The 288358-nt window shown below is 39.8% G+C and overlaps 12 protein-coding genes and 2 long non-coding RNA genes across 17 annotated transcripts; 7 read left to right on the forward strand and 7 right to left on the reverse strand.

Annotated features, from left to right (window-relative positions):
• Window positions 1-21305: 21305 nt before the first annotated feature.
• LOC308685559 (bone morphogenetic protein 7-like) lies at window positions 21306-38709 on the reverse strand. The gene is made up of 7 exons (XM_081357417.1): window positions 38130-38709; window positions 27394-27586; window positions 24598-24740; window positions 23611-23826; window positions 23343-23419; window positions 23144-23254; window positions 21306-22045 (listed from the first exon to the last, which is right to left on the reverse strand). The coding sequence occupies exons 1-7, from the start codon at window positions 38524-38526 to the stop codon at window positions 21896-21898; spliced, it is 1287 nt and encodes a 428-aa protein (XP_081213543.1). The 5' UTR covers window positions 38527-38709; the 3' UTR covers window positions 21306-21895.
• Window positions 38710-43005: 4296 nt separating this feature from the next.
• LOC308685595 lies at window positions 43006-45150 on the forward strand. Its single transcript, XR_014029478.1, has 7 exons — window positions 43006-43093; window positions 43476-43527; window positions 43722-43797; window positions 44001-44062; window positions 44273-44341; window positions 44550-44621; window positions 44711-45150. It is a non-coding gene; the product is annotated as an uncharacterized lncRNA (long non-coding RNA).
• A 375-nt stretch (window positions 45151-45525) lies between these two features.
• On the reverse strand, window positions 45526-46987 carry smim7 (small integral membrane protein 7; the record flags this gene model as incomplete). 2 transcript variants are annotated; one of them, XM_081357471.1, is made up of 5 exons in its annotated part: window positions 46866-46987; window positions 46681-46722; window positions 46542-46600; window positions 46110-46200; window positions 45526-46010 (listed from the first exon to the last, which is right to left on the reverse strand). In XM_081357471.1, exons 1-5 carry the CDS (start codon window positions 46889-46891, stop codon window positions 45995-45997), a joined length of 234 nt encoding a protein of 77 aa, XP_081213597.1. In that variant the 5' UTR covers window positions 46892-46987. The 2 variants fall into 2 exon arrangements, with proteins under 2 accessions (XP_081213597.1, XP_081213598.1); XM_081357472.1 differs by lacking the exon at window positions 45526-46010 and having other exon boundaries at window positions 46106-46200; window positions 46866-46945.
• Window positions 46988-52111: 5124 nt separating this feature from the next.
• Window positions 52112-53717, reverse strand: LOC308686203. Its single transcript, XR_014029535.1, has 3 exons — window positions 53612-53717; window positions 52347-52421; window positions 52112-52246 (listed from the first exon to the last, which is right to left on the reverse strand). It is a non-coding gene; the product is annotated as an uncharacterized lncRNA (long non-coding RNA).
• Window positions 53718-57976: 4259 nt separating this feature from the next.
• tmem38a (transmembrane protein 38A) lies at window positions 57977-68174 on the forward strand. The gene is made up of 6 exons (XM_081357787.1): window positions 57977-58248; window positions 62846-63002; window positions 63964-64148; window positions 64276-64363; window positions 64643-64760; window positions 67498-68174. The coding sequence occupies exons 1-6, from the start codon at window positions 58125-58127 to the stop codon at window positions 67708-67710; spliced, it is 885 nt and encodes a 294-aa protein (XP_081213913.1). The 5' UTR covers window positions 57977-58124; the 3' UTR covers window positions 67711-68174.
• A 2568-nt stretch (window positions 68175-70742) lies between these two features.
• Window positions 70743-81551, forward strand: thop1 (thimet oligopeptidase 1). The gene is made up of 13 exons (XM_081357432.1): window positions 70743-70867; window positions 71842-72048; window positions 73976-74124; window positions 74402-74509; window positions 74605-74707; window positions 75302-75462; window positions 75588-75723; window positions 76669-77035; window positions 78392-78593; window positions 78682-78868; window positions 80751-80879; window positions 80964-81100; window positions 81185-81551. Exons 1-13 carry the CDS (start codon window positions 70855-70857, stop codon window positions 81344-81346), a joined length of 2061 nt encoding a protein of 686 aa, XP_081213558.1. The 5' UTR covers window positions 70743-70854; the 3' UTR covers window positions 81347-81551.
• Window positions 81552-83338: 1787 nt separating this feature from the next.
• On the forward strand, window positions 83339-106314 carry nwd1 (NACHT and WD repeat domain containing 1; the record flags this gene model as incomplete). The annotated part of the gene is given in 20 exon segments (XM_081357064.1): window positions 83339-83456; window positions 84072-84161; window positions 84303-84415; window positions 84549-84903; window positions 85568-86837; window positions 93321-93524; window positions 93817-93976; window positions 94084-94201; window positions 95411-95575; window positions 96775-96972; window positions 97095-97217; window positions 98027-98229; window positions 98419-98679; window positions 98757-98847; window positions 100117-100265; window positions 100356-100633; window positions 100635-100636; window positions 101482-102035; window positions 105667-105772; window positions 105922-106314. Coding segments are annotated over 20 exon segments (4869 nt in total). The 3' UTR covers window positions 106233-106314.
• A 151-nt stretch (window positions 106315-106465) lies between these two features.
• Window positions 106466-118969, reverse strand: LOC308685475 (tetraspanin-33). The gene is made up of 8 exons (XM_081357262.1): window positions 118828-118969; window positions 118568-118625; window positions 117983-118107; window positions 117568-117642; window positions 117364-117459; window positions 116217-116345; window positions 109263-109424; window positions 106466-107903 (listed from the first exon to the last, which is right to left on the reverse strand). The coding sequence occupies exons 1-8, from the start codon at window positions 118897-118899 to the stop codon at window positions 107793-107795; spliced, it is 828 nt and encodes a 275-aa protein (XP_081213388.1). The 5' UTR covers window positions 118900-118969; the 3' UTR covers window positions 106466-107792.
• Window positions 118970-119546: 577 nt separating this feature from the next.
• Window positions 119547-126710, forward strand: reep6 (receptor accessory protein 6; the record flags this gene model as incomplete). The annotated part of the gene is made up of 6 exons (XM_081357048.1): window positions 119547-119673; window positions 120590-120683; window positions 120840-120978; window positions 123788-123956; window positions 126492-126568; window positions 126690-126710. 6 exons carry the CDS (start codon window positions 119547-119549, stop codon window positions 126708-126710), a joined length of 627 nt encoding a protein of 208 aa, XP_081213174.1.
• A 1339-nt stretch (window positions 126711-128049) lies between these two features.
• On the forward strand, window positions 128050-138669 carry cUnh19orf25 (chromosome Un C19orf25 homolog). Its single transcript, XM_081357433.1, has 2 exons — window positions 128050-128414; window positions 138156-138669. The coding sequence occupies exons 1-2, from the start codon at window positions 128273-128275 to the stop codon at window positions 138338-138340; spliced, it is 327 nt and encodes a 108-aa protein (XP_081213559.1). The 5' UTR covers window positions 128050-128272; the 3' UTR covers window positions 138341-138669.
• A 2764-nt stretch (window positions 138670-141433) lies between these two features.
• Window positions 141434-174768, reverse strand: apc2 (APC regulator of WNT signaling pathway 2; the record flags this gene model as incomplete). Its single annotated transcript, XM_081357434.1, has 14 exons — window positions 141434-147014; window positions 147097-147311; window positions 147405-147521; window positions 147688-147765; window positions 148126-148265; window positions 148360-148458; window positions 148573-148954; window positions 152243-152332; window positions 155139-155234; window positions 155585-155698; window positions 156336-156444; window positions 159013-159277; window positions 165669-165759; window positions 174628-174768. 14 exons carry the CDS (start codon window positions 174766-174768, stop codon window positions 141434-141436), a joined length of 7518 nt encoding a protein of 2505 aa, XP_081213560.1.
• Window positions 174769-192413: 17645 nt separating this feature from the next.
• diras1a (DIRAS family, GTP-binding RAS-like 1a) lies at window positions 192414-202411 on the forward strand. 2 transcript variants are annotated; one of them, XM_081357195.1, is made up of 2 exons: window positions 192414-192642; window positions 199708-202411. In XM_081357195.1, exon 2 carries the CDS (start codon window positions 199755-199757, stop codon window positions 200340-200342), a length of 588 nt encoding a protein of 195 aa, XP_081213321.1. In that variant the 5' UTR covers window positions 192414-192642; window positions 199708-199754; the 3' UTR covers window positions 200343-202411. The 2 variants fall into 2 exon arrangements, with proteins under 2 accessions (XP_081213321.1, XP_081213322.1); XM_081357196.1 differs by having other exon boundaries at window positions 192414-192555; window positions 199708-202104.
• A 16784-nt stretch (window positions 202412-219195) lies between these two features.
• Window positions 219196-222849, reverse strand: LOC308685364 (uncharacterized protein). Its single transcript, XM_081357067.1, has 11 exons — window positions 222828-222849; window positions 222039-222210; window positions 221667-221913; window positions 221305-221578; window positions 221007-221184; window positions 220808-220884; window positions 220532-220711; window positions 220180-220428; window positions 219855-220026; window positions 219618-219766; window positions 219196-219450 (listed from the first exon to the last, which is right to left on the reverse strand). The coding sequence occupies exons 2-8, from the start codon at window positions 222124-222126 to the stop codon at window positions 220411-220413; spliced, it is 1062 nt and encodes a 353-aa protein (XP_081213193.1). The 5' UTR covers window positions 222127-222210; window positions 222828-222849; the 3' UTR covers window positions 219196-219450; window positions 219618-219766; window positions 219855-220026; window positions 220180-220410.
• Window positions 222850-228345: 5496 nt separating this feature from the next.
• ifi30b (IFI30 lysosomal thiol reductase b) lies at window positions 228346-234769 on the reverse strand. 2 transcript variants are annotated; one of them, XM_081357271.1, is made up of 7 exons: window positions 234561-234769; window positions 233144-233332; window positions 232979-233047; window positions 229138-229227; window positions 228770-228922; window positions 228607-228675; window positions 228346-228503 (listed from the first exon to the last, which is right to left on the reverse strand). In XM_081357271.1, the coding sequence occupies exons 1-7, from the start codon at window positions 234699-234701 to the stop codon at window positions 228444-228446; spliced, it is 771 nt and encodes a 256-aa protein (XP_081213397.1). In that variant the 5' UTR covers window positions 234702-234769; the 3' UTR covers window positions 228346-228443. The 2 variants fall into 2 exon arrangements, with proteins under 2 accessions (XP_081213397.1, XP_081213398.1); XM_081357272.1 differs by lacking the exon at window positions 229138-229227 and having other exon boundaries at window positions 228352-228503; window positions 234561-234703.
• Window positions 234770-288358: the final 53589 nt, after the last annotated feature.

Raw genomic sequence — 288358 nt, forward strand, 5'->3', positions numbered from 1 at the left:
AAGTCAAAGGCCTATTTTTTGGGCTTAACCTCCCTACTAGTGTCGTCGGAGCAGTTTTGACAGGCTGCCAGTCCATTGCCTAAGGATGATTTGTGGTTTTGGGCATAGCGTGCTTCGATGTCACGTCCTTGGAGTGTCATCAGCCATGTGGCTATGCGAGCATTGGTGACCATGCCGTCTCTGATTCTCTGGCTGTTAAGGAAAGTTACAGGTTGGTGGCATGTCTCTATGATGACCTTTTGGGCACCAATGTAGTTTGAGAAATGTTGAATGGCCCACACTGTGCAGAGCAAGGCCTTTTCGCAGTCTGAGTATGTGGACTCTGGTGGAAGCAGCGTCTTGCTAGCATAGGCGACCACTCGCTTATCTCTGTCATGGAGTTGGTATAGGCCCGCACTGAGACATTGGCTGGAGAATCCGGCTTCCAGGTAAAATTCTTTCCCTGGGTCAGGGTAGGCCAGACATGGGGCAGAGCAGAGGCGTTGTTTTAGCTCACTCATGGCCTGGTCTTGAGCTTCTGACCACACAAATGGTTGGTCCTTCTTGAGAAGGGAAGTGAGTGGACGTGCAATGTCTGAGTAGTTCTCGATAAATTGTTGTGAGTAATTGCATACGCCTAAGAAGCTGCGAAGTTCTGACACATTAGTGGGCGTTTTGATGCTCTGAATTGCTTGGGTGCGGCTCGACTGTGGCTCGATACCTTGAGGTCCGATGCGCAAGCCCACATAGTTTAATTTGGTTTTACACCACTGTCCTTTGTGGAGAGCAATCTTAGCTCCTGCATTTGTTAGTTGGTTCAGAACATGATCTATCTCCTTCAGATGATCAGCGACATTGGTACTCTTTATGAGTACATCGTCCACATAGATAAGGTTGCCTCTGGTTCGTGCATCAGGGCATGCTTTGTTGAGGAAGATATTGAATTCTGCTGGTGAATTGGCATACCCGAAGGGGCACCGGGTGAAGGTGTATTGTCGGTTCCCAAAGGTGAATGCCAGTTTGTGTTGGTCCTCTGGGTGCACAGGAATTGTCCAGAATCCTGAAGCGACGTCCAGAGTTGAAAGAATTGTTGCACCTTTGATTTTTGGAATTTCTTGGTCCAGCTGTGTCATGGGCCATCGTGATAAGGGCGTTGGTGTTGGTTCAACTTACGATAGTCTATGGTGGGCCTCCATTTGCCGTTGGGTTTCAGGACTGGCCATATGGGGGCTGAATAGGTGCTGTTGCAAGGACGGATGACTCCATTTTTCAACATTGAGTCGATGATTTCCTGCACGGGCTCATATGATGCAATGGGAATTTTGTACTGCCTTACAAAAGTTGGTGGCGCACTTGGGTGCGTCGGTATGCGTACCGTGTGGATGTTGGTGAGTCCACAGTCCAAAGAGTCTTTTGCAAAGGAGTCTTTGTACTTATACAGGACTTTGTGAAGTTCCTGCCGGTCAGTGTCATTGTGGAGGGCGTCTGCCTCGTTCAGAATTTGTTGGAGCTGAGCATTGAACCCTGCTAACGGCTCTTCCACTGTAGGGTTGTCGGAGAGGCCCTTGACTGTGGTGATTACCAGTTCGTTTGGTTCTGTCACAGGTTGTGTTGAGATGGTGTACACAGCGAGATGTGCGTCATCCGTAAGTTCTGATCTGCAGACGTTTTCTTGGGACACTGGCAGGATGGAGGTGATGGCAATGGTTTTGAGGGGTGCTGTGAAAACTCTGTGGTCAATGCTTTCTTCTGGCAGTAAGTGAGCTGGTATGGGGCCTATGACAGGTACAGAGAGCTCAAAGTCATGGAATGTTTGGCTGATGAGCCATCCAAGGTGACTTGCTCTGGGGATCTTGATGTCGTTGGCGGTACAGTTGTTGAACAGTACATACACAGCACGAGATGACACTTCCATGAGAGGTGTGGCTTCTAGAGTTAGTCCCAGTTTTCAGCAGTTCTGGGAAGGCTCAAAGAAGCCCAGATTGTGGTTGAGGTTTTGGCCAGGTCGCATGTTGAGGCGGACACTGACACTCTTGGTGTAGGCAGGTATCGTTACCTCCTGTTCATTGGCTGTGGCACATACTTCTGGTATGGTTTGCCCAGATTGGAGATTCTTGAGGTTGACTGAAGTGCTTATTTGGCGAGACAAGGGAGCCCATATAACTTCGTTCAAAGTGTCCACGTAGGTATTGATTCTGACCATAATGTCTGCTCCGATGTAGATATTGTGTGGCAGGTCGGGGACAACAAGGAAGTAGTGACTCAGGTGTCTGTCGTTCCAGCACACGTCTAAGGCACAGACAGTCTTAGAGGTAATCATGGTTAAGGAGCATGGATTCAGAGGGAAGCGGTTATGCTTGGTGGCATGTGGCAGTTCAGGCTTGTCTTTCTTTAAGGCTCTGAAGAGCTTCAGGCTGATGGCTGAGTTTTCTGCCCATAGGGCTAGCACAGCGTCAGGTACTGTCATGCCTTGAATGTTTATACCTGTCATCAGTCGAAAGCCATTTGAGTCTGGTTCTGTGGTTTTGACTGCGCACAGAAGAGAAGTTTGACTCTTGCCATGTGGCACCAAGTTTGAGACTTGCCTTGGTCTTGGGCTTGTGTTTTCGCTCAGTGAGCTGGAACCAGTGTCTGTGACTTGACATTGCGCTTCTGTGGAGCATTGTGAGTGAAAGGGAAGGGGCTCCCGAGCTTGGGCCCATATCTTTAGTTGCTTAAAGTCTATTAAGGGCTCAAAGCGATTCAGCAGGTCTTTGCCGATGAGAAGAGGGTATGTGTTCAACGGCGAGATGTACACAGGGTGTATAAGGCTCATTGGTCCGACGGTCAGGTGGATTGGGGCCACCTGCTCCAACCGCAGTCCCGTGTGGGAATAGGCTTGAACGTTAAAGTGCACACTTTTGAAGTCTGAGGGTTCCACTGGTTCTTTTGGTTCTTTCTTGAATTTCTTCTAAGAGCTGAGTGGACATTAGGGTGATGTCGGCTCCCGTGTCTACCAGGGCCTCTAGTTTGACATGGTGTTCTAGTGTGATGGAGAGATAGAACTTCCTGGCCACACCTTTCTCGATGAGGTCACCCAGAAGTTGAGGAACTGGAGTTTGGGTTGAGACAGGTAGAGTGTTGTGGTTTGTTTGCTGTTGCTCGCAGGGGTGACAGACAACCAAGATGGCGCTTTCTGGTACTTGAGTGGTTCCATCCTCCTCTGGTTGTTGGAGGTTTCCGTGGTATGAGTTGACATGTGTCGGATCAGGTTCTGAATATGTTGCTAGGCATTCAGGTTCAGTCTCTTGTTTTCTTGACAATGGGGTTATGGCAGCTTGACTTGTCGTGTTTTGAGGGTTGTGAGTGTGAGAGAGATGGTTATTGCTCTGGTTGATGTGTACCAGGTGGTCGCTGTTCCCTTGCTTTGCCTCTAGTCACGCTGAGTCTGACTTGTCTTTCTTTTCCCATTTCCTGTCCTCTTCATTGTGTTTGAAGAATTATTTCATGAACATCTGCATCATTTCTTGTAAACTGATACCTGGTGCAGTCTGTTGTTCTTGTGTGGACTCAGTGTGGGGTTGGTCTGATTGATGCCTGAGTGGATTTTGTCGTCGACCCCTTGGGCTAGTTGTTCCTGGGGGCGTGTGTCGCTTTCCTTTAGACGTCCAGTTGGCCTCCCATGAACCTTTTCCTCTTGAGTTTCTGTACGACCGTGTCTGGTTCCATGAATTATCCCAGCGGTTTCCGTGCGGCCATGACTGGTCCCATGATTTCTCCCAGTGGTGTCCAGATGCGTGTGGCGTGTCTCGTTGCTTGTGCCAGTGATTGTTTGGTTGTTTGGGTCTGACACTGTCATGAGAGTCCCGTTCTTTTCTGAAAGATGATTGTCTTTGTTCTTTAGATGGCAGCTTGGTGCTTTCGTGATGCTGGGTGCCCTCTAGGGCTAATCCTTGATGTTGAGTATTGAAATCACAAACTGCTGGTGGTTTGGTTCCCTTTTCTGAGGCCATCTTTTGTTTGCCATAGGCTTTGTGGGCCAAATCCCTCAACTGTTGTGTAGTCATTGTGCGAGGACAGGCCATGACGCCTAGGTGGTGGCTTACTCCAGGGTGGAGGTTTCTCAGAAAGAGGGTTTTGAAGTTCAAGTCCTCCTCCATGTCAGGTTCATTACGTGCACCAAAGTACGCTCGTCTGAGTCTGTTGTAAAAGGCTTGGGGTGTCTCATGCCAGCCTTGTTTGGTTTCTAGGGCGGCCACCAGTCCTTGGTCTGCCTCTGGGTCTGCAAATTCTTTAATTAGGGCTTCTTGGAGGAGGTGGAAGTCTGACTTGGTGTGTGTAGGCTGTCTATCCAAGAAACTTCGCACCTCAGGACTGGATGTTGTTCGAAGCAAATAGAGTCTGTCTCTGTCTGTCACGTTGGATCTCATTTCCAAGTGGAATTCGATATCTTGCAGGTAGGCCTGGACATCTTGACTTCCTGCCACATTTGGGGTGAATTTGTTGATGTTCCTGGCCAGTTTGTCAAGTTCTTTGAGTTCCAGGCCATGTGCAGCTTCATAGTCGGTTCGGAGAGGCCCCCTTCTCTTGTCAGCAGGGTAGCGCTCCTCCATGACAGCTGGATAGGGCTTTGGTGGTGATTCTTCACTTCTTCTTTGATGTGGCAGTCCTAGGATAGGGGACGCAGCTCTGCTGGGCAGGGGTGAGACCAGAGGACGCCTTGTCCTGGTTGGCTCAGGGTGCAGCTCATAAGCATGCTTGAGTTCTTCTCTGATTGAGTCGGATTCTTCTTTTACGTAGTCGAGCTGTTGAGTCAAGTCGCTGATCTGATTTCGTGACCTTTCAAGATGGTTTTCAAGGGCCTTTATTCGACTGTTCTTGTCTCTGAAGTCAGCCTTGGCTTTTTCCAGTAGCTGCTCTGCATACTGTAACTTGTTGGCCAGATCATCTTGGGCAGCCTTAGCTTGTTCTAATTCTCTGTTGGTGGTTGTCAATGTTTCTTGAAGCCTTTCGATTTCCTCTTTGGCGCCTGGCTCCACCTCGTCGGACCCTTCCTGTTGGTCCTGTGCTTCCAGTTCTAACTGCTTGATGCGTTGTTTTGTGCGAGTGAGCTGCTCCTGGAGGTGAGCTTCTTGCTCATCGCTCAGCTTGAGTGAGGCTATCAGCGTGTGACTCAGGGAACCAGTGATCTTTGCTATCTCTTTGTGGTTGTAGCTGCGTGTTGGATCCTGTGTCGTGATGTCAGAGATGTTGGCATCCAGTTGTTCTTGCGTGTGCTGTCGTAGGTTGTCGGCAGCCTGGGGCAAGAGGTTGCATGTCACGATACTTAACCAGTTCTCTAAGTCTTCCCAGTGGGTGGTGTGATCATCAGTGCGAGACATGTTGGCACAAGGTAGGGAAACCTGGAAAAGAGACTGGCACAGATCTGTGAAAGTGTGTGTGAGCTAAGTATGTGATGGGTGGTTAAGTGTGGTTTGCTGGAACTGTGGGCCTCCTTTGACGTGTACTGCTACTCGTAGTCTTTGTGGGAGAAAATAGTGCATACAGCTTGGAGGATACAGCTGAGAGGAGGGAGAGTGAGCAAAGACCAGACAAAGCAAGGTGATATTCATAGACAGTAGATAGCAATCAGGGCTGTGAAACAAAGAACTAAAAACACAATAGTAATATTCTCAAGGAAGGGAAGAATTTTTTTTTGTAAATAATTCAATAGAGATACTTCAATGAAGATCAAATTGAAAGGTACCTGGAATCTCTTAATTCCGTGTATTATTGTTGTTATATCTTCTTCCTGGTAGAAGGAAAGTGTTAACGACGATAATCGTGCTCCTTATAGGATCGACACCATACACCTGTTATGGTGTATTCTTTTTATACACTATGTCATGGTAGAAGAGAGAAGAGCAGAAAAGACAAGGAAGGAGTTAACTGCAAGTGAGGGAAGGGATACTGACTCAATTAGCATGTTGATCTAGTTGACCAATAGTTATGCTATGGTTATATGCTAATCCACTAACCCTTGCTGCGATTAACCCCCTGGGGTCGGCTATCGCGCTTGTTTTTTTCCTTACGAGTGCAAAAAAAATATATATATATATATATTTTTTATCTTATATGCTTGTGTTATACATCAATCGATCCTGTTTAGTGTTTTTTTTTTTGTGTATGCTCATAATAAAAACAAAGTGTTGTGCTTTTCGCCAAATAAAGAAAAATAAACATGATGCGAGTTCTGCCTACTCTCAGTCAGTGAAGTCAATTCTGAAACGCGTCCGAAAATGAACTGTAACTCAGCAAATACTCAGTCAAACAGGCATACAGACACACAGGCATGAAGCTTGAATTCTCTTCTTTTAAATGAAGTAATTTTTATAAAAAACAAATATTCTCAGTTCATGTAATCTGTAAGAAAATAGCGAGATGTCAGTCGTTCTCATCTCATCTAATTACTTGTAATGTGACTCCGCCCTCGGAGAGCGCGCGCTATTCAAACGCAAATGACTGAGGCAATCCATGCAAACTGTGAACGCCCCCATATCAGCTCGAGAAAACAAGTTGAATCAGATCATTGTAGCCTACTTGTTTACACCGTCTCGCAGCGCTGTGAGGAATAATAATAATGGAAAATGTACCTCAGAAGTGCGGGTATATCGAGGAGCGAGCTGAGGAGTGCTGTAGTAAGTTTTTTTCCTTCTCACGTGAATCGGGTTTCTGTTTATGAATGAATGAACGGCAGAGATGCGCGCTGTTTACCACAGCTCGCAAAAAGACAGTTTAAATTTAAATCGTGTGTGTGAATGAATGATGATGTTTTAGCAAACTGTATTGCTATACTGAGATGAGTAAAAATCGACTGAAATATGTTGAAATAAAGTGTCTAGGTTTTGACATAAATGCAAATATAAATGTAATTTTACAAAATATTATCGATTTTCAAATACTGCTGTATTGAATGAACAGCTTTTAGCAAACTCTATTGCTATACTGAGATGAGGAAAAATATAAAAAATTATCAAAAATAAAGTCATCAAATAATACGTTTTGTATACTTTAGTTTTTAAAAAGAAAGATTACACTTGAATTGTTGTTGTAATTGTAACCTTTTTAATAAAAAAATATATATTTATAAGGTAGATGTAAACAAGTAAATATATTTTTTTTCTTTAAATAATTTGTGTTGTGTTTTATTAGTGACAAATTTGGGGAGAGGTACTCGGTTACTAATGTAACCTCGGTTCTCTCTAGAAGAGGGAACGAGTATTGCGTAAGAAGCTTACGCATCGGGAAAGTCTTCTTTCTTCGAGATCTGAAGCCAAAAAATTATCCTTAATTTTGTATTCATTGTCAACGCAGTGCAGCAGCCGACAGACCTAGGCAGGCTGTATAAGCGTGCTCATTGGCTGCTCGGCGGCAACTGCTTAAGCCTATCAGTGAGCGGTCTGAACGCGGCAACCAATGAGGGCGCTTCGTGCCCTCCACACACTTCTAACCGTCAGAATGGGTGTGGCCAGCGTGTATATATTCAGTGCTCACAGGCTAAAATTCTGGTTTTCGCAGTCTGAAGCGCAAAAAGCTCGTGGCGCGACACGGCAGGTTACGCAATACTCGTTCCCTCTTCTAGAGAGAACTGAGGTTACGTTAGTAACCGAGTACGTTCTCTTACGAGAGGTTCTCTCGTATTGCGTAAGAAGCTTACGCATCGGGAACCCCTTGTCAACGCCGTGTGCGCCGAGCATCCAGCCCATGAATCCCAGGGAAACCGGGGAAAACACTCTGCTGGGAAATGTGGCCGGTCGGAGAGACGGGCCAGCGCAGTACAAGCACTTCATGCAGCATATGAAATAGAGCGGCCCGGCCGGTCTATAAGCATATAACAGTACAAACAGTAGGGCCGGCAGAGCGAGCCCATACAGTACATAAGCACTCATAAGGGTAGGAGAAGAACGACATAGTCGGTCTCACATGAAGAGAAAAATTCCCGCGCGACAGAGAGGAATACGGGCGGCCAGCAGCGCGGGCCAGCACCGATAACAGTGCGTAACGGGAAATAGGAAACAGAGCGGATCAGCCGGTCTGAGTCAAACACTTCACCCTGAGTAAAGTACCAGAATAGCGCCAGCATATGAACGTAGTCTGCACACGAGAACTGGGCAGAGCATACATGTCACTTATACTGACAATATTTTTGCCTGTAGGGCAGGAACTTCCAGGTTATAAAACCTCACGAATGTTGACGGGGAGGCCCAGCCCGCCGCCATACAAATATCGTGGATAGAAATTCCGCTGGACCAGGCCCACGACAGGGCTAACAGGTAGCGCGTGCAAATCACCCACTCGTTTGACTGAAGACAGAGCTATCAGAAAAACGGTTTTAAGTGACAGATACTTTAGATCCACGGATTCAAGCGGTTCAAAGGGAAAAGCCTTTAGGGCCGCCAGGACCAAGGACAGATCCCACGAAGGAACCGAGGGGGGCCGCGGGGGATTCATCCGTCTAGCTCCTCTGAAGAAGCGGATAATGAGCTCATTCCTTCCCATTGCCCGGCCGCGCGTCGTCTCAGCGAACAATAGAATAGACCCCTTCTGACAGGTCAACGGGTATCCGTTGATCACCCATGCATGCAGCGACCAGCGCTCTGGATGGGGATGCCAGATCGATCCACCGGCTTGGGAGAGGAGATCCTTTCTCACCGGGATCGGCCATGGGGGTGAGTGCGACAGCCTCACTACCTCTGGGTACCAAGTTTGGTTTTCCCAGCGTGGGGCTATAAGAAGCACTGAGTGGTGCGTTTCTCTGATCCTCGAAATGACCTGTGGCAACGGGGAGATTGGAGGAAAAGCATACAGCGGGAGGCTGGGCCATGTCTGGGACAGCGCGTCCTCGCTCTTCGAATAAAACTTCGGGCATTGAGCATTGTCTTTTGACGCAAAGAGGACGATTTCCGCTCTGCCGAATAGGCGCCAGAGAAACTGGACTGTCTGGGGGTGCAGGGACCATTCTCCCGGGGGAATGTTGTCCCTGGACAGAATGTCTGGATCGACATTCAGGTGGCCCGGCACGTGCGCGGGTCTCAGCGAGCGCAGCGAGCGGTAAGCCCACACGAGAAGGCGTTCTGTCAGCCTGCACAGATTCCTGGATCTGACACCGCCCTGTCGGTTCACATAGGATACCACTGACATTTTGTCCGAGCGGACTGGCACATGGTGATCCTGTATGAATGGGAGGAAGCGCCTGAGCGCGTTCTCGACCGCTATCATCTCCAAACAGTTTATATGGAGGCATTTTTCCTGGTCTGACCATAGGCCAAAAACCGGCTTGCCCTCGAACAGAGCGCCCCAGCCTGAGGTGGAAGCGTCTGTCGAGATAACTTTGCGGTGTGAGATAGCTCCCATTGTCACTCCCCGCTGGTACCAGTCGGCCGCTAACCAGGGCTTCAGTGCTGAAACGCAGCTCTGAGTCACTCTGATGCGGATACCGCCGGAAGCCCATGCTCTGTGAGGCACTCGGGCATTCAGCCAGCGTTGTAGCGGGCGCATTCGTAAAAGACCCAGCCGAAGCACTGCTGCGGCTGAGGCCATACAACCCAGTAACCTCTGAAATGTTTTGAGAGGTACGGTGCTGCCCGGCCGGAAGGACGCGGCCAGGCGTCGAATGCAGCGCGCGCGCTGTGTCGACAGGCGGGCCGTCATCGCTACAGTGTCCAGATCCAAACCCAGAAAAGAGGTTGATTGACTGGGCACCAGCGAGCTCTTGGTCCAAAGACAGGCCGAACGGCAGGACGGTGTAATGATATACCTGACCGTCGAAGGCGAATCTCAAGAATGGCCTGTGACGGGGTATTATCTGGATCTGAAAGTACGCGTCTTTTAGATCGAGAGATATAAACCAGTCCCTCGGGCGAATTTGCGCGAGAATTTGTCTGGTTGTGAGCATTTTGAACGGTCTTCTCATAAGAGCCTTGTTCAAACGTCTCAGATCCAAAATTGGTCTGAGAGCTCCGTCCTTCTTGGGAACGAGGAAATAACGGCTGTAAAAGCCCAACTCGCTCATGGAAGGGGAAACCGGTTCTATAGCCCTTTTGCACAGAAGTGTAGCTATTTCTGCTCGAAGTAGATGTGCTACTTCCCCATTCACTCTGGTCTCGATAGAGGGAGAGTACGGGTATCTATCACATTCGCCTCATCTCCTGACGCGGCGGCGGCGCGGGCGAGAGCCAGCGGTTGAGCGGCCGGGAGGGAGAGTGCGAGAGAGAGCTCGAGGGAGAGGTTCCGGCGAGCTCCTCAGTCACAACAGTCTCCAGTGGTCGCTGCGAGCGGCGCTTCTTATTGCGCGGCCCGGCAGGGACAGGCGGAGCGACAGCTTGGTCGAAAGCTTCAAGTCGAGCCCGCAGGGTCGACATTGAAAGCTCTTCGCACTCGGGGCAGCCGCCCGTAGAGAGTGCGGTGGCGGCGTGCCCGCGGCCCAGGCGGAGAGCGCAGAAGAGGTGGCGGTCTCCGTTGCTGAGCGGGGCGCGGCACGAGCCGCAGGAAAAACGAGGCGTTTTTACAAAAACGCCTCGTGCTCTTTTAGAATACACACAGTAACAGTAAAATGTAAAGGATATGTCGCCGGATAGCATAGCAGGCACGGATGGCTGAAGGCGGCGAAGACGGCCGGCTTCTTCAGGCGCTGTCCTAAGCTTGCTGGTCGCTGGATTCAACGGCGGCGGCTCTCAAGATCCAGCGATGCGAAGAGCTTCGCTGAAGACAAGAAAATCAGAATTTAAGCCTGTGAGCACTGAATATATACACGCTGGCCACACCCATTCTGACGGTTAGAAGGGTGTGGAGGGCGCGAAGCGCCCTCATTGGTTGCCGTGTTCAGAGCGCTCACTGATAGGCTTAAGCAGTTGCCGCCGAGCAGCCAATGAGCACGCTTATACAGCCTGCCTAGGTCTGTCGGCTGCTGCACTGCGTTGACAATGAATACAAAATTAAGGATAATTTTTTGGCTTCAGATCTCGAAGAAAGAAGACTTTCCCGATGCGTAAGCTTCTTACGCAATACGAGAGAACCTCTCATAAGAGAACTGAAAATACAGTATGAGAATTAACTGCACAATTACTAGACATGTTTACCTTGGATATTATACAATTTGCAAGCACAATTTGTGAAAAATAAAAATAAAAATTGCGATGCCTCCAACTGTGAACCAATTTGGTAGTGTATATATATATATATATATGTGTGTCTGTATATATATGAAGAGTTCAGATGCAAAAGCCTCTAAATGCCATCTGAAATTTTCTTCTAGAATGATCATTTTTATGAAGCTTGTATATTTAAGTTAGCTATAGGTGACACACCTGAATGAATGGCTCATTAAGTATGCAGGGGCATTGTCTCATCAGGTGTGAACTACTAAATATGCATGATCGTTTACGCCCCATCCGCATATTGGCTTTCCAAAATAAAAGTGTTTCGCAAAACTTAAATCAATGTATCGTTTTATGTGAATGATTAGGCAGGATGATTTCCACATCATTTTGAAGAAAAAACTCTAGGCGACGACAGAGTTAGTTTTTTCAGAGTTAGTTTTTTTAAGTTTTTTCAATAACCATGCATAAACATTATTCTCTCAAAAATGAAAACATGTACATACATGTGGCTCAAATATTATGGTAGTCCTGTTTGTGCTAAATAGAGTGTAATTTTTTTTTGCCATTGATATGTTTATAAGCAACTGAAAAAAGCACAAATGTCAGGGCATGTCAGAACATCTCAAGGACCCCAAAAACACCCCAGACCCCAGAGGGTTAAAGGCTGCACACCTAAATAAAACAATGTCAAAAGGGAGTTGTTTCCACTTTATCATTTAAATCGCAGAGTGTTTTATCTATACATTTATGTCAATAAATATATACATACATTACTGCTCCCACTGAAGATAGGAGAAGGGAAAATGGAGCGGAAGGGAAAACAATACTGGCAATAGGAGATTTTGAAAACAAAATTAATTAAAAATAAAAGAAAAAGAAAAGAAAAATAAAATAAAATTAATGTAAAATTAAAAGTAAATAAACAAAATTTTAATTATTGTTGTCTCTTTATTTAAAACAAATGAACGATGAAGTTCCTCGTTATTTATTTAAAAGAAATGAGACTAACAGTGTAATCCAAGCGTTAATAATAATTAACATGCAAAGGAACCGCCCATGACGGTACAGAATAAGAGAGAAAACAAATGAAAATGGGAAATAAACAATAAGACAGAGTAAATAAATAAAGTAAAATAAAGGAATAAAAAAAATTATGAAAAAAAATAATAATAATAAAATAATACAAAAATAAAGAAAAATAAAGAAAAATAAAATGGCTGATCTAATTGGTAACTGGTTTACTTAAACTTTGAAGGTCAAGATTTCCTATTACACAATTGAAGCGCTATTGACAATGTAATGCTTAGGGTATTGGTGATTACGATTAGCCTAGATTTACTCTAGTTTCTCCAGTATGCATGTATTAGTCTAAGTAAGATAATATTAGTCTTGGTTAGATCATGTTGGCTAAAAAATAAACTAATATTAACAAATGAGACCTAATTAAAAGTTACCGAACCTTGTTATTTAGCTCTTAAAGGCAGGGCCGTATTAAGACAGTGTGGTGCCCCTGGGCACTATACCTAAAAGTATATACCCCCCACTATACCCCCCCCCCATTAAACATAATGTAGGTAGGCCTTTATGAGCAGTGAGCACTATATTCAAATGTCTCAATTCAAAATGTACATCAATTCATTGACAGCGTCAATTCACGTTTGCCCAAAAAAACTTCATTAATGTCCTCTTCCTCACCCGAGTCTTCCTCGCTCCTGTCTCCCCCAAGAAGAATATCCTCATTCGCCTGATGGTCATCGCCGACGCCTTAACGGTGCGTGTCCACTACAGCGGCAAAACTCCGCTCAGTGCCACTGGCAACGCTGTAACGTCTCCGCTTTGGTTGCGAGTGTGTTTAAACAAAGTTTTTTTCAACACACGGACAGTATAATCATCAGCGATGCACGCGATTACATTTAGAAATAGACAAGATTTGTTTCCAAATGCACCATGCAAAGATCCTTTCAATTTTATAAACTTTCATAAACCCAGCCAATATAATCACAATGAACACATCCAAAAAAAAAACTTTCACACATATATAACAACTGCAAAACCACTCAATTGACATCTGTCCATTTTGAAATGTGTCATGTGTCAATGTGTCAATTTTGTCATGTGGTGCCCCCCTAGTGGTTGTGAATGGTTGGTGCCCCTGGGCACTGGCCCAAGTGCCCTTATGGATAATCCGGCTCTGCTTAAAGGGATGTTTAGCAGAAGAAAGAAATTGATACAGGTTTGAAACAACATGAGGGTGAGTATATGATGACAGAATTTTCATTTTAAAGTGGAGTATCCCTTTAAACCTTTACCAGCACCAACATTAAACAGGACCAAATGCTTACTCCAGCATTACAGTGAATCTAAGTTTGTCTAAAAAAAAACACTGAAGAACTCCAAAAGCACAAAAACCAAAATGATTTGTCACCCAATTTTTTAAGTTGTTGGAAAGTGCTGTTTATGTCAATGTCCCAGATGCTCTCCAGAGTATATGTGAATGGAAATGTTTCAAAGATGCAGGAAAGTCAGAAAAAATGCCTTGAGGAAAAAAACAAAAAAACTGAAAATTTGTTTATAATAAAGATCCAGTCCATTATTATATATGGCTCAATTGAATGAAAGAGATAGATATACAGTTGCGCTTCAAAGTTGATATACACCTTGCGGTATCTGCAAAATGTTAACAATTTTAGCAATAATAGGGATCACAAAAATGTATACGTTTTATCTTTATTTAGTACTACCCTGATGAAGCAGTTTATTCTGCAAGGTGTATGTAAACTTTTGACTGTTAACTGTTGATGAATGTGTGATGTGATTGATTACCTCAGTCACCAGGGCCACATCGTAGTAGAAAGCTGGGCAAGGTTCCTTCTATTTCCCACAAACACCAGGATTCCACCGACTACGCCATCTTTACTGACACTGGGCTTAAAGTGATTAAAAATAGAGAACCTTTTTATTGCTACTTTACAGGGAATTAAGCATAACTTTATCAATTACACATATATAGATATATGACCCATGCAAACCCAGGACCAATGCAAATTAAGAAAGGTATTCTTACATTTTAAGCTTGCCCCACTTAGCTATCTTCATGAAGGATGTTCCTGTTCTTGTATTTACCACGGTTGACACAGCAATGCTGCAAGCCTTCTTCCTTTGGTTTGTTACCTATAAAATATATAATGATGATTATAGGGCAGGTGTAAATGCACAGGTGGGAATTTATTACTTGCACATGCAAAAGATTCAAAGCATTTAAAAGCTATAGGGATAGTTAGTGACTTGAAAGTAGTGTTTTAGCTTGATTAGGATGTGCTGTCATGATAAATCTTGTAACATCACCTCATCAATGCAGGTCTGTGATTCCACACCGCTTGCACTGTATCTCCAATAACAAATATGAACTGATCCTGCAAAATGAATGTTTAAATCCAGATAAACACAAAAATATTACATATTCCAAAACAAATAGTAATTGAACAACTCTTTAAATACAAAATGAAATTGAACACATTACAAGCATTTTTTCTAGAGGTGGGTAATATATTAAATATTTATGGTGGTTATAAGATTGATTATTTGTATTAAATGTATATAAACGTCTTCGAGTGTTACAATATTGGATCAACATTCAGCAAATGTTTAGTAGCTTGTTTAAAATAATTTAAAAAGTCGGTTTAGTTAAAAAAAAAATCAGCAACCAAATTCCTCGAACACGACCACACACGCCTTCCTCACATTACAATGTAAGACATTATTAGAATGCAATCATATATAAATTATTGAAAACATGATTAATTCACCTCCCGAGTCTATTGAGTTTATAATATCTGCGATTAAAATGCACTCAGCAACTGACATGTTACGGTGAAAACAAATTAACTAAAGAAAGCATCAATATATACTTACTTGACTGATTATTTGCTGCATAACGTCTCATCTGCAAACAAACATCCAAACATGGTGCTCCTTTTGTTCTCTTGTTTGGCTAGCTTCAGTATCATCACGCATCGCAAACGGATCGCAAAACATTTTTCAAACTCTAGTGAAGTAGAGCGTCATAATGACGTAGTATTTCTCGCGCATGCGCATTAAACAACATATTCATATATCATGCATGGTTAAATGTTATTTCATCTTTTCTGTTTAAGTTGTTCTAACTCATTGTGTTGTTAAACTCTGTAAGTTCACAAAACTTTACTCATTAACCTAACTAAAAGTCAATCTTTTTTTTCAATGTAGTCTAGTGTGATTAAAATTAAATGTATTTTAACTGAATTTAAATGCAAATTCATTTTGTTTACATTTGTTTAACTTTTGCTCGCAATTAATACAATTTTAAATGTGTGTTTAATTGACTTAGAACAACATAATGATATTGAAAGTATTATGTTCACAGATGTAAAGTAGCTACAACACATTACTATTAGACTCCTCTCATATATTACATTTTATTTTCAAATATTATGTAGAAAGCTGACACTAGTTGAGTTCATAGAGCAAGGGCTGGTGATAAAAATGTCAACAGTAAGTTGTACTGGATTATACTGTATAAACAGATGTATTGGAAAAATACATTTCAACTGCATAATGCACACAGTGTTATAGACAAAACACATTTAAAATACATTTACAAATTAATTTTGGACAACACACTTGAGTTGGAATTAAAATCAATTATTTTTCATGTTTTCCATTAAAACTGTTATTTTATATATTAGTCAATACATCAAAATAAATTCCCTTTAATAACTGATAACTTTAACTTTAATAAATTTAAAACACTATAAATCATAATTATTTAAAATGTATGTTTAAGTAAAACTTAGCAGACATTACAAAGTGCTGATGCTGAAACGTTTCACTGTGTTAAAGGTCACACCTTCACACACACCTGCGCTGTCTTGTTTGCACGTGGAGATTGAGCATGACCACTCGCAGGTAAGCACACACATAGACAGAAATATTCCTGATATGCTGCATATTGAGGAATAATCAAGTCTTACTATTCCAACCATCTTCTCTGAAACACAAAATATGTGTTCTGCCAAGGATCTCTTTTTTTTAGAACAATAAATGAAGGGACATAAGGAGTAAAAATTATATTAAAATATAATGTCATTTTCAGGTGAACTATTCTTTAAAATATTTAAAACATTTCTGCAGTTGTCTCTGGAAGTGAGTGAAGGGCTGCCTTTCTTCGTGTGTGGGCATGGTTGGTCCTCCTGTAACCCTCAACACACAAGTCAATCCTGCAGACTTCAATGCCGCCAACTAAGGGTGGGTGACGTGTGCTTGGCACTGACGCATATGCCCGCTTCTTCATCACAACCTACCAATCAGGACGTAACTGAAGTGGCTGGACATCATTTGGTCAATGCTGAAAAGAAGCCCACACCACAGATAAAAGATAAATCAAGAAAGAGACACTTCACAGCTCCTGAGTTCAGGGAAATTTCAAAAATCAAAGATTGAGCAACTAAAGGCTGAATTATGTACTGTTGAATTATAACAAAAAGTGTATTTGCTTTAAAAAAAATCTGAATTACAGTCAAATATTACACATATACATAAGTAGGCCTATGTGTACATTCTAACTGCCATCTTTTGCAAATATGTGTATGTATAGTAACTGCAATGTTACCAAATCAAGTTCACTACCATTCAAAAGTTTGGCGTCAGTGAGATTAATGGTCACAATTTATATGAGGTTTACTATGTACTCACATAGAAAAAAAAAAAAATGGTACAATGTACTTATTGAGTTCATGCTGTATAGCAAAACGCTTTTATTGCGGTAGGACACAGGTAAGGTTAGGGACAAGTTTGGTGGTTCGGCTAGGTTTAAGAGTGGGGTGAGGGAAGGGTCAACAGTGTAATTATAGCAAGGCCGTAACCATGTCTTAAATTTTTTTGCATTAAAATAGTAAAACATTTCTTGTCTCGTCACACTCAGTTAGGAATTATATGAATCACATATATTTTCCATTCAAAACAGCCATATTTGTGAAAAAAGTCGGGTAGTTTGCATCACTGGATGTTACTGTCAGTCGTTTAACATTTCAATCGTAAACCAGTTGACATGTATTAAATAATTTTATATTCACATCTTTTATTTACTCTCTTTTGAACTGAGGCTTCTTGCTGTAAACTCCGCCTACTTTGATTTGATTGGCCATTTTAATCATTTTGACATTGATGAACGCTGAGGCAGACCAAAGTATAAATGTAACTTTTATACCTTTGTCATCCTAACAACATACAGAGTGCTGCGCAATGGAGAATTTCAAGAATTTCAAATATTGGATAATCCAAAGAAACGTTTTCTTGAGCCAAATCAGCATATTAGTATAATAAGAGTTATGGCTGCTGAAAATTCATCACAGGAATGAATTACAATTTAAAATATATTATAGAACATATATTTTTTTTAAATGTAAAAATATTTCACAATATTTTGTGAGCATAGATACTTCTTTCAATAAAGATTAAAAAAAGAAAATCTTGTCAACCCCAAATTCAGTTAGGCTGCAAAACGCATATAAGACCTTTTTTTACAACTACCACAGTACAACAACAAAGTAGGGTATTACAATAGTTATTTTTATGTTTTGTAGTGTATAATTTTTATAATGCTCACACATTGGTATAAAGGCCATCTTAAAAACCTTTGATATCTGATATTGGAGTCTTTGTTTTTTCTCTCTCTCTCTTTTTTTTTTTTTTTTTTTACATTGGACTGTATGGTAGCTTGGTGGTAATATGCTGGTGTACTCCTAAAAGCCGACCAAATAAACAGCATATTTAGGCCTATGCAAAAATATTTATGACATAATTTCCTTCTCAACAGTGTATACATTGTTTTGTTTTATAGCATGTTTACATATGCAACCCACAGATTTTTATAATACCTGGGGAAAAATATCTGTTATCATTTCCATTCAGACACACACAACTTCATGAGATAACTGGATGGCACTAGCTGAATTAGACATGCAGTATAATGAGGGCATGTAACAATAATGTAGCATACTGCTGTTTGAAAGATTTGCATAATGTATTCTGTTTTACACACTATTTGTAAAAGGATATTGTAGGAAGTATATTTGTGTTCTTTTCTGAACAAGGGAGTCTATGTAATTCCTAACGCCGAGTTAATCATTAACATTCTCATGTCCATCCCATAAGTAGAAGCCCTCTGATAAAACAACACAAAACATCTAATTTCATAGAATATTTACATTTACATTGTTTGATTAATGTGAAGTGGTTACTTTGTGATTTTTTTGTATTGCAATTTTCATGATAAAACATATTTCCTGAACAACATTAATATATATATATATATATATATATATGGCATATAAAATGTTTTTCAGTTCTCCAAACATCTGGTTTCGAAAATCATCTTTTCCATCACTGGAGCCTCTCTTTAACGAACCGCTACAATGTTGTATTGTATCGACGTTATTAAGAACAGCTGCACGGGTCACATTTTCATCTGCCAAAATCTATCACCTCCTCTTTAGACAGTTTTATTCATTTCATTTTATCATTTGATTTATTCCGAATGTTCAGATCATAACCAAATGCTCTCCCCTGATACCGCCCACCTGCTGGCTTGGCCACTCTTCACAGGAGAGGACGAGCTAAGTGATGACTCGGATACTGCAGGTGCACACATCCTGCAATACTGACACATGAGTCACATGAATTACCAGACACACACACACACACACACACACACACACACACGCGCGCGCTATCTTTGGTGGGACTCTCCATTGACATAATGATTTTTATACTGCAAACTGGTATATTCTGTCCCCTTACCCCTAAACCTACCCATCACACCCACCTACCCATCACAAAAAAACTTCATTCTGTATGATTTATAAGCATGCTTGAGACTGTGTGGACTTACCATTTGCATAATGTTTTTTATGCTGAGCTAATGATTCTTTCTATTATTAATCATTAGGTTGTCATAAGGTATTTATTGTGGTTCAACATGTTCTCTTGGTGTTGTGCAAGATCTTATCAGAAATCTGTCCCCAATGAACCCAAAAACGCTTCCATCCAACTTTTTATGTGTACTCTATTTAGTGTCTGTAGAAACGACATTTATCTTTTAAGATATTTATGTTAATTAATGTGTTTAAAATTACACATTGTATTACAGTTACTATAATAATTACAGTAATGAAACATTTCGCTAACACTTTCTATGAAGCCCATGCTTGTAATAAATTATAGCCCCATTTATACTTATTTAGAAGTATTACTATTCTATAAATATATTTATAGAGACTCATTAAGACCTATACTGCATTATAAGGACAGTTATAGTTACAATTATATTATTTTTATAATTATGTGTCATGCATTTGCTTTTTAAATGTGCATGCTCATAATCCATTATACACTAATTTATAAATGATAGAATAAAAAATAGTTCCAGGGACACTTGTTTGCTGTACCAGTTAGTTATCAATTCTCTCTTTAATGGCTAATGTTTGCATTAGAGGTCATGAATGGTAATTCTGATTTGTTAAAATCTATATCTCCTCAGTCATATGCATGGTATTGCTTATAGCAATTTGGAATTACACTGTAAAAAAAATATTGTTGCAGTGTTTTGCTATTATGTTACAGAAAAAAAGATACTTGTTTTCAACTGTTTGTATTAATGATTTCTGTGTTTTTTTTCTCCATTATTTTATTGCAGGAATCATTGTTCATTAGTTACATTTACAAGTAAGCAACTTAAAAATGTATAATGAGCACATCTTCATAATTTCTTAACATTTGCTTTAGGAAAATTGCAGCCTATCTTTTCATTTTACTTAAAGCCATCAATTATGCATTTATAAACTCACATGATAAATCTGAATTATTAAAAAGTCAATGTAACCGTATACGACTGACTAATTAATACTTATAAATCAGTGTATAATGGATTATGAGCATGCGCATTGAAAAAGCAAATGCATGACTTATGCGTAATTATAACAATCATATCAATGTACCTATAACTGTTCTTATAATGCATAGGTCTTAATGAGTCTTTATAAATATATGTATAAAATAGTAATACTTATAAATAAGTATAAATACAGTAGAGCTATAATTCATTATAAGCATAATTCATATAAAGTGTTACCAACATTTCCTTTTCTTTGTGTTTTCAGATAGCCTTTGTTTAGCAAGATAACTGCTTAGCCTAATGGCCTACTAATAGCATAGAGCGCTAACTGGTTAAGAAAAGCCCTGTTGTTTAGCCAATACAAGAGATTGTGATAATGTGCTATTGTTTTTATTAAGGTATATTGAGAGGATCTTGATTGGCACTCTCGTTTGACACTGGATTCATCAACAACAGAATGGGGGTCAGAACAAAACACATATTGAGACAGAAATTTAGCATGAGAACCTATTCTATGCTCGACATAAGTATGTACAATTATTAATGAATGAGATCCAAAGTAATTTAAATATATTCACTCGAAATCAATTGCCAGTGAAGTTGTAAACACGAAACTATGAGCTTGACTGAAGCCTCTAAAAGGCCAAATCCATGCACGTTTTTTTTTTTTTTATGACTGAGGAACTGATAACTGCTGAGAGAAAACATGTGTTCTTTCATGTATGCGATGAAACCAAAGTGACTCCAAGGCAAAATTGAATTTCATATTTTCTGCAGTCCTTAAACGAATGCTGAACATATGTGAAAGGGTTTGTTGAGTGTCCTGAAATAGTGCAATTATGTGAAGAGTGAAAATATTGCTTTGACTCATTGTAACAGACACCCAGAACTTGAATTTCTAACTCACATCTTGTGCTGAAATACAGTGGGGTCTGAAAGACTTCGACCACAAGGAATTTCTGTGATTTAAAGGTATAGCGGAGGATTTTTTACTTCCGGGTGGATCACCTATACTATTGGTCCTCCTAATTGTCAATCATTCTGGTGAATCAATCAAACTTTTCAAAAAGTGGAGAGGGCGGGTCTTATCTAAAATTCGGAGAGATCCTCCGCTATACCTTTAACATCTCATTTAAACCTGCAAATAAACAAATTTTGATGTAGAATTAAAAATAAATATTTAAGATTATAAATTCTCCCACCGAAGCACACATTTTCAACTCATGCTGAAAGAGGGACATACCAGGTACTAAAACATTCTCAAATTCATATTTGTTTTTCATTCAACTTTTTACTCACATTGTTATGCTTATAATATAATTCTTAAAGGAAAGGAAATATTAAAAAATAAAATAATTTTCATTTCACCAAAACACAAGCATTTTCACTAGTGGTCTCAGATCTTTTGATAAGGTTAGTCATGGCAGGATTTCCCAGAAATTACTTAAGTGAATTATATACAGAAAACATAGTGTGTACAAGTTGTACGTTTGTAATTACAACTCAATAGAGCAATGTGCTTAAATCAATTGCATCTTCCCTGATCAGTCTGGTTAAATCTGTGAGGCTCTCTGTATCTGCTCATGTCTTCTTTGATACTCCAAACTTGGCTTTCTATACCGAAATGAAAGCCAGAAGGCCCCACACTTGACTCAGCTTTGGTCAACCTCAAACAATTCCAGGAGTTTTGAGTCTTACATGAAAATGAATGCTTTGAGGGTATTTTCTTCTAACAGAAAAGTCCGGTTTTGATCCAGTAATGAGTCTCTTTCCTCACTGGGCACCTGATAGTCACTAAAAAAATAAGTATTTGCATCCCGTATTTTTTTCCATACTTTATGAATCCCTCCGGCAAGGGCAGAAGTAGTGATTAGTGGCATCCACAGGCTCTGACGACCATGTTGCGGTACTTTTTCAAAATTACATTGGAACTGTCATCGAAGTACAAAACAGAAATTCCGTGCAGCTGAGTTGGAGCGCAGCAGGGCTTTGGGACTGTTTCTGGGTTTATGAAATGGACCTAGAAAGACCAGAGAAATAAATTATTTTAAGTGAAAAATTATGATTATAACAGCTGCAGAGCATAAGTATATAAATGTTTAAAACTTGAATACATTTTTTATTAATAATGTCCATCTCCTGTACAGAACTCCAAAGAGGGCTCTGCAAATTTAAGGGCTTAATTAAGGGCACTGCTCTTAACCCCAGGTTATTGTCGTTCTAAACCCCACTTTTAACCTCAGGTAAAGGAATGTTTCACACTTGTAATTTAGAAGTAGGGTTAACACCAAATGAAACACTGCTCCGGAGCAGGGTTAGCACCGCTTTTACAGTCTTGAGCCCAAACGTGCACAGCGTCAAACAATGCTGTGTTAAAATGTTATGGCTAGATGCTTCACAACAGACAACTAGTCAAGTACCTTATATTATTGGGGTTTGAACAGTCACAGAAACACTGCATGTTGTATAAAAAAATGTAGAAAAAAATGTCAAAAGGTGATGGGAAATGTGTCAGCTGGTGTGACAAAGAGACTTTAATTTTTACATTTATAGTTCGAAAGCTGCATTCAGGAAAAACTTGATAGTAAAGTCAGAAATATATAATATGGGGAGGCACAATGCTTGTGTGCTGTGTTTGTCCAATCAATGACACTGACACATCAAATATGCAAATTGGAATGTTCACCCAAGGTTTAGGATTTTACAGTGTGAAATGTCATTAAATGAATATCCAGGATTAATTATTAACCCTGGGTAAATTATGAGCAGTGTGGAACGTGAAGCAAGATAACCCAGGATTCCGTTTAACTGGGGTTTAGAATGGCCAGGGTTAACTATTTCAAGTGTGAAAAGCCCTTTAGAATACCTTGGCTCACAAATTTTCTACCAGTGAGGTTTGATTTTATTGACGTGTCACCATATTTTGGTTGAGCTTTATGTACTTGAGTTGATCAATAATTTGACCCTATTGATTTTCATTGTATGGACAAAAACATTTGAAAATAATCATGCAAAAAAGACAATCATATGAGACTGAAATTACACGTTGATCAGTAAATGATGAAAACATTTTTGGGTTAACCATTCATTTAACGTAAAAAATGATTGTGGGACTTACCAGTGTCTGTACAATAGCATGGTTTGTGGCATTCATATAAGAGTTCAAAGGAAACACACATTCTCCTTCACAGTAGTACGCAGCATAACCCTCTGGAGCAATGATCCAGTCCTGGAAACGCAAGAAAGATGAGAAAGTTTAGATGAGATAAAGGCACACAATAAAAGAGCAGTCTGAAACACTTAGCTCATCCCAATACCTGCCATCCCAGATCTCTGAAGCTCACATAGAGTTCATGCTTCTTGCAGCCTTGTTTGGGATCTACGCTGGCACCGTCTGCATAGAACAGGAGGAAGGATAATTAAATGTAGCACATTTGTATGTTAATAAACTGTATATTTATTAGCGTTAGGTAGTATGATGGTATATACTGTATGTCGGATGGTAGAATTAAAAAAAAATGCATAAGGCTGAAAATTACAACAATGAACAAACACAAGATAACATTTTATTGTAAAAAGTGTCACCTGTGGCCTCAGCTGTCTTTAAAGCCACCTGGCTGGGTGCAACACCAGGTTTGGGGTTTTTAGAACGGTGGTTACCCCTCTGTTTGTTTCCTGATGCTGAACGTACACTACGGAGGTGGATTCCCGATGCTTTCAAAAACGCCACCATAAATGGCTGCTTATTCTGAGGTCCACTGCTGCCCACCAGACCTGCTCTCCTTGGGTTCATTCTCTCACCTACAGAGGGCGATATGAGTTGCATGATGCATATTCTGCTTATGAGTTCTCATGTTACAATATTTTGTTTTTGTTGTTCAGAACAACACTGGAGCCCCCTGATGTTTTAAGACATTTAAAAAAAAAAAAAATCTTCTTTTGTCTTTCACAGGTGAAAGAAATGCGTACAGGTTTGGTTTGACGTGATGGTGAATAAATGATGACAGAATTTTCATTTTTGCCTGAACTAACCATAAAGGGAAAATTCTGTCATTGATTATTCACTCTCATGTCATTCCAAACCTGTAAGACCTTCGTTCATCTTCGGAAACACAAATGAGGAGCTTTCTGTCTCTCCATTGACAGCTTATGCAACTACCACTTTCAAGCCCCAGAAAGGTAGTAAAGACATTGGCGATTTAGACAAGAAATTGGAGATTAATATTTTGTAAATAAAGTGGTAAATTATGTTTTATTACGCAAAAAAATGCACTCATGGAGTCAAATGGGTTCCTTTTTTTGATGCCTTTACTACTTTTCTGGGGTGTGAACGTGGTATTTGCGTAGGCTGTCAATGGAGGTACAGAAAGCTCTCAGATTTCATTACAAAGATCTTCATGTGTGTTCCGAAGATGAGCGAAAGTCTTACGGGTTTAAACCGATATTAGGGTGAGTAATTAATGACAGAATTTTCAATTTTGATCAACCATCCCTTTAAGTACCATTCTGCCATATGGTAGGATGGTAGTTTGGCAGGTTATGTTATAAAGATATCTTGATATTTGAAGTTACCATATGCGGTTTCCAGAGAAAGCTGCAGTCCCAAGTTCTGACCAGGTTTTATGACCCAGTGGTTACTGGTGACCGTGAGGTCAAATACCAGCCATCCTTCTTCTGCCGCCCATACGACTCGCGAGTCCAGCAGGTACAGCTCCCTAAGCAGGGTCAAAAGAGGTCATATATGGGTCAATAGCTCTATACTACGATCGAAAAAAAAAAAAGCGTACATGATGACAATAAAAAACACATGTTGCTATGCAGGTCCTAGAATGTTCTGGGCTTACTGGTCCAAGTCTTCAAGGCCCCGCACATGACATACAGAGGGGGAAAAAACAAGATATTGTGGCTTTGAATTAAGAATTTGTTCCTATGATTTATTCATTTGTTTCCTTGTTTTAGGTAAATTGTGGCTTCTAATTTGTGGCCACAATATCTTTTTTTGTCATGCGATGGGTGCTGTACAAGTCAGTAGGAGTAACCCACCCCCAAATTTTTATGACATTCTAGTCCCGAGATATGGCTTGAATTGGGCCCCTCGCTCAGTGTAAGTCTATGGGACTTTTCGTCTGTTTGATTGTCTGCCAGGTGAAAATTAAAAGTCAGATTGTTTAGTAGTAGTAGTAGTAGTGAAGTAGCACACCAATTCTCAACAAGTCACATGAGTTTAAGGGAATCATTTATGATGCATTAAGTGTGAGGAACAAGATACATGCTGAACTTTAATGTTTATGGGTGAGTTTGTTGAAATAATTAACTCATATTAAGACCAAGCACCACTAACTACAGACGTAGAATGATTAGACCTTCTAATTTATGTGGATTTAAATTTTCTATATATTTATAGTAAAGGTGGGGTTACATTAGCAAAATTTCACAGGCAAAATAGGTCCATTCATTGTCTGATGTAAATAGTGTACCCTGCTGAAAAATACAGCATAAACACGGCATAAATTCCATGTTGGTAGCTAGTTGGTAGCCATAGCTGGTCCACAGGTACTCCTGCTTCCTCTGCTGTTGACCAGCAAACCAGCAACCAGCCTCCCATGCAGGTCCTAGCATGCAAAACATACCTGGTGACCAGAAATGCTGGATTTTTCAGCGAGGTAGAAATGTATTAAAGCATAACTCACACATAGGTAACTTTCAAACCAAGCAACTTCCTGGTCAACACAAAGCGAATCTGTGAGATCATAAAACTGTAACGAAATCTGCCAGAAATTTGCCAGACAATGGTAAATGTGGCCACACATCAAATATCTCAATCTCAATGAGTAGATTCAATGTAAAGCATAATTCATAATGTAGTCGAATAGGAGCATCATTAGCATTAACATCATGATTCCATCATGAGGTTTTCTTTGCAGACAAGGAATGAGAAGCTAAAATGTCATCTCATGCCAGAACTTGTTATCCTTCTCAGATAAAGATAACACAAAATAAGCTCTATTCCATGAGATAAGAACTTGAGGTCTGGCTCATATGACCCATAAAATCAAAAACAACTGACGCTGCACAGGCAACAACATGTTTCCAAGACAGCTCAAAGTTCTCTCTTATTAAATGTGGCGTTAGTTAAAAGACATCAGATTGTCCTCTGGTGATGAAAACCGGGGGCTTCTGGATGGTTCTCCTGAACAATGACTTGACTTACAGGTAGGATTTCAGACCTTGAGGGCATCAGGAGACTAGGTGTCTAGTCGCCTTGCTGTCTGTGCGCATCAACGGGGCGAACTGTCTCTGCATGACAATGGGAGAGGTGCAGGAAGGATGATTCACAATGGGTGGTCTTCACAGGGAATGTGTGCATCGGGGGTGGATAATGCTTTAGTGTGCATGTAATTTAGGACAAGCAATGGAGAACTTAAGAGAGAGAGTCTGTCTGAGCATGTCTCACCTGGAGGACTTCTTCAGGTTTGTTACTTTATGGACACAATCAGAACTTTCCAAAGAGGTGTGATCAAGGATGAGGGAATGAAGGGGAAATCATTTTGAGGAATGGGGTGTTTCTCCAGATGTCTGGGGTGAAGAACTTCCCTTCCACTGAGGACTTTGCATCTCAATAATTGACAGTAATAGCTTTGTAATGGCGGCGGCCCTCACTGCTTGTTAGTGGCCACACCGTAAATCAGATAGAGGAATTCTGTGGGAGCCCTGGCACTAGACATGTACCGTTGGGCAGACAAATCAGTGTGTGTGTGTGTGTGTGTGTAGGCCCATTCCTCCCACATTTAGGCTTAAAAAGTGTGAGTGGTGGCATATGTTTCATTTCAGACATTTCACTGTATTTTTTATTATGACTAGAGGCCATAAGACACTGCTCTATTAAAAACCCAACCAACTTGAACATACCATTAGCTTTCACATATCTGAAAAATTATATCCTTTACTCACAGCTGACACAATAAATAACAAAACCATTAAAGGCCCAGGGCAAACAGATGCACATCCAAATTAAAGTCAATGTGAAACACCATGCCCATTTTACTTCCAATATCTGACATATTTTACAATAGAACAGATTTTCAATGAAAGAACAAGACGTGATATCATACATTGATAATTGATTGGATCATGAAAGTGAGTGTTACATTCCACAATAGAACAGAAAGTTGGAGGGGAGGAGTTGAGAAGGGATTTGTAAAGTCAGTCGAAAAAGAAAGTAGTTTGAAAGAAGTAGCAATTGATTGCATTTTGAAATATCATGCACTGTTGAATCATGCACAATTGAACAAGGAATGTTCTTGGCAATGTCATGGGCTGAATGGCCAAATACAATTATTTTTTCTAATGTATTTTATAATGACATACCTTTTGGGCTGCTGTCGAAGCACCTGGAACACACTGACACGGAATGTCTCATTTTCATAACGCTCGTGCACAAAGTCCTTGTAGATACGGAACTCTGCAGCAGTCAAGGTTTCTCCCACCGGGATACGGGAGAGGTCAAAGCGGAACTCTCTACGGTGCTGATGATATAAATGGAGGTCTTCATCTGGGTCCACTTCAGAAAGAGAGAGATGATTGAGTAAAAAGTTAATTTGTATGAAATGTAATTGAACTGTCCTTCAAGAACAAAAAAGCCATTTCTATTATAATTTTTATTTCTATTATCATTTCATTTAGCTGCACATTAACATGCATTTTAAGACAATAATGTGAAAAATAGTCACAGTGTGACTGTCCTTGTGGATAGAAATATTATTTGGGGAAAAAAAAATCATTATCTAAATGGTTAACTTCTATTTGTCACAGTCCACATTGATTTCTTGTTAAGTGACTCCCCCAATGTAATGTTATTAACTGATATTTTGCATAGAAGTTATCTATGTAAAATGTCAGAATCTGTGCTGAGTTGGTTAAAAACTCAAGACCGCTTGGTCTCAATGCAAACTACAGGCTTTTGTCTCATTCAACTTCACAGTGCCGCTGCCCACTAATGAGTACACACACTCACACCACAGCATAAGTCACCATACCCAGACTTCATTCTGTCAGAAGCACAGTCGAGTCACACTGAACGCTTACACTTGATTGCCTCACCCACATCACTGTGTCCAAAAAAGAAATGTTTGCTTCCATAAGCCAGTGATTGATCTGGGCGCTGGGTACCCTGGGGAGCAAAGCTGGGGGAGAAACCACATGCTCTGCACCCACCCACCATAGACTTCAATCACACACATGTGCCAACCACAAGAAAAGCTCTGTTAAGAGCCTGGCCCGGAAACCAACGGTGCCCCACATATACATATACATATACGTAATGGATACACATGCACATTCAGATGGTATATCGGTGGCTCAGATGGAGACTCCTTGGCATGCTAACCTGAGAGACCTGTTAACTGTGGTAAATTAATCTAATTCCGGATAAGGAAGAGGTCTTGTGTAGCATCTGGCTTGTTCCAAATATTCTAGACATGGTTGACCACATCTGGGACAAGGTTGTTCCTATTCTGTTGAAAAGACCACCACATCACCAGCATATGTTGGGTTGTGGATGCTGGGATCAACTAGCTTCACCAAAGATGATTTTTTGGTCACCATTCCAGCATAACCTTCTGAACCATCATGGAAATTCAAACAGTTCCAAGCTAATACTTTCATTGGGGTAGGCCTCATTTCCTCTGTTCTTGGCAATTGGCATCTGAATCTGTTAATCCATACCCATAAACATCTCCATGAGTGCAGAGAAAAAATTATAATAATATGAATGAAGTCTTAGCCGACACAGACTTGACGCCTGTGTTGTTTCCTCCCAAGCCTAACTCAGCTAAGGCCATCCTTAGAATTTCCAGTCTGGTGGTGGCATGAGCAGAACATTTCCTGGAGTATATTGTGGTGTTTTTACGATGCTAACCAATCTGTCATCCTTGATTAACACCCCTCCACTTACTCCAAGGTTTTCAAGTGACCTCCTGCAGGTATGCAGGGAATAAGTCATGATGATTCCTCATCTTTTCATTCACATCCTGTCTGTGAGTTTGTGAAATCTTGCGAAGATTTGAGTCTTTCCCTACATCTCACTATCTTGCGAGAGCACAGTTACTGGTGAAGCACTCTGAGAGGAAGAACTCTGAGGTATGTGCATACTCAAAATAGCGAGTCATTTGTTTGACCGCAATTAAACAGTGGAAAGAATAACACGGGTATTTTATAGAGGTAATAATTGCATGTATAAGGTTTGGTGCATTTATGTGAAATACCATATGATGCAATGATCTGCGCTCAGATATGCATGCTGCACCATGTGATGTGTTCTAACACTTAATTCTTGATCTGAGGACAGGAATGAGGGCCAATACACTTGGCAGAACAAACCATTTTAATTGTTATAATCTCTGTTGAGCTAAACCAATTATTCTTGCTGATGCAAGCCTTTTCAGTTGTGGGATATGTGCTATCAATCAGTTAAAGGTTTTAATCAAATTATATACATGACAATCAATCAATCAATCGCATATATCAATATTTGCTTAGAAGAACCCTCAAAAGATGATTCAAAGATAATTAAATTATTGCATAAACTTTACAAATAGTGGTTTTAGAAGTTAATAAGAGAACATTCCATTGTCTCAATGCTAGGCTAAATGCTAAATATCAGACAATGACAAATGTGTTTTCTGAGATGGCTGAAAAACTAATTGGGGGTCTAATCGGCTTTTGATACCAAGGCAAGAAATCTGAGGTAAGATCTGCTTACTTTCTTCAAAATCAGCTTATGAACATAAACAGGTCGATTTGTATGCTGCTTGTTGTACGAGCTTCTACTTTGAGTTTAGAGTTGCAGGGAATTTGGATTAACAATTCACATAAGGGATCACTGTTCATTTTTGTTTGGTAATGATAATCTTCGTCGACTTTTTATCTTAAATGTAAACTGACTAGGTGTCTGCTGCAGCCTCATGTTCCATGTCAAACAATTCATTTAATGCCGTTTTGGCTTAAAAACATGCCAGTCTAAATGTACCAGGCCAAATAAGTGCGAAAGGTCTTGATTTTGATAAGAAAGGTTGGGGAGGATTTTTACATTTTCATGGAGCATCAGTGTCTGTGTCAAACTTCCAAGTGAAACACGTAAACATGGAAAATGGGAGTCATTTTAACCACAAGCTGCTCTATGAGGTCACAGCCAGGTTGCTGGAAAACCACAACCTCTTTGTAAATGAAAACTAGAAAAAGAAAGTTTGGAAAGCAAACTTTGATGTTAGCTTGACAACGCATTCAATTTTACTTTTTTTTTTTTTTTTTACAATTAAACTTTTATTTTATTTTATTTTATTTGTATTAGGTCCATTCCAACCAGTTAATCTTAGTCTGTCAAAGCAGACAAGAACAGAAGAATGTCAGAATTATTAACACATTAATATTTTAGATAGTTGGATTGAAAAAACCTTGACAGGAAGTTTAAAACAGTTTGAAGGTTATATAAACATTGAAGAGAGGTGTGAAGTTTGAAGGTTGTTATATAATCATTGTGTGCTTATACAATTTGGTAGTTTGAAGAGAGATTTCAGGTTTGAAGGGAAGCATGTCTACCTAGGAGGTTGTGGTTACTTGACAAGCTGGTTGCTTGGTAGTTGCTAGGGCCTTTAAATGTGTTTCCTCAGGTGATTTCTTGGTAGTTGCAAAGGTTCTAGCTGATTGCTACATGGTTGCTAAGGTGCTCTGAGTAGTTGCTAGGGTGTTCCGGGTGAGTTCCAGGGTGAAATTATTCTGCCAGTCATCAGAAAGAAAACATCCTGTGCTACACCAGCCCGATCACCCCGTCCAACACTGATTCCAAACACATCATACACCTGCCCACTCATTAAATGTCATTTTGAAATTGTTTGAAATTGAAATTCTAGCGCATTGGAATACTGTTTCCTTTGTCCAAGGGAAACAAAGACAGGAATTGGGTATAAGAAATGTTCAAGGAAGTCCCTGACCGGATCTTGCCCTTCTGGACTTAATAATACACACTCTGGCAAAGACATTTGCATCGTTAGTTTCAATTCACACAACTGCATTAATGCCCACATCTCGGAATAAAATTAAAGCCCCACATTTCAAATATTCAGCATCTCTTTCGACCACACACATACACACTTTTCACACAAACTAAAAGGTCTAGTCTTGAAAGCAAGAGTGTTTGGATGATGTATGTGACCCTCCATGTCTACTGCCCTCAGCACTCTCCAAAAAATGCCTCCCTAAATCCAAGTCATGCGAAACAAAGCCCCATTAAACCCCTATGGAGCTAGAAGAGTCTCAATAAAGATAAATGCACAAACTGCATTCACATATGCACACACAGGATACACAAATGCACACACATGATTCATAAATACACACACAGGATACACAAATGCGCACAAAATTCACAAATGCACACACAGAATTTAAAAAGCACAGAAGATTCACAAATGCATACAAAATTCAGAAATGCACACAAAATTCATAAATACACACACAATTCAGAAATGAAAACAAAATTTACAAATGCACACAAGATTCACAAATGCTCAGGACAAGATTCAGAAATGTATTTCTGATGCACACACAAATATATCTTGATTTACAAACTGCTTGCGGTCTGTGAACTTCACTGCATTTGTGTGTGAATTTTGAGACTCCCCTGACTTGGCTCAACACACAAATGCCTTTTTTTAAACAGGGAATGACCTGTGACCAATCAGATACGTCCCTTGTTTTAGCCAATCACAAGAACGCACCCCACGTGGGAGATTGTTTACTTGTAAACCAATCACATGAAGTGTGGGCGCGAGCGCTAGAGCGAGGTGGGTGGAGTTCTGCCAGTTGGTTTAGACCGGCTTCTTAGGCGGTGGGCCAAGTCCGTCTATCTCGTTTAGTTTTTGATTTGACAGTTACTCAGCAGCTGTGTGGCTCATTTTTGTCTGTATGAATAATTCACAAAAAGATTAATGATTGTTTCCAAAGCCAATTGTTGCACATTAAAGTATAAAAATAGATTTCATTTCGCTAGCTGATCACAAACGTTGGCCGGAGTGAGATCCAATCAACGCTTGTGTTGTTACCTTGTTGAATAGATTTGGCCAATCACGTTATTCGTTGAACCGACGTCGCGTCAGTTTTGAGTCTAGTACAGTCTACAACCCAACGTGAAGACCGGTGTGTCTCGGCAAGACAACGTCAAGGTAAGATTTGTTTTACAATGATTATACACCCCTATATCTTAATGCTTTTCATATAAGTTGTATTTAAGACTGCAAGCTATAGTTCGCCGTGAGTGTTGTCGTCAGTGATGCGCGGGTCAATGTATAAGCAAACCGCACCCGACCGACGTTTTCAACTAACCCGCCCGCAACTCGGACCGCAAAAAACGAAAAAGAAAATATTGTAGCTACCCGACCCGCTTCCTGACCCGCATTTTTTTTAAGTAGCTATAATGCTCATCGTAGCTATTAATATAACTTAATATTCTAATTTTGTCAAGAATTATAAAAAATCGTCAATATAAGCTCATAATTTGAACTAAAATAGTCTAAATGTTTAGTTTTAAAAACAATTTTAAAAAGCTGGCATTGTCTATTTTGATGTTTCTGCGCAAGTTCAGCAGACAGGTTCGGGTTTGTTCCGATCAGAGCTCGTGAGCGGAGAGCGCATTTCTGAATATTCCGCTCCGCTCATGGTCGCTCGCCCAACCCAGATGGCCTGCTGGTTCGAAAATATGTGGAATAAGGGCTGCCTCCGACTATTTTTTTTTCTTGTCGACTAGTTGCTCATTTAAGCCATTCGTGGACAAATCGCCCCTTTATATTAAATTAATTACTTAAAGGCTAGCCTACAGGAATACGCGTAATGACCGCACGCTTAAAGCTTGCCACAAAGAACCGGTTGAAGTAATGATTATGAATGTGTCTAAATTAGCAAGGAGACATTTAATTGTTTAGTAATAAACTGGTGTTTTCTGTGTCGCTGCAAAGATGAAGTTGACAATGCGGAGATTGCCGACTCGCCATGAACGCCAGAGAGAAATGCACATTTCATATGGATTAGCCTACATAATCAGAGAGTATAGCCTATTTATTTTGGTTTGAATATTTTCGTTTAAAAGTAGACATTTCAAGCTTTCTGTAATATATAGCCTATATTTATCAAATCTGTGAGGCACAAGTTGAGTTTCGGCGCCCTCCAGTTCACATGCAGTGATCGCGTACCGGCGCCTTATTTTGTCTGCTATATGCTTCTTATTTAATAAATACGGGCAATTGATTGATAAAACATTGATCAAAATTAAGATAGAATTTATACAAAACGAAAATCTTTTAAAAAGAGTTTTCTATAAAACAAAACTTAATGAAGTCGTCAAAATCATGTTTTACCAAAAACAGCGCCGTTGCTAGGAGGGCGCCAGCGCCTCTGCCTCTCAGCGCCTCTGCCTCGCGAGTGGATGATAGCCCTGAAGACGCCTAGCAATGATGTACCTTTAGTGGTAGTATACCTTTAGTTAAGTTATCGCAGCGCGCTAAGAGACAATGTTGTCGGAAAATGCAGCCCAGGTATATTCATAATGGAGATTCCAAAGCTCTCTTCTTTGGTCAGAACCATGGAGAGCGATCGCGGATTTACTTTTACAATGCAACACAATATTTAAAGAGCATCAAGCTATTACAATCTATATTATGTATACGCACAGATAATATAACAGTAGGCTATATTAGTAAATATTTTTTTATTCAGTGATTGGATAACGTTTTTTTATTTTATTTTTATTTAACGTTTTTAATTTAAGGCCCACCCACAATTGGTCTGGCTTATCCAAAACTGGAATCCTGGCGCCGTGCCTGGTTGGTCGTGCCAGTTTTGTGGTTATCAAATGTGTAAATAGCATCGCAAGAAGTAGCCTACACATGACAAAGCCAGCACTTTGGTCATCATCTTTCATTATTTCGGCAAATGTCTCCCACACTTTGCTCTTTCTATTTGTGTATTTGCGGAGCTTCCACTCCCCAGTCTTCACCTTTTCTCTTGCCGCCTCCATCTCTACCTGCAGACTGAGCTCGTGCGTCATCTTCGCGCCAGTTATTCAGCCAATAAAGTGTAAATTAAATTTAAAACGTATTCATAGAAAATTGTGTCTAGAACTATATCAATTACAAAGGTTTAATTGGCATCTTTATTTCAAACGATCCGACCGACCGCGACCCGAATATCATTAAAAATATTTTTGGATGACTCGTAACCGCAGGCACCCGCTCATTTCGGATCAACCCGCGCATCACTGGTTGTTGTTGATGAGAACAGTAACGTTAGCCACGAAAGAATGTTGGTAAGTGGAGCAGTAAAGCTAGGTCTATATGCTGCTTAGGCTAATCCAAAATAATAATTCGGTACATACACAATAAACTAAGCAAAGAGTTTTCAAATACGGGATTATTACGGGAAAAAATTTTAAACGGGAAGACAGCAGGAAATAAGTCTGACTAAGGGAGAATCACGGGGTAAACGGGAGGGTATGTCGAGGTTGGTTACAGCAAGCTACCTAGGCTACAAGTAAGCTAGACTAATTATCAGCTAAAAAGAGTGCAAACCAAAATAAAGAATGATTTCAAATCAACTTTATAGTGGTAGTCATGGAGTTATTTAAGCCAATTATGGTTGATTGTCAGTTTATACAATGACACAATTCTGTGCATGGTACATCTGTCAGTGGTTGGGCTTCACCTACACAACAGAACAGGTATAAGATGGAATATGGTGGAAAAATATTTTAGTTAAAGATGGCTGTTTTTGAGCTATTTAACAAAATTATTTGTGGTCAGAACTGCAGTAGTCTTAATACAAATGTCAAGATGAAAAATGTGATTGAATATTATATAGTAATGTGCGCTTTCTGTGTTTATTTATCTGAATATAATTCAGTTGTTTATCTAACACGGACAGGACAACATCATATCTCTCCACACCCAAATGACTACAGAGGTGATCGTTGACAATCATCACATCAACATCACCATGATGGAGCAGGTCAAGATCACAGAGTTGCTTAGTATCCACATCACAGATGACCCATCTCGATCTATCGACACCACCAACAGAACCTGGCCAAGAAATTCCAAAAGCCTCTGCACTTCCTCCCACAGTCGAGGAAGGCTCATCTCTCAAAAATCCATCCTCTTAACTTTCTATAGGGGAATCATAGAGAGCCTCTTCCTTCCACCCCCACCCTCCAGTAACCTAAGGGCAGCTGATTGACTCTTGCACAAATACACTGGTAGTTTACACTATGATGCTGCTACATTGTTTTATTTTTAAATTTGCTATGAACATTTGACCCCACTTACACTGCCTTTGCTACTTGTCATGTCATGCACTTACACAATAATACTATATTAATTAGGGATAAGGCACGATTTTCAAATATTCGATTAGCTGATTTTATTATAGAATAGGATGTGCGGGATGATTGTCTTTAAAAAATCCCCATGTTTTAGTTGTGGTTATAAGTTGCAATCCTAAATTCACATAAAATTTTTATACATTTAATAAATATATTCTTAATATTTGTTGTTTTTGTTTGTGTTTAAGCGTGTATATATATATCAATATTAATTTTGAGACTTGAAATGTAAACTCTCAAGGGTTGGATTTCTAAATATATGTTGGTTATGTGTCTATTCAGAATGACTTCTGAGCAACAACCTTTTTTTGGGGGGGGGGGTATGTCATATGCATCACTTGCATATCATTATTCATTCACGTGAAAACATGTTTAACAGTACCAGACATTAGGAAAATATGACATACGGATGTGCATTGTGCCGTTACAGTCAAGTCAAGTTTATTTATATAGCGCTTTTCACAATAGAGATTGTATCAAAGCAGCTTCACAGTATTAAATTAAAATAATACATCAATGTTTGTTTCTAGTGGAAAACGTCCACGTTTGGTAATGCTGATCAATATTATTGTTGATTGATTAATTAAATTAAATATCCCCAACTGAGCAAGCCATAGGCAACAGTTGCATTAATAAAAATAATTTGTGTGTAGCCTAGGCTACATTGAACAGACTTTGCCCAACTTGTCTGGGAAAGGAGTTACAGGGCTTTTTACATTTGAGGCTAAACGGATAAAACACCTCATTTTTACTTCAGTATTACTGAACTACATTACTAAAATTACATTTTTTAAGATTAAAGCAAAATTAAAATTTAAAGAACGCAGCTTCTTGGTCACTGACAAAGATTACTTTGCCTCCGCTGTAGAAACTGTGTTCATTATTTATTGGTTGTCAAGGAAACGGGAGGTTTTCTAACGTTATGATTAGTACTCCTGCTTACTTGCCGGTTTAAAAAAGTAAGAGTTTGTAAGGACATTTTGCGTCAAATGTGCAAACAACAAAGTTGGAAACAATGTCTGCAGTACTTATACGATTTTATTACATGGCCTCAGCAAAAAAAAAAAAAAAAAAAAAAACGTACACAGCTGAGAGGTAAGTATTAAATTCGTAATTTCGAGGTCCGGCCCACCGCCTCAACCATAGACTGTAAAAAATGGTCTCAACCAACTGGCAGAACTCCACCCACCTCGCTCCTCACGCCCACACTTCATGTGATTGGCTTACAAGTAAACAATCCCCCACTGGGGTGCGTTCTTGTGATTGGCTAAAACAAGGGAGGTATCTGATTGGTCACAGGTCATTCCCTGTTTAAAAAAAAGGCATTTGTGTGTCGAGCCAAGTCAGGGGAGTCTCAAAATTCACACACAAATGCAGTGAAGTTCACAGACCGCAAGCAGTTTGTAAATCAAGATATATTTGTGTGTGCATCAGAAATACATTTCTGAATCTTGTCCTGAGCATTTGTGAATCTTGTGTGCATTTGTAAATTTTGTTTTCATTTCTGAATTGTGTGTGTATTTATGAATTTTGTGTGCATTTCTGAATTTTGTATGCATTTGTGAATCTTCTGTGCTTTTTAAATTCTGTGTGTGCATTTGTGAATTTTGTGCGCATTTGTGTATCCTGTGTGTGTATTTATGAATCATGTGTGTGCATTTGTGTATCCTGTGTGTGCATATGTGAATGCAGTTTGTGCATTTATCTTTATTGAGACTCTTCTAGCTCCATAAACCCCATGTCTCAGAGCTTTGAGAAGATTCTGTGGAAATTGGATATGCGGTTGCTGCCATACATTTAACTGTTAAATAAGTCAATTTAGGAAAGTAAAAAAAAAAAAAGGTTACTATATGTAGTTACTATATTAATAACAGAACATTTTGCATAATTACAAGTAACTAACCAAACCAAACCCTAACCGTAACTCTATAGTAAGTACAGGTTCATTAATTTTACTCAGTCCCTTTTTGAGTAAGAACAATGTAAATACCTTAAAATAAAGAGTAACCCCCCAAAAAATTATCTCTCTGAAATAGAATTATTGCATAACACATTATTTGTATGAAAAATGACAGCTGCTATCCCAGATTTGGGCATTCATTTGCTGAACACTTTAAATATTAAGAATATTTAAGATATTTAAGATTTGAGCTAATCACATAGGCCTACATAATCTCATTTATATCTAAATATAGTTTAGTATATGAAATTGTAAAATTAATTAAAGTGTTTTCGCAACAAAATAATCCCAAATGATTGCTTTTACAAGTTTTACTATAAAACACTTCAGGCTCAAAGTAAAAGCAAATGGCTTTGGCAGCAAAGGATCATTCTCCAGTTAATACACCTTTTTATAATGTAAGTCAAGAACCCAATACAACCAAAATGGTATGAAAAGGGGTTCCTTGCTTGACCTAAAAACCATTAAAAAAAATAAAAATAGCCTAAATCTAAGAGTAAATTATGGAATCACCAAGAATCAGAATCCTAAGAATCCTAATATCCTATTTTATAAACTGATTAAATTACAACATGATAACTGATCTGATATTTAATTTTACTCTTAAGTTACAGGATTCGCGTTTTGCTACCAAATTCCTTTAGCAATCCATAGACACTTTTTTTTTTTTTTTTTTTATAAATTATGTGTTTTAAAGATGATATATCATAAGATGCTTACCCAGATTGACAAAGCTCATCACCATGTCGGCATCGCTGAGAAAACGACTGTCCTGTTGGGTCATCATCGGGGGTCCCGGGGTCGTGTACGCCGGTTCATAAGAGTACGCAATCCCGCTGCGTCGATCTCCGTCCTCCAGCATGGCGTTATACAGATCCAGCATGTACATGGGAGCTGCGGTGTGTCTCTCGAGCAGGAGCGGACGGGGCCGGTGCGGCAGCCCGAGGATGGAGAGGATCTCCCGCTGCATCTCTCTGCGCTCCTGGCTCTTCAGCCGCCGCTGGATGAAGCTGGATTGAATGTCATTCTCCAGGGTGAAGTTAGCTTGCATTGCGTCCGCGAGCACACTGCAACCACACGCCACTATCAAAGTTGAGATCAGCTGCACTGGAATCATATTGAATAACTTAACCTTGAAAGTAATAATGAAGAATAAGTCCTAGGCTGATTAGATAACTTGAAGTCTTGCTACTTCATTAGATTGTATCATGAAGTTGAGTTGATTTTAATCCTGAATGTGTTGAATAATCCAGACCGGAGATAAATCCAGCATGATCTGTAATGTTGCACTGATGGTCTCGTTGCTTCTGATGTGTCTACACGCTTTAAATAGCCCGCTGAAGCTCGTGGGTGGGGCGCGCGCACATGGGCTGTCTTTTAGTAAACAACATCATAAACATAAGCCTACTATACTTTGGTGAAAATAATGTCCTAATTAGTATAGGCACATTTCTATAGCCTATACGTTATTATAATTAGAGATCAGTTTTACTCTTTGGAATAGCTCGATGTCTACAAAGCTGGCCCTCCTAAATAAGCAATCAAACAAAAATAAAAGTAAATACAATTAAAATAAATGCTTTTTCAAAGAAAAAGGCTCTGGTCATGTGGCTATTTACCCACACTGTAAAAAATTTCTAACCCTCCCAAATCAAAAATTTCAAGTGACCGATAACATCTAAATTTTTCAATTGGCCCAAGTGAAATTCTGTAAATTTCAATTGGCCCAAGTGAAAATCTGTAAATTTAATTTTTGTAATTTACAGAATTTCACTTGGGCCAATTGAAAAATTTAGATGTTATCGGTCACTTGAAATTTTTGATTTGGGAGGGTTAGAATTTTTTTACAGTTTGCTTTTTCAACTATAGTTGACAACTCTGAATAAAATATTGGGCTAAGACATTGGGCTGTCTTTTAGTAGGCTAAACAACAGTATTAAAGTGATAGTTCACCCAAAATTCTGTCATCATTTACTCTCCTTCAAGTTGTTCTAAACCTGTATGAAGTTCTTTCTTCAGCTGAACACAAAATAAGATATTTTGAAGAATGTGGTTAACCAGTTTCTGGTCCCCACTTCCCCATTGACTTATATAGGAAAACATAGGCTACATAATTCAGTGGGGAAGTGCCACTAGTGCCCCAACCAGTGGGGACCAGAAACTGGTTACCCACATTCTTCAAAATATCTTCCTTTATGTTCAGCAGAAGAAAGCATTTATTTTTGGGAGAACTATCCCTTTAACAATAGTTTGGTGGAGAATGTGTCCTAATTAGTAGGCTACAAGTAAATGTACATTTACTATTGCTCACCGATACAAACTGCTGGCCTTTCATTTGCTGTTGACAACTCTTTGTATTCAACAATTTTTCCTTGTAGACCCCAAAAACTAAATGTGGGTCACAAATGTGTCACAAGTTATGGGATTTAGTTCATATGGAGAACTCGGCAACCATTGATTTCTTCAAAATAAAAGTAGTTATTGTTACAATAAAATTGGGGTATCTTTAAGCCACCAAAGTTGTAAAAAGAGCAATAATGAGATCCCATATTCATGCATTATTATTTTACAGTGGTAACCATAGCTGTGGTATTTTGGTGGAAACTATCACGTGATGCATTTTTGTACATTTAGCTATCGCTTGCTCAGTGCCATACCAGAATTCTGCTTTATTTAGTAGCCTTATCCATCTGAGCACACAATCACCACCTGACCTGATCAATGAAAACACCCAGCACATCCTTGACCTGTTAGTAGCCTGCCACAGGGTACGATGTAACATTCCGTCCGCCTTAATCTCTGTCCGATTAGGGAACAAACATCAGGCAAGTCATGACAGGACCCTGTTGGGGATTCTGAAAGTCAGAATGACAGCTTCAGCGTGGTGATCTGCCATGTTGAATGACTGACCACCTGCTGTGGTTCGGGCTCCTTTTCCCTATGAGCAGCCCGGAGACACCAGTCTGGCAACCAGCACCACCCTCCTGCTGTGTTTCCAGTCTGCGTGCACCCGCCAGCCTGAGCCAAAAGGTCAAATGAGTCCCACACCCTGGTTAGCTCATACGTGCACTGCCCATGCTGAAAGGCACCAGTGATCTCACCAGCAACTCTCTTTGTCCTACGATTAGTCCTTCCCAGACACTTTTCCTCTGCAGACCTGGGCTTTCGTTTTGGTGAGGGATGATGGTTGGGGGGGTGACAACCCAGAAAGTTGTCCTGGGCCTTCTGATGAGGGCGGCCCCCTAAGGTTAGCCTACTCATTGGGCCCCAGAAAAGAACAGGCCAACCCATAAAAATTGCTGCAGACAGACATCCATGATTGTTTCACTGTAAACAAATCTGTCTCTCTTTGAAGCTGTCTCTCCTCTTTTTTGCGATCATAATGTGTACTTAAATTAGTAGGATCTGCTGTGTGTTTTTTAAATGTAAACTGTCGGGAAATAATTACATTGCTCATTCGGATTCGTCATGAGAATAACAAGACATCGACTTCATTCAACATGATTTAACCCTGTAAATCTCTATTTCACAATAATATGTCTTAGGATATGCACAAGCTTTATGAACAAAGTTCTTTGGTTTTTATTGCTGGGGGCGGAGACAGGGGGAGGGGGATTAACTTTCCTCAAAATCACATTTGATACATTTTACCATGATTTTTCTAAAAAATATATGTAGCTAGCTATGGATCAAGTTAACCTATAAGTAAAAAACAGTAAAGATTTCACAGAAAAGAGACACGTGTATCATGACCTGATGTCTTTACAATTAAAAGCCTTTTGCTAATAAAGTATCATCTGCTGACAGAAGGCAGGATCAATTGTAGGCTATAAAACAGGCTTTTCAGCAAAGTTTTTTTCATGTTGATTATTTGAAATATGATACACCTTGAGTTTCTGCGATATGGTTTTAGTGCTTAAAAGTTCAAAATATAGCCAAAACATGCATGTTACATGTTATACATGTTATTTGGGTTATCTTTTCATTTTGGTCAGTGGGTTTCCTCCGATTCTACCAATTAGCCCATGGGAGTTTAAAATCTTGATTCCAACAAGCCAGAAATTAGTCAACATTAAGCTAATAACCCAAAAATGGGAACAAAGAAGCATACTCAAACAAAGCAATTGACAGGTAGTAGGATCTCTCAAACAAGATCATGTTGCAACTGCAAAAAGCCACTATTTAAACCATTTAAACTATATTTGGAAAAGCTATTCAACCTGTTGCACTATTCGATTGCTTAATTGAGCATGTTAACATAGGCCTACTTGTATTGTTTGATTAATCGCCTCTGCATGCTTTAAATTGCAAGTTACTTGGATAAACACACATGCTGTAGGCTATATCAAGTGCAATCGTATTGGTAAGAAAAATATATCACGTTTGAATTACAATTTAAAAAAAAAACAATATTCCTTAGCCTACATGATTGAAGATTTTCTCTTCACACGTTTTGAAGGGATGTTTTGCACCAGAGACACATGGGGGAAGGGGTCTTTTAATGTCAGCTGTTGATGGGAGATAATCCTACCACGGGTAATTCACGACTTTAGTTTCTTTGTGCTAAAACAAAGAACTAGGAGCCGCTCTATGTATGTACTCGACTTACAAAACACAAGATATGTGCTAATGTAATCACACAAATAGGCGCTAATTGCCATACAGTGAACGTGCAAGTTTGTGCGTCTCAAGTGTGACCGCAATCTGCCCACCCCAGATAGGCTACCATGCATAACATGACGAAATAGGCTAATAATAATACTTATAATAATAATAATAATAATAATAATAATAATAATAAGAAGAAGAAGAAGAAGAAGAAGAAGAAGAAGAAGATACTAATAAAAAGATTAATATTATTTGAATATAGGTTTATTTAAAATAATAATAATAATAATAATAAGATGGGCGTGGATATCCTATATCAAAAGGCTCAAATAATTTGGGGTTAATGTCACTTTTTGTCCGGCGAAAATTGTGTGGTTATGTATAGCAATTTTTTTAAGCTGACATTCTACAATGTAAAGGAGTATGTATTGTACAGCTACTTTAGTAACCTCTAGTAACCTCCTAAGACAAGTGGGCACTTTTAAAAGGAAAGCAAATTTCCAATTTAGCCTATACTGCCACCTTCCGGAGAAAATATGGTAAAACAAGGAGATGAATCGTCAACTAGCAATTTTAAAGCCATTTTTTGTTTTCTCTAAAGTATGTTTCGAAATATTCCAGGTAGTAAAATCATTTTACGTTATGTTGCAATGGGGAAAAAATGGAAAATTAATTTTGTTCTTAGGTAGCCTACAGCGACACTTGTGATTTTTATAGAAATTATTTTCAACCATCTAAATTAAAAAGGGATTTTTTTTAAAAAAAAACCTCTTAAAACAAGAGTAGCCTTTTATTGCATATTGCAATTCATGATCATGATCAATCTAGTGATAATCTTCAGGAATGTGCATTTATTCTAAATAAATAACAACACAATAACATATAAAGAAAGTGTTTTTTTTTTTTTTTGCGTGTAACATCACATCCTGAATGGTTAAAATTATATAAAAATATAGCCTTTGGATTTGTCGCTTTTGTCTTTTTAATCACTGCACAAGTGCGCATGCGCGCGGCCGCGGACTATATAACGCGTGGTCGCCTACTTGTTCTTCCCAGTTCCTTCTTCTTTCTGCAGGGTAAGCAGTTTACTTCTATTTATCTTCGAGAAGTGTTTAAAAAAAATGCTATTTTGTATAAAGTTATTGAAAAATACGCGTTGTGTTTAAATTGTTTGGATTAAAAAACTAAAATGGAGGATTTGTATAGTTTAGGCTCTGACCACGTGGCTCGTTTCCGTTGGAAGCGGAAAGGTTTTTAGTCCTTGGAAACTTGATTGATTGAATATTGTAACGTTTACTCACATACAACGTAAATAAATGTACAAACACATGCTGTTAATGTGAGTGTTTCGTCGTAGCTGCATACCGGCTGTTTTTTCATTTACTTTGTAGCAGATTATTTGTAACTGCTTTATTTATTTATTTATTTTTGACTCGCTTTATTTTGTTTGTTTTACAGTATGTGGGCTGTTGGGAAATGGAGCTTTGCTCTAGCGCATACTCCGATCTTGGTGAGTTCAGATTCACCCTAAACTTTTCTTTAAAACGTCTGGTAGCAATGATGACTAATCTTTTTTCCCCAGCAGATCGACTCTGTTGACTTAAATAAATAAAGCCAAATTAACTGAGAAACCAGACTGTTGTAACAATTAGAGATGCAAGTTTTTGTTAAGGTAATTGACCTTTACTACTCCCTTTCCCACAGACCATGCTAAAACCTAATGGATAACCTCCCGTTCATCAGGCTTTGTTTCATGAGTCCTACACACACACTCAAACAGGTAATGCTGAACTTGTTCTGTCTGTGTTTGTCATTGACCTGGTGCACATGATGACTGATCTTTTTTCCCCAGCAGATCGACTATGTTGACTTCATTTAAAAAAAAAAAAATAAGCCAAGTGAACTGAGCAACCAGACTGTTGCAAGAACAATACATTTAAGATATATTAAGGCAATTCATCTTTACTACTCCCTTCCCCACAGATCATGCTAGGACCATCTGTTCATCTGGCTTCGTTTCACAAGTCCTACACGCTCTCAAAGAGGTAATGTAAGGCCGAACATGTTGTTGGGAGAGTGTGTTTGTCATTAACCTGGTGCACATGATGACTGATCTTTTTTCCCCAGCAGATCGACTCTGTTGACTTTAAAAAAATAAAAATAAGCCAAATGAACTGAGCAACCAGACAGTTGCAAGAATAATAAATGTAAGGTTTTATTAAGGCATTTCACCTTTACTGCTTCCTTCCCCACAGGTCATGCTAGGACCAAATGAATAACCTGTTCATCTGGCTTTGTTTCATAAGTCCTACACTCTCAAACGGGTAAGGCTGAACATGTTCTCGGGACATTGTGTTTGCCATTTACCTGGTGCACATGATGACTGATCTTTTTTCCCCAGCAGATCGATAGTGTTGACATTTGCTCTAACCTTTAAGCCAATTTATCTGAAGCGCCACCAGACTTGTTGGCATACAAAGTTAGAGGTGCATTTCTTGTTCTTTAATTTACTTTTTTTTGTGTCCCTTTCAGAAGATCAGATTAGGTAATTCAAGAGGACCTTTTACATGAGTGACCTTTGGATGGCAACATGAGGCAGTTGAGGTGTGTTTTCCGAGTATTTGTATATATAAAGAATGGAAAAGAGATTAACTTCAATTTTAAAGTCTTATGGTTTCTTGTACACCTCCTAGGGCTTGGAGAGATTTGTACCCCGATGGCCCTTCAGTGCCAAACCTACATGGAGGTGCACGTGTTCTCTACCAAGCAGCCCACATTTACCAATGATGAGGGAGAACTTTTTATTTTATTTTTTTAAATAAACCTGAACTATCAAACAACTTTGCCTTTTTTGGAACACTTTCTCTCATGCTCTTATGAATGTGCCATGTTATAACAGGCAGCTGAGTGAATTTAATGGTTGGTTTGTGACCTATGCCACAGGGTTCGTATGCCAGAGTTATAATACAAAATGTAAGAAGAGTCATTATAAATTAATATATTAAATGCATTGTATTTTTGGATATGTTAGCTGTAATTGAGTTTTAAAAATCCCTAAATACTACAGATTGTTTGACAAATGTGATCTCTAATTGTAGTCATTGAAAATAAAAATAAATTCCTGGAATTTTCTAATTGAATCTTTGACCTTGAAATGGTGTGTAGGCTAAAAGTGTATAAAACTGTTAGGAATTTAAAGAGTTCAGTAAAAGTCTCAGGACTGGTGCTTCTGCAAACTAACAGCACTCAAACGCTACGAGATAATGTTTGACTGAGATTTCCTGTGTTCACAGTCTGGAATCTGGTTGTTTGTGAATGGAATCGTGTGTGTTGTGCTGTCTGTCACTTCACACTATAGGAACACAACTTTGTCATTTATGGTCTCCCATTTAAAAAATATTTTAGTGTGGGTCAGTCAACGTGGTAAAAATACTTCAGGTCAATATTTATTCCTAACCTGAAAGCAAAGTGCCTCAATGCATTTAACACTGACATTTTCATAGCAAAATTGAATTTTCAAAAAGTGTTTAATATTAATCAAGCAGTAGCTTTTAAGATGTGTAATTTATTGTTACAATTCATGATCAGAAATCTTTCATCTCCCATACAGAGATTTTACATGACTAGACTGCACATTAATTTAAATCTAACTCTTTTTGGGTAAAATACCTGACAGTAGTTCTATAGGGTACTGTGAGAAGGCTGTTCTCACTCTTCACTGTAGAGCACAGCAGTTTTAAACTGTACTTTTTATTTGAACAAAAACTAATTTCCATGTGCCCTGTCCTCATTTGATTAACAAAAAGTAAAAGCAATATTAATCATACACACTTTTGTACAAAATATACAGATGACTGGTGAGTCTATGTATAAGACTTAAAGACGTTCTGCACCATTACAATATAACCATTACATGAGATCCGCCCAATAATTAAATATTTTGTGTCTGTAGTCATCCTCACTGTAACAGCCATGTATTATGATCCAAATAACCTGAAAAAAAGACAAAGAACACTATTACATAGTAACAACTCTCCACAAATCAGCTTTTAATATTGCATAACAGCGTGAAAGTAGGATGTCAATACTTACACGATCATGCAAAACATGATGAAAATGTTCCAAAGGGATATGAATATGCGAAAGTACCGCAGACTCAGCAAAAACTCTCTGATGTTGTCACCTAAATACAAATAATTCATGATAAGAGTCAAATATGATACAGGGCTATTTGGAAAAATAAAAATTCTGGAGGCAGAAATGCAGCATTTATATAATATTATCCTAGTCTTTATATACTTTTTACAACATGGACCACTACAACACCACTTTTTGTTGTACGTGATGGACATTTTTCATAGATAGACAGATAGATGTTTATACCAAGGGACATCAATAATAATAATAAAAACTATAGTTGACACTTCATGATGACCAAAAAGGAAGTATTTTACCATCAGTGAATTAATATTACAACACTAAATGAACTATTACTTCGTTACAACGTTCAAGATTTGCTGTTACCAGTACTGGATGATCCAGATTCATCACCAAACCCTTGAGACTGTGTTTCCCTCTTCTTTCTGCGCAAAGACACCGAACCGATTAGCAAGCAATCTCCTCGAAACTAAAACGGTCACATAACTTTTGTGTCTTTACTTACAGTTTAAAGTTGAGCACAGCGCCAGCGTTCATGAGCAGTGTGCTGAAAACAAGATGTGTGACGTGGACAGGAAAACAAACAGCTGTTACACAATGACATTCATATACTAGACATATGACCATCACAAATAACTTTCTTTTTAATAAAAAAACGTTTCCAGCATTAAAATAAACAGTGAAATTTACCCCACAATTAAAAGATCTCCGATCATTTTGGCCGATTATATCCGCCTCGGTTCGTCCTCTTCTTCTTCGATCTTTGTATAAGTAGAGTATAAGTCGGTGGATCATCATCGCCACCTGACGGCTGAAAAAGAGCTCCTGAGCACTCCGATATGCAAAAGCTGCATGCATCCTCTTCGAAGGTCCAAAAACAACACCAAAAACAAAACTAACAGTAATAACAATAATAACATATATTAGCTGATTTATTAGGGCCCAAGCCCTGAAAGGGCGAAGGCCCTATTGTTTTCGTAAGGATTTTTCTTTTTTCTTTTTCTTCATTTTTTTTTCAATTTAATAATTGTTTAAATTTAAAAACAGCCAGAATGTTTTTTTTTAGTCCAAAAAATAAATAAATCATGTCATTCATAGTGCTATACTGCCCTCTTGTGTTCAAAATCAGGTAGGCCTATTGTATCTATATAAAAATATACTAGGTATGTGACGGTGAGAATATTTTACCACCGGTTAATCAACGGGGTTAATCAACGGGGTTAATCAGCGTTAATCAATGTTGTGGAATATTTTGAGTGTATCATAAAATAAGAATAAGGTAAGACAAGTAATATTTTCTGTCTTTATATATATATATATATATATATATATATATATATATATATATATATATATATATATAGCTGCGAGCAGCGATGAAGGGCCAAAGCCGGCGGCACCGCCACCCGGTGTCTACTACACCCGGTGTCAATCTACCATTTTGCCTTTAGGTAACTAAACGCACCGGGGTTGCGGTGCCAGCGGCTTGGGCCCGTAATCGCTGCTCGCAGCTATATTTTACTTTTACAATCAATTTTAATGTTATGTGGTGATGGACATGGTACTTTACGGTGGCTGAGAAGGGTCACAACACATACAAACGCCACAACAACTACATATTCAGAAAACACATGCAAACGCCGCCACAACAGCTACATATTCAGAAAACACCTCCAAATTCAGAAAACACATACAAACTCCACAACAACTACATATTCAGAAAACACCTCCAAATTCAGAAAACACATACAAACGCCACAACAACTAACGTTACATATTCAGAAAACACCTCCAAATTCAGAAAACACATACAAACGCCACAACAACTACATATTCAGAAAACAACTTCGTCAATTTCACATCACGTACGCTGCAAATATTCACAGCACGAGCAAATAGGGAAACGAACAGCAAACTGCAAAGACACAACGGAAATGTTTCCAGGGGGGCCATAATCAGTGACGGCTACAAGAGGTAAGTGTTTCTTTTTTATTATGACAGACTTGTCGATGTGCTCTGATACCGAAGTGTTTTTTTGTGTTTTCAACATATTAAGTTATTGTCCCCATAATGTATTTGTCCACGCAGATAATTGTTAAACGTTCTGCCAACGTTGTTAGCTGGAAACTAGCTGGCTAGCTCGCTTCTGGTCACTAAATACACTGTTAGACATTTCTTGTAATTTTACAGGAAATTCCTGGCTAATAGTTGCCGTAAATTTACTGTAAACAGTATACAGGACTGTTATTGTAATACTTAATACAACATCCCTACTGTAATTAATTACAATAACCATGTAAATTTACTGGTATTTGCCAGGAATTTCCTGTAATTTCACTGTAAATATTACAGCAAAATGTTATATTTACGGCAACTCAGTAGCCAGGAATTTCCTGTAATTTCACAGGACAAATCAATATACTGTAAAACATTACAAGTAAAAAGCTGTCATTTTCCGTATTGGCCAATTAAAAACACAAAAATGGTATATTTTCTTTTTTTTTTTATTAACAAACTGCAAAAATACATATTACAAAAGTATCCACTTTATCACACATAAACAAAATTTTACTTTTAAAGGGATACTTCACTTTTTTTGGAAATAGGCTCATTTTACAACTCCACCAGAGTTAAACAGTTGAGTTTTACCGTTTTCGAATCCATTCAGCCGATCTCCGGGTCTTTAGAAGAATGTCAGAGTTTTTGGTCCCATTGACTTCCATAGTATATATTTTTTCCTACTATGGAAGTCAATGGGACCAAAAACTGTCTGGTTACTGACATTCTTCTAAAGACCCGGAGATCGGCTGAATGAATTCGAAAACGGTAAAACTCAACTGTTTAACTTTGGTGGAGTTGTAAAATGAGCCTATTTCCAAAAAAAGTGGAGTATCCCTTTAATAAAAAGCTCACTTCCAGACGTCCAGGCAGCCTATCATCAGGGGGAACACGATGATATGGAACAAAGGTGTCCAGCCAGACTTGAACTGCATAGGGGAAGTCGTTCATGTTACTATCCCATCAACTCAAAGTCCAGTTTTCTTAGGAGGGTGCAAACAGGTGCGTTGAGCCTGTGTCTCCTCTCGGCTTTACTGCCCGTCTGGGAGTGGATTCCACAAAAAGCTCTGAAAACCGAGAGAGAGGAAAAAAGTTAAAGTTTTCATATCTGTTAAATAATGACAAATACTGTATAAAAAAACATAAGTAACCTACTTGCTCATAAAATAAAATGACTTTGATGTATTTATTTAACATTAACAACTTTAACCATACAATTTAATTTAATGAATTAATGAAAGTTGTAATGTTAAACTGTTGTCCGTCAGTCTCTTCTGTTTATACAAATTATGTCCTGCAGGGGAAAACCAACTCTACTATAGAACAGACACTTAACAGCAATAGCTGGGTCTCCATCCAACTTTTTAATGCACATTTTAACCATTTGAAAAAGAAATCCTGACTGGAAACGGTTAAAATTCACATAAAATATTCTAATGTGAACAAAAACTTCTATGTGGATTGACAAATTTGCATTTTTTGCAATTATATCAGGTGTTTCAAGTTGCCCTGTCAACCTTACGTTTTGATCCCACAGCTGTTCACGACTCCTAGGTGCGTGACCATTTATAATTCGCATAACAGAGTTGATTGAAATGCTCTCCAATTAGAGTTTTTTTTTTTGCAAAATTTTTATGAATGCGTTTAAAAGTTATGTTTTGATTGGATGGAAACCTATCTATTGACATCATTGCATAGAATTAGGCATGTGCCGGTATTCGGTAATGCGATAAATCGCGGTAATGAATATGCACGATATTGTTATCGTGGGCACTTCAAAATACCGTGAAAAATAATAGATCAGAATTTATATTTATAGAACGCGTATTAGCTTATTTTCCATCAACCGCTTAAACAAACACTGCGTATATGCTGCGCGAAACACGTGCGCACTCTGATGTAAACAATCCCCACATGTAGAAGCGCTGTGTGCATGCGGCTCAGTGCGCACTCTAATGTAAACAATCCTCACATGGAGAAGAAGCATGGCGGAAGGAGGCACGCTGCCGACGATCTATCCCCCTTCTAAAAGCAGAGCTGTCAACTCTACGCATTCAGCGTGAGACTCACGCAATTTACACTTTTCAAACGCTCTCGCGCCACATGCAGTTTCTCACGCAGAGAAAAATCGCGTAGCAAAGAGGACACGGAGACCGACAGACTAGACAGAGCAGGTTATTATGGTATGAAAACAATTCTCAGCTCTCATGTTCTGTCCATTTTATTACGGAATTCAGACAACAAATACTGTTTTGGTGCTTGTAAATGTGACTTGACAGATCACTGTAGGCCTCAGTTCAAGTAAACCGATCATCTGTTACTTTTTATTTAAAGATGCAGTAGGCTACAACTTACCGAAAGGTATATATGCCTCATACATAATATCGATCATTCAGTGTTTTTCAACCACGGAAAGAGGTCAATAAAACTGCAGGTGAACAATTATGTCACAGAAGGTTACATTTACCTCAGGAAAGCCATTTAATGACCAACACGTTAGTTGACTAGAAAAAAAAATAGCTATAGAGAGGAGTATTTTGCTAATTATGTGCACATTACATTTGTATTATATTTTTACTTGTGTCATAATTGTTATTATAATGAAAACCAAATTATATTTAATTAGTTAATTTTTAACCTTTAATAATACCAGCTGACAGGGCTCTCTGTATGTTTACAGCATTATGTGAGATATATTTTTTCTTGAGAAAAATTAACGTCTATCTACTGTAGCCTACCTAATATTTATCCAAAAAGTCAATACTGAATCAAGATTGAAATCAAATCCCAAGAATTGAAAGCGTGAAAATTGTGTAAAATTCTATTTAGTTACCAAATGTTTTGACAATCACTATTGTAATCCATCCATTTCTCTTGAGCAATTAAAATATCGTGATAATACCGTATACCGTGGTAAAAGCTCAATCAATTAATCGCAGCATGAAAAGTTGATACCGGCACATGCCTACATAGAATATATCATAGAACCTAACAATACTGGTAATAAGGTAATAATTCATGGGACGTTACATATGAGAATGATGGATTCACTTTACAGTAAGGGGACATGAATTATCATGAATTCATGTATAAATTCATGCATGAATTATGCATTCATATCTCATATCATCAGGAACTAACACGAGTTCAACGTTTTTCATTCATGACTTCATGAGTGAACAACACCTTAATTAAAACATTAACTAAGATGGGTAAATCATCATGAATTATGAGTTATTACGCATGATCATGATGTTTTCTTTGTTCACAGTTATGCCACTGTTTATCAGTGTTTCTAAGGACCAGTCACCACTTTAGTTGAGGGGCCACACACATGAAGTCATTGATAGATAATGCTTAGTTAATGATGACTACTGTATTTGAATGTCAACAGTTCATGTCTTCTTCAAAGCCTGCAGGTAGTTGGACAGACCCCAAAATAGACCAATCACAGCTCAGAGCACACAAATTCTGTTGACATTCAAATACAGTAGTCATCATTAACTAAGCATCATCTATCAATGACTTCATGTGTGTGGCCCCTCAACTAAAGTGGTGACTGGTCCTTAGAAACTCTGATGAACAATGTGCTAATGGTCACATAACTGTGAACAAAGAAAAGCATCACGATCATGCGTAATAAATCATAATTCATGATGATGTACTTATCTTAGTTAATTTTCAGTTAACTTAGTGTTGTTCACTCATGAAGTCATGCATGAAAAACGTTGAACTTCTGCTATTTCCTGATGATTCATGAGATATTAATGCATGAATTTATACATGAATTCATGATAATTAATGTATCCATACTATAAAGTATTACCTCATTTTCTTTATTAGTGTGTAAACAGTTTAAACATACCTTTATATAAAGTCCCTGAGGCGTCTTTAGGATACTGCATGTTGAACACAGTAAGCAGCGAAGGTTTCAGCCACTCCATTCAAAAGACTGTTTTGGGCCCCATCACAACTGTTCCTTCTATGAACACTTGTTGCGATTATTGTCTCTCCTGAAATGCATTAACACAATATGATAATAAAAGGTGAGTAAATCATGGGGTAATTTTCATTTAAAAGTGAACTACTCTATAAAATAAGGGAAGAATATACCTTGCACAATTAAGCAAGGTGTGCTGGATAGGTCTCTCTCTCTCTGGATATCAGCAGCTGTGGCAGAGGGCTAGGCTAGGGAATAAAAAACAAACATTACCAAATGTATTACCAATTACACAAATACCAAATTAAAAATCGATTATTATTTTAGTCCATATAGTCTGCCAGGCAGCCACATGTAATTTGAGACAAACAAAATGGTTAACTTAATTTTAATACTACTGATAATTTGCTGCCTTTTCTGAAGACAAAGAGAGCATTGAAAGCTTTTCAACAGAACCCAGGCTCCGGAAAAAAAAATATTTTATGACGATGCTGGTTGGATTTAGTTGCGCACGCGCAGTTTATTTTAGATACAGACAGTTACAGAGATGGTCCTCAATGCAGAACATGAAATCCACGGGGAGGAGTCGGATCCAGATCCAACTCCTCCCACCTTACATACCTAAACCTACCAATCTCCACCCCCTGATCCCTAAACCCACCCCTAAACCTACCAATCTCCACCCCTTATACAAGATCCAACTCCTCCCCCCGGATCTTGTGTACTGCATTGAGGTGCTACTGGAGTTACATGACTGCTCTTCCAACCTGGTTTGCCAAGCACAAAGTAATGTTATAACATATGAGCATACCAGATGCTATATTCAGCTTATCTCACAGTTATAGCTGACTCGCATAATTAAAGATACCAGCATTGTCGTTTAATTAAAGCCCATATTTCAAGTAAAATTTGCTTGTGTTTATTCAGTGACCGTAAAATCTACAAACTTCGTTTATGCTAGTGTGCAAACCACGGCTTCAAGACCCCCGATTACAAGACAGCAAAGCAGAAGTCCTAATAATGTTACGACAGCCTGTCCAGTAGCATGTGTAATCAATGCAATAATAACCTGAGCTAACTGATCGGGCTAACGTTAATGCTTATTTTTAACAGTCTGGGCTAACATTATTTGAGCTATCGTCATTGTGGTGGTTTTCCATTAACGTTAGGCTACGTTACAAGCTCAGCTCTACTCGATTCTACTCACCATGTTTGTTTTTCCATTGAAAATAGTGCCGTGTATCTGCATGTGGTAACGTTACCATTTTCTTTATGGATTGAGTAACTTAAAGAAGACGCCGCTTCACCGCGGTCAGTTCAGGTTTATAACGTCGTTACCCGGGAGTGAGCGGGGCGAGTTGAGCTAACGTTATATCTAACATTACTCTAGCTAATGTTACTGAAATATACCAAGCGAAAAATTGTGAATATCTCGTACCTTGTAGCTGCATGTGGTAACTTTTTTCCGTATGGGTTGAGTAAGAAGACGCCACTTCACCGCGGTCAGTTCATGGTGTTGTTTTACCGGGAGTGAGCGAGTCGAGTCGGGGCGAACGTCACAGAAGCTAATGTCACTGAAATATACCAAACGAAACAATCACCACTCATATGACCGGTATTAATATATCCATAGACTTATAAAAATAGATTTCATGTTAACGTTTCATACCTGAGATGTGTTCCTTCCAAAAGCTGCTTCTTCCAAAAGTGTTTGATTCTGGTGCCGTTGGCCGCCGCGGTACCGCGCAATTTCAAAATTCAAATCGCAGCAATCCCACAATGCTATGCGGTGGCTGTAAAATAATGCTTCTACAGTGTAGTTACAACAAAATTACAGGACTGTCCATAAATTTCCCGTCATGCATTTGTATTTACAATAAAAACATGAATACAATATGTTGTTGTAAATTTTATTGTAAAAATTACATCAATTGCTAACAGTGTAGATGCATTAACATTACCGGCGTTTGTACATTGTTTGTCCTGATATTATTGAACTATTTATTTATTTTTCAGATTGAAATGTTCTGTCCGTTTTGTGCTGCAAACCACTTCGGTATCAGAGCACATCGACAAGTCTGTCATAATAAAAAAGAAACACTTACCTCTTGTAGCCGTCACTGATTATGGCCCCCCTGGAAACATTTCCGTTGTGTCTTTGCAGTTTGCAGTTCGTTTCCCTATTTGCTCGTGCTGTGAAAATTTGCAGCGTACGTGATGTGAAATCGACGAAGTTGTTTTCTGAATATGTAGTTGTTGTGGCGTTTGTATGTGTTTTCTGAATTTGGAGGTGTTTTCTGAATATGTAGTTGTTGTGGCGTTTGTATGTGTTGTGACCCTTCTCGGCCACCGTAGTACTTTGACCAAGGTACAAAAAACAAGCTATTGCCATCAGAAAAAAGAAAAAGAAAAACACACACACACACACACACACACACACACACACACACACACACACACACACACACACATGAATTTCCCATGTTTTCCATTCTAAATTGATATTTCAATGTTCACCATGTTACATGACCAAAAATCCATTCCATGCTACTATTGAAACACCAAACTAAAGGCTATAATGCAAAGAAAGCATATTCAAAGAATAGCATATGACAGGATTATAATTTTTCGGTAGTATTATATCACATCGTGAGTGTATATGTGATCCTGGATCACAAACGCACGGGTATACACTCACCTAAAGGATTATTAGGAACACCTGTTCAATTTCTCATTAATGCAATTATCTAATCAACCAATCACATGGCAGTTGCTTCAATGCATTTAGGGGTGTGGTCCTGGTCAAGACAATCTCCTGAACTCCAAACTGAATGTCAGAATGGGAAAGAAAGGTGATTTAAGCAATTTTGAGTGTGGCATGGTTGTTGGTGCCAGATGGGCCGGTCTGCTCAGTTACTGGGCAATCTGCTCAGTTACTGGGATTTTCACGCACAACCATTTCTAGGGTTTACAAAGAATGGTGTGAAAAGGGAAAAACATCCAGTATGCGGCAGTCCTGTGGGCGAAAATGCCTTGTTGATGCTAGAGGTCAGAGGAGAATGGGCCGACTGATTCAAGCTGATAGAAGAGCAACTTTGACTGAAATAACCACTCGTTACAACCGAGGTATGCAGCAAAGCATTTGTGAAGCCACAACACGCACAACCTTGAGGCGGATGGGCTACAACAGCAGAAGACCCCACCAGGTACCACTCATCTCCACAACAAATAGGAAAAAGAGGCTACAATTTGCACGAGCTCACCAAAATTGGACAGTTGAAGACTGGAAAAATGTTGCCTGGTCTGATGAGTCTCGATTTCTGTTGAGACATTCAGATGGTAGAGTTAGAATTTGGCGTAAACAGAATGAGAACATGGATCCATCATGACTTGTTACCACTGTGCAGGCTGGTGGTGGTGGTGTAATGGTGTGGGGGATGTTTTCTTGGCACACTTTAGGCCCCTTAGAGCCAATTGGGCATTGTTTAAATGCCACGGCCTACCTGAGCATTGTTTCTGACCATGTCCATCCCTTTATGACCACCATGTACCCATCCTCTGATGGCTACTTCCAGCAGGATAATGCACCATGTCACAAAGCTTGAATCATTTCAAATTGGTTTCTTGAACATGACAATGAGTTCACTGTACTAAAATGGCCCCCACAGTCACCAGATCTCAACCCAATAGAGCATCTTTGGGATGTGGTGGAACGGGAGCTTCGTGCCCTGGATGTGCATCCCACAAATCTCCATCAACTGCAAGATGCTATCCTATCAATATGGGCCAACATTTCTAAAGAATGCTTTCAGCACCTTGTTGAATCAATGCCACGTAGAATTAAGGCAGTTCTGAAGGCGAAAGGGGGTCAAACACAGTATTAGTATGGTGTTCCTAATAATCCTTTAGGTGAGTGTATTTGTGGCAATAGCCAACAATGCATTGTATGGGTCAAAATTATAGATTTTTCTTTTTCTACTGTTCCATGAAGATATTTTGAAAATTTCCTACCAAAAATATATAAAACATTTATTTTTGTGAGTGAATGCAGCATAATCGCGAACAAAAATGGACAACTTTAAAGGCAATTTTCTCAATGTTTCGATTTTTTTTGCACCCTCAGATTCCAGATTTTTAGATCTTGGCCAAATACTGTCCCATCCCAACAAATCCATACATCAATGGAAAGCTTATTTATTAAGCTTTCATATTATGTTTAAATCTCAATTTAAAAAAATTTACCCACGTGACCCACGGGTCACATATTAGCACCATTTGTTGTTTTCTTGGGGCATCTGAGCGTTTGGGAAGCGGTGACGCATGACATCACGGGGGTTAACACTTTCTTTATTTACTGGACAATTAATAAGCCCACATCTATCTGGAATCTGGAATTCGTATTAACTTGTAATAACATAATGAAAATCCCTGTTCCCTTTTTAGGCAAATGTTATTAGCTTGGTCCCTCATCTTTAAACACAACTGTACGCCTCACTCTTATAATTAAGAATAATAAGGACATAAACCTTTTTTTTTTTTGATAGTAAATTTTTTATTATTTTTGTATCTCAACTTTTCAGTCAAAATGGTTCCACTACTCTGAATTTTTAGTAAAGCATGGAATTCCTGTTACTTCAAAACAGTTTGCAATTGTGGTGCTTTTTAAAGGATTTTCTTTTTTGTCTTTGTCACGATACCACACAGAAAACAGGGATAGATCCAAGTGCAGTTTATTGGGAATCCGCAAATCGTAATCCAGTCCAGGCAGGGGTCAAAATCCACAAAAACAGTCCATAAACAAGAAACAAAACACAAACAGTCAAGAAACAGATCTTCAAAGTGGTGTGACAAAATACAAGGACTCCGTGACACATACTAAACCAGACAGGGTTATATACACACAGAACTAACAATGAAACAGGGAACAGCTGGGAACAATGATGACGGGAAACAGCTGAGTGCAATAAACAGTGATTGGTACAGACAAGGATTGTGGGGAATGCAGTACAGAATTGTGACAGACACCGTGGGGAAGGAGGACATCTGGTGGTGACCCAGGGAACATAAACCAGACACTGTGACAGTCTTTTTGTCACTCATTGGATCTGTGTAAGACATTAAACAGTGCCTTTCTTCATCCAAAAAAAAAAAAACAATAAGAATATTCGAGTCTTGTTTCAGAAGGAATCTGTTCCTATGCCATATGTCATTTCTTAATGGCTTTGTAAGTGACATTCCCTGGAAAAAAAGTTTGTTATGCGAATCCTAACTTTGAATTTACATTATGGAAATGTAATTTTTGGTTTTCACGAATGTGAAAAGAAAAGTGAAATTTATCTTATTTTCTCTTAGCTAAATATCACATTCACAAATGTAAATTTTCTAAATGCAATTCTCTTTTTTTTAAGATTTAACCTGAAATGAAAATGAATTTCGAATCTTTTGAGTTCTCTTAAAACGTAAAAGCTATAAGAACAGTTGCTGTGTTTAAGGACTTAATCTGGACTGAGAGACTGAAGGACTCTGGAGTATTGTTGTATTATGTTATGACAATGATGATAATTGTTGTTAATGTTTTTTTTTCCTCACTTTTCTTTTCTTCAAGTATTTATAAAAAAAAAAAAAAAAGCAGGGGCCATGACCATGGAAATATGAAACAATGACTTTTATTTGATTTATTTATTCATTATTATTATTATTTATTATTTTATTTTTTATTTTTTATTTTTTCGAAATGGCTTGATAATCGATTCGGCGCGCGCATGTCGCGGTCATCCAGTAAGTGGCAGTACCTCCTCCGCGCGAGCAGTGTCCGTGTGTGTTGATTTCACCTCAGTAGAGTGCGCCTGAGCTTGCTGAGTATTAATAGGCATCTGCATGTGAGTGAACCCTTTCACTCGTGCACACGGCGAGTCTCTTGAAGATCTGTTCATGCGGTAGGGTCGAACATCATGGATGTGCTAGATGTCCTTAATCTGGGCGAAATTGCCCAGTATTTCTCGAAAATGGCGATGTTTCCAGTTTTTGATCTCGCTTATTATATCGTGTCAATTCTCTACCTCAAATATGAACCAGGTAAGTGGAATTGTTGTTTAGAGATAACAACAGAATCTTGCTGTAGAGCTTTATTTTGGTTCAATTAAAATGACGATTTGTTTTATATTTAGGCATTTACATAATTTAGATCAATAACATGGGCTACTAATTACAATAATTAACAGCTTTAATATGAAACAATTCATTCTCAATTCATAGGCTAATTATTGTTTTCAACAAGTGTTATGTAATTTGTCTCAGGGTTCTTTATAACTCTGACATTGTTTTTGCAATAGAATGCAGAACAGTCCTGTTCGTCCGTAGGCTATTCAATATTTTATCCATGTCTCTACGTCTCAATCAGTATTTTCTCTATGGTGAAGAGTTGTCCCACTCTCGAAGAGCCTCCTCGAAACACGATAGAGTCCGTGCGCATTCCACTGCAAGTCTCACTGCAATAAATAGAAGCGCCCTAAATAGACAGCAGCAGAGGAGAGGACAAAACGAAGCCTAGTAAATTTGTTAAGCAAATTCATGTTTGTCAGGATCGTTTTACTACGACTTCCTATTATTCCCAATGATGATTCTCTACCTGAACTTCAAAAAAAAAGAAAAGAAAAAAAAAGAAAGAACAAGTAATAGCCTACCATTAGGCTATAGGCTATATAAGCGTGTGTTTTTTTTTTTTTGTTTGTTTTTTTTTTTTTTTGCATTATGGCAATGAGAATGAGATTTTTTTATGTGAATTGGGGGAAATATGCTCAACTGTTTTTAATTTTGGGGTGACATTTTGACTTGTGCAATTCCCACATTAGTAATACACCAGCAGTAATAGTTTTAGGTGAGATTTATTTTTCCATGCTTTAATTTAATGAGTTGTCTGATGAAAACAAGAGTAATAGTTGATCACCACAACATGCCATCACTTAAAATGGTATCATATATTCAGATATACCAGGGCACAGTTATAGAATATAATACTCTCATACCATTTACATACAATTCACAAACTTGTGATAAAGCACCATATTAGACGGTGAAGAATTTGATATACTGTATCATGCATATATACAGTATATCCACCACTTTGTCCAAACATTAGCCAGTTGCTAGCTGAAGCTCATCCTGTCAGCTGTTTTTGCATGTTGGATGTCGTGGTGTGAAACAGGTCTGCAGTTTGAGACGAACAAAAAGCTTTAGGCTTCTGTTTATTTTTAGGCCACATTCGAGAGGATCATTTTTCATTCAAAATGCCTGTTGGGTGTGTAACTACCCAAGCTAGACCTGCTTCTGTGAGATGTGTTCATCCCTGGAGATTTCAGAGGGGTGGTGTGGACCCCAAGATCTTGATATACGACATGTCTTAGTGGTGTCAGAAATCACGTGGTAAACCCTACACTGCTTTAGAGAGTAATGTTTTGGATGGTATACACTGTATATAGCTTAAAGGTATAGTTCACCCAAAAATGAAAATTAGCTACCCCATGATATACTCACCCTCAAGCAGGTGTGTGTGACATTCTTCTTTCAGACGAATACAATCGGAGTTATATAAAAAAAATGTCCTGGCTCTTTATAACTGCAGTGAATGCCCGTTTCTGTTTTGAAGTGCATTCATCCATGATAAAAGTGCTCCACACATCTCCGGGGGTTAATAAAGGCCTTCTGAATTGAAGCGATGCGTTAGTGTAAGAAAAATATCCATATTTAAAACTTTATTGACTAAAATTATAACCATCGTGTTAATCGTGTCAACCATTATAAAGCTTGGACAGTTTTTAATATAACTCTGATTGTATTCGTTTGAAAGAAGAATGTCATATACACCTAGGATGGCTTGAGGGTGAGTAAATCATTGGCTAATTTTGGGTGAACTATCCCTTTAAGAAAAGCTACTTGTGATGAACTTTTTTTTCTGTCAGTTTATTCAAAAATTAAAATAAATTTTATAAATAATTTTTTAATAAAGTTATAGCTGAAAAACTTAAATGTTGCGAAAATTTTGTTTTACATTTAATAAAGTACATTGGGCTCCCAAAGTCTGAGACTGTTACAAGATGAAGAAGAAGATGAAGACAGGTTTATAGAACATAAACAAGGTTTTATTAAACTAGAAGGCAGCAGGCATAACATTGTGCACTAACACAAATAACAGCTAAATGCTAAATGATAAAGCAGCTAAATGATAAGCAGCTGAGGTGAATGGTTAGTGTCCATGGAAACAGTGGCGGGAAACAAAGAGAAAGAACACATGTGACTGATGAATACAAACTAAAAGTCCATGAAAGTGAAACTAATGAATGGGTCCAGATATCCCTGACAGAACCCCCCTCCCAGTAGGCGCGACCTTGTGACATAAAAGAAGAAGTGAGGGAGGGATGGAGGGGTTTTGGAAGTGGCCAAGGCGATGACGCAAGAAAGAAGACAGGAGATGGTGAAGGGATGTTGATATCCGGACAAAGATGAGACCCCGGCGGCGATTATGGTAGACGTCCAAAGGAACGGACCTAGAGCCGACAGACGACAGCCCACAGCGGAGTCGAGGGAGGGAGGAGCCAAGGTGGAGTAGAGGCTGACGTCAACTGGGGGACGACCGACGGAGGCGGAGGCGATGGATCCCAGGGTGCAGACAGAGAGCCTGCTCCATCACCGGCACAGGAGGCCTAGGCGATGCTGCGGCTACGAGCGTCTGAGGTGAAGCCAGAGTGCCTGAGGACTGAGATGATGCCGGTGGAGGAACGGAGCATAGCGCAAGATCCGCAAGTCTGTGGTGGAGGTGGAGTGACGACTGACTGAGGGGGAGCCGATGGAACGAGGGAACCCAGTGGAGTTGAAAGGCTGAGGGTGTCTGGTGGAGCCAAATGTGGGAGGAACCAAATGTGGGAGGAGCCAAGGCGAAGCCGACAGGTCGACGGAGCGAGCTGATCACAGGCCGGAGGCAGAGCCACAAAATCCACTCGCTCAGGCATTGATTGTGGTTGCTCGACCTGAGGCTCGACGTTACAGCATGGCATTCCAGGATATAGCGAAGGGCTACAAACCCCCAGCAGAGGTTGGGCTGGAGGATTACCTGAGAAGGGCAGTGACGGAGGCAGATGGAGACAAGACGAGCTTGAAGGTCCAAGTCCAAGCAGGTCCTTGTGTGAAACAGCGATGAAGGTTCTGAACAAACAGACAAATCAGAGTTCAAAGAGTCCATTGTGATGTCTAGAAACAGTGATGAATGTTCTGAAAAAACAAACCAATTACTGTCCAAAAAAATTCATAGTGCTGTCTAGGAAGAGCTCATCACTCTTCATGAAACGGGATGGGGTGGGAGACGATACCTTGATAAGTCCATAAGACGATAAGTCCACAAGCCAGCCCTCAGTCTATATTTCCGCCATTATACCCTAGAACAGATGTCGCAGGCTCACGCCCCTGGTCAGACTCACAGGGGGGCTCCTCTTCCGGGCCGAGGGTCAAAGCTGTCCACATATCCTCGCGCTCTGGCTGAAGCGTCAGGGCTCATACAATTCCTCCGTGGTCGCAGGTGGTGAAACGGGCTCTGGGTCCGGTGAGTTGATGGCGTCCCTCCTGTTTAGTCCAGAGGTATCTGGCAGGTCTACAGGATGGTGATAGTTAGCCCCGATCCAGAACAAAGACTTCAGGGTCTCGTCGTTGAAGGGGCTGGTGATGGCAAGACGACAGAAGTTTTCAGTAAAACTCAAAAGATCCAGGCTCTCACAAGTGATCGCAGCGAATTTGGCTGCATCATCCATTGTTGTTCTGACAAGATGAAGAAGAAGATGGACGACAGGATTATAAAACATAAACAAGGTTTTATTAAACTAGAAGGCAGCAGGTGTAACAGTGTGCACTAACACAAATAACAACTGACAACTGAAGCGTGAACAAGGTGGAACATAAATACACAGTGGTGATGAACTAAATGATTAGCAGCTGAGAATGAATGGTTAGTGTTCGAACGGGTCCAGATATCCAGAGACCACTGAAACACTACTTTTTTGCATTTTTCTCATTTCTTATCAAAACCATATGTTGTTAATGTACGTTATTAGCTACTATACACAATTTGAATGAAGCAATTTAAAAATTTGAAGTATGTTGATGGATTTCTGAAACTCTTTGGTGTGTCTGTGTATGAACTTCACAAGTTTATTCAAAACCTGATCCATGTTATCCAAAATGTATTGACTCTTTGTATAAAGGAGTTAAGTGATTAGTTCACCCCAAAATAAAAATGTTCTCTTTATTTACTCTTTATAACCCTCGTGTTGTTCTAAAACCTTTTTTGGAGTATGGTGAACTTTTCGGTGCAATTACAGTACAGTGAACTTTCAGGCTCTAATAAGAACAAAGTACCCTAAAAAATATCATAAAAGTACATGAGAGAAGTCAATTTTTTTTAATGAATCAGTTAATGCAGTTTTTTGACTCAACTGATCCATGAATCCAGTTCACTGCAAGGGAATATTTTCACTGAATAACTATATCTTGAAGTTTCTCTTTTGTGTTGGAAGAACAGAATTGAACTTTTTAAATGAAAGTTTATGGAGTTTTAGACTTTTTTGTAAATGTTAAGGGTTGAAAAGTGAAAGTGTTATTGTCATATGTAATGGTCTGTGTTGATCAGGTGCTGTGGAAGTGTCCCGTAGAAGCCCAGTGGCCTCATGGCTCTGTGCAATGCTCTACTGTTTTGGGAGCTACATACTAGCAGACATCATGCTTGGTGTGTCTCCCATCGACTATTTCCATAACAACAGTCACATCCTCCTGGCCTCAGCTGTGTGGTGAGGATCTTTGAAATGGTTCAATGCATGTCCACTTTGAAGTTACCTCGAAGATTATTTCAAGAACTTTAAGACAGACCTTGATGTAAAATGAAAATTGTGCTTTTGCATCCTTAACCAGTTTATAACATGATAATAATTTAATTATAATGTCAAAACTCATTGTAATGAGTCATCTTTCAGAATATTACATGACAGTGTGCATATGTTTGAATTTGTAGTAATGTAATATATCACAAAATAGTTAATTTCGCTGGAAATGTAACAAAAAAAGTAATAAAAAAGAAGTTACAATTAAGACTAACATTATATTTAAAAAAAAATATTTCCAGCAAAAATAATAATTATTGATAGTTTTTTTACCATTTCTATTTTTGATAACCCAATGAAATATCTGATTTGAACTCTTAACTTTTCAAAGTGCTATAAGTGCAGTAAAACAATATTACTAAGAGAAAAAATAATTTTATCAAACAAATAGTCCTCACTGTACATTCCGATTGCATTAGACACATCTGAAGCCATTATAAATAGCTGATATGTGACTTGCACAGTTACAATCTATATTAATGTGGTAAGTTGCCAAGAACCTGTAAACAACTAAACTACTTTGTTTTACATCCCTTAATAACAGCTCTCTCCACATCTTGACTTATTTGGGATATGTCCCACTCTGTATTTCCACATTTACTCCATGTTTCTTCATTGATTACATGTGCAAATAACGTAAAGCAGTTCTGTAGACTAATAGCTGCATGAATATATCAAAATATATAGCAAAACATTGACCAGCTAACACATTTCTTCCATGGCAAGGTTTATACCATCATACCGCCCAACCCTATTCACTACCTAGTTCACTACCTTTATGAAATCCTCTTGCCAACATGAGAAACTGTAAACAATAGGGTTGTTGCGTGAGTATCGATTTATCAGAATGAGTTTTTTCTCTCTTTTTCAGGTACTTGATTTTCTTCTGCCCTCTTAACCTGTTCTACAAATGCGTGGCGTTTCTGCCTGTGAAACTCGTCCTAGTGGCCTTGAAAGAAGTGGTCCGGACTCGTAAAATCGCTGCTGGAGTCCATCACGCTCACCATGCGTATCACCATGGCTGGCTGATCATGGTCATTACTGGTTATGTCAAGGGTAAGTATCTTATATCTCCAGTGGGATATATTTTTGGGGGTCATGTAACACTTCCATAAGACCCGTTAAAAACTCTTGCTTGGGAGATCTGTGCCGCTCTGCTGATTGTTTCTGTTAATACTCACAGGGTCAGGGGTCGCTCTCATGTCCAATTTCGAGCAGCTGTTGCGAGGAGTCTGGAAGCCAGAGACCAATGAAGTTCTCAACATGTCATTGTGAGTGGTCTGTTCACTAGTGAAAACCTTTGGTGGTACACAAATAGAATGTTTGGAAGTCATCTCTTTCTACTGACATGTTATAGTGAACATATCTGTTTAAATTATTATTATTATTATTATTATTTTAAACACCGTAAAGTAGCAGAAAGGTAGTTCATATGACTCATGCCTTTTTAATCCATCATTCCAAGTCAATGAAATTATGAGAAAGAGCTGTTTAAGTTTTACATGAATGAATTATATAAAAGTGTAGAATGTGATTCTTGTATTTTTCAGCCCTACCAAGGCCAGTCTTTATGGAGCCATTCTGTTCACACTTCAGGAGGCTAACTTGCTCCCTGTGTCAAAGAGCATGCTTATCTGCCTCTTCACACTCTTCATGGCCACATCCAAGGTAATTCAGCCTCTTTTAGAGAAATTCAGTAAATGAGACAGAACATTGTCAATACCTGCACAGCCAAAGACTGATATACAAAGACGGTGCACTCTTATTATTTATGAACCATGAGGAACTGCAACATGCAATATGGCGGAATGCATCCCGCCTTCTAAATGAAAGAACCAATCGCTGATTGGTGAAGTCATTGTGTCACTGCAGCTGCTGTGCCGTTAGAAACTCTGGTTCCCATAGAAGCTGGTCTAGCCTGAAAAATTATATTTGAGCTTAATAAACAACATCTGTTGGACAGTTCATGTCAGATTTTGCTGCTGATTTAAAATATGTTATTTAATTGGGAGTTCAGCAAGCAGTATTTGAGATTTCAGGATTCCACCATTCAAATAAACCTTGGATTGGTCTTGGATGCCTGAAATAGCTGCCTGGAGGCATTGCAAATATGGCCGCTGAGTGAACAGACTTTCCTTGAAAGGGACTTTGGCACAGCTCATTCAATGTGGTTAAATAGATACAGTATATGTGGGTATGCTATTGAAATCCATCTTCTAAAAAAGGAATAAAGAAAAGCAATGCTTTTTTAGTTCTCTGAACAACTATCCTAAGCTACACTACTTTCTGAATTTGAATCTAAATTCCTTTTTTCACCAAATGCCAATAGATTGTCAAGGCAAATACAGATGTCTTGTTCAGCAGTTTAATCTGTCATTATCGCTTTTTTATATATCATACTGTTATATTATGAAGTGAACTCTGCTTTGCAAAATAGTCTCTCACATAGATGGGAAGTCTGTTGTTCCAAACTATATATTTTTAAAATGGAACATAAAAAGAAACAATTTGAAGAATGTTGTTGCAGCTCTTTGCCATAAAATGAGGAAGCATTGGGCCACAATCAGGCCGACAAGAATTGAATACTTCCTCGGCACTGGCTGGAGTCTGGGTACTAAAACTGAGCCGACACTGCCGGCATTGGGCCACAATCACGTCTGCAAAAATGGCACACTAAGCCGGTACTGGTCCGAGACTGGGTACTGAAACTGAGCCAACACTGGGTCTCAATCATGGCAGCAAAAAATGGTACTATTAGCCGGTACTGGTCTGAGTATTGTTTGCTGAATTAAAAAATATACTTGCACTTAATCTTATACAGAATGGAATGTACCTTAGGTAGAATTTGTTTGCTTTTGGGCCCACTCTTTTCTCCCCTATTTCTGTCCGAAGCGAGCTGCAGCCATCTTTTGATGACCTTTTCAAACACTCCATCTGATGTCAGTACTTGCATTTCTTCGCACTGATAAAAAAAAAAAGATCAAGTAAAGTCAAGTCAGATTGTTTCAAATCAGCTTTACAGTGATAATAGGAAATTAATGCAAAAAAGATTGTTTTGCCTGTAGAGATCAATCACAATACTATAGACTGTTACTGATCCGTTTTTTTCTTTCAACATCAACAAAAGCCATCTTTACACTGCAGATTTGGAACAGAAGTAGCATCTGACATGGCATTTATACTTATTGACACAGACTATTTAATGCTGTTCATGTACATGTATTTACACACACACACAAAAAATGCGTAATCCAAATAAATAAATAAAACAACTCATTCGAGGGTGATGCTGCAATATCATCACAAACTCATTATTGTTGATTGTCGCTCCTGGTATTGTAATAGTGATCATTACTGTCGATTAATAGAATGCTTCTGTGGTGGAAAAAAAAGCATGTCATATTCTGGCTACAGACTAAGCAATTAAATCATTAATTTACTCATTTAGTTAGTTAAGAAAAAAAATAATTTGGGGAAAAAAATGAAAAAATATTAATGGGAATTAAAAAAAAATACACCAATAAATAACATAACGTTGTCCGGGAAAGGATATTACGTTTAAGGGTCACTGCTACATACAATTTACCACATTGTAAAAGGAGACCAACCCCCAGCACTCAGCCTAAACTGGCCATTACTGGGCCAGAGCTGGCTCACTTTTAGTGCCGCTGCAAGAACACGGCCGAGTGAGCTGACACTCAGCCGCAATTGGGCCGATTGCGCTGGCTACCTATATATATATATATATATATATATATTTATATATATAATTAAAGCAAAATGAAAGTAAATCCAATAATAATAAAACTAACCCTAACCCTAACCCAGTAATATTAAATAAAACAACTCTGAGCCAAATCCCCTAAAGAGGCACATTAGACTGAGGCTGAGGACAATATTCCTCACCCATCATATACAAGCTCAAAATGACATAATCATGAGCAAATAATGACAACATTTCCATTAAGCCTTTGGTGTATGCTTTTTTTTATTTATAAACATCATATATACAAAAATGTTGTGCTAGCTTCCAACCCTATGTATTAAAATTCTTCTCTTCCAAACTTGAACTTTGGAATGCAGCAAATTTCGCATTAGCTTGCGTTTCCGGTCTTCGCATGCGTATGAATTGAAGTCAGCGGAACAAAAAGTGTAGTGTGACTGTCCGTTAACATGTACTGTACACATATCATAGTGTACGCATAAAAAAAGAAGTATACTTTGTGCTCTAGCAACCGAATAGCAGTGCCCTGGCAACCACCCCCAACATCCATTAGGTCTTTGACTTTTTACTCAGGCATGCACCACTCACATTTTATTGAGAAAATGTAATCAATCTCAATAACTGAGACATTTCTAATGTCATTACTCAAGAACATTTCCTATTGTTTTATTAATTATACAGGTGTTTATGACGGCCCGACACTCTCACGGATCTCCGTTCGCCCTCATTGAGTCCTGGGTGTGCCACTTGCTATTCGGCTCCCCCCTTGGTATTGAAGATGCCCATGATCACCACCATCCCGCACCAGCCGCTGCTGCGCCCCTGTCCCCCGCCAAAACCAAGGAGGAACTGAGTGAAGGAACCCGCAAGAGGAAGTCGAAGAAAGCCGAGTAAAGTTACAACACAAAATCATCAACCCAACCTGTGATATGACAGAGCTGCCCAGCTCTGCTTGAGAAAGGAGGGAATTTGATATTAAACCAATGCAAGTTTCTCTTTTAATGGTGCTTTTAAATGACAGACATGCCACATAGGGACTCTGTATATAGCTTCCCCCTCTTTGCCAACATCTGTGTCTTTATTTATTTTCGTAATGTTTTCCATCAATGAAGCCCCATTTACCCCATGCACCTGATAATGTGCAGTATGACAATAACAGATGAATGAATGAAAGGCAGTGAGATGAGAGTTTGAGTTCAGGCTTCACTGAAGGGTCTGTCCAAATAACTTGATGAGACTCGTAGTTCACCGCTGGTTGACCCCATTTCCACAGCACACTGCTGCTTTTTACATCTAGTGGCACTGAAAAAAATATATTTTCAAGAAATAATTTCAAATAAAATATTTTTCAGCCAAAAGCACAAGTTGTTTCAAATTCTTCCAATTGTTTCTGCTGCTGCATTTGGAAAATGTTTGGGTTCGCATGACTTCAATCCTGGTCAAATCACTGCCTTGTGAGAATGCAGGTTTGAGGATGCAGACAAATAAAATGAGCATCTTTTTGTTGATCATTTCAGAATTGAAAGTTTTTCACATGTCACACATAATGAATTATTTTACTACTTTGTCAAGTTTATTTTAATGATGAAATTATTGGAATGATTTTCATGACATTTCATAGTTGAATAGGTTTTTTTTTTTTCATATCCTCAAACTGTTTTTTTAATTATAGGTTAATTATGTCAACCTATCTATCATCAAAATGACCTGTATTTTTGGTCATTACTCATTATCACAACAGAACTATTTAAGAAAAAGTGAATAGACTATTAATACTATTAACTATTAATAGAAAAAGTGTTTATAATCTAAGGTGTGTAGATGAAAAAAATTACAGTTGAAAAAATGAACCATTTGTTCACAAATTTGAAGCTATATACACCAGTAATAATGATTTTTATTGTCATAGTTCTTAATTTTTTATAAATCAATAGACTTACCGTCCACTAAAAAAAAAAAAAAAAAAAAAAAAATATATATATATATATATATATTTTTTTTTTCAATTCAAACAGAAATTAAGTTGACTGAATGTTTTTTTTTTAAATCCCTCAAATATATGATACATAGAATTAACCATTTCTTGCCATGAGGAATCAAGGCTATTAATCATACTGACATAATAATAAATCTTATGTTTTCAAGGACTGCTTAGGCCTACCGGATTGAATGAATCCCCACATTCATGTTATGTTGTTGATTCAGGGCATTTGGAAATAACTGTTTTCAGGAATGTCTTTACTGCACATTAGGTAGATTACAGGTGGCATCATAGCAACAATTGTAAGTTACAATTCTTTCTGCATGTTATCTATTTTCTTTGTTTTCTAATTCCACAGAAATAATCTGTAAAATATTACTTAATTTTTTATGTAAAATTACACATAACCCTATAAAATTACAGAGAATTTCCTTTAAAAAACGTAAAATTAATGTAAAACCAAAATAAAAGCAATTACCTGTAAATTTAATAGTGGACCTTTAAATTACAACAAAAATCTGTAAAATAACAGGTATTCACTGTATAATGACAAAACGGCAAAATTCTGTAAAAAAATACAGACCGTTTCCTGTAAATTTACAGTTTTTTTTTTACAGTGTAATTAAGAAAAAAAAGAAAAAAAAGTCTGTAAACACAGAAGGAGGTCCAGTGTTTATCTACAATTTTGTCCTCTTCAAGACTACATGCTGTTAAACTCTATGCACCAGTCAAGGTCACACTGACCTTGCTTGCTGTTGTTACATGTCTCACATACAAAACCTGTAAAATAATGTGATCCATCTATGGCTTTAACAGAGTATGCCCATTGTCCTGACATCTGATCTGACAGGCTGTTAAATGGTTTAACCAGTAAATTCTCACCTCGCCAGCAGATGGCCACAGAACCGCAGAGATTATAGTCAGTGTCAAGTCAAATCATGTTTATTTATAGAGCTTTTCGCAATATAATTTCAAAGCTCACAGAGTTGTTTCAATATGATGCACTGTCTTTAGACCCTATGAACATCTAGGTATTTGTGTAGCTACTCTGTTCCTATCAAGGCTATTATGGAAGTCACTTTCATGAATTTTCTAGTTTTAGATTAGGGCTGTGGATAGTGACTATTTTGATAATCTGTTGAGTAATTCTTTAATTAAAAGAAAATACAATTATTTTCAACAAAATGGTTTGTTTTTATTTAACGTTGTTTAATAAAATGCATTTGAAAAGTAGCAAAAATAAATCATGATGGCATAGTAAAAAGTTTCCTATTCAGTTTTCATTCAGTTTGATCTTCATTTAGCCTATATATAAAAATAATAATAATAATAAAAAATAAAAAAATCAACCCCTGGGGTTAGATTAGAACATAGTAAGAGAATTGATTAAGTATGAGTTGTTTTTTAAATAGGCTATTTAATATTTCATATCAGTTGAGCAGGACATTAGTTTTGATAGTAGAATGTTATGCTAGGCTACATCTCTCTTTACTACTAGTTAATAGTAAATAAGCACGAATGATCAATAGGTAATTTGAAACATACAGTTCAGCTTACCCAAAGAGGTCCATAAAACAGCAGGAGAATATGTCAGGTAATGACCATTTACCTCAGGAAAACCAAATAATGACCATAGAACGTAGTTGGACTTAAAACAAATTGCTATAGAGAGGAGTAGGCTATTTAGCTAAATATGATAACTATATTACATATTTATTATATTTTTATCTATATCTTTAAAATATTATAACGTTGTTATTATAAAAAATGCATCATATTTAATTTGAACATAACACATTAACGTATCTACTGTAGGCTACCTAATATTTATCCAAATGAATCGATATCCAGTCAAGATCAGAATTCCCCCCCCATATCATATTTATTTTGGCCACATCGCCCAGCCCTGATAGATCTCTGTTTTTTTTTACAAGGTTGCAGAAGTCTCTGACCAATCCACGGAGAGTCATGTGACCGGAGCAGGAAGAGTGACTGAGCGGCTATTATAGGTTCTTTGAATCGTCGCTGATACACGCGGTGTTCTGACTGAGTGGAAAATGGCACCTACAGGTAAGTTAGCTACGCTAATCTTCTAGACCACATATATACCGCTAGAATATAAGAACCTGAACATATCTGTCTGCTGTTTAAATGAAGCTTAAGTAGAACCGACGTGGTGTTTGTAGCGCGTTAGCGCAGTGAGCTAGTATTCGGTGGGTCAGCTGTGAAGTTCGGTCAGCTGGTGCCGCTCGCCATCCGGTTCCGACAAGTGAAAACACAAGCCATTCGTCCCACAATGACAGGGCCCACATTTCATATTGCTGGAGACTCATTTATCGCCATGATTTCTCCTTTTACAAAAACATATCCTCAATATTCTTCTGACGCTGTTACTCTATTTATATTATAATGCTGGCTCAATTTAATTAGATATAACGTTACATGCCATGGTCAAGTAGAGCAAGAATAGCTGGTTAACCTTTAAGCTCTTAAGATGTAATAGCAAACTCATCACACACCCTTAACAATATGATTCACAATAACTGTAAAGAGCAGATGTCAGTGTTTAGCGCTAAATCGGAACGGATCTACTTGTATAAAGATTTATCTAAATTCACTGTATTATCATCATCAGGTGATAGAACAATCATAGTCCTACTCCTAACCTTAAAATCATTGACCTTTTTTCACGATTTGTTGATGGATATGTTGTTTCAGGAACAATACATTGTGATTTATTAACCTTTTTAGATCCACATTTAAGTTCAGTGTGATAACTCGTACAGTTACACTTTATTTTAAGGTGTCATGGTTACAGTGTAATTATATTTAAGTACTGAGAAATATTAAGCAGCTACATGTACTTACTATAGGGTTAGGGTAGGATTAGGATTTGGTTGAGGGTTAGTTGCATGTAATTATGCATCATTTACTGTTATTACTATGGTAAGTACATGCAACATGTAACAAGGACACTAACATAAAGTGTTACCACTCATACTTTTGTGTTATTCAATCTAAGCATTGTCATCTTCATTGTTCAGGTGAAGTTGTGTTTGGCTCTGGGGATCGGGTCTGTGATGACAATCGTTTGCGCTGGGACCTCACTCCTGACCTGATCCACCAGCTTACTGAAGAACTTATTGCCAAAACTAAAAAGGTGTATGACACAGTCGGCGTCCTGGACCTGGCCAGTGTCAGCTATGAGAACACCCTGAAGGCCCTCGCTGATGTGGAAGTAGAGTACACAGGTAGAAATCAATTGAAATGTTACCTTTATTATAAAATAAATATTGTTTTGCCTAAAGAAAATAAAGCCTGGGACCATTAACATTTAAGGGTAAGGCAAATGTGTTGTACACAAAATGATGTAAATATGATGTAACTCTTATTTTACACAACATTTACTGATATTTCACTAATAAATAAAACATTTATTGACACAACACTTCTGTTATTCGGTTGTTGTTTGTTTCAGATTACTTTTGCCTTAATAGTTCAGACCAGAGGTGACATGTACAAAGTAATATATACCAGGTTTTTCTATCTATCTACATTTGTAAGCTCCATAGAAAAAAAGTCTGAGTGTGCAGAAAGCTGTGTTCAGTGGTATACACCATTCAGCACTTTTTGCATAATGACACGCTGACCAGCCTGTGCGCTTCCCGCTGCGGTTTACCATTGTTAAGGTGTTGAATTAGCTGAATTTGAATTTCATTTAAACAAATTATAAATGGCCCCTTTCCTTTCATTTCTTCTTCTTTCCTTTTTCTTCACATTGTTTATAGATAGATATAATGTTGAATTTCAAAGACTGTGGATATAATCTAAAATGGGTATGATGTATCGGTCGATACAATTATTTTCACTATGAATCACCCCTAATTCAAACCAGGGTTGCCAGGTCTGGGTTTTTCCCTACACCAAACATTTGAAGCACACCTCCCATCCAGTAATTACAAAGCTTTGTGCTTTGTTACTTCTGATAAGAAACAAAGTCTCCGCTTTCAAATTCTCTCAATTTTGTCATGAAATTCAAACAATAAATGGCTTTCCTACCACTTTAATTCAAGTTATAACATGATAAATGTCACTTAACCTTGTATTTACCTCAGGAAAGTTAACCAATGTTCACAATTTAGTTAGCTATAAAAAACACTAGAGAAGAGCTTACTTATTGTTAATTATATATGTATGCTTGAATATATTTGTCGTGAATACAAGCGTTTATATAAACTACTGTATCTTATGTGCAACTGAGTTGTATACAATTTCAATTGTATTTCAATTTCAATATCACAAAAAAAGTAATACTAGCCTAACTAACAAGTAAAAACTGTAAAGCTCACTCAAGACAAGTAAACAGTCAGAGAAAAAGTAGTAAAATATGAACAAAGAAACTAATTATAAGCAATAGGGCAAACAACTACATAACTGTATAAAGTAACCAAATGTACAAAAACACTGCATAGTATTCACCATGTAACTTCATTTATATAGTGCTTTTAACAATGTACAGGGTGGGCCATTTATATGGATACACCGTAATAACATGGGAATGGTTGGTGATATTAAAGTCCTGTTTGTGGCACATTAGTATATGTGAGGGGGCAAACTCCTCAAGATGGGTGGTGACCATGACATATACTAATGTGCCACAAACAGGACTTTAATATCACCAACCATTCCCATGTTATTACGCCCGGTGTATCCATATAAATGGCCCACCCTGTAGATTGTTTCAAAGCAGCTTTACAGAGATAAACGTATAATTTTTAAACTATACTTATTAAAGTTACGAAAGTGATTCTGTCAAGAGCAATGATATTGTCTGATTGAAATTAAATGACTTTATTAGGTTTATTAGGCCGATAAGATACTTGCAAGGACGGGCATTTTGACACATACGAGTGTGTATTTGACTGTTCAAGCCCAAAACGGTGCCAAAAACAACTCTGTTCAAGAACCTCACGTTCTGTCAGATAGCGCACATATACCGAAATGAGTCCTCTTTCGCTGCTTACTGCGCTTGAACGATTAAAATAACTTGTTTTTAAACTGCAAGGCTTAACGCATTCAAATAATAAGCTTTCATGATGGCGCAGCATGGGAATAGATAGAGATCGTCCAAAATGATTTAAATTGACTTTTTTTTTTCTTTTTCTTTTTTTTTTTCAGTCCAGCGTAACATGCTGGATTTCCCTCAGCATGTGTCCTCCTGTAAGGACGTCCGCACGGCCAGCACCGAAGCCGATAAGAAGCTGTCAGAGTTTGATGTGGAGATGAGTATGAGGGAGGATGTTTATCAGAGAATCGTGGCTCTAGAGGTGAGCAGGGACCGAGCGCTAGCACATCTCTCTCAGGAACTAAACGCTAGTATCTCTCAGGGACTGAACTGAGCTCTGAGAAAGCTGAGGAAACCTGTTAACTGACTAAGTCACATATTAGTGTGTTGCTCCACCAGCATGTGCATAATTTTATTAGCCATGAATGATATAAAAACAGGTAAAGATGATGTAAGTTTAAACCACCTTCTCTAAACATGTAATCATCCCCTAGATTTTATTTAAAATTGTTATCTTGTCTTTTTGTTTGTTTTAACAGGAGAAGCTATCGGATGAGAGTTTGACACCCGAGGCCAAGCGTTACATGGAGAGACTCATAAAGCTTGGAAAGAGAAATGGCCTCCATCTGCCCAAAGAGACGCAGGAGGTCAGATACTAAGATCTAACTTACAGTTTGCTGTGTAACAGTAGCGCAAACACACTCTTCTAGCCTGTAACTGAGTTTTGTCTTCCCTGTAACAGGAGATCAAAAAGATCAAGAAAAAAATGAGCAATCTGTGTATCGATTTCAACAAACACCTGAATGAAGATACGACTTGCCTGTATTACTCTCGAGAGGAGCTTGGTGGGTGGGCAGAGTACTTTCCTTTCAGAGAGACACTGAAGATCAGATTTAGTGCCTCCATAAGGCAGTTATGGTCATTGTGATATTATAATAAAGTGTAATGCAACTCTGGGTGTAAATAATTGTTAATAACGTAGTTTACCCGAAATGCAAAACACTGTGTTTGCAATGTGCAACTTCAAAGCTAGTCATTTTAATTTAGTTAAACGTTAAAAGTTACTATGCCAACACTTAGAGAAATGTATTCAGTATTTTTTATTGAATTTTAGTCTATTTGATATTAATTTTCTCACTTTGTTTGCTCTGAATCTGAGCATTAGTAAATGGCATTCAAAGTAATTTTCCATGCCAGAAAGACTATTGATTTCTAGTGACCGGAGTGACCGAGACTGTTGGCGATGTGACAAAATTGAACAGAGCTGAATTTGACATGCTAATTAGGTGACGACTAAAATAAATAACTACATTGAAGGCATTTTAAGGATGCATTAGGTGCATCATTACTGTTTCTACAAAACAGTAGAAAAAAGAAAATAAATTATCCACAGGGACTCAAATGAATCAGTGAACCATTTATTTAAATACATTTTTTAGGTGGGCTCCCTGAGGATTTCCTTAACTCTCTGGAGAAAGATGAGTCTGGAAAACTGAAGCTCACTCTGAAGTATCCTCATTATTTTCCCACCATGAAGAAGTGCTTTGTCCCAGAGACACGGAAGAAGTTAGAGGAGGCTTTCAACTCGCGCTGCAAAGAGGTCAGACATCCCAGAAATCAACTGTAACCATAATTAGAATGCTACCTGAAAACACTTTAGGTGATGCTATAAATTAATGCTAATGTATCATTTTAATAATGTTATTATAATGATTCCCCTGATAGGAGAACTCTGCTATTCTGAAGGAGCTTGTAGAGTTGCGCTCCAAGAAGAGCAGCCTGCTGGGCTTCAGCACTCATGCTGACTTTGTGCTTGAGATGAACATGGCCAAGGCCTCCAAGAAGGTTGCAACTTTCCTCGGTAATGACTGCTGTCTTTACATGTATATATGTATGCATGTATGTATATATATCAAATAGAGCTGAGATAAGAGCTGAAACTCTTTAAATGATGTTATACTGAGTTAAAGCAAACATTTGAGAAAATCAATTTATTTATTGTAGTATAAATGGTAAAAACAAAACAAAAATTAAAACAAAGAAATACTTTTATTTAGCAAGGATGGTTAAAATTGATCTAAGGCGAGAGTAAAGTTATGTACAATATTTCTATTTAAAAAATAAATAAATAAATTTGAGTGAAGGATCATGTGACACTTGAAAATTCAACTGTACCATCACAGGAATGCATTTTTTCATTTTCAAATATATTAAAAACAGACAAAAAGTTAATTTACATTTATTGAAAAAAATATTTTTTTTGAACAATAGTGTATTTGGTAACACTTTACAATAAGGTTCCATTAGTTAACGTTGGTTAATGCACTAACTAACAATGAGCAATTAATAGCAGTTCTTCTTATTAACTAAAGTTAACAAAGATTAATAAATAAACAACTTCATTGTTAGTCTGTTCGCTCAGGTCTATTAAATAATATTAAAAATCTTAAAATCTTACATTTTAAAATCTTCCCGGTCTACTGACATTTATGACATCTGCTTCAAATATTACAATGGGCATGATAACTTTTGTTAACTCTACAATAAGTAAATCCACTTCCCTAGCTAATTACTCTTCAACAGCGAAGCAATAGAAATATACAGAGCTGCCGCAAAAACTGAAGTTCAAACACAATATTCTAAAGATGGCTGCGCAATTGTTTCTCTGGTGCATAAGGTTGTGCATAAGGTGCATAACTAATGTTAACAAATGGAACATTATTGCAAAGTGTTAATTTAGTACATTGTTGTGCAATTGTGTTCAACCCTTCCGTTAAACATGTTCTATTCCCCCTGCACACTTTAGAGGATCTGGCCCGTAAACTGAAGCCCCTGGGTGAGGAAGAGAGGGCTGTTATTCTGAGGCTGAAGGAACAGGAGTGCCAGAAGAGAAATTTGCCCTTCGCTGGAGAACTCCATGCCTGGGACACGCGCTACTATATGACCCAGGTGGAGGAGACGCAATATGCAGTGGATCAGAACCAGCTAAAGGAGTATTTCCCAATGGAGGTGGTTACCAAGGGCCTTCTGGACATCTATCAGGAGCTGCTTAATCTCACCTTTCAGCAGGTGGAGGGAGCACCTGTCTGGCATGATGATGTGACGCTGTACTGCGTTAAAGACCGCTCCTCCGGCCAGGTGGTGGGCCAGTTTTATCTGGATCTTTTCCCCAGGTAAGCACTCATACCTGGTTTCTACTGAAATTGTGCTGGTGGGGATCTGAAAATCTTTCATTCTTAAGAATACATTCCTTCTTAATTGCTGTCTTTTTTTAAAGGGAAAATATGTATTCCTAAAAATACTTCTTAAGAATCTTCTTTTTTTTTTCTTAACATTGTTTTCTTAAGAATCGTAAGATATTGGGCTGTCAAATATAGACATATTTGTAATATTTGTAGTAATATGTATTATTACTAGAAATAAGTATGTGCTCTTGTACTCTGAATTGACACGAATTATCAATAATGTAAAGAACGATTGGTCATGATTCTGTAATGTAACTTTTTTCAAAATTCAAAAACAGAATTCAAAATTCAGTAACCACTCTAGAAAAAGGAGTCAAATAGGGACCTCGTTTTTAATTATTTAATTACAACATAATTTTCAGCAGCATTCAGCAGAAGTGAGAGCACCCATACACAGGACGCGCACAGGGTGCATTTACTCTAGAAAGAGTGCAAATCAATGCAACAGACCACTGTCTTGAGACAGGCTCTTAAAAAAAAATAAAATAAAATAAAAATAAACACAGTTCTGAACTCCTGTCGAGCCAGTTGCGACGAGAACAGTGTGTTATGATTATTATGGTAATCTGCAGACAGAGGAAATAAACTACATTAGAAGTTAGTAATGCACCAAAATATTCTTTTTTTTACCAAAACACACGAGGATGCATCGAGAGGTGACTTGTGCGGAATACATCTCTCGCTAACCAGCAAGCGTCAATAGCAGAGAAGAACCCGCAAAATTTTTAAAAACTACTGTAATTTTCACAAAATGTAGGTTTAGGAGTTTTTCAGGCGAGAAAATAGTTGTTTAGAGTGCAAATCTGTGGTTTACAATTTACCCGGGAACAATACAAGTTGACACCATTATGACTAAATGTTTTCTTAGTACTAAAGAAAGGTGATATTTGTCTCTGGTTAAACGTATCCATAGCAGACTGGGCGGAGTGGCCTTGGACGGCAACATGCCTAGTGCATTATGGGATTTTAACTGTTCCTACCTGTTTGACCTTTCCTACCTACCTGACTAGGGAAGATGTTTCCTCTAGTCAGGTAATGGCAATTTCTTTTTTTTTTTCTACTGCATAGGCAGCCAAGTTTTATTGAAGCCCATTCACCTAGCGGTGAAGTGCCCTTTAAGTTATTTCTTAAGAAGGGTTTGGTGAAACTGGCCCCTGTATCCTGAGGGTTGCCAGGCAGCTTCAGTGTAGGATTTCTGAGATTTAGAACCCATTTATATCCTGCGCGCAGAGCTTCAGTGGCAGTTCAGCTAGATTAATCGCTAATTCTCCATTATCTCTGTAGGGAGGGGAAGTACGGCCATGCTGCATGCTTTGGCCTGCAGCCTGGCTGTTTGCTCCCGGACGGGACCAGGCAAATGGCTGTGGCTGCCATGGTGGCTAATTTCAGCAAGCCCACCGCTGACGCTCCATCCCTGCTGCAGCACGACGAAGTGGAAACGTACTTCCATGAGTTTGGACATGTGATGCACCAGCTTTGTGCTCAGGTCTGAATCGAGGCTTTCAGTGTCACTTAGGTTGCAACTAATTTGCAGTGTGTGAAGATTAAATATGGATGTACTTTTGTTTGTTCAGACTGACTTTGCAATGTTCAGCGGGACTCACGTTGAGAGGGATTTCGTGGAAGCTCCATCTCAGATGTTAGAGAACTGGGTCTGGGAGAAGGAGCCACTGCAGCGCATGTCCAAGCACTACAAAACAGGAAACCCCATTCCAGAGGAGCTTCTGGACAAACTTATCAAGTCCAGACTTGCTAACACAGGTGACCAGTGACAAAACAATCAGTGGTGGTCATTTTCACAGATGACAACTTGAACTGATCACCTGCTAGCTACAAGTCAACATGAAACAAAAGTGTGCACTGTAATTTGTCACACACTTTCCTAGTCTTATTTTGAATATTTCTGTTAAGGTGTTTTCACACTTGGTTCTTTTCAGGAGTCTTAGCGTGGTTTGTGTGTTTTTTTTTTTGGCCCACATGTGAACACTCCAAACTATCTCAGAATCCTTAAAAGTGAGTGAACCGAACCGAGACCATCTCAGGAGGCGGTCTGACTACGGTTCAGGTTCACTTTCAGCTAACGGCACTGTTCGCTAAAAATGTCCATTGTGACAAATCAGTCCAGGCTTACGTGATCTCTCCATTCTCGAATTAGATGCCTCCATACAAATTAGGGGTGTGAATCTTCACTGGTCTCACGATTAAATTTGATTACGATTATCATGTCACTCATTCGATATAATGATGCGTTGCATCCTCAGTTTTCAATATTACTGCACATGGCTACATTTTCGTCAATTAATACAAGCAGTCAGATATATGAACTCCCTTTTTTATTTTATCTGCTCAAGAAAGTACATTGAATGTAGCCAACATCAAGTCTGAACACAGCAGACGACAGGAGCATTTAGAACTTATAAACATTAGTAAATCCTAAAAGCGCACGAAACTGTCAAGTAGTGTACTTAAGTTACAGTAACGCATACACGCGCTTGCATTCACACACATACGTTCACACGCACACGCTCAGGCTGTAGCCAAAATGTTAAAATAGTGGGTGCATTTTTATTACTCGTTTTTGTGTTTTGCCTCCCTCCGCCATTTTACACTACCGTGAGAAGTGCATATGTGACGAATGACGTCAGAGAAACACCAGTAGGTTATAATCGATCATGGTCTATTTCTAGCCTGGGTTTCCCCATACTGCCTTGCTCGCAGCGCGATTTTATTCACGCTGCTAGGCAGTCTGGACACCATGGACCAAATTTTCCCCTTAAAAAGGGAATCAATCACAGAACGGGGAGGGAGCAGCAAGACGATGACGACACCGAAGCAGTTTGTTTATATCTATGGATCCAACATGGCATCAGACTCGACGTTACCTTCTACCATCATGTTTATCTTGCACAAACGGTAATATTCGCTAAACGCCATCGTGTACAAATAAATCTTTGACCCATCTTCTTTTTCCTCGTCGAATTTCTGTCACTCTACATACGTCATCTGGTATAATTGAAGCGATTGGCTATGAGCTACATAAAGGCGCATTTGATAGACATTCATAGCGCCCAATAAACGGCTCTGGGCATTCGTAAACCACGCCTCAAATACGAGAAAATGAACACGTGGTTCCCAGACCAAGTCTCAAATGAGACTTGGTCTGACGTTAGCCAGGCTAGTCTATTTCTGCATTGATGCAGAATTGTCCATGTCAACACCTCTTGTACAAATCAGCTGTTCATCATGGTGGCTGCTTTTGGGACATCTGGACTCAACAGCATTTGTAGCAATCTCGTTTTACAAAGTAATAATTAATAATAATAATCTTTACAAATAAATATCTTTGTTAGTGAGGCACATACAATTTAAGTGAATGAGATCAAATTTTGAAGGCTATATTTGGACTAGATCCAAAAAGCTACCGTATGAACACAGATCCATTTTGGTCCAATTAAGTAGAAAAGTGGCCTCAGACCTAAGTCCTCTTTCAGGGACAGGGACCGTCAACGTAAAGAGAACTTTTTCTTTTTCACTTGGTCTTTCTGGTGAGATTGCTGTGGAAAAATGTCATCCAATATTCACAGATTTCAATATCTATTTAAAAGTCTGTCTTTAATAGTATCCTATCCTCCTTGTTTTTCAGGGTTGTTTAACTTGAGGCAGATTGTTCTGGCTAAGGTGGACCAGGCTTTGCACACAAAGAATGGGCTCGACGCGGCTGAGGAGTATGCCAAACTCTGCCTGGACATTCTGGGAATTCCTGCTTCACCAGGTAAAAACTAAACTAATTTTAAAACTGAATGCAATTATTATGATTACCTCATCAATACCTCATTACCCCCCCGTGCTCTTACAGGGACAAACATGCCTGCCACCTTCGGTCACCTGGCTGGAGGATATGATGCTCAGTACTACGGTTACCTGTGGAGTGAAGTCTTTTCCATGGACATGTTCTACGCCCGTTTCAAACAAGAAGGCATCATGGACCCTAAGGTTAGCTTAACCTGCAGTGCTTGTGAGTCTTGTGCATAAATATGCTTTTTGTATGTCTGCTCATGTTTCTGTGTTGTTAAACAGGTGGGTCAGGACTACAGGAAGTGTGTTTTGAAGCCTGGAGGCTCTGAGGATGCTGCTGACATGCTGAAGAAGTTCTTGGGAAGAGAACCCAAGCAGGATGCATTCCTCCTGAGCAAAGGGCTCACGGCTGATCTGGAGTCCGGGACGCCCTGCGCCTGCTGACTGCCTGAAAGTTAGGCTAAGCCGTTAAAGCCTCAGACTGATACCTCCTAAACAAATCCCAAAAAGCTCATTCACTAATCACACCTTCTCCGAACCCTGCACTTGTGCAAAGAGCTTTCACTATGGATGTTTGAAGCATTGTTTTAAAATTGAAAGTTGTATTGAAATATGTCACACACACAAAAAAAAAACAATCTCCAAATGACACTCTTGTTGCGTTTTAACTGTTTTCTGTGGAGCTTAATGAATCCCCTATGGAAAATGCCAAGGCACTGCTTCAGTGCACTCATAACACATAATTTGGCTGACGTCACACACGGTATACCAGTTGCATGATTCACAACAGGTCCAAGAAATAAATAAATGCAAGAAATAAAAACTAAATTAAAGTAAATTAAGACATATTGAGCACATTTGTCCATAAATATATCAATGAATAAATACGTCTGTATATATATATTCTCACAAACACCGAATTAATAAATAAATACAGTGGTGGCCAAAATGATTAGAACGGTAAGATTTTTTTTTAATGCTTTAAAAGAAGTCTCTTCTGCTCACCAAGGCTTCATTTATTTGATCCAAAATACAGCAAGAAAAGTAATATTGTGAAATATTTTTACAATTTAAAAGAACTGTTTTCTATTTGAATATATTTTAAAATGTAATTTATTCCTGTGATCAAAGTTGAATTTTCAGTATCATTACTCCAGTCTTCAGTGTCACATGATCCTTCAGAAATCATTCTAATATGCCGATTTTCTGCTAAAGAAACATTTATTATTATTATCATCAATGATGAAAGCAGTTGTATACAATTTCTTTTCAGGATTTTTTGATAAATAGAACGTTCAAAAGAACAGCATTTATCTGAAATAGAAATCAAATAAATTGGATCAAATAAATGAAGCCTTGGTGAGCAGAAGAGACTTCTTTTAAAACATTAATAAATCTTACCTTTCTAATCATTTTGGCCACCACTGTATATCATATATAAATAATGAATTACAATTTTAAATTATATAGTAATATGACAAAAAATATGATGGAAGTGTTTTACTGCTTGTGATGTATTATTTTAAATAATAAATACTAATAGCAAAAAACTGCAACTTTTTGAGATGTAAAATATAATCCAACTAAAATCATAGATCATTTTCCACATTTAATGTAATATTAAAACCAAGAAAATTCATGTAAGAAATTAAAAAGTCTTTTTGTTTTTATTGTTAACATATTACATAAATTGCACAATTTTGCCTGGGGCAAAGTAAGTTTTGATCATGATTCAAAGCATCAACCCTGACACCCAATTCCTTGGTGAGCCTAGAGTTGGGTTACTCTCTCTCGAGACTGAAGGGTTCTGAGCACATTAGAGAAGCTAGAAACAAACAACACGGAGTAACAATTAACAGATGCAGAGGTTTAGTTAGTGCAATAAAATCACCTGCTCCTGTGGGAGCATGCTCAGTTTATCAGCTTCACGTAAATACTTGTCATTTAAAATCATATTACATGTATTTGTAAAGTGGCAAAATGATTCCAAGGATCTTAAACTCGCAATCAGAAATGAAAAGCAACAGTAAATGGATTCATACACTTTGGGTTAATTAAAGATGTGGCAGCTGCTCATGGTCTCCAGGGTCCGGGTCATAAACACCGTGTCTCTCTTGGCCTTCCTGATCTCAGTGGATAAAATGACGGGTGCAGAGGAGAACAAACAAATGTGCTGGAGTGCTTCGCAACAGGGCGGTTTTCTTTTCCTTACAGTGGAATACTGTGGAAAACGTGTTTTTCATCCAGGGGCTCAATTAATATTCGGCTTTCAGATCTACTCTTTCACTTCTCGAACTAAGCAGTGATGCTCAGTAGTCCTGGACCTCATTATTCAATGCTGTAATTTTTGGGGGGTCACTAAGATTTGGGTGGGTTATGAAGACAGGAGTAGTGCAGGTGATCATACTCTGGATTTATTGAAGTGTGTTGGTCAGGATGGCTGTGGTGGAGATGAGCGAAGCTCTTGGATTGGAGGCTCTACGGGGACAGAGCGCTGATGCTTTACAACCTGTTTCCAGAATGGTGCGGGTGTTCATCAGCTCCACACACTCGGGTAAGGCTAGCACTGCTTGTTTTAGTCCCCTTAACTCAGATTTTTTAATATATTTTTATACATATATATAAATATATACATATTTATATATATATATATATATATATATATATATATATATATATATATTATGTGTGTGTGTATATTTATATATGTATTATGTGTATATGTATATACACACGTGTGTGTGTATATACACACACACATACACACACTCTTGTACATCTATCTTTATGAGGACATTCATTGACACAATGCAATCTCTAGCCGCTTACCCTAACCTTACCCATCACAACTAAGTGCCTAACCCGAACCCGAACCCTAAACCTACCCTTAACCTAATTATAACCTTATCCCTAAAACCAAGTCTTGACCCTCAAACAGGCCTTTAAAGGGGTCTCAGAAAGTGAGGACTGGCCAAAATGTCCTCACTTTACTCTCATTGTCCTCACTCCAATGGTCTAAAACTCAATCTGGTCCTCACAAAGATAGTTGTACAAGTACACACACACACACACAGTATGTATATATACTATAATCGAGTTACACAATATTAAATATCACAAAATAAACTCCTTCAGACCTGCCATTAATAAACTACATTTTATTTGACAGACATGAAAAATGAGCGAAATGCATTCTGGGAGAAGGCCTATTCTGAGTTGCAGGCCCACTGCCAAAGTTTGGGTCTCGTCTTGGAGGTTTGTGTTGTGTAAATGTAGTGTAGATTAATTCTGGTGGGAACGGATTTCTTTATATACAGTATATATAAACATATCCACCAAAGAGCATAATATTTTTTTTGGTTTGTTATTGTGAATTTTGTTTGATTTTTCTTGCAGTTAGTGGATCTCAGATGCGGAGTGCGTGACATCATTGCAGATGATCATTTGACAACGGAACTGTCCATTAAAGAAATTGAAACCTGTCAGAGAATATCAGATGGGCCGACTTTTATTGTAAGTGTCACCAGCAACATTAATACATTTTATTCAGTCTTTGCCATTTAACACCTTATCAGGCTTGTTTTGGTTCTCATTTAAAATCCTTAAGTGTAATGCTGTATCTCTGTTTTGCATTTGTTTTTGTCAGGCTCTGCTCGGTAATCAGTACGGCCATCGCCCCATCCCATACCTTATACCAGCAACGGAGTTTGAGTCGCTGGTCTCAAAACTCTCTAAAGATTCAGAGGGTTTAATGCTCCTTAACCAATGGTTCTCCAAAGACAGTAACTCAGTCCCACCCACATATATCCTCCAGCCAATCACAGCTCACTATCCTCATTACAATGACAGGGGTTCTGAGAGAGGACAGCTGCATGATAATGATGTCATATCCTGGAATCTGACAGAGTCACGACTGCTGCAGGCTCTCCGCACTGCCGCCCAACAGGCTGAGAGAGACGGGGATATCACTGTTGACCACAAGCACAAGTTTTTCAAATCTGGTGAGAGATTATGAAACTTTGCAGGAATATGGTGTAGATTTGGGTCTTTTTTTTCTCATTGCAGACCTGTATGACTGACTGATTTCAGCGGAACACACACACACTCAAAAATATTTTTTTAATAATTTTTTTATCCATACAGTAAAAGTCACTGGGTTCCAAACCAACAATTTCCAATACTGACTTTCATTGTATAACTTTTTTTATAAAGTTTGTGTTCTGCAGAAGAAAGAAATGCATACAGGTTTGAAGTGTCATGAAGGGTGAGTTAGTAATCGAAAATCTTCATTTTATGTTTGTTTTGTATGTGGATTTGTGATTTTTACAACATTGTAACCAAACAGGATGTTACTTCTTGGGTGTCAGAATTTTAAATAATTTTATTGTATTTTGTAAAATCAAATGGTAACAGGGTTGTAAAATATGGGACATGACTAAACATTATGTTTTTGGTAAATAAGGTGAATAGTAAAAGATGTTAGATTATAGTTTATCTAACAATTCTAAAAACAAAACAAAAAAACATGGTATTTCAACTTCTAATTATTAAAAAAATGTGACCCAATACCATATTTATGGAAAGAGTCTTTTAAGTTTAATGAGTCCTGTCCTAGTTTTTCCTTTTATTTGAATGATTATCATGTTATTTACATATGTTTCATAGTCTTAGAGTATGAAATGGAGCACGGCTTTCTCAAGACTCAAGGCGAGGCATCAGCTGTGCTATTTATCCGTGAACTGCCTCGACTTAGTAAAAGAGACTGCAAGAAAAACTTTGCAAAGTTTCTCCTGGACGTCACAGCTGACGGCTTGCTTGACACAGAAGCACGGGAGCTCTTGACAGACCTGAAGCAACGCATCTGCAACACAGATCGCCTCCAACCTCTCTGCATGGAGCTCAGCAAAGGAGCTTTGAACCCGAGCCGCAAAGAACACAAGGAATATCTGGGAAAACTGTGTGAGCAGGTATCATCTCAAATGAAGGAACTAATCAGCAGGAACGCTCTGCAAACTTCAGGAGGTTGTAGCACAGTAGATCCAGGATGGTCCTGGTTGAAACAAGAGCTCTTCCATCATGCCATGCTGAGCGAGGAGAAGTGTTCTGTGTTTAAAGGGAGGGACAGCATTCTGGGAAAGATCTGCATCACCATGTGGGAGTCCACTAATGCTTGCCATGAACCTCTTCTGGTTCATGGACCTTCAGGGGTTGGTAAAACAGCTCTGCTGTGCAAACTGGCACAGGAAATGCGAGGTGTTGATCATCAGGGAATTGTGGTGCTGAGGTTGCTGGGAACATCTCCACTCAGCTCAGATGTTGACTCTGTTCTCAGAGGTATATGTCTTCAAGTGTGTGGAGCTTCAGGGTTGCAGTTTCCCCACCCACATATTGCCAACACACATGAAGAGCTGGTTCGGTTTTTCCATTCCACGCTGGAAGACGTGTCAAAACAAGGAGACACACTTCTACTCATTCTAGATGCAGTGGATCAGCTGTTAGAGGCAAACAAGCCCCATAATCTAGACTGGATACCTAAAGCGATCCCACCTAATGTACACATTGTGCTCTCTACTTCTGATGACTGTGTTGAGAAATGTAAATCTTTGGTTACAGCAGAGCAAAACATCTTTAGAGTGGAACTTCTCACAGACGTTCAAGGGAAAGACGTCATTGATGCCTACATGAGCGCAGCTGGACGCAAGCTGAACTCAGAACAGTTGGACACTATCTTACATAGCTTCCAGCAAAGCGGAAGCCCTTTGCATCTGAAACTCATACTAGACATTGCTAAACAGTGGTCCTCCTGGACCTCTATGTCTAGTTCTCACCTGGGCATCTCTGCACAGGAGGTGATGACACAGTTTTTGCAATCACTTGAGGAGAATCATGGGAAGAAGCTAGTTAGTCATGCTTTGAGCTTCATATTGTTATCAAGGTAAGTCATATTTTGTTATGTTGGTGTAGCAAGACCCAATATGTTAACTTTTTAATGATAGATGAGGATGCTTTGTTAATTAGGTATAATGGCATCTTTACACTGCCGTGCTGTCTTGCCTCCAAATTATGTGTAAAAATGCATAAAAGATGTACAAAAATATGCCAAAGTCGCATCAGAACCACCTTAAATTCCACAGTTGTCATGACTGGCAGTATGCATACATTTGTGTGACTATGCACAAGAATCAAGTCATAGGTTGTTTCCTGTGATTGTGATTCCTGTTTAAATATCAAGGTTGTGCACCATTCAGAATTGAATTGATAATGTCTTTTATATTAAAAAATGAAAGAAAAAAAAACTGATTTAAAGAGATAGTTCACCCAAAAATTTAATTCTATCTTTAATTACTCACCCCCATGTCGTTCCAAACCTGTAAGACTTTCTTTCATCTTCAGAACACAAATGAAGATCTTTTTGATGAAATCTGAGAGCTTTCTGTCCCTCCATTGACAGCTACACAACTACCACTTTGACGTTTCAAAAAGTTCACAAATAGATTGTGAAACTAATCCATATGAAATGAGTGATTTAGTCCACATTTTCTGAAAAGATACGATAGCTTTATATGATGAACTGATTGAATTTAAGCTTTTATTTGCATATAAACATTCATCAACTGTTACGGTCACAGCCATAACGGAAAAAAGAGGCAACACAAAAGGCTAGCAACGAAGCTCCTAATATCCATGCTCATCCGGTCCTCAGGGGTAGGGAATCTGCTCATAAGACTCAGGTAACATACATTTCCAACCACTAGAGAGCAGACAAACCATTAATCGGATTTACCAATGAGCAAACACGGCGAACTCCAGGGGCTGGAGCTATGCTCCCCGATGTAATTGTCCAGAATATACTGCACCTCTTTTTGCAGAAGAGCTCTTTTCAGCGGATTGATGCAATATGGATGCTGTTTTATAGGTTGAGTGGTGGACCCCACATCAATATCGTGCTCAATAACGGACGTCTGGCCAGGGATGTCACTGAATAAAATCAGAAACTGGCTCACTACCTCCAAAACATCAGCTTTCTCAGTAGGAGATAAATTTGGTAACTGACCAGACAAATTTAAGAGAACCTTAAGGTTGCAGTGATCCACCTAACACAGGTAACAACACCAACACTTTGTCACCAGGGTTAAAATTTGTTCTCTAGCTTTCTTATCAAACCAAGTCTTCATCTTGTCTTGCGCTTTCTCAAGATTTTGTTTGGCTAGCTTACGGACTCTGTAAATGCGTGTACAAAACTCTGTGACGTACTCGAGAAGGGTTCTACTTTTTAAATCACAGAGCCATTTCTCTTTTAATATGGTCAAAGGTCCACGCAGAATGTGGCCAAAAACCAATTCAGCTGGGCTAAACCTGAGTGATTCTTGTACCACTTCACGTGAGGCAAAAAGTAACCACGGAATTCCCTCTTCCTAGTTTCGTCCAAGTTCAAAACAATAAGTGCGAAGTATAGACTTCAGGGTCTGGTGAAACCTCTCCAGTGCACCCTACATATGACTTTCAGAGTGATAAACAGTGTCGTTATACGTATACACTTAAGCACTCTTGAAAACGTACGAGATGTAAAATTTGTCCCCTCGTCACTTTGGATTATTTTTGGCAAGCAAAAAAGTGTAAAGAACTTAATGAATTTCTTTGGATATCGTTCTCGCAGTAATGATACGTAAAGGGACCGCCTCGGGAAAACGCATAACCGTGCACATTATCTTCAGCAGATATTTGTAGACAGACTTTGAATGGGGAAGAGGTCCAACATAATCAATTATTATGTGTTCAAATGGTTCCAACACCATCTGAATTGGATAAAGTGGGGCAGGCGGAATAGTTTGGTTGGGCTTCCCTACCATTTGACAAATGTGGCAAGTTTGGCTGTAGCGTGAAACATCCTTCTTCAGACCCTGCCAGTAAAAACTTAGCAAAATCCGATCATACATTTTTATAACACCTAAATGACTAGCTGGACCATTATGTGCCACATCCAAAATCAGCCCTCAAACAACTGGAAACACAATTTGAACGGTATTCCACTAACGGTGCCCACTTTCTCATCAATGTAGCATCTTTGGTGGTGGGTGAGGAGATTCCCCCCTTCTATGTAAAGCTTTTTGAGTGCAGAGAAAAGCGCTTTATAAATGTAACAAATTAATTATTAATCTGTGAGAAAGTATGCCAGGGTCACACTCACACTTTCCTGTTCTGGATCAATTAACTCAATGGAGCAAGAGTACGATCTGACCTTCGAGCAGCAATTCATTTATCAAGAGACCATAGAGAATGTAACCGTGCATGCCGAGAAAACCTCAGGATACTTCAGAACACTGTCATCAACAGTAGCAACGAGCGTCACAGATACAACTTCAGGTGGCACATTAGGACAACTACATCTAGCTAAATAATTTCCTAAAACGAAGGTTACATCAGGAATTGGAAGAGATGGATGAACAACCACTACCACATCACGTCACCAATTTCGATTTCAAGTGAACTCTGTGTGATGGAACCTCCATAGTTCCCATTTCACGAACGGGCAGAAGTTCACCCAGTCCCGGAACAGACAAAGTTCCACTTGGCAGGAAAGGTCCATATCCAGTCTTGTCAGGATGAATAATGCAGTCAGATGTATTACCATCAGGTTTTGAACAGAAGTCACCCGAAACTAACCCAACGGGTTTTGGATTAGACTTCCTTTCAAGAACAGGATAGTTTGCAATCAAATGACTGGAAGCCTTATAATAAAAACAGACTCTATCACCAAACAAAACGATAGGCTTACTACTGAGTGTTGAAGTGGAACAGCATTGTCACAGCTGTGTTCTGTCTGAGTCTTGTTTTCCTTAGTCACATGTCTTCCTTTGTTCTGTTCTCCCACCACTCCTTTGTTTCCACAGTAACCCTTATTAGTGGGAACCCTTATTAGTTCATCTGTCACAAGTCTTGTCAGCTGTCTCGTTTCCCTGATCTGTTTCTCCTTGTATTTAAGCTCTTTGTGTTACCTTGTTCATTTTCCGATCTCTGTCGTATTAAGTGTGTGTGAACCTTCTGCCTGTCTTCTATGTACCTGTAAGATTTATATTGTGAGTAAAAGTTTACATTGGAACTTTTGATTCTCCTTCGTCTTCTTCTGCCTGCACCACACCGTGACAGAAAATCGGACCGGCCAAAATGGACGATAGGGTGAGCATTATCGTCATGGCTCAGGAGAGCCAAAACTTTTTTTCATTCGTCAAGGACTTTTGCCGCCTTGCTGTCACCAGCACCCTCGATGACGAGAGCCTGAGCACCTTGTTCCGGATCGGGGCCACATTCAACCATCCAATTGACCTCCCTGACACCACAGGACTAGACTGGAGGGAGACTGTCATCCGGTGTCTGGAGAGCGTCATGCCTCGACCCAGAACACAGCCAGACACTGTTCCTCGACATGTTCCTGCTCCAACATCTGTTCCTGTTCATAGATCTGTTCCTGCCCCAAGGACTGTCCATATTCCCAGATCTTTTCCTGAGCCTGAATCTGAATCTGTTTCAGAGCCTGTATCTGAATCTGTTCCCAAGCCTGGATTTGAATCTGTTCCCGAGCCTGTATCTGAATCTGTTCCCGAGTCTGAGTCTGAGCCTGAGCCTGTTCACGAGCCCGAGCCTGTTCCTGAACCTGAGTCTGTCCCTGAGCCAGAATCGGTTCCTGAATCCCCACCCAGCCTCCCTCTCCCACCTCCTCCCATCTGCCACCTCTCAACCCTTCTTCTGCCACTGCCTGACAGCCCCTCAGCTCATCAAACCACCTTCGAGGAGGTGGGGTCGCCGTGGGTCTGCCAGCCTGCAGCTCCAGTCTGGTCAGTGGGTCCCCGGTCTCCGCCTCCAACCTCCGTGACCAGGACTATACCTCAGCCCGTCGATCCATCAGCTCAACCATGGCTCCTACCTCCCTCATCTCCACCGTGGCCCATCAGTTCACCAGCTCCTCCAGGCTCCCTAGTCCTCTGTCGCTCTGGCTCCACCGCGGCCTTCTGGATCCCCGTCTGCGCCTTGGTCGCCAGAGCCATCGGCATCGCCATGTCCCTCAGGATCCTCAGCATCGCCCTGGCTTGTCGGCTCTCCGGCTCCATCCGGGTCTCGACTTCCACAGGTCCGCCTCCATCAGTCGGCCCCCTGGAGTCGTCAACCCTTTCTCTACCATGGCTCCTCCCTCCGTCGTCTCCACCCTGGCTGTCTGCACGGCCGCCTGCACAACCTGCTCCACCCTGGCCACCTGCACAGCCTGGTCCCTCCTGCCTTCTGTCTGCCCTCACCTACTCTTCGGCCTCCTCCCTCCCTCCCTTTTGATTGAACTTTTGATTCTCCTTCGTCTTCTTCTGCCTGCACCACACCGTGACAAGCATGTGTTTTATCCCACGATTTCTCTTTATGCGTTAAAATAAAGTCATCAGCTAAGGTAGCGGCTTTGTGGAGTGTATCGGCCTTCTGTTCATTTATGTAGGTAGAAAGAGCAGCAGGTAAGCAATTCTTATATTCTTCCACCAAAATGAGTTGTCTTATTTGTTTCTTATTTGTTTAAACTTTTTGAGACGAGCATCAACGGTCAAACATTATTTCCATCTCTTGCGCAAACTCAAAGTAGGTCTCACTGGGAGGCTTCGAACAATGTCTGAAACGCTGTATATACGCCTCTGGAACTAGCTCATAAGCTTTTAATATAGCAGCTTTCACTACCTTATAATCTGCAGATTCCTCTATAGATAATGCCACATAGGCTTCTTGCACCTTACCAGTAGTTGCACATTGCAGTAGCAATGATCAAATGTTTTCAGGCCACTTTAAGAAAACAGATCCACACACTTACTCACAATAGTGAAAACAGAAACATTAGCATTTACCCTGAAAATTGTGCAAGCAATTAGACCATCAAATCGCTCTCACTGAAGATTATCAATTCACCCAACTAAACAGAATATGAACTAAATTTGGCCGCTATACGAAATTAACACAAAAATTCTACAGGTTTGAAAATGAGTTTCAAAATCACTTGTGTAACTAAAAGCAATTCCACAACACAATTTTATTTACCTTGTTTAAACATTCATTTTATACCCTCTTCAGTGGCATTAGTGGCTTTGGGCAACTTTAAACACTGAAATCATGAAATCCTGCGCACTGATCCAATTGACGAACAGCTGCAGGTGAACTGAAGCATACCCCCATTCCGAATAACCACTAAACATAAAAAAGACAAAATAACAAAGTAGCAAGTCCAAACCTACCTGGCGACTACAAAAACTATACTCGCATGGGATCACATTAGTTACTTCCACACGAAAACAGTTGAAAATAACATAAACATAATAGTTTTGGACGAGCCCCCAATTATGTTACGGTCACAGCCATAAAATAGAAGAGGGTCAACACAAAAGGCTCGATCCAATTGGGGTTTTATTTACGAACAATAATCATAACATAAGATGTGGGAGCAAATGAACAGGGAAAACAGAAAAACAATGAAAAACGAGCGCAACTAGACCGCTGCACAAATCCCGCCGCCCAGATGTAGCAATGAGGCTCCTTATATCCATGCTCATCCGGTCATGGATATGGGAATCTGCTCATAAGACACAGGTAACAAACATTTCCAACCACTAGAGAGCAGACAAACCATTAAGAAAGAAAAAAGTAACCAGTCAAACTACATGCACATGTAACAGTTCTGTTAAATATACGCTCAAGCATGTTCGCTTGACGTGCAAGAACCAATGAGGTACATTCTCGTGTTACGCCTTTGAGCTTCAGCAAGAGGTTTGTTCTTGCGCATCAAGCATTGTTATGTTCGCTGATCAATGATAATTTGTGAATAAAAGACTAAATTCATGACTAAATTTGTGTCTCCAGAAAATTTGGACTAAACCACTCAATTCATATGGATTAATTTTATGATCTATGAACTTTTTGAAGCGTCTAAGTGGTGGTTGCGTAGGTGTCTATGGAGGGACAGAAAGCTCTAAGATTTCATCAAAAAGATCTTCATTTGTGTTCTGAAGATGAACGAAAGTCTTATGGGTTTGAAACGACATGAGGGTGAATAATTAATGACAGAATTTTCATTTTTGGGTGAACTATCCCTTTAAGTAGCCTCTGTGCCACATTAAGAAATCTGCATAAATGCACTTGTTGTGGTATATTTGCAGCTTTCGATGAGTCAAATACTAGCCTTCATAATTGGCAGGTCTAACTCTTATTTTTGACATTTCACACACACTCTAAAAAATGCTGGGTTGTTTCAACCCAAATTTGGGTCAAATATAGACAAAGCCAACCGTTGGGTTAAAATTTGTATTTAAAAACCTAACCCAACAGTTGGGTTGGTCCATTTTTGTAACAGAAGTCTAAGTTTTTAAATGTAATTATTTGCCTTTTACATATTCAACAGACATGGACTATCAGAGGCAGAGTTACAGGATGTCTTGTCGTTAGATAATGACGTTCTGGCAGAGATCTATAAGTACTGGCTTCCTCCAAGCCACACACTCTTGCGATTCCCGCGTCTTCATTGGTCACGTCTCCGACATGACCTGAGAGCTCATCTGGCGGAGAGATGGGAGGGGGGTGTTATTCTACTGGGTTTCGCTCACAGGTAAAGGTTTGGACATTCGAAAATTTTCTAAACTACAATCAGTCTCAGTGAAATGTAATGTTTTCTTTCCTGATTGCATAAATGGAATGGAGAAAAAACAGATGGAAAATTTAAGTTTCAAAAATTTAAATGAGTGGGATCTACCAGCATGAGCTAACTGATCAATGATAACCAGTAGAAATATGACCCGTGACAATCTCTAGTCTGCAAGTGGACGGCCCTCTAGGAAAAATTCTAGTGCTCCCTATGCCTATTTTATCACTGTTCTCATCTTAGCCTTTACTTTTCTTAGGCAGTTCACAGAGCTGATAAGAAAGAGATATTTGTCACGCGATGTGAAAGCTGACATGCACTCCATCCTTGCCGAATATTTCTCAGGACAGTGGAGTAAAGGGCAGCTCAGGCCTATTCTTCTGCCCTCACTAACCACACTGCTAAATGCTGACAGAAAGGTATTGTTCAAGGTCACAAAATCAGCATTGTCAAATATTTTTTTAAGATGTAAGTAACCTATATATTTAAAAAAAAAATTGGTGGTAAAACACGCTATATTTTCAAGGTACCACCCCAGCCCTTGTGGTTTACTGGGGAAATTGCCAATTTACGAAAGCTTCATGAACTGCCCTATCACCTCGCTCATGCAGGCAAATGGGAGGAGCTAAGCCAATCAGTGCTCGGTGAGGTTTAAATAGGTTTACACTTTGTTTCTGTGGTCCACTTTAGACATTCTACTAACTAAAGGTAACTGCAACTACATGTCAACCAACTCTCATTAGGGTATTAGACTGTTACAAGACTGTTAGGTTAAGGTTAGGAGTTAGGGTTCAGGTTAGTAGAATAAGTTCTAGTCTTGTAACATGTAGTTGCAAAGTTGCTTACAGATTGTCTGTTGATGGACCATAAAAATTGCTAGCAGATATTAAGCAGACAGTCTACTAACACTCTAATGACTGCTAGTTGACATGTAGTTGCTTATTGCTTATATACACTGAACAAAATTATAAACGCAACACTTTTGTTTTTGCTCCCATTTTTCATGAGCTGAACTCAAAGATCTAAGTCTTTTTCTATGTACACAAAAGGCCTATTTCTCTCAAATATTGTTCACAAATCTGTCTAAATCTGTGTTAGTGAGCACTTCTCCTTTGCCGAGATAATCCATCCACCTCACAGGTGTGGCATGTCAAGATGCTGATTAGACAGCATGATTATTGCACAGGTGTACAGTCTATGGACTGGCCACAATAAAAGGCCACTCTAAAATGTGCACAAAGGAGAAGTGCTCACAAAAAGCAAATCTAAAATAAGAGGTCTATACATGAAATTCATTAACGAACATGTAGACTTTACTTTGCAAATTTTAAATAAATTAATATGTAATAAATAAGATAAGCCATGACACAATTACTTTGTTCCACTAAAAGAACACAGCATAAAACCATTTTGAGTTTTGCTAGGTTGTTTATTATCCTTTGGTATTATTTTATTAACAAAAGTCATCATATGGTCTGTTTGAACCGTTTTTTACTTTATTTGTAATAAAGTATGCAATTTACTTGTAATAAGATACATACATGCACATTATGTGAAGTTATACATGTGTCTCTTTTCATCTGATCACAGTATTGCTTGCACTTCCCTTCAAAAGTATGCATTTCTTTAAAAAAAAAAATTGCCAAATCTATTGTATTTTCTCTCAATTTTCCCTAAAGAAAGGAATGGGTAAATGGTTACCGTATGTTATATAGTAACCCTATACTGTTATCCCATCCCCACTAAATCTCATCCCTACTAAATGACCAAATGACAAATGTTCTTTGTATTGTGTTTTATGTTTTGGTAAACTTTAAATATATGAAAAGATAATTGTGTATTTATTCTCACAGGCAGTCTGGATTGGTTGTGTTGTAAAACTCTGCAGTGTGGCGTGAGCTGTGTTATTCAGGACCTGTCGCTTTGCACTGATCTCACAGAATGCCCTGAGATACAAATGCTGAAAGAGACATTTCTGCTGCTTAAGCCCTCATTAGATTTTAGCGATGGCCAAGTGGGTAAGTATGGGGCTTCCGTAGGCTGTGTCCCACCAATTATATTTATTTAATATATGGAAATAAGAATCTATTTGTAAGGCAATATTTAGCTTTTTTGTTTTTTAAATTCATTAAAATTCACCATGGCTCACAATTCCAATTTCTGTCTCTAAATTATCCATAGTATTGGGTTTCATGTTTTTATGAAATTATATTTGGAGTTTTGTAGCTTTTAGTTTGTCTGTGAGCTTAAGCCGGATAAACACTTAACGACTAACTGAAACATTCTAAGACTGACTGAACGCACTTACAGATTGTTTCCAATGACTTGAGCAGATTTTAAACACCGGCTGAACGCGACTCGGCGCGTTTGATCATGATCAGTAATAAGTATCAAATTAAAGTCATAATCGGCCTTACAATCGTTAAGTGTGTGCTCGGCTTTAGATCTCATCTATTCTAGAGGAAAGAGAAAAACTGCACTTTTCAAGCAATTTCATGGGGTCTTTGAAGGTGAAGTGTGCAATTTCTGTGCCATCACTGAAGTGTAATTACACCCTTCATCTTAAAATTAGTTAACTACATTTAAAATATTAAGTTTAAATATGGCTATTCATTTGTCAGTTTTTAGAGCACTCTTAAAGGGATAGTTCACCCAAAAATGAATATAATGTCGTCAATTACTCACCTTCAAGTTTGAATTTCTTCCTTCTGCTGAACACAAAAGAAGATATTTGGAAGAATATTGGTAACCAAAAAGTTGATGGGGCCCCCTACCAGTATTTTCCCCCATCAACTGTTTGGTTACCAATATTCTTTCAAATATCTTCTATTGTGTTCAGCGAAAGAAAGAAATTCATACAGATCTGGAACAACTTGAACTCACCCTCAGGTTGTTCCAAATCGGTATGAAATTCTTTAATATCAATGCAATAAGTACAATATAAATGTAAAAACAGAATTTTCATTTTTGAGTGAATTATCCCTTTAAATCCTCCATAAATACTAGTGTGAGAATTTACAGATGACATTCAAAGACTTATTTCCTTTTAGGCACAGGAAAACCAATCACACCAGTTCATCATCCTTCCACGTTCCATTTTGAAATATTATAATTCAAGAAACATCTAAAACATCATTTTTTAAAAAAGTAACTCGTCTTTCTGTATTTTTTTTTTTTTTAACTTGATCATTTTTTTTTTATCTTACTCTTTTATAAGCTCCCTCACATTTGGTCACAGAGATCTTCGCCAGGCTGCAGGGCCTTGCTGATCTCTACCCCTCTATGATTGGTCAGTTGTGCTCTCAGTGCATGGACTGGTTTGGATCCTGTACTGACCCAGTGCTTGTGCCCAAATGCAGCTTCTTTCAGGCCCCTGGGGGCCCACTAAAGAGTACCCTCACAGGGTTCACTAAAGGTGACGCCATATAAAGGAGCTCATTCTTGCTTTTGTTAAAGTAAAACTAAACTTTCCAGACATGCTGTTAATCGGCTTAATGTGATTTCATAGCATTATGTTTGTTTTCTTGACTTTTGAAGGGGTAAAGACTGTTGTGATATGCTCAAAGAGGGAGCTGCTGGTAGCGGGTTCAGAGGATGGGCTGATCATAGTCTGGAGTCTAAGCCATCTAGAGACTCTTCATACTCTTTCTGGACACACAGGTAGGTTTTAAGCATTGTAAAAAAACAGGGTGTTGCAAATCAGGGGATGTGGGAGAAATGGCTCACCCACTTTTTCTCTTGACTTGATTCCAAGCTAAATCTATACTGAAAGCGAGGAAATCTGGGCTCAACTCAAGATTTTAAACTAACATTTCAATAATTTCATGACACATTCACATATTCAAGATTCTATGATGCCAGTTAGTGATCACATCATGGCAACCATGCAAGTGATTAGATAAAATATTTAAACCTTTTTAAGTGTTTTATTTTGACTTTGCAGCTGGACTTTAAAGTGGACTCAAACCGGTTTAATTGTGATAGTTCACTTCACATCCACACTGGTGTTTTAGGAATAATAATAATAATAATTATTATTATTATTTTAACTCTAATTACAAAAATAGAAAAGGCAACAAATATATTACTATTGTAAATTACAATTGTAATGTAAAATAAAAATAAATATATAATACTTTTATATTGTATCTCACTACAAGTTACACTACTGATATTTATGTAATTTATTTTTTTCACTTTCAAACTTTCAAACTCTTTAAGCTGCAAACATTTTAAATGATCAGGCTTTTATTTTATTTTATTTAACTGCTGAAATGCTATAAACTTATCAAATAACCTACACGTACATTGTGTTCCCAAATGCACATTCAATTTGCAGCACATGTAGAGATGGAGTTCCCTGGTAGAAACATCATTAAAAATGCTTTAGAGTGAACACTGTTCAAGTATATGAAAATATAAAAACCTTTGGTTTAGACTTGATCTTAAATTTCTCTTTCTCTGTGTAGCGGGGGTGCTGTCCCTGAAGATGATGGATAAAACCAATAACTGTCTATCTACTGCACTCGATGGCACACTAAGAAAATGGTGTCTGATAAGTGGACAACAGCTTTTCTGCATTGCTGATGCAGTGTCTGTCCAAACACACACCACTGCACATGTCCATTTGATTGAAGAAAGGAAGATTATAATAACCAACCCAAGCAGCCTAGTATGACAAATTTATATCATATTTTTTTTCTTAAAGGAAAAGTTTAAAATGGAAATAAGGTCATTATTCACTCACCCTCACATCAAATCAATAATGACCGCATTTTTATGTTTGTGTTCCTCTAATAATTAATATAACTGTTGAATGTTGTTTGTTTATAGTTTTTTGTTCCCGTCCTTTTGTTACTAGGTTAAAGCTTGGCACTTGGACACTGCCGAGCCCCTGTATGAGGTGACCGCAGAGGTTTGTTCTGTTCTTGGTGTTGTGGGAGATGCCGTAGCATGCATATGCAGTGAGGGGACACTCTGTTTTTATGACACTGACACTGGCGTGCAGAATTCCCAGACCCCCCTACCCTGCTCTGTTGGACACCACAATATCACCTGCTCTCTGACACTCACCAAATACTCCAAGATACTCATTGCTTTTGGGGAAGGCCGTCTACATTCGGTATGTACCTTGTTTCTGTAAAGACCGAGCAAAATGTAGAATTTCAGCTTTATTCGAAGGTGTTTGTGTGTGTGCAGGTATGGAGCCATGGAATTGAGTCTGTGGTTGATCTTCCCTCTCCAGCTTTGTTCCTCAGAACATCTGAGGATGAAAAACTGCTTTTTGCAGGTGCCTTTACACGTGTCACTGTCTGGTTATCTTTTCTCATTTATTAATCACTCTTGAAGTGTGCATCACTAATATAAAACAGGCCCCTTATTCTTCCATTAATCAGCCATTACCATTAGTCGAGCCAAAATGTTGGGTCAGTGTTTCGATTGAAACAAGGCCGTATCCAAAATGGAAACCTAAGCCCTTGCAGTCTTCCTCCGAGTCCACACTTTCAATATCAGGTAGAAGTCTGCTGTGGAGATCGCTTCAGTGCGGGCTCGTAAAAGTGCGCATTGAGGGCACATAACACGCACGTGGTGGCCATTGTAAGTCTGCAAGACCACAAGTGCACAAGAATTGTGCCATTTGGGACATGGCCAAAAGACCACGTTTACACTTGTCAGGAAATCAAGATATGAATGGCTGAATTGTTCTTCAGATTAAAATACCATTATCCCCTTCTCTCTGTTTATTAGGAGAACTTTCAGAGCTTGACGCTGTACCACATTACGTCAAATTTGTTTATATCGCGCTCATACTTTTCAAGAAAGCTATTCTTGGAACAGTGGAAAACGAAACCAATATTAAACATTAATCGGTGGTTAAATTTACTATTAGAACACATGGCAATGGAAACATTGACACCATAGCAAGAAAAATCACTAGAGCCTATTTGAAAATGTGGTCTCCATGTTTTTTTTTTGTTTTTTTTGAGTATAGGAGTGTTTCACACTGATAGTTAATTTTGTGAAAACCCTATTCAGACATATGTATAACTTAAATATTCCACCCCCCCCCCTTAATTTCAAGTACATTATGTATTAATTTTCATATGTAGAATTAAGATACATCTGTGTATTAGCAGTTTTATTTTATATTAGCATATATTTGAGTCATTTGAGTAAGTAAATAAAAAATAATAAATATTATATGGAATCGCTCAGCTATCTAGTTTGGTATGAAGGTTTTATATTTTTGGTATTTAGTCTGGACCAAATTTTGGTATTTCTTTTCTTATAAATTAAAGGAAATGTTTGTCTGATCTTTTTTTTTTTTTTTTTTTTTTTTTTTTTTTTTAAATATTGGTAACAGGGTTGAATAGCTGAGTTTGATTGTTGTAGAATCAGAGCCCTCCTTGGGTTGCACACACAATGTGGTGTTAAACATGCTAGTATTGTCTATGAAAAATGATCTTGTGTTAAATGAATGTAATGGTCTTATGTCAGAGAACATACATTTGTGCCGATAAACTTCTTGCTGATCTACTACTTTTGTTTCTTGTTGAAGGATGTGACAGAACATTGTGTGTGTTCCTTGTGACACTGACTTCAATGCAGAAGGTTCTGGATCTTCACCATGATGCATCTGTCCTATGTGCGGTCTCAAGCGGTGAAGGTAGCGAAATCATCACTAGTGCCCAGGATCGGATTATACGGGTCAGTTTAATCCCTCTCTTCCCAAATAGGTACAGTTTCATCTCACAGCCATTGCCTTGAATGTAATTTGATCATCTTGTACTCTTCAAGGTGTGGAGTTTAACCACAGGAGCCCTGCTGGACTGGATCGGTGTGATGGATTCTGCTGTGTCCACTTTGGCTGTACATCAGCGCACTATTATCTCTGCCTCTCTTATTGCCAACCAGCTCAAAGTATGGCAGCTGGACTACAACACCAAGCACAGGAGCAAGAGTTTCATCCCAGCATACTGCCCCCTAGTGGTCCTGTCGAAAGACGGTGATACTCTATTTTATGTCAAAGAGGGAAATAAAACAGAAGTTTTCACCTGGAGCTGTTCAGAAGGTGAAACGTAATAAGACGATATTGGTTTTCATTGTTATAATTATGTGCAAGATCTTAAAGGGTTAGTTCACCCAAAAATGAAAATTTTGTCATTAATTACTCAACCTCATGTCGTTCCAAATCCACAAGACATTCTTTCATCTTCGGAACACAAATGAAGTTCTTTTTTTATGAAATCTGAGAGATTTCTGTCCCTCCATAGACAGCTACGCAACCACGACTTTGACGATTCAAAAAGTTCATGAAGAGAATCCATATGAATTAAGCGGTTTAGCCCAAATTTTCTGTATAGACACGATCGCTTTATATGATGAACAGATTAAATTTATTCTTTTATAAAGATTCCTCAAATAACACATCAGATAAACGGAAGCTCTAGCATGTTCGCTTGACGTACGAGAACCAATGAGGTTCATTCTCATGTTACGAAGCACGTTTGAGCTTCAGCAAAAACCAATGAGGTTCATTCTCGTGTTACGCAGAAAGTTTAAGCTTTTGCAAGAACCACTGAGGTTCATTCTCATGTTACGCAGAAAGTTTGAGATTTCACAAGAGGTTTGTTCTCACACGTCAAGATGGTTCGGTTGAGTTTTATGTTCGCTGATCAATGTTTATATGTGAATAAATGCCTAAATTCAATCTTTTCATCATATAAATTGATTGTCTTATCAGAAAATTGGACTAAACCGCTCAGTTCATTAGAATTAGTTTTATGATCTCTTTGTGAACTGTTGAAGCATCAAAGTAGTAGTTGCGTAGCTTTCAATGGAGGGACAGAAAGCTCTCAGATTTCATCATAAAGATTTGTGTTCCGAAGATGAACGAAAATCTTCACATTCACATATTTCACAGGTCTACGGACAGACATTATGGACGTGTCTTCAGAGGTGTGCTGTATGGAATTAGCCCAGCAGAAAAACCTACTCTTCTGTGGACTGCAGACTGGGACCATCCTTATTTACCCATTGGACTTTGCCCAAGAAACCCTGTGCCTGCCACCTCCAGAAAGCCTACCGACAGTACGCAGCATAGCTATCAGCCCGCGGGAGGACAAAATGGCTGTGGCATATGAGAATGCGGTCTGTCTGTTTGAGATTACAGCAAGGGACAGTTTCCCCTGTGTGGACGGCCCATTTGAGAGGTACTCCTTGTGCTTACTGCATTCCCCAATCTCCGCCATGGCTCTGCTGTCCGACTGCAGGCTGCTCTATGGGACCTTTGGTGGTGAAGTTGTAATCTATGACTTTAAGAATGCCACGGCAGCCGAGCTGGATCACCATGGGGCAGCCATAACCTGCATCACCATGAGCAACTGGGATACGCAAGCGTTGATTGGCTCTCAAGACTGTGTTCAGAAGTTGTGGAATCTGAGTCCCGTCTTGCTGAATCACACCATGGAGTACAAGGTGAGGGTTCACAGGTTGCTATGATTTGAGCTTTTTTAATTGAGCCAAGGAATTTAATTTGCCTATGTTTGGGTCTATTTTTATTCTGTTAAATATAATTTAAATAGAGTATATTGTTACCATGCTGCTAAACTAACAATGTGATACTTCAATAAGCATTAGAAAATACGTACTACTGACGAATACCGGTACACGGTAAAATAGTCTATTAAACTATAATGTGCCTGTGTTTTGGTCTTTTTTGGCTCTGCTCACAATTAGTTTTAACTGAGTTTGTTGTTAACATGTTGCAAGCAAACATTATGATGCTAGCCTGGCAAGCCAGACCTACATCAAGATGTTAGGTCTGGAAACTCACCATAGACGCGGTTTAATCCGAGGGGCGGGATAAACGGCTGTCTTTCAAATTCCCTCTGCACGCAATAGGACAGCACTTCAACCAACCAGAGCGTTTTCCCAACAGCCGAGCTAGTTGATAGATTCAACTTTTGCCATATCTGGCCGGCAAAACGACAAATACATCTTCCTTTTTTTAAGAATGACTTCAGTGCCGTTCTTTGCTCTTTTCTCAAAGAAAAACTTAACTCCAAGTCCTCAAAGCCGATTCAAAAAACTGTTCTCCAGCAGCAGCCGTCATTCTTTGTTTTCACGTAGCAGCAGGTAACCGTCGCAACTCTGTCGTCATATGTTAAGCCCGCCCCGCCTACTCTATACGCGACGTGATTGGCCTGACCCAATTTAGGTTTTTGCAGCTCGAAAGTCTATGGAGACTGCCCTGGCTGCAAAATACATTTTGCTGCCGCTAGGGTGCGTCTAGATTTCTAGGCTAGTATGATGCTTGAATACGCATAAAAATGCAGACTACTCACAAATATTATGTAAAATAGTATATTTAAATATTTTTTTACTATAATTTGCCTGTGGTTGGGTCTATTTTATTAGAAGTTATTAGCATGTTGCTACGCTAACAGAGTGATACTCAAATAAGCATAAAAAGTACAAACTTCTCACAAATAGTTCTTAAATAGTCTATTTAATTATTAGTTTTTAATGTTATTGTTTTTTCCAGTTTTGTTTTCATTTTTTTCCCCCAATCCAGTTGAGCGAAAAGCTGCAGCCCACATTGATTTCAGTGGTCAACTTAAACACAGTGTAAGGGGATTAACAGTCAAAGACCCAGAACCAGATATGATGAATGAAGGCCCGGAGTCAGAATTATAATAAACTGAAGAAAAGTTTTGTTGAAGATAGTTTGCAGTTTCATCAGCAGAAGTCAGCCTCAAGACTCACAAGGAGTTTTGTAGGCCTCCCCGCTTACAGTTACAAAGATCACAGCAATTATACCATACACCAAGGTCTAAGCTACGTCCTTGCTTCATGTTGAATGATTCTGATTGGCTAAGAAATAGATAAACATAATAATTTTCCACATGTATACAGACAGACAGATAGGGGGTGATTTTATAATTTATAATCACATATAAAATGTTTTTCTCCAAAACACGTTGGCCACAATTATTGGCACCCTTTTATTAAATACTTTTTGCAATCTCCTTTTGCCAAGATAACAGCTCTGAGTTTTCTCCTATAATGCCTGATGAGTTTGGAGAACACCTGACAAGAGATCAGAGACCATTCCTCCATGTTGGTGCTTCTTCTCTTCAGTTCACTCCACTCATCAGGTCAGGGAACTGGGACGGTCATGGCAGAAGCTTCATTTTGTGCTCCCTAACACATTTTTGTGTTGAATGTTTGTTTTGGATCGTTGTCCTGATGGAAGATCCAACCACGGCCAACCACAGATAAGATTTCTAACAGAGGAAGTAAGGTTTTGATTTTTTATCTGTTGATATTTGATAGAATCCCATGTACCCATGTATCTGAACAAGATGTCCAGGACCTCCAGCAGTAAAATATGCCCACAACATTAAAGATCCAACGGTATATTAAATTGTACACATGGGTTACTTGTTATCCTTGTGTGCACCAAACCCATCTAGCGTGTTTGCTTCCAAAAAGCTTTTTCTAGTTTCATCTGACCACAGAACCCTGTACCGTTTGAAGTTCCAGTCGTGTCTGACAACTGAATATGCTGGAGTTTGTTTTTGGAGGAGCGAAGAGGATTTTTCTTAAAACCCTCCAAAACAACATGTGGGGGTGTAGGGGTTGTTTGAAATTATTATTATTATTATTTTTTTTTGTAGGCTTCTGACCCCAAGACTCAATTAATCTCTGCAATTATCCATCTGTGATCCTTGAAGAGTCTTTGGTCAAAATGGGGATTTTCAATTCTTACAGCCACTTTCTATTTTGTGATGCTCAACAATCTTTTGCTGCACATCAGAACTATATTATTTGGTTTTACTCATTGTGATGGATGATAAAGGAAATTTGGCCTTTGTGTTTTCTCATTTTTAAACTCCTGTGAAACAAGAAGTCATAGCTGGACAATTTCATGTTCCTAGTCACCCTGGTGTGCTAAAAAAAGGTAAATATTAATGGGAATATACTTCAGAGATTTTTTACTCGGAAAAATTTTAGGGGTGCCAATAATTGTGTCCAATGTGTTTTGGAGAAAAACATTTATTTCATAATGCGATTTACCCCCCACTTTCAATTATTTTACTTCAATGAAAGGTTAGATTTTTAATGAACGATCAAAAGGATAAAAAATGCAGATGTATTTTTTATAGCCATTTTTGATCATATTTACCAGGGGTGCCATTAATTCTGACCACAATTGTATATATTGACACATGTTAAAGAAGTCCATAATTCAGTTTTGGAAGCCGAATGAGCAAAATGAGCAAGCACTGTTACTGTATTCAGATATCAAATACAGACATTAGAGAATACATGAAAATAACTTTTCAGTAATCACACTGGTAACTTCAATAACAAGGTAAAATCTCACAAGCCCAGAGAAGTCATTCAACTCATGTGATATTAAGGTAAAATAATGATTAATACTTTGATTATAATCACTCATTACATGAAGAAGCAGTGGATTCCAGAATCCGCCCTCTTCAACAGTCACCTGCCAAGAAAAGTTTAGACTTCATGGATTTAGTCTGGAATTTAGACAAATCATTGACGGATCTGACTGTGACAAACAGTAATGCTCTGTATCAGGATGTGCTACCAACACATACAAAGGTTATAAGGTTATGCCTTATTCAATTGACTTCTCCATTAAAGATACTTTAGAAAAAATATCCAGTTTTTAATATAAATTTGTCTTATTTTCCAGGTAGAATAACTAAAAGTTCTTAAAACAATATAAATTTACCTGGGAAGCAATACTGAATAAGTTAAGAAATGTTTTCAGAGAATGTATATGTCAGGGTTATGTTTAAGTCTGTTTAGTTTCATTATGTTTTGTTTTAATTTTCCCTGTTCCCATTTTGCCTGTGTTTAGCGCTAAAGTTTAGCACTTTATTTAACAGTATACAGTAGTTCCTAGTTATTACATGGTTATTGTAAAGTGGCGCAAACTATATTATAGTGTTATTTTTTCTAGAAATCAAGTCAACAAGAACTAATTAACTATTTTTTTAGTGTGACATATAATGCTGCCAATAAACAGCTGCTGTGTAACATTAAAATGTTTTGCTCTTTTTCCATCCTCAAGGGTTTTTATTTTGAAGGCGTCCTTTGTGCTGTCTTCTCAATAAATGATAAATATGTCTTCACTGGATCCTTGGATAAAACCATCAAAGTCTGGGATGTCTCTAGTGGTGAGGACTGTTCATTGTAGTACATGACAGCTAAAATGTTTAGGAAAAGTTTTTGGAAGATTCATTTTTTACAATTAAAATGGTAAAACTTGCTAATAACGTCTTTCATGTCTTGTTTCAGTTGCTTGATTTTGGTCATTTCTTTACAGGTTGTTTGCTATACATCCAGTACGTCTACTCTCCAGTCATAAAGATGATGCCACACAAGGACGGATTTGTAGCCGTGTCTCAGCATGGATCTTTCATCAAGGAAGGTTTCCGCTGTCCAGACAGCCTCAAACCTGGATACAACCCCCTCTGTAACTTCCGAGCACATTACCAAGTCACCTCTCGGGAGAAAAGCCTGAATGCTCCACACACCGAAATCAACATGCTGCCAGATTATAACCCTGCTCAGTTCAATTTCATCGGCATCGGTTTGATGAAAACTAAACCATCTAACACGTGTGTTCTCCTCTAAGTACGTTCTACGTTCTCTTACGATCCAGCACCCCACTAATTTACAGAATTAGGCTTTTAGGCTTATCTGTAATTGCATAGCAGTTAAGCAACAACAACTGTGTAATTACGTAAGAAATAATTTGAGAATAATAAGATGAGAATAAATACTATTTAGCCATTTTATAGTAATTCATCTATTTTACAAGTGTTGAGCAAAAAGTAAAAATGTGTAAAGGTCAGCATGTTGTCAGCATATATTTTATTAACATTACAGATAATATGGTAACACTTTACAGTAAGGTTTCATTGTTTATAGCAATTAATGCATGTTAACTAGCATGAACTAACAATGAACAATACATTTGTTACAGTATTTATTAATATTTGTTAAGGTTAGTTAATAAAAAATAGTTGTTCATTGTTTGTTAATGTTAGTTCACAGTGCATTAAATAATGTTAAGAAATACAACTTTTGATTTTAATAATATATTAGTAAATGTTGAAATTAACATTAAGATTAATAAATGCTGTAGAAGTATTGTTCATTCTTAGTTCATGATAACTAAAGTAGTTAAGTTAAAGGAATACTCCACCGTCTTTTCATATTAAACGTTAATTAAAACGTTAATTAAAATTAAATGTTATTCCCTTAACTAAGACGAGTTGATACATACCTCTCTCGTCTCAGTGCGTGCACTCAATCGCTCTGGCGCGCGGCGAAACTTTGTTCACTCAGTTCATTCAATACGGGCCAAGCAGAGAAGCAACCAAACACCTCCACGTTTTCCCTATTTAAACACAGTTACTCGCGTAGTGTAACTCGACCTAGGACGGTGACACAAAACAAAACGTTGCGCTTTTCTAAGCGTGTAAAATGGATAACTATATTGTATAGCGGAATACCATAGCAAGTGCTTGTAAGCACTTCGTCTTGGCGGAGTAATATCTTCACCAGAGGGAGCGGGGGCCGGTGAGAGGATTTTTCACGAATGAAGATATCACCCCGCCAAGTCGAAGTGCTCATAAGCGGTTGCTGTGGTATTCCGCCATACAATATAGTTATCCATTTTACATGCTTAGAAAAGCGCAACGTTTTGTTTTGTGTCACCGTCCTAGGTCGAGTTACACTACGCGAGTAACTGTGTTTAAATAGGGAAAACGTGGAGGTGTTTGGTTGCTTCTCTGCTTGGCCCGTATTGAATGAACTGAGTGAACAAAGTTTCGCCGTGCGCCAGAGTGATTGAGTGCACGCACTGAGACGAGAGAGGTATGTATCAACTCGTCTTAGTTAAGGGAATAGCATAGTTTAATATGAAAAGACGGTGGAGTATTCCTTTTAACTAAGTCAGAACCAACATAAAACAATCAAACTCATTTTTGCCTGTTTATATTATCATTAACACTTTACAATAAGGTTTCATGGATCACATATTTTGGCTTAGAAACTCACAGTATAATAAAGAGAATTATCACAGTCTTTGCATCTAATTTGAAACATGTTATAACTTGGTATTTCAATGGCAGTGCATCATTGAATTCCAATGCAAGCACATGGTGAAAAGTGGGCGTGTAAAACCAGTCAAGACTTTCTGTTGCAACAAAGGTTTTGGGTCCTGTTCGATTTCCTCCTCTTCTGTTGAACGCTTCTGATTTGACAGAGCTGTACTGAAGCCAGTGACATCATACATATCTGAAGAACAGACAAATCAATTATCATCCACAATGCAAAGAGCTTGTTCGTTTTTGTCTTTCTGCACATGAATTTAGTGTATCATGCCCACAGGTTATGATAAAGGTCAGAGATAATGTTTATATGGTGGCTCAATGTGGGTTTTAATGTGATGTGGCTGCTCATGTATAATTCTGTCATGTATGAAGAGATTGTTGTTGTTGTTTTTTTTGTTTGTTTTTAAAGGGATTCATTCAAAACTCATACATACAGTGGGATTCAAAAGACACAAGGAAATTTCTATTTTGCTTTTTTATATACATTTTTTTTTTCACTACAAAACAACTGGGTAGAAACGTTTGCATGAATTTTGGAATTTCTTTTGGCATGCCCTCCTTTTGCTGACAGCAGGCACTCAAGCTGTATGTTCTTCACAATTTGGGGCAAAACCTGATGATCCATATCATCCTGATTTCATGAATGTTCTAAGAAGCATGAGCAAATCAGAAGCAAATCTGACTTTTCGTACTGAAGGAATAGATTTTTGGGTCCCAAATTTGTACTCTTTTTAGTTTTATATATCTATACAATCTATATTTTAAAAATAAGCATTTGTTTCTGTGTAATTTCTTTGTGTGAGGAAATTAAATATAGCAAATTAATGTAGTTATATGTTAGTATTAATAAAATATATATTATATAATACTTTATATTTGATCAGATTTGCTATTGTTACAGTTTACAAATAAATAACAGTAGAAGATTTATCTTCTGTGTTTTGCTGAAATTTATTCACCCACATACAGACAATCTCTCCCTAATATATTTAGAAAATTAATGATGTGCTATAACTTAACATAGAAAAAAATAGAACAAATTAAATTACACAGTAAAGACTATGACCAATATAAACTATAAATCATCAGAGAGCCCACATCTACTCACCTACATGTGGAAGAACTTCATCCACCACTCTTTCACTGTGGCACATTTCTATTTATCTATGGCTCTTGTTTTGAGATCCTTGAATGATTTACAAATTTAGCTACATTTGAAAGACTCCCTCTAGCTCTATGTGTACAGTATATATGTATTTATATATGTCTGTCTTTCTAATAATATTGACCATAAGCAAGCATGACATACTAAAGTGATACTGAAAGCTAATTGGATGAAAAAGAACAGTTCATTGTAACTGCTTTTAGACAATAAAATTAAGTATATGTTTATGTACAGTACATTTTTGAGGAGGCCCAAATTCCCTTGCCTGTTTTAAACAAGACGCAGCAAGACCTGATTTCATGCATGGAGTTACTAAAAGTTACTAAAAGCATTCATTTAAATAAAGTTGAAAGGACTTTCATTCAGTGTGCGCCTCACCTCAAGGAACAGTAGGACGAGGGTCATCACTCCGACCAGCAGAAGGTTCTGTTTTCCCCACCAGACGATCTCATCTAGACAACCAGTGGTGTAGATGAACCGACTGGCCACACTTTTCTTTATCTTTTGGGTCTCATAGCCACACATAGAGTTGAACACAGTCTACACATAAATGAACAGACACTCTTTATAGTGTAGAAAGTGGCCAGCTTTTCATGCTAATGTAATTTATTAAAATGAAAAAATCTCTTTGCTTCTGCTCAACATAATTGTATATAAAATACAAAAGGTTTTTGATTGACTGCTACTTATAATTTGGTAACACTTTAAAATAAGGTTCCATTTGTTAACATGAACTAACAATGAACAATACATCTACAGCATTTATTAATCTTAGTTAATGTTAATTTCAATATTTACTGATACACTATTAAAATCAGAAGTGTATCTGTTAATATTATTTAATTTACCTGAGCTGACATGAACTAACAATGAACAGTTGAATTTTTATAAACAAAGATGAATAAATTCTGTAATAAATATATAGCTTAGTGTTAGGTTATGGCAGAGGTGTAAAGACCAGGGGTCAGAAAATAAAAGTCCTGCCATATGTTCATTCCACCTGATTTCACTAATTAGTTCTATCTCCTGGCTGAAAAATGTCTCGGTTATGTATGTAACCCTCGTTCCCTGACGGAGGGAATGGAGATGTTACGTCAGACACTGGTGAATGGAGGTTTTGCTAGAGAGCCCTATCACCTTCAACTTCAATATATTAGAAAGCGAGCCAATGGTATGAAAATACCATGGGTCTGTGGAATTTGCATTGCGAACTCCGCCCCACCGCGTGGGTATAAAAGGAGCTGCGAGTACAATCTCGCATTATGTTACCTGCTGAGGAGCGCCCCGGCCGTTTCAGTGGTACAGCGGCAGTGGCATGCTGACGTAATGTCTCCGTTCCCTCCTTCAGGGAACGAGGGTTACATACGTAACCGAGACGTTCCCTTTCAGTCAGTCACTACGAGTTACTTGAGAGACTGACGAATGGGGGTCCCAATCTAATCTCGCCAATGCGGCTGTCTTCCAGTGTCCTGCGCAAGCCCCAGCTCCTTGCCGTGAGGCTAACACGAGTGAAGGGCCAGGCTTACGCAAGAATACCAAGGTACACTGGCTAGCATAAGAATACCAAGGTACACTGGCTAGCATATCCCAGATGGAATATGTGACACAGTGTCTACCCGTAGGAAGGACTTAGAATCCACATCTTTTTTTTTTTCTTTTTTTTTAATAAACAAAATAACAGAAAACAAGAAAATAAAAATACATAACCAAACCACCCCACCCCACCCCACCCCACACCACCCCGGCTTACTTAAAATCATATACAAATATAAAATATAACAGGACTTAGTCTGGTAAGACTTGCAAGTCTGCAAAATATGAAAGAAAAGGCTGCCAGATATAAAAAAAACTTGTCAGTATTTCCTTTCATTGCGTACTTGATTTTCTCAAGTTTTAAGAAATGCATAGCATCAGTAAGCCACTGTGAAACTGATGGAGGAATTGGAGATTTCCACTGTAAGAGAATTCGACGTCTGGCCAATAAAGATGTGAGAATCCACATTTGACCAGAGTATGGGATGCATAAGGAGAACTCAGAGGTATCCAGCCCGCAAGGTGGAATGTTTCAACCTCGAAATGGCAAGAGGGGTCTTGCCGAGGGAAAACATGTGCTCTGAGGAGACTTACTGTGGAATACACACATGTGGGGGTTGCCCAACCGGGGAACCATGGACATGGAGGAACCAAACCAATCACGAGGGCTGACCAATCGGGCATGCACTCTGGTGATAGCATCAACAGTGCAGGGAGAACTCTTTTAAGTAAAATAGCGCACGTATCCAGTCCGTGGAGCAAGCAATGACACCAAGCAGGTCTTACTTACTGGCTACTGGGAGCGAGTACAAGAGGAGGACACTGGTTCTACACAGAGATTGTAGGATCTCGCGAAAGTGTTAGGTGTCGCCCAGCCTGCAGCTCTACAGATGTCTGTTAGCAAGGCGCCATGCACTAGAGCCCAGGAGGAAGCCACACTCTTGGTGGAGTGTGCCTTCACCCCTTGGGGGCATGGCAGGCCCTGCGCCTGGTAAGCCAAGACAATGGACAGCCTCTGTTTGGAGAGAGCCTTTCCCATCAGCTTCCCACCGAAACAGACAAAGAGCTGAGAGGTCCTGAAACACCGCGTTCTGTCTACGTAAGCACGAAGTGCGCGTACTGGACAGATCAGTGCCAAGGCTGGGTCTGCCTCTTCTGACGGCAGAGCTTGCAGATTCCCCACCTGATTCCTGAAAGGAGTGGTGGGAATCCTGGGCACATATCCAGGCCGGGGTCTCAAGATGACGTGAGAGTTAGCCGGCCCGAATTCCTTGCACTGCAAGGTCCCAAGAGGGCCTACGAGGGGGTGGGGAGGATTTAAACTCCTGGACTCCTAAGGGACCTGATGACCAGGTCATGCTGTCCTACCATCTTAGACTCCACAAGGTGTTGGTGCGCAGAGATCGCAGCCACATAAACCTTTAGAGTGGAAGGAGACAGCCTTCGTTCCAACCCTTCTTGGAGGAAGGAGAGCACAGACCTGATTGGGCAAAATCTGGGATCTTCTCGGCAAGAAGAACACCAGGTGGCAAAGAGGTTCCACTTAAGAGCATAGGCATGTCTCGTGGACAAGGCTCTAGCTGAAGTGATGGTAGCCACCTGAGGTGGTAGAGTACTCAAATCTTCAGCGCCCCGTCCAGGACCCACATGTGCAGGTTCCAGAGATCGGGATGCGGGTGCCAAAGGTTGCTCTGTCTCTGAGAAAGGAGATCCTTCCTCAGAGAAATTGGCCAAGGAGGGGCTGTCGCGAGGAGCACCAGTTTGGAGAACCAAGTCCGGGTGGGCCAATGAGGTGCAACAAAAAGGACCTGCTCCTCGTCCTCCCTGATCTTGCACAGGAATGTTTTATCTGTACAGAGTCCCCACGTGGTTAAATAATTCTGTATTATACATTTTTAAGGCCAGACAAGTCGTTTGTTGAGGGTTGATTTGTAAAGGACTACACGCCTGTGCAAATATATATTCAAATGCACACTGAACACGTGATGCACATGTGCGTGCAGAGGTTTGCGCAGAGATAACTGATACTCGTTTGCACCTTGAAACCTATTTCCGGGAGTTTTGTGCAGATGGACGGCCGGAGTGCGTTGAGGGTTTTCTGTTAGATGTAAGCGGCCCCTAAGTTAATAACTGTAACGGGGTATGATGTTATGGGAAGAAGGAGGCGGGAACCGGGGAACATTCAACAATATTTAATAAATAAAATGAAACAAATACAAAATGAAAGTAAAAGCCAGCAGCCCCTCACGGACGACTGCTGGCAACACCAAACAGAAAACAAAACACAACATCAAATAAAATCAGGCCTGTCCTCTCTCCCTCTTCACTGTCGTCGCTCCTCCTTTATGCCTCCGCTCCTCCGTGAGAGATGCGAGACCGGTGCGTCTCACAGGTGTAGCTCATCATAATTACGCCACCGGCCTCGCGCCGTCCTCCCACGGCCCTCGGCCTCGTCCTGCTCGCCACATACCCCCATCGCCCCTCGCAGGCCGGGGGGTACCACCGAGGCTGCGCCTACTCCCCCCCCCCTCCCCGGGGGGACCGATCACGGCGGCTGCGGTACCTGGGGGTATGGACAGACGAGGCGAGAGTACAGGAGACGGAAGCATGAGGAGCGACAGAGACGAGAGAGGGGAGAGAGGAAAAAAAAAAAAAATAATAATAATTCTTGATCCGGTTCCCGGACACACTGCCGCTCGGTCCTCAACCAGCTGAGAGTCACTCGCGGTGCAATGCGATGGTACTGGACATCCGTTGGGGGACGGCTCGACACTCGTCCGCCTCCTGGCGGACGGCGATGACTCCTCCTTCCGAGGGCAGCCGGCAGCGAGCCTCCCGTCCCCTGCTCCGCCCCCATCATGGCCGACGGCAACAGGCTCCGGCCCACGGCGAACGGGAGCGACTCCTCCGCTCCCTCGCGGACGGCAGCCACCCCTCCTCGGCCCAGGAGTACGGCAGCGAAGCGTCCGTCCCTCCTGATCTTCTATCGCTCCAGCACCATCGCCTCGGGCAGCAATCGGCGGCCACGGCTCCCTCGTGCTGCCCGACCTCCTCAGCACCGCGATCTCTCCCAGCAGCGAGGGCTCTCTGACAGTGCGTCCCTCCTTCCTCCCGGGTTTCGGCACCAATGTAACGGGGTATGATGTTATGGGAAGAAGGAGGCGGGAACCGGGGAACATTCAACAATATTTAATAAATAAAATGAAACAAATACAAAATGAAAGTAAAAGCCAGCAGCCCCTCACGGACGACTGCTGGCAACACCAAACAGAAAACAAAACACAACATCAAATAAAATCAGGCCTGTCCTCTCTCCCTCTTCACTGTCGTCGCTCCTCCTTTATGCCTCCGCTCCTCCGTGAGAGATGCGAGACCGGTGCGTCTCACAGGTGTAGCTCATCATAATTACGCCACCGGCCTCGCGCCGTCCTCCCACGGCCCTCGGCCTCGTCCTGCTCGCCACAATAACTAATGATCTTCGCAAAGGAAGTGAATCAATCAATCAAAACTAACTTTAGCTGGACAATACCTTTATCCTTGAGCAGCTGTAAAGCCAAAACAATCTCTGTTACTTCCTATTACCACTGTAAAGCTGCTTTGAAACAATTCATATTGTTAAAAGCGCGATATAAATGAAGGTGATTTGGGGAGGCAAACAGATCTACCTGTGCGTCGCTGAACTATTCCCAAATCAGCTGAACCATCTGGGGATGGAGTCTCCATTCCCCTGGATAAGGCCGTAGTTGTGAGAGCTCGTTGGCTGCACGATTCAGCTCTCCTGGGATGTGAATGGCTCAAAGCGACCTCAGATGCTTCTGGCTCCATAGGAGGAGATGGCGTGCAAGTTGCAACATATGGCAGGAGCGCAGACAACCCTGATTTTTGATGTATGCTACTGTCACCATGTTGTGCTTGCCCTCCAGCAACGTCCGAAGACGGTGCAGAACTAGACGTATGGCCAGCAACTTGAGGCAATTGACATGTCATAGGCGCTGGGGTTCTGTCTGGGAGCCCGCGGCAACATGCCCATTGTACATGGCACCCAACCCGAGGTGCAGTCATCTGTTGACACAACAACATGCCTGGAAACTCAGTTTAAGGAAACTCCGGCCTATAGAAAAGAGAGGTTCAACCACTGGATGAAGGTGCCCTTTTGCCAAGCCCATCTCGGAAGCCAGTGCTGAAGCGGTCTCATATGAAGCAGTCCGAACGGGGTGACTGCCGCTGCGGAGTCCCACCACCGAAGAGCCCAGCCTTGGAAATGGGGGAGTTGAGAAAACGAGTTATCTCAGCCTCCTGCATATCAGCCAGGTTGAGCCATAGATGTCATTCCTGGACCACACAGGTGGACATTACCTGACCCAGGGATTGCGCAGTGACCTTCGTCGCCCGTAGAGCGAGGTCGGTGGCAGTGCGCAGCTCTTGTATGAGCCCCGGGTCAATCCTTCCCTAGTGCATGTTCCTGAGCACCTTCGCCTGATGGACTTGAAGGATGGCCATAGCATGCAGGGCGGAGGCGGCCTGCCCCACAGCTCTGTAGGCTTTGGCCACGAGAGTGGACAAAAACCTACAGGCCTTGGAGGGGTGCTTTGGATCACCGCGCCAGGTGGAGGCGCTCTGGGGACACAACTGCATCGCCACAGCGCGCTCCATCGAGGGGACCCCAGAGTACCCGTTGGCCGCCACGCCATCAAGGAAAGAGAATTCCACACCGTAACCCTCAGATCACCCTGGCCACCAGCCAAAGTATACCCTTTCGAGGAAGAGATAGATTTGGGTGTGGCAGAGGGGACTCTACCCCCACGGAGGTCATTGAGTCTCGATTTTAACACTGCAATGGTCATGTTCCCGCAATGAGAACATGACTCATCCACGGGCGCTGTCTGAGCGTGATTAAAGCTCAAACACACTAGACAGCGCTCGTGACCGCCAGGCGGATGGATCATGCACTCACATCCAGAAACACATGGGCGAAACATCTTTACAGATGTAAACAGATGTACCCGTGCAGCTCTTTTAGAAAAGAAAGTGCCGTGCTGAAGCGCCCAGGGGAGAAACACGAGCCGCGTGAAAGCCACTGCACAGACCAGCAGCAGGATCATGAATCCGCTGAAACGCACCGTCACACCAACACTGACTAAATATCGCTTGTTGCTTGAAGAAGGTGAAGGAGAAGCACATACACACTTCGACTCCAAAGCAGAAACATAATGTGAGATTGCACTCGCGGCTCCTTTTATACCCACGCGGTGGGGCGGAGTTCGCAATGCAAATTCCGCAGAATCATGGTATTTTCATACCATTGCATAACAGGTGATAGGGCTCTCTAGCGAAACCCCCATTCGTCAGTCTCTGACGTAACTCGTAGTGACTGACTGAAAGGGAACTGTGCTAATTAGCAAATCCAGGTGATTGGAGCACTGAGGAGGACTTTTACTTTCTGAACCTGGACTTTACACCTCTGGGTAATGGTAGTTAATGCATAATAAACCTTTGTCAACTAATCTTAACCTCAACAAACCTTATTGTAAAGTGTTACCAATAATTCAATATGCAAATATACATACAAAATAAGACCAATCAAAATTCAGTATGCAAATTTTCAATTGACACCATGGTTGTTCATTATATTTTGAATCCTGAACATTCTAACAGTCTAGGTCAAAGAGATATTTTCAAGCAAGTGTTTAAAATTTCTTAACAAGTAAAACAAAAAATGCATTTAAATACTAAATACTATAATGGATAGCACACCTAAGACCTCTACATTAACTGTATTAGGATTTGACACAACCTGACCTCATTTTTTAGCCGTATGCAGCAGGAGAAGGGCACTCCGTAGGCCTCCAGACTGGGATTTTGGTCTGATGAGTTGAAGTACATGTTTTTAGACCAGTCTAAATAAGAATCCACCCCACAGCACTTGAACTATAGGACAAAGAAAGATCAACAGTGTGATATTTGACATATGTCATTTCATGCACCACCCTATCATGCTTAACTACATAAACTACTGTTCAAAAGTTTGGTGTCAGTAATTTAAAAAAATAATAATAATAATTTTATTCAGTAAGGATGCATGAATTTGATCAAAAGTGTAAAAATGTTACAAAAGATTTCTTTCAAATATATGCTTTTATTTTGAACAATCTATTTATCAAAGAATCCTGAAAAAAAAACTGATCATAACTTCCACAAAACTATTAATTCTGTCAGGACCACTATCGTCAAATACGATTGACAATTAGCATACAGTTTGGATTGGCGGTATGGTTCTGTTCTGGGCAAGAACTCTCTGCGCATCCATGCATCCTAGCATGGATAAGAACAGGGAGAGCACAAGGGTAAACAGAGCAGAACCAACATAAATGTATTGCAATATTTTAATGTACAACATAATTTGAGAATTTAGTCTGATTCAAGGGGAATCAGAATCCCAAATCCTGACTGACAAGAGGAGGAGCTGGGGATGTAGCAGGGCAATTAGCTCCTGAGAAATGCGATAGCTGATGATAATACTGAAGGAGCTTATACTGTATATGGATGTTGTGATAGGCCTTGTATTCCTATAGGAAGACGTGGATCAGCTGAAAGTCAGCTGATGTGAGCTTGACAAACGTGACCTGCCAGAACTAACAGCTTGATCTGTTTTCAACAAAGATTTTTTTTCTTGAGCAAATCCACATATTATATTTTTTTTCTGAAGGATCATATGACACTGGCTGCTGAAAATTCAGCTTTGTCATTGCAGGAACAAATTACATTTTAAATATATTACTAAGGAAAATAGTTATTTTATTTTAAATTGTAACAATACTTGACAATATTACTGTGTTTTTTGAACAAATAAATGCAGCCTTGGTGAGCAAGAGAGACTTCTTTCGAAAACATAAAAAATCTTATGGAGCACAAATTTTGAATGGTATATGAAATCAAATTCTTTTACCTTTTTCTGTACAAAATCAATAACATTTTCCAAGTCCTGATCATCCCGATAGCGCACAATCGCCTTCATCATCAGCTGCTCTGTCCTCTCTTGAACCTACCAACAAGTTTTTAAAGTAATCATTTTAAAAAATCATCTCATTTCTCCAAGATGAGACTTGATCCAAATATAACGTTTTAGCTTGTACCTGTGTAAATTATTTACCTTTTCAGAGAACAAAAGACCCATCACAGCGGCTGTTACTTGCAGCAGCAGAATGGCCAGCAAAATTCCTACAAACTGGACAAATATGATTTATTTGTAAAAAAAAGATAAAAGCTATAAAAAAATCTAGGTAAAAAAAGGGTAAGTTGTCACATTGAGCACTGAGTCTGACTATTGACTGACTTGAGAAGAATATTTTTTAACTACAATGTAAAATACAGTCTTGAATCTATCTATCTATCTATCTATCTAATCTCTATCTATATATCTATCTATCCATCCATCCATCCATCCATCCATCCATCTCTTAACACTGTAGATTTAGAAATATTCAAAGTACAAGGTCATCTTTCCATAGCTACTGAAATAGCCTTTGTGACAACTTCCTTGTGTGAGAACTATATCTGAGTCTGACCATGTTGAGCAGCAAGGAGATGTTGCGCAGAGCTCCGAAACAGCCAAAGAAAGTGATGGTGAACATGAGAGAACCCACAATGATCAGCAACAGCGCTGGATCTGCCATCAGCGTGTCCACTACATCTGTCAAGCATCAGTAAAGAAAATATAAAGCAACACAAAATGTAGATGTACACAGTGGTTAACATCTTTTTCTTTCTTGTAATTTTTTTCTGTTTACAATTTACATAAGATCTATAACAGGCTACATCTAACTTTTTCAACACTTTAGTCACCCTTTTTTTGCCTTCATTAGATGAGTTAAAAAAAGTTTTATCTCACCTTGCCTTAATGTGGTTGTGCGGTATGTTACAAATTACATTTAAAAATATACATATTTCGTTTAGTCTAAATTAATGTGCCACTGTGGTCATGAAAACTATAATATTTATGCAACAGCTGGAAAATATGGAATATTATTTAAGCTAATGATCTGGTAAGCATCATATAATGTAATATGTGTGAAAATTTTGCCATTTATAAATGTTTGCAAGCTTCTTTTATAACTAGAGATGAATGAATATGGCGAATGCTGTTTAAATACCTGACTCTTTGGCAACTTTTGCATAGATTCCAACAGCAATTAGGACAGCACTGAACACCTTTAACACAACAACACTCATTTGTTTAAAATATCTGCAATAGCCTACAAACACAATTCCATATGAAACAAAGCCAAACCCATGATTTGGACAAATACAACATACAGTTAGAAATAATATAATATAAATATAATTTAATATGCAAAGTTGTCATGTTTGCTCTAAAAATCATCAGAAATACATTTACAAGTCATGCTCTTACCCAAAAGATGTAGCAACACACAAATAAAATGTACTGCACGGCTCTGAATGATTTCTTTCTTTTAGTGTTCATGTTATCTCTGTGTCATTGAAAAGCAAAGGCAGCTTTTAGTCTTTAGAGGTAACGTGCTTCAGGTTAGATCTCCTCGGTTTCGCCATAACGACGTGTAAGTGCTTGTCTGCTCAATGTTTTCACATACCTGTCTGTCTATGCTTTTCCAGTATCATATTCATTTTGTTGCGGAAATAACTGACCCAATGCTAGGTGAGCAGGGACCCCCAGCGGTTACAACTGCTCAGTACTCAGATGTATCACTAGATCATTTGCAGCCAAATAATCGAGTAATCAGTTGTAGGCCTAAACAACACCTTCGCCCAACCAAACTAAATTACACATTAGCTTTTGATAGCATGTTGATTTTTCTTTCACAAATATCATAGCCTAAATTCATTTCAGTTACATTTTAAAAGATAAGTTATATATTTTATCTACTTTCTGCGTCGTGTAATGATGTAGACTATCACAAGTAATTGGTCTCCTTGCTGTCAGTCAGGAGTCTTCATCCTCCCCACAGGCACGTCACTAGTCCCACAGTCTGACAGTAAGCGGATTAAGTCTGTTCAGTCAGCGAAACTGCAGAGAGGACGAAATACCATCCATGTTCTCAGTCATACCCCTCTATTAAATTGCATAACGCTACCCTTTCCTTTTAAGACACGATGTTTGCCATATTTACTAAGATAAAAGACCGCATTGAGGCTTTTTTGAACGAGAAGAATTTAGTCACTGACTGTCTCAATAAAATCGAAGAAAAAACAGGCATCAAGAAACGTTACTTAGCTATCGGTAAGTCCTAGTTTTATCTTAAGTCTTTTAATGTTTTATATAGGTCTAAAGTGTTTTCTACGAATAATAAAGTGTTTTGTGTTATAATGTAACAGGTGGACACACATTGGGGTGTAAAATGACAAATATCATTTCTAAAGATAATTAAAAGCTACAATTAACTTGGCTAAAACAACTTCAATAATAAATAGATAATAGATCAAATATATTGTCGGATATTGCTTGCCTGTTATATTTTATCACACAATGTGTGCGATAAAATATTAGGGCAATAGGCTACACACACGTGATGACCCTGAGTTGTTTCCTTTTGTTTTCATTGAAAGAAAACTTTTGCAATTTAATAATAATAATAATAAAAAAAACATTATTATTATTATTATTTATTTTTTCTAAATGGGCAGATTTTCTCTGACGTAGGTAGCTAACGTCTGTGGACACATTTCGGTAACACTATTTTACAGTGTCCTTCTTACACATGTTACATTTACTATAGTAATTACATGCAACTAACCCTTAAACACATCCTAACCCCGACTCTGTTGCAAGTAGTCTACATGTAGTGAATTCTTATTGGCTACTCCGTAGGCTACTTAATTAATTACTCGGACACGGACATCTTTAAATAAAGTGTCACCAAAATTGCTCTTTAAAGTATATACACCTTCCACACAGTATGCTACTGGTATTTCACCTTCATCCCTCAACATATACATTGATTATGAAATTGTGATAAATATATATTTTTTTCTGTTCCAAACGCTATCACATTGAAAATTAGTGTAAACGATTTCATCTGAGGCCTCATTCAAAGACAGTTGTCCATGATTAGCGTTAGTAGTTACTGTAATTTTACTTGTGATTCTCCAGTTTACACATTGAAGACATTGTTCAGTTATGATTTTTCTCCCAACAGGTGCTACAGCTGTGACTGGAGCATATTTATTATTTGGATATGGTGCTTCTCTACTCTGTAATCTGATTGGTTTTGTTTATCCTGCATATTTCTCGTGAGTTATTTTTTAAGATATTTCACAAATCAATACTTGTCTTAACCTAAGCTGATAGTTTATTATGTCTTTGAGTTTGTTTGTATTTGAGTTTGGATGCAGTAGCTGGAGTTTGGTTGCAGTATACATGTCTTAACTGGCATATTTTTTTTGTAGTATCAAAGCCATAGAAAGTCCTGGTAAGGAGGATGACACACAATGGCTGACGTATTGGGTAATCTACGGCATCTTCAGCGTGGGTGAATTCTTCTCTGACATCTTTCTCTACTGGTTTCCTTTCTACTATGTATGTAAGGTAGGTAGAACAATGCCAGATGCTTTCTCTGACTAATATCCGATTTAAGAGGATCAATTATTACCGGCTTCTTTCTGCTAATTGGCACAAAGACTTCTGCCTTCCTTTGTCATGTCCCTTCTAAGAGGTTAAATAGTTGTTTGGCAAGCTGTTTCATTTAGTTTCATTTAAAACAGCTCTGTTGTTGGTCTTTAGACATCTGGCAGTTTTTCCAGTGTTCAATGGCATAATTTTGGTTATAGCAGATTTAACATTGTTTTTATGATCTATATATATATATATATATATATATATATATATATATATATATATATATATATATATATATATATATATATATATATATAAATAATATATATATATATATATATATATATATATATATATATATATATATATATATATATATATATATATGTATATATATAAAATCCTTTTAGTGGAATTATCTGTTAAAGTCAGTGTTAAAGGTAGGGTAGGGATTTTTGTCTTTATACATACTGTTTGTAATACTGGTTGAAACTCTCTTCAAATCCAAATAGCAATCAAGAAGTGTTTTAAATATTAAATATCTATCATTCCTACATTTATTTTCTGTGGAAGTCTCATGACCAAAAAACTGTTTGCCAGTCATTGCATTTGGTCCGAATGCAATGATACAATGTCCTACCTGCCTGTCAACATATGTATTTCCATACCTATACACCCTGCTCGTGCAGACATCACACGTCATCAGCACGTTCTGTAAAGCTATGCAGAATTGTAGACAGACAGTCACCGAGCGCTTGAGTTGGACTTTAGCATTTAGTTTCCTTTGTCTTTGTTCATCAGTTACCATGGTTTTTGATTTGGTGTCTTGTTAATCATCTTGTTTAGTCCTTAGTCAAGTCAAGTCATCTTCATTTAACAATGTAGATTGTTCCAAAGTGGCTTTACATTGATAATAGGAAATTAAAGTAACAGAGATTGTTTTGGCTTTACAGCAGCTCAAGAATAAAGTTATTGTCCAGCTAAAGTGAGTTTTGATTGATTCACTTCAGTCGCAACGATCATTAGTTATTAACTTGGGGGTGGTGATGGCGCAGTGGATAAGACACATGTCTTTGGTGTGAGAGACCCGGGTTCGAATCCACTGTGAGACACCAATGTGTCCCTGAGCAAGACACTTAACCCCTAGTTGCTCCAGAGGCGTGCGACCTCTGACGTGTATAGCAATTGTAAGTCGCTTTGGATAAAAAAGCGTCAGCTAAATGAATAAATGTAAATGTAAACTTAGGGGCTGTATAACCTTAGTGTCCCCTATGTATATAAGTCCTGTGTTTGTTTCAGTTTTTGTCATCTTGTGATCCTGTCTCATAGTAGGTGTTGTTCTGTTTCCTGTGTTTTTGTTTCCAGATAAGTGTGATTTGAGTTTATTTTGATTAAAGAAATCTGCTTGCAAATAGATCCAGCTCTTTTATTTATTTTGTGGTGTTCCTCAGGGGTCCATTTTGGGACCGTTGCTGTTCTCGCTGTATATGCTTCCTCTAAGCTCTATTTTTCGGAAATAGTATTGCATACCACTGTTATGCCGACGATCTCCAGTTTTATCTTCCTGTGAGCTTAGATAAAACCTGCTCGCTAGACAGAGTACGGGAATGTTACAGTGACATTAAACTTTGGCTTTCTAGCAACTTTCTCCAGTTAAATGGGAGTAAAACTGAGGTTTTGATTGTAGGTTCTCCCATCTCACCTACCTTTCCTGATCATTTACATTAGGTTCCTTGTCCATAAAGATTGAAGATCATGTAAAGATTTTAGGGGTAATTATGGACTCATCATTAAATTTTAAGAAACAGATTGGTGCCGTTGTTAAAGGTAGCTTTTTTAACCTGAGATCAATTGCTAAAGTAAAGCATTTTCTATCCAGTAAGGATATGGAAATTGTGGTTCACTCTTTTATCTCATCAAAGATTGATTATTGTAATTCTCTATATATTGGTCTATACTATGCTAGTCCGCTTACAGTTAGTGCAAAATGCAGCAGCAAGGCTTTTAATGGGGGTGAGAAAGAGAGACCATATTACCCCTGTACTGCAATCCTTACATTGGCTTCCTGTTAAATTCAGGATTGATTTTAAAGTTCTCTTGTTTGTCTAAGGCGCTATCAGGCCTTGCCCCCCAGTACATCAGTGATCTTAAACTCTCCTTCTAGAGTTCTCAGGTCCTCTGACCAACGGCTTTTAAAGGTCCCTCGTTGTCATCTAAAATCAAAAGGAGATCGTGCTTTTTCTGTGGTAGGTCCCAAACTCTGGAATAGTCTCCCATTCCACGTGAGGTATGCTCCATCAATTGCCACTTTTAAGTCTTATTTAAAGACGTATTTATTTTCTTTAGCTTTCGAATAAGTTATGTTTGCTTTATTATATGATTTTAATGTTACATTTTTGTAAAGCACTTTGGGGCAACGTCTGTTGTTTGAAAATGTGCTATATAAATAAAGTTGCTTGCTTGCTTTATTTCTGTCTTCAACCCCTTGTGGACAAGCATACTGAAAACTAAAAAAATACATAATTTAAGCTAGATTGGTTGTTTCACTTTTTTTTTCCTTTTTTTTTGGTCGTCTTCCTGCATATAACAGTGAACTATTATTACTTTTTCTGGGTAGGTAATTGTAAAGTTCGACAAACTACTTTCTTAACTCGTTGCCGCTTTAGTTTCTTAACTTTAATAGGGACAACTCTACAGCCATGTTAGTGATGATTTCTCAAACTAGATAACCCATTATTTACTCTAACTTGCTCTTTTTGGTGTCTTTGCTGGTGTTTAGTGCCTGTTCCTGTTATGGTGCATGGCTCCGGTCTCCTGGAATGGTTCTCAGATTCTGTACAGGCGTGTCGTGCGGCCATTTTTCCTGAAGCATGAAGCCACGGTAGATGGGATGGTCAGCGATATAAGTGGAAAGGCCATGACAGCAGCTGAAAACGTCACAAGAGAGGGTATACAACATAAGACTGTCAGGTTTTTGAAGTGTTTCAAAACACCATTCATTTCCAGAATATCATCTAACGCTTGAAGTATACTTCACTTTTTAAGTGTATGCTTCGGTATGGGCGCAGTGTGAGGTAAAATTCATCATCAGCATAGTATGCACGCACTATTTTATTAATCACGCATACTTTGTATGCTCAGCTCACACATGCACCTTGATATTTTCTGTACTAATTAGTAGTGTTGTAGTCAAGACCCCCTAAAACAAGACTTTGAGGGGTTGAAACCAAGACAAGACCAAGACCATATTCGTGTAAACAGGTTATGTGACATACCTGGGTATGTTTAAGGGTAAGTAAGCGGATAACCTCAACTTTTGGTTCCAAAAACAGAGGTAACTTTCAGGGTATGTAAGCATAGCAACCTACTTTCTAAACATAATCCTTGTTACTACGCAGCTCCATTTGAATGGAATTTACGCCAAACGAAATTGAAATTCCAAACTCTGGTGCCTATGGAACATTTTAAATCTATTATTCGGTCACTTGAAGAAGACTCATTGATTTGCAATTGTTTTAAAGTGTTTTAATTGTATATTTGTTGTTTCAGTCTGTAAGTTGTGACTGTAACCGCTGTCCATTCTTGGCCAGGACTCTCCTGTGAAAGAGATTTTTAATCTCAGAGAGATTTTCCTGGTGAAATAAAGGTCAAATAAAAATAATAATAAAAATAAACATAACCTGCAGGATCTGTTCCAGGGTTAGTTTACTTCAGAGGTGTTCAGCACATGCGTGCCCTATTGATGAGGCTCCAGTGGGCATGACAGATTGCGCACAATATTATATATATAGTTATATTGATATATAAAGCGCTATTAAAACAAGGTATTGTTGATTTTAATTCTCATCTCACACATCGTTGATCTGCATTCAGACGTTTTTTTTATTTTTGCAGCAGGACGTTTTCTATGATATAATGTATTTCTATAATAAAGACATTTGATATGATATGATATGATATGATATATATTTTACCTTTCAAGCAATGTGGAAGCAAAATGACTAAACAAAAAATAAACGTATACAGCCATGTTATCTTTGCAAGCACAGACTGTATTTAGTTTAACCAGTCTTTCTTTTTATTATATAATTAGCATCAAACAAACTATATAGTTCTTATTCACAGCGATATGCACTAAGTATGTAAATCAGTATTTAACAAAAGAAGAAGAAATAATGAATATTCTGCACATTTCCGCTCTGTTGAGAATGTCTTGTGTGCTAACCTGGCTGAACTTACTCCCGGACGCGTTTTTGGAACGAGCATACCTCGAGTAAGCAAGGTTTGGTTTAATCAGTCGAGAGTTCAGGGTATGTTTGACCGTAAGATAACCTTGCTTTCTGGAATACACCCTAGCTTATACCTTTTTCCTATATGATAATGCTTAATTATATCGTATGTTTTATTATGATTTCATACAAGTACTTTTTTGCAATCATATCTTGCATTTCGTGTGAAATTTATTGAAAGTTATTGATTGCATTTGAAACAGGAAGTTTTACATCCAATCACATTAATGATGTTAAAAAATAAATGGATGATGTTAACAATGCACTGTCAATTTCAAATTGATATCCCCACAGTTGTGGTCTTGACAGGTCTTGAGATAAAATCCAGAGTCTTCTTAGTCTGAGACCAAGACTAAACCGAGTACAGTCGCAGTTGTTTTGCAGTCGAAAAAGACAGAACAACGACAAACTACTGGAGATGGCAACAACAATAGCTGACAAATGCTGATGAGCACTTGTGTAAGGGGGGTAAAGACATACCCGCAACTCTAGTTTAATATACAGGCATTTTTATCGACCATGACTACTGGAGAGAAGTAGCACAGACAAGGATGAAACTTTCTAGTGCGCATGATGTGTCCATGCTGTGTCCATGCTATCAAACGTAGGCTATTTTGAAAGGCTATGCGTTCAAGTCAAAACGGGCCAACAGTGCCATTTGGCTGTCCACCTAATATTCAAATAAACTGTAAATTTTTTTTTGGAAGATGTTAAGATGTAAAATACTACATTCTGGTTGTAAATTGGTAGTCAAACATTATTTTACAAAGGCCAATGCTGACGCTGCTCTATAAAATACATAATTCAGTTTAATGACAGCAAGTGCAAAATTGCTCAAAACTTTGCTCTCACACACACACACACACACACACACACACACACACACACACACACACACACACACACACACACACACACACACACACACACACACACACACACACACACACACACACACACACACACACACACACACACACACACACACACACACACACACAATTAGAGTTAGAGTTAGAGTAATGGAGCATTATTTATTCACACCGCAAAACTGAATTAAGTCGTTTTAATTACAGCCCTGATTGAACTCAGCTCATTGTTTGCTTAGATTAATGTAAATGTTATTTTTTTCATCATATTTTTCTCATCTGTTCAAGTTTTCACTTGTTCTAGCCATCAATCTTTCTATTGCAGTCCTTCACACTCTGGCAAGAAACCGGACTATTGGTCCAGCTGAACCTGAAGCCAAAAGACTGCCCACTTCTGCTCCTGTATGTTATGATATTGCTAATAAAACAACATTTGTCAAGATAAACATTTTTCCATTCTTTGGTTTTCTGCACATTAATCGATCTCTCTATTCTGTCTCTCCTTTCATGTCTCTGAATCTAGTCTGAACCCACTGTTGATTAAATGGTAAGTTTTTAGTTTGTGTCTGTGTGCTGAGTGTGTTTATGTATGTATGAGGTGGAAGGTATTTTAATGTATATAAATATATATAATATTTTTTTATTACATGCAGAAATACAGGTGGCCAGAGTGGTCTGAGGAGACAAATCACTTGACACAACATGCAAGAGATGCAGCATCATGTTGAAGACTTGACATGACAGTAGTATCATAGTCTCAATGTAAAGGCCTCAATGAGTGAATTGTAATTCATCTTCATCTGCATGATTTTCAGGCACCCATTGTCAGGAGTGCTTGGACTTTAATAATCCGGTATATTTATTTATATTTCTAAACTGTAAATGTCCTGAACACACTTAATTATGTCAGTTATTTTTTGCTCACTGTTAATATACATTTCTACCGGTTGTTTAAATGTCTTTGGCATTTAAATGTAGACAATTAGAAATGTAGACAATTCAACAGAAACTATTGTATTTTGTAATCTTAATATTATTATGATAAAAAATGTAAGTCTTCAAACTCAATAAATTTGTTTTGTAATATACATTTGGATTCTTTTCTCATGTACCGTTGACATCATCAACTTAATACCTTAAACTGAATTAAATGTGCTATATATAATGCATGATTCATAAAAGCTGCACATTTATAAAATGGATCAGTCCCAGTATGCAGAAAATTATACTGCATACATACATTAAAAATAATGTCTAACATTATGCAACAATCAATTGTCAATGCTGTGTAGATTACTTTGTAGCAACTGTAATTGTAGTCGGTTACTTACTACTGATTCCTAATTGCACAACACATTTTTTTTAGTAACATAGTTCATTACATTACACACTTATTTGCACAAGGTAATGTAACTCGTTTATCACATTGATTTGAACAGCATAATCGTGTACCATATTGATATAAAAATATACAGAGAAAGAAAATATATTCATTGCCATTGCCATTGTGAGAATAACATTATATTTACGAGAATTTTATGACATAATGTAATGTCATTATTTCAATTTTAGAATTTGATTAAGCAATCCAGATTACATGTAGGCTAGTTAGTTACCCAGCACTTTCAATTGTTTTATCTCTGTAAGATCACTATGGGTTTAGACCCCTCTCGTTTTATTTATTTCTAGTTGTGTGTTCATTATTTATAGTTTATATATATATGTGTGTTGCTGTAAATTGATCTCTACCTGAAATTACATTTATTATTATGAATATTTGCTTTTTTTTTTTTTTTTTTTTTTTTTGCGGTGTTATTTCAATTGTTAAAATGCAAATTATTTTCAAATGCTTTTTTACTCCGAGTCAAAAGATGGCGACAATCATCACAAAAAAAACGTCATTCTTTGACTGTTGAAACGTCATCCTCTGACGTGTCAGCACTGGATGCCATAGTAAACAGTTAACGCGTGAAATATGTGTTTCAGTAATTTACTAATAGGGTTTGTTTCACAGTCACAGTGCACAGTTTCCTCATCTACATGAACACTAATGCTCTATAAAAATCCGTCGTGTTTAAAACTACCGCTGGTGTGTTTCCAATCAGGATGAATTTTGGTTCCAAAGGCAAGAAGCGGATGGTTCTGCCGAGCCGACCCGATCCGCCGACAGTGGAGCAGATCATGGAGGATGCAAACCGAGCCTATCCCAATGATCCAGTGTTCACTGTTTTACACCAATCTGCTGAAGGTAGGCAATCGGACAGACGAGAATATTGAGCACAGTAGCTTTAAACACAGTTGAGTGCTGGTCTATTAAAAGCACAAAGTTTCATACAGCAACACAGTGAAAGTATCTGAACAAGAAGTTAGTTTTCAGACACTTCACATCAAAAACAAACATATTTCGCATCGCAAATGCAGATGAACAACTGACATAAGGCCAGTATCATAGCTCGGTATAATATTTTATCACAGTAGGCTAACTTACTTCTTGCTTGCCTTTTGCGCTATTTTTATTTCTTAGTCTATGAAGACACGAATCGATAATAAAACTGTTTGGCCTAAAGGTCTCAAACCAACTGTAAATTACTAAATTACAGAATATTATTCTCTTTAATACACAAGGCTTGTTTTCTTGATTATAATTTTTTTTTTATAATGCTTATTTTTCAGATAATTAATCTGATAATTTTTAGATACAGTACTAAACCTATTATTACAATTCATTAAACTAAAGCGATTAAATATTATTCCCTTTAATGCACAAGGCTTGTTTTCCAGATTATTCATCTGTAATTTTGTTTTATAAGGTTTATTTTTCAGATTATTAATCTGGTATTTTTTATATAGCCTACAGTTCTGAACTCATTTAAATCCATTAAACTACAACACCATTTGGCCTAATCTATCAAATAACCATTAAATTACTCAGAATATTAATCTCTATTATACACAAGGCTTGTTTTCCAGATTATTCATCTGATATTTTTTATAAAGTTTTTTTTCTTCAGATTAATAGGCTATAAATCTGGTATTTTTTCAATTTTATATACAGTACTAAACCCATTCAAATCCATTAAACTACAGCACTGTTTGGCCTAAAGGTATCAAACCAACTGTAAATTACTCCGAATATTATTCCCTGTCTTTATTATTCCCAGGTTTGTGTTAGAGAGTACACTTTTGATGCATACAAATATACATTATTCACCCCATTTAAACCAAGTATTTTTAAAATAATTTTCAGAAGAAACAGTATTTTAAAGTTAATTTATTTTAATGAAAACAAGCCTTGTGCTTTAAAGAAAATAATATTCTGAGTAATTTACAGCTGGTTTTATACCTTTAGGCCAAACAGTGTTGTAGTTTAAAGGGGTACTTCACACTCACAATGTGTATTTAAAATAGGTCATTTATGTAGAAGAAATGTGAAATTATTTTTGAATTTGGAGCTTTCTAGAAAATCCAGAAAATGTATTTTTGGCTTATGTGGATGAAAGACAACAACTCTCAGAATGCACTTGCTTCGCTGCCCTACGAGGCCACTCCCAAGTCACGCCTACCGGTTAGAGAGCGCAGTTGAAAACAACAAGGCTAGGCTACTAGTGAGACTCCGTGACGACGAGTTTGCCCAGGATGTCCGGGATTCGGCTTTTGCGTTCTACAGTCGCCATTCATTATGTTTACTGTGGCGAGCAGGACGAGGCTGAGGGCCGCGGGAGAACGGCGCGAGGCCAGTGGCGTCATTACTGAGACGCGCCGAGTCTCCCATCTCTCACGGAGGAGCGGGAATTTTCTTAGCAATGTTAAAACTCACATCAACCGATCACTTGTTTAGCGTTCATGTAAACACTACATTCAGATTCACCAATCGGAATGAATTCTGTTAGATTGAAACAAAGCAAAAGCCGAATCCCGGACATTTTGGACGATCTCGACGGCCGAACATGTCCGGGAAAAAGAGGATGGTAACCCCTACTACTCAGCTTTCTCCTACTACTCCGCTTTCTCCACAGAACAAGAGCCTGCTAGCTTAGCTTCCAAAGAAAGACAGCTGAAACTGTGTACATTCTGTGAGTGAGATCCCACCCTCTATGGGCGGGGTTGAAAACATGCAGGACAGCTCCTACTACTGGCTGTAGTCTTTAGCCTCTGGCCAAAAAATCCTCTGATGACGCAAAATGACGTTTTTTGCGTCATCGGAGGATTTTTTTCCAGATAAAAAATACATAAATCTCTCGTCTCAGGGGGATATGAGGGTGGAAAGCATGGTAATTCGAAAATACTACAGGTTTTCTACTAATACAAAGCTTAATGCTAAATCCTGGAGTATCCCTTTAATGGATTTGAATGGGTTTAGTACTGCATAAAAAATACCAGAGTAATAATCCCAAAAAAATAAACCTTATAAAAAAAATTACAGATGAATAATCTGGAAAACAAGCCTTGAGCATTAAAAGGAATAATATGCTAACTAAGCAATTTACAGTTGTTTGATACTTTTAGGCCAAACGGTGTTGTAGTTTAATGGATATAAATGGCTTTAGTACTGTATATAAAAGACACCAGATTAATAATCCAAAAAATAAACCTTATAAAAAATACAAAATTAATAATCAGAAAAACAAGTCTTGAGTATCATAGAGAATAATATTCTGAGTAATTTACAGTTGGTTTGATACATTTAGGCCAAACGGTGTTGTAGTTTAATGGATTTAAATGAGTTCAGTTCTGTATATAAAATACCAGAATTATAATCTGAAAAACAAACCTTATAAAAAATACCAGGTTCATAATCTGAGAAACAAGCCTTGTGCATCATAGAGAATAATATTCTGAGTAATTTACACTAGGTTTGATACCTTTAGGCCAAACAGTGGTGTAGTTTAATGGATTTGAATGGGTTTAGAACTGTATATAAAAAATACCAGATGAATAATCTGAAAATTAAGCCTTATAAAAAAGTACCAGATAAAAAAACACACTTGCAACTTTGGGCCGGCGGACATCTTCAGAGGTTATCTGTGCCTGTTCGATGTCCGACGCTTTGTTACGCGTTCTGTCAGGAGGAGAAATAGGGATAGCTCACAGATGAAGTTATTACAGAGGCCAGACAGACTCATGGAGGCGATTGGCATCTCACAACTTGCACTTTATTCCCCAGTCGAACTCGTGTAACTGTCTGTCACCTGTTCTACCATCCACAGCTTTACTTGATAAACAAAAGTAGGATAAGAATGAGCATCAAACTGAAATAACCCGCATACATGGGGTGTTCGAGGTGCACATACAACACAGACTGCCGACGACAGTTCAACAGGGCACGCGCAGCTCTTAAAGGGGCCCTACCTTATTTCCACTCATTACAGCTTCCATCCTACTGAACAGGTACCGGTATAGAGGGCGGAAGGGATCAGGCCGTGTGTGCAGAGACGGCTCTGCGCGAGTGGTATTTGCGGCAGTAACGTTAAATACAAGTACTCCACAGTGACTCTAGGGGTCGCTGTTTGACAAAAACTTTCACACCGGATGCGAAACGAAAAAGCGAATAGTTCGTGTGCGAATAGTTCACGTCAAAACCCATTACATGAGCCGCGTAAACACGGTCTCTATCTCTATCTTTGACGATTAGCTTTCTATCCCAAATGTAGTTTAGCCTGCTAGCCTACACAGCACAGGATTATACAACAACTAAAACTATCACACAACATACTCACAGTCGTTATAACCGAGTTGGTTGGCAATGCTACGCCACACAATCATTGTCCTTGTAGTATATGATTGGCTGAAGTCTTTTCTGTCGCCGCAAAAGGAAAAAAAAATCGACATCGAAACGAAAAAAAAAAAAGTTTTCGCCGCAGCACATTCGCGTTCGGTGTGAAAGCACTCATTACACAAACAGCTGATCAAAAAATAAAACCATCGCGCGAATTATTCGTGCGTAAAAAACGCGTCCAGTGTGAAAGGGCCTTTAAGCTCACCAAAATCTACATTGAGACATTTTTAGTGCACAACATATTGGTTACAGTACAAGAAGTTATTTTAAAATAAAATATTAATCTCTCACACAATAAAATTTCATTTTATTTTAAATGACAAAAGCATTTCAATTAAGATGTACATCATTAAATATAAAAAGTCTGGCTGTGCTTAATGGGTACGTTTTGTACCCTTTAAGCACACCCCTGTTGCCAATAAGCTCACAACATGTTTTATTAAAAATTCTTGTTTATTTTAAACAACCTTTTTAAAGGATAATTGATGATTTTTTATTTGAAGGTCAATCACCAAAAAAAAAAAAAAAACAGAACACTAAAATCGAGCACCAGATCCAAAAGATCAGATTTGGTACATACGCAGTCTACTTGAGTCTAAAGCGCTACTTACGCAACTTGTGACATCAGAAGTAGCGTAGTGCGTCATGGCATAGCGTAAATATCAGCAGTACGTTGCATTATTCGCATAAGTTGCGCTTTAGACTTAAGTTGAATCCGTATGTTAGTTTGGCCGGAAGCTAGTTACTTTATAAAGTTTTAAATACAGGGTTTCCCATACATTCATTAATTTGTGGCGGCCCGCCACAATATCAACGCTGACCGCCACGGATTGATTCAGATTTTTAAACTATTTAATATGGGTAAAATTGTATTTTATTGTAGAGCTGCGTGCTCCCTCTCTCTCTCACAAACTGACAACGGAGGCACGACTAGCCCCTCCTCTTCGAGCACGATCTGAATCAAAACATGAGCATGCGTTAGTTAGAGGACGGATTGTTGCCGGTGCTTAAAGTGTAAGTTGCAGGTTAACCACCACAGCCAATTAATGTGTAAATTAAAGTGCTCTATATGTATATATTTAATTATTTCTGTCTTAAAATGCGTTAAAATAACATTTATTGGGGTTTCTTCAAAGGTAGCGTGCTTTTTCAGTTACTGGGTGATGACGTCATAAGAGGAACTCGCAACCCATACTCTGCTAGATTCTTACTGTATTATGGCTATTTGGAGAACGACTGAGGATGTGGGAAACCATCAAATTCTTTATGGACCACAGCCCTACAATTTTTAACCGGTCAGGTGTGAGAGAGGGGAGCCATGGCACTCAAAGAGTTATTAATGCTTGGTGTGAGGAGAATGAGTGGAGGGTTGGCCAGGTGTCCTGGTGAGTAACGTTAGCTACGTTAGAGCTAGTCTAGCCTGGTGCAAACTTAACCCGGATAATATAACGGAACAAGCAAGTCTTTTCAAAATATTGCCGTCATGTAGAATAGCAAGGAGGGACAACGACTGAACTGAATACATTATTTACTTACTGTAAGTCAGTCCAAATCAGAGCTAGACGTTAACGTTAGAGATGCACACACTGCACAGGCATCAATCGCTAGTCTCATCGACGCCTCAAACGTCATTCCTCAATGCACGCGTTATCAATTTCTCACGATTTAATTAGCGATGTTTATTGTCAGAAAAGAAAAAGAGAGATCGATGTCCCCATCACTGTGTTTGTGTGGGCTATGCCACCCAATTGAATCAGCAGTGGAGAGTACGTGCTGCCGTGAGGTGAACGCGTTTTGGAGTTTAGTGGAACAGCTCGACCTGCGACCGGTTGATCTGTCGTGCCTGAACCCGTTTGTTTTGCGAATAGCTTATTCTCATTTCAGGCAGGATCACGGTCCCCTTGAAGTCAGCACACACGAGTATGTTTACAATGGAGTTATTTTATCCATAATTTTTTTTTATCAAATAAAACATACAACCAACTTTTCTGAAGTTATGTAAGGCGAATATAGCTGCAAGGGTACGGTAACTCTACTAGTGAGTTCCTCTTATGACGTCACGCCCCATCTAGTGGAAGGGAGCGGGAGCGGTTAAAACCACTGTTAAAAGTGCCAACTTTTCATATTATATCAGCATTTTGGTATAAAAAACAATGGTGGGCGGTTCTTATCTTTATGTTTAATAAACACATTGCATTATCTTCGTGAAACATTTAACCTGCAACTTACACTTTAACGCTTATTCACCCTGCGAAGATTCCAGAATCAATCCGGAGTTGAGTGGTTAGTAATGGAAACTGTTGCTCAACATAACTCTGAGAAGTTAGTCTGTTAAGCGCTGTCGCGTTTCCATTACAGATTCGCGCAAAACTTTTGCGATTTTTTTTTCTAAATATCGATAAACAACTATTGCGAAATGACGGCGTTTCCATTAACCGATGTTATGCGACTAAAACGTCATTTTTTCCTCTCACGATCAGTCATTCCAAAAATCATATTTAATATGAATATTTTTCTTACACAAACTAATGGTTGTGCTCATAGGCGTAATTTGCGGGTGGGACGGGTGGGACATGTCCCCACCACTTTTTGCTTAGGTCGATATTGTCCCCACCACTTTTGAAACATCTCACGGCACGAATGTACCAATACAAATAAATAAAACATCTCCAGTTAACTAGCAGAGCATTCATTTAGTTCGTTTGTAAGAGGCGATCTAGCGCTGAAATGTGTTGTTTTTGAAATCAAGTGATCAAAGTGCTCGTTGCCGCTGCGATCAGTGGCGCGGATACTGTGTTCTCTTTTGGCTCGCGCACAGTCTTCACTCGGACGCGCGCTTCAATCCGTTGTGGAGACTCTCTATTCGTTCCGGTGAAATTACAAAACAAAATGCATACAAACGTATGCTTGCCTGATATACAACCACTGATAAACATAATCGGTTTTAATGAGAAAAAAAAAAAACCTATACGAGTGTGGATTAGAACCCACAACCTCTGACACGCTTGGCAAAAGTTCTACCACTGGACCATTTCAATACACGTATTTATAATGGATTTACCCACACCAACATATATCAAACCTCATTAAACGACAAATTAAACCCATGCACTATTTCAATCGATTGCTGGACATCGTAATGTTATTGTACATCGATTTATGATTTAGCATTCATAAATCCCCCCCCCCCCCCCCCCCCGTTTAAAAAAAAAAAAACGTCCCACCCACTTTTTAAAACAGTGTTACGCCACTGGTTGTGCTTTATTAACCCCCCGGAGCCGTGTGGAGCACTTTTATGATGGATGGATGCACTTTTTTGAGCTTCAAACTGATGGTTGCAATCCACTGCCATTATAAAGCTCGGAAGCGTCAGGGTGTTTATTAATATAACTCCGGTTGTATTTGTCTGAAAGAAGAATGTCATATACACCTAGGATGGTTTGAGGGTGAGAAAATCATGGGCTAATTTTCATTTTTAAAGTGAACTACTCCTTTAAAAACCTCTGATTGGCCATTGCGTTCACACGCTCAATATATATTTGTCTGTGATTGGCTACTATGATCAAATGTGTAAAGCTAATTCCAAAAACAGAGCCTTGTGCAATAAAAGGTATATTTTTCTGAACATTTTACCATTAGTTTGATATCATAATGTCACATAGTTAAATTGTTTAATTGACTTATAGAGATAATTAATATATATTTTATTTAGTGAAATTAAGATTTGTGCAATGAAAAGGACATTTGTTTATGCATATCTGAGTTGGTTTGGGCAGAAAACATGAAATGCGCAGAGAGTTTAATGGGTATAAAACCAAATGTCAACGTTAAACTACCTTTACCGCATTTGCAAATTGTCTCTTAGACGTTTCCTGTCAGATGCTAAATAGACATTTAGAAAAAAATGACTTAAAGAGGTTTATCATTTGGTTAATGAGTGTAAGTAAAACTGCTTTTTCTACGACATTTATGAGATGTTTGTACACAACAGATGTTTTCCAGATTAAGTGCTCGTATCTGTGCTATCTGGGAAACCCTAAACCTTAATTTGGGGAAGTCATCATAGAAATCCATACATTTTAATATAATTTGTAAAAATGAAGATTGTTCTCTGTTAGGGTTAAGTCAGGGGAAAATGTATTTTAATATAGTTCATTAACACTTAGGCTATATCTTGACACTGGCAACATGCTTTTTTTGTTATTCTTGTTCATTTTATTCTTAACCCCCCCCCCATTTATTTTATTCAAATGAAAAATTAAAAAAAGTCAATCCATAAAAAAAAGATTATTTTAATTAAGGTGCGGTACATGTCATGTCAATAGTGTAGCGATGCATGAAGCAAAGCTCACACATGTCACTTTCTATACACCAGCTTTCTGTTGGTCAACACAGTGTGAAAACCCCTTTGCGAAATAGCCTATGCATGGAAAAATCTTTAGGCCTCACTTGAAATTACTGATCGCATGGGTTCCTATTGAAATTACGGCATATATTGCCGTTCAGACAGAGGGCATCATTGACTGACAGCCAAAACCTTGACCTAAAAGGACCTGGTTTGCATCGTTTCAGTCGCACAGGATTAGTTTTTAGGATATGGCTAGGCTATGTATGCAAATTAATTGTGATTCATTTGAATAACACAAGAATGAATCCGCATATTAGAATGATACTGAAAATTCAACTTTGATCACAGGAATAAATTACATTTTAAAATATAATAAAATAAAGAAGTTAATTTAAATTGTCATAATATTTAACAATATTATTATTATTATTTTATTTTTTTTGTATTTAAAAATAAATGCTGCCTTGGTGAGCTGAAGAGACTTCTTTTAAAAACATTAAAAAATTTCCTGATCCAAAACTTTTGACTGGCAGTCAAGTCACATTTATTTATAGCGCTTTTTACAATACAGATTGTTTCAAAGCAGCTTTACAGTGAGAAAAGTTCATATAGCCACTCTGGAGTAAACCTTGATGTCATCGTCCAGCTCAGTTCAGTTCTTGCATAATAGTGTCAATGCAGGCAGATCAATATTATTGTTGACTATTAAATTAAATGTCAAATTTAATGTCCCCAACTAAGCAAGCCAAGCCAATGGCAACAAAGGTGGAAAAAGGCGAGAAACCAAAACTCCATCAGGTGGCAGTATACAGAAAAAAACCTTGGGAGAACCCAGGCTCAGTCGGGGGCCAGTTCTCATCTGTAGTGTATCTTGTACTTTAAATAACATTAAAAAAATAAATGTCAGAATAATCAGTTCTGCTTTTGTTCATTATCATCAGTAGCGACTGAATGTAATCATTGTCTGAAGCTAAAAATTGGAGTCTGTGCCCATCAGACACCACAATTTTTTTCTGTCAAAGCTGTCAACTCAGACTGGCATCTGTAGACTTGCTATGACTTTCAAACACAAACTCACAGCAATTCATATCTATTTTACGTTTAGACATATTGGTGGTCAATTAGTACGAATTTGTACAATTTCACTGTTTTTGAACAATCTGCTTTTACCCCACTGATTGGATGTGGGGGTGGAGCTTCATGATTTACTTTTTCATACGTTTTCTTACGAATCGCATCATCGAAATTCATACAAAATCACCACCGTTTTCTTATAAGATCGGGTTGGACTTGAGGGAGTTGCCGTCGATTTCTCCAGACTGTGGTGTAGTGTATTCCAGCCATTACTGAACTACAAGTTATCATATCAAGTGATGTTGGTCTCGAAATGAAACAAGTTTTGTGTTTTGAACTCCACCCTTATTCAAAGATTCGTGCAAGAAAACACTGTGCACACTAAAATGTTCTGGAGAGCGTGTAGAGAACTTCTCGATTTCATTGTCCTTTGAAGATAACCTGAACTAATTTCCTTGTAATAAAAATCTCATTGGTAATTTAAAGTTCTGTCCTTTTGTGTGTTGTTTGTTCACCTGGTAATGTTATTCCCATTCATTTAGAGTGATATTAGAAAGGTTATATGTCAGTTTTTTTAAGTTGCTGACTGTCTTTATTACTCGTTTCAAGCTGCAATTTTTCTATGAAAATAATAGTTGGGTAATTAAATAATGAATGATTATTAGGCTACATAATTGTGAATTGCTACCATTAGTAGTATTGCACATGGGTATTAGCTATTGTGACTGCACCTTTGCATGCATGATGGTAACATTTGGCCTGACCACTGACTTTAGGGTGTCATCTTTCAGATTTGAAGTCCAGTTCCAGCAACAGTGAAGTGGAGGTCAGATACCTGCAGAGCAGACGCTACATAGAGCTGCATGAGCGATTGCAAGAGGAACGTGGCCATCTTGCTCGGCGGAGAGACGAGCTGCGTGCGGCTGGGGAGTCTTTGGAGCACAGTGTGATGGAGGTGAAGAGGAGTGCACAGTGACAACTCACAGGGGCCTGCAGAACATTCACGCCTGCATCTTATGAACTTGAGATTTGCTTATTCATTAGTTGATTGCCGGGCATCGCAATTCAACAAATTAAGATTATAATCAGTAGGAGAATACAAAGTGTTCTTCCTATTGGAAATTAGGTGCATTTGTTCAATGATTTGTTTGTGATATTTTTGGCTGATTTGTTAATATGTGCTATGTGTGTTTAATATAATTATTCAGTCAATATAATAAGTTGTGCAGTCTTTATGTATTTTACATTATTTAATGTAATTTGTATCTAAATTTTCACAATACAAGCTTTGAGTTTTTTGATGAATGGAATATTTCAATGTTTTCAAGTCAAGTCATCTTCATTTATATAGCGCTTTTAACAAAGCAGCTTTACAGAGATAAACGTATAATTTAAGGTAACAGAGATTGTTTTGGCTTCATAGCGGTTCTTTAATATAGTTATTTTACAGCTAAAGTTAGTTTTGATTGATTCGCTTCCGTCGCAACAATCATTTGTTTTTAAATTTGGGGCCGCTAAGACGACACCATTCTCTCTACATAGACTTTAAACGCGAACCTGTGAGAAACGCTGATGGCGGTCACATGCGCATTAAGAATTGGTTCTATAGTTATGTGCGTTTGAATATGTGCGCAGGCTTGGAATTCCCTACAAACCAAGCCTAAACAAAGCTGGCGTTTCCTTATAATTTACAGAGTACAGACAGTACAATCTGTTGAACATATTGATAACTGTACATCTATTCTTTACATCTTAATTTTCATTAAAATAAGTTGTCTGAAATAGCCTAAGATTCTTTGTCCATGTAAAATTTTCATTTTAAAATGTTTATGGAGTAAAGATCTCACCACCCTTAAAGCTTACAGTAAGTGTGTAATTTTTTGGCATTAGCTCATTGGTTCTCAAGCTGAGATTAATGGTTAAAAACGACTAATTTACTCAAAGCATTAGCATCACATCTGAAATAATTAACTGATCAATAAATTCATATTCATCAATCAATGAATTGATTGTGTTAACACATTTGTGATAAGGGTTTTCGGTTGTAACATTTATTGGTTCACTTTTTTTGTTACTGAACATAAATTTAATTTAGATTTATTAGCAATCTAGTTGATAATGAAAGATATAAGAACAAAACAGCATATACAAAAGTATGGCTTGGTAAAAGTTAGGGAATTAAATTATATTATACTGTATATAAACTAAGGATAATTTAAGCAGTAGGCAATTAGTTGGGGTATAGTGTTACCCTGTATGCAATGGTCAGAAATAAGGTAGTCCTGACCCAAACTTATGCGTTGTCAGAATGTTCAAACACAGCAATGTTTGGAAGTCATTTTACTTAAAGGTAAGGTCAAATGACTTCGATGTCTTTGCATATTTAGTTGGATGCAAGTATTTACCATTGAATAAATCACAGTTCGACTCACAAAAAATAAAAAACATACACATTTTTATGAGAAGGTTTATTTGATGACCCCTAACCCCTGGACACAACTGTTTAATTGTTAGTCTCCACAATATTCTATGAACATTCTCAGCCCAATTCATGCTTTTACCTCTCAAATATCCATTAAGCTATCCCTAATTGTCAATTTGAGTTTAGCATTGCATCATATTGATTTATCCGGTTCACCACTGTTATGGGCCATTACACTGAGCTCTGTTACTGGTCAATTTAAATATCTTCAGAAATAGTCAGACATTGTTTAATCTGGGAACACCAAGTTTGTATCAGCACTCACAGCACATCTGACTCTGAAATACAGTTCTCTTTATCATTCTCAGAATTTCCAAAGGCTGATGTGTGATCAATGACTTTGCTTTTAAGACAGAATGCATGTTTTCTGACTAAAAGAGACAAATTAAGTAAAGCTGTTATATCACAGTGCACCTCATAAATACTGCACCTCACCAAATAAGACAAACACTTTTTGTGCTGGCTAACACAATATTTGCTTTTGTATTTGCAGTTTTGGAAATGGGCTTTGGTTGAATGGAAGCCATTTTAAACATTCTACATCAGTCCAACTTACTGTTCAGTCCCACTAACTGTTAATAGCAAGTATTGATCTCAAACCACAAAGTTGCTACTCATTAGCTTGCTTTTAAATACTTAAAGCATAACGTGACTGTACACAATATGACATTATGAAAGCATTCAGTGAGCAGGAATATGTACAGCCACTTAATTGTATTACATTTGCTGAACACTCGACAGTTACAACAATCTTATATTCAAAAATGCAAATGTGTGGGTGGAGATTCATGGTTGTACTCATAGTCTGTCATTTCCATTGAAAAAAAAAAAAAACCCCTGCAAAGTCAACATCACGTGTTTACAGTGGACAAGTGAGCATGCTATTTGTAGCAATGGCAGGGTTACAATTTGCCTTCTGGGAAGCATTAGACTACAGTTTTAAGTCAGTATTTACAACAGTATCACTAAATATCCATGACGATTACATAGACATTTTGTGCAGATTTTACCTATTGTAGCAATAATTACCTGCATTAATAATAAGTGAAGGCAAAAGGCTGTTTTAACCTGTCAGTGTGGCGTAAAGGCATGTGCATACATGGTTCTCACGTGAGAATACAACAGTCTTTTCCGGTTTGCAGGTGGCACATGGTCTTTTAAAGTATTTGTCACTGTTTTTCGGAGAATAGTTTGCATATTGTTCTGAATGTGGGCCATAATTTTTATTAGTGGATAACACACTCCGAGGCAGTCTTTCTCATGTTTGATTAATTATCCAAGTAGCACAAGCAATGATTATTATCACTGTACAAAAATATATAAAAAAAAAAAGTTATATCCTCAACCTTGTGGTGTGGTTAGGTACATGTTGTGAATCCAGTGAGATTCTATAGTTTATGGCTAATTGTTCACATCCAAATAACTTTCTTTCTTTCTTTTTTCTTCAAATAAGTAAATCTTCTGATGCATTGGCAAGCACAAGACTCATTAAATATCTGAGGTAAAGAGAACAATATCCATTACCACCTGAGTTTTCAGGAGCATAGTACTTTGTCAAGGATGGAACAGATGGACAGATTACAGGTTTTATGCTTCATGTTTTTCCCCAGTCTTTTCAGGCATTGTTGTTGCTTGACCCTGTGTCTGTGGAGAGCAACAGACCATGGGACTGGGGACGTAGTTGAAAGGAGTAACTCTGACGGCTTTACTAGGGGAGCTCTGTCGGAAATGGCCAACGCCACCACTGTGGGTACTTTCCACTGACTGAAAGGTGGAGGATGATGCTGTGCTGTAGTTTTTTAGAGATCCATCTGAATCCCCATCTTGGAGGGCATTCCCAAAGGCCATGCTTAATTTTCTGGCAAGGGCCATCTTTGTGGCCTCCTCTGCAATGCTAAGACCTTTTTCAATTGTGGGAGAGGTGCTTGAGTTAATTTTGTTGGCTGAGTAGTCCTCAGTTTGAACAGTTGCGTCACTTGTTTTCCGTGATGCCAGTGTAATTGTAGGCAGTTTTCCTGGTAGTGGTGGTGGCATCTGTTTGGTGCCATCAGGTGAAGGTAACAGAGGCAATGCAGTGGGTGGAAGGGTGCTCTTTAATATCTGGGGAACATCCTCATCACGAATCCTTCTCCAGGTCACTTTGTCAGCGTTACATGATCCAACCCTCTGCTGCCTCTGATTTGTGTTCCTTTCACTTTTAGCTCGTCCACTTGAGTCAGAGGATGAAGAGCGAAGAGAGGAGCGGCTGGTGACACGACTCAAGACATTTATGCTTGGTGAGGAAGAATATCTTTTGAAGGTATCATCCCTTTTTTCTCTTGGCTTTGGTCCAGGTCTACTTCTCTGTGAGGCCCTGCAAGGACTTTCTGAGCTTGTTCGTCTAGCTGGACGTTTCACATCAACGTCTCTATCAATGGAGGTGGCTCTTGATAGAGCCATGCCCTGTCTGAGAACCCTCTGTTCCTGAACTTGGCTTTGTCCTTGAGTCAAAGGCATTCTTCTAGGACCTTGAACTGCTTCCTTGAGCTCCTGACAACGAGAAGAACATAAGAAAACTGCTGGGGCCCCTGGACCTGCTCTTCGGGGTGAGACATGCTGCGATGTTGGGACAGAACGTGAAGAAGCATCACGTCTTGAGACTTTTGGCGATTCTTTGATGAATGTCAGTTGTCTGAGAAAGCCATTACGATCTGATTCACCACTACTTGAATGAGTAGATGTCATGCGAACCAAATCCAACCGGTTTGCTGGTAGGATTCTTTTCCCTGACATCTGTGTATTTTGTCTGCTGATGCTACTGGGCTGGCTAGTTACTAAAGGTGAAATGTTTCTTGTTTGCCTTGATGGATTCTGCATAAATGGTATTCTGACAGGGGATTTCTGTGTTTTTCTGTCAATAGGAGATTTAGAATATTGATTGATGTTTGAAGTGCTCTTATCCGGTGGACTGCATGGTGCTGATGACACCTTTTTTTGACCTTGTTTAATGGTTTGTGTTGGGGAGGTTACTTTTTTCTGAGGATGCCTGGAAGGTGTTGAACTTTGAGATGATCCTGAAGACGAGCTCTTTGGTATCCTGGCAGGTGGTGTTGAGCTTCTTTTGGGCAATGACAACTGAGTGTCTATGGGGTTGCCCAGTCTGTGAAGGCTTCTTGACCTGTGTTGAGCTAAATTTGGATTTTTAGGGGCATCTGCTTTTGGTATATTTTTTTTAGGTGGTGGTCTTTGAGAGAGAGTTGTCTCTTTCTTGGGTGTGTATATCACCGTTCTACCCCTAAAGACCATAGGCATGTTTGGAACAGGTTTACGAGGGGCAAAATCAAGTGGTTTATTAGCCTTTTTGTCATCTTTGTATACCTTCTTTTCTTTAGGAGTAAAGCTTGAATCAGACATAAATGACAGAACGGATTCAGACTCTGATGAGGGTTCTTGGGACTTTGAAGCTTGTAACTTGGTAATGATTGTATTTGCTCCTTCTTGTATTGCTCTCCATTCAACACTATTGAGATCAGAGTCTTTGTCGGATACCATTTCATCACTGTCTAGGTCAATTTCAGGGCTCCAATCCTCTGTTGTTTTCTGAAGTGTAGTTTTCTGTTTGTGCTTTTTCTCAGCGTTCCTTTTTCTGGCAGTCTGCTTTTTCTTGTGTTGAGGCATAGCAGATGTTATGCATTTTATCAAAAGATCATCTTCTGAATCCATGCTGACTGAGCTTGGTGAGCTGTTCTCTTCAAGCTGGTTGAGGTCTTGCTGTGATTTAGGAGGGCACTGAGGGTTGGATGTTTTATTATGTCTATTCCTTATCCATGTATGCTGAGATTTTTCATGATGTTCCTCAAATTCTGCATCACTCAAAGAGCTAAGAGAGGAACTCAATGAGTAACATGGAGGTGCTTCTTCTAAAATTAGATTTTGCTTGATTCTATGAAAACCCTTTTGGCGGGACTGGTAACTGTTGACTTGATCTTGTATATTAGTATTACGTATAACATTAGTCTTGCTTGATTCATAATGTTGTTTCCGTCCAGTCCTTTTCATCAGTCCATCCTGTCTGTCCATTTTATGGCATATGGTCACTTCTGTAGTTGTCGGGTGATGCCTAGACTGAAATGATAAAGTGTTTTCCTGTGCATGACTCCGAGAGCAGGTTTTCTGATTTTGGTACACCTCTATGCTTTGTTTTCTTATGGGAATATCTAACTGTGGCATGCTTTTTGACAGATTCTGTCCTTGCTTTTGAATTTGTCTAACTGGAGACTGGCTTTGAATCCTTTGCTGGGTCATTTTCGCTGCCATCTCTTTACTCTGTATAAGTAATCTCTGAGTGGGCACCATATGTCTGACTGTTTTGTTCAGTTGGTCTGCAACTGTGTGAGACTGACATGTTATTTTAGTTGGTTTGTGGAAGCGAGAGAACATGCGTAGGTCTTCAATTCTCTTTGCCTCGATATCAACAAGCTCTTGTGTCTCTTTGTGTCTTCGCCAGTCTTTTATTCCTTTGGTTCTGACTGGATATTGGAGAGTTTCATCGCTCAAGGAAGTGGTGCTTGAGAAATTGATGGGTGTACCTTCAGCCGAGTCAGTGTAAGACGAATCATCATGATAGATTTCTTTTGAAGACATTCCAAGCTTTTGTCCAGTAAACATTTGACTGTTTTTATTCTGCAGCACCATATACACTGGTAATTGCACAGATTTTCGAGTCTGCATGTTGAGAACTTGGTTTGAGAGGTTGGGCATCACAGTGGGCCTTACCTTCTTAAACCTGGAAGGCATGGCAGAATTAATGCACTCTTTGAGAATTTCAATGTCATCATCTGAGTTGCCTTCACTGTATTGGTCTTGGTCATCCATATCATCTTCCTTTTCAGAATCCTCTGGATCATTGTCTTGTTGGTTTAGCAAAGGAGTAAGTTTGAGCTCCACATCTTTCTGAACATAGTGTTCATGAAGTGGGAGGGCACTCAGACTAGAGGCACATGAGAAATTCTCAATTGGCTTTTCCACAGTGAAATAGATCATTGTGTCCAAATCAGGAGGTAGGTTAAACCTTTCTTTAAAGTCTGTGATTTCCATAAATTTGCGCAAACTACTTTCCCACTGGCTTCCTACACCACTAAGCGTCTGTGTCTCTGGTCCACTTGATTCTGCACAGCACGGAGTTTTGCTGCGACTCGGAGGCATTGTTTGTCCTGGGCTGTCTGGTAGGTCACTGGGGCTTACAGTTCCACTTATCATTTCACTACATGGATCACTCTGAATAGAGCTGGCAATTGAAGGAGATTCAAAGCTGCCAAGTGAGCTCACTGAACTACAGCGGCTCATTACAAGAGGTGTTTCGTGAATGTAGTTTTCTGAAGAGCTGGATGGTGTCCTGTCCTCAATAATTATTGGGGACACTCCTCTAAGGAACCTCTTCTCAGTTTTGATTGTACTACGGATATCAGTTGGATCAGAGCTGCTTATTTTCTGATCAGTTACTAATAACTGACTGTCACTCAAGTCATCAAGTGTCTCATTCTCATCCTCTTCATCTTTTCTCTCAACATTCACATCTTCCACCTCTATGATTTCTAATGAGGAGTCACTCTCTAGCTCATTTTCAGTCTGACTCTGTCCATCAAGTGCTCCATCCCCAGAAGATAAAGAAGACAGAGAACTGCAGCGAGAGAAGCATATTGGAGTGTTCTCTACAGAATACTTCTGAGGGGTCTCCAGCTGTCCTATTGTGGGACTTCTCGCAGAGCAAATTGGGGAAAACTTGCTAATACTTCCACCAGTCATCACTGTTGGAACCCAAGCTTGCCTACGCATTGCTTGAGCTGCCTGAACATTAATTGCAGTCTTTGCAACGCCAAACTTGGCAACACTCTGGATCAGTGGAACATGCTGATAGGAGGGAGACAACTTGACAGTTGGTATACTGGCATCCGAAGACACCTTGGTTGATACAGTTGCAGGTGTTGATATAAAAGGTTCTTGACTCTTCTCTGTATCTGTGGAACCTAAATCAGGCAAAATAGCATCTTTGTTTGTCTCAAAATCTCTTTCAGGGATCTCATTTTGACATATGACTCTTGAAATATGTACACCACTGTTCAATGGTTCCTCATGAGCTACCTTAAGATCAAGTTTATTTGGACGTCGTTGTTCTGTTGGTCTTGCAGAGGTGCGAGTCTGTTCCTGACTGCCACAATAGCCATCACTGGTGCTTCCACTGTTAAGGCTGTCATTGGATAAACTTGAGTTGGCTGTTTTAAGACGCAAGAAGGCATGTGCTCTACTGAGACGCTCTTTAGGTGAAAAAGAGCTGGTATCAGAGAGATGACAAGGGGAACATGAAATGGCCCGTGCCTCGTGAAGCTCATCTGGCCCATAATTCCAATCCACAAAATGATCTTCTGAACTGAGGCTGAAGCTGTCCTCTGACGATGTATGCATGGTAATGTCTTCTACCAGTTTGTCAATTTTAGCCACTGTGTTGGTGATCTTCTTGGCTAATTTCTCAGCTGCTACAGTCACTTCATCATCAGGAGGTTGTGACCTTTTATTGTCAGTTTGAAAGGTTTCAATGTCTTGTTCAGGTTCCCCTTCTCGCTTACGTGGCTGAGTATTCAGGAAGTTTGAATTGTTTAAGAACATGGAGAGCATGGAGAAGGTTCCTGTGTCCAAGCTGGCTGATGTATTAGGTGCCTCATCATCATCAAAACACCCAGAATCTGAGGCATAGTCTTTTGCTAGGCTTTCAATGTGCCTCAATGGTTTGTTTATACTTTGATGCTTGAAACTTTGCTTCTCGATTGAATCAAATGTTTCTGCCAGATGCTTTGCATCTAATTCAGCCTCTAATGCTTTCTGTTTCCTCATGTAGAGGGATGGCATGCAGGATCCTGGGGATATAACAGCAGTATCTTTATATTTGAGTGGACGATTTGTGAGGAGGTTTCGCAGAGCTGCAGCACTTCCCATGGCTATCATTTTGTGCTTTGAGTGGATGAGATTGCGCAGCATGCTTACAGCTCCCAGATCCCACAGCAATTCCTGGTCCTTCGGACTACGTGCAGACAGGTTCCAGAGGGTTCCACATGCATTACTTACAATGGTAAGACTGTGAGATCGCAAGTGCTGCAGCAGAGTTTGAAGGCAGTTATGATCCCTGAGGATTTGCCTGAAATAGGAAAACGGGAAGAACTTAAGTGATGTCATTGATACTTTGACTGCTTAATTTGTGAATGTGAATAAACAAATACCTGTAATCATCTCGGGTGGCAATAAGACTGGACACATTACGCAGGATGCCTCCACCACTCTCAATAATGGCCAATGAGTTGGTTTGGCATCGATAAGTCAAAGTGCTAACCAAAAAGCCAAGAGCACCATCAACAGAACAAATTGCCACCTTATTCTCAGTGCTGTGTGCTGACAAATTCCACAGTGCACTTAACACACTCTTTAAGGTGGATTCCTGTGGGGAAGACCATATAAAATCACAATGGGTAAATCAGTTATCTTCATTTTTATGTAAACTTGGTAGTAAATAAGAGATATTTGATTGTACCTTTGTAGCCTGCAATGCACATGTCATAAGTGCTGACACACTGCCGACATCTCTCAAAGCCCTTTTACTGTTGATATCAGCACGCCATGACAAGTTTCTCAGTATACTTGACACTACCTAAAAGTAATGACAGATCACAGAGCTGACGTGAGCCAAATAATTACAATTGAGAGAAGTAAAAATAATAGTAATAGTAAAAATACTCTAAAATGGTCTGTTAGTATATTCTTCTGTACTTAAAGTTCATCTAATGGTTTGCTCTTTGGAAAAGTAACTTATGCACCTGCTGTAATTCCTCGTTATCAGATGCAAGCTGTGCAACAATGGCTTGAAGACAGTTTTTCTTTGAGCAAAGAGTAGCCTGAAAAAGTAAATAAAGAGGATTTTGTCAACATCACAAGAAGGCAAGCTAAAAAAAAAATAAAAAACTGCATTTGTCAGACAGTTATACATTTGCCTGGTACTGAATTTATGCATTATCAGAATTGCAAAATGAACTTACCAATGATCACATTTATATTTTGTTTAATTATTTAACAATATTTAATTTTGTACATTTCAGTAAAAACATTTATGGCCAATGTGGCAATAGCTTAATATTGGGCACTGATTGAATAATTATATGAATGAAATGACTGCACAAATAAAGAAATGTTTATTAACCCCATGCATTTAATTTATACATGATTCCACATTTGTATGCAATAATTTGAAAATTTACCTTATTTACGACATCTCCATATGTAAGATTAGTGAGTGCCATTCCTGCATAACGCCGGAGGGCCATATTGATTGGCTCATTGTGCATGCCATACAGTTCTTGGTCCAGCTGCATTAGCTCTGCAATAGCTTGCAGGCCCCCTAAAAGATACACAAATAAGCTTTTTCAGTGTTTTTAACCACAGAATACACTCTATTGCTCTTTGGTCTATTTAGAGAAACTGCATTCCCGTACCTAGTTCATTCATTGCCCTGCGGTACTCTTCCTCAAAAGATAACTTCATAATTGAGCACAAGGCCTGGCACATCTGGGGATCCACTGGCTCAGGGATTTCTGTGGATATCAAACAGAATGTATATTTATGTGAATCATTTTATATCATTTTAACAATATTTATGACAATAATTTTTATTTTATTTTTATTTTTTTTACTTAACCAGGGCTCACCTGTAGTTTTGCCACCACCAGGTGAAGGGGTACTTAGATGATTCTCAATCCAGTCCCAGCCATTCTCGCAGTGTGAGCGGATCTGCTCTAGCACATGAAGAACTCTCATCTCGCGTCGTGCTTGGCCCTCATCTGGCTGTGAGTACATAATGTTGTGAAGGGCAGCACTGGCTCTGGAACGGGCTTCTCGACTATAGCCTCCTGCCCCAGCTGCCTCCCCGGTGCCTCCCTCATGTAGTATTTGCACAAGCAGTGGGACGCAGCCAGACTTGCGCATAGCAATGCAGCTTTCCTGTGAGCTTGACATTGCCAAAAGGGTACGGGACATCTCTTCCCGATCTCTAGAGGCCAGCATGGAGAGTAGCCAAAATACCATATCCACCTGCAATCCAAACAGTATATATATGACATTTTATCTCACAGTTCATTATTGCACTATTGTTTTTGATTACTAAAACTTTGTTTACTGTATATAAGGGTCGGAAATAAAATTAATGGCGGGGACGCTGAAAATTATTTTAATGTGCAAAACTGTTTCCCAATCATAGCAGGGGGCGTCAAAATGAAGTGCCTCAAAGAGAGAGTCAACAACAGGATAGAAAATAGCCTATTACTTAAAAACTATGATGGTTTTGATGTAAAAATCTTGCTAACATTATAAGTGGACATCAGAGATATTTATAGAAAGACCCCTTTAAAGTCAACCATTTAAAGACCCCTTTAAAGTCAACCATCCATCCATTCTCCAAACTGCTTGTCCTATTTAGGGTCGCACAGGGTTGCTGGAGGCTATTTCAGCGTCTCAGGCCGAAAGCAGGAAACACACTGGATGGATGGCCAGTCCAGCACAAGGCTAACACTCACAGATATTTTCAAACTCACACCTATGATCAATTTAGTGTCTCCAATCTACCTATCCTTCGGTGAGGCGACAGTGCTACCAATTGAGCCACCGGGCTGCAACCATAAGTGCTCAAATTTATTTAAGATTAAGATTAAGATATACTTTATTGTCCCCAAAGAGAAATTTGTTTTGGACTCTGTCCATTCCGCAGCTTTACAGAGACAACACAAAAGACAATTTACAAAAAGAATAAACATTTCCTTAGCACATCCTCTCCCAAGCATTCTCTCATATACATTTAAATAGGTACGTATGTACAGTAGTAGACACATTAACGCCTTCCATTGGCACTTATAAAACTTTAAAACTGTTACTTTTAACAGTTAAAAAACAATTAAACAATTGAAAAACAAACAATTAAAAACTGGCATATAACACACAACTGATATATTGCACACTCTCCATATGGCCTACAAAAATACACAACTGACATTTTGCATACTCCATAGCACCCATTAAAATACACAACTGGCATATTGCACTCTCCCTAAGGCCCATAAAATACACAATTGGCATACTGCACACTCCAGAGTACCCATAAAATACACAACTGATATATTCCACAAGGCCTATATAATACACAATTGGCATGCTGCACACTCATAGTACCCCTAAGATACACAACTTATATATTGCACACTCTATCTGGCCTACAAAAATACACAATTGACATATTGCACATTCTCTATGGCCTACAAATGGCACAAATGACATATCACACACCTCAACAACCAACATATTGCACACCCCAAAAGCCTACAGATTGCAAAAAGAACATATTACACACACCTACATATTAGAGTTAATGAGCTTAATAGACATAGGTAAAAAATAATTTTTATAACGGTTTAGCCTACATTTAGGAACTCTAAATCTTCTGCCAGAGTGTAAAAGCTGGAATTCTGGATGAAGGATGTGGGTCGGGTCAGAAACTATTTTTTGTGCCTGTCTGATAACCGACTGCTCATAGATTTTCTGGGGGGGGCAGATAGTTTTTGACCCCCATAATCTTCATAGCTGTCTTTACTTGACGAGCGATCTGTGATTTTAATTGTACTGTCAAGTTACCGTACCAGCTTGTAATACCGTACTTTAAAATACTCTCTAATATTGCATAATAGAACAACAACATACATTTTTGTTCTACTCCATACAATTTAAGTCTCCGTAAAAAATGCATCCTCTGCTGGAGTCTGGAACAGACAGTATTTACATGGTCCTTCCAGGTCAGTGCATTATCAATATGTACACCCAGGTACTTGTAAGAGCTAACCTGAGTAATGGGTACATCGTTAATTACTACAGGCCTGGTATCGCCTATGGCTTTTGGGTCAAACACCATCTCCTCAGTCTTAGTTACGTTTAGCACAAGATAATTCTCATCACACCACTGAACAAATTCCTCAATTTCTGTATGATACGCAGCTGGACTTTTATCTTAATGCATGAGGCGAAGGATTGCTGTATCATCGGAGAATTAAATAATGTAATTATCAGTATGGAGTCTAGAGCAATCGTTAGTATATAATGTAAAAAGGGCTGGCGAGCTGACAAATCCCTGTGGGACACCAGTGCTGATTGGCCTGGGCTCCGTAAGAGCATCATTCACTTTAACCTGTTGAGTACGGTTTGTTAAAAATTAAAAATACCAGTTAAGAATAAAAGAATTAACATTCACGTGTTTCAGTTTCTGAATGAGCATATAAGGCTGTAAAGTGTTAAAAGCCGAACTAAAATCAACAAATAAAATACGTGCGTAGGCTTTGGGGTCTTCGAGGTGTTTACTGACCAGATGAGAAATGCTGTTAATAGCATCGTCTGTGCCGCGCCCCTGCCTGTAAGCAAACTGAAACGGATCTAAAAACACACCAACATCTTGTTTAAGAAATGACACTATTATCCTCTCAAAACATTTCATAACAATAGAAGTTAGCGCCACAGGCCTGAAATCATTACTCACCTTTGGGCATGGTTTTTTAGGTACCGGTGTAATTACTGATTTCTTCCACAGAGTGGGTATGACGTGCGAGTCTACTGATTTTTGAAAGATTGGAAACCATGCAGGTGCCAGTTCATCTGCACGTCTTTAACAAAAATGCGGATATTCCATCCGGTCCCGTTGCCTTCTTAGTACATAAGTTTTTAAAATGCAATCTTACCGCCTTGGGTTCTATCACCAACCTTACATCCTGCTCTGTGACAGAAACTGTCTCTAAAACATTCTTCCCTTCAAAAGAGAAGTCCCGAGTTTCAAATCTCAGATATAAGTCATTCAGTTCATTAGCTCTTTGCAGGTCATCTGAAGTGCTGATACGTTTTTGAGCTGGTGTCATATTCGTGATTACCTTCATCGTGTCCCATAGATTTTTTTATTTATTTTCTCTAAAACTCTGTTCGATTAGTTCTTTACGTCTCCTCCTGGCTTTCCTGAGCAAATGATTAAGCTCAGCTTGCACGATTTTCGGTTGTGCTCTGTCCTGGTTCTTAAATGCCAATTTCTTACGGTTGATACAGTCTTTAACCTCCTTAGTTATATATTTCAATATATTAGTTATAAATTTCAATGCATTTATTCAAGTGTGAAGTGCAAATGCATAGACCAGTATATTTACGTTTATAGAAAGGCAAATATTGCCCCTTTGTAAAAATAAATTCTGAAACACACTGTAAGCTACTTTATAGTTCCTAATGAATCTTCTGTGATGTTTTTGAAAAAAAAAAAAAAAAAAAAAAAAAATAACAAACCAAACACAACAAGTGTCTTACTTTGCTCCCTGTTTCTCCAGAAGCTTCCAAAGCACCAGCATTTCCAGTATCCATGTCAGGGACAGACGTTTTTGAGAGGCACTCTGCGTTCTGTGAGAGAGTATGGTTTATTATTTATTCCAGTTTTGTACATTTGGTTTATATGTCTGACTTAACACATTCATATTTATTAAAGTAGCAAAGTAAATATGTGCTATAATAAGAATGATCCACACATATTGATAGGGTGTATATTCTTCAAAATAAAGTACCAAATACCTTTCGAAGCTATAATAGCAATATTTTTTTTTTCCTGTTTAAAATCTGTTTCTGTTTGATTGAGCATTAGCACACCATCTGCATGTGGAGAGTGAATCACCACCAGTGGCTAAGCACTTGATTCATTCTTGCATGCTCAAACCCATCACTATGGCAACGTTTGGCACCAGTGCAACAAATACAATCCCTAGACAACTAGACTACATACAAGGATACAGATATAGCTCAAATTAGAGTTTTCAAAATACATTTTAATTTTATTTTAATGCAAGTATAATTCAGTTAAAAAATACCTAAATGCTTAAATACTTAAAATAAGCTTTATTGTGCTTAAATACAATCATTAATTGTGAACATGTGAATTCATTTCCAAAATGAACATTTTCATTTATTATTATTACTCTTATTATTTTATTTTACAGTATATAGGCATGGCGGCTACCAGGAGTCAAAAATACACGTGAACTCCTTCAATACAGTTTAAAAACCATCCCAGGATGCACCTCATAAAGTTTGAAAAAATGTCAAGGGTGCAAAGCTGTAATTTAGACAAAAAGGTGCCTGACATAAAATATTGTTGTGGCAAGCAGGGCGCGAGAACGGTGCCAGGCCGTTGGCGTGATTGCTAATGAGCGTCACCTGCGCACTGCACCAGTCTCGCATTTCTCACGGAGGAGCTTCGGAAGCATGAAAGGAGTTGCGACGGACAGTGAAGGACGAGAGAGAACCAGGCCTGGACATTATGTTATGTTTTGTTTATGTGTGTGCGGCAGTCGTCCATGAGGAGCTGCCGCTTTTACTTTCGTTTTGTGTTTATTCATAATTAAAGTGTTAAAACGTTTGCCGGTTCCCGCCTCTTCCCATTACAATTGTTTCTTAGCATATAGGTTTGATATGCTGAACTATTTTGGTCACTGCATAATCCACATACTTCCACATTAATTCATAGTTTCGATGACTACTATTATTCTAAAATGTGCAAAATAGTAAAAAAATTTAGAATGAGTTGAAAAGTGTAGTGTAGGTCCCTTAAAAAAAGCTTTACTCATTGCACACAGAATAAATGGCAAGTTTGGCAACCTTGTACTGCAGGCTTCATTATATCCTGACATCCTGACTTTATCATTTTAGATTTCTCAGCATCATTAAACAGTACGTAGTTCTCAAGAGCTCATTGTCAGTCTGGGCAGTATTGAGCAGACATATGACTGTGCTGCGGTGGGAATCCCTTAGTCCCAGAGAGCTATGCTCTAAATTACAGCGTCACACTTGCCAAGCATCCCAGTTACTGAACAGCCAATAGCAGGCAGCTTGCAGAGGGCAAACCCTGTTTTTTTTTTGCATAGCAACATTCGGTGCCAGCCTGTTCTGTGAGACAGGGCCAGGTGAGATTGGGCAGTGCAGCTGTGCAGTAAAGAAAAAAAAGAAAATCCTAGAAGAATAACACCTTCGTTTTTCATGAGCTGAGTAGCCATTGCAGAGAAACCATATAAAAACTATGTCACATTTCCATCAGTTAAACACTGAATTACAAATTTTATTTAATTACCATAAATATTAAATATAATATTTTATGTAGCAGAGCAGTCATGCTACACTACAGTGGAAACCACATACATTTCTGAATAATTATTTAAGACAAATTAATTATTTATTTAAGACAAATTTAAGACTAATTGCAATTTATATATTTTTTTATTATAAGCAACTACTAGCAACTTTTACTTTTAGCCCTGTAATATAATATAAATTGGCATGTTATTTAGTAATTACTTTTTACAACCTCAATCCATTACCGGTGTGCCCTTAATGTCACATTTTTAATGTGACTTTTCCAGCATGCTGGTTCAGTCAACATTGTTTTCTGTGGTTTTGTGTTGCCCCTGGTAATGGCAAACCCTCAGTAGTTTACAGCATCTATAAATTGTTCTGTGAAAATGCCACTATTGAGAGAGAATAAAAAAAAACAGTGGAGAAACGTATTTGTAGCATTTTAATTTGACCAAATAATTCACCAGAATTAAATCATCAAAGTGCCATTTCTTTCTATGAGTGTGACCCTGAACAGTTCCTGTCTTCACTAAACTATTATAAATTACAAATTATTATTGTTAAGTTCATAGAAAATGATGAAAAACATTTTTAAGATTTCTCGTGTTAATATCAGGGTGTGTAACTATTAAATATAATGTTTTAAATATATATTTAAAACGATCAATATAACTTTCACAGAACAATTGGTGTGATATGTAATACCTTGGGACACTGTTTTATGGTTGCATGTCAGTTATACCTCCTACACGTGACTTTGATTTAGCAGGAAAAAAACATTTTTAAATATTAATAATGTTTTACAACAAAACTGCTTAACTTATTTAGAGTTTTAAGTATATTTTTATATTTTTTTTTTCCGGACATATATTTGAATATCTGAATTTTATTATCACTAAAAATATCAAAATCAATTTTATTTCAGAAAATGAAAACATTCATCGTAGAAGAGCTCTCTTTATTGTCTGTATCATTTGCTTTTTTAAAGTATTTTTGAACAATTTAATATATATGAGTGGCAAATCATTAATAATTTAAGGAATTTTATGATTCAGGCTCAAATGGAGGACATGGATGTATGTGTCACCTGAGTCTCTGGTAGAGCACTCTTCTCTTGAGGACCACGCGAGCTCTGGGCCTCATGAAGCTCTTTTTCCAGCTGCTCTAACCGAGCAACACGGATCTGTAGGCAAAAACACATGCAGTGATTAATGATACAATATCTGCAAAATTCTAATGCTTTGATAGCAATACTCTGAAGGCTCATTTTCATACACCATATTATCTCTGCTACAAAGCCCAGTTTAGACATACAATTCATCCAACAAGGTTTTTCTGATAAAGCTGGCTGACCAAGGGTGTATTGCTGATTAGGGAGGTGGTTTAGAAGCCTGGTTGGGGACACCGTGAGTGATAGATTTGCAGTTGATAAAAGCGTAACCCAGTTGTGACTGACACGTGACACTTAAGCTGGATTTACAGCTGGATCTTTGTAGATGAAAACGTGGCATTTAATCTATAATCTGTTCTTACTTGTGTTCTCTGCACCATCTCGTCACTGGTCCCGAAACGTTCCTCCATCACGGAACGCAATTGCTGAGCTTCAAACTCTAGCTGCTGACGAATGAAATCCACCTGCAAGGAGAACTGTGAAGCACAGAAAAATGCACAGATAATGTACTGCACACATACCATGTTCATCATTTAAAGAACAAGAACAAATTTCTAGAGACATGAAAGAAAATTACAGACTGAAACTAATCTATAAATGATATTCAATAAAAAGCTTTTATTTTATAAAACTGAGCTGCATAAACATTCTGATTAACTTCCCCTTTTGTATTAAATGGAAAAAAGACAGTCAATACTGGTTTGAAATGACATGTTAGTGAGTTTTCAGTTATACTTTATTTTGGGGTGTCCTTGTTACAGTGTAACCATACATTTAAGTACTGAGTAATATTAATGAACAACATGTACCTACTATATAATTAGGGCTAGAGTAAGGATTTGGTTTAAGGTTAATTGCACGTAATTATGCATAATTTACTGTTATTACTACAATACGTACAATGAAAATGTTCATTTTTGGCTGAACTAGCCCTTTAAGAATCATAGCTGTTATTTCAAACTAGACAAGGGCATTACCTGTCTCAAAAAAAAAATCTACATTTAGGACAGTCTGTGGTCATTAGCAGCAAAACCAGGTGACCTCATTTTTGGCTACAGATGCACACTGTCCTATCAGTTAGCAAACAGGGTGGAAGTTGTTTAGATTGCTTACCGTATCGAGCCGTGGCAGTTCAGCCAGTCTCTGAGACAAACCCTGCAGCTGTGAGTAATACCATCGTCGCTCTCTCTCCTCTTTTTCTATTTCACTCAGCAACATGGACCTACAACACACAAAACACATTCCTAAAACCTGAAATTACTGTACTCAACCAGGGTTGGGAAGAATTTAGAATTTAAGAACTGAATCACTTTCATGAGTGTGCATTTAAAGGTGCTCTAAGCGATGTTGGGTGACGTCACTTCTTGTTGACGTTCAAAGTATTGTGAAACAAAACGGAGGCTAGCTCAACCTCCTCATCCCGTCCCCTCCCCCTCCCTTCCTGAAACAGTCATGAACCATTTAGAAAAAACAAACTGGATTTACCCATCTGTCCAGCAAATACAGAGCCACCTGAATGTCGGATTGGAAGCCCTTCTGTCGGCGAAGTTCTCGCCACCTTTTGAATGCTTTTCCAATGTAAATTCAGGACTTTCTTTCCTTCTTTTGCGTTCCTTCTGAACGTCTTCTCTTTGATCATGTGTTGGCCATATCAAAATGATCAATATAACATTTTAACGTTAGTTGTTGTCTAGGACATCTCTCCTCTAGCTAACTTCCCTCTTCATGCTTCTCTCTCCTCCTCTCCCCACACCCCCCTTCATGTGCATGCGCACTAACCCCCAACCCCCACCCCCAAATCATTCTTGTCGGTTATTGGCTGGAACACTGTTTATGTTTTATGGTCCAGGCTGGGCCAGTTTGTTTTTCTTGCTGTTTGTGGAGCCTGGGCTGTCTACAGAGACCGCGTTTTTTTGACAGTGTGTTCAGGGGACAGGCAGCTAGCAGATAGTGAGGAGATGTTTGCTTTATATGACAAAAAATGTTTTGACCTAAAAAACGTGATTTGGAATGGAATAGGCCATAGCCCACAGGATGTTGAATTAGTTGAACTGAATTTTTTTTTTTTTAATAAAACATTTGGAAAATACATTGGGCATATAAAATTTGTTGTTTGCTCCTTCCTTTTTTGTTTGCTTTAATTTCCAACCGTTTGTATGTAGTAGCATGTTGATGTGCCAATTGTGGATCTTTCATTTGGAGAACTCTCCTCATGTGTTTGCAATTTGCATAATGATGCTTTCAAAAGTTAATGACCAAACGTTTCATTACAAAAGTTCAAAATGCTGTTGCAGATTAAATATAATGTGGAAAACATTGAATAAATATCTTTTCGTCAGGTTAGATACTGATAATTAATAACTCAAACCCCCATCGGACTCACACATCCGCCATGTTTGTAGTTTTTAAATACTGTTAATTCGTGTTTGTAGTTCTAAATTAATCATCGTCCAACACGCAAAGGGTTGTAAGCAATATTAGCTGTTAGTGTGCATGGATCTGCACATTGGATTCTAACCGGAAAAAGTAGACCACCCGGTTATTTCAACATACTATGATTTGGGATGCACTAATTCTAATTTCAAATACTATTTAGGATGGACAGTATCCGAATTTGGACACAGAAATGATCAAGATGATCTGCTGAAGTTCAAAGTGAGCATCAGAATGAGGAAGAAAGGTAATTTAAGTGACTTTAAATGTGGTATGGTTGTTGGTGCCACACGGGCTCGTATTTCAGTATTTCAGAACGAGCAGATCTACTGGTGTTTTCACACATATGGTCCGAAAAACAGAAAATATCCAGTGAGAACCAGTTCTGTGGGTGAAAATGTCTTGTTGATGCCAGAGGTCAGAGGAGAATGGCCAGACTGGGTGCCACTCCTGTCAGCAAAGAATAGAAAACTATGTCTCACCATAACTGGACAATAGAAGATTGGAAAGAATGTTGCTTAGTCTGATGAGTCTCGATGTCTGCTGTGACATTCAGATGGAAGGTCCAGAATTTGGCGTAAACAACATGAAAGCATGGATCTATCTTGCCTTGAATCAACGGTTCAGGCTGCTGGTGGTGTAATGGTGTGGAGCACATTTTCTTGGCACACTTTGGGCCCCTTAGTACCAGTTGAGCATCGTTTAAATACCACAGCCTACCTGAGTTTTGTTGCTGACCATGTCCATCCCTTCATGATCATAGTGTAGTGATATTGTGATGGCTACTTCCTGCAGGATAATGCACCCTGTCACAAAGCTCAAATCATCTCAAACTGGTTTCTTCAACATTACAATGAGTTAACTATACTCAAATGGCCTCTACAGTCACCAGATCTCAATCCAATAGAGCACCGTTGGGATGTGGTGTGATTTGGTAGGATGTACAGCTGACAAATCTGCAGCAACGGCATGATGCTATCATGTTAATATCGACCAAAATCTCAGTGTTGAATCTATGTCACGAAGAATTAAGGCAGTTCTGAAGGCAAAAGGGGGTCCAAATACCAAGGTGTACCTAATAAAGTGGCCGGTGAGTGTATATGCATTTGAAATTACTTTCTCTTTATTTCTCTTATGTTCATGAATAATCTTGCAATTCATGGGTGAATCCAAACTGTTATCCAGTTAAATGCACTCTAGAATGAGAGCACCAATTTCCTATATTACCACTTACTATTACAACTACTAGCAACAAGTAATTATGGATCATGAATGTGACCTAAACTAAATGCCACTGGCTTTTAAAGGGGACTAACCCTCTAAGGAAGGAAGGAGTCTTAAGATGTGATGATCTCACCTCTCTTTACAGAGTTCCTCTAAGTGCTGGGCAGTGACACGGCCTTCTCCAATTGCCTGATGAGGGTGTCCGGGGTGCATGGCTGTGCCTTCTCCAGATGCAGATGAAGACTGGCGGGACGGTGGACAGACGGGACTCCTGGCTCTGCCGAGGTTCAGTCTCTCCTCGCCTTCCCCTACCTGGCTAGCCATCGTCTCCGGAAACACACGCAGGTTGTGAGGCTGGTACTTGAGCTCATAGTAGTTGGTCAAGTCCATATGCAGCTCTGTAAAAAAATAAAAAAATATGGTAAAGCCAAAAAGTTTTTTTTTTTTTTGTGGTCTTTTTATAGTTTTTGTTTAGTACTTGTGGATTTGTACAAATTACTAAGCTAAAATAAATTTATTTTGCTGTAGTGTTACTGTTACTTTGAAAAGAGTGGTACAGGAAACAATATCTAAATATTTTACAGTCTTCTGTCTCTAATAGGGCTGATTTAACAATTCTGAAAAATCGATATTAATCGATCTTCATCTTTAATGAATCTATAAATCCCAATATAAACTTTTAGTCTATGCTGTTTTCTGGACATGTATGAACAAAACTTTACCAAACATTATTTGTAACATGCCTGCTATACAATAATCGCCTTGTAAAAGCCTTGTGCTTTCTTTTAATAAAAAAACTGTCAATTTTCAAACTGTGTCAATTTTATAATGAAAATTCAAACAATAAATGTTGTTTAAGCGCTCCTTAATGTGGTGTGACATATCGCTGTAGCTGCTCCAGTTTAAACTTCAGTGCAGAGCGCACATGAACCAATCATCTCTTTACAATTAGTTACTATTTGTGACAGGCCTCCTCTTCTTCGAGAGTCATCCTGCTGAGGCCTCCATGCAAACAGCTTCATCTTTGCAGGTAGAGCTAGAAAAGAGGCCTCTCTCTCATAATAGATGGTTGTTCTTTAGGCCCTTCGCACCCTGAGCTCCGTGTTGGGTATGTCTAAACTTAGCTGTTTTCCACATGGTAAGAGGAAACACTAGACCCTCTCTGGTTTGAGTATGGCATGCCTCCTCTTCCTTGAGACTCATCCTGCTGAGGCCTCCATCCCTCAGAGCTCCATGCAAACAGCTTTGCAGGTAGAGTTAGAGAAGAGGCCTCTCTCAATGACAGAGAGATGTTCTCTGGTTGTTCTCTAGACCCCTCGCTCCCTGAGCTCTGTGTTGTGCATAGCTGAGCTGAGCTGTTTCCCACATTATAAGAGAAAACACTAGAGACCACATAGGTGTGAGTGTGGCAGGCCTCCTCTTCTTTGAAAGTCATGCTTCTGAGGCCTCCGCTCCCCATAGCTCTGGAAAGGAGCTATCTGTCTCTGGTTAGAGACTGTGGTCAGGTTCATTCTTCAAAGAAAACAGGTTGTTGGCTTCAGCTGGTAAAGCATGATAGCCTCCCTGGTATGGGGGTTGATGCTGGTCCCCCTGAAAGTAGCAGGCTAGTGCCTGTAGGGTCTGGGCAATATTCCCTTAAAGGAGCCCCCCTCTAAGTTGGGTTGTGGTGTCCAGGCCTTTGAGCTGGCTCTGGGTCAAGTCCTTCGTGTAAAATCACAAAGGTGCTTCCTCATTAAGCATGAGGCCCAGGCAGTGGCCGTAAGGGGATTTAACTCTGAGTTAAATGTGTTTTGTGCTTGTCACAGCCATGATTGACAAACAAATTGACAAATGATTGACAAACATCCCCTCAGCATGGCAGCGTGGGTATTTTGTTACCCAAAGTGTCTCAGGACGCAGTGCAAGTTCCCTTTCGAAAGGAAACTTCTTGGGTTACGACTGTATCTTGTCGCCATGCCTCCAAGCTGCCTGCACAGTCCCTTCAGACGTAGAAGTGGATGACATGTTCTCTAGGCGCCCTTTTATACTTCCTGGTCACACTAGTAGTGACCTTATGGCTGTCGCCGGCCAATACGATTGCCGTGATTATACAGTACTTCAGTCATCAGTCACACTGAGGCGTTCCCCCAAAGTGTCTCAGGACGCAGTGTCTTGTGCTGTACACCGCATAAAGATCCAAAATAATATATATATATATATATATATATATATATATATATATATATATATATATATATATATATATATATATATATATATATGTATATATATGTATAAGTATCTCACAAAAGTGAGTACACCCCTCACATTTTAGTATATCTACTCAAGGGACGATATTATAGAAATGAAACTTGAATATATTTTAGAGTAGTCATTGTGCTGCTTGTATAGCAGTATATATTTACTGTCCTCTGAAAATAACTGAACATGCAGCCATTATTGTCAAAATAGCTGGCAACAAAAGTGAGTACACCCTAAGTGATTATAGCTGTACGATGTTTAACCATGCAAAGCCACATGTTCTATTCATCATGTTCATGTTTTTGTCTGCTTGACAGGACCATACAAATTGTTGTATATTGTATTAGAGCAGTTAAAATTTGTACTTTGAGTACAATTCTCTCATACTGACCACTGGATGTTCAACATGGCACCTCATGGCAAAGAACTCTCTAAGGATTTGAGAATTAGAATTGTTGCTCTCCACAAAGATGGCCTAGGCTATAAGAAGATTGGTAACACCCTGAAACTGAGTTACAGTACAGGCCAGGGTCACACAGAGGTTTTCCAAGATGGGTTCCACTCGGAACAAGCCTCGCAAGGGTCAATCAAGAGTCCTCGTGCTGTGTGTCAGGTGCAGAAGCTGGCTTCAAAAAACAGACGCATGAGTGCTGCCAGCATTGCTTTAGATGTTGCAGAAGCGGAAGGTCAGCTTGTCAGTGCTCAGACCATACGCCGCACAACTGCAACAAGTCGGTTTTCATGGCCGTCGTCCCAGAAGGAAGCCTCTTCTGAAGCTGGCTCACAAGAAAGCCCGCAAACAGTTTGCTGAAAGCAACCTGTCCAAGAACATGAATTACTGCAACCATGTCCTGTGGTCTGATGAGACTAAGATAAACTTGTTTGGTTCAGATGGTGTCCAGCATGTGTGGCGATGCCCTGGTGAGGAGTACCAAGAAAATTGTGTCTTGCCTACAGTCAAGCATGGTGGTGGTAGCATCATGGTCTGGGGCTGCATGAGTGCTGGTACTGGGGAGCTGAGCTTCATTGAGGAAAACATGGATTCCAATATGTACTGTGAAATTCTGAAGCAGAACATGAAGCTCACCCTTCAGAAACTGTGCCGAACGACATGATAACAACCCCAAACACACCGCCAAGATGACAACTGCCTTGCTGAGGAAGCTGAAGGTGAAGGTGATGGAGTGACCAAGTTTTTCTCCAGACCTGAGACCTATTGAGCACCTGTGGGGCATCCTCAAGCAGTAGGTGGAGAAGCGCCATGTGTCTAAGACTCCGTGATGTCATTATTGAGGAGTGAAGAGGGTCCCAGCAACAACCTGTGCAGCTCTGGTGAAATCCATGGCCAGGAGGATTAAGGTTAGATAACAATGGTGCTCACTCAAAATATTGACACTTTGGACATAGTTTTGACATGTTCACTTAGGGTGTACTCACTTTTGTTGCCAGCTATTTTGACAATAATGGCTGTATGTTGAGTTATTTTCAGAGGACAGTAAATATATACTGCTATACAAGCAGCAAACTGACTAATCTAAAATATATCCAAGTTTAATTTCTATAGTATCTTCCCTTGAGAAGATATACTGAAATGTGAAGTGTGTACTCACTTTTGTGAGTATATATATACACTCACAAAAGTGAGTACACCCCTCACATTTCAGCAAACATTTAGTTAAACATATACACATTAACAGCAAGATATATCAATCAGATCTCAGTCAGAACCAGTTCTCTGTTCCCATTCTGATATGTCAGTATGAGGTTTATGTATGCAGTTGTAGGGAAAAGTATGTGAACTCTTAGAATGTCAATCGATTTCAACAGAAATTGGTCATTTGATCAGGTCTTTAACTAAGCTCCAATAACAGACAAATACAGTCTGTTTAAAAAAATAAAAAGTAAAAATAACATGAACAGTTGTACATTTTCATGTCTTTATTGAATACATGCTCAGTGACCCAAAACAAGTATATCACTAACATAAAGCTTCAATAGAAGAAAATAAACCTTGACTGAGATTCTGTGGCATGACCTCGAGAGAGATTCACATCAGAAATCCCAAGAACTGTGTTTAACTGAAATCGTTTAATGGAATGTTGCAGAATTCCTATTTACTGTTGTGCAGTTCTGATCCACATTTACAGGACATGTTTGGTGGAGGTTTACTGCCCCCAAAGAAGCATTAAGTAATTATTTAACCCATTGTGTTCAACAAAGACATTAAAATTATTTTATTTTTTAGAATGATTTGTATAACAGACTGTATAACTTCAAATTAAATTTGACCAACGTCAAAGTAAAAATTAGACCAAATCAAATGTAAAATCAATTCCTGTATAATTCTGTGATATTATATAGAAGTTATTCGATTAAATAATATGCTAAATATCTTGTACATTTATCAAAACAAAATTAAATAACTGAGGAATAATATATAATATATATATATATATATATGTATATGTATATATATATATATATATATATATATATATATATATATATATATATATATATATATATATATATATATATATATATATATATATATGTATATATATATATATATATATATATATATATATATATATATATATATATATATATATATATATTATATATTATTTTTTTAATATATATGAATTTATTTTGAAAAATAAACTATTAAATGGCATTTTCTGGAGAGTTTTATGCAAAGAAATGGAGAAATTGAGTCTTACATGATATGTGAAAAACTGCAAGGTAAAGAGCATATTTGCATTGTTGTAGTATCAACAGGTATTAGGACATTTAGCATTTACATTACTGTTAATCAGCAGTGGTGGAATGTAACAAAGTACAAATACTTTGTTTCTGTAGGCCTACTTTACTTAAGTAGAATCAATAGTGCATACTTTTGACTTTCACTTCATTACATTTTGCAGCAATTATTATACTTTGTACTCCACTACATTTCTACAACGTTTCGTTACATTTTCTGATCAGTTTTTCCCCTGCCAAAACAGGGGTTGAAAAAAAATGCCCTGTTTTCGGTGCTGGTGACGCGTTCATGTAAGGGTGGCGCTGCCAATAAAAGCACCTAAAAGCTGTCACAAAGAACCGGCAAAAGTAATGATTATGAATATGTAAAATATAGCAAGGAGACATTTTAATTGTTTATTAATAAACATGTGTTTTCTGTGTCAGTGCCCTGCATAGATGAAGTTGACGATGCTGACTCGCGATCTTCGCAGTAGTGAACGCGCCAGGGAGAAATGCACATTTCATATGGATTACACAAGCAGCGGTCTGTTTTCTTTCGTTTTGAATTGTTCTGTTTAAAAGAAGACCTTCCAAGCTTTCTATAGATATATGTATCAGGTCTGTCAGGTAGGCTTCCTTATACGCTGAGTTTCGGTTAATTTATGAGACGAGAGTCCAGTTCACTCGTCAGCGCGTCGGTGTTGTGATTATCTATTGTCTATATACTATATTTATTTTATTAATCCAGGCAATTGGTTGATGAAACATTGATTAAAATTAAGATACAATTAATACAAAACGAAATTAATTTTAAAGAAAGGCTTTGTGCTTTCTGTTTGAGGTCACAGTGAAAGTTTTAAACAGTCTTTTAGTGCCGATTTCAGAGCGGTCCCGTCCGTATTGTTTTTTCCTCATAAATGCGAACATGAAAAATAAAATAAAATGAATATGTTATGTTCTGTGGAGAGCCAACCCTTCTTCATCTGGTGGGTAGTATTACTTTGGTTTGCAGTGTAATTCACAGAATTACAAAAACATATTTTGCCACCTAAAAGTTAAAGATTTTTTGTGTCACGTCCACGGCATGTGTAGCCTATTTCCCTCATATTAAATATAAAACGCTTGATTACACATTGTATTACCTTGTTATGATAGTGACCCATACAATGTGCCAAACATTTTTTCCTTACCTTGTCATTCAAGGCCAGGGCACTTTTTGTACAACCAACGTTGTGCTGAACTTGACAAAATTGATCTGTTGCTGCAGCGGCGGCCAGCAGCTTTTTTTTTTTTTTTTTTAAGGCAGTAGAAGGTTCTGGAACTTTTGCACGCTTCCACATCCTGCGCAACTACGGATCTCCCAGGAACATTCATTCATTCACATGTTGCGTACATTTAACCATGTCGGAGTTCTGAGTAGTAGCCTACCTAGATGCGCATGGCATGTGCGAGCGGTGCGCGATCATGGTCGACTGACAACGAGATTAAGCAGCTGAACAAGAATACGGCCGTGTCCCGATTGTTCTCATCTCAGCTCCGCCGAGACAAAATAGACATGCCATTTCAAAATCTTTCATTTATAATCAGAAATATGTTTTCAAAAGCATCACTTTCATCAAATTTTATGTGACATAATTTCCAGTAGGCAACTGACTGCAAACGAGCAGGCTTATGTGCCGGGGCTGAGCCCCGGAGAGCCCTGGCCCAATTTAACCACTATATATATAACAGTTAAAATACAAAAGCTACAGATAAATGAACAGTGACAGCAATGTACAGAAGTGTAGAAATTTCCTCCAGTACCTTTGAGCTGGTCCAGTACATCAGTTCTGCCTGAAGAGGCAAGAGTTCCGGCTTCCTGCTCCAGTTTACTTTGCAGCTGCCTCAGAACCTCCTATTATAGCAAAATAAAAAATTACCAAATAAATACATAAATGAGCAGTCATTGTTTGCCTGTGGAGCCCAGTTTAGCGAAAACAAACGTATATTTTAAAGTAAAAAGAGACGCTTCTCTCATTTTGAGTAATCGGATGACCTCATCTTTATAATGCATGCATCAGCTCTGTTTGAGTAGAGAACAGACTGAGAGATTGAAAATCTTTGGCAAGGATTACGCATGTGGGCCACAGTAGAATCATGGGCTATTGAATATGTAACACCTATAATCTCATGAAAGCAGTTGTTGAATCCGTTTCAATCAATGAATCAGCTGTATTTTTAAGATTGATAAAGGTTCACCCAAAGATGAAAATTCTGTCATAATTTACTTAATCTCATGGCCTTCTTAAAGGTTCTCTCAGGTTCTCTCAGCCAGCGATACGATATTTGCCGATACTTCAAAAAATTCTACGATTCGATTCAGGGCTATATCGATCGATTAATCGATACTTAGATATATGTTACGTTTAATTAAACTCTTTGAAAATTGCACACCCTCTCCCAATTGGGACATTTACAACAGAAGTGGTCATTTGCAAGTACTCATATTTCATAAATCATGTTTTTTATTATTATTGTGCATTCCAAGTAATATCAATCAAACTGCTGCAGCTAGGTTGTTTTGATTAATAATAATAATAACTTTAAAAATACAGGTAAATTACAAAATTAAAGTTAATTGAAAGTATGCTTTAATATGTTAAAAGTTTTTTTTTTTTTTTTTTTTTAGCAGAGCAGATACATTCACATTTCATCTTTCTGAGTCAAACAAAACCAAGTAATTGCTATGATAAATAATACAACACTCGGTTAATCTTTGTAACGTTAATCTCCTCAGCTGACATAGACGCCTGACAAACTTTGTTGTTGTGATAACGCAGTACAGAAAGCTTTTCCCTCACCACTAAACGAGCTGCTTTAGTAGGTTCCGTGAAAATGTTTCAGGTTTTATCTTCCTTTTACGCCCTGAAGAAGATATCACGAGTTCATTGAAATTATCCATCCTCGATCACTTTTAGTCAGCTTTGACGAAACTCCTCTTAGCCAGCGCGTCTTTTCAAAGTGACATCTCTGACCTGAATACTGCACGCTGAGTCGCTAAAACGGACTTACATTGTTGTGTTCACCAACAAGGGTGCGAGTGCTTGTCTGTTTCTGCTGTAAAACATGAACTCGCGATGCCTTGACAGCGGACAATACCAGCTTTTGTGAAAAAAAATTGTTTAGGGTTTAGTCAGTCTTGTCAGGTGTCTATTTCAGATGAGGAGATTAACATTTGGTTGGTGAGTAAACGAAAATGTGCGCTTTGGCGGAAGGATGTTACGTGAGAATGTGGAGAGTGTCAAAATAAAGGTGTATATCGATATTGTAAGTGTGGAATTGATGCATCGTATCGTTAGACGTTATATCGATGCATCGATCCATATCGATGTATCGTTACACCCCTAGTACAATGGGCAATCAGAGGTGTTTACGATTATGCTCAACAGCGCTCAAAACGTCACATTTTTTAAATTTCAGTAACGACTTGGTACCAAAGACAACTCTAGTTTGTCTTCTGTTGTTCTCTGGTCTCGTTGTGTGAGCGTGCGGTTTTGACGCTCATGTCATACATTCTTCTGTCTGCATGTGTTGTTGTGTTCTGTGTAGCATGCAGTTCATGTTTATTTGGCCGCATGATTTCTTGTTGTCTTGTGCTGTGTAGCACGTGGCTCGTGTTTTTCATCAGCGGCATGCTTTCATGTTGTCATGTTTTGTGTGGACATGCAATCGGAATCGGAATTTGGCCCGAACCCATAGTACTCCCCCAAACATGCAAAACGAACAACGGACAGCAGTCAGTCAACGATACGGACAACCCCCCAAAATATTGCGAAGTTCGAGACTGATAGTACGGGGAGATAACACTGCTGTGGCAATGGAGAAAATTAGCCACAGAAACAGAGCTCTTGCGGGAGCAGAGGAGTCATCACTGCTGCGGCAATGGAGAAATAAGCCAAAGTAACAAAGCTCCTGCATGAGCAGAGTAGACATCACTGCTGCGGCAGTGGAGAAATAAGCCAGAAAAACAGAGCTCCTGCGGGAACAGAGGAGACATCACTGCTGCGGCAGTGGAGAAATTTAGCCAGAGAAACAGAGCTCTTGCGGGAACAGAGGAGACATCACTGCTGCGGCAGTGGAGAAATAAGCCAGAAAAACAGAGCTCCTGCGGGAACAGAGGAGACATCACTGCTGCGGCAGTGGAGAAATAAGCCAGAAAAACAGAGCTCCTGCGGGAACAGAGGAGACATCACTGCTGCGGCAGTGGAGAAATTTAGCCAGAGAAACAGAGCTCTTGCGGGAACAGAGGAGACATCACTGCTGCGGCAGTGAAGAAAATTAGCCAGAAAAACAGAGCTCCTGCGGGAACAGAGGAGACATCACTGCTGCGGCAGTGGAGAAATAAGCCAGAAAAACAGAGCTCCTGCGGGAACAGAGGAGACATCACTGCTGCGGCAGTGGAGAAATTTAGCCAGAGAAACAGAGCTCTTGCGGGAACAGAGGAGACATCACTGCTGCGGCAGTGAAGAAAATTAGCCGGAGAAACAGAGCTCTTGCGGGAACAGAGGAGACATCACTGCTGCGGCAGTGGAGAAAAGGCCGTGAAGGCAAGGTTAACCAGAGACGGAGCTCCTGCGGGAGTGGAGGAGACAACACTGCTGGGGGAGTGCAAGAACGGAGTGGGCTCCTGCTGGAGCGGTTGGGAAGACACTGCTGCGGCAGTGATGTAGAATGTTTTCACTATTTTAGTGAATTGATGTTAATTGAGGTGGATATGGTGAGCTTGTAGGTTTGAGTGAGAGAACAAGCTGGATCTGAAGAATTTAGCTGGCGGGAGAAGGAAGTGTTATCTTGGGCTACGTCGCTAGTGGAGGCAGCCTTGCACTGGAGCTGCAGGCCACGGACAATGGGGAGGGTTATAAACGGCAGGATGAAATATTGGAAATGTTTTTTTCTTTTTTTTTCTTTCATTGGTTTTCTCGAAGTGATAACACAGGCTTACATGATGAGAAGCCTAAAACGCTTTATAACCTGTGAATATTCACCTCTGACACATCAATTTGATACTGTAATCGTTGTTTGATATACAGCAAAGTACAGTCTGATTTAGATGATCGTTTGTTCCTTTATCTGTTCTTGATTTGGTTGGCACATGTGCATTCATTTTGTGAAGTTTAAAAGAGACTAAACTTGCATTCAATTGTTCGCCTTGAATTTATTCAATCGTCTTCGACAGTCACAAAAGGATCATTAAACTTTTACCATGAAAACACACTGCTTGTATGATTTTTTTTAAATCTTAAATCATACTTATCCCAACCTGGAAATTATTAAAACAAAAATTCCATACCTTCTAACTGCTTGGGAAACCTCAACGTAACAGTTTATTTTCATAATTTCTCTGTCTACGGGTCATTACATTACTTGACGATTCTGTTCGTTCTAAACCAGATAAGGATGAAGTGAATTTGTATCTGATTACATTTTTTTGAGTGCATTAGTGAGAACGACTGCGTATATGAATTTGTCCTACCAGTCTGTGCAGCATCTCTTTACCAATAGTGAAGCTGTGGCTTTCTTTAAATTACTTCAAAATAGAGATACATCTATGCTGTAACTTTCAGTTTCTAAGAGATTTTGTTGATAAATCGGAGGACAGCGTTAACAATAAGTTAATGATTTTGTATGCGACTGTTTGTGCGATCTAAACGTAATGTGCAAGCTACTTTTTGTACGTGTGTTAAAAGCCACAAGGAAGCAGCGCGTTAGTTAGAACAGCAAATCACTTGTACAGAAAAACGCATATTCCCCCGATCATGATGCGTATCAAGATGGCATAAACTGTGCTTGTGATTTAGTGACTGAAGCGATGTGAAATTCAACCAGGGACAGAAAACGAGACGGGTTTGAGCTGTGCTCTCATGGAGTTGAGCAGCCGGGGATGAGTGTGTGAGTGGGAAGAGGGCGGGCATTGCCCGAGACGCGAGCTTGGTGCTCGACAGGCCTTATTGTCCAATTCTCTATGGCAGGAATTATTGAATGGGCCGAATTAGAGAAATACACAGAAGGAGATCACGGATGATTCCGCCTGCGGTGGCGAGGGTAGGCCTCGGCATCTCGGCTTGCTGGGACCTGTTTGCTTGGCCTGACGCCCGCGAGATAACACCAGAGGATTGCGGCAAAGATTCCTCAAGGATGAAAGATTCTTCATCGGACAGGAAGAGCTCGATTCGGACAAGTTAGGAAGGTAGGGTGGGGCCAAATGCTGAAAACTGTCGAGTAACATAGGTGAGTCGACTGTGTATATACTTGTAAATATAGGCCTCCACTCTGATTGGGTAGACATGTTGATTACTGATTGTTGACAGCTGGTTGGAATGACGTGATGATTGGAATGGCGTGATGATTGGAATGGCGTGATGATTGGATAGATAATTTGAACATGTTCCTCCCGAACTTTGTTAATAAAACATAATTTATTGTCCTTGTGTTTGCAGTCCTGTGCCAGTTCCTGGTTGTTATTAAACTTTCGTGTCCTGCCCTGCCTGATGCTGTTTACTTTGTTCAGTCTTGCCTTGTCCAGCTGCCAGTCCTGTTTTCCCCCACAAGGTAGTTTTTGTTTGTTTTGTTTTATTGTCAAATATAAGCCAATTTCTCTGCATCTCTAGGCCCTTTCACACAGCGTGTTGATCCCAGGAAATTGCTGTAAAATTGCTAGAGTGCTTTCTGTGTGAACACAAACACGTCCCGGGATTGATGCCGGGATCGATGCCGGGATGGGGACCTAGTAACATTTCTGGGATCAGTCCCGAAATGCGCCCTTTGTAAACAAAAGCCAGGACAACAGGTTTGCATTTAAAGTCTGTGTAGAGAGAACGATGTCGTCTTAGCGGCCTCTAATTTAATAACTAATGATCCTTGCGACGGAAGTGAATGAATCAAAACTAACTTTAGCTGGAAAATATCTTTATTCAATAACCGCTATAAAGCCAAAACAATCTCTGTTACCTTAAATTATCCGTTTGTTACTGTAAAGCCACTTTGAAACAATCTACATTGTTAAAAGCGCTATATAAATGAAGATGACTTGACTTGACTTGACTTCATGACATCATCACGCAAAGCGTTCCCTTAGCGCCAATCGACGCAGCGTCTCGTTCCCTCTTCAGGGAACCTAGGTTTTAGTCGGAACCGAAGCGATTGTCTTTATTTCACAATATAATAATGAACACGCAAGAGAATCCTGGAAAACGCTAAGTAATGTCGCTACTGGAGAGTATGGAGTTATCAGCAGAACTGACATCTGACAAGAGTTATCCTGACGTCACGTGTCTTTAAGGGATCTTTACAGGATCTCTTTGAACGTACTCACAGATTCCGGAAAATCACTGGCAGTGTGAATGAACCAAAATCAAACGACAAATCCCGGGACACATTATCTGTGTATTTTCTGGAATCTCTGTGTGAAAGGGGCTTCTGAGTCCTCACCTCCTCCCTTCACCTAAACCTGACAGTCTCAGGGTTTATTGTCCATAATGGTCCATTCTGTTCAGCAGAATAAATAAATACAGTTCAAGTTTGGAATGGTATGTGAGAGAATAAATGATGACAGAATTATCATTTTTGGTTTAACCCCTTAAGTCTCAAAGTTTTGATTCTTAAATTCCTCAAGCTATACATTCTATTAATATGCTTGGCAAATGTAAATAGTCTAAAGACAAATAGACATGGCAACATAATTGTATATTCTGATTATTGTTAATAATAAATGTTCCTATTTGTTTAACATTTTATAAAAGTCAAAAATGGATTTATGCAACATGTTTTATATATATAAACTAGAGTTTATATTTTTTTTAAAGAAGTCTCTTATTCTCTCCAAAGCTGCGAAATTCTTGTGAAATATTATTACAATTTTAAATAACTGCTTTCTATTTTGATACATTTTCAAATGTAATTTATTCCTGGTATGTCTGAATTTTCATATTAGAAATCATTCTAATATGTTCATTTGGTACTTGGTAAATTTCTTATTGTTATTAATGTTAAAAAACATTTTTGCTGCTTAACTTTTTTTTCTGGAAACTGTGATACATTATTTCATTTTTTTTTTCAGGATTCTTTGAGGAATAGAAAGTTGGGGGGAAAAAACAGCATTTATTTGAAATAATTTTTTAATGAAATTATACTTTCTGAATAATTGTGTTAATTTCTTAAAAAAAAGAAAAATCTTCCTGACCCCAAATTTTTGAATGGTATTGTAAATATGATGCACATTGTATTTGTCTCCAAAGCAGTTAAACTGACAAAACAGGCATGAATCTGCCATATTTAACCTACACACAACCTCTTAAAGAGTATTTCTTCATCTGATGAATTCCAATGCTATCTTCAGTGGATTTATGTGGTTTGTTGGTGTGATTTCATTCGCAGAATCACTTAATATGAATATGATAGGAGGAAAAAGACACTGCTGTTTTACTGGAACTCGAAAGCTGAACCGACATCACTCTCATGTAACACATCAAACATTCTGCAATTTAAGACTCAGGGTCAATAATAAAATAAGCTCCATGGTCTAATGGTTGCTTTTTCTGCTCAACTGAGAGCTGTAATGGGCAACAGTGATTTAAAATGTTCTCAGACATCATTTAGCTCAGAGATGCTGGACATTCATCATTAGAATCTCCAGATATTTTGTGGAAAGTAGGTCATGAGTGATACAAATGCATGCAATAGAGACTCGCTCTTGCCAAACAGATCTACAACACACTGCTCTACATGACCAACAGTATTATAAAACATCCTATACTTATAGAAAATAACAACGATCACAAATACTGAACAGACAATATTCCAAATGAATAAACTTGAGTTACAATTATTTTTTGAGGTTTAGACTTTTTTACAATGGGTTAAAAAAATTCAAATATCCGAAGTCCAAAAACCACATGTATTGTCAACAAAAACCAACAAGAGACTGAACTAAACAGGGGGTGTGTATATATATATATATATATATATATATATATATATATATATATATATATATATATATATATATATATATATAGGACTAAACAAGTAAAATTAGATTTTTCTACCCCATTTTAATTAGCAAAAACAACAAATTTAGCCATTCTTAGGTTGGCTTTGAAAATAGTAACTACACTGAACAAAATTATAAATGCAACACTTTTGTTTTTGCCCCCATTTTTCATGAGCTGAACTCAAAGATCTAAGACTTTTTCTATGTACACAAAAGGCCTAATTCTCTCAAATATTGTTTACAAATCTGTCTAAATCTGTGTTAGTAAGCACTTCTCCTATGAACACCTGAAAACCAGTCAGTATCTGGTGTGACCACCATTTGCCTCACGCAGTGCAACACATCTCCTTCGCATAGAGGTGATCAGGTTGTTGATTGTGGCCTGTGAAATGTTAGTCCACTCCTCTTCAATGGCTGTGCGAAGTTGCTGGATATTGGCAGAACACGCTGTCGTATACGCCGATCCAGAGCATCCCAAACATGCTCAAAGGGTGACATGTCCGTTGAGTATGCTGGCCATGCAAGAACTGGGATGTTTTCAGCTTCCAGGAATTCTGTACAGATCCATGCAACATGGGGCAGTGCATTATCATGCTGCAACATGAGGTGATGGTCGTGGATGAATGGCACAACAATGGGCCTCGGGATCTCATCACAGTATTTCTGTGCATTCAAAATGCCATCAATAAAATGCACCTGTGTTCGTTGTCCATAACATACGCCTGTCCATACCATAACCTCACCGCCACCATGGGCCACTAGATCCACAACGTTGACATAAGTAAACCACTCACCCACACAACGCCATACACGCTGTCTGCCATCTGCCCTACAGTGAAAACCTACCTTTGGAGATGGCTTATGGTAGAGAAATTAACATTCAATTCATGGGCAACTGCTCTGGTGGAGATTCCTACAGTCAGCATGCCAATTGCACGCTCCCTCAAAACTTGCAACATCTGTAGCATTGTGCTGTGTGATAAAACTGCACATTTTAGAGTGGCCTTTTATTGTGGCCAGCCTAAGGCACACCTGTGCAATAATCATGCTGTCTAATCAGCATCTTGACATGCCACACCTGTGAGGTGGATGGGTTATCTTGTCAAAGGAGAAGTGCTAACACAGATTTAGACAGATTTGTGAACAATATTTGAGAGAAATAGGCCTTTTGTGTACATAGAAAAAGTCTTAGATCTTTGAGTTCAACTCATGAAAAATGGGGGCAAAACAAAAGTGTTGCGTTTATAATTTTGTTCAGTGTATGTTGCTGTATGGTGCTATCAAAATATAGCTTTTTGTTTAAACAATTCAAAATATCAACTTATGCCAGAGGAATACTGTATAATAACCCTATAATAAGCCTTTTACAAGAAAATGTACTAGTTTGGCCAAGTAATAAAAGATAAGAGCAGTGCAGAGTTTATAACAAACCTGCTTGGAAACCTTTGAAAATTGCTTAGTTATTATTTTGTTTGGTGCCACTAATGGTCCACACACACTGCACCATTATGTGCATCATTCTCAAACATTACCCTGATGCTGTGTAACAGTTTCAGTTTTATGATCTGTGTAATCTGTAAATTCAGAAGCAGATCCAACACGTCTGGAATCAAAACTCTAGTATCGGGCCTGACCCAAGTTTACAGGCCATATTCATAATTGGTCAGACCAAGCCCCCTTGTGGAGCCAAGGCTATCAGTTTAATAATTTAGTGATATTCTGAGCTTCACTCACCTTCATGTCAGAGGTTTCATTCTCCAGCTTGGACAGGTGGTGTGAGTTGTCCTGAAGCTCACGCCGCAGGTGAGAGTTCTCCTTACGAAGATCCTCCACCTGCCGCACCAGCTGGTCATAGGAGGCCGTTGGGTATGACATAATCACTCGATTGAAACCCTGAGAAGGTCAGAGGGCAGGGGTCAAAGTTAATGCAGTCATAATCACGTCTCTAAGTTCATTAAGAATTCAGTGCATACAGTTGGTTTGCAGTTAACCATACATTGCAGCATCCTTGGAGAACAATGTTGAAAAAGTAAGTCATACCTGCTTAAGGCTGTCAATAGTTTTTGGAACATTTACTGTAAGTGTTGGTTCTACAGTAGCTCTATAGTGGATATAATAGAAAATGTCCCACATGTTGTAATAGTTTTAATGTTTGGTCAAATGCCTTTTATAAAGTGAGTAAAGACCTTTCGTAAAGTTCTTAAAGTGACAAACTAACCTAGCCTAAATCTACCTATTGCCTGATTGGCAAGTTTATAATTGAATATACCACCTAGACATATTCTGTCCTTAAAAAGCCTGCCTTTGACTTTTTGACTGAAACATTGCTTTTTAAGAAAGATTTTCAAGCCATGAAAGGGTGTAGGATTTTCATTATATTGACTGCTATACAGTACACTAAAAAACGTGAAACAGTTGTGTCATTTAAAGTGTATTTTTTATATGGGTCTAATCATGGTTTTGTTCAGTTTGTCTAAAAGCAAATAACACTTTCCATAAGAAAAAAAAAGAAACAATTTTGTTTAAATAGTATTTTCACAAGATAGCTTTACTGACTACAGAAATTAATGTGGGTTCCCTTTTGAATGGAGGACACTAGTGTGTCCGCCCTTTTGAATGGAGGACACACGTCCCCTAGAGGACACTTTGGGTAATGCCTCCGGCATGATGGTGTCTGAAGCACATGTGAAAACACGGCAATGAACTTGACATTGGCCCGCGACAGCCTGTGACGTACTACTGGTGCGACCATGAGTATAAAAGGGGCACCCCTAGAACACGTCATCCCCTTCTTTGTCTTCAGGATAATGAAGAAACACTCAGTCAAGCGTTTCAGGATGCGTGTGCCTCCTTGTTAAAAAGTCCTGAAATCTGAGGGCACACACGACTGTGAGTTCTTTGGCATGGGTAAGGAGCTTGCATGTTTAGTTCTTGAGGGAGCTGAATGTGTGCATTGTGAGGATTTCTCAATGTAAAGCTCCGTTAGCACAATCCTTATTCTCGAGGGATGTGCATTTGGGGGATATGCCTTCGACTCTTCAAAGAGGCTGGATGTGCATTCGTGATACTGACTACAAGAGACAGGTAAGGGGCTTTTTCCTTTCTGTTCTCACCTGAGGGAACCTTTTCTTTTTTGGGTTCCTCATGTTGTATCTAGTTCTAAAGAAGAGGCAGAAAGAATGTAGTAGTTATTACTATAACAATTTTTATTGAGCCTTTTGTTTCTCCTTTGATCCCCACACTGAGGCAGAGAGATCATAAGAGAAACTACCTTAGATTTCGGCTAGGTTGTGGTACTGAGCTACAGGCTCTCATTGAGCCTTCTTGGTACTCCTGGGTTGGGAACGTTGTTAGGCCTCCTCTCGCTATAGAGAGTCGTTTTGTTAGAGACCTCCACTCCCCTGAGCTCCGCCCAATATTGTGTCAAGCTGCTGGTCCTATTTTGTATAGCCTCCTTGACAGGACACAATGCTGAGGCCATTGCCGTCCAATGAGCTCAGCCAGGGGCTAAGTTGCTAGGGTCTCTGTGAGCCTCCTTGTCTATTGCACTTAAATTGGAACGTTGCTAGGCCTACTCTCGCTAAAGAGAGGCATCATGGTAGGCCTCCGTTCTCAGAGCTCCATTCAGTGACGATATTCTCCTAAAAGTATTCTCAGGAATACCAAACCCTTGAGCTGTGCCCATGGGCTGAGTATCTTTTTTAACTCAGCTCTGCAGGGAAGGGTGGAAGAGCACACTTTCTCTGATAGGGTATGCAGCTTGGGCTTTGGCTGTAGAGAATTAGTCATGACAGTTACTGGTTTGTACCTCAGGGATGGGACTCCTTTGAGTCTTTGACTTTAATGTCAGCCAATGAGGCACTCATCTCTTCAGCATGGCAGAGTCGGCATTTTGTTCCCTAAAGTGTCCTCTAGGGGATGCGGTGTGAGTTCCCATTCGAAAGGGAACATCTCAGGTTACGCATGTAACCATGGTTCCCTGAGAAGGGGAACGAGACACTGCATCTCCTTGCCATGCTTCAAGTATTCCTGTGCACATCTCCTTCAGACAAAGAAGTGGACGACGTGTTCTACAGCTGCCCTTTTTATACTCATGGTCACAACAGAATTGCATGGTCGAACCATGAATTTATTAATGTACTGTATATCTGTGATTGAATGTTATGTATGGACATGATATATTACTTTTGCACAAGCAGATTTTAGAAAATGGTGATTTGCAATTTGCACAGCTCTTTGAGTAGCCTTAATTTTCTATGAACTTTTTGTCTTTTAACTGTTTTAACCCTGTATCTGTGTTCTGTCTCTGTTGTAATCTTTTTGTAGCAATCTCTTTACATCCAAAACAAATTTCTCCTTGGGGAGACAAATAAAGATACTTTGACTTTGAACAGTAGTATGTCATAGGCTGTCACTGGCAAATGTAAAGTTAATTATCATGTTTTCACACGTGCTTCAGACACCGGTCATGCCGAATGCATTCCCTAAAGTTTCCACTAGGAGATGCAGGGCCAGATGTACGTACATTTGTGAACGCAGCGTTAATCGCGCCATGGCCAAGTCGCAGAAAGCACTTGATGTGAAACCGTAGTGTGCATGTTATGTACCAAACCTGCAGTTCATCAGGTAATCAGCGCCTGTCCCCACCCACTATACCGTAAATTGCGCGTATTTAAACGCAGACTGCGATATTCCCACTGCTGATGCTATGACTGTTTAAAATGATCCTGATGCCAATAATTGTAATTTAGCCCGGAGTTTTCACAGATTCGGAGATTCAATGTCATCTTTGATTTCTTCCAGTAACTGTAATATTGCGTAGCTGCCTAATCTGTAACGCTTAATGATTTCATTTCCACTCAACTGAAAAAGTATGATTCTTGTGGCAAAAATCTTTTCAGCTTGTCTCCTTAGCCTATATCTTCGTCTTGCTCGGATAACTGCTGCCATTTCACCAGGAGGCATATGCCAGAAACCCGCTTCCTAAGTTACACCTGCTTTTAAGAGGCGGAGAATTTTCAGCGCAAAATAGAGGCGCGCTTTCACCAGCTTTTTCTGTACATAACGCGGAAAACATAATTAGGCGCAGTTTACGCTTCCCCTCCCATCTCTTTATGTGACACTCCCACTTTCCCCTTGACCATCCCATGAATGCATATGCATGACATGAAAAGCGCATTTTGCCATTTTCAGTTCCCGTGACAGGCAGTCTGCGCTTTCATCTCGGTGCGTCTCGTTCGTACATACCTCGCCATGGTTTTATGCGCATTTTGCGAAACAAATACCCCTGAAGTGGGAGCAAAAGCGTTAGTACGTCTGGCCCTCAGTGTCTCATTCCCCCTTCTCAGGGAACCATGGTTATATGCGTAACCTGAAATGTTTTATTCTAAAAAGTTTTTTTAGTTGCATGAAAATATGCTGAAAATATAGTGAAAATGTAGTGAAAAACTGAAAATATAGTGCACATTTTAAGACATCAGAATAAACATTAAACTCTTTAAAGTCTTATTTAAAGTAAGTACATTAAATTAAACAGTCTATAATTTTTTTTTTTAGTTTTATCCTGAAAATTAAACTTTCTGCTTTCAGAATGATGATTGTTTTTTTTAAAGCTGCAAAGTTTATGGTAACTTTATAGCGGGTAAATGCTGGCCTCGGCCTCGGCCTCGAATGTTTCTAATTTTATAGCTAATTTAGCTTTTGTTAAAAAAAATGTTTTTAATTATTTTTATTGGTCAAAGAACTTTGTTTTCAGTGTACACACCTACCCATGACCAGCCTATCAGTTCTAATCACCTTGATCAAGATGGTCTACTAGGTTTAATGTAGCTACATCATCTGTCAGTTCAGCTAATCAACAATGTCAGCCAATTTGGACCAGCTAGGACCAGATAACAATCCAAAAACGGAACACTTTGAAGCAGCTAGAGAACATTTATTTTTTAGTTTTTTTGCCCCTTATACAAATTAAAATCAGACAGGAAGGAAATATGAAGGAAATACACGTTTGCCTTCTTTTCCTCCACAGAAGCACTTGCAGCAATGTAAATAAATTACCCACAAGCCAAAAACCCTCTGTCTTGTCTACTTGTCTACTATTAGAGAGAAAACTAAGATAAAGCCTAAAAGAACAAATGTGACCCTGGATCACAAAACCAAAAATCATTAGGATATTAAGTAAAGATCATGTTCCATGAAGATATTTTGTAAATTTCCTACCATAAATTTATCAATTATTTTTATGAGTGAATGCAGCACATCACGAACATAAATGGACAACTTTAAAGGTGATTGTCATTTTCTTATTGTCCTATCCTAACAAACAAACAAACAAACAAACAAATAAATAAATAAATAAATAAATAAATAAATAAATACATACATCAATGGAAAGCTAATTTATTCAGCTTTGATATGATGTATAAATCTCAATTTCAAAAAATGTACCCTTGTGATTGGTTTTGTGGTCCAGGGTCACAAATGACATTTATAACATTGGATCTAGAACAAATGGCTATTTTTTCTGAAGCAACACTGTCCAACAGTGATTCAAACAGTGATAAGTCACAGTGTATAGTGTGAGGCAGTGTAAGATAAATGGTGTTCCATATGCTTTTAACCAGGAAGGTGTGTAAACGTCAAATGGAACATGAATTGTTCCACAAATCTAAATATAAAGTTGAATTATACTGTAGTATGTCCAACTTTATCCGCATACTGTACATACTGTATATTCACGTAGCAATTGTATAGAGCAAATCTCAGCTGCTTGATTGCTTGTATCGTCTCAAAATATAAACTATATCACCCAGCTCTAACCTGCTTAATGCAACATGAAGATATTGAGATGCTATAAACATTAACATTATGATTTTCTTAAAGCTCAAACTGTGTATTGTGAAAAGAACTATTCACATACATTTGACTTGACATTCATTTACATTCAACCTCAAAAAACAAATACTGAATTTTGTATACCATATTAGATTTGAAAAATGCAAACCCATGTCTGGAATATACAATGAAAGCAAAGTCTGCCTTTAAGCTTGTGGATGACCAAGTTCCAAAAAGCCATCTGTCTGTATGAGGAGAGCTTCCTTGCGGTTGATATGACAGGTTTTCTGTGTTAATTCTCTCTGTGACTGGTGCCAGCAGCTCCTCCTCCAACCCTTTTTGACCATCCCCCACTATAGACCAGATCAGGAATACATTAAACATTCTTGTTTCTCCCACTCTCTCTCCGTCCCTTGCTTTCGGTCTCTTTTTCTATGCTCCTGTCCCTCCAGTGATAATATACATACACATATCCTAAGCACTTCCACATTTTATGTGGGGTCTACACTACACAGTGTGAATATAAACCTCAACCAGATACAGATAATACCACTATAAAATGGCCAGCTTAACACAGCTTATCTTAAAGTGCCCCTATTATGCTATTTTTAAGGCTCCTAATTTTGTTTTGGAGGTCTCCTACAACAGGTTTACATGCATCAAAGGTCAAAAAACAGTTTAATTTTCTCATAATATACATTGATCAGGCCTCGTCGGTCAGGGTTTTTTGGCCCACCGAATACCTTGTTCCAAAGCGGGCAAGCTCGAGCTTGAGGAGTGGTTATAAATAAAGGCGGAGTTTATCTGAGTCAAGAAAGGGCAGCGTCGCGGATGATTTCATATACCAGCTAACATCAGCATTAAAGACTTTTAAAATCATTTTAGCTCAACTCACTTTCAGACAGCAGTGAATGTTTGAAATAACTTCTGTTTATGACCCGATGTGGATTCTGATTACCACATAAGGCAGACATAATTATATGCAATGCAAAAGACTAGGCGCGCTAACCATTACCATAGTAAACATGGTATCACAACTGTTTGAAGAAATTAGATAAATCATATAGGCTATCACAATCATGTATTTATTTTATCTGTCAGTACATCTCGTCTCTTTATACTGGACTGAAAGACTTGTGTAGGAGACCAATGCCAGCCCCACTCCAAAGCCAGAGCATAGCCAGACTTCAGCCAAGCCCCCCATGGACCAAGAGCCCCACCACAGACACAGAGGTAGAGCCCGCTGTGACGGCAGTGCCAGAGCCATCGCCTGAGCCCAACATCACCCCGGAAGTCTGAACCCAATAGAAAGTTATATAACTCCACCTCGGCCCGTCGACCAGTCGGCTCCACCTTGGCTCCTTGCCCACTCGGCTTAACCTTGGACCGTCTTCCTTGTGGCTCTACCCGGCATCCTCGTCCCTCTGGCTCTGCCTTAGTCAGTCATCGCTCTGCCTACACCATGGACTTTGGCTGAGCCTCTTCCCTCCACCCCTTTGGTTTCGTCAGGCTCTGTCTTCCCTTTGGCTCCACCTCGGTCCTCAGTCACACCGGCTCCGCCTCAGTCCTCCGGCACCCTGGCTCCACCTTGGCTGCTCATCACCCGGACCGTCAAAGACGGCTCAACCCCGTCTCCTCCCTCTATTGTCTCTGCCATGGTGTTTAGCTTTGCGCCCACCTCCAGAGGGAACACCCTCCCTCCTCTCTTGGGCCTGTTTCCCTAGTTAGTTTCCATGGTTTGATTATTTTACATACCTGTTTCAGTTTCTGTGGATTAGCTACCCTGTGTATTTATAGTCCTCAGTTCTCACAGTTCTTGGTTCGATGATGTCTATATTTTCCGTGTTTTTTTCCTGTATTTCTCCTGCGTGTTCTGTGTTGGATTTTGGATTTCTTAAAGTCTTTTTGTTTAATACTCTCCTGCGTTGTTGGATTTATGCAACCACCCATGACAAACACAACTAAAGACACTCAAACACAGCTTAAAGGACACTAGTATAGCTCAACACATTTTAACACACCCTATTCAGCTTAACACAACTTAATACAGGCCAATACAAGTGTAACACTGAAACATCACATAACATATCCACAAACTACTGAATTATTTTTATCTATCTTATTTTTAACATAAGCGTCAGCACGGTCATTTTTAACATGAATGTGCGAGGCTTCTGGTGTCAGCCACAAGCTGTTATTTAAGCTGTTTAAAAACAGCCGGTTTCACTTCTTGAAATTGCAAACTGGTATTTATTAACTTGTTATTTTTATTGGTTATCATAATCATAAACATAGTGGTTTGAAGCGCAAATAGTTTAGCAACACAGATATGAAATACCAAGGCATTCACTTCAATCATGACTATCCTCTAATTGTCTAAATTAAGTCTCTGTAATTCTGCTCTAATAGCCCTCCATTAGTCAAATAAAGATTTACTCACAAACAAACTGCTGCGTTCTCCAGACCGAACAGATACCAGTTCCAGCCAGTGTTAAACTACATTAACAGAGCTGGCCAGACCCCAGGACACTCAATCAGACCTCTCTGGAGAACCACATGCCTTTGTACGGTTGGGTGAGGTCCATCTAAGGACAGGTTGGATTATGTAAAGATCATGCACAGCCCCAAAATCAATCAATTAAAATTTAGACTTACAGATCAATAGAGAAAACCAATATACCGGGAACACAATGGCCAGAGCAGTGGTTGAATTCGACACAATTGTTTTTAGATTATGATGACACAGTGAACACAGTATCTGTCTGTAATTTCAGCAGGGTTTGGACAGAATGAATTATTCTGGACCGCACAGGAGACCCTAAATTAAAAGTGTGTGATTGGTAAGATATAAAAAGAGAGGGGGGAGAGAACCGAATAATGGAGAGATGTTTGATGATGAAGCATGTGTGACCGTCCACAGGGATTTAAGCACAGCTGGTTCATCTTTTTCATTTAGTCTTGTTCCAGATCAAATAGGCTGAATGCACAACCAATTGGGCACCATGCAGACACATTCGATGTTTCTGTATTTTAATTGGCTCCTGGAGGTGTTTCAATAAATGTTAAATTAATGATGCCAGGAGAGGAAATGGCGATTCCTCGTGTAAAAAAAGAAAGAAAATCTTTTATGCTTTCTGTGCTCTGCTGTATATGCTGCAGTGGATGCTGGGTAATCTGCTCAAAGATCTATCCCTTGAGGAAAATAACTGAAAGAGTGTTAGTGAGCTGCCAATGCGGAGCAGCAGTTCTCGACAGTTGCCATGGTAACACCCTATCCTTGATCTCTTTAGAAGGGAATGCTCTTAAATTCACAGCATCTGATTCTGCATTGTGACTAGACATAAAGTGATACCCAAACATACAGTTTGTCTCACTGTATGCTGTGATCCTCAGATCTACATCTGTAGAGTACACCTACCCTGGGCGACATGGGAAAGGCATAGAGGACAAATACACAGGCTGGTTTTTATTTTTATTTTTGTTTTTGAGGGCCTGAAATAGTCTGATGGTGCAGCTATTGTTTAGAACAACCAGAACAAACAGAATATATTAGACAGAAATAAGGGAGCTGTTGTACTTTTTAAACAGTATATATTTAATGACACAATGCCATAGGAAATTATCTTTTGAATTAGAAAAAAAAAAGAAAAAAAAAGTGAGTGGCTTACATATGCGGCTATGACTGTGTCCTAAAGTCCTCCCTAACTGTGATATAACAAGAACCTGAGGCTCTTCAGTCATGAACACACAAAACCAGGCAAACACATTAACAGCACAAATGATGGGAAGGTCAGCAAACTGAAACAAAGTAATTTATCAATCTACTTTAATAATATAATATAATATAATATAATATAATATAATATAATATAATATAATATAATATAATAAAATACAATATAATATTTTTTTTTGTTCTCACTGAATATGACTATACCACATGATACCAAAAGACATGTCAAATGCATTTATGTGCACCTAACACATGACTAGCAAACTCAATGAATCTATATTATATTATATTATATTATATTATATTATATTATATTATATTATATTATATTATATTATATTATATTATATTATATTATATTATATTATATTATAAAGACAGACCAGAGATAAGCTAATTGGATAAAGCAATTTAACATATTATGTATAAAACTCCATTATAATCTAGTGGTCTGATTATTTCTTTCATTTAAGAAAGTAAGTAATATTGGAACCAGACATGCGTTGAACAGAGGGTTTCTGATACGATGGACAAAAGTAGGGCACAAGCAGTGGGAATGAGAACAAAGAAGATGGAGGATGCTTACACTCCTCCCCCCTCCCTGACCACATCTCACAACAACCATTCACTTCTAGACGTCTGGTTACCAAGGAAACAGCACCTGCAAAGGAAGGCACCATGCCTGAGAATACCATATCTGATCCAGCAGGTCATGTATTTGTTAAGAGACAACGTTATACCGACTGTAATGCTGTACTGTGGACAGTTTGTATAAAATGGTGGCTGGAAATTCAGGCAATTCACCCATCTTCCATAAGGGGGATAGTCAGTCATTTCATTGAGTGTATAATTTTGGAATATTCCAAAAAAAATACCCCTTTTCCAACCAGAAAAACTGAATTGTGTGGACTGCTTTAAAATTTTAATGAAGGTATTTCTTTTAAAGCTGATCCTATGTTAGCGTCCTCTGCATGAGCGCTGGAGTCTCCATGCCAAAGACCCCTCAATCAACAGTGTGTTTATAAAATAAGGTAATTGAATTATTCAGATGACCATGCTAGTAATATTAATGACTCATCACAATTTAATCTAATGGTAAGCAAATTTTTGCAGGACAGGAGGGGTGCCAAAAGAAATATGCAACCATAATTATTTTTTTTTTTAACAAAAAACAAACAATACACTGCTGCAACCTTCATCATATGCTCCATGTCATTAATTCCAAACATCCCCAAAGACTAGAAAATTGCATTGTATCTTAGACGGATGAATATTGTATTATGATCAGGGTTGAGTGAAACAAAAAAAAAGCACAGACAAGTTTCTCTTGATCTTCTAAGCTGAAGTTCTCGCACGTCTTTCAACAGAAATGTATTATATCTCATGGGATATATCAATCTATGGTGATCACAGCATAATTAAACTTTCCTTGAAATCAGCTTTGACATTATACTTAACACATATGCTGAGGAAGAACAAATATTACACATCAGACCTTCTATTTATAAACAACAGAAATTAAATAATCTTTCCAGCTGTTGGACCACACCACCAAAAAAAAAACAACAAAAAAAGGTCTCAGATTATGACTGTAACCATGGTTCCCTGAGTAGGAGAACGAAACATTGCATCTTGGATTGACGCTATGCTGAACGTCATCAGCGTGATGGTTTCTGAAGCACATGATTGAAGCGACAATTTTATTGGCCAACGACAGTCCATGACATCATTACCGGAGTGCCCATGAGTATAAGAGCAATGTATGTCATCAACTTCTTTGTCTGAAGACGACGTGCAGGCAGGAACGAGGCATGCAACAAGATGCAGTGTTTCGTTCCCTTTCTCAGAGAACCATGGTTACAGTCATAACCTGAGATGTTCCCTTTTGAAGTAGAACTCTACATTGCATCGTGGATTGACGCTATGGGGAACAAATACCCACTCTGCCATGCAGAGGGAATGCTTGCCTCATTAGCTGTGCCTATGCACAAACATAATGGGCATGGTATAAACTAACTCTACAGACGTACTTAGCCGGAGTCAGATACATCAATCATTCAGGGTGCATCCTTCCCTCAGGTCTTGTTATTCCAGCGTCTTGCCTCCTTTGTGATCCACTTCTCAGAAGAGGAGCACAAGTGGCCACGATCTCCCTCGGCCCTGCTTCCAGTCATTATACTGTGACGGACCCGAACCCCAGAGATTTTGGGCGCAAATTTGGATCTGCGCAGGATGTACTTCCAAAATGCCGCTGACTGTGCCCTTGCATCTCTTTCCAACCACCGTCTAAAAAGAGGATGATTCACTCTGTGAAAGATAGCCCACAAGCGTATCTTCAAGAGGAAGGATTCACAAATATCCTCGCTCGTGCAATCCCCCCACATTCGAATAACTTAGAATATTGGAAAGGATAGATGTGAGCTGAATATAGTTTCCTCCACGACTTCTCCACCTCTGCGTTGAGGTCAGGAAGAAACCGAAGGCTCTTAGAAGAAGTGTGATTATGGCCTGCCAGGAATCACTCGTCTAATTTGCCATGAGCAACCTCTTGTCTATCACGCCCCTACATCAGATCCAATCTAGTAGTGGCACGGGCCATAAATTCCAACACAGAATATGCAGGGCTGGCAGGGCATTTGCCTCTTTTTGTCTGGATGGTGCCAGCAGCATGCTATCTGCTGTAGAGACAGCACATTCCGATCCAACAGCTTGCTTGAACTGGTTACTAAAGAACATCAAAGAGCCATACCTTTTTTGAATTCCTCAGCTAGCTCGATCCGCGATTCTCGCGACTCCAACCTCAAGTGTCAAGTGTGAATGGAGCTTCCTCATCACAAATTACTCACAATGGTCACATTCAGAACTCTCGAGAACTGAACGCACATACTCCTCACCCAAAAACCAAATGCACAAATCATGTGTAGTATATATATATATATATATATATATATATATATATATATATATATATATATATATATATATATATATATATATATATGAAGAGTTCAGATGCAAAAGCCTCTAAGTGCCATCTGAAATTTTCTTCTAGAATGATCATTTTTATCAAGTTCATATATTTATGTTCAGTAATTTCACTTAAATGACTATTAATAGGTTATTTTCATTGTGAAATTGCTGAACTTAAATATACAAGCTTGATAAAAATGATCATTCTAGAACAAAATTTCAGATGGCACTTAGAGGCTTTTGCATCTGAACTCCATATATATATATATATATATATATATATATATATATATATATATATATATATATATATATATATATATATATATATATATATATAATGTCAAAACTGAACTGGCCTATATTTTGTTTTAAAGATTAACTATCATTGCCATTCGAAACATTTTAAGGCGCCCCTGAGCAAACAACCTCTACAGTTAGTTCGTGAGGCACCACCATCTTGTGTCTGAATAGCCAGCAAGGTTTTACTACTCAGGAATAACATCTCATAATGGGTGCCAGTTTCTATTATTCTCACATAACATTGCATAACAAGTTCATAGACAAGATAGTCTTGCAATGTCACATATTATTACAGGTCAACCTGGAAATCTTGGTCAGCGGCAGCATTCAGCTAATAATATTTTAGAATAATGATGGTGTCCATATAATATACAATATATTCATGCTAAATAGCTATGCTCATTTTCTTTCTCTTAGTGGTCTCTATAAAATTCTCTATAAAATAAGGGTTAAATCAATATCAATATCATGTCCATGTGTTTATTACATCAGGGCAATGTACATTCAGTTGGTCATTATAAAAATAAACTAATTTAGGGTGATGAAATTCCTGATCACCCTGTCTGTACTAATAAACAATGATTTTATAATAAATAGTTTTCCTTAGCTCTGATGTTCATTGAGCCAGGTCTAATTCAGAGTCTGGTTTAGGATGAAAACCAGTTTGCGAAAAAGACTACACACAATAATACAAATCTAATCAAATAAATCGTCACATTTTCTTTGTGCTCATGCAAAATTCAAGGTGATGGAGGCTGAAACACATTTACACAAGATCCTTTCCTTACTTATATGGGCATTGAAAGGCTTCAAATGACTGATAAGAAGCTTATATCATAACTTGAACAAGAAAATGACCCTCGGATTTGTGAATTTTATGACTCGGGTAGAGCAGATATCTTTGATGTTTTATTGCTGACCTTGGTCGTGATATTTTAGCTACGATCAGACAGAGAAAATCTTTGTTAGTTTTTAGATCCCTTAATTACCTTTATTTTATCAGGCAGTCCAATTTAATCATATTTAGGCATTAAATCGTAAGATTCGTGGGAAAACGCTTCTGGTGAGCAGTCCTCTCTGCCGCCCTCATAAATATTCTCATCAGGACCTCACCACACGTCTCACGGACACACATTTCAACGTTGGATTTAACGCACAAATACCCGCAAACATGCATGTGCTATGATCCATCTGTCATCCATGATTTAACATATACGCTAATGGATTTTATTTGTTTAAACTTACCTCATGTTCAGCAGCGTTGGTGGCGTTTTTTGGGCGTGGAGGCGCTGCTGTCTTTCTCTGTGGGGATGATGATGCCCTGCATTCAGTGATGCTGCGCGCTCTGATGTCACGCCTCTCTCTCTCTCTCTCTCTCTCTCTCTCTCTCTCTCTCTCTCTCTCTCTCTCTCTCTCTCTCTCTCTCTCTCTCTCTCTCTCTCTCTCTCTCCCACACACACATACGCATTTCTCCAATTTTTTTTTTTTTTTTTTAATCTCGAACGTAAATATTGGCAGGAAAATATGTCAAAATCTATATTTCTCTCTCTCTCTCTCTCTCTGTCTCTCTCTCTCTCTCTCTCTCTCTCTCTCTCTCTCTCTCTCTCTCTCTCTCTCTCTATATATATATATATATGTATCATCCATTGTGTAAATGGTTTTCTATTTAAATACACTTTAAAGGGCACCTATTATGCAAAATTCACTTTTACATGGTGTTTGAACATAAATGTGTGTTGGCAGTGTGTGAGCAAAACCACCCTAGAATGATAAAAATCCACCCAGTGTTTTTTTTTACAATCTCAATAAATCACAAGCACGGTCTCAGAATGAGCTGTTCTCAGATTCGGCGCAATGTGACGTAGAATTGAGCAAGCCCCTCCCACGACTGTTGAGTGACACTTCAGTTTGAGCCTAGACCCGCCCTGAGTGAGCTGCATGGACACCAGTGTTGCCAGATGTATGATAATTATCGTATTTGTACGATAATTTTGACCTCTGTACGATCAATAATGGAAAAAATCTTATAATGTACGATAATTTCAGAACTGTGTGACACTTCAAATGTTGGTCGTTGTAATCATAGGGCTTCTCATTGATCTAGCTGTGGATTCTACGTCTACCGGCCGGAAGAACGTGTAGAGAGAGGGAGCGAGAGACCTTGCGTGTGTGTGCTAGGGTGCCTCACGAAGCGCATGTAAGGACCCAACCAATCAATTGTAAGTGCGGGCGGGCTTTTATCTATACTCCCGAACCGAATTAATCAGAACCGACAGAATTCTGCTGTATTCTGTACAGGTTTGACTCGTGTACAATCATTTTCTTCCAAATACGATAATTTTGAGCTTCTGGTACGATATTTGGACATTTCCAATCTGGCAACACTGATGAACACAGAGTCCGCCATTGTTCGACGCTTGAGCAGCTGTAGACAAGAATGTCTCCTAAGCGATTGAGGTGTGTTGTTGATGGATGTAAGAATGAACATAGCAGTCTTCATTTACTCCCGTTGTTACTCAAGGATGGATCTGTACTGTTTGTGATCAAGCTTACACTCTCCGGAGCGACAGGACTAACGTGACTGGACACGGAAGAAATGAAAGTGCGAGCGTGCTCTTTATGACAGCTCTTCGAGTCATTTTACGGATATAAGGTTTACCAGTTTATTTAGCACCCACTGAAAAGGTGTGTATATTTGTTTACTGTTAGTTGTAACGAGTGTTTTGTGTACTTCGCTGTGTATGTTGTTGATAATGAAAGGGAGAGAGAGAGAGAGAGAGAGAGAGAGAGAGAGAGAGAGAGAGAGAGAGAGAGAGAGAGAGAGAGAGACTTTATGGATAAGACTTTAATGCACACTTCTTATACTATGTTTATTCAGCTCTTACAGAGATTCTCTGGAGTAAAACTAACGCTCATCTTTTGTGTGATGTACAATAAACTTCACTGAACTCGTCAGTATATTTTGGTCATCATTCGGATGGGTTTTGCTACAGCAGGCTTGTATTAGTGGATAAAAGCAGATGACAAATAAGTTATAACCATAATTAAACTAAACTATACCTGTTCTATGTCCATACAGCATATATTCTCTGGCTCTGTGGGCATTATTGTCCGACTCCGAGTCGAAATGAACACCGCAACTGAGAGTTTCTGTTCTGACATTATCAGATGAGATTGTCCTGACTGAAGCGCGAGCTCGTGAGGCTCCGCCCCCTGTGCCGTGCAGCAGCAGTTAATTTGCATTTAAAGGGCACACACTAAAACGCGTTTTTCTGAGCCCCAAAAAATTACAATTTAAACATGCTGTAAAAAATTATCTGTTGGGTATTTTGAGCTAAAACTTCACATACATACTCTGGGGACATCAGAGACTTATTTTACATCTTGTGAAAAGAGTCATAATAAGTGCCCTTTAAAACATAAAACTGAATTTTCATTTTCATCAGCCATTACTCCAGTCTTCAGTGTCACATGGTCCTTCAGAAATCATTCTAATATATATATATATATATATATATATATATATATATATATATATATATATATATATATATATATATATATATATATATATATATATATATATTAGGGCTGTCAAAAGATTAATCGCGATTAATCGCATCCAAAATAAAAGTTTGTGTTTACATAATATATGTGTGTGTACTGTGTATAATTATTTTGTATATATAAATACACACACATGCATGTATATATTTAAGAAATATTTGCATACATATACTGTATATATTTATATATAATTTATATTATATACAAATATATTTTTTTTATATATAAATTACAAATTTTTCTTAAATATATACAAGCATGTGTGTGTATTTATATATACAAATTTAATTATACACAGTACACACACATATATTATTTAAACACAAACTTTTATTTTGGATTTAATCTTTTGATAGCCCTAATATATATATATATATATATATATATATATATATATATATGAAATCTGTGATACTTTTTCAAGATTTGTTGATGAAAAAAAAGTTTAAAAGAACAGCATTTATTCAAAATATTAATATTTTCTAACAATATAAATCTTTATTTAACACATTATTTCTGAATAAAAGTATAAATTTCTTTCAAAAAAGAAAGAAAGAAATTACTGACCCCAAACTTTTGAACATTTTTTTTATTCATCAAAGAATCCTGAAAAAAGTACCACAGGTTATAAAAAAATATTAAGCAGCACAACTTTTTCCAACATTGATAATAAATCAGCATATTAGAAAGATTTCTAAAAATGATTTTCATGTGTTTTCCTGGAGTAATGGCTGATGAAAAATCAGCTTTGCATCACATTAATAAATAATATTTTAAAGTGTATTAAAATAGAAAAAAACAACAACAATATTTTAAATGGTAACAATATCTCACAATATTACAGTTTTTTCTGTATTTTTCATAAAATAAAATCCAGGCTTGATGAGCATATTAGACCTTTCAAAAACATTAAAAATAGTAATGTTTCCAAACTTTTGGCACATGTTTCTGTTTTGTAGGATGGCATGTACGTTTACTATTCTCTTGGACTATGGCGAGCCTTGGAATACAAAAAGTTGTAGGCCTAGCCTACATCACTAAGACTATAAGGGAAAGTCGTCAACGGTTGTTTAAAACAACAAAATAACACATTTATAGTGGTTAATGTGAAACGTCTCTAATATGTGTAAAGTGCAGCACTCTCTTTAAAAAAAAAAATGCTGTCACTATCTCACAGGTAACATGGCTAATATATTAAAATAGATTTCATTTTTGGTAAGCATTTTACATTCAAACATCTTGGTCATCATAGAATACGCTATTGATTCCTGTTGTGTGAGGATTAAGATACAATATTTTTTTATATATAAATTAGTCAGTAGTTTTATAAAAAGTCAGTAGGCTTTTTGCAAAAGAGTATTGTCTAGGCCAATTTAAAAGGCATGCCATAAAATAATTATATTTCAGTGTTGGATTGAAAACAATGATTTCGAATTATGCGTTAAGGGGCAGTAACCATTTGATGTGTGATGCCAATGATTAACAATGAGTAGGGACAACGTACTTGAGGTAAAGGCCTACTACACGTTACATGCTTGTTCATTATCTATGTACATGTACATAATCAAATCTATCCAACACTGCTGTGACATGATTGCTTTGTCGATTCATCAGAAAACCATTGGAGGGAGACAAATACTAATACACCACTGAACAAAAGTGATTATCCTGACGACAAGATGAGCACACCTTATGTGGGAGTCTGTTATTCTTGTATACGTATCGCAAGTTAAATGCGTCAATGCGTAATTCATACAACCTGATTACATCCGCAGGTGTACGCATGGTATCTGATCCTATCTCAAAATAATGTGTTGTATATTGATTATTTAACTATGTCATAACCAATATATAACCACATATAGTGGCGTTTATAGACTAATACATATAATTTTTTTTTTTAGCGCCGCCATCCATGCCCAGTGTGTGCCATAAAGGACAAATGGTGTTTTATTAATAACATCCCCATGTAGTGACGGAATAATGTTGTATGATCAACATGGCGTAGATGGAGAACAGTTTAACGGTATAGAGCAGGTGGGGTTTTTGTTCTCTTCGTGTAACGGGACACAGGACGCGGGGGTGAGCCGCATATCGCGTGCTTGCGTGCGTCAGAGAGGACGTGGTAGGACAGCTGGAGCGCGCGCAACCGCCCGCCCGCCCGAAGAGCAATAACAGCATTTTCAACGACATCACTCGATTTACGCCATGCAAATAACACGAGAAAATGAAACGGGACTGGTACGACAGAGAATGTAAGACATTTGTCGTGTATCTGATCTTCTAATGCTTCCTATAATTTATGACTAACAAGATTTGGGACGTTGCAACACAGTCGCCAGGTAAGAATACATCGCTTTCTATATACTAGTTTTATTATGTAAAACAAGACAAATGCGGCTTTCGTGTATCGATACGCTCATGTCTTTTACGCGCGTCCTTGTAGAATTTCGTGTGACGGACCGCAATCGCATCTTTAGGCGCACAGCAACGTAATGACTCTGAGGAGCCTTTGCTATGATTCATTGCCTGTGTGCGCGAACGATACTCTTTTGACTACAAAGCGATGATCGACTTCGGCGATTATCTCCTCCTTTTTGTAAATGACGTTTCGGTCAGTGCGAATACGTGAAATAAACTCGGATGATTTATTTTTTTCTGTATGAATGTGAACGTGACATGTGATTGAGTTAAACGAAATTCTAAATAGCGTGGGGTGTTATCCACGGCCTCTCATTGCTTCAGAATGCTTGTATATTCATGTTGCATGGCCTATATGTGCTTTATTACCCAACTGGCTGAGATAAAATAACATGATCCCTGTTTTGAATGTTGCCTAATTACAGCTTTACGCGCAATGTTAACGTCAGTTGTAACAGAAAACCCCGTTGAGATGCGGACCATCTCAGTTCTGCATTCCATCAGAGATTTCAAGAACTCGGGATCGAGCTTGAGTAAGAATTGAGTTGGTGGGCTGTGGTATTTTTAGACATCACATGCGATAGACGTTTGTCTCTTGTAGACAACCTCAGTTAAACATTTCCTCACCTCAGGGGAAATAGCTGTGGATTTGAAGTATTATTTTATTTTATTTTATTTTATTTTATTTTATTTTATTTTACTTTATTTTACTGTTTTTTTTTTTTTTTTGCGAAAAATTCACATAATGAGTGTCGACCAGTACATTATGTTGTGTATAAATACTAAAGGAAATCTGAACTTTTCTTAGATTGCATATTTTCCTTTCACTATAAATAGTTTCAACTCAGTGTATGAATTGGCTGCAGTGACATAAATTAAACCCACTGTTTGCCAGTTGGTTACTAGGGTAACTGACAGAATGATGACATGCAACATTAGAAATCTTTTTTTTTTTGGCCCAATCTGTCTTCTCATTCTTGATTTTGCTCATTCTCTCAATCACCCTATACATGCCCCTAGAGGTCTGTTTCCACAGTAACCGGATTCCCAGAGTCCCCAAAACATGCACAACTGAGAGGTCCCTAAGTGGCTCAAGGAGAATCTCTAATACAGCTTAGGTGTTCAAAGGCCTGATGTATACTGGCATCATGCAAACTGGTACAAACCTGCAAAAAACAAATGCAATATCATCTACTGTGGTGCCTCAGTGGGTACTGTGCACCCATAGCCAAGCAAGCAGGCACAGGCTTTGGAATATTAACCATGGTAAAATCACTGTAATCCACAGTTTCGAATAGCTTAATGCTTTATAAAATGGAGACACCAATATTCAATAGATATATTTATTGACATTAATAAGAGTAAAGGTCCGTTCACACCAAGGATGATAACTATAACAATAAATAATTCCAAGAGAATGTGAAATCCACAGCACAACACAGTTGACTGATATCAGTTGAATCAATTTCAGAACAATTTTCTAGCTGATGAACAATAAAAACATTTACAGCCAATCAGAATCCATCCTGCTTTAATCAGAGCTCGAGCATTAAAAACGGCAGGTGGCATATCTGCTTAATATATACTTATAATACACAGAATGTTGTGCATTGTTGTGGATGCTAATGTAGTTATCGTTATAGTTATCTTTATAGTTAACGTTTTTGTGTGAATGAGCTTTACGGAAGCCTTAAGGCACTTGTACGGAAGCCATAAGAAAAAAAAATGCTTTAGTAAATCATAATTACGACATAAAAAGTTGAAATTATGACATACTAAATAAAAAATGTAAACAAACTTGGTCATATTCATGAGAGGAAAAGTAAAAAAAAAAAAGACATTAAAATCATCATAATAATAATATTAATACATTGAAACTTAAAATGTGTATTACAACTTTTTATGTCATGACATTAAAAGTCATAATTTTGACTTATTGTCATTTTGACTTTTTAGCTCATAATTATGACTTAGTATATCATAAGTTTGAATTTTTATCTCATAAGTATGACTTTCATGATAATGAATTTTTATATGCTAATATTTACCAAAACAATTATTATTATTATTATTTTGGCAGAAATTGGCTTCCATACACTTCAGCCGTAAATGCTAATAAAATTATGTCATGACAATGCTGACAGGCTGATGGCACCACAAAAACATGAACTATCCTGCTTCACTAGTAGGGTACAACAGGACTAAAGTCACACCTTAAGAAAAAAAGTTACACTCCCATAGTGTATGATTGCAGTAAAAATATATATGTTTGTATTGAACATTTTTGGAGCAACAGATTTTATGTGAAAAAAAAATCTAAATTTAAAAATCGTATTAATGTATGAGGTGGCAAGGTTTTGTTTTTACCTTTCACACACGGGGTAAAAGGCTCACCAGCATGGGGCAAAAGACACACAGTATTGATACAAATACTTTAGCTAAAATAATATATTTTTAATAATGTCTAAGTTAATACTTGTTCAAAACAATCACAATAATTAATTTTTGTTCTATAAATATACTGTCATTAAAATATGTTAATATTAAAATATATTTTAAAAACACAGAAACAAAATTATTTTAAAAAGTAAAGATTCTGAAAGCATTGAAGGAGATCCCATAATAATTTAATATAGATTTACAAAAGTAACAATAAATGCTACTTTATTATATGATATGTTTAATATTATTTAATATATATATATATATATATATATATATATATATATATATATATATATATATATATATATATATATATATATACAGTACAGGCCAAAAGTTTGAAAACATTACAATTTTTAATGTTTTTGAAAGAAGTTTCTTCTGCTCATCAAGCCTGAATTTATTTGATTAAAAATACAGAAAAAAAGTAATATTGTGATATATTATTACAATTTAAAATAATTGGTTTTCAATTTATTATACTTTAAATTATCATTTATTTCTGTGATGCAAAGCTGAATTTTCAGGATCATTACTCCAGTCTATTACATGATCCTTTAGAAATCATTTTAATATGATGATTCATTATCAAAGTTGGAAACAGTTCTGCTGCTTAATTATTTTTTTTTTTTCATAACCTGTGATACTTTTTTAGGATACTTTGATGAATAAAAAAAAAAAAAAAAAAAAAAAGCAAATTTTTTAAAAATAGAAATCTTTTGTAACAACAATATACACTACTGGTCAGTATTTTTTTTTTCTTCTTTTTTTGAAATAAACCAATACTTTTATTCAGCAAGGATGTGTTAAATTGATAAAAAATGATAGTAAAGAATATTTATATTATTAGAAAATATTTTTTATTTTGAATAAATGCAGTTCCTTTTAACCTTTTATTCATCAAATATATTAGGCAGCAGAACTGTTTCCAACACTCATAATAAATCAGAATATTAGAATGATTTCTAAAGGATCATGTGATAGACTGGATGTCAAAAGTGACACTGAAGACTGGAGTAATGATGCTGAAAATTCAGCTTTGCATCACAGGAATAAATTATTTTTTAAAGTATATTCAAATGGAAAACTATTATTTTATTTTATTTTTTTATGATGGATATATTCTAAATATGGTAATTATCTCTAAGGGAGACACCCAACTTGATATATGATATTTACCATCTAACCATGTCATGTCAACAAATATAAAAGTGTTGATAATTGTGCCTTTCACAACAGCAGGGGCGCCACAAATATTTTTTATATTTTTTTATATTTTCACTATATTTTTACATATTCTTCCGTTATTTAAAAAAAATGTTGCTTTAATTACCTTGAACAAAACTGAAAAATATTTAGAAGACCTTTGTGTCAAAATATATTCAATAGTTTTATAGCGAATATACTGTGCTATACAATTTTTTTTTTTTTAAATATCAAATATTAGATCAAATTAGCACAGAATCAACTTTGAGTTGCTGCCCGCGATCACATCAAGGATATACATGCTGCATGAGTGAATGCTACTGCTGAAACATGCACATAAATACAGTAAATAGTGTAAGCTGCTGCGAGGAAACTAGGCAGAACCCCCTAACAGATCTAGGCAGGTGGTGCTGTGGAAGGAGGAGGGCTAGGAAAATTCCTGTGGTGTGCTGCAGTTGTGCTTGTTCGGAAAATAAATAGGTTACGTAGATAGAACGAGTCAGTTTATGAAAGCTTATCTTTGGTTCCATGCACATATAAAAACAATATGTCTTAAATATTCCAAACTTGCTTTCCACTCATTTTATGCTGCTAGCAAACCAAAGAGGACGTCTTTAGTAAGAGTAATCTTTAGAAAATTTTGTCTCTGTTCATCTGAGTGATAGTAATCATTACTGCTAATTCAGAAGAACCGCTGAATTTTACTCTGGGTCTGAAGTAGATACATGACCCACAGAATATTTTCAAGATCTTAAAAATTCAGACAGGTTCTCTGTTAATCACACTGCATTGGTCTGGTGTGTGTATACAAAGTCTATCTTGTAAAAATTAGGCATGTTAAATTGTTAAATCTCTATTGAGGCTGTCAGGGAGTGTCTCTAAATGCTGCAGGAATTCAGTAAGATGCCAGAAATATCTGGTGTGAACTTGCTTTCCACAGGAGACTGAATCCAACGGCTGCTTCACAGCAAGATAAATGAGTCATTAATAGATGACCTTGATGCTGATGGCAGCAGAGACCATCCTACTCAATTCACAAAGGCACAAAGACATACAGTGGCATACACTAACACACACACACACACACACACACACACACACACACACACACACACACACACACACACACACACACACACACACACACACACACACACACAAACAGGCGCACATATTTGTGGGGACTCTCCATAGACGTAATGGTTTTTATACAGTACAAACTGTATATTCTATCCCCTTACACTAACCCTACCCCTAAACCTACCCATCACAGGAAACTTTCTGCATTTTTTCATTTTCAAAAAAATATCATTTAGTATGTTTATTAACCCATTTCCCTCATGGGGACCGCTGGCTGGTCCCCACAATGGAGGTGATCTCAGGTTTTACTATCCTTGTGGGGCCATTTGGTTCCCACAATGTAATATAAACAAACACACACACACACACACACACACACACACACACACACACACACACACACACACACACACACACACACTGTTTTTTGTCACCAGTGATGTTATGTGTAGATCTAGCACATCATATTACAGCCTTAAAGGGTTAGTTCACCCAAAAATGAAAATTCTGTCAGTAATTACTCACCCTCATGTTGTTCCAACCCCGTAAGACTTTCGTTCATCTTCGGAACACAAATTAAGATATTTTTTATTAAATCTGAGAGCTGGATCTCTCCTCCATAGGCTTCTAAGACACTATAACTTGCTGGCCCAGAAAATGTATTAAAGAGATCGTTAATATAGTCCAAGTGAGTCCAGTGGCTCAATCTTAAGTTTATAAAGCGACGAGAATACTTTTTGTGCGCAAACCCCCCCCCCCCCCCAAAATAACGACTTTATTCCACTATTCATTTCCTTCTCTCTGGGCCTCGAGTTTTTTCACGTAGTATAACTGCGCAGCGCTTCTGTGTTGTACGTCACACATAGGCTCACTATTGGCCGACGCTGGTCATGTGTGTGATGCGTGTGACGTACAACACAGAAGCACTGCGCAGTTATACTATGTGAAAAAACTTGAGGCCCAGAGAGAAGGAAATGAATAGTGGAATAAAGTCGTTATTTTGGGTTTTTTTTGCGCACAAAAAGTATTCTCGTCGCTATATTAACGATCTCTTTATACATTTTCTGGGCCAGCAAGTTACAATGCCTTAGAAGCCTGTGGAGGAGTGATCCAGCTCTCAGATTTAATCAAAAATATCTTAATTTGTGTTCCGAAGATGAACGAAGGTCTTACGGGGTTGGAACAACATGAGGGTGAGTAATTACTGAACGAATTTTCATTTTTGGGTGAACTAACCCTTTAAATGAAAATAAAGAAATAATATTGTGCTGTAAAATAAGTAAGCCATTTTTTAGGAATTTGTTTTCTTGTACTTAATAATTATAGGTGAAATGTGTCATTTCTGTGTCTCTAGCATCCAACTATCATTACTAACACTTCCCCAGAGAGTCCCACCATACATGCACACTATTGATTATGTCGATGTTGCTATATTGTGCTAGTCTGGGTGCTCAAACAAACAAATCCATGTTTTTATAGTGCCACAGAGCCACGATGTTTACACATTTGGTGGGCTCAGCCTACAAATTGTTTACTTTAAACCATCGCTGCATGCTAAGCTGGGATTGGGAAAAAACCCCAAATGACTTTGAAGAACATTTCCCACCAAAACGCTCATTACCCTAATGCAAAATTACATTGAGGTAGTACCTCTTGTACTGGCTTTAATTTATGCAGATTTCCTTTAAATGTAGGGTAAAATGTGACAATAAATAACTAAAATAATGAATAAAATGTAACAATTATTAAGTGTATGAGTAGTGGTGAAGTATAGCAATTTTAAATAATTTTTTTAATTGTTTTATTTAATCATTATAAAACATTTTAATGGATTAATTAGTGAGTAAAACTAAATAAATTACATTGAATTACTTTACATTTCCATTTATTCACTATCAACGATTTCATAAATATTATTGATTTTAAAAACTATCACTGATTTATTGGTTATCTGCCCATTTTCCTACCTTATTTGTCTGTATGGACAAAATCCACTATAGGATGATATTCAAACAGACAGTGTAGTAATGTAGTAGGTCAGCTGAAGATGTACCAGTACTGATCTTCCTTTCCTTGCTAATAGATTGATTGGAATAGACTGAAAGTATTTCTTTTTCTGGTTTGATGTTTGGAAATGAGAATGTTTGCAGAACCTCTATTCATTTGTGTTTGAATGTTCACCTCAGAAGACACATTTATATTGGATACACTTCTTATGTGGATGTGTAGCAAATTAATCCTTTTTCCTTTTTCAGATCTCAGGGAATAATTGAGTCTTAACCGCCACATACCCTGATAAACCATGCCAGAGCAGAGTAATGATTACCGGGTGGTGGTCTTTGGAGCAGGGGGAGTGGGAAAGAGCTCCCTGGTTCTGCGCTTCGTTAAGGGCACCTTCAGGGACACCTACATCCCGACAGTGGAGGACACATACCGCCAGGTCATCAGCTGTGACAAGAGCGTATGCACTCTGGAGATCACCGACACCACTGGCAGCCACCAGTTCCCTGCTATGCAGCGTCTGTCCATCTCCAAGGGCCATGCCTTCATCTTGGTCTACTCCATTACCAGCAGGCAGTCGCTGGAGGAGCTGAAGCCCATCTACCAGCAAGTGCTGGCCATCAAAGGTAACGTGGAGAACATCCCCATCATGCTTGTGGGTAACAAGAGCGATGAGACCCAGCGTGAGGTGGAGACCAAGGAGGGCGAAGCTCAGGCGAACATCTGGAAATGTGCGTTCATGGAAACATCAGCCAAGACCAACTCCAATGTGAAGGAGCTTTTTCAGGAGCTCCTGAACCTGGATAAGAAGCGTGATATGAGTCTGAACATGCGCTCCAGCAAGCAAAGACGTGCAGACAAGCTGAAGGCGAAGTGCAGTGTGATGTAGGAAGCTGGATCCATGGTTGCATCGCTCAATGTGTAACTGACTCCTTGATAATGTACATAAGTCCCTCACCTTAAAGGAACAGCATGCCCAAAAAATTTAACTTCTGTCATGATTTACTCTTCATCCTGCCATTTTAAACCCACATGACTTATTTCTCCCAGAGAACACAAAAGTATACCTTTTTTAAAGAATTGTACTGATTAAACTTGTCCATGCAAACAAAAATCTCACTGAAATGGTCAATTTGACTTGTGAGGTGTATTCCAAGTCTTATAAAGGAAGTCAAATTATATCATACAGTATATTAAGTGTCATAAGTTGAACACATGAATGAAACAGACTGATTTTGTGAACTGGATCAACTGATTCTTCGAAAAAGATAAAAAAAAAACAGTTTGCTCACTGATTAGATATCATTACATATTGCATTAACATGCCAAATTGACCAAGGGTGGATCTAAAACATTTGAGAAAATAACAATGTTAATTAAGCATTTTTTCCACACAAATCAATTGAATGGCTTGATAAGACTTGGAATTCAGCGAACTAGTCATATGGAGCACATTTATGAAACTTTCATGGTTCTTTTGCACCTTTATGATTCTTATATTTCATTTTTTGTGTGTTCAATGGAAGAAAGCCATGCATGTTTGGAATGACACGACGTTGAGTAAAAGATGACAGAACTTTTATTTTTGGGTGAACTCTCCCTTTAACTATAGATTCCTCTCAGTCTTAATCAGGTAATCTTTAGTGTGCATCCAAACCTTCAATCGTCTCCCTTCCCCTGTATGTTCTGACTCCTGTAGTGACTCTGTGTACAAGACTATAAGAGCTGGCACATGAAGCAGGGAGGACGTCCCACGATTCTCACACATGCTCTCTCTACTGCTTTCTGTGGACTTTTTATTGAATTCAAGACAGACCAAATTATCAATGTGACCATTTTTATGTCTGACTGTGGCTTAAATGGTACGGTGTCGAAATGCAGACATAAATGTCTTGAACTGGTTATGCATTGTACGGGATTCTCGTCCAAAGAAGGAAAAGGCATGGACACAGCTAAAGAGGCGACACTATCTGCTCTTCCAAATTACATAGCAGCACAAAAGCCTTTTACGAATCGGAAAACAATTCGGGACGAAGGACATTCTTAGTTAACCGGCTTGCCAGTGATGTAACCTGGTATAACAGAGTAAATTGCATAATGCATGTTTGATGATATAAACTACCTTCATATTAAATGTGACTGAGATATTTTCATCGAGAACAGAGCTATACCTTATTGAAGCACAGTGAATAAGTCATAAATGTGATCATTTCTAAAAGTTTTTTTTTCTTTTTTTTGTGAGGGGGGTGGGTGTTTGGGGGTGTCGATTGGTGCTTTGTTTTACTCTGTTATGTTTTTCAAGTGTTGATGGCACTCGAAAACCTTAATATATGCATTTCATCATCTAACTGAAAACATATATCCTGTATGTGAAATCTATGTGTATTATCAGCACTAATGAAAGCCCCTGTACAGCCCCTGTTTTTCTGTCGGTGTCTATATTTCCTCTGATAATTTAATGCCATTTGCTTTAGCAATACATAATATAAAAGCACTTTTAGAATCTTGAGCACATTCAAAACACAGAGCATTAACCTTTACAAAAATGTTCTTGTCAAACACTCTGCGTTTACAACTTTACTGCAGATACAGTGTTTATTCAATAAATATTATGTGAGGGACCAGAACAATAAAGAAGCACAAACAAAAGGGAAATTAATTACTGCTTGTTTTCTTTTGTGCCTTTTAACATCTATGTACAGTATCCAGTGGCCCCAAAAGTATTTAGATACTTACTTACCAATGCAAATGCACTGAATTAATATGCAAAATATTAAACCAAGTGGCATCTGGAAGCACATTTTTCGCTTTTCTTAGAACTATTGGCACTTTTCTGAGCCGTTTGTGAACAATCTCAAAGTGATTTTTACAGGATGTATGAACTCAGTTCATTGTATAGAACAGCATTACCTGATTTATCATTTATTTACAAATTAAACTCTTAACACGTTTAGCTTGAAAAGCATGTTTGTCCTATACTGTATCTCTATCAAATGCTTTGATATTAATTTACTTTAAAACAAAAGACATTCCTACATTTTTAACTGTGACTTAAATGTCAAAATACTTTCTGGGGCCACTGTAGATGAGATTGCAGGTACTCAATATAATTATTTTAGGTGAAAATTATTTTTTAACAGTGATGTGAACTCTGGGCACTTACTATAGTACTGCAATTCATGATGGGTAATATGCAAAAAAGAGCATCTGGTGGAACATCTGCTCAGTCAGTCATCTCTGAAGATTCAACAGAAAGAAAATCATTAATTAGCAGATGAAATAAAAGCATATAGATTTTAGTGTGAGGATGTTACTAGGTTGGGTCTGTGTCAGAACGTCACTGAATGCAAGACTTTCAACTTCCACAAATAAGGCTATAGATGCGGGCCTGTCATTTCACCACAAATGGCTCCAAAAGCACCACAAGCGCATCATGAAAGTGGCCCATATGACTTGTGCGCTATTTTCCAAGTCTTCTTAAATTCTGAAGTTCTTCCGAAGTTGCATAACAAGGATAGAAAAGCAGAGCATGCTTAAAGATTAGTTTAATGTAAAGCCCAACAGTTCACTCAAATGTACAGTTATTCACATCTAAACATGTTTGTGAAATACTCTTTACATTGAAGCAACAATTTAAAATTAAATAAAAAAATTCATGAAAACTCTGTTATCATTTACGTACCCTTATGTTGTTCCAAGCCTGTGTGACTTTTGAAGAATGTCAGTAAACAACTTTTTTTAGTGACCATTAGCCGTCGGGCCAAAAGTGAGCATGCCAGTGCATGCCAGGGTCAGTTGCGTTTCCACTGTCACTTCCGGGGCTTCATTGGCCCTCATCAGGGCTTCCTCGGGGCCAAGGGTTTTTGGCCCGTTGAAAACCTTGTTCCAAAGCGAGCAAACTGGGTCATGAACAAAGGCATGGTTTACCTGAGTCAGGAGACGGTCAACACCGCTGCTCATTTCCCATGATAGGCCTATTATATTTCAGACTATTAGCAAACTTCGACACTTAAGACATTTTAAACAATTTTCAAAACTCCCTTTGAGACACCAGTGAGTTATTGAAATAACTTCCTTACGATCCGATGGGAATTCCGATCACTGTGTGAGGCAGAAATATATTTATATGTGATAAGGCTACTTGTGCTAACCATCGCGATAATAAATACACTCATGTTTATGGAGAATACCAGAGACTGCTTGAAGAACGTTGACAAATCATATATGATATTAATCGTGTATTTATTTGTTTCATGTTTTATCTGTCTCTTGCCTGTGCATTTGTTGATTACGGACTAATGCATCCGCATGTCATAAACATGCACTCCGGTTAACTCATATTTAACTCAAAACTCCTGTTTGCTTCTCATGAGCTCCCTCTATTGCTCTGGCTGAAATAATAACAGTATACAGTAGTGAGATGGTAGAGATAGCTCAAACCTCTAATTTTGTAGAAAATTAAAAGAAATGCTCACTCTTTCTAAAGAAATGTGATGTAAACATGATATTTTATCAATATTTATCTAACTGCATAAGCCTTTGGACTTAAAAGCCTTGATGGAGTTGTTTTGTACATTCTTGTGATCACAAATAAATGGAAGCAGGTGCAACTGAATAGGTATGTGGTCTCTTTTTATGAGAAATGGTAAATACCAGTTTGATTCAGCATGATTGGTGTGAACTCCTGACACAAATTAATAAATGACTGTCACTGAAACATTTTATATTGTAAAACATTGGTCAAATATCAATGCTGGAATTTTAAGTCTTAAGTAAAGACCAACCATTCGCTGCTGTCATGCTCATTTTGCGATCTAGCTAGTTTTCAGTCAGCTGGTAAAATGGTGGGGTTGTGTAACATTGTTCTATGGAGGCGTGTTACGGGCATGTTTTAGGGTAGCGCTGCAGGGTTACTGGGCTGACAGTGGAAACGGAACTTGATTTGGGCCTTGTCTGAGTCTATTGGCCCCGTCCTGGCACATTGTTAGCCCAGGCTTGCACTGGCCCAACAGTAGAAATGCCGCTACCCTTGTATGGGCTAAATAAACAAACAAACAATAACATTTCTCAATATTTCTTCTATTATGTTCCAAAGACAAAAGAAAGCTGTTTTGGAATGTCAATCAGGCCGGGTGAGTAAATTATGAATGATGATGATATTTAAATTATTTAATAAACAACTGTAACAATGTTTCCCTGAGAAGGGAAGAGAAGCTTCGTCTGACGTAGACGCTAAGGAAACGCCTCTGCGTGATGGCTTGGTGGAACATCATCCCGTAGCGTGTGACGTCATGACAAGGAAGCTTTAAAGCGCACCTGGACCTAACAATGTCAGCTTCTGATAGGCCGAAGTAAGTTCTAGATTATAAAACTTTATTAATCCCTGTAAGAGGAAATTTATATGCCATTGCTCATTACAAACACCACAAATAGACAATTAAACATTAAAAACAACAACAGTGAGTACATAGAAAACATTACACAACTTCATAAAAAAACCTAATTGCAGTACAAATAAAATATTTATTTTAAATAAAATAAAAGTCTTCCACTAAATGAGCTTTTAAGTCCACTAAAAATACAGTGTAGTGGGTGACCTTTGTAAAACAGTATAATTTTTAATTTTGCCCTTGTTCTCTTTTCACAATGACCTCAAGTAAATCAGGATTAAGGCCAATAACCGAACCAGCCTTTCTAATCAATTTATCAATCGTATTTTTATCATCTACAGTGATACTGTCACGTTCACCAGCTAGTCACCACCTCCTCACTACATTTCCCATTACATACTCCCTGGCCCTCACCTGCATGCACCTCCCAATCACAGAGATCACCGTCACCTGTCACCATTCTTCACTGATCTGAATCGGATGATTCCAGCACTATATAACTCTTCCCTCTGCAGTACACCATTGTCTCGTCCTCAAAGAACACCTACTGTACCTGCACGATACATCAGTCTTCTGCTTCCTTCATCCGTCGTCAGTCATCTGCCTCTGTCTCCATTTCAGAACCTGCAACAGATAAGACCATTACTCATCCAGAACACTATCTTCTTCAATTACTCACCTTCTTCCAGCATTGCGGTAACATACTTCAGCAAAAAAAACCCTGTTGATTACTTTTACCTGTGTGAATCCTTCTGTTTCATGACAGAAGACTAGACCCTAAACTTAAAGAATGGACGTTTCCCGCATCCATCACCGATCATCTGATACACTGTTTCCAGGATGGCCGCTCAATCGAAGTATATGTGAAAGAGTTCCTAGAAATTTCACCCCAGGTCAGCTGGACAGATGACGTCCTGAAGAACATGTTCAGGCTTGGACTGGACAATCCGCTGCACCAGCCAGCTTCAGCCACAAAACCAAATTCATTCACACAATACCTGGATCATGTGCTGTTGTTAAGCATATCAGCCTTTACCGTGGGTGAGGCTGATAATTACACAGCCACTCAACCACCATCACCAACCATCTTCCTCACCACACTGCCTGAATGTCTTCATGTCATACCTGCCGAGCCAGAGACTGTTCACGCCATGTCAGCTGTGCCTGAGAATTCGTCACTGGTTCCTGAGCCCGCTTTAGCCTACAAGCCAGCTCCAGGGTCTCGTCCTGCTGAGACCACCCTTCCAGGGCTTCTTCACGTCATGCCTGCCAAGCCTGAGCTTCATGCCAAGCCTGAGCTTCATGCCACGCCTGAGCCTTCGTCTCCGGCCAAGATGGCCACCGCCACGTCAGAGCCTATTCCTGTCCCAAGACCTGTACCTTAGCGTAAGCGTTTTTTTTTTAGGTCCCCTGCCATATAGGCCAAGCTGGGCTCTCACGGAAAGGCCACGAAGGCCGATCTGCCCTGGTCTCCCGATCGGCAGTCTCTGCCCTGGCCACCCGAAGGGCAGTCTCCGCCCTGTCCGCCTGCACAGCCTGCACAGCCTGCACGGCCCTGGTCTCCCAAGCTGCCGGCACCGCCCTGGAGTCTGCATACCCAGGATGCCCATCCCTCACTCCCTGGTTGCACCATCTATGGCGCAAGGACGCGCCTACCATGAGGGGGGTGTACTGTCACGGTCACCAGCTAGTCACCATCTCCTCACTACATTTCCCATTATCCTCCCTGGCCCTCACCTGCATGCACTTCCCAATCACAGAGATCACCGTCACCTGTCACCAATCTTTACTGATCATCCAGCACTATATAACTCTTCCCTCTGCAGTTCACCATTGTCTGGTCTCGTCTCTTCCTCAAAGAACACATACCTGACTCCTTACCTGCACAAAACCTACCAGATCGATCCGTATAGTCTTCTGCATCCTTCATCCGTCTTCAGTCATCTGCCTTGATCTCCGTTTCAGAACCTGCAACAGATAAGACCATTACTCATCCAGAACACTATCTTCAGTTGCTGTTACCTGCTTCCATCGTTGCGATCCCATACTGTACTTCTGCAATAAAACCTGTTGATTACTTTTACCTGTGTGAATCCTTCTGTTTCAAGGCAGATACTACATCCCCGTCAGAGTTTGCCTATAGACAGCAGTATACAATGAAAATAGAAAGGGTGATAAAACTGTGCCTTGTGGGGCTCCTGTTTTAGTTAAAATAATGTCAGACATTTTATCACCCAGCCTAACAAACTGGGGTCGACATAGAAGATAATCCAATAACAACATAATAGTTCTATGTAGACAATGCAACAATTTATCAGCCAAAACATGTGGTTGCATTGTATTAAGTCAAAGCTTAAGCCTATTCTCAAGGCAAGTTTATTTATATAGCACATTTCATACACAATGGAAAGTCAAAGTGCTTTACATAAAATAAATTTAAATAATCAAAAGAAATAAGAATAATTAAAACAGTTTAGAATTAAAAAAAAGAAAATGCAGTACAAATAGTCGGACGAACAGTGGTGCAGTGCTCATTCAGTAAATGCATACCTAAACAGTTGTGTTTTGAGTCTTAAGTGCATTTGATGGCCCCGTGGGCCATATACACAAAACATCGTAAAGCTAAAAGTAGCTCCTAACTTGCCAATTTAGAAGAAACTCTAAAAAATAACAGGTGTATCAGTCCTAATTGTAGGACTCTTAAATGTTTCCTCTAAGAGTGTTTCACGAAGCATTTTAGCACTAAAACCAGCTCCTAAATCTGTGAAAAGTTAGGGGTAGTCAAGAGGACTCCTTTAAGTCACTAAGGCCAAATCACAAACAATCTTAGGGCACACTAGGCATTTTGAACCATGCCCGAGCACATTTAACCCCCAAAGTCTGTCTTGCTTGACTAGTGTGATCGCTCCGTACCATGCCCTGGCCCACTTGGAAGAGATGGGCCAGAACACGGTTCATTCAGTTGGGCTTGGGCGTGGTACACATGTAGTGATTGCTAACCGCGCCGGAGCACAGAACAGCTACTACTTTGTGTGCGCTACTGTCATCATTACGATAACAAACATCTTCTATTACTACTTGAATAGTACACTTTCAATTAAACAAATTAATTTGAGTATATTTAGGTTTATAACAGGTCTGGTTCTCACCTTATTGATGAACAGGAATTGTAGTTTGCAAGTAAAGCTGTCAAAGTCAGCCGCCTCTGCAATAATTTTCTGATATGGGCAGTACAATCAAGTGAAAAACTTTTCTTCCTGTTTTCTTTAAAACAAAAAGTTGCATCGTAAATGACATAAGTGTACTCAGGCCCGAAACGTTAACAGTAAGAAAAGTGCTTTCACTAATAGACTGCCTAATAGATTTATCATTTATGCCATGCAGTGATTTTCACTTGATTATGTTGCATGTATTAGAAGATTAATACAGAGGCAGCTGACTTTGGCCCCGTTTACACGATGGGAAAACGCAGATGTTTCCCTGTGTTTTGGCCTGTCATTTACACGAAAACGCCGTTTTTATCCCAGAAAACTAAATACACATTGATATACAAAAGTAGTATCCAAGTAGTAAAATAAGATGTTTGCTGTTGTAATGATGACAGTAGCACACACAAAAGTAGTAGCTGTTCTCTGCCCCAGTGGGGTTAACGATCACAATACATGCGTACCACGCTGAACCAAACTGAATCATGCTCTGGCCCACCTCTTCCAAGCGGCCTAGAGACGGTTAAACAAATCGCGACCGGGCACGGTACGGAGTGATCACACTAGTCAAATGAACCAGACTTTGGGGGTCAAATGTGCCGGCAATCTGCTTCAGCAATCCACCCAAAGACACTGTTCACCATTTAGGCAATAGAGCCTTGGGTGCTGAGCCTTTTCTTCATACAGGAAAAAAAGTAATCCTTACTCATATAATTTCTGTTTCATTCATACTGGAAGCCAGAGGGCACCCTCGCGCAAAAAGTCTACTTGTGAGATTCAAAGACGTATTAAACATGACGCTCCAGGAAAATCCTTTTATGGACATCATCAGATATCACTACAGCTAAATAACATGCAGATAGAGACATTTTGACATTTTGTTATGCTAAGCAATACCTGTTGCCAAGAGCGAATGTTTTATTACTATTTTTTAAATGTAACGCCACATAATATCATTTGAATGTTTTTTAAGAAGGGCAAAAGCAAACAAGGGTAGGTGAGAGGTCTGATAAAAAAAAAAGTGGGGGATGGGTTAACACTAAATATTTTAATAAAAACATTTGGCTCCTAAACTCTGGAATAGCCTTCCTGATAGTGTTCAGGGCTCAGACTCACTCTCCCAGTTTAAAGGTCCTAATGACATGCTGCTTTTTGGATGCTTTTATATAGGCCTTAGTGGTCCCCTAATACTGTGTCTCATGTCTCTTTCCCGAAATTCAGCCTTGGTGCAGAATTACAGCCACTATGAGCCAGTCCCACAATGATCTTTCCTTAGGACATGCCATTTCTGTGTCTGTAGCTTTAAATGCTAATGAGGAGGAGAGAGGCGGGGCAAGGTGGAGGGTGGGGGTGTGGCCTTGACCAGCTTGCCGTTACCATGCGCTAATGTTTACAGTGAATGTATCACAATGTAGACACGCAGTCCTTCAAGCTTTTCAGTTTGACCCAGAATCTGATCCGGATGGAAAAGCACCTGAAGAAGTTGCAACTCAGCGGCTACAGCAGGACGTCTCCTATTGGTTAGTTTCAAATATTGTGTCTGCATATGGTACTTTAGTTGGTTTGTTTATGTATGCTGTTACAATTATTATCATGTAGCTGGCTTTTCATGTTGCTCTGATTTGCTATGGTTCTAAAGCTGTATTAGCATCTACATCAGTAATCTTTGTAGTTTAGAAAAGACTGTACTCTGGCTCAATTTTTAATGACAAAGTTCTCCATGTCCACGTATACTGAAGTCATGTTACACATAACCCATGATTTACTGCTGAAGATTTACCTCTTCTCAACACCTGCTTGTCCACTCTGTAATACATATTATATATATATATATATATATATATATATATATATATATATATATATATATATATATATATATATATACACTCACCTAAAGGATTATTAGGAACACCATACTAATACTGTGTTTGACCCCCTTTCGCCTTCATACAACTGCCTTAATTCTACATGGCATTGATTCAACAAGGTGCTGAAAGCATTCTTTAGAAATGTTGGCCCATATTAATAGGATAGCATCTTGCAGTTGATGGAGATTTGTGGGATGCACATCCAGGGCACGAAGCTCCCGTTCCACCACATCCCAAAGATGCTCTATTGGGTTGAGGTCTGGTGACTGTGGGGGCCATTTTAGTACAGTGAACTCATTGTCATGTTCAAGAAACCAATTTGAAATGATTCGAGCTTTGTGACATGGTGCATTATCCTGCTGGAAGTAGCCATCAGAGGATGGGTACATGGTGGTCATAAAGGGATGGACATGGTCAGAAACAATGCTCAGGTAGGCCGTGGTATTTAAACGATGCCCAATTGGCACTAAGGGGCCTAAAGTGTGCCAAGAAAACATCCCCCACACCATTACACCACCACCACCAGCCTGCACAGTGGTAACAAGGCATGATGGATCCATGTTCTCATTCTGTTTACACCAAATTCTGACTCTACCATCTGAATGTCTCAACAGAAATCAAGACTCATCAGACCAGGCAACATTTTTCCAGTCTTCAACTGTACAATTTTGGTGAGCTCGTGCAAATTGTAGCCTCTTTTTCCTATTTGTAGTGGAGATGAGTGGTACCCGGTAGGATCTTCTGCTGTTGTAGCCCATCCGCCTCAAGGTTGTGCGTGTTGTGGCTTCACAAATGCTTTGCTGCATACCTCGGTTGTAACGAGTGGTTATATCAGTCAAAGTTGCTCTTCTATCAGCTTGAATCAGTTGCCCCATTCTCCTCTGACCTCTAGCATCAACAAGGCATTTTCGCCCACAGGACTGCTGCATACTGGATGTTTTTCCCTTTTCACACCATTCTTTGTAAACCCTAGAAATGGTTGTGCGTGAAAATCCCAGTAACTGAGCAGATTGTGAAATACTCAGACCGGCCCGTCTGGCACCAACAACCATGCCACGCTCAAAATTGCTTAAATCACCTTTCTTTCCCATTCTGACATTCAGTTTGGAGTTCAGGAGATTGTCTTGACCAGGACCACACCCCTAAATGCATTGAAGCAACTGCCATGTGATTGGTTGATTAGATAATTGCATTAATGAGAAATTGAACAGGTGTTCCTAATAATCCTTTTGGTGAGTGTATATATATATATATATATATATAAAGGAACTAAAAAAAAGACTTTTGCAGGGGTGATAGTAGAAAAAAAATCCTGAGTCTGAACTTTTTTCCCTGAGAGGTAAGCGGGCCCCTTAGCCAAGATATATGCCCTGATCAACAAAATTGTGAAGCGGGATCCAGGGGTGTGCTCCCCTGGGAGAACATTTTGATAGTTAGTCCCTTGGCAGGGGGCTGTGTTTTCACACTGCCTGCATCCAGTACATTTAGAATCTTGGGGTGGAACGGTACACAGAAGTCACGGTTCGGTTCATACCTCGGTTCAGACATCACGGTTCAGTACGAGTTCGGTACAATGGAGGAAAAGGCAAAACAAAAATGCAGAAGGCAATTTTTTTTTTTTGCATGTCTCAGGCTGTTCCACCAAAGGAAAATAAATGTCTTAAAGGAACACTTTGTATCTTTTCAACATTCATAATATATTTCTAAGACCCTTGTGATGGTACATCGACTTACAATAGTCAAGTCAAGTCATCTTCATTTATATAGCGCTTTTAACAATGTAGATTGTTTCAAAGCAGCTTTACAGAGATAAGCGTATAATCTAAGGTAACAGAGATTGTTTTGGCTTTATAGCAGAGTTAAGTTATTTTCCATCTAAAGTTAGTTTTGATTGATTTGCTTCTGTCGCAACGATCATTTGTTATTAAATTTGTTGCTTTCGGTGACGTGCACTCCATTAAATCTGCATATAGCGTGGGAATTGAAGATCGGATTTAAATCCGTTTTGCAAAAACACATTTATGTGACCAGGTGTAAATGGAATCGTTTTGTTCCGCAGTAGTTTCAATTTTGATATTTTTAGGTCAAACCGTTCTTGTCTGACAGTCATATCATGCAGGTCTATGGTCACCCCCTCAAAGAGCACCCCCTCGCGCCCTCAGATCACTTGGACGTGGCTGTGTTACAAGAGGTAAAAACAATATAAATACTGTTCGTTTTCTCACACAAACCGCTCGTTTCGTGTCTTAGGCCATAAATGTGTACTTACGATGGGGAATTGTTTAATTTGGACGATGGGGAATTGTTTTAATTTGGACTCTGTGCATGCTCTTTGAGGGGGTGATATGACTGATATGATATGATATGAGTAGTCGATTGCCGAGTTCACGCGCGTGATCATAGGTAACTAAACCTATGCGTGTGAACTCGGCAATCGACTATTTTGGACTTCAACCGAAAAACAGGATGTAAACAGGTATTTGCGCTGGCTTAAATAACATCATTTTTATACATATCTTTTACATCTACTGCAGTCAGATCCACTCGTGTTTACTCAGAAGGAATCACTCACATTTTCTGTGCACTTGTAATGACACATCAAGGATGTTAAGAGCCTAAAAGCAGGTTTAGTACTTGCCCCATTGAAGTCAACAGGGTGCAAATTTTAAAAATAGAATAACTCGGTGTAGGCAACACCGATTTTTGTCGTTGTTCTCTGTATTGACAGCACTCCAAATGTACAAAAAAATTAGCTCAATGTTAAAATTGACCGGAGTTCTCCTTTAACTTCTTCTGAATTTATTTTTTAACGAACACAAGTAATAATTACAAGTGGCAGTGCCACCTGCAGACACAAAGGGGGATAGCAGTATTACATACATAACATTTCCTCCCCTTTTAATCAAGAAACAAAGAAAACAATGCATTCTCAACTACACAAAAATTATGCATTTATTTATTTTTACTCTAGAGGTAGAGGGTAGCCTCTTGCCTCGAGCCAGTTCGGGGATTATTCTGCCCCATGTCAGAACAGGCTCACTAACATAACTAATTACATTTCAGTCCAGCAGAGGTTTCTCATGGTTTCTATAATGTCAGACGGTTGGGCGGTTTAATTACTCTGGCTGGATAACGTCTGACCTGCACTGATGGAATGTTAAGTTTGCCATGATTTATCTGAGACTCTGCTGATGTGTCACTGTTAACATCTTGTTCCTTTGTTGGTGGTGCCGAAGAAGTGTCATTTATAGACGTCTGTACAGGAACAGACACATCACTGATGTCAGGTGGTTGTGTCACCTGAGTTTCAGCTGTTTGATTCGGAATGGACAAGAGTTGATCAGCATGGCGTCGCCATTCCGCAGAAGCTCCTACATCCACAGTATAAGATACTGGACCACTTTGAGCTGTCACCTCACCTGATGTCCATCTTTCTCTCCCTCTGTAATCACGAGCCAGCACAGCATCACCGACTTCAAAATGTCTTGGCTTCGAACGACCAGCTCGGTGGAGGACCTGGGAGGTCTGTGAGAGCCGCGCGGCAGCTGTCACACTGGGTTCCAAGGCATCCAGATGTGTGGGCAGTTGTCGTCCCAAAAACAACAAGGACGGGGACTCTCTTGTCGTCGGATGTGGTGTGTTACGGTACGTCAACAAGAATGTTTCCAGCCGTCTCTGAAGAGTAGAAGAGCCCTTAGACGTCTTCAGTGCTTGTTTTAGAGACTGAACAAACCTTTCAGCCTGCCCATTGGTTGCTGGATGATATGGGGCGGAACGGATATGTTTTACATGGTTGGTCTTCAGGAAAGTTACAAACTCCTGAGAGACAAATTGGTCCATTATCACTCACTAGGACTTCAGGCAGTCCATAATGGCTGAAGAGATTCCGCAAAACTTCAATTGTTCTTCCTGCCGTTGTTGATGTCATCAACTGCACCTCAGGCCACTTCGAATGTGCGTCAACCACGACTAGGTACATGTGACCCTCACATGGCCCTGCAAAATCTACATGTATGCGCTCCCATGGTTTGCTTGGCCACTCCCATGGGTGGAGGGGTGCTTGGGATGGCATTTTCTGTATTTGTTGACATGACTGACACATTTTCACACACAGTTCAATGTCAGCATCAATACCAGGCCACCACACATAACTGCGAGCAATGGCTTTCATTTGGACAATTCCTGGATAGCCAGTGTGCAGTTCCTCCAGTACTCTTTTCCGCAGCTTGTGGGGAACAACAACTCTCATGCACCGCATTAAGCACCCGTGTTGGACGGACAGCTCATTGTGTCTGGAGATGAAAGGTGAGAATTCATTATTATTAGTCAGGTTGACCGCTTGAGTCTCTTTTATGACCGTTTCGACGACTGTAGACAAGGTTGGGTCACTCATAGTCTCACGTCGGATATCAGTGGCACTGACAGGGAGTTTCTCCATCTGTCCGAGGTAAAACAGCTCTACAGCATCATTTTTCTCACTGTGCTCTACTTGTAACGGCAGACGGGAAAGACCATCGGCATTTGCATGATGCTCAGCTGTTTTGTACTCTTTTGTATAGTTGTGTGCAGACAAAAGTAATGCTCACCTTTGCATCCGCGCAGCCGGATGGAAGCCGGATGGAAGCATAGATGGAATTCCTTTTTGCAGCCCAAAGATTGTAGTTAAAGGGCGGTGATCTGTGAAAAGCGTGAATTTCCATCCGTAGAGATACTGGTGGAATTTTCTGACGCCAAACACTATGGCCAGAGCCTTGAGCTCAATCTGTGCATAATTCTGTTCTGCCTTGCTAAGTGTGCGCGACGTGAATGCTATTGGCTTTTCTTCACCGCTGGGTAGCATGTTGGAAATGACGGCACCAATGCCATAAGGTGATGCATCGCATGCAAGCCGAATGGCGTTCTGAGGGTCATAGTGTGTCAAGCCATTTTGTGACACCAGTTGTTCTTTAGCCTTTTTGAATGCAGCATCGCACTCTGCAGACCACTGCCAGCGTTTCCCTTTACACAGCAGGGCGTTCAAAGGATTTGCTATGTTTGCCAGATTGGGTATGAATCTCCCGTAATAGTTTAACAGGCTGAGAAATGATCTCAGCTGTGTGATGTCTGATGGAATTGGCGCATTGACAATTGCACTTACTTTTTTAGGTGACTTGTGCAAACCTTCTTCATCAATTATGTGACCCAGGTATTCCAGTGAGTCCTTGAAGAAGTCACATTTCCCTTTTTCAGCATGCAAGCCAAACTGCTCCAGTCGTCCAAGGACTACATCCAGGTTTTCCAGGTGTTCAGCTTCAGTCTGCCCGGTAACCAGAATGTCGTCCAGGTAACAATGGACATTAGGCAGACCTTGTAATATTTGGTCCATAGCTCTCTGGAATATGGCTAGCGCCGAAGCGATCCCGAACGGAAGGCGATTGTACTGGAATAGCCCTTTCTGTGTGGAAATTGTGAGGAACTTCCTGGATTCCTCCACGACCCTCATTTGAAGGTAAGCATGTGACAAGTCCAATTTGCTGAAACATTGTCCTCCCGCTAATGAAGCGAACAGGTCCTCGATGCGCAGTAATGGATAGTGTTCAATGTGTAAGACAGGGTTTACCGTCACCTTAAAGTCACCACAGATGCGCACATCTCCATTTTCTTTACAACAGGGACTATTGGAGTAGCCCATTCACTGTACTCTACCGGTGACAATACTCCAATTTCAGTGAGACGGTTCAGCTCCGCTTCAACTTCAAGCGCCCGTGTCCAGTTCCATTTCCAGTGGCATACTTTCAATTTCTGGTTTTACAGTGATACTGGACTTTTCTCCTGGCTGTGACAGTTTATACAGAGCTAAATCAGAGTGCAGCTGGCCGTGCAGCTTTTGCTGTGTTTCCACTCTTTGTTTTTCTGTCATCATTAAAGTTACTTTTCCTGCAAACGCGACTGATGTCGCCCTTTTTTCCATAAACATTACAGTTTTTGTCTTTAAACCAACAGTCATCGTCACTATGGTTATTCTTTCCACATCGTTTGCATTTGTTTGCAGTCTCTTTGATAAAGACAGTGCATTTACCGTCAGTGATCCGCTGAGTTGGTGTGCTTCGCATGACGCTGTTTCCATGGAGACCGCCAACTCTACCGCTCTCTGAAACGTCAGTGTAGACTCAGTCAACAAGCGCTTTTGAGTAGCCTCACTCTTCAAGCCACACACAAATCAATCGCGAAGTGTCCCCCAAATTCACAGTGTTCTGACAATCCTCTAAGCACTGCAACATATTGTGTCACCGACTCGCTCTCCTCCAGATTCCGCCGATGGAAACGAAAACGCTCCGTGATGACCAGGGGCTTCAGAGAGAAGTGCTGCTGTAGTGTGTCTATGATGTGCTTAAAGCTTTTCTCTCTCGGTTTGTCCGGCGCGATAAGACTTCGGAGTAGACCATGTTTTTCCTCCGATCACACTGAGTTGCACAGGCACTTTCTTGTCGGCCTCAATACTGTTAGCTTCAACGAAGTGTTCAAATCTTTCAATATATGTGGTCCACGTTTCTACGCTTTCATCAAAACCTTCCATGTGGCCAATAGTAGCAGCCATCATCCTAGCTAACCTATATCACTTTAGCTACGCAGCGAAAATAAAATATAATTTGTAGTATTGTTGCGCCTAACTACTCACGATTCACTGTAGCAGCTTCGTGGTAATTTAATCCACATCGTCGCCAATTATGTTATGTTTTTCATTGACAACATATAAAACACTTGGGGTAAACCACATTCAGTATAACAGCCAACACTCAGGGATACTTAACTTCTTCTGAATTTATTTTTTAAGGAACACAAGTAATAATTATAAGTGGCAGTGCCACCTGCAGACACAATGGGGGATAGCAGTATTACATACATAACAAGGCGGGGCTACAGATTAGGTGTCCCTGAAGAACCCGTGTATCTAACAGTAGTTCCGCATTACATTAATTAAATTGCACGCGAGTTTTATTTATTTTTATACCGTGTATTCTCCATGTAAATTCATGCACTGAACCGTGACGCCCATACAGTTTCGGTTCAATATGAATACATGTACCGTTCCACCCCTAAATCTTATCCATGCTTTTGTCCGTGGCCTCATCAATGTTAAGTGAAAATATGTTATTCTTAAGCTTGTCAGACAGATTTCTTTTAAATTCTGGCAAGATGCCGATCATGCTGTGTGTAATAAGATAGCCCGCATGCTGCCTCGAGACAGACAGATGCGTAAGTTCGAGTTTATCCTCCTCTAATTTCTGACACAAAGTGACGAGATGAGCGATTGCAAAGGACAGATCAAACTCGCCAATGAAGGAGCACAAGCAAATCTTTAAATCAGCCACACGATCGGTCATTGAGGGTTGGATATCTGCTGTGGCTGTTGCCCCTGACAAATGTGAGGTGTGTTGAATTACTCGGACAGCTGCTTGATGACTAGGGTCTAACTCACACCGTGGCAGCACTTTTTTCCCGCTAGTTCCATATAATATTTTCCTTGTGCACAAAGTGCAGAAACATGCTCCTGGTTGCCGGAGTTTTTGACACCAGCTTCCAAAGGGCTTTTCCTCTCTACCCACCTCCTCTATCCAAGACCAGTGCCATTTATTCTTTATGCCTTTATCGACAAGTTTGGTGTCTTCCCCTGGCTTCATAAAGTTGCACTCCATGACTTTGGCTATGTTTCACGCTGCCAATGTGGGAAACACATTCGTAGTGTATGGGAAACACAAAACAAATTTGCAGTGACTGCTGAAAGCAGAGAAAGGGGAGGTAACCTTTCCCCGTATGACGACATATAGGAAAGATTCCAGATTGGCCCATCTGAGCTTTCATTTTCTCAAAGGCGGAGCAGGATACCCAGGGCTTGGTTTACACCTATCACCATTTCTAACCACTAGGGGACCATAGGCAGGCTAGGGGAACTCATATTAAAGGGCACCTATTATGACATTTAAAATGTTCCTAATGTTGTTTTGGGAGTCCCCAACAACAGTTGCACATGCATGCAATGACAAAAAACACTCTTGTTGTCGTATAATATGCATTTATTTTTACCTGATTTGCTCACCGACTCCCAAATGATTCGTTCAACGACTCATTTTTCCAAACCCCTCCTTTGCGCGACGCTAATCTGCGGTGATTGGTCAGATGACCCAGTCAGTTGTGATTGGTATACTCTGTGCAGAGATTGTCGGAAACGGAACGCCCATTACCATTAATGGATTATAGCTTGTCAAGTGTTGAAAATTGTATACGAACAGACATGGCAGAAATTTTGCCTTATCAATTCGAGCCAGAGTCCGAAGAGGAAAAGTCCAGAGATGCCGATGAACCAGAAACCCAATCACAAACACGACTGGAGCAGGACCTTTCCCAATGGTAAGTGTCAGTGTACAGTAGTTTATGGCACTTCAGGTCCATGGAACATGCATAATCGGAGTAATAATGTCTGATAAGTGACGTGCTGTAATCGGATTAATTTTGCTGTCGTAACGTGAGTAACAGACAAATTAATTGGCAATTTTTTTAGGTGCATGTGTGGGAACTGTATCAAAATGCCAAGCAAGGCTGAAAATCTTTGCTGCAGGGAAGTACGACAGGTAGTGTTGATCTATTTTTATGCAATACTTGTTGTGCCTTTGACACTAGTACATGTAATGCTTAATAAAAAAATTACATGTAATAGATTAAAATAACAATAATAACGTGAAGTGAAAATATTGTGTGTATATATATATATATATATATATATATATATATATATATATATATATATATATATATATATATATATACACAGCACACACACTTTTACTTGTTCTGTGGTGACGGATCTTTTTTTCACTTTAGGTTGTAAAAAGAATAAACCAGCTTCCAGTCCCACCAACATGCATGGTGCACCATCCAGGCTTTGAACCTAACTGTCTAAATCCCTATACACTGCAAAACATCTACAACATCTATAGATGTGACTATGGCCATATAAGGCGTAGAACCCCAGAGAAGTAAGTGTAGTTTGATAACCCTACAAATAATCAAATATATATAATATCATAACACATTTTTTATTGCATAACTTGAACACGTAAATGACGACATTTGAATAAGATTTGTTTCTCCAAATTTTTTTTTTTACAAAATAAAATTCTGTACACGTTTTATTTGGTCATAAGGACAAAGTTTTGTCTTTAATTTTTAGACAGTTTCGCCATGTTGCATACCGCAGCTTTGTCAGCTGGTGCTGGGGCTACTTGGGTCGAAGTGTCCGTGTTGTCATTCCAAGCTGCGTTGCAACCCAGATACGCCAGGCGTTTCCAGATCCGGCTGGTCAGTATACTGGCTTTCGACCCCCTCTTGACTGAATCTGGAAACACGGCGGGCAATTGCTTCATCCTTTGATGGACTGTCATACTCTGCACTAAGTGGCTTTGGTATGGGGATTGACTTCAGTTCATCAACAAATGGAGAGGGGTCCATGACAACTTCATCAAAGACAAGCTTCAGTAGCTCATCAACATAATCTGTAAGAATTAATTTTTTTATTACTTCTTACATATTTAAAATATATTACAATTTATTTTTTTACTTGTTGGTTGTAATAAAAATAGAATATTATTTGCATTACTTATTACATATTATAATTTGTTTGTTTACTTGTTGGTTGTAATAAAAATGTTTTATTACTTACTATATGTTGACTCTGTCTTTAATGGCCGTGCTTTGCATTGCCCTTTTTTTGATTTCGGGAACACCATTCTGTACACCCCCTGTCCTGCCGATGTTGTGGCTTGTTCTCTGTTGGCGTTTTCATTGTGATGAAGCGCAGCAAGATACAGTCTGCAATAACCGTTAAACAAAAAAAAGACCGTAAAGGCCAGCTCCTCTACAATATGTTTTTTAAATTTTTTGTTAATAGTCCTATTACCTGCACAACATTCCAATGAAAGGGAACACTACATTTTTAGGTGCAAAACATAGAATTAGGCTGTCGAAAGCCTCCAAGGAAGATGTCTGGAAACTGTGACTGAGCTTCTCCACATCTTTGAGCACCCTCTTGTTGCAAAGTATTTTTTCAATTTTGTGGATAGGCATCGACCCTGCATTATTAGAAAAGAGTGTCAGTAATACCCAAATAATAATAATGAAAAAGTACCTCCAATTTTTTTCAGTAATAAATATTTTTGCATAATGTAATATAAAAAATATTATTCATAAAATGTAACAGAGACAAACTTATTTTTAAGAATTACCTTGTTGAAACCATTTCTTTGGGTCATTTGATGCTGTGAGTGGATGTGCACACTTGGGAAAGATAGGATTGTCATGTGTGTGCACATTCTGGAGGTGGTTGACCAGTGAAGTCCACTTAGCCACCTTCTCTGGTCCTGATGTTGAGGAAGTGGCGCACCAGTAAACATGATTTCTGATGCTACACTGCCACTTCCTCAGCAATCCACAGTCCTTGTTTTTTGCCAGTTTGTCTACTTTCTTAGACAAACCTGATATACAGAAATTGAACAATAAGTTAAAAGAAAAACACATACAAATAATTTACCACATCAATAGTAAAATAACTATATGGTTAGAAATTCAAACACTAACCTTTCTCAAGTGCCACACATCATAGAACTGGGTTATGTCACGCTCCCTGAGATACTTCTGGATCTGTGGATGACGGTCAGTGACAATGTAATCCACTTCTAAATCGTTTGACTCCAGCAGGTCCAGACATCTCTTTAGGCCTTCCTTCTCCATGTGGTAGCTACCACCAACCTCATTGCTCTAAGTAAGCATCATAACATACATTTTTAATACAAATAATTATTTCATTTAATTTTAATAGTCAATCATGTACTCTATTGTAAAAAGGTTGCACACCTGAACAAGCTGGAGGTCAACAATAGTATTGCTATGCATGTCCATAAGCGTATAGCTGCCATATTTGACAGAATGTCCTACATAAAATAAATAAATGTAAACATAATTATGTTTAAACATGTAATGATATAATGTTCACACATAAAAAATCAATTAACAAAATAATTAACTATTAATTTATGAAAAACGTATGGCTTACCTGGGGAATCTACACGCATATCTCCAGATGCTGCAATTTTTCCTCCCTCTTGTAACTGCTGTATAATTTTTCGCTGTTCACTTCTCCACTTGTGTACAATTGCTGGCTCCAAAAAACTCCTGCAATGTCTCCTGAATGTGTCGTACTGGTGAATTTTTAATTCCATGGCCTTGCAAATCTATGATTTTGAAAAAATCATAACATACATTTATAAATAATATTAACAATTGTAATTTTACAAAAAAAAAAATATATATACATTTATATTTTTTTCTTGTATTATTGATTACATGCCTACCTTTTGTAGTTGGATGAATGATCCCCCAGTAAAATATGTAGCAGCTGATAACAGGAGGTTGCCCATTGGTGTACTTCCAACTATGGGCTGGCTCTGCCATTTCCGGTTGTACAAACACTTGGGGCAAAGCTGCCTGATTGCAACATAAGTGCCCATTCGTTGTAGCTTCATATCAGATTGTGAATTGCAAATTGGACACGTGGAGAACAACTCACGCAAACATGTTTCAAACACAATGTATTTTGTGTCTGCACATGTGGAGCTTTGCCCAAACCTAATAAATAAGAAAATATGTGTAAGTAAAAACAAAAAACAAAACATGTATTAGTGACAAAGTGAACTTATAGATGTGTATTACTTACGACATTTCAGATTTTTGTGAAATTGTTGTGTCATCATCAGCGGGGTTAAAAGTTGAATCATGAGGTTCTGTTGTAATTTGTATGTCTGACTCTTCCTCCTCCTCTCCCCCCTCTTCTTCCAACAGCAGATGAGGTATTTTTGGTGGTCTGAAACCAGACTTTACTGGTGTTGATGCTAATGGTATATCATAGGTGGCTGATGTGGTTGTTGTGCCAACAGTCACACAAGCAACCGTAGCCTGTGAACCTTAAAAATAACATACAATTGTTGACAAATGTAAAAAAAAAAAAAAAAAAAAAAAAAAAGACATTTAAAAAGTGATATTAAAATCTAAAAAAAAAAAAAAAAAAAAACATTTATGAAATGTATACCTGTACTCCGAATGTGAACGTTTTTCATTGTACTAGAGGACAATTGGGTTCCAACAGATTTTTTCTGAAATTCATCTGTTTGCGTCATCACAGAAACAGTTTGTGGACAGTCAGTCTGACAAGCCACATCAGATTGTAAAACTCTACTTTGACTGCTCTGATATGATGTACTCTGAAAGAATAAAAGCAAATAATTTATTTGTTAAAAACACATCACTTACGTAAAAATTACAAAAAACAACATAAGTTTATTACAACATTGGTGCACATATTGTATCCAATGTGTGTATATAAGTAAAATGTTAGCAGTGTTTACAGAGATAATACTTATTGTTTAACACGGAGTACAATGATGCTTTTATCAATTAAATTGTGTTATAATAATGATTATAGTCCACTGCTTTGTAGTTTGTAGTAAAATTTTTTAAATAAGATAAGGAATTGAATGTTATGTTAGCGAGCATAGCCCAGAGTTCATACTGTAAAAGCACAATCAGTCTTTGTTTGCGTTAGCCCGATGCATAAACATAACGTAAAAAAAAAAAAAAAATGCAGTTACGTTACTACGAGGTTTTACCACTGATCTATATACAGTAGAATGTCATTATACAGATCAGTGGGTATTACTCTATTCTTTAAGACAACTCCGAAAACAACGACAAACACTTCACATATCTCAATACAATTGTCATTGAAGACTAGAAGCTAAACGGTGCTTACACAGCAAACAAAATAATTATTAAGCATGCTACATAAAACATAAAAGCAACAATTATTAATAACACTTACAGGTTGTGATACGGAGGAGGAAGCTGATGCAAATACACTTGGAACTGAACCTTCCTTCAATATCAGCCGGCTCGCGAATCCAAGTTTGATTGCATTTAAGTTGGTAAAGCAATCGTCTTCAAAATGGCGCGAACAAAGAACAAGGCTCGGACTATACTTCTGTGGTATAGTATATGAATTGTAGCCACTTAGTCTTCAAATGCTCCTCCTTGGGCATGAAAGGTAAATTTCAAAATTCCATAATAGGTGCCCTTTAATGTAAAAAAAAAAAATTCTCACAAAGTGAAATTTTCATGCCATGGGACCGTTGGAGAACATTAACACACTTATGGCCGTGAGGGTTTGGGATCATAGGCGCCGATTTATGCTTTCCTCCGTGGGTGCTCAATGCTCATGGGCGTACGCCCTTTAAAAAAAAATTAAATAAAAAAAAATAGTCCATTTTTTTGCACTTCAGAACCTTAGGAAATGGACAGCGGCCGACACTTAAAGTACGTAGGTAGACTACTATAGACTCCTGGGAGGGCGTGGGCACAAATAAACTGATGTGGATTTTATTTTTTATTTTTTACTTGAAATACAGGCATATTTTTGTAGATGTGTTCCTAAGATGTGCATATATTTTTATGTTTGCACATGATTGTTTTAAACCCATGTTTAGACCCGTGTTTCCCCCGTGTCCGACCCGACCCTGACCCGCACCCGTTTGAGCAAAATTTGCGGGTAGGCTACCCGAACCCGCGCAGGACTCTGTCACACAAGTCCACACAGTACAAATTAGATTTGTTAACTCACCATTGCGGTTAAATCTTCAGAAGGAACATAATTAAAAGAACTGCGCTGCAGCTGCGTACAGAGCAGGGTCACTAAAGAGGCTTTTCATCCGAGAAACGCTGTGATTGGTGGATATGGAGCAGGCGATACCATAGATATCTATGGGCGATACTACTCGACTGACTGCGACATAACCAATCACAGTGTGACAGACGCTTCACATATCACCGACTGCAATGATTAATTTTAAATGAATGTAGACAGAGCGCCTACTGGCAGTCTGGCACACGTGGGTGTTCATTATTTTTTCGGTATCGGCGCCTATGTTTGGGATTGCACACTTGCTAAATAAACACATACTCATATTTATTTCTGCATGTACATATTTCAATGAGCCCCGATAAATGCAGTTTGCACTATTTTTAAAACGCTTCTTTATAAATAACATTGTTTTCTCAATACTTTACCTATACCGCTGTGAAGGAAAGAGCGCACAATCGATCATCGAGGCATCGATATCAACCTATTCAGCGCCTCCACCAGTGGCGGCTTGTCCATAGGGGGCGCTGGGGCGCTGCCCCGTCAACATTTCAGAAATTAACATGTGTAAAAACATTATATTAAAATGAAATAAAAAAAAATAAAATAATAGTTTACTCATGTGCCGGCTGGTAGTAAGAGCCTCAGAATGTAATAAAAACTGTCTTTAATCGATTAACTATTTACTATGTTTTTCAATATGTTTCATGGGCGAGGGACGCCGGACACATGGGTGTCTATGTGAGTACACAAATTCTCGGGCAGCATGTGACCTGAAGCTGGTCTCTGATTGGTTTCTTAAAGATCCTCCTCGGGGCGCAAGTCGTTGCGTCCCTGGCCAATCATAATTGGATACATGTTATTTTATCCAATCTGATTGGTTCTCGTCACCTGTCATTCAACTGTACGCGGCGGAAAATAACCAACCTTGCTTGCTACTATGCTGATCACTTTTTATTACGCAATGGCAGCAGTTAATCCAAATTCTGTTATTTATTTACAAAAAAACCCTTTCTCAATACTTTCGCTTGAAGAAAAAAAAAAAAGATTAAGGATCTCGGACCGGAACAACCAGATTTACACATCCAGCAGCAGGCAAGTGACAGAGGACGAAGCATGGTAACGTTAAGTGTGTGTGCCATGGTGATGCAGGATTGACTGACAGCAGATGAACTCTGACACGGTGGGCATCGCAGTACAACAGCCACGTTACAACAAACAAATGCTAACTTATGAGACGTTGAAGAGAGACAGGAATATGATGGCAGACATCGCAAACATATGTTTCAATGTGCAGTTTTTTTTAAAATATAACGTACGACGTCTTTTTGTCTGGTACTAATAATCTTCACTAAGTTAGCTAAACACTAAGTTAGCATGAGTTTTATTTATTTAATATTTATTTGACAGGGACAAATGCATAGAACATTGCTTTATGAAGAATACAAAGTAGATGCCATGCAATTCATAAAGCTTTTCTGCTGAAGGAAGCATGAAGTGCTCTAATGTCCTGGAAGTCCAGAGTCAATGCAGCCGTCTACCAGGACATTTAGAGCACGTCAGGCTTCCTTCAGCAGAAAAGCTTTATGAAGATGCTTTATGAAGATGAAGATGATTTTCAGCAGGATTTTCACATGCCCACACTGCCAAAATAACCAAAACCTGGTTCAATGACCATGGGATTACTGTGTAACTACTACAGTGTGATTTCATGTAATATTCTAATTTTCAAAAATTTTGATTTCGTGGGTTCCATAAGCTGTAAGCCATAATCATCAAAATTATAACAAATCAATGCTTATAATATCTCACTTTGCAAGCAATCAGCCGTTTTTATAAAATTAGTTTCACATTTTAAGTTGAATTCCTAAAATAATTTAACTTTTCCATGATATTCTAATTTTTGGAAAGGGTCTGTGCCCCCCCCCCCCCCCCCCCGAAAAAAAAAATGCGCCCACCCAAAAATAATTATCACCAGCCGCCACTGGCCTCCACCATGGACAGCGCCTGCTAAGGTCGAACTTAAGAAGGTTATAACTTTAAGCAACATCCTAAGGTATAGTTCGGAGAACACACGTAGGAAAGGTATACCTGTAGTTAAGGTGTAGCCTACCATTTGAGTCTTCGTAGCGCGCTAAGAGACAACGTTATCGGAGAACGCACCCCAGATCAAAGAAATGTGATTATCCACGCTTAATGTTATGAACAGCAGCTACGCTAATTATTTTCTTAATTAATTATTTGCTTCTCTGTTTTATCTCGGGACGCCCATCCTGAGGTAACTAGAGAGTAGGCCTATGTCAGCTCCAGTTTGGATCCAGCCAATCTGAAAACATGACCCAACACATGTGAAGAGATGCCCCCAACTCCTGCGAGGACTTCAGATAGCGCAAACTCTGAATCAACATTTGATTGGTGGTAATATATTTTATAATATTTAAAAATATATAATATAGTACACTATTTTTTTTCTTAGCAGAAACTCAAAATAATCTGCAAATACAGTAAACATTATTTACAAATATCGTAAATGTTTGTTGCCAGTACCAACTTTAAGTAGGTAGCCTAAAGTACCATGTCCTATAAAAGTAGCCTAACATATTTTTTTGACAGTTAAAGCTTTATTTTAAGGAAGGGTACAATTTGATGAATCAAGACCCCCCAGATATGTCAGTATTTTTATGCATAAGGTCTTCATCATGATAAAAAAAAAAAAAAAAAAAAAAAGTATTATATATATTTTTTTATGAATAAGTTTCTGCAGCCTAAAAGTACTTAACTAATGTCTGTTAACCAATATTAATTGTATTATTTTTGTCACAGAAATTAAAGGTTAAGCCTTCCATTTCAGTTTTTTTTGGACACAGGCTTTTGAAGGCCTTTTTTTGTTGAGGAAAAAATTATCTGACACTGTCCTCTGCTGGTGAAAAGAGGTATGTTGCAGTAATTGAAAATATTGGAAAAGAATGGCCCACTAGGCATGGTGCTGAGCTGAGCATCAGTTAACCCTTGTGTGGTGTTCATATTTTTGTTATTCAGCCAGTGTTCGTGGGTCTGGTGGACCCGCTGTATTTTTGGGTTTTTAATTCAACACAATCAAACAATTTTATGTTAAAATACACAACAGATATTTACTTCATCCCAATTACAAGCAATATAAACAACATATATGGTTAATATTTTCTCTTTACCTTTGTTAATCACATTTAAGAATTGCAACCTTGTGCAGGAACGGCAGGGGTAGAAACACAAAACTCACTCTTGCACTCACACTCTCTCACACTTACACACAATCTCTCTCTCTCTCACACGCACACACACGCACACATGCATGCACACACACACACACACACACACACACACACACACACACACACACACACACACACACACACACACACACACACACACACACACACACACGTGGTTTATGGGGACTCTCCATAGGCGTAATGGTTTTTCTAATGTACAAACTGTATAATCTATCCCCCTACACTACCCCTACCCCTAAACCACAGAAAACTTTTGCCATTTTTTGAATGTCAAAAAACACCATTTAGTATGTTTTTTTAAGCCGTTTGGTTTATGAGGACACAGATGTGTCATTGTGTGTGGTCACTGAAAATGTGTTCTGATATATATTCTTCACAGAAAATGAGTCAAGGCCAATGAGTCTGAGTTTGAAAAAAGAATGAATCGTATCATTTTTCTTTTGATAAACATTAAACAATGAAAACGGGTCCTACCCGAACACTATACAAGGGTTAATAAATGTCTACATGCCTTTAAAGATATATTTAGACATGTTGTGATTTAGATCATATTCTACAAAAATGTGAAAAAAGGTGTGACTTCAGATATGGTTAAAGGGACAATGTGTAGTTTAAGTATTTTATTATCTAAAATCAATATTTTTATTCATAAATATGTCCTCAATGGTGTACAAATACCTCTGCCAATGATCTGACTTATCCTCATAAACGTATAATTTATTATCTTTACATGGGACGGGTAGGCCCACGGAGGCTTCCATGTCGTTCCACCATCTTGAAAAACTATAATAGCAGAGAGGGACAAAAAGTATTAGGCCAACGTGTTTCCACAACGCGTTTTCGTTAAGAGCCAGCGTCCCGTGACTGAAAGCAGCTGAACCGGACAAGAAGATTTGAGAGACGCTTGTCACTGCCCCGGCAAGTTTAAAAGGCTGCACTGCATGGTTATTTATAATGGAGGACCATACTTATGGGGAGCCACAGGACCGGAGATTGCAAAAAACAAGGGTTAATGTCGGGATAGCTTTTTCCAGGTGGAAAGAGTTGATGCAGGAGAAAGCTTTCAAAAGAGGTTGATGCTGAACTTGCCTGCTTTCTTCTCAACAGGTAAGTCAATGTTACGGTCTAAATTACAAGCTTTTTTTTCATTGCTTGGTTGCTTCTCTGCCTTTGGAAACTTTCAATTCTATCAAACATCCGTTTTTTTGTTGTGTCAAGTTGCAGTTTGTTTGAAATAACAAACCTGTTCACCCGAAGGAAAACTCGATGAAGTGCTATTAGAAGACATCCTGTCATAGCTTTTTGGTACATAACGGCTACTGTAGAAGCAACACACATTTGAAAAAGAGAGGCGCTGTAGAGCACTATTCGTTTGAATGCAAAATACAATTTCACCGCTAGATGGGAGAAATTCCTACACATTGTCCCTTTAAGACTGTCAATATTGTATTTTTATTTTTTATTTTACCACAAACAGCAAAGAGCATCATATACTGTATAAATCTGTATTGTGTAACACTCCTCCCTTCCACTAGCAAAAGCTTCGGTCCAGTTTTTTCAGAGCTCCAGTGCAGACTGGTGGCATGATTCCCTGTAAGAGAAGTACACACAATTTTTAATTAAGCCTTGTTGGCGAGCATGTGAAGTACTTCAGTAATCAGAAATGGTAAATGTGAAAAGACACATTAGCATACTTTGTACAATCTGCATACAAGGTTGAAGAGAGTGGACATAGCCTTATCTTCCCATTCACTAGTATATTCCTGAGGAAGAAAACTTTTGGATATCAAAATCTCGGCACATTAGTGTCTTTTATTACAAAGATTAGTGCAAATGCTCTGCTCTAGAAGGCCTCACCCCATTGAAGGTGATCCAGGGCACATGGGTATGTGCAGGTTTAAGCGCTTGTGTTTTCACTCCATTCTGATGCATCAAACTGTGTCCAAGCTCTCCTCTGGTACAGGACTCTATGGTCCCCCATTTAACAAATGGTGCATAGAGCTGCAAACACTGGCAATTTTTTTATAATAATAATAATAATAATATTATATATATACATATATATATATATATATATATATATATATATAATATAATATACACAGAGAGAGAGAGAGAGAGAGAGAGAGAGAGAGAGAGAGAGAGAGACCATTTTAAAATGGCTCTCCGTTGTTCAAAGAGAATGCTGTAATGAGGGACAGTAATGTAGGCTCAGAGATTCTTACAGGCTTAGCAGATTTGAGTACATCTGCTGACGACTCCATGCAGTAAATGACAGGAAATGCTACATGACTGGCTGAATATAAAACACATGCCTATGAAAAAGAGAATAAATATAAACAAGGTGTATTGTGTAACTTGAAATCTTTATTTATTCACAAACAAAACCTAGCCCTGCTGCCTTCACAGGGAGTATTATCCATGTTAGCATGTTGCTAAGCTAACGACACAATATGCCAAGCATAATACACAGAATACACACATTTGGGTAAAATAGTTTTATTAATTTTTATTCAAAATTCAGTTTTATTAGACCAAACAATTTTAATCCGTGAAATACGTGGTATTAATAGTGAAATACGAGGTATCTGCAGAGCTTTAAATTTAAGACTTAAGACCTGCGCGCGCGCGCACTCACACACACGTCTGGTGCTAGATAAAAGCTACAAGATTTTATGTTGAATTATATGCCTGATACAGTTTATTATGTAACCAAAATACCACTTAATAACTAGAAAATGCATAATGCAGGACCTTTAATTAATTGAAAAGACCGGAATACACCAGGACTATTATTAAATGTATTTACTTTATAACATCTAGCTGCTCAATTAAAAAGTTAAGGTAAAATATGCATTTCTACAGCCACATACAACAAATTACAATACAAACACCATCATGTAAACACTTTCATAATTCATAAACCATAGATCATAAGAAATCACTTGGCATAAATGTGCAGTATTCATTGATTGCAAACTGCTTTGAAACCACGCATTCTACAGGCTTGCAACAGCGACTTTGAACATGCAACGTTCATGCAACGACTAAAGAATTTTTAAAGTCGACATTTATGTGATGAAAGTCGAGTCGATGTCGACTATTCGCTGATGACGTCATTAATGAACAAATAGCCTAAGGGTACATTTACATGACAACGATATGCTTAAGATGACTCATAGAGATGACACCATTGTCAAAATGATCCCCATTCACACGGATCCACGAAAACGACTAAAAACGCTGTATTCACTGCTTGCCATTAGATGGCGATGAAACACTATAGATTGAACATGTAATATGCATGTGCATGACGTCGTCGTTTTCAGAGATTCACGTTTTTGTTGTTTACAAGGAGACCGTTTTCAAAAACTTGCACTTAGAAACATGTTTTCAAAAGTTTGCGTTTTCAGACACCCAAAACGCTGTTGTCGTCTAAATGAATGGCCAAAACACTTTAAAAGTTGTCAATTTTTAGTTGAAACCGGTGTCGTGTAAACAGCCCCTAAGCCTCAACCTTGAGCTGAGACTCGAACGCGGGTTACCTTGTGCACAGCTATGACTATATGACACAGCACTGCCCATAAGACTATTGCTCCTACATACGTTTATTTTTTTTAGCAGCTCTTTTGTCTTTGTGTCATTTATATTTCTCACAAATTTCTGCTCATTCTAAATCAGATACAGATAAAGTAGCACAGTAAAGATTATTACATTAATATGAATGCATTAGTGAGGGAGCGATTGCGTGCGAATTAATTCTACCTGGCAGGATCTCTCTACTAATAGTGCAGCTGTGGGTTTTAGTTACTAGGAAATATATGCTAGAACTTTTCAGTTTCTAAGCTATTTCATTGATAAATCATAACAGTGTTGACAATACATTTTTGCGCTACTGAATGATTCTGAGCTTGTGCGATGCATGTGACTTCAAGATTTCATATCCTGTTGCGCCCTCTATTGGCCATGACCAGCGACTAGTCGACGTCAAGCTTAAAGCATCATGACAGAGCATTAAAGTCGACTAGTCACGCTGTAAAAAAAAAGTTGAGCTAAGTTAAAAAATAAGGGAACCTAACACACTCACTTTTTAAGTTAACTCAACTAATTCGTCCAGTTTAACTAACTTGAAAACTTACAAATTTAGCAATTCCAGCTGCTACAATCCTTATTTTTCATCTCCATGTTTGTTTTTTCAGAGACAACTTCATGACATGACCATTGTTTGCCTCTTAAAACTAGAGGCAAACATTTCTACCTGGGCAAATATATTTCATACAAAAGTTGCAATGAGATGCATATATAATACCCCAACAAACATGGTGATCAACTATTGTAATTCAGTAAATATTTGAACTTTGAACCACATGACAGCTATTTTTTTAATAATAGTTACCACATAATTTTTTCAAGCTTCAATGCATGCTGGGATCTGCATGCTGGGATCTGGCACAACATTTTCCAATGTAAAATTGTATGTAAGTTTTGCCAGTTGGATTAATACATAAGCTATCAGCTAAATGTTTTTCTAACAAAAGTAACAAAGATTTAGTAGGATTAGTAGGAGTCAGTTTTTTGACGATGTGCCCTGGATTATTATTTTAGTGAACTAAATAAGAATACTTTAAACATGTTGCTAACAAAAGTTGTTTTGTTGACCTCAAATTTTTGTCTAAACATGTTCCCAACATTGTCCCAACTTTCCAAATTGAGTTATCTGAACAAACAATTTTACATTGAACAATGTTGTGCCAGTTCCCAGCACGCATTGCAGCTTGAGAAAATTATGTGGTAACATAATGATCATTGTGGTAAAAAAAATGATCGTTGCTTGGCATTTACTGGTTTGATTTATGTTGTGTCATGAAGTTATCTTTATAAAATCAAACATGGAGATGAAAAACAAGGACTGTATCTGCTTGCATTACTAAATGCTAAACATTCTGTAGTTGCCTTGGCAAGAATTTTTAAGCTCCAAAGACTACCTGTTACTCATTAGATAAATGTTTTTAAGTTGCCTTAACTGGAGCAAAATAGTTAAAGGACAAGAACCTAGGGGTAATTAACACATGGTTCCCGAGTCTTTATAAAGATAAAGAAGATACTTTATAAAGACAGTACATTACGCGTATACAGGCAGAAGCCATCTTGGAAAACAGTCTCGATTATTCGAGGCACAAATGCCGTGCTAAGTGAGCTGGTCGACAGGAATTACGTTTGTGAAATCTAATTACATGTGAAATTATTTTTATTTATTTATTTTCTCTGTTGCGTTCAGTGCTTTCTTCCGGAAACAACGGACCATATGAGATTCCGGAAACAACGGACTATATGAGATTCCAACAACGGACATATGAGTCACAGTTCATCTCGCTTAGCACGGCGTTCGTGGCTCAACTAGTCGAGACTGTTTTCCAAGATGGCTCCTGCCTGTATACGCGTAATGTACTGTCTTTATAAAGTATCTTATTATTAAACTGTCTGTACACTTACAAAGTTCACAATGCTTCGGTTTGCATGTAGGGACCCTCATTATGCTACCGTGTTAGTGTGAGGCTATTTTGAGCCTTGTTAGTGGTATTGACTAGCGATTTACTTTTACTTATTCTATGCCCCATATACTAATGTTATAAGCTAATCTGTTTTTAGAGATAAAACTCTACATTCGATTGACAAGACCTTTTTTATTAAAAAGACTACCGATTGCTCATTAGATGAACAAACGTATTTAAGTTGACTTTAATTGGAGTGAATTAGTTGAGTTAACTTAAAAAGCTGAGTGTGATATGTTGCCTTATTTTTATTTATTTTTTTAAAGTTAGTTCAACTTCTTTACAGTGCATTTAAGTTTAAGACCTTATTGCAATTCCTGCTTTCCATCCCCAAAATTAACACCACTTTAGCATTGATTAAACTGAATTTAAGACTTTTTAAAGTCCCACTGGAACCATATTTATACTGTATACGCAAAATTCTTTTACATTTCTGCCAGTTTGAATAAACATTTCACTAAGCTTGTCGCAGCTCACTAGGTTTTGGAGCATCTGTATTATCTCACAAACTCACCTCAACCATATTAGCGTAGCACTCTGGTTCTCCATGTTGACATGAGAATGAATTCTCTTCAGGAAGCTCCTAAAATGTCAAGTTAACAATTATAATCAAATTCAGGTAACATCACATCTTCTTTATTACAACACACACACTCTTATGAAAGGTCAACATTTTTACCTTAGCATTGCCGAAAGGCACCAGGTTGACATTCATTATATCTTTCAGTAAAATCCAAGTTGGGAAGAGATGTTCTGTTAGGAACGCTCTGCAGCCTGGACACAGGCTCTCGTAGTAGAGAGAGATCTCTACGGGAGGAACCACTGGGTTTGGCCGGGTCGCGTTCAGTTCCATACATTGTTTCTGCACCTACCACAAACAATACATTGCAAATCATGGAAAATAAACATGGTGTAGCAACGGTAAAGAGAAAAATCTTCACATTGTCACAGTCTGGCAAGGCTACACTCATGCAATGTGAATTAGTGTGAACAATCAAGTCACAAAACTACATGAATTTGGTCAGTTAAACCCCTGCTAAGCACACAATTGTCACCCAGATTCACATCAGTCAATTTCACGGTTTCCCAAACTGGAATTTCTCCCAGGGCTTCTTGAGTTGATAAAAAGCTAATTAATAATTAAATGATTTAAAAAATAATAATAATAAAATAAACATTTTCCAAAAACAAGTGATAAATTATTTGTTTATCTGCATGTCATGTAGCCATTAATCACAATCACAGAACCGTTTGGAATATGTCACGAAAGTGTTCCCTGTCGGACAACATTAAGAATTTTTCACAACTTGCTGTCAGATAAAAAACACTTGTCATAAATGCACACTTGATTTACTCTTTGCATGAATCCTAAATTGATTTAGGAATTATACAACATTTTGTGGTACATGCAAAGGTGGAAAAGAGTAGTGTTTTACTCATATAGGTCACATTTAAAATGTCACATGACCAATGTCACTGCTTGATAGTAATTAATTATGATCATAGCCTGTCACATATCTGTATGTATTCTGTAAAGCCCACCTTTTAGACTAATTATTTACAGGATGAACTTCTGACACTGTACACCGAGTAGGAAGATACAGTTGAAGACATAAGGAGGTTCATCAAATGATGCAAAACAGGAAACCTTGTGGCCCATTTAATTGGAAGCTGTTTGTTCAAAAGCATGACAGTAATTTACAGGCACAAAGAAGTCTTTGAAAGTGATGCTGAGCACATGTTCTTTAAAAAAAAAACAGATTATTCTGTGCAATATTGCATAAAAAAGTAAATATTCTAAACAGTCATCAAACTGCATATAAATACCAGCAATTATATTGCAAGTTAAAGCAGATGAATGTTTTTTTTTTTTTTTTTTTTTTTTTTTTTGTAGTTTTGTCACTTTAAACATTTTTAAGTAAAAAGATTACCATGCCTTGAGATGCATCAGCATTATGTTCTGTAGAATTTGAGTAATTAACAAGCCACAAATGATATTGGTCTGCTGAAATGTCTGTAAATATCTGTATCATTTAAAGTAAAAAAACAACAAAAAAAAGTTTCAAGACCTAAATCAACCTTTTCAACAGACTTACCCCACATTCTATGGCGATCTCCAGAGACCTGCACCATTGGGATGGAGGGTATCCACATGAAGGCTTTGGGTGAGATTTACTCTGGATTTCATAAACACTGAGGAATATGACATGGAATACACAAAGCATCCGAGTGTTCATTTTGTGGGTATTTAGGAGTCACTGAGCTTTCTTTGAGTGGTATGAGAGCTTGTTTGCACTCTCCTCCCATAAAAATAACCTCAGAGCTCCAATTATCTGTGAGCAGCTGCAGCTCACAGTACTCACTGACCTCAGATCAGCAACGAGAAGCTGCTCAGTGATCAAAGAGGACTCAGAACTGAGCACAAACATCATGTAAAAGGTGGGGTTAGGGAATAAATCTGAAGTTATCATTTTGGGGCCAATTGGGGCTGATAGTGATTTAAAAGATGAACTAGGTCCATGCTTACCGAATGTGTAGTCTCAGATAAGAAATCAAGGTGTAATTTTTGATTCAGCACTTACATTTGATGCTCAGATCAAGTATGTGGTGAAAAGCTGCCTTTTCCAGTTAAGGATTATTGCAAAAATATTTTTTTTTATGTCAGATGCTGATCTTAAGAAAGTTCTTTATGCATTTATTTCCTCCTGCCTGGGTTACTGTAATGCACTTTATTCAGGAGTAAGCCAGACTCTTATCAAGATTGGTCCAGAATGCGGCTACGAGACTCCTTACTGGTACAAAGAAAATGGAGCATATTACACCGGTTTTGGTTCCCGGTTAAATGTTGGATTCAGTATAAGGTGTTGCCACTGTATATGTTTATAAAGCTGACCATGGAATGCCCCCAGGTTAAATTATGAAATAATTCACATGAATTCAAGAAGAACTCAGAGAGCAGTAAACGCCTCGGTTACGACTGTAACCTCGGTTCCCTGAAGAGGGAACGAGCGTTGCGTCGAGAATGACGCTATGGGGAACGCTTTGCGTGATGACGTCTTGAAGCACATGTAAAATCAGTCCAATGGTGTGGCGGAACGTCAGAGGCGGGTGACGTCACGTACCAGGAAGCTATAAAAGCCGGCCCGAAACAGAAAACGAAAGCTTCGTAAAAGTCTGAAGTCGAGCTGACAGGCATGAAGGAGATATGGCAAGGCGACGCAACGCTCGTTCCCTCTTCAGGGAACCGAGGTTACAGTCGTAACCGAGGCGTTCCCTTTCAAGGGAACTCCCGTTGCGTCGAGAATGACGCTATGGGGAACGTCTATACCAACGCCTCCATAGCTACGAATGTCTGTCCTGTGTGAAATCTAGAGAGCAGCATTAGGAAGACAAAACATGAGACCCTGGAGCAGAGTCTAGATCCAGAGAGTAAAACCTGACGAAAGTGTGCGGTGAGGACCAGCCTGCCGCATCACAGACGTCCTGTAAAGAAACTCCTGAAATAAGGGCCTTAGAGGCCGCCATACTCCTCGTCGAGTGCGACCGGACAGCCAAAGGAGAAGGCTGCCCAGCCGCCTCATAAGCAAGTGAGATAGCCTCGACCACCCACTTGCTCATCCTTTGCTTAGACACTGGACCTCCTTTGTTAGGGGACCCAAAGCACACAAATAATTGATCACTTTTACGCCACAGGGCAGCTCTGTGGACATATGCGTCTAACGCCCGCACAGGGCAAAGCAAATTATTAGCCTCCTGGTCAGCATTTTGAAAGGGAGGAGGACAGAAGGCCTGCAGAACAACAGGTCTGACCACATTAGTGGGGACCTTGGGGATATAACCCGGTCTTGGATGAAGAAACGCTTTAACCATACCCGGAGCAAACTCTAAGCATGACGGAGCAACTGACAATGCTTGAAGATCCCCTATTCTCTTGAGAGAAGAAATAGCAAGGAGAAAAAGAGCTTTCAGAGTTAAAAACTTCTCAGGAACCTCCTCAATGGGCTCAAAGGGGGCCAGGGACAAGCCTTGTAATGCAATGGACAGGTCCCATGGCGGAACCCTAGAGCGAACTGCAGGCCTCAGCCTCCAAGTGCCACGAAGGAAACGAGATATCAAAGGGTCTTTCCCCACAGACATTCCACCCAAAGGAATGTGGTAAGCACCTATGGCCGCCACATAAACCTTTAAAGTGGACGGGGTCAGACCTGCCGTGAACCGGTCTTGCAGGAACTCCAGCACTGTACCAATTGGGCAGTTAACTGGGTCCAACCGACGGTCACTACACCAAGAAGTGAAGACTCTCCACTTCAGGGCATAAAGTTTCCTCGTGGAGGGAGCTCTGGACTGTAGAATGGTCTCAACAACCTCAGTTGAGAGACCTGACTCTATGAGCTGGGCCCCCTCAGAGGCCAAGCCCACAGGTTCCACAGTTCTGGGCGGGGGTGATATATTGAGCCCCCTGCCTGGGACAGAAGGTCTCTCCTGACGGGTAACTCCAGAGGATGCCCGTCGAGGAGGGAGACCAGATCGGGAAACCATACTCTGCCCGGCCAGCGCGGGGCTATCAGAAGCAGGCAAACCCGGTCCCTGCGAACTCTCTCCAGAACTCCCGGGAGCAGAGCCACTGGGGGAAAGGCGTACAGACGTAGCCTCGGCCACGTCTGAACCATAGCATCCAGTCCCAGAGGAGCTGGATGCGTGAGGGAGAACCAAAGTGGACAGTGAGAAGTCTCTCGAGACGCAAACAGATCCACTTGTGCTTGGCCGAACTCCCTCCATATCAGCTCCACCACCTCGGGGTGGAGCCTCCATTCCCCGGGCCTCGGCCCCTGCCTCGACAGAGTGTCTGCTCCTAAATTCTGGACCCCGGGGATGTAAGCTGCCCTGAGTGACAGTAACTTCCCCTGGGACCACAAGAGGATATGGCGTGCCAAGTTGGATAACGGGCGCGAGCGCAAACCCCCTTGGTGGTTGATATAGGCGACTACCGACATGTTGTCCGTATGTACTAGCACATGGTGTCCCCTGAGATCTGTGATAAAGCTCCTCAGAGCCCGGAAGACAGCTAACATCTCTAGGCGATTGATATGCCAGGAACGATGATGGTCTTCCCACAGACCTTGAGCTGAGCGACCCTCCAGGATCGCTCCCCAACCCGTGAGGGAAGCATCCGTCGTTAGCAGTTTGCGACGACAAGAAGCTCCCAACACTGGGCCCTGGGACAGGAACCAAGGTTTCTTCCACATAACCAGGGCACGTAAGCATCGCCGCGTGACCCTGATTGTGCGAAATGGGTTGCCCCTCGGGGAAAACCCCCTGGTCCTGAGCCACCACTGCAGGGGCCTCATGTGTAGCAGTCCAAAAGGTATCACGTTGGACGCTGCTGCCATGAGACCCAACAGTCTCTGGAACTGTTTGACAGTGAGAAGCTGGCCTAGCTTTACACTTTTCACAGCTGCAAGGATGGACTCTATACGTGGCGGTGACAGGCGCGCCTGCATCGACACTGAATCCCAAACTACGCCTAAAAAAGTGGTCCTCTGGAGTGGAGAAAGCACACTCTTCTTGGCGTTCAGCCGTAACCCCAACTCTTTCATGTGGGCGAGAACAACATCTCGATGTTGAACCGCCAACTGATGCGACTGAGCTAAAATCAACCAATCGTCGATGTAGTTCATGATGCGAATACCTTGGAGGCGCAGCGGCGCCAGAGCTGCATCCATGCATTTGGTGAAAGTGCGGGGTGATAAAGCTAGGCCGAATGGAAGAACACGATATTGGTATGCTTTGCCCCCGAAAGCAAACCTCAGGAACTTCCAATGACACGGACGGATGGAAATATGGAAATATGCGTCCTTGAGGTCTATCGTGACAAACCAGTCCTCGGACCTGATCTGTGGCACGATCTGTCTCAATGTTAACATTTTGAACTTGAGCTGCATGACTGACTCGTTCAGAACTCGAAGATCTAAAATGGGACGCAATCCCCCGTCCTTTTTCGGAACTATGAAATATCGGCTGTAAAATCCGGTTTCCCTGTTGGAGGGAGGTACATATTCTATGGCCCCTTTCTCTAACAGAGTGTTTACTTCCTGTTCCATAACCAGAACCTGCTCGGGGCCCACCACTGTGGGCAGGACCCCCATAAACCGAGGTGGGCGTTTTTTGAATTGTATCTGATACCCTCTTTCCACGGTCTGCAGGACCCAATGAGAAACATTCGACAGTAGCTTCCACGCTGTCAAAGATTCTACTAGAGGTACCAGCCTCTCGAGACTGGTTTCTGGATTTCGTTGTTGTTGAGTAGTCAATTCGTCGCCCTGTAACGGCGCACCGGCAGGGAACGACCGAACAGACTGCTCTAACACCCTCCTCGGAGGGGGCGGGCATCCCGAGGCCACTACGTTTCCGGGTGGTCCTTGAGATATGTGCTCGCCGGAGACCGCTGCGCCCTGTAACACCGGAGGCGGCAGGGTTGGCAGAACGGTCCCCTGAGGGTACCGAAGAGAGACGGGCACCGTAAAAAGAGGTGTTAACCGCTCTGCTTCGGGGGGGACTACCCTCATATGTCCTGAGCCCTCGGACATCAGGATTTCTTCCCAGCAGCCTTCTTGGCGGTAATAACGGTCCGCAGATCCGCTCTACCCCTCGAAGACTGCTGGGTTTGAGCGCGCCCTCCGTGTCCCCGAGATTTTTGTGGGGGAGCACGGGAGGACACACTCTGCTTTTGAGTGGCACGATGATCAGCGCTCTTTTTAGAGGAGTGAGGCTGCTCCCGCTCAGCAGCCTCATTGAAAGAACGGCGGGGGAGAAGTTTCTGGAGTGCAGCAGCCTGTTTTGAAGCTTCTTGCGATTTAGCTACCGCACTGTTCACTGCATCTCCAAATAGCCCAACAGTAGAAACCGGCGCATCTAAAAGAACATGTTTTTCTCTATCTTTGATGTCACTCAGATTGAGCCACAGATGCCTCTCAGTGGCCACCAGGGCTGCCATAGACCGCCCGACTGATTTAGCGGTCTCCTTGGTGGCCCTGAGAGACAAATCTGTGGCTCTACGCAGTTCGGCTACTGTGTCAGGACCAATACCCCCGCCCTCCTCTAAATCACCCAGTAATTCTGCCTGATAAGCCTGCATAAGGGACATCGTATGCAGACACGCTGCAGCTTGACCAGCGGCTGCATACGATTTATGAATCAGGGAAGATGTAAACTTTACTGGTTTAGTGGGGAGTGTAGGAGTCTTCAAGGAAGATGCCGTTGCTGGAGAGAGATAGTTCGCCAACGTCTCCTCCACCTTCGGCATCTCCCCATAACCATGCTCTTTATATTTATAGATGGAAGAGTAATGGGATGTTTGTGGTGTGTAAACTCTGTATGACATTGGTTTTCCCCACGATCTCGACACCTCGGTGTGGAGATCGGGGAAAAACGGAAGACTCCTGCGCTGAGGCTGTGCACGAGATGGCAGGAAGCGTTCGTCGAGTTTGCTTTTCGAACGAACGTCCTGCCTATCCTCTGGCCACTCAATAGACAGTCTGTCAACTGCTCTAGTAACTACATCAAGCAGCTCTTCAAATGCATGAGACTGAGGTGGCGAATCCTCAGACTCAGCTTCAATACTGACAACATCCAACTCCTCAGAGCTGGATAGTTGTAGTACTGGTGCCTCTATCGGGGGGGAAGAAACCGCAGCGCGTGCTTCCACACCCTGATGAGAGGCACTGGATCTGTCAGTAAGAGGCTGAGATAAGGCAGAGCCCGTCTCAACATCCACTGACAGATCCATTTGCGAACCCCAGGTCTGAGATCGCCGCCGAGCCTCAGCCGCGGCGGGACCCGAGCCCTGGGGAACGTGGTCGGGATTGAACCGAGCCAAACGGGATCGGAGCGTCCGCAATGGAAGCGCACAGCAATGCACACAGTCACCACCCTCGAGTGCTGACTGGGCATGCTCCTCTCCCAAACAAACAACACAAAGAGTGTGTGTGTCACCTCCCGTTAAATAACGCGGGCAGGGATGGACACACACTCTAAACTGCTGCTTGCTCGCCATACTGAATAATATATATATATATATAGACAGACAACACCAAATAAACGGACAGATTCAACACAGAGCGCAACTGAAGACTCAGAAAGCTTTCGTTTTCTGTTTCGGGCCGGCTTTTATAGCTTCCTGGTACGTGACGTCACCCGCCTCTGACGTTCCGCCACACCATTGGACTGATTTTACATGTGCTTCAAGACGTCATCACGCAAAGCGTTCCCCATAGCGTCATTCTCGACGCAACGCTCGTTCCCTTGAAAGGGAACTATATTTTTTTTGTTGATCCCCAAAACCTGCCTGAAAACTGAAGGGGATCAGGCTTTTTCTGCTGTTGGCCCGAGGTTGTGGAATGCCCTTCCATCTGACATTAGATCTTTGTCTTCCGTTAAAATGTTTAAATCTAGCTTGAAAAATTATTATTTATTATTATTAGGGCCCGAGCACCGATGGTGAGAGGACCCTATTGTTTTTGCTCTGTTTATTCTTCTTCTTCTTCTTCTTCTCCAAAGTGAATCGCTTTTTAGAGTGCCTAAACATGCACGAAAACTCATAAAACTCTTCACACGCTTCAGAAGTGGTGAAAATTTACGTGTGATATGGTTTTCAAAATTGGGTGGGGCAAATTCGGTAAATTATTGCCCCCACATTTTGCCCCGGCTCTATGTTTCACGTACAGGTATGAAATTTGGTACATACATATAATGACCCAATACCTACAAAAAAGTCTCTTGGAGCATAGCCCTAAACACAACAGGAAGTCAGCTATTTTGAACTTCCTCCTAGATTTTGTGCATTTTTTGTAATTTCCTGATGTTGTACTTTAATGAACTCCTCCTACAGTTTTGATCTGTTCCTCTTCAAATTTGGTGAGTGTAATCTTAAGGCCCTTACTAAAGGCGCCGGGTGGCGGTGACAGGGGTGTGAGGGCCCTTTTCATCGCTGCTTGCAGCTTTAATTTATATTATTATTTGTTTTCTATGGCTTTTAATTGTATATATTTGGAAGCTGTATTTTATTTTATCTTATTGTTATCCTTTGTGTCACAGGTCGGGGCGGGCCAATCGGACTGCACCCACCCCTCGAGACCCGTTACCACCCTTGGGGAGTCGGACAGAGGACAGGCAAGGATGACAGACAAACATGACTTCGAAGAATCAGTATTTTATTAAGTATAAAAGTGGATAAAGTTCAAATGGATGAGTTTTTCTGGGCAGGGTCGTTCCGTCCTGCGGACCGCCGGGGGACCCACAGTCGACAGACAGAGAACTTCCGGCTGGGGGAACTTCACTGCAAAGCAGACTGGTGAGTATACAGATACGTAATCCTCTTCTTCAGTAATGACAGACAGGGAACTTCCGGCTGGGGGAACTTCACTGCAAAGCAGACTGGTGAGTATACAGACACGTAATCCTCCTTTTCAGTAATGACAGACAGGGAACTTCCGGCTGGGGGAACTTCAGGCTGAAGGAACTTCACTGCAAAGCAGTCAGGTGAGCATTCAGGTATGCACTCCTCTTGAAGGGCTGACAGACACAGAACTTGACGACAGAGAGACGTTACTGCAAAGCAGACAGGTGAGTATACAGACACGTAATCCTCTTCTTCAGTAATGACAGACAGAGAACTTCCGGCTGGGGGAACTTCACTGCAAAGCAGACTGGTGAGTATACAGACACGTAATCCTCCTCTTCAGTAATGACAGACAGGGAACTTCTGGCAGGGGGAACTTCACTGCAAAGCAGACTGGTGAGTATACAGACACGTAATCCTCCTCTTCAGTAATGACAGACAGGGAACTTCCGGCTGGGGGAACTTCAGGCTGAAGGAACTTCACTGCAAAGCAGTCAGGTGAGCATTCAGGTATGCACTCCTCTTGAAGGGCTGACAGACACAGAACTTGACGACAGAGAGACGTTACTGCAAAGCAGACAGGTGAGTATACAGACACGTAATCCTCTTCTTCAGTAATGACAGACAGAGAACTTACGGCTGGGGGAACTTCACTGCAAAGCAGACTGGTGAGTATACAGACACGTAATCCTCCTCTTCAGTAATGACAGACAGAGAACTTACGGCTGGGGGAACTTCACTGCAAAGCAGACTGGTGAGTATACGGATACGTAATCCTCTTCTTCAGTAATGACAGACAGAGAACTTACGCCTGGAGGAACTTCACTGCAAAGCAGTCTGGTGGGCATTCAGGTATGCACTCCTCTTAAAGGGCTGGCAGACACAGAGCTTGTGACAGAAACGTTACTGCAAAACAGACAGGTGAATATACAGACACGTAATCCTCTTCTTCAGTAATGACAGACAGAGAACTTACGGCTGGAGGATTTTACTGCAAAGCAGTCGGTTAAGCATTCACCTACGTGTCTCTCTTCACAATGGGCTGACAGATAGTACACTCAAGTCTCTGTGGAGTACACAGTATTAGCCTCTTCTCATGTCTTAGAACATGATAGAACACACAGGCAAGTGATGGACATCCAGCGGGGTTTAAGTTCACACTTCACACATCAAGGCAGTGCATCACATCACTTCATCACTGCAAATCAACACTCAGTGGGAAATACATATGGCCGTCGCCCATTTCCTGACCTGGCATTCTCATCAAGAAGTCCCATGGACAAGAGAGAGAAAGGATGGAGATCGGTTTGACTACTCACAGTCGTTCACAACCGATCTTACTGTCCAGCGTTTTCTCCCTCCAGTTGAATCAGCGTGCTCTTCCTCCCGCACTCACAGTCTCGCGTCCATTGCAAGCCCCTACTTCCTCTTCTCCACCGCTTGCGCTTCCTCCGAGATACTCAGTCCCCAAACACCACTTGTCCCCGAACACCTCCCTCTCCAGATGCCTCCCGTCCCAGCCTTCACATCGTCCCAGACCTCTCGTCCCCCAACTTCACTCCTGTCTGATCTCCACTCTCTCCTTTTATCCTCCTCTAAATGGCAACGTGTCTCATTGTCCACAGCTGGCGACGATTTTGGCTGATTACCCCATTCACGGAGATTTTGCGCTTGCCCGGAACTAAGCCGGTGTTCTGTTGTTTTGGGTCAGGCGGGAGGCAAATCTCGGCGGACATTAGTTCCGCCTTTGGGGAAAAATTTAAGTTTTCGTCACCCCGTGACATTTGCATTTTTCTTTGATGTTTTATGTTGTTTTATCTGTCTGCATTTTTACTGACTGTACATTCCCTTGGTGTACAGATTAGTTGTAAAGGGCTCTATAAACAAACTAGACTTGAGACCCTTGCTAGAACTGCTGGGAGCAGAGCTATCGGAGGAAAAGCGGTAAGCCTTGGCCACAACTGCACCATGGCATCCAGTCCCAATAGAGCTGGAGGTGTGAGGGCGAACCAGAGGGGAAAGTGGGTTGTCTCCTCAGAGGAAAACATCTCCACCTCCGCTCTGTCGTGCCTCTGCCATATGCACTCCACTACTTGCGAGTGTCACCATTCCTTGGGCCTCAGCCCTTGCCTCGACAGGATGTCTGCCCTGTATTTGCTTGTAAACTGCTTTTAAGTAAAGGAACTTAGCTTCTGCCCAAAACAGGATCTGCTGTGCCTTCCTGAATCTCGATGTGAACGTAGCCTTCCTTTAGATCTATCATCAAAATACAATCTTCAGATTGGATTTGTGACACTATGAGTTTGTGAGTAAGCATCTTAAACATATACGTCCGAAGAGTACGGTTCAAGCCTCTCAGAGCTAAAATTCAAATGCAGCTCCCATCCTTTTTGGCTACTATGTAGCGATTGTAGAAGCTTGCCTCTCTCCCTGGGAGGAGTACATTTCCTATGGCCCCTTTTGCCAGGAGGGAGGGCAGCTTTTGCCTGAGAAATTCCTTGTCTCCTAACTGGTGCACTTTTGTTGTCCTCAGAAACAAAGTGGATGGGAACTGAATTATGTAACTTTTTCTTATAGTATTTAGGACCCACTGAGATATGTTGGGCTGAAGATGCCAAAAGCCTGACAGAGGGATCATGTTTTCTATAGTTTCTGTCTGTTTGAGGCCCTGAAGGAAGAACTGGCAGAAACCGTTTGAATTGTCAGGAACCCGTTCACTCGTGAATGGCCTGTTGGGAACAAAAAGGGTGGCGGGATAAGTAGAGATGAGGCCTCTGCATTGCTAGCTATTTACTGTCAAAATGCTTCATGCTCGTCTTGGCTACTTTCAGTCCACACCCGCATTCCCATCGAGGGGCTCCCAAATGGATTTGGCTGATGAGCAAGAGACGGGTCTGTCCCTTTCGCTTGCTCGCTCACCAGATCCACACGTTTCCTCACGTGATCCCGAAGCCGGCTCCGGAGCGAACGGGTTTCTCGCCTGGGTCTGCATCTTCGCTGAAGAAACCTACCCTCCCCACGAAACCGAGTAGAACAGTGGTTCCCAAACCTGTCCTGGAGTACCCCCAACACTGCACGTTTTCTTTGTCTCCCTAATCAAACACACCTGATTCAACTCATCAGCTCATTAACCCATGTGATAATCAGCTGATGAGTTGATTCAGGTGTGTTTGAATAGGGAGACAAAGAAAACGTGCAGTGTTGGGGGTACTCCAGGACAGGTTTGGGAACCACTGGTGTAGAACAATGACCGCCCTCATGGGTAAAGCTTACCAAGCTGCAGGTCAGGCTTGTGCTGCGCTGCACACCATGTCGGTGTTAAAGGCATACCAGGCTGAGGCTGATGAGGAAGCTTTCTCTGAGCTTCGTAGAGCCATAGACCTGTCTCTTCGTTCCACCAAGCAAACAGCCCGCGCCATCTGCCGTTCAATGTCTGCTTTGGTGAGCACAGAGAGGCATCTTTGGCTCAATCTGTCTGACATCAAAGACAAAGAGAGAGTCTTTTAACTTGACGCCCCGATCTCCCCCTTTGGTTTATTTGGTGATGCTGTTAACACTGTAGTCACCAGATTTTTTTTCTCTAAATCTGATGACTACAGTGTTAACAGCATAAAGACTTGGGACTGGCCCGTCGCACTCAGCAACCTCCCAGGGCGGACCTCAGGACTATTATCTCTAATAAAAGGAAGTCCTGATTGTCTTGCGCCCAGTCTGGTGGGGGTAGCCCCCCGCGGGATGGGGCGCATCAAATATCTGCTCACCCCATTCCTCTACCCTCACGAAACCTCTCCATCTCTGCTGCCTCTAGCGATTCGGGAGGCAGTGGTTTCCAGCCAAATGTTAGATGTCCCGTTGCTTCCTGCTGTCGTTCAGGACACGGGACATATAACATCCCCTCAACAGTAAGTGTTAAAACTACTGTAGTACCACTATCAGAGAGTCTGGAAGCGTGGGAACTTCTGCCAGGCATTTCTGCATGGGTATTAAGCACAGTACAAATAGGATACAGAATCCAGTTTATTCGTTGTCCTCTACGTTTTAACGCCGTGGTCTCCTCTTCCATGAACTACAAGAGCTACATTCTCTACTGTGCAAAGGGGCCATAGAACATGTTCCTCTTTCAGAGAGGGAGTCAGGCTATTACAGCAGATACTTCCTGGTTCCCAAGAAGGATGGGTCTAAAATGCCTGGAAGGGTGTGAAAAACTTTAGCAGTATGGAAGCATTTTGGTGCCAATATGGCAAGCCAAACATGCCTAAATCTGCAGAAGTTTTTCCTCTCTCACTACCCCTGCACATTCAGTGCACGTGGGTAGTTCTGATTCGGGGTGGAGCTGCGCTTAGTGACTGACCGTGATTAGTCACAGCGCTGGCCCTCGGTCAGACGATGCCCACTTTGGTGGTCCAGAAGCGCCTCAAAACCAGCCCGCTTGGAGTTCGTTTCCCCCCAGCAAAGGGAAGGGAAACGACCCTGAGAGGAGCGACCCGGAGTATGTGATGTCTGCTCTTCGGGAGTGCGTGTCATCACCACTCCTTCCCCCGGGGGAGGGCCAGGTGGGGAATTTCATTTCTGTTCCGCTGCTGGTCATCCAGTCAGCGGTACCCAAAGTTTGAGCAGTCCACTTCCTCTGAGTCACTCATGGGCCCCAGCGCTCAGATGACAGTGAGGGCTATGGCCTGGTCACTCTCGTCTCTCACTGGGCGAGGAGGCGGAAACCAGGACTCGATGCCCCTGGGCCTTGCTCTTCGTTTCCCCTCACGGTCGAGGCTGGCAGACCAGTAAGACCAGTCTCCTCCGTCCGAGAGGGTCAGAATGGCAGTGCACGCCGCCCACGAACAGCGCCACTCCCGTTCTCCTCTCCCCAGCTCCCAGATAGCAGTGGCGCCACCCTGGTCACATCACTTCTGTCTACCGCTGGGCGGGAAGGCACGGAGACCAGCATCCGCCCTTGGGCCTCGCTCCTCGTCTCCTCCCCTTCCCTCGCCAGGCGACAGCCCGCAGCAGAACACTCCCGGGTCTTCTCTGCCGTCTGTCCCCCGGTGGAAGCAGGTAGGTGTTGTCCAAGTATACACCCAGACCCCGCTCTCGGCCGCTACAATGCCACCGGAGCCGTGCCCCTGCCTTCCACCTCGCTGCCCCTCCGTGGATATGCCGACAGTGCCGGTCGGCTCGTTGCGGTGGGTTCTCGGAGCCTGGCTAGCGCTCCTGAGGCCGTCGCGCTGGCTCATCCGCACCATCCGGCTCGCCTATGCAATTCAGTTTGCACACCGGCCTCCCAAGTTCAGGGGCATCCACTTCACCCATGTGCGTCCGGTGGATGCTCCTGTCTTGCGGAAAGAGATCGATGCCCTGCTGGTGAAGGACGCGATCGAGCCCGTCCCTCCAGCCGATATGAGGTCAGGGTTCTACAGCCCTTACTTCATTGTACCCAAGAAAGGTGGTGGGTTACGGCCAATCCTGGATCTGTGAGTATTTAATCGGGCCCTGCACAAGCTCCTGTTCAAAATGCTCACGCAGAAACGCATTTTTGAATGCATCCGTCCCCGGGATTGGTTTGCAGCGATCGACCTGAAGGACGCGTACTTTCATGTCTCGATTTGTCCCCGACACAGACCATTTCTACTGTTTGCTTTCGAGGGTCGAGCATATCAGTACAAGGTCCTACCCTTCGGGCTGGCCCTGTCGCCCCGTGTCTTCATGAAAGTTGCCGAGGCGGCCATTGTTCCCATGAGAGAACAAGGCGTTCGCATTCTCAACTATCTCGACAACTGGCTCATTCTGGCGCACTCGCGAGATGTTGTGTGATCACAGGGACATGGTGCTCCGGCACCTCAGTAAGTTGGGGCTTCAGGTCAACTGGGACAAGAGCAAACTCTGCCCCGTGCAGAGGATCTCTTATCTCGGTATGGAACTGGACTCGGTCGCCCAGACTGCGCGCCTCACAGAGGTACGCGTCCAGTCAGTGCTCAACTGCCTCAAGTCTTTTTGAGGCAAGTCAGCGGCCCAACTGAAACAGTTTCAGAGGCTCCTGGGGCATATGGCAGCCGCAGCCGCAGTAACGCCGCTCGGCCTGTTACATATGAGACCGCTTCAGCGCTGGCTTCACGATCGAGTCCCGAGGTGGGCGTGGCAGAGCGGCGCGCTCCGGGTCAAAGTAACCCCACACTGTCGCCAAACCTTCTCCCCATGTTTGGATCCTGCTTTTCTTCAGGCCGGAGTGCCCTTAGTCCAGGTTTCCAGGCATGCTGTGGTTTTCACAGATGCCTCTGCCATGGGGTGGGGGGCCACGTACAAAGGGTATGCAGTCTCGGGTCTGTGGAAGGGGCCCCAGCTGCATTGGCACATCAACTGCCTAGAGTTGCAAGCAGTACGCCTAGCCTTGTGTCGCCTCAAGGGGTTTCTCAGATACAAGCACATACTGGTCCGAACGGACAGCACTGCGACCGTTGCGTACATCAACCATCAAGGTGGTCTACGCTCCCGTCGTATGTCGCGACTCGCCTCCCACCTCCTCCTCCTTTGGAGTCAGAAGCATCTGAGGTCGCTTCAGCCATTCATATCCCTGGTGTGCTCAATCGTACGGCCGACGAGCTTTCAGGACAGCCGCCACTTCCGGGAGAATAGCGACTCCATCCCCAGGTGGTCCAGCTGATATGGGGATCTTCGGAGCCGCTCAGAAAGATCTGTTTGCCTCTCCGGACACGACCCATTGCCAGTTGTTTTATTCCCTGACCGAAGGAACACTCGGCACGGATGCACTGGCGCACAGCTGGCCCCAGGGTCTTCGCAAATATGCGTTTCCCCCAGTGAGCCTTCTCGCACAGACTCTGTGCAAAGTCAGGGAGGACGAGGAACAGGTCCTGCTAGTTGCGCCGTATTGGCCCAACCGGACTTGGTTTGCAGAACTCATGCTCCTCGCGACAGCCCTCCTTGGCCCATTCCTCTGAGGAAAGACCTTCTCTCTCAGAGATGGGGCACTCTATGGCACCCGCGTCCAGACCTCTGGAAACTTCATGTCTGGTCCCTGGACGGGACACGGAGATTCTAGGTGGCCTACCACAGGCTGTGGTAGACACCATCACTTCCGCTAGAGCCCCCTTGTGATGGCCGACGACGTGGCCACACAGCAAGGCGGTAACTAAACCACACACACTGACATGCCTTTTCCCCTTTTGTTTGTTTACATGTTATTTTGGTTGTCCTTTATTACATTTTAGAATTAAATCTTTTGTTGCAGATCATCTTATTTCATAATAAAGACACACACAGATTTGGTTCATTTTACCCACTTTATTTATAACTTATACTTTTACCATACATGACTAGGTTGGGTGCACACTTTCTAGTTATTAGTAGTATATTGTGTTAACGTTTATTTCTTTTGAGTTTAAGTTGCTTACGTGGGAAGAGTGGAGGTTTGGCGCTGTCTGGGACACTGCGCTCCGGTGGAGGTCCATTCCAATAAAGGACCGGCTGGCGTCAGTTGCTGCCATTTTGTTCTGTTGGGCTAATCCATGTTGCCAATTAGCTGGGGGGGGGGGGGGTGCTTGATTGTATGTTTGGTTTGTTTATTATAATTCTATTTATATTTTGTTGACTATAATTATTTGGGTACATTTTTTGTTTATGACCCATTTCTTGTTATTTCTGAAGTTAATTACTTTATTTATTGTAATTGTGTTAAGTGATATTTGTGGTGTTCCCTGTGTATGTCTAATGGACTAGTCCTGTGTGTATATAAGTTCCCTATGTGTGTCATTTGGGAGGCCATGTTTTCTTTGTTTGTTTGTTTGTTTGACTTCTGTGTTAGTTTGATTTTCTTTAGTTTACTATTGTTATGGACCCAGATCTGACTTTATTTTCAGTCAGTTTTTCAAGTTATTTAGTTTGTAACTTTGTTTTTTGCATTTAAAGGGGTGGTAAAACACGATTTCACTTTTCTAACTTTAGTTAGTGTGTAATGTTGCTGTTTGAGCATAAACAACATCTGCAAAGTTACAACGTTCAAAGTTTAAAGCAAAGGGAGATATTTGCTTTTAAAGAATTCAATTTCTAAGAACTACAGAAACGGCCAATAGGGACTACACGACATTCCTGTGGGCTTGCTGACATCACTAAGCCCAATATTTACATAAACCCCTCCTCTGGGAACACAATACATAGAGGGGGCGATGCCATTTTATGTTGCTTTGGAGAAGAGTTGTTGTGGTAGTAGAGTGTCGTTGCCGCTATGCCGCTGTTATTTTCACCCAGATTGCAGGTCCACTTTGTTCAGTCTTCCTAAGGACGGTTACAATTTATTTTTAACTCGGTCCGTCATAATTATAATCCAAATGTCGCTCTCTGTGCTGCACATTTTCTGGAGGAAAGCTTCCTCAATCTACACGAGTTACAATGCAGGATTCACACAACGGCTTGTCCTGAAAGATCGAGTAGTTCCAACTTTAAAAACAGAAGCTGTTGTTTACGAGCCACAACATGTAAGTATTATTTTTTCGTTGATGAGTTTTCCTGTAATAGTTTGTATTGTTAATTGTACATCGTAGCGAGCAAGTAAACGAAGGACAACGCTGTTTGTCTCCACAAACCAGTTTGTTAAATGCTAACGTTAATTCATACTTATCCGACAAACACATACAAACTTCTGTTTAATATCACCAGCGCAGCGAACTTTGAATGTTCGTGGTTGTTGTCGTTTATGTGATCACTGTAAATTATTCTTTGATTATAGTTTTTATGTATTGTTTATCTACAGGCATGCTAAACATGGTTTGTGTTTGATTTGGCTACTGTTATAAAGCCGATGTTTAGTGTTCGTATTGGGTTAATAGTTCCGGCGACAGATATTTAGCTACAATCGTTTTAAATATACAAAAGTAACAGTGTCATATAGCGATCACAATAGATCTGCAGTCTTAAAAAAAAAACATACCTTTCTGAAACGTCCTTTAACAGCCGTTCTTGAACAGGTTCTGCTCGATCCTCTCAACTAACATTCTCTGGGTCTGATTCGGGCTCAAACTGGTATGGGAATATTAACGCCGTTGTTTACTGAAGCACAAACTACCGGTGAGGGTAAGGGGCGTTTCCGAAACAACGTGCACTTGGCGGTTAGCGAATCACAACACAGTGGTCCAGCAAACCAATCTGAGCCCATTGCGTATTTTTGAGGGCGGGGCTTCTTAGAACCAGGAAATCATCCGACCGTTTTCACAAGGAGGGACAGAGCAGTGTAGAATAATGGTTAAATATGTGAAAAATAATGCGAATTTTAAAAAACGAAGCATGAACACATGTTACAGTGCACCCCACAAACACGATCAAGCCTTCGAAAAAAGGTGTTTTACCACCCCTTTAATAAATATTTTTTGGTTGGAAATCCTGTGTCCTTTGCCCTTGACTGCTTGGTCCCTCACATATGGTGTCAGAAGTGGGATCCACAGAGGGCACAGTGTTTTTTTCCCTTTTTGTCCTCCCTGGTTTTTTTGAGCTATGAGTTGGCCTGGAAGAAAAGGGGCACAAAGGATGATGCCAAGGGAAGCACAGGAAGGAGAGGTGGAGACCATAGAGGATGGTGAGGAGATTGTCACAGAGGAGTCTGGAGGGCGGGAGCCAACGCTGGCAGATCTGACAAGTTTGTTCCGGGCCCACATGGCGCAGATGGATGCTCGGGAGGCCGGGAGGGCCCAAGAGCAAAACGAACAAGAACGACGATTTAAGGCATTGCAGCACCAGTTTGGCTTGCTTCAGATGGAGGTGCAAGCTCGTACTCATACTCCGCCCACCCCTGATCCACTTTCTATGCATCCGAGTCCAGGGGTAATGCAGGATGGTGACCCTGATTCTGATCGACCATTCCCTAAAAGGAGTGAAAGAAAACTACACCACGTGGACCATGATGGAGGTCAGTTCTTGGTCAAAGAGCCTAGATTAGAAAAATTAAGTGACTCTGATGACATAGAACATTTTTTGATAACCTTTGAGAGGATTGCTGCAGCGTGTTGTTGGCCTAAGGCTGACTGGGCATTCCGCCTGATTCCCCTACTGACTGGTAAGGCCCGAGCGGCATATGTGCTTATGGACATTGATGACTCTCTTGAGTATGATTGTGTTAAGTCGGCTATTCTGAGAAAGTACGACATTAATTCAGAAACTTATCAACAAAGATTTCGTTCTCTGGAGGTTGAATCATCTGAGAGTCCCAATGAAGTGTATGCCAGGCTGAAGGAGCTGTATGGGAAGTGGATTCGACCTAAAGGTAAAACTGTTGAGGAAATTGGAGAAATAATTGTTCTAGAGCAGTATCTCCGAATGCTCTCTCCTGAGCTTCAGGTATGGATCCGTGAGCGGGGCCCTGATACTGCTGCTGAAGCTGCATCATTGGCGGATGTGTTCGTTGCTGCCCGGGGAAGGAACCAGCCATGGAGTTGGCGGGGTGGAAGAGATTCTCGCAAGCCCCATGTCTTTCACCCGCCCCAGTACTACAACTCTGGTAAGCCTCCTGGAGGAGGAAAATCTGAATCTGTGTCTTTTAAACCACCTAAGAAAGTGCCTATTTGTTACCTGTGTGGTCAAGAGGGTCATACCAAACCTGTAGAAGTGAACGGTAAAGAACTCCATGCTCTGGTTGATACTGGCAGCGACCAGACATTGGTACACAGACAGTTTGTTTCACCTGCCTTGATTAATCCTTCTGACAAGAGACTGATATGCTGTGTCCATGGCGATGAGAAACTGTTACCTACCGCGGGTCTTTACATCAAAATACAGGGACAGACTTATCTCCTGGACGTTGGGGTTGCAGATAATTTGCCGTATCCTGTGATTCTGGGGCATGATTTACCAGTGCTTTTGGATTTACTGCAACCGGAACAGCTTTGCAATGTTGTAGTCACCAGGGCCAAAATGAAGCGGGCAGAGGAACCGATGCAAACGCTCTGTACTTTACCTTTCTTTGATTTGGATCTCGAAGTGGAACCTTCAAAGACGCGGAAGTCCCGTACTGAAAGACGATGGGACAAGCTTGCATATAATGTTTCCAAGATACCAGCTAATCCCTCATGTGACTTGTTTCAAAGTTTCCAGGTGCCCACTAACATGATCCAGCTCCAGCAGGAGGACGTCAGCCTGGCTCCGTACCTCAAGAAAGCAGAACATGAAGCTACAGCCAATGCTGATGACACTGACTCTGCCGAAAGGTATTTGTTCCAAAAAGGTATTCTTTATCGCCAGTTTGAGTCGACAAACCAGCTTGTCGTGCCACAATGTGTCCGGGAGGTAATACTCCAGTTGAGTCATTCAATTCCCTGGGCTGGCCACCTAGGGAAACACAAGACCTTAGCTCGCATCAAAAGACACTTTTATTGGCCAGGACTAAGGAGGGATGTGACTCGATACTGTAAAAGTTGTCCTGAGTGTCAGAAAGTCTCCATGAGAAGCCCTTCCAGAGCTCCATTACAACCTCTACCTGTTGTGGGTACACCATTTGAGAGACTGGGTATGGATATTGTGGGCCCGGTAGAAAGGAGTCGAGCTGGAAATAGATTTATGCTTGTTATAACTGATTATGCGACTAGATATCCTGAGGTGTTCCCAATGAAGTCCATTAAAGCCAAGTACGTAGCAACATGCTTGATACAACTTTTTTCCAGAGTTGGGTTCCCCTGTCAGATTCTTACCGATCAGGGCACTAACTTTATGTCCACTCTCTTAAAGCAGGTGTATCAGCTTCTGGGTATCGAGAGTTTACGTACAACTCCTTATCATCCGCAAACAGATGGCCTCACAGAGCGTTTCAATCAAACACTCAAACAAATGCTTCGCAAGTTCATCAGTGAGTCAGGCAAGGATTGGGACCAGTGGTTGCCCTACCTCCTGTTTGCATATAGAGAAGTTCCCCAGGCCTCGACTGGGTTCTCTCCCTTTGTGTTATTATATGGACGTGAGGTGAGAGGCCCTTTGACCCTGCTTCGTGAGCTGTGGGAAGGAACCCAGGGTAGCGGGGACTTGGTAAATGTGATCTCTTATGTTGTGCAGATGAGGGAACGGTTGGAGGCGATGGCGAAACTGGCTCAAACCCACATGGCTGAGGCACAGAGATCCCAGAAGTCATGGTATGATCGGTCTGCATGTGAACGGAGTTTTAACCCTGGCCAGCAAGTGTTGGTGATGTTACCCAGTCAAGAGAGCAAATTATTGGCGAAATGGCAGGGTCCATTTGAGATCCAGCGGAAGCTGGGACGCACCACTTATGAAATTACCACACCAGGCTTGGACCGGCCTAGCAAAGTCTTGCATATTAATTTGGAGTGGATTCCTCGTCCTGAGAAGGAGTCACAAGTGTTGATGATTCAACAGGTGACGGAGGAAGAGGAACTGGAGGAGCAATATTTGCCTCAACCGGTCGCAGAATCTGTTAACCTGGAGCATTTGCCAAAGGATCGCCAATCCCAGGTGAGAGCGCTTTGTCACCCTGACCTCTTTTCTGAGTATCCTGGAGCCACAACATTGATTGAACATGAGATTGTGTTGAAAGGTGATGCTGTTGTTAAAAGGATGAGTTATCGAATACCGGAGCGATTACAGGTCTCCTTGAGGGAAGAGATTGATCTGATGCTGACGTTGGGAATCATCGAGCCGTCTAAGAGTGAGTGGTGCCACCCAGTGGTTTTAGTCCCTAAAAAAGATGGAACCTTACGGTTTTGTATTGATTTTCGATACCTGAACTCTGTCTCTAAGTTCGATTCCTATCCAACACCCCGTATAAGCGACCTCATTGACCGCCTAGGTCAAAGCAAGTATCTGACCACCATTGACCTCGCCAAAGGATATTGGCAAATTCCTCTCACTCTTCAATCTAGAGAGTTGACTGCCTTTAGAACCCCATGGGGGCTATTCCATTTTAGGGTCCTCCCTTTTGGCCTGCATGGGGCTCCAGCCACTTTTCAGAGGCTCATGGACCAGATATTACATGGTTTGTCCTTTGCGGCCGCCTACTTAGATGACATTGTTATCTATAGTGACTCTTGGGAACAGCACCTACAACATCTGCAAGAAGTTCTGCGGCGACTCCAGCAAGCTGGCCTCACCATCAATCCACTCAAATGTGCTGTAGCCCGGACTGAAATTGAATATCTGGGCTATGTCATTGGTAAAGGGGTGGTCAGACCCCAGGTAAAAAAGGTCCAAGTCATTCAACAGTGTCCTTTACCCCAAACACGGAAAGAATTGAGATCGTTCCTTGGTATGGCAGGTTTTTATAACCGATTCATTCCTAATTTCTCTGGCAGAGCAGCAGCCTTGACGGATATGGTGGGCTCCAGATGCCCTAATCGACTTCAGTGGTCAGAGGAAGCAAAGATGGCTTTTCAAGACATCTAGACTGCCCTGGGCGAGGACCCTGTGTTGCATAATCCTGACTTTAATGAACTGTTTATTGTGCAAACAGATGCTTCGGAACGAGGTATTGGAGCCGTGCTACTGCAAGGGCCAAGTGATGGACGACAACTGGTGGCTTGTATTAGCCGTAAACTCTTCCCGCGAGAGGTCCGGTATTCTACAATCGAAAAGGAGTGCTTGGCTGTGAAATGGGCTCTGGATTCCCTAAAATATTATCTGTTTGGGAGAGAGTTTATTGTGGAAACTGACCATAAGGCTCTACAGTGGTTAAAGAGGATGAAGGACACAAATAGCAGGTTTTGCTCGGTGGTACTTGGCCATGCAGCCCTTCCAATTCAGTATCCAGTATGTTCCAGGGAAAGACAATGCTACGGCTGATTTCCTCTCTCGCTGTGTCAGGGAGGTTCCTGAAGTGGGGGGGGAGTGTGATGGCCGACGACGTGGCCACACAGCAAGGCGGTAACTAAACCACACACACTAACATGCCTTTTCCCCTTTTGTTTGTTTATATGTTATTTTGGTTGTCCTTTATTACATTTTAGAATTAAATCTTTTGTTGCAGATCATCTTATTTCATAATAAAGACACACACAGATTTGGTTCATTTTACCCACTTTATTTATAACTTACACTTTTACCATACATGACTAGGTTGGGTGCACACTTTCTAGTTATTAGTGGTATATTGTGTTAACGTTTATTTCTTTTGAGTTTAAGTTGCTTACGTGGGAAGAGCGGAGGTTTGGCACTGTCTGGGACACTGCGCTCCGGTGGAGGTCCATTCCAATATAGGACCGGCTGGCGTCAGTTGCTGCTATTTTGTTCTGTTGGGCTAATCCATGTTGCCAATTAGCTGGGGGGGGGGGGTGCTTGATTGTATGTTTGGTTTGTTTATTATAATTCTATTTATATTTTGTTGACTATAATTATTTGGGTACATTTTTTGTTTATGACCCATTTCTTGTTATTTCTGAAGTTAATTACTTTATTTATTGTAATTGTGTTAAGTGATATTTGTGGTGTTCCCTGTGTATGTCTAATGGACTAGTCCTGTGTGTATATAAGTTCCCTATGTGTGTAATTTGGGAGGCCATGTTTTCTTTGTTTAGTTTGTTTGTTTGACTTCTGTTTTAGTTTGATTTTCTTTAGTTTACTATTGTTATGGGCCCAGACCTGACTTTATTTTCAGTCAGTTTTTCAAGTTATTTAGTTTGTAACTTTGTTTTTTGCATTTAATAAATAATTTTTGGTTGGAAATCCTGTGTCCTTTGCCCTTGACTGCTTGGTCCCTCACACCCCTCTACAAGGCGCCTCTATGCGTTGAAGTGGAACCTATTCGTCGATTTGTGCTCTTCCCGTCGGGAAGACCCCCGAAGTTGCCCGATCAGTGTTGTGCTTTCCTTCCTGCAAGATGGGTTGGAGCGAAGGCTGTCTCCCTCCACCCTCAAAGTGTATGTTGCCGCAATAGCCACACAACACGATGCAGTAGAAGGTAAGTCTTTGGGAAAGCATGACCTGGTCCTCAGGTTCCTCAGGGGTGCTTGGAGATCCTCCTCGTAATCAGCACCCCGTACCCTCTTGGGATCTGACTTTAGCGCTCAGAGCACTCCAGAATCCACCTTGTGAACCCTTGCATGCAGTCGATTTAAATATTCTGTCAATGAAGACAGCTCTCCTGCTCGCTTTGGCATCCATCAAGAGGGTAGGGGACCTGCAGGCATTTTCGGTCGACGAATCGTGCCTAGAGTTAGCGCCGGACTTCTCTCACGTTGTTCTTAGACCCCAGCCCGGATATGTGCCCAAGGTTCCTACCACTCTGTTTAGAGATCAGGTAGTGAACCTGCAAGCGCTGCCCCCGGAGGAGGCAGACCCAGCCCTGGCTTTGCTCTGTCCTGTTCGCGCTTTGCGCTGTTACATTGACAGGACTCAAAGCTTTAGGACCTCAGACAAGCTCTTTGTCTGTTACGGAGGCCAGCAGAAGGGGAAAGCTGTCTCCAAGCAGAGGTTAGCCCACTGGCTTGTGGATGCTATCGTTCGGGCTTATGAGTCCCAGGACGTGCCTTGTCCACCTAGGTTGAGGGCACACTCTACTAGGAGTGTTGCCTCCTCCTGGGTTTTGGCTCAAAGCGCCTCGCTGACAGATATTTGTAGAGCTGCGGGCTGGGCGACACCCAACACGTTTGCTAGGTTTTATAGCCTTCGTGTAGAACCTGTTTCCTCCTGTGTACTCGCTTCGGCCAGTATAGTTGGGGGCCAGATACGTGCGTTATTCTGTTCCGTTGGTTACCCAACAAACAGCTAACATCGTGAGTTCCTCCGTTTACCCCTCCGGCGACAGGCGAGGCGGATCACCGGTCGCCAGGCCTGTTTCTCTCTGTTGAGCTGAGTTCAGGCTGGGTCCTATGTAGTGGTCCCTACGGCGACCCCATAGGTTTCTTTCCACATTAGGTAACCCTCCGGGGTAGCCAGTGTCTTCCCCTTCACCCCTTCCCCTTCTTCCTCTGTCTGTCGTCTCTGCTGAGTACGCTCCCACCCTCCGGCCTGGGACTACCTCAGAGACTGCCATGTGTTCACTACCCTACGGGCTAGTGCACATGGGTTTTCCTAGTGCTTCCCTTCGGGCAGGCTTGGGCTCCGTAGTGTTCCCTTCTACATCTTAGGCACTCTTTCCCAGTGTTATCCAATGTCCACTGAGCGGGTCTTGCGGAACAGCAGTGTGACTCTTCCCAGTTAAGCTTCTGCACATAGGAGTAAATTTCAAGAAACTGCTGCTGAAGCTTAGGTAGGGTGCTGGAAGGGGCCAGCACCATGGCATTTTATTAGGGATCCCAATTCATTGGAAACTCCTCCGACGAGACTTCCCGAACGAAAGGGAACGTCTCGGTTACGTATGGTAACCCTCGTTCCCTGAGTTGGGAACAGAGACGTCTCGTCCCGTCGCCATGCTGCTGTACCTTCGCGGCTCCTCAGCGAAAAGCGGTTGTGTATGCGCTTGCTTCCGCTTTATACCCGCGCTGGTAGGCGGGCCGCGGAATGCAAATCTTGCATGCCAATGTTCATTGGCTCATTTAATTTCACTCGAAGACAGTTGGTCTCCCTAGCGTGATCCCAATTCGTTGGAAACTCCTCCGACGAGACGTCTCCGTTCCTTACTCAGGGAACGAGGGTTACCATACGTAACCGAGACGTTTAAATGTCTCTAAAAAATGACTACATTCGAAAGGTGAGACTTTGTTTCATATCAAAAGTACTTGTCTGTCAGCGTGCAGTCACCTCTCTGATCCGCAATGTATTTTTCACTGCGTGAGAACTTGGTGTGGTGTGAGAGTGGCGTCGCTTGTCAGACATAGCAACAGTAACTAAAGTGGGCGGGTCTTTGCGAACGGTCATTGACAGTATGGACGGGGATTCGCCAGTCCCAATTCAAAACAAATTGTTTGAAACCTGGCATGTTTGGTATTGTTGGACTCGGCAAGGACTCAGGAGTCTTAGGAGGTCGCTCCTGTGAAAAAACACTGGCTTGAAACTTCTAAGGCTCCTTCAAGGCATTGTGCTAATGACGTATACTGAGTTTTTTGAGATACACCAATGTTCTCATAGACTATCATGGCACCCTGGACAAAGACACTGCGTGCCAATTTTCAGTAGACTAACGGTTGGGTGCGCTTATTGCTATTTTCATGATTTTTTTCACTGTTATAGCATCACCAAGTGGCCAATTGTCACAATTTGTTTCATGTCAACTCAGATTGAGCTTATGAACGTGTCCCAAGTTTAGCGAAAATATGTTTTTCAAAAAAATGCAATTTACTCGGGCAAGCAAATCCGAGGCATGCATCTGGTCTGCCTCAAGCCAAGGAATCCAGTGATATAAGACACTTGAGGCCTAACGGTTGATGAGTTATGAGCCATTTCATACTTTTGAGCGCTGTAGCGCCCCCGTCAGGCCGAACGGGGTGGGCCTTGGTGACGCTGTAGGCGGTGTGAGTACTACCAGCCCCCAAAGTTTCAAGTCTCTACGACTTACGGTTTGGTCTGCCCGATCAGTTTTATGTCTGAATGTTGCATCATTGGAAAATTAACAATAGCAATAGGTGTTCAGCACTGAAGTGCTTGAACCCCTAATAATAATAATCAGTTGTGGAATTTCTGTGCGAGGGCTCCCTCTGCCTTCCAGTATGAATGAATTATATGACATAAAATTTTAGATACAATGGAATAAATATTACTCCTCTCTAGAGAAATTTGAAGTAAACATATAATCCATCAATATTTCTCAGAATGTGCACACTTTTAAACAAAAAGCCCTGAGGGACATTGTTTTGTCAAGTGTTTTCTGACTGGACTTAACTGGACTCATGATTCAGACTCAAACGTGGAACCCTACAAGCCAACAGCTCTTCGTCCACTACACCACCGATATGACTGGTGTGAACATTCTCGAAACATGTTTCTTAATGTTTATAGAAGTCATAGAGGTTGACACATTATGAGAGTGAGTAAAGTGTGACAAAATAAATTATGCTGCCTTCACATGCTATCGAAAATTTCCTACTTCCCACCTCTAAAGTGATTATGTGCTCATCGCATTCAAGTGCTTCGTTGTTGGAAAGAACAGGAACCATGGAGGACACCAGGTATATTCGTGCTTATTTATTTGGAAAGTCTTATTAAAGCCAATATATGTTTTAAGTTTGTGTCCTTCCCATCAATCAAAATTATCCCAGAGCTTTCCAGTGGTAAATATGACTTGAGAGGGTGCTCATGTCCAACTTTTAACAAGGAAACTCATATTTACGATTATTCCGATAGCACATGAAGGCAGGATTATTCGTTTGAATAGGAATTTTACATCTCATAGGCTATATGACTAAACTAAAGCTTATTGTGCACATACGCATAGACAAACAGGAAGGGCTCATCTGTCAGACATGTAAAATGTAACTGTACTATGCATTATTGTGGTCTACACTGAAAAGCTACAACATTAAAGACATTTGCCTAATATCATGTTGGTCCCCCTTTTGCCGACAAAACAGCTCTGATGCCTCGAGGGATGGACTCCACAAGATCTCTGAATAGGTCCTGTGGTATCTGGCACCAGCAGATCCTTTAAGTCCTGCAAGTAGCAAGGCGTGGCCTTTATGGCGGGACGGGGCCGGGGCCTTGGGCCATAGCCATATCAACCTGTAGCCCAAGACTGGTTGCCCAATGAAGCTAAGCAGGGTTGAGTCTGGTTAGTACCTAGATGGGAGACCTTCTGGGAAAACTACACTGTAAAAATAAAAGGTGCCTGGAGGAACCTTTTGGGGTCCTTCACTTTGCTACACCAGCGGAACCGCCTCTACCCAGCAAACACATTTACGTTGTGGCAACGTCTGTGGCACGTTGCATTTCTTCTATGGCAACGTCGCTGTCTACGTGCTCGCAACATTGTAACAACGTAGAATTGTAAGACGCCACAAGGCTGTAGCAACGTTTTTGCGCGACATTCAGCAACTGAGAGATGATGTTCTGACAATTTTTTTTAAATGCTAAATAGGCCTATAGATACACTCCATTTAGCATTTTATGTTTTGAGGTTAATTTTGTAATTAGTCAGATGTTAGATAATTATATATATATTTTAAATATTGTTTATCCTTATTATTATTTAATGGGGCTATCAGTAAATTAGCCTAATTATAATCAACACCTGCAAGTGTACACTTTGAAGAGTAAAAATTACAGAAGGTTACGTTAATTCAACTTTATTAAAGGTCCCATGACATGAAATTTTCACTTTCTGTTTTTTTTTAACATTAATATGACTTCCCCTAGCCTGTATATGGTCCCCAAGTTTCTAGAAATTTTAATCGGTGTAAATCGAGCTTTTGCTATCTTTCTCTGCCTTTGAGAAAATGGACGCTCAACCGCGCTGATCTTGAATCTCCTCCTTATGACGTTATAAGGAAGAATGTTACCTCCCCTGTCTCTGCTTTGCCCGCCCAGAGAATATTTTCCGCCCATGAGAAAATGCGATAGGAAGTAGGAACGCGCGCGCGCGATTTTAGTTTGTCCACGAGAGATATAATGGCTTTTGAGCGAGCGAAGCATAATAATTGCTCAATAATTGGATGTACAAATGAACACCGAAGGGTTAATACAGAGCTGGGCTTGCTGAACGTCTGAAACTATCTGGATCAGTACCAACTCTCTTTGGCTCAGCTAACGTTACACACCTCGGACAAGTAAGTCAACTAATAATACAAGTTGTTGCTTTACTGTTTATGGTTACCTAGCTTGTTACACGTAGACTGTGGCTGTAACATTAGCTAGGCAGTTACTTGCGCTAATGTAAAGTTAGATAGCATCAAGTATGTGTGTGAATACACACACTGTAACGCGAGTGTTGTACACTTTGTTATTTGGATAGCGTTTTCCTGTTGGTTTTACGGCGTGCGCGATATCCGCATTTCAAGATCACAGAGCTTGATGTAATTGTAATAAGATAAATTACAGATGTTACAGATCTCTTGTGAAAAGGTAACAGTAGGTTAGCGTTAGCTACATGATAATAACTAAACCATCCGAATAAAGTCCAGACATAATATTTTAAACTAACCATTCGGAAACGTCCTGCTGGAGCCGCTGAGTTGCAACTTCTTCATCCGTTGCTTCTCCATCTGGATCAGATTCTGGGTCAAACTGAAATGCTTGAACGACTGCGTGTCTCCGTGCCATTGCAATATATCCAATGTAAACATGCATGGTCTACCGTTGCCGCAGATGGTCAAGGCCACACCCACCCTCCACCTTACGCCGCCTATCTCCTCCTCATTAACATTTAAAGCTACAGACACCGAAACGGCCCGTCTGAAGGAAGCTCATTCTGGGACTGGCTTATAGTGGCTATAATTCTGCACCGAGACTGAATTTTTGGAAAGAGATTTCAGATACAGTACTAGGGACCACTAAGGCCTATATTAAAGCCTACAAAAAGTAGCATGTCATGGGACCTTTAAAACTAAGCATATATGGTAATCAAGTTGCACTTCCAAAAGTCATACATTTGTGAAAAAAGAAAAAACTAAATAAATTAATATACAAATTATAATAGTATAATAATAATAAAAAAAGCAAAGATCAGAACATTTAAAGCAGAGCTCAGTAGTTTTGGGATTTCTTTGCTGTATTCTCGCTTTTTGCTCGCAGGTTTCTCTCTAGAGCTCCCCCCACAGCTTCAGAATAGGTATTTGACAACGCTGTTGTAAAAACTCGTTGGCGATTCTCAGATACCAGAGGCTAGTAGATCAACGAAATCAAAGCAGATGGGACATTCTTAAAACGTCTTCTTCATTCGGGTCGAACAGCGTGAGGGAGCGCAATAATGACAGCATTTAAAATATTGCTGATTACTTACAGAGCACTAAATGATTTAGCTCCGCAGTACTTGAGCGAGCTCTTAACGCATTGTAGTCCTTCACGTCTATTGCGATCTCAAAATTCCGGCCAGTTAATAATACCTAGAATATCAAAATCGACTGCTGGCGGTAGATCCTTTTCCTATTTAGCACCAAAACTTTGGAACAGTCTTCCTAACATTGTCTGGGAAGCAGACACACTCTGTCAGTTCAAAGCCAGATTAAAGACACATCTCTTTGACCTAGCATTCACATAATACATTATAGACTTCTATAATTCAATGTTAGGCTGCATAGATTAGGTGAGCTGGAACCGGGAACACTTCCCATAAATCCTGATGTACTTGTTACATCATAAGAAGAATGGCATCTACGCTAATTTTAGTGTCTTTGTTTATCCCAAGGTTTTCCCGCAGCCTGCCGGATCCAGGCCATATCCAGATCTGACGAAGGACCTTCGCCTGGACCCGATGTCAACGCAGTGCTGAAGTGCCAACTAGTCTCTCCCTATGGGGGATCCCTGACCACTCTACAGATAAAGCGCTGCCGGAAAATTTGTTTAGCGTACCTACCCCGAAGTGACAAAATAAAATAAAAGTCTGTACCAAATTTATAAGGAAAGACCAGTACTTTGTTTAGGCTTGGTCTGTAGGGAATTTCAAACCTGCGCACATATGTGACCCCGCCTGTGAAACCCCGGCCAAAGTCGCAGAATCGAATTATGAGTTAACGAGCGTCAAAGTAGTTATAGCCATTAAAATTACAAAAATAGGCCATGTGTGTTTATTGCTGTAAATGATAGATTATACCAATGGTTTTGAGATGCAATACTTACATTTTCATTTATAACATGATAAATACTGAAATTAATTATTTTATTGACACTACGTTATACTTTTGCGAAAAAAAAAAACAAAAAATACGGACGTGGCCTTCCTAACTAAACATTGATTTCAATCGTCTCTGGGTTTATTTCGCGCAACAACACTGCTGATTCTTATATCATTCGGTTTAGGAACTTCTTTTCTGTGTCTTTTCTATTAGAAAGAGTAAAAACAGACTTTAATATCAATCCGCGAGCGGTAATCAGGTAAAAAAAAAAAAAGGATTTAAGCCGGGTTTAGATGTGTGTGGTGATTTCTTCTTTTCATTACGAAATATTTTAGGTCAGGTCAGGTCATCTTCATTTATATAGCACTTTTAACAATGTAGATTGTCTCAAAGCAGCTTTACAGAGATAAGCGTATAATTTAAGGTAACAGAGATTGTTTCGGCTTTACAGCAGAGTTAAGTTATTTCCATCTATTGTTTATCCTTATTATTATTTAATGGGGCTATCAGTAAATTAGCCTAATTATAATCAACACCTGCAAGTGTACACTTTGAAGAGTAAAAATTACAGAAGGTTACGTTAATTCAACTTTATTAAAGGTCCCATGACATGAAATTTTCACTTTCTGGTTTTTTTTAACATTAATATGACTTCCCCTAGCCTGTATATGGTCCCCAAGTTTCTAGAAATTTTAATCGGTGTAAATCGAGCTTTTGCTATCTTTCTCTGCCTTTGAGAAAATGGACGCTCAACCGCGCTGATCTTGAATCTCCTCCTTATGACGTTATAAGGAAGAATGTTACCTCCCCTGTCTCTGCTTTGCCCGCCCAGAGAATATTTTCCGCCCATGAGAAAATGCGATAGGAAGTAGGAACGCGCGCGCGCGATTTTAGTTTGTCCACGAGAGATATAATGGCTTTTGAGCGAGCGAAGCATAATAATTGCTCAATAATTGGATGTACAAATGAACACCGAAGGGTTAATACAGAGCTGGGCTTGCTGAACGTCTGAAACTATCTGGATCAGTACCAACTCTCTTTGGCTCAGCTAACGTTACACACCTCGGACAAGTAAGTCAACTAATAATACAAGTTGTTGCTTTACTGTTTATGGTTACCTAGCTTGTTACACGTAGAATGTGGCTGTAACATTAGCTAGGCAGTTACTTGCGCTAATGTAAAGTTAGATAGCATCAAGTATGTGTGTGAATACACACACTGTAACGCGAGTGTTGTACACTTTGTTATTTGGATAGCGTTTTCCTGTTGGTTTTACGGCGTGCGCGATATCCGCATTTCAAGATCACAGAGCTTGATGTAATTGTAATAAGATAAATTACAGATGTTACAGATCTCTTGTGAAAAGGCAACAGTAGGTTAGCGTTAGCTACATGATAATAACTAAACCATCCGAATAAAGTCCAGACATAATATTTTAAACTAACCATTCGGAAACGTCCTGCTGGAGCCGCTGAGTTGCAACTTCTTCATCCGTTGCTTCTCCATCTGGATCAGATTCTGGGTCAAACTGAAATGCTTGAACGACTGCGTGTCTCCGTGCCATTGCAATATATCCAATGTAAACATGCATGGTCTACCGTTGCCGCAGATGGTCAAGGCCACACCCACCCTCCACCTTACGCCGCCTATCTCCTCCTCATTAACATTTAAAGCTACAGACACCGAAACGGCCCGTCTGAAGGAAGCTCATTCTGGGACTGGCTTATAGTGGCTATAATTCTGCACCGAGACTGAATTTTTGGAAAGAGATTTCAGATACAGTACTAGGGACCACTAAGGCCTATATTAAAGCCTACAAAAAGTAGCATGTCATGGGACCTTTAAAACTAAGCATATATGGTAATCAAGTTGCACTTCCAAAAGTCATACATTTGTGAAAAAAGAAAAAACTAAATAAATTAATATACAAATTATAATAGTATAATAATAATAAAAAAAACAAAGATCAGAACATTTAAAGCAGAGCTCAGTAGTTTTGGGATTTCTTCGCTGTATTCTCGCTTTTTGCTCGCAGGTTTCTCTCTAGAGCTCCCCCCACAGCTTCAGAATAGGTATTTGACAACGCTGTTGTAAAAACTCGTTGGCGATTCTCAGATACCAAAGGCTAGTAGATCAACGAAATCAAAGCAGATGGGACATTCTTAAAACGTCTTCTTCATTCGGGTCGAACAGCGTGAGGGAGCGCAATAATGACAGCATTTAAAATATTGCTGATTACTTACAGAGCACTAAATGATTTAGCTCCGCAGTACTTGAGCGAGCTCTTAACGCATTGTAGTCCTTCACGTCTATTGCGATCTCAAAATTCCGGCCAGTTAATAATACCTAGAATATCAAAATCGACTGCTGGCGGTAGATCCTTTTCCTATTTAGCACCAAAACTTTGGAACAGTCTTCCTAACATTGTCTGGGAAGCAGACACACTCTGTCAGTTCAAAGCCAGATTAAAGACACATCTCTTTGACCTAGCATTCACATAATACATTATAGACTTCTATAATTCAATGTTAGGCTGCATAGATTAGGTGAGCTGGAACCGGGAACACTTCCCATAAATCCTGATGTACTTGTTACATCATAAGAAGAATGGCATCTACGCTAATTTTAGTGTCTTTGTTTATCCCAAGGTTTTCCCGCAGCCTGCCGGATCCAGGCCATATCCAGATCTGAAGAAGGACCTTCGCCTGGACCCGATGTCAACGCAGTGCTGAAGTGCCAACTAGTCTCTCCCTATGGGGGATCCCTGACCACTCTACAGATAAAGCGCTGCCGGAAAATTTGTTTAGCGTACCTACCCCGAAGTGACAAAATAAAATAAAAGTCTGTACCAAATTTATAAGGAAAGACCAGTACTTTGTTTAGGCTTGGTCTGTAGGGAATTTCAAACCTGCGCACATATGTGACCCCGCCTGTGAAACCCCGGCCAAAGTCGCAGAATCGAATTATGAGTTAACGAGCGTCAAAGTAGTTATAGCCATTAAAATTACAAAAATAGGCCATGTGTGTTTATTGCTGTAAATGATAGATTATACCAATGGTTTTGAGATGCAATACTTACATTTTCATTTATAACATGATAAATACTGAAATTAATTATTTTATTGACACTACGTTATACTTTTGCGAAAAAAAAACAAAAAATACGGACGTGGCCTTCCTAACTAAACATTGATTTCAATCGTCTCTGGGTTTATTTCGCGCAACAACACTGCTGATTCTTATATCATTCGGTTTAGGAACTTCTTTTCTGTGTCTTTTCTATTAGAAAGAGTAAAAACAGACTTTAATATCAATCCGCGAGCGGTAATCAGGTAAAAAAAAAAAAAAGGATTTAAGCCGGGTTTAGATGTGTGTGGTGATTTCTTCTTTTCATTACGAAATATTTTAGGTCAGGTCAGGTCATCTTCATTTATATAGCACTTTTAACAATGTAGATTGTCTCAAAGCAGCTTTACAGAGATAAGCGTATAATTTAAGGTAACAGAGATTGTTTCGGCTTTACAGCAGAGTTAAGTTATTTCCATCTAAAGTAGGTTTTAATTGATTTGCTTCCGTCGCAATGATCATTTGTTAATAAATTAGGGGCCGCTAAGACGACACCATTCCCTCTACACAGACTTTAAACGCGAACCTGTGAGAAACGCTGATGGCGTTCACATGCGCATTTAGAATGGGTTCTATAGTTATGTACATTTGAATATACACAGGTTTGGAATTCCCTTCAAGCCAAGCCTAAAAAAAATACTTGTCTTTCCTTATAAATTTTGATAAGGAATTTTATTTTATTTGTTGCTTTGGGGTAGGACCGCGAGACGAATTTTCCCGACAACGCCTTATCTGTAGAGTGGTAGTGGGATCCTCCATAGGGAGAGACTAGTTGGCACTTCAGCACTGCGTTGTCATCGGTCCAGGCGATGGTCCTTCGTCAGATCTGGATACGGCCTGGATCCGGCAGGCTGTAGGAAAAACCTCGGGATAAACACAGACACTAAAATTAGCGTAGATGCCATTCTTCTCATGATGTAACGAGTACATCAGGATTTTTGGGAAGTGTTCCCGGTTCCGGCTGACCTACTATATGCAGCCTAACATTAAATTATATAAGTCTATAATGTATTATGTGAAAGCTAGGTCAAAGAGATGTGTCTTTAATCTGGCTTTGAACTGACAGAGTGTGTCTGCTTCCCGGACAATGGTAGGAAGACTGTTCCAGAGTTTTGGTGCTAAATAGGAAAAGGATCTACCGCCAGCAGTCGATTTTGATATTCTAGGTATGATCAACTGGCCGGAATTTTGAGATTGTAATAGACGTGACGGACTATAATGCGTTAAGAGCTCGCTCAAGTACTGCGGAGCTAAACCATTCAGTGCTTTGTAAGTAATCAGCAATATTTTAAAATTGATGCAATGTTTAATAGGGAGCCAATGCAGTTTTGACAGAACTGGGCTAATATGGTCATACTTCCTGGTTCTGGTAAGAACTCGAGCTGCTGCGTTTTGCACCAGCTGTAGTTTGTTTATTAAGCGTGCAGGGCAACCACCAAGTAGAGCATTACAATAATCTAGCCTTGAGGTCATGAACGCATGAACTAATTGTTCCGCATTTGTCAATGAGAGCATATGGCGTAATTTATATATATCTTTAAGATGGAAAAATGCAGTTTTACAGATACTAGACACGTGACTTTCAAATGAAAGATTGGTATCAAAGAGCACACCCAGGTTCATAACCGACGACGAAGACTTAACAGAGCAGCCATCAAGTGTTAGACAGTATTCTAGATTATTACGTGAGGACGTTTTTTGTCCAATAATTAGAAACTGTTTTTTCAGAATTTAGAAGTAGGAAATTACAAGTCATCCAATTTTTTATATCCGCTATGCATTCCGTAAATTTTGTTAATTGATAAGTTTGATAAGATAAATATAGAGCTGAGTATCATCGGCATAACAGTGAAAGCTAATGCCATGTTTCCTAACGATATCTCCTAAGGGTAGCATGTACAGAGTGAACAGCAGCGGTCCTAGTACTGAGCCTTGTGGTACGCCATACTGAACTTGTGATCGATGAGACATCTCATCATTTACTGCTACAAACTGATAACGGTCAGATAAGTATGATTTAAACCATGCTAGTGCATTTCCCGTAATGCCAACATAATGTTCTAATCTATTTAAAAGAACGTTGTGGTCGATGGTGTCAAATGCAGCACTAAGATCGAGTAACACTAATAGAGAGATACAACAATGATCGGATGATAAGAGCAAATCATTTGTGACTCTAACGAGAGCTGTTTCGGTACTATGGTACGGTCTAAATCCTGACTGGAAATCCTTGCAGATATCATTTCTTTCAAGAAAGGAACACAGTTGTGAAGATACTGCCTTTTCTAATATCTTTGACAGAAAAGGTAGATTCGAGATCGGCCTGTAATTGACTAATTCTGAAGGATCAAGTTGCGTTTTTTTAACAAGCGGTTTAATCATAGCCAGCTTAAAGTTTTTTTGGTACGTATCCTAGAGACAAAGACGAATTAATGATATTAAGAAGAGGATCTATGACCTCTGGAAGTATTTCTTTTAGTAGCTTAGTCGGTATAGGGTCTAACATACATGTTGTAGATTTAGATGATTTAATGAGTTTAGTAAATTCTTCCTCTCCTATAGCAACGAATGAATCAAATTTTTCCTCAGGGAGACTACAATGCACTGCCTGATGTGATACTGTAGTAGACGGTTGCATAGTTATAATTTTGTCCCTGATATTATCAATCTTATAAGTGAAAAAGTTCATAAAGTCATTACTGCTGTGTTGCTTGGAAACTTCGGTGCTTGAAGCTTTATTTTTCGTTAGTTTAGCCACCGTTTCAAATAAATACCTAGGATTATGTTTATTTTCTTCTAATAGGGTTGAAAAATAAGCAGATCTAGCAGCTTTTAAAGCCTCTCTGTAAGTAATTGAGCTCTCTTTCCATGAAATGCGAAATACCTCTAGTTTTGTTTTCTTCCAGTTGCGCTCCATTTTTCTGGCTGCTCTCTTAAGGGCCCGGATGTGCTCGTTGTACCACGGCGTTGGAATATTTTCTTTAATCTTCTTTAAGCGCAACGGAGCAACTGTGTCTAAAGTGCTGGAAAAGAGAGAGTTAAACGTTTCTTTTGTAATATCTAGTTCTTCTAAGCTATCTGAGATGCTGAGATGATGAAACTGATTAGGAAGATTATTAATAAAGCAATCTTTAGTAGCAGAAGTGATAGGTCTCACATATTTGTAACACGGAGTCGGCTTTGCAGCCTTGGCTAAATGCAAATTACACGAGACAAAGTCTGTATAGTGCCCTTTTGGCCTGTATACAGTAGCCAGCACAAATCTCAAACGTGATTTATCGTTTACACCAGGGCTATTCAATTAGTTTCATTCGAGGGCCGCATTATCAAATCGAAAAGTTGAGGTGGGCCGGTGGGTTGGTTTGGGGGTTTATCTTATTTATTGAAACATAACAGTTTAAATAAATAAGTTAAAGTAACCCTAAAGACGTGTGGTATTTACTTGGAAATGTGGTACCAACAGTATGCAAATATATAAAACCATAATAAATAAAAACTTGATAATTTACAGCTGTGTACAACTATTTTCCTAGGAACAAATAAATTAATTATACAAACTTATAGCTGTTGGTGAGAAATAATAATTATTTTATTTATAATTGTTATGCTTAAATGAAAATATTCTGACAGTGAGACTTGTTAACCACAGGCTCCCACTGTATAAAAAATGACTAAACACAAGTTAAAAACTAAGCACCTTTACAAAGAAACTGACATAATTTCATAACAAGCATTAAATATATATTCCTCTACCCACCTAATAAAACTAATACAATATAAATCACTATATTTACTATTATACTATATAATATTATAGTATATATTTACTATATTTATTTATTACTACATAGTATTCAAAATAAATATTGCACATTTCTGCCCAACCATGGTAAATTACTACAGTAAATGTGGTAAATGTTTGTAAGGGTGATTAGGGGATTTAAAGTCTTCTAATTTCGTTCATGCCACAATGTTTCTCCTGCTTTCCTCATCAGTCTTGTTGGGAATGTTGAGGCTGTTTCATCCGATTTAATACTAATTAAATCATCGAGTGATTTGTGGTTTGTAACAGAAATGTTTCTGTCGAACTGAAACGCTTCCACTGGTTGTCGCAACGCTGTTTAATATTAGTGTGTCCGGGACCGGGAGTAAACGCAACTCCGTGCTGGGCCGTGTTTAAACAACTAAACAACTGAAAACATCGCTATTTGTTGTAACTGTACTGACCGAGAAACCGCTTCAGATGATTCAGTGACGGAGCAGTCCAAATTAATCCAAATAGTTTTAGACCGTTATGCAAGCGCGTTTAGAAAGAATCGAACCAAAAGAATGATTCATTCACGAATGATTGGTAGCCTATCGCTGGTTCAGTCGTGTAAGATATTTGTAATTTGTAGTGATTACAATTTAGCTCAAAGGAATTATTAATTAATTTATAGGGAATTCAAAAGAGTCACTTATTACAACCGAGCAAATGACTCGTTCGCGGTTCATTTGAACTGGCTGCAATTATCAACTCTGCAACGGATATAAATATCCGAACTATAGTGAAACACTATATAGTTAGCAAGGTAACTTAGATCAGAAGTTTAAGACATTAAATTTGTAAGCACAATAACACAAGTAATATTTCTCTTTAAAATACAAACAAGACTTTATTGATTATTCTAACACATACAACTAATATCTAACACAGACACACACATTCACACATTCATACGAGTTGCAGAAAGGAAGAGAGTGAGGAAAGAGTGGGTTTAAGAGTGAAATGATGAAATCTCATGATTCCATATGCACTTAGACATGACCTGAACGAACCATCAAACATTAATTTAACCCTTCTATCATTTTAGGCAGGTTATTAAAGTTATATAAATACACCAGTTGAGTTTTAGTCTGGAGGTACTTGCGTCTTTGCTTTTGCGTTCCTTTTGGGAATTCCTTTGGTCAGCGTCAAAGTGGTTCGTTCGTTGGTTGTCTCCTCGTGCCTGGGTCTGCGGCGTTCCAGTCACGTGTTGTGCTGGCGGATAAATTGAAAGTCTTTGTCTGAAGCTGGCTTTGCAGAAGAAACGTGGTCGGAATCTTGTCGCAAAACTTAACTTAGAACCGAGACTCACAACGGAAAATAAAGGAAATGATAACTCAGAAAAGAAAAGAAAATTTAGACGAGAGTAGTAAGATGGCTTGAATAAATCGAACCCGTCTGATCTTAATTTGGGTTGGTCTGCTCCTCAGTTACATGGTTACTCTGGTTCAGATCTTCATCTTTTTCTGCCCATCTCTCTTGAGAGTGATAGCAGAGCGTTTCTTGAGGGTGAACCCAGAGAGCGAGAGCACAGAGAGAGCTTCGAGAGCAGCGAGAGAGAGCAATTTGTTTTTGGGTCTAAGGTTTTAAACTAAAAGTTTGTCCAACCTCCAGGATGAGTTCTGACCAATTAGACACTGCCTTTGTTTGCAAAGTCATAAATCATGCGCTATCTGGGATCTCCTTACTAGCAGAGAGAACAGAGGCTACAGTTTAGACATGATTTCCATTCTTCTTTCATTAAAAGAAGATCAAAACATATTACACCGATATCATTCAAGCCATCTTGCTTGTTGTGTTCGTAAGATAGCATTGATATGAAACAGTACACACTTTCATTCATTCACTCCTTCTAATAGTTAATATAATAACTATTACCTGAATTAAATGGGATCAAAACATATTATCTTATTAAAATATGCATATAAGTGGTGGAAACAACCCAGGATTAGGTAGTTGCATGATTGTTTGATCATGAGTCCATTGAAAATTGTTCTTGAATGATTTTATGTATAGTTATTGATAAGAATCAGTTCTCTGGTGAAGAGACAGAACTCTGTTTGTTCAGAGGTCTTAAGGAGGAGGTGTTCAGGAATGTTGTCGGGGGTTTCTGAACCAATCTGTCTTTTAACAACCCCACACATTGACAAGCTTTTCCGTTAGTTTGGTCATTAGAAGGGTCTTTTGCAGACTCTCTGGCACCGGGATGGGTGACTTATGGCTCTGGTCTTGGTGATTTGACTCTGGAATGTGCGGACACTGTCTTTATCTTAACCAGTCCGTAGTAGGCCACAAAGCTAGCCATTGACCAGTTATGTGTTAGTGCTGGGGGCTCCTTCAATTAGTCAGACCGGTGATGATCATGAGACGTTCTGAACAAATCTTCCCCCCTCAGTCATCGAGAAGTAGAGAATTTGAATTAATATTCAAAAAGAAGATTAGTTGGTGGTTGCTTTCTACCCATTGTTGTTACAGTCGACATAAATTCGGGACAAATAACTGCTGAAATATTCACACATAAAACGTTTCTCAGGTCAATCGGAGCGAAAAGAGGAGGAGGGAGGTTGGTGCCGTCGGGCCACATGGAGATGATTGGCGGGCCGCATGTGGCCCGCGGGCCGCCAATTGAATAGCCCTGGTTTACACTATATATTTTTACATTAAGCACCAATGCTTCAAAAGAATTATATTTAAAACTTGATTTCTTAGTGGTTTTGAAACTATTACTATAAATTACAGCAACACTACCCCCTTTGCGTTTCAGACGAGGCTCATGTTTATAACAGTAATCTTGCGGGGTTGATTCATTTAAAGTAATGTAATCGTTTGGTTTTAGCCAGGTTTCTGTCAAACACAGCACATCTAGGTTATTATCTGAAATCATATCGTTAACAACGAGTGCTTTTGAAGTAAGCGATCGAATATTCAGCAACCCAAGCTTTAGCATTTGCTCATCTGTATTATAGCTGTTTTTTATTTGTTGAACATCAATTACATTTTTAACCTTAGTTGGGTTTAAAAGTTTTTTGGATTTCCAAATTCGGGGAACAGACACAGTCTCTATATGATAATAGCTAGGTGAAAGAGGTTCTATGTGATGGGATTTATCTGACCTTGGTGACGCGAGGCTGCTAGCAGACGGTCGGTTAAGCCAGTCTGTCTGCTTCCTGACCTGAGCCCCAGATTGTCATGTTTGAGCTCTAAGACTATGAGCCATATTACTAGAGAGAAGAGTAGCACCATCCCAGGAGGGATGAATACCATCTCTTTTCAACAGGTCAGGTTTGCCCCAAAAACTTTTCCAATTGTCTATGAATTCTATATTATTAAGTGGACACCACCGAGACAGCCAACCGTTAAGCGAACATAATCTACTAACTATCTCATCACTCCTGCGAACAGGAAGGGGGCCAGAGCAAATTACAGTCCTTGACATCGTACTTGCAAGTTCACACACCTCTTTAATATTAATTTTGGTGATCTCCGACTGGCGGAGTCGAACATCATTAGTGCCGACATGAATAATGATCTTAGAGAATTTACGATTAGCATTAGCCAGCACTTTTAAATTTTGCTTTGATGTCAGGTGCTCTGGCTCCCGGCAAACATGTTACTATGGTGGTTGGTGTCTCTTTTCACATTCCGTGTAATAGAATCGCCAATAACTAGGGCACAATCATTCTCAGTGGGTGTTTCACTGAGCGGGGCAAATCGATTTGTTATGGTAATCGGAACGGAAGAGTGGTTTTTAGATCCGCGACTAGAGCGATCCCTCACTGTCACGCATTTGCCCGGCTGCACGGGCTCTACTTCAGCCGGAACCATGCCATGTAAAGTGTTCACTATTCTATGTGCATCCAAAACATCTAAAGCACTCTTACTATCCTCAATTAAAGTTTGGATGCGTGTTTCTAATTCTGAAATCTTCTCTGTCAACCTAACTGTCTCCTTACATTTATCAAATATAAATCCTATATTGTCGACAGAGAAGCCTATACTAAACATGTGACATGAAGTGCAAGTGACAATTACAGGACAAGACATTACTCACCGTGTTTGTTGAGTGATTCAAAACAAAGAAATATAAGGCTAAGACGGAGCTTACCGCACCGAATCAAACAAACACACTCACAGCAGGCAGCGAGGCAGACAGGAGCAATCGATCCAACCAGCAATCGATCCTGAAGAGATCAGGATGATTTTATGTAGAAAACATTGAATCACAAAAAAATGACTTTAGCTGGGTTTTCACAAGCAGGGTCACAGATATTCAAACACACATAACTATAGAACCAATTCTTAATGCGCATGTGAACGCCATCAGCATTTATCACAGGTTCGCGTTTAAAGTCTGTGTAGAGAGAATGGTGTCGTCTTAGCGGCCCCTAATTTAATAACATATCGTTGTGACGGAAGCGAACCAATTAAAACTAACTTTAGCTGGAAAATAACTTTATCAAAGAACCGCTATAAAGCCAAAAATCTCTGTTACCCTATATTATACGTTTGTCTCTGTAAAGCTGCTTTGAAACAATCTACATTGTTAAAAGCGCTATATAAATGAAGATGACTTGACATGAAAGGTATTAAGTAAAGATAACTCAGGAACAGAGTTTCAGTAAGGAAATAAATTTGCTCAAGTTAGGACAAAGACTCCAAAATCGAAGATCTGAAGCCGTTCTTATATGAAAATGGACTCATTAGTGTAGGTGGACGATTACAACAGTCCGAGTTTAGTTTCCGAGAACGGCATCCATGGGTGCTCCCCGCGAAGCAAAGATCTTCAGAATTACTAGTTCAGAGTTGAAAAAGTGATGCACTCAGGTGTAAGGGATACACTGATTCAGGTGAGAGAGAAATATTGGATTTTGCGAGGCCGGCAGCTTGTGAAGCAAATTGTAGGCAGCTCAGCAAACTATGGCACCTCTGCCAAGAGGCAGAGTTACTGAAGCACCATCCTTTGAAGTCACTGGAGTTGATTTTGCTGGTCCATTGTATGGCAAATCAAATGGTGCATCAAAAAAGGCATACATTGCACTATTTATATGTGCTGTTACTTGGGCAGTACATTTAGAGTCAGATCAGGCCACATAGAAATTTCTCCTCGCTCTGGAAAGATTTATAGCAAAAAGAGGTCTGTGCAAAATAATATACTCGGACAACGCAAAAACATTAAGAAAGGCTGACCAAGATTTAAAAGAACTGTGGAGATCCTTTAAAACCTCTGAGCAAACGGATTTCTTTTCATCAAGGTTTATTACTATGAAATTTTGGGAGGTTTCTGGGAGAGACTTGTTAGATCAGTAAAGAATTGTCTAAGCCTCACTAAACTTTGAAGAGATGACTGCTATTTTGGAAGGTGGAAGCAGTTCTAAATTCTAGACCACTTTCATATGTGCACAATGATGCGGATGAGCCCCAACCTCTAACGCCTTTGCATTTCCTGGTAGGGGAAAGACTAGCCTTTCTGCCACCAAAGACTATGGTCTCGGATTATAATTCCTCAAATTTGACTAAGGAACATGCTGTTCGCCGATGGAAGTACCGACAGAGACTCCTAACTACATTTTGGAATTGCTGGCGTATAGACTATTTGATGGATTTAAAGTCAGCTCATACAAGTGATTCAATAAAAGCTACTATGATGAAGGAAGGAGATGTTGTTCTGATTGGAGAGGACAAAGTCCCCCGACATTAACTTGAACGTGCGTTCAAGTCACTTTCATAGGAGTAAGATGGCAGAGTACTTTCTCTTAATTAATTACACAAAAATACAGTAAGGTTCTTCAACTCTTGTTCTAGAAAATGAAGAACAAAGAAATGTGCATCAGGTGTAGGCTACTTTGTTTTTAATTCATTTATGAAGCCACTGCCAACTTTATCGTTACATGTTGTATTGTTATGTATATTATAATGCCATCATATTACTGTATGTGCAGGCAATTAGCTTACTGCGCTGTAAATAGAAAAGCCGGACAATATCACTGCTAAATACCTTTAAGTATTGTGGTATTCCGCCATGTTTCTCACTGGCTCGCCCCCAACTCGTAAAGATCGGGGCTTTGAGAAAATCCTGAGCTCCCCACTGGTATTTACGACATTGTGGTGACGTTCAACTCATAAATACGATCTATACGAGATGACTTGAACGCACCATTTGACAGGTTGAAAAAGTTCACCGAGCTACCTGGTTCACTGAGCTGCGCATGCGCTGCTAAAATAGCGCCGCGCTGCTGTGGAGGGAGGGATTTTGTTGTGGTGCCAATCGGGGAAATTTCTTCTCAGAGATCTTTGATGCCAGAAATATTAGACTTTATTTCACAACCAAAGTCTGAACGCCCTTCTGCAGAAAGACACTCTCAGAAAAGTGTCCAGCTTCACATATATATACCTATATCCTTGTCCCAAAGATGGTAATACATTCTATAGGTATTTTGAGAAATAGTTTGTACCATGTGACATTACTGAAATAGAATTCTCTGCTGCAACAACACATTCTGCTCTCAGGCTTCCAAAGTCAAACCGAAGACACACACACAGCAAGGCAATAATAGTGTACAAATCTATAGCTAAATTACTTATTTTCTAAATAATAAAATCTTCAACAATGAATGAGAAATATTGAGTCAATGGATTACGTGAACGAGAACGATTCGTTCACCTAAAAGATTTGTTCAAAAAGAACGATTCGTTCACGAACATAACATTTGCGCCAAACCTGTGATATTATTTTTCTGAGTTACATGAATGAGATTTGAGAGCATGAGGGAAGATTTTCAGAGAATAATTGGTTAAAAAACACAAGTACACAGTCAAAAAATACAGTTTCACACAGAAAAGTTCATAGTAATAAAGTACTTTTAATTTTAAAGGTCATTTACTGTAATTTCAATGTTGCCAATTCAATGTTGCCTCTGAAATTTTCAGATTATTTAAAAAATGTACTGGTTGTTCCCTTCCGTGGTCAATACGAGTTACGTTGTGACAACGAATGGGGTTTCACTTAGAAAGCCTTTAACCTTCGCGAATACAAAACGAGCCGATGGCAAGAAAATGCCATTGGTCTGCGGAATTTGCATAGCGTAACTCCGCCCCACCTCATGGGTATATAAGGAAGTATGCTGGCAACATGCAGATATGTTTTCTCTTTGGAGCCAAGAGTTTTCTTCACTCCCACAAGTCATTCTGAATTATCTTCACTCTACGAGACGAGCGGCTCTCCAGTGTGCAACGGCGCATTCCAGCGAGATCACATTGCCTGCTGCTGGTCTGTGCAGTGATCTGCTGATAGTGTGTGTGCTTCTTCCTGGGTGCTTCAGCACTCTGCTGAGCTTTTTCCTTTCTCTAAAAGCGCTGCACGTGGCACGTCTTTTTCAAGATGGCTCGCCCATGTGTTTTCTGGATGTGGATGCGTGATTCATCTGCCTAACGGTCATGAGCACTGTTAAGGGTGTTTGGTGTTTTAAGCCCCCAACGGCGCCTTCCAGGCAGCGAGGGGATGGGTATGTTTAAGGTTGAGGGTAGGGTTAGCTGCCTCTAAGGAGCCATTGGGGGCTTAAAACACCATCAAGCCTGTTTAGCGTGTTGGGCCATGACCATCGTGATGTTTAGATCGAGACTCAATGATCTCCGTGTGGGTAGAGTCCCCTCTGCCACACCCCAATCTATCTCTTCCTCGAGAGGGGATACTTTGGCTGGTTGCCAGGGTGAACTGAGGGTTACATTGTGTCACAATAACCGACGAGTCATTCCTCGGGCCATGCCCCCCTCCACATCGCAAACCGTGGAGCTTCCGTGTGTGCCTGGTTCCTCTCAGGGACCTAGTGTTTTCATTCAGGGCTCCGGCGGATGATGTCATGTCACTCTCATTTGTTTAAATGTAGCTAAAATCAATTGTGTGCAACCACTCACCGTGAAAAAAATAATATATATATTAAATTCAACTAATCATTTTTTTCAGTGTTGTGGCTGACGACAAGACATGACATTTTGCACTGATCGTTCTGTACTGTATAGGTTAGTGTTTTAGCCATTAAAGAAAACATATTTAGTTTCATATTTATATTTAAATAGGCTAATGTCATTTTTTTATTTAATCAATGTTGATTATGAGAGTGTTTTATGCCCCCAACGGCGCCTTCCAGGCAGCGAGGGGAAGGGTAGGTTTAAGGTTGAGGGTAGGGTTAGCTGCCTCTAAGGAGCCATTGAGGGCATAAAACACCATCGAGCGAGAATGCAGCAAGAGAAAGATATGATACATCATGTGCAATATGTCTGGAGACATGGAGTGGGTAAGACATGATTATGACCACTTCATTGAGTTTTGTTTTGTAGAAAGATTCTGTTTAAAATATTTTCATTTTGTATAAATTGTATCTTAATTTTGATCAATATTTTATCAACCAATTGCCTGTATTTAATAAATAAGAAGCAAATATATAGCACTAGCAGACAATGTAATAAGGCGCCGGCACGATCACTTAATTGCACGTGAACTGGAGGGGCCGAAACTCAGCTTGTGCATCACAGATTTGAGAAATATAGGCTATCTATTATATAAAGCTTGAAATGTCTACTTTTAAAACAAAACTATTAAAAATGAAATGAAATAGGCTACTCTCTGATTATGTGATCCATATGAAAAGTGCATTTCTCTTTGGCGTTCATGGCGAGTCCGCATCGTCAACTTCATCTTTGCAGCGACACAGAAAACACCAGTTTATTAATAAACAATTAAATGTCTCCTTGCTATTTCTGACACATTCATAATCATTTCTTTAGTCGGTTCTTTGTGGCAAGCTTTATGCATGCGATTGTGCGCTTGAGTGTGGCTATGTTAGTAAACGCCCATTATTCTGATCGGAACAAAGCATGACAAATTTAACCTTTATTTCATTTTCTCTGTAGCAATGAGAGGCCAAGTCACAAGTCAAATAAAATGTTTTATTTACAATAATAGTGATTGTTGCCGGAAGATATAGGGGAAGCCTGGCTTCCCTTGGCTTCAGGGAGAAAACGCCATTGAGAACGGGGATGATCATTTCTGAAAAAAAAAAAAAAAAAAAAACAACAACAATTAACTAATGTCATAATTAATCACTAAATAATACATGCATAAAATTTAGGGATGTGCTGCCTTATGCTATAGCCTAGGCTTCTTTAGCCACTGAACCAATGAATAGGCAACAGCATACAGAAATAATTAACCCTAAAATGCTCGGTGGCAGTATAAATAAGGGGTTTAAAACCATTTCTTACCTTGATTTAAAGTGCTCCAAATATGGCCTTGTGTTCAGCTGTGTTGCTGATGAAGCTCCGAACAAGAGATGGTATATCCAGCCTGTCCAGAATGTCACTATGTATGTGCATTAGCGCCAGATGTGTCAACCTCTGCTGGCTTGTGGTACTTCGGGTCCAGGTTTTCAGTCGTCTGAGTGCTGAGGATGATCTTTCTGATGGAGCAGCTGACACAGGTAGACATAAAGCTCAACGAATGCCTCCACTTCTTTAAATAGCTCTCTAGTTTGGGGATGCAATGATGAAATTAATTCAGCAAACTCTTTCACTGCAGTGAACCATCTCTCCGTAGTTAGGTCACCCAGTAGAGTTAGTTGCACTTGTAGGCGTGATCGATCAAACTTTTCCGAGAGTTGCATTTCTTCATTTAGTCCAGACAGGTTTTGGTTTGCAGCTTCGATAAGAGTCGTTTCTCTTTGTGCAGCAACTTTAATTCTGCTTTGATCAAATCTTCTTTTAAGCTCACTTTGGATTAAGTCTACTGCTTCAAAGAACTGACGCTTCTGTGCTTCTCCAAATTTGCACACCAGAGCCTCTGGTTCTGAAGTGTTGCGGATGCGAGCTGGGGTTTTGCTCAATCTGGAGGGATTTGGCATTTTCAAATTGTTGCATCTTGCAGCGGTGGTAACCTTATCCATCAGCTCTTTGAAAGAGTCATCCCCCCAAAGTCTCTGCATACGTTGCTGGAGGACTGTGACACACTCAAGAGCTGCGCGTGCAGTTGATGTTTCACTTTGCAGACTTCGGGCCACTGCCTCAGAAGGCCCAAAAAGTGCCTGGCTGCACACTCCGGACATCTTAGACCAAATCTCAGCCCTAACTGGCTTGTCTTGCCCCTGAGTCTTTAGGGTCTCCAGTAGTGTAGCATATGCAGAGATGACTCTTGAAATCGCAGTGCTGCAGATGCACCATCAGGTTGGGCAAAGCCCCAGAAGATTGCACACCACATCTTCAGAGCCAAAAAGAGACCTGAACAACTGCTTACGTTTGGCTGATTCTGAAATGACCACAGACACTCCCTGAAAAAAAAAATCAATGTGTCTGCAATGAGTCTCACTTCCCTTGCTACCTCTTGGAGAATGAGGTCCAAAGCATGGTTACTGCAGTGCACATACAGGGACTTTGGACACTCTGCTTTTAGCTTCGCCTGAACACCATTTACACGGCCAGACATGTTGGACGCACCATCAAAACAATATCCTGCCAAACGTTCCAGAGGTATGTTTAAACGGATAAATATGTCTTTGATGCTTAAAAACAATGTTTCTGCAGATGAGTCATTGGCGTTATAAAATCCAAGAAAGACGTTTTGTGCCCTTAGATCTGAATCCACAAACTGCAAACAGCATGAAAATTGCTCACTCGCGCTGACATCGGTTGTTCCGTCTGCTGTGAGTCCAAAGAAAGAACAGTGGCTGGTTTGAGATTTCACATTGTAGACATCCAATTGTCTCTGCGTAACATCAATTCTCTTTCTTTCGGGAGAGCGTGTGTCCTCTCCAGCATCAACTGCTAGAGGACTCCATCTCGGTGAGCGTGCCCTCTAAGAGGCAACCCTTCGCGACCCAGGAGCTTGATTTAGTGGAAAAAGCTCCAGCACAGCCCTACCCGTAGCCTGGTCTCGAGTGGCAATATCCGAGATCACAGCGTTGATTGGTGTTCACTTTAAGGATTCCAAAGCACACACTGAATCCGAGTGCAATTCGGATAACTCACGTTGAGCAAACTTGTCACAAGCTTTCTTCCATTCACTATATCCACCAGCCTTTATTAAGGAGCTTTGATTGTCGTTGGTGAGGCCCAGTAATTCTTTACCCGTCGCCTTAGCACATATAAAACAAATCACAGAGTCAGATTCTCTAATGTAATGCAGCCATTTCCATTTGTTAAAACATCCACATTGAAATGAACGCTCAAACGTTTCCCCACCAAATCTCCTGCCTGGAAATTTCATCCTGGGTTCATCCAATATTATGTTAGTCATAATTTTTCAAGATGGCTTGAAATGGCACCAGGGTGCTATGCTGATGCCATGATGGGGGGCTGCAGCCCCCGCAGCACCCCCCTTCCCGCGCTAATGCCTGGAAGATTCATTTGTGTTTGGATCGCCCTCAAACCTTACACGAGAGTTCCCGTGACATCTCGCAGCATCCTCCGCCTTCACTGCACTCGTTGTCGCGGCGATCATGGTCTGTGTGTTAGTTAGTTAAATTTTATTTCTGTGTCATGCCAAACATTTGGCCCATCCCACATGGGATTACAAGACACCACAAACTTATTTAGCAAACATCTTCAGGTCGCATGAATACAAATATATACATACACACATGTATACATTCACATATACACAAACACACACACACACACACACACACACCATATACAAACAAATCCTCATTTACAGATCATCTCGATAAAGAGCTTTTTTCCTTTTCTCCCATGCTTTCTCAAGATAATTGGCTAATATAACTATGTGTGTTCTCTGTCACTGTCGTGGCACAAGCATGCAGTGCTGTGTGTCGTCTTCGCCTTCGATGCAGTGCTGACTCGGGAGTTCTGTCAAACCTGGCTGCTGTGGAACGCTGGTCCTTCCCTGGCCAACACTGACAGAATGCGGAAACTCGACCACGCCCCCCACGCAGGGACGCTATGCCTCCCATGTCCAGCAGGAGGAGGTCGCAGGAGGGTGGCACCGCCTGTCTCCGCCCCTTAGCTTGCCAAACGCCAGGCTAAGCAGCACTCCTGAGATGGCCAGTTTGGACTTAGGGCTCAGTTCTACTCAGGAGCTGGTAGAAGGACCACACCTTTCCCTGGTGGAGGGCCGGGGGAGAATCTTTTTTCTAAGAACTGATGCCCCTTCCTCCGAGCCCCAAGAGGCCGTGGATGGCAGTGTGCGACGCTCTGCCTCGCCACTCTTATCCCCCACTGTCGCCAGACCCCTGTCAGAGTAGGCCCCCGTGGAATGCTGGTCCTTCGCTGCACGCTGCCCATGTGCGGGCCGGTCATTCCGCTTTGCTAGTTCAGTTCTTGGGAGCCTGGCTAGAGCTTCCCAACCTGTCCCGCTGGGTCGAGATAACCATCAGGCTCGGCTATGCGATTCAGTTCGCACGATCTCCTCCCCGCTAACGGGGAGTCCGTTACACTATGCTGGGTGGCAATGCCCCTGTCATGCATACGGAGGTCGCTACCTTACTGGCGAAAGGTGCCGTCGTGATTGTCCCTCCAGCCGAATTGAAGTCCGGGTTCTACAGCCCCTACTTCATTGTACCGAAGAAAACCGGTGGGTTATGGCCAATCCTGGACCTGTACATCTTGAACCGATCCCTTCACAGGCTTCCGTTCAAGATGCTCACGGCCAAATGCATTCTCCATTGTGTGCGGGCACAAGATTGGTTTGCAGTGATCGACCTAAAGGATGCCTACTTTCATGTCTCCATTCTTCTTCAATACAGACCGTTCCCACGGTTTGCTTTCGAGGGGCGGGCATATCAGTACGCGGTTCTCCCATTTGGTCTAGCCCTGTCTCCTCGCGTCTTTACGAAGGTCGTCAAGGCAGCCCTTGTTCCGTTACGGCAACACAGGGTTCGCATTCTGCATTATCTTGACGACTGGCTGATCCTAGCTCACTCTCGAGACCAGGTTTGCGAACACAGGGACTTTTGGCACCTAGTGCTTTGGCACCTAGCCTGTCTGGGCGTTCGGGTCAACCGGGAGAAGAGCAAACTTTGCCCCCTGCAGAGGATCTCTTTTTTCGGTATAGAAATCGACTCGGTCGCCATGTGCATCAGCTTACAAGGGAGCGAACACAGTCACTGCTGACTTGCCTGAGACAAAAAAGAAAGGAATCAAGGGCAAGAGTGCGTTTCCTCTGAAGTTATTTCAGAGGCTTCTGGGGCATATGGCATCTGCAGCCGCAGTAACGCTGCTGCTTCATATGAGAGCTTCAAACCATTTATATCCCGGGAGACCTGAACTGTGCAGCCGACGAGCTCTCACGGCTTCAGCCTCTCCCTGCGACCTTTTTTACTCCCTGCCTGAGGACACTCTCGGCATGTACGCACTGGCGCACAGCTGGCCGCAGGGCCTCCGCAAGTATGCGTTTCCCCCAGTGATCCTTCTTACACAGACCCTGTGGAGGTAAGGGAGGACGAGGAGCAGGTCATTTTGGTTGCCCCTCTATGGCACAACCAGACCTGGTTCTCTGAACTTGTACTCCTCGCGACAGCACCTCCCTGGCCAATTCCTCTGAGGATGGACCTCCTTTCTCAGAGACGGGGCACCCTATGGCACCCGTATGGCAGGTTTGAGTACCCTACCACCAGCAGTGGTGGTAACCATCACTTCCGCTAGAGCATCGTCCACGAGACATGCCTACGCGTCAAAGTGGAACCTCTTCGTCACCTGGTGCTGTTCTCGCCGAGAAGACCCCAGAAAATGCCTGATCAGTGTTGCGCTTTCCTTCCTGCAAGAAGGGTTGGAGCGAAGACTGTCTCCCTCCACCCTGAAAGTGTGTTGCTGCTATTGCCGCATATCACGACGCAGTCGAAAGTAAGTCCGTGGGAAAGCACCACCTGGTCATCAGGTTCCTGAGAGGAGCGAGGAGACTGAATCCTTCTCGCCATCCTCTTGTTCCCTCTTGGGACCTTTCAGTCTCATTGGATAGTGGACGCCATAGCTTTGGCATACCAGCAGCAAGGTCGACTGTGCCCCCTTGATGTGAAGGCCCACTCCACACGGAGTGTGGCCTCCTCTTGGGCTCTAGCGCATGGCGCCTTGCTAACAGACATCTGCAGAGCTGCAGGCTGGCCGACACCCAACACATTTGCGAGATGCTACAATCTCTGTGTGGAGTCAGTGTCCTCTCATGTACTCGCTTCAACCAGCCGGTACTAGGATCTGCTCAGGTTGTTTTCGCTTGCTCGCCATTCCACTCCATGGACTGGCTACGTGCGATATTATCCTCAGGTGAGCCTCCCCGAGAAGCCCTGAGTTCATCCAGCACTGTTGATGTCAACACCAGAGTTATGCCACTGGCAGCTTTCGTGATTGGCTAGGTGCCACCATGTGCATGGTTCCCCCTCTGGGCGACCCCCACATGTGTATTTCGTCATATTTCTACTGAGATATGCTTCCCAGCGTACCTTGTTATTCCTGTGTTAAGTAAGTGTTCGTGCTAGTCTCACGACAGGGATCTCAGACTTACGCAGGGCACTGGAAGACAGCCGAGGTGGCGTGATTAGACTGGGAACCCCATTCATCGTCACAACGTAACTCGTAGTGACCACGAAAGAGAACGTCTCAGTTACGTATGTAAACCTCGTTCCATGAGTAGGGAACGGAGACATTACATCTTCCTGCCATTTTCGCTATACCGCTGAAACGCTGAAGTTCAGTCTCGGCTCCTCAGCGAAGAAACATATCTGCATGTTGTCAGCGTACTTCCTTATATACCCACGAGGTGGGGCGGAGTTACGCTATGCAAATTCCACAGACCCATGTCATTTTCTTGCCATTGGCTCGTTTTGTATTCTTGAAGGTGAGAGACTTTCTAAGCGAAACCCCATTCGTTGTCACAATGTAACGTCTCTGTTCCCTACTCAGATGTTCTGGGGAAACAAAAGAACAAAGCTGATTATATCCATTCACAGCATGTTATTTATTGGCCAGTAAAGGGCTTTAAAAGGGTGAGAGAATGAGAGGACCTGTAGTAAATACACAAAAACAGACCAAACTATATTAACCACCTGTGTTATTCATAACAAACGCCAATGATGATTTGATGACATGACATCTGCCCTCTTCTATCTTGTGTTTTTCTCAGATGCAGTCCGCCGGAATGCCCTGACCAAAGATTCTATAGAAAAGGAAATAGAGCCCCTCATCACCAGGTGGCTGCAGCTAGCCTCTGATAGGGATGGTGGCCGAAGCCAAAGGGTAAACATGCAGACAACGTAGACAAAACTCAAAAACGCAGTGGGCCAGAATTAAATGTTTCAAAGTTAAAAATGTTGATATTGGAAAACAGTATTTGAACTCCTTGATTTTACATTAATGCTGTGATATTATTTCAGTATCTGTTATTAAAAAGTGTGTATTTTTGTTAAATTACCAGAGGGGAGAGTGAAGTGTGGTTCAATAAAAAAAATTTATTAAACATGAAACCTGTCTTCCTTGTGCTGTTTTATTTTCACTTTATCTAGCATAAATAACGGCTGCTCAGCAATTTTAGTATTAACCTGACATGAATGGAAATCAATAAAGTTTAAATAAGCCTAAACAAGGAACGGGATTGGAGGGAAGCTTTACGTCCTCTCACTCGGGGTTCCGCAATTGGGCCGCCTTAAAACCTAGCGCTCGGCCGAGTGTTTTAGACTTAATCGGGCCGCGTTAAAACCGAGCGCTCGCAGAGCAATCGGACCTAGATTCATGCCGAGGATCTGCCGAGTGTTTTAGTTTTAATCGTGCCGCTTTCGGGCCACACAATTTTTGCTAGCTGCACGAAAGTCCCAGAGGCTGCCACTGTTCCCATGAGAGAACGCGGCGTTCGCATTCTCAACTATCTCGATGACTGGCTCATAATAGCTCACTTGCGTGATCTGTTGTGCGAACACAGGGACATGGTCCTTCGACATCTCAGTCAGCTGGGGCTTCAGGTCAACTGGGACAAGAGCAAACTCTGCCCCACGCAGAGGATCTCTTATCTCGGTATGGAGTTGGACTCGGTCGGTCAGACTGCATGCCTCATGGAGGAGCGTGTCCAGTCAGTGCTCAACTGCCTCAAGTCCTTTCAAGGCAGGTCAGCGGTCCCACTGAAACAGTTCCATAGGCTCCTGGGGCATATGGCAGCCGCAGCCGCAGTAACACTGCTCGGTCTGCTCCATATGAGACCGCTTCAGCACTTGCTTCATGATCAAGTCCCGAGATGGGCGTGGCAGAGCGGCACGATCCGGGTGAACATCACCCTGCACTGTCACCAAACCTTCAGCCCTTGGTCAGACCCTGCGTTTCTACAGGCCGGAGTGCCCTTAGTCCAGGTGTCCTTAATACATAAAAAACTAGATGTTTTCAATGTTTAAAAAACATTCAGAAATAATGTTTTAATAACATTTTCAAAATGAGTGAATGGAATGTTCCTTTAATGTTCACATTAACCAAGAAAAAACATTCTTAATACATAAAAAAAAAAAAACCTGTACGTTTTCAATGTTTAAAAAACATTCCGAAATAACGTTTTCCTAACCTAATGGGAATGCAAAACATTCTGACAACTTATTTTTGTTAGCTGGGTCGTCTAGCCCAATGCTTCTAAAACCCACTGCACATTTTGTATGTCTCACTCATCGTACGTACCCAGTTCAAGTCTTGTAGTCTCGACTAATGACCTGGTGAGTTGAATTTGGTGTGCTAGTTGAGGGAGACATCGAAAATGTGCAGTGGCTCCCCGGTACAGGTTTGAGAAGGACTGGTCTAGCCACTTGTCTTGTCAAAGTCATTCAGATCTTTTTGCCTGCCAATTTTTTCTGGTTCCAAAACTGTGCACTTGCAATCACTTGCTGCCCCCATACAGTGGTTCCCAACTATGGCCCTGGGGACACCCAGCTCTTCACATTTTGTATGTCTTCTTTATTTAACACACCTGATTCAGATCATCACAAAAGAATTACATTAACTGAACAGAGGGTTTCAGATAAAGGCAAGCTCACACCACACAACATTTGGCTTGATTTTGATGTCGCTGACAGATTTCCAAGGTCTGTGACAAAACCCCCGGTTCGCAGCCAAATCGGTGCTCGTTGCAGTCGTCAATGCTTGTTAAGTATGAACAGGTCAGCAATGTGATCTGAGACTGTCTGGAGCAGTCACAGATTATATCATATTTTCAAACCTGTATTGCCACCTGATCTTGTAGTGCAATGACAAGGTGGAACTAATCCAGCCAATCACAGTGCAGATTAGGGCTGAACGATTAATCGCACTTTACATGTAATCACACTTAAATCGAGATGGCTTATCGTGATTTTAAAATCGCAAAGGCTGCGATTATTTTTTTATGCGCAGCTTGTCATTGATGTACGGCTCTGTAAACGCTGCTCCATCTGAAAGCACTGTGAGTTTGAGTCACTTATAACGTGCATTTGAAAAAACAACACGCGTCAAACATCTTTCCAAAACATGAGAAGCATTTATGAACTTCTTGTCCAACAACAGACAACATTTAATAACATGCATTTACTCCAAACTCACTTCATAACGACAGTTGAGCATCCTTCTGTGAGATGATGTGCCTTCTTACACAGAATAAAGCAGTCGTGTATTTATAAGTCATGTTTAATCAAAGTGTTTCAATCTTCTGTTTATTCAGTTACAGCGATAGGGATTTCCTGGAATGATGTGCATTATTGTACTTCTGCGGCGGGGCATATTTAACAGCGAAAATCACAGTATTTACTACCAATCAGCCGCACTCCACTGACAAGCTGCGCATAAAATAATCACAGCCTTTGCCAAATCGCGTGCGGTTTTATTGCGATTAATCGTTCAGCCCTAGTGCAGATGGAATAAATGTAAAAATCTTGTAATCACTTGCATGAATTTCTCGTGTGAATTTATGTGTGAAAATTTTTTTTTTCGCTGTTG

Source organism: Scardinius erythrophthalmus, assembly GCF_964197995.2.
Source record: "Scardinius erythrophthalmus genome assembly, chromosome: 25".
NCBI classification, from domain to species: domain Eukaryota; kingdom Metazoa; phylum Chordata; class Actinopteri; order Cypriniformes; family Leuciscidae; genus Scardinius; species Scardinius erythrophthalmus.

Excerpts from the sequence above, each read along its gene's own strand:
- ifi30b (XM_081357271.1), bottom strand. The coding sequence starts at position 234,701 with ATGAACACTCGGATGCTTTGTGTATTCCATGTCATATTCCTCAGTGTT. Across the intron at positions 228,923-229,137 it reads TACTCAAATCTGCTAAGCCT|TGTTTGCAGCTCTATGCACC; the intron begins GTAAGAATCTCT and ends AAAAATTGCCAG. Across the intron at positions 228,676-228,769 it reads CCTGGATCACCTTCAATGGG|GAATATACTAGTGAATGGGA; the intron begins GTGAGGCCTTCT and ends TTTCTTCCTCAG.
- LOC308685475 (XM_081357262.1), bottom strand. The coding sequence starts at position 118,899 with ATGAACACTAAAAGAAAGAAATCATTCAGAGCCGTGCAGTACATTTTA. Across the intron at positions 118,108-118,567 it reads AAAAGTTGCCAAAGAGTCAG|ATGTAGTGGACACGCTGATG; the intron begins GTATTTAAACAG and ends GATGCTTGACAG. Across the intron at positions 117,460-117,567 it reads GTCTTTTGTTCTCTGAAAAG|GTTCAAGAGAGGACAGAGCA; the intron begins GTAAATAATTTA and ends ACTTGTTGGTAG.
- LOC308685364 (XM_081357067.1), bottom strand. The coding sequence starts at position 222,126 with ATGACGCAAACAGATGAATTTCAGAAAAAATCTGTTGGAACCCAATTG. Across the intron at positions 221,914-222,038 it reads CGTTCACATTCGGAGTACAG|GTTCACAGGCTACGGTTGCT; the intron begins GTATACATTTCA and ends GTTATTTTTAAG. Across the intron at positions 220,885-221,006 it reads TATGCGTGTAGATTCCCCAG|GACATTCTGTCAAATATGGC; the intron begins GTAAGCCATACG and ends TATTTTATGTAG.
- tmem38a (XM_081357787.1), top strand. The coding sequence starts at position 58,125 with ATGGATGTGCTAGATGTCCTTAATCTGGGCGAAATTGCCCAGTATTTC. Across the intron at positions 63,003-63,963 it reads CTCCTGGCCTCAGCTGTGTG|GTACTTGATTTTCTTCTGCC; the intron begins GTGAGGATCTTT and ends TCTCTTTTTCAG. Across the intron at positions 64,149-64,275 it reads CATTACTGGTTATGTCAAGG|GGTCAGGGGTCGCTCTCATG; the intron begins GTAAGTATCTTA and ends TAATACTCACAG.
- LOC308685559 (XM_081357417.1), bottom strand. The coding sequence starts at position 38,526 with ATGATTCCAGTGCAGCTGATCTCAACTTTGATAGTGGCGTGTGGTTGC. Across the intron at positions 27,587-38,129 it reads GATGAGCTTTGTCAATCTGG|TGGACCCAGATGAAGACCTC; the intron begins GTAAGCATCTTA and ends CTCTTTCTGAAG. Across the intron at positions 24,741-27,393 it reads CTTCGACAGCAGCCCAAAAG|GGAGCTGTACCTGCTGGACT; the intron begins GTATGTCATTAT and ends GACCCTGCTTAG.
- diras1a (XM_081357195.1), top strand. The coding sequence starts at position 199,755 with ATGCCAGAGCAGAGTAATGATTACCGGGTGGTGGTCTTTGGAGCAGGG.
- thop1 (XM_081357432.1), top strand. Across the intron at positions 74,708-75,301 it reads TTACTCTCGAGAGGAGCTTG|GTGGGCTCCCTGAGGATTTC; the intron begins GTGGGTGGGCAG and ends TACATTTTTTAG. Across the intron at positions 75,724-76,668 it reads GAAGGTTGCAACTTTCCTCG|AGGATCTGGCCCGTAAACTG; the intron begins GTAATGACTGCT and ends TGCACACTTTAG.
- cUnh19orf25 (XM_081357433.1), top strand. The coding sequence starts at position 128,273 with ATGAATTTTGGTTCCAAAGGCAAGAAGCGGATGGTTCTGCCGAGCCGA. Across the intron at positions 128,415-138,155 it reads TTTACACCAATCTGCTGAAG|ATTTGAAGTCCAGTTCCAGC; the intron begins GTAGGCAATCGG and ends GTCATCTTTCAG.